Raw genomic sequence first — 251,801 nt, 5'->3', positions numbered from 1 at the left:
CGATGAGGTCAAAAGGGCTTTGCAAGACATGAAACGAGTAAGAGCGGCCGGAGAAGATGGATGAACAGTCGATTTAATCAAAGATGGAGGAGACATAATGCTTATAAAACTGGCGACTTTCTATACGAAGTGTATATCGACTACAAGGGTCCCAGAAAACTGGAAGAATGCAAACATTATACTAATCCACAAAAGGGAGACGTGAAAGAATTGAAAAATTACAGGCCCATTAGCTTACTCCCAGTATTATATAAAATATTTACTAAAATAATCCCCAATAGAATAAGGGCAACACTGGACTTTAGTCAACCAAGAGAACAGGCAGGTTTCAGAAAGGGATACTCTACAATGGATCACATCCATGTCGTCAATCAGGTAATCGAGAAATCCGCAGAGTACAATTAGCCTCTTTATATGGCTTTCATAGATTACGAAAAGGCATTTGATTCAGTAGAGATACCAGCATTCATAGAGGCATTACGTAATCAAGGAGTGCAGAACGCTTACGTAAATACCTGGGGAAATATCTACAGAGGTCCTACAACTACCTTAATTCTATACAAGAAAAGCAGGAAGACACCTATAAAGGAAGGGGTCACACAGGGAGACACAATCTCTACAATTCTATTCACTGCGTGCTTGGAAGAAATATTCAAACAATTAAACTGGGAAGGTTTAGGAGTAAGGATCGACAGCGAATATTTCAGCAACCTTCGGTTTGCCGGCGACATTGTTATATTAAGCAACAATGCAGACGAGTTACAACAAATGATTGAGGACCTTGTGGGGTGCATCAAATGATTGAGTGCAAGAGTGGGGTTGAAGATTAATATGAAGAAGACAAAGATAATGATGAAAAGCCAGGCAAAGGAACAAGAGTTCAGGATCGCCAGTCAGCCTCTAGAGTCCGTGAAGGAGTACGTTTACCTAGGTCAATTAAACACAGGGAACCCTGATCATGAGAAGTAAATTCATAGAAGAATAAAGATGGGTTGGATCGCATACGGCAGACATTACCAGCTCCTGACTGGAAGCTTTCCATTATCATTAAAAAGGAAGGTGTACAATCAGTGCATTTTGCCAGCGCTGACATATGGGGCAGGGACTTGGAGACTGACAAACAAGCTTGAGAACAAGTTAAGGACCGCGCAAAGAGCGATGGAACGAAGATTGCTAAGCATAACGTTAAGAGACAGAAAGAGAGCGGTTTGGATCAGAGAGCAAACGGCTATAGACGATATTCTAATTGACATCAAGAGAAAAATGGAACTGGGCAGGTCATGTAAGGCGCCGGTTAGATAACCGTTGGACCGTTATGGTTACAGAATGGGTAACAAGAGAAGGAAAACGCAATCGAGGACGGCAGAAGACTAGGTGGAGCGATGAAATTAGGAAATTGGCGGGCGCTAGTTGAAGTCGGTTGGCGCCGGACAGGGGCAATTCGAGATCGCAGGGAGAGGCCTTCGCCCTGCAGTGCACATAAAACGTGATGATGATGATAATAATTTAAGTAAGCCAGTTCAAGAATTTTAACTGTGTTAGCTGCCACCAGGCGTTTCGGAAAAATTCTGTATATTCTAAAAAAAAATGACACGGGCATTCTAGCGTTGTTATATGGTGGTAAAAAAAGCGAGCGAAACAACTTCCACATTTACGTCTAGCCATGATATGCAAGTGAGAGCGCGCGATATCTTGCGGACAACAAATTTAAGATGCAAATAAGGGAACAAGGCTTAGACGCGATGCCCGGCGCATGCGCCTTCTCAGGTAGAGCTCTCTCGGCTTGCTGCAGTGCACAGCACTCCAGATTGTGGCAGGCTGTGCGCACAATTTCTCAGCTAGAACTTTCAGTGCCCTGTGCTTGTCTCTATCTCTGTCTCCCTCTCTCCCGATCCTAAGCGAGTGCGATGTCGCCTGTGTGCAGTGCGCGGCGGGCGAAGTTGGCTCACAATGGGCCTGCGGCGCTCCGGCTGGCCGCTGTAGCATAAAACAGCAGCCACGCGCGCTTTTATTGCCTACATAGGCGTCGACTTCTTAAGCGGCTGCGCCCCTTGAGGTCGTCCTGCACGTTCGCGGAGTGGCGCGTTTTTTTACAGCTCCTGAGAAGTGCGCCCAGCGTTGTCAAACGAAGGCCGCTGCCAGCGAGCGCACTTTATGCAAGGTGGAAAATCCCGCCCACCGATTGTCTTCTTTTCGCGGAAGCTGCTGCGCCGAGCTCTGCACGGACTGTTGACGAAAATAGTTGATGCCGTCCTTGGTGCGCGCACTTTGGAGCCTTTAGAGTGCGTCTCAGTGGGACGACGGCGACGGACTAGTGATGAGCACATCGCGATGTATACGCGCCGCAATCGCCGCGAGTCGAGTCAACGCTCGCCGACGAGTCCTTTGTCTGTAATGACATCGCCTCTCTATCTCTCTTTCTCTCTGCTCGTCATCCGTAGTTGCTGTTAGATAACCACGTGTTTCCTTTATCTTTGCTTTTTTTTGCCAGGAACTTACTCATTTGGGATTTGGGCACGGAGACACGAAAGTGCGAAAGGCTTCAGTAGATAAGAGAACTATGTGGCACTGGTCATTTATCAGCTGTTTAAACAATCGGCGGTGCGGTTGTTTATGTGACGCTTCAAGAAAATACCTTTTTTGGTGATGCTTTAGGCGGGGCTCATTAGGAAACCGGGAGCAGTCTGTGAATTGCTCTCCGACATGAAACCTCTTTAGTGGCAACAAGGGTCTCATGCAACGGTCAAGACCTTGACTTGTATTCATAAAGAAAGTTATGCAGCTAGAACTGTTCGTAAGAGCAGATACCAGTCAATCGTGATGTTGAAACATCATTAGCGAAGCTGGCCGGCAAATGGCAAACAGCACTAACGAACGAAAAGCTGCGGCGGCCGCCTCATCATGACTCCTATCGCTATCGTGAGATATGAGTGACGAAACGACAGCCAATGAGGAAAGGTAAGAGACGTTTGTGAATGCGGGCCCTGATGTTAGAATGCATCTTTGGCCGCCCTATATGGTCGTAAGCCGCAGCTACATTCGCACGGATCATCGTTTCGCGCTGTTCAGGACACAGACAGCCCTCGGACAGCCCGGCAGCAAGTCTAAGCTGTATTTCTCACCTAACGTCAAGCCCATGGCATCGCTATGAAGTGTCGAATACTCCTCAACCTACTTGCGGCAAGATGCAAGTGAAGGCGTGTGCACAAATTTTACGCACTTCTTAGCCGACGTGCAGCTGACGCAATGAAGAGCAGCTAGAGTAGATCATGTGTGTATCAGCGAGCAGTGTCACTGTATCGCACGGCGGTCCATCGTTGCCTTCACGGACCAAACAGCGCATGAGGTAGCCGTCACGATCACTGCGTGAATTCACGTCGTAAGTCCTTTTAGCGTGGACCCACTGCAGCCCAAGGTAGTGCATGATTGACAGCAAGGTTATGGCTCGGCTCTGATCAAACAGACGCGAGAACGACGAACTCAGCCAGCCCATGCCTGCGTATGCATGCTTTGGGAAGCTGACACCGGTCGTTTGATTGATTACTAGAAGTTTATTTATTTGTTTATTGTTTCAGTTATTCATTGATGGAGTTTAACGTTCCAAACCAACACTAGATACCACGGTGGAGTGCTCCGGAGTAATCTTGAGCAGCTGGGGTTTTTTAACGGGCACTTAAATCTGAATAAACGAGCATCTTTGCATTTCGCTCGCATCGTTACGGCCAGGTATCGAACCCGAGACCTCCTGCTCAGCAGCAGAGCGCCATGTCCACTGAGCCACCAGAGGGTGTCATTGAAAGGATTAAAGGCTAGTGCGAGAGGAGCTTTTCTGACATTGATACATTGAGATGGCAACTATAAAAGCGCAAGAAAACCAGGAAAGAGCTCTACCGTTTGTGAATGCTGGAGTTACCTTTAAGAAATTTGTGACCATATTTTTCTTCTGGGTAGAACTTGTGCGAGAAAAAAACATAACGTGGGTGCAGACCAATTGTCTAAGGCTTGGAAGGCTTGCGGGCCTTCATGAACTGCTTAGTTGACATTATGAGCGAGAATGGTCTCATACATCTAGGGTATATATGACCGCGCGGACTGTGGGGTTATTCTCTACTGCAAACGAATAACGAAAGACAAATTCCGAACTACGAATACACGTTTATTTTATTGAATATTCAATTCAACTGAGAAAATGTGGCTCCCCTTGCTTGCCAAACAACACATCTCGTGTTAAATCATGTTATCGCTCCTAAATATAAATCGAATAGAAATTACGCCGGAATTACATTTGTTCGCTTGAGAAAGCACGAAGGCACATAAGATCCCTCAGCCTCAAGTCTCAAAAACGAAGTCGTTTCGCAACAAACAATCTTGAGTCGCACTGGCATTCCTGCGCTTCTTTGTCGGGTTCTCCCACAGGGATGGCAAAAACGCGATGCAACAGGGCAGGCTGGTATCGGGCTATCTCGAAACCAGAGCGTTCCTTTGTACCTCAGACGACAACGACCAACTTCTACGTTCCTACTGATATCCGTAAAACTGGTTGTCGACACTAGAAACTGTAAGCCCCGCCGACAGCATGGAATTCGCACAGCGATAGAAAACGTAGAATTGCTGGAGTTGCTCTTCAAATATAAATTAAGGAGAAAAATATGCTATTATCTGTTACAATGTTTTAGTGCCATTTTTGTTTATATTCGACGATCTCACTTAACCATTAGGTGCATAAAGCGTCTAAATTTGTCACTGCGCGCACAGAGCTATCACTCCGTGCACCCTCAAGTGCTAGTGACACCTTCGGCAAGCTCTTATTTTTGTTGTGTTCTGGTTTTGGCGACATTTGGCAATGTTCCGTGAAAAAAATCTCCACAAATGACGTATCAGCATAAATTTAAACGCGAACAAGTCGAAAGCAACTATCATGCGTTGCTGCGTGTCATGTTCACCTGTTTTTACGATTTTTTCTTATTTCTGGCTCCGATATGCCTGTTTGGCTTTAAACAATGCTTATAGATAGGGTACGGCGCTATTACCCATTTTTATTCCATCTAATTACGCATAAGAGATGCTGAGAAGAATTTGTTCCTGTTCGGGTTTTAATTTACGCGGATGGTACACACATTCGTACACACAGAGTCTCTGTGGCACGTCGCTCCTAGTAGCTATTCACTTTGGTAGCGACTGCATTTGTACGCGATGCAGCAGTGAAACGAGCACTCACTCATCGCCCTAAGTGCAACGAGGGAAAGATGTGCCAGCGAACGACGCAACTTTGCAACCTCTTTTCGCAATAATTACGCTCTGTTACAGCTATACAGGGTGTTGTTTGTTGGATTCATGCGGTACAGACAGCATGCCGTTGTATCCAACGCCTGCAAACACAACCTGCGTACAATTCAGAGTATTCAAGCCCAAGCTCATTTCTTGGCTTACCGCGCACCGCGTCACCGGCCGAAACGATAGACATTGCTTAAGACTACACAAATACAGCGCACTTTGCCTTTGAGACAATGCCTGCACACGCTAAACCTTTTCGCGCCACCTCTGGACCTTTTCCAGCTAACTCACCAGCCTCACCGTAGAAAGGCCCCGTACGACATTTAATCCAGCTGTCTATGCCCATCATGCCTCGTTTACATCGGGGTACTCAACTGCGACTAGGCCGTTGCTTCCTACACGGTGTTTGAGTTACCCTCATGCTGTCTTCTCGATTCGAGGACTTGCGAACAAGTCTGACCTGCCACCGTCTGCCCTAAAACTTAGTTTACTTTTCTTCTACGAGAACTGCAGCAATCATGCCAACGTCCATACTGATGGCTGGACTACGTCGGCCGGTTCTGGTGGTGCTGTGGTTATAGCGACAAGAGGAATGACACTGCGACTGAAAACATCGCATGTCCCGACTTCTGCTGTGGCAGAACTCACTGCTCTGCGTACTGCACTTCATGTATACCGATAGTCCTTATAAATTGTCCGTATTTTACGACTCATAACCGGCGTTAGAGTGTATGCAGTCGGTTCTGAGACATGTATCTGAAGAACAGTTCACTTAGGAGATGATCAAACGTCACCACCACCTGAAACAAGAAGACCACGAAATGCCTTTCCAGTGGCTACACTGAGGGATCAGTAGAAATGATTACGTAGACAAAGCTGCTCAGGCGTCACTTCAAGAAGACCACAGCGTTCCCAATACACTTTGCAGGACAGACGCTGCAAGACAAACGCTCCCAACTATAAGGCGCAGAAGACTCCACGAACTAAACCCTTCTTTGCAGCTCCGATCTCCACTCGGACTTCATCGACGTGAGGCATGGCGTCTTTCTCGGCTGTGGCTGGGAGTTGCTTTCACGAAGGCAATCACTACACCAGTTGAAATGACCGACAGTGCTGCGCGCTATTTCTGCAGCAACGAAGAGAACATCGAGCATTTATTGTGGCACTGTCCTTGATTTCAACCACAAAGGCAGTCTCCAACGCATAGCGATGACTGGACGATCGGCCGCTGTCCGTGCACGCACTTCTCGAACACCGTCCTTTTCGCTCGTCGGCCCACAAAGCAGTGAATGTATAGTTTTCAAGTGACATCACGCACGCAGCTTCTCACCATGATAGTACTCAAACATGGCGGCCGCGATGATATCAGTGCACCCTGTTATCGCGCATGCACTGTTTTGCTTTTTTACGGTTGCCGTTTTGCACCAGCTTTATCATTGTTATCGATTTGTCGCTTGGCGCAAAAGGCGCCTGTCGCGCCATCACGTTTCTTGCGTACGTAGCTTATTGACGTGTTATTACCTCGAAATGGCGGCCGCGATGACGTCGATGCAAACTATTGATTTTTGTGCTTCTTGCCAAGCGACTGGGACTGGCCTGTGTGAACGCTTTTGACTGCGTGGGGCCGCCCGCGCGCATGCATGAATTCGCCGCGTCTTTCCTTCCTCCCTCGCTCTCGCATCCTTCAGTTTCCATTTCCTTTTACCCAGCGTAGGGTAGTCAACCAAACACTTGTCTCGTTAACATCCCCGCCTTCTCCCTTTCTTTAACCCTAACCTCCACCATGCCACCTGTGGCTCGGCGTGGCATACATAAATTCATCTCACGACAGAATGACCAACAGCTCTACATGCGAGAACTGCGCCTGCGAGAAGACGATCGGGCATTTCCTCTGTAACTGCCCTCACTTGAGTGCGCGCCGAAAAGGGCTGTCGACTGCGTTTAACAAACTGGACGAGCAGGCCCCAGGGGAGAAAATTCTGGGACGTTGGTCCAAACCACCCTGAACTTTGTAAGCCTTAAAAGCTTCCAAAATGAGCCCCCGCTTCTTGAACACTAGCGGACATTATACTCTAAGAGCTGTAGCGCATCTCGCCGCATTTATTCGCACAAATATTTTTCTTATTCATATTTTATTTTGCCTCTCCTGCCACTTTACATAACCTCCCAGCACAGGGTAGCCAGTCTATGTTTACACTAACCTCCCTGTCTTTCCTCCTCCGACTTCCTCGCTCGCTGGATAATATTTTAGGTTACGCCGTTTCTTTGTTCCCGGGCTCGTATGCACCTCCCTGATTTACAATTGTCTCATCTGTGTTGGCATGCCTGTTCTACGTTAATAGTACCACGCTACAGAAACAGGTTTAAATTGCCTTGTCAGAGTATTGTCAGCTCTTTTGCTATCTAAAATTTCGAGCCACGCACGGTGACACCTGTTCTTTGTGCGCTGACGTCGAAGACGAGGTTGCCAACCTGTCCCCCCACCCCCACCCCAAAGAAATGTGACAAGCTCCCTCCGGCGTCTAGAAGATCGAGCTACTTGCGGCAGCATAACATTACATAGTAGTGAAACCGTAGCCACTCGTCTTGCGTCACGCCCCTCGGCTTCTGGGCATGAGAGCACAGACTCAACGGGCGCTGACTCGTGTCTCGCTTTAGAGCCTCCGGTCGCTTAAGCCCCGCCTATGGCGTTCCTGCCGTGGTTGCACAGTGCGCCCGTGGACGCCTGCGGCGCCTGTTTGCGCGCAGTAGCCATTAGCAATGGAGCGTGACGCAGCCGGCGCGAATCGCGCGCGTCAACAAGCGCGGCGTGGCCGGCCACCGTCATGAGAGGCGTTTATACGGAGGCGCCCTGAAGCAGCGCGCGCGTCTTGGAAGCGCCCTTTTGCCGCCTCGGGCGCGCAAGACAAAGGAGAACCAGTTGGCTGGTGACGACGCGCGCGCGCGACCGTCGAGCGAGAGGCCTGCGCCCCCTCCCCCCACCCGCAATGCGCGGCGATGAATAGGCGCCGGAAAGCGGCCACAGCTCTCGGCGCGCTCATGCTCGACACGGGGCCTCGTCCAGGACGGACCACAGACGCTCACCGGACATGCTGGCGGCACGTGCGAAGACGGCCTGGCTAGCGCTGCTGCTCGTGCGGTTCGCCGCGGCCGCACTCAACGCCACCGGCATCGAGCTACGCGGCTCCCTGCACTCTGCGGTGAGTCGCTCCTCTGGCCGGCGGCGGGGGAAACACTCCTGCCGGCCTGAGCACCTGTTACAACGCGCCCGTTAAGTGGCTTTTGGTGAACGCGGCGCGGGTGCCATGCCTGAGGCCACAGGCGCATGCCGTGGCACCCGCGGCCTGTACTCTCTCTTCTGAACGCCATCAATGGGCTGACGTTTCTTGCGTGCTTCAAGTGGCAATGGTAGGCGTACCTGTGTGTAGCACGTGCCCTTGCTTGCGCCACAGAGTCTGTATGAGTGACCGGCTACGTAGGTTAACCGGTAAGCGTGAGGCTAAGAAATATGTCCCTTTGTCGTACACCTCGGTTGACGATTCGACTAGGTCGGTCCCGGTGACAATGCGGCTAACGCTTGAACGTTTCTCTAGCGAGACAAATTTTACGATTATTACTCTTTGACAGTTTGACATTGTCATCATAAAGAGGTACACGTCAGTACTTGGAACGCGGTGCTCGCTTTCTGTTGTCCACCTTTCCCCGCGAGTAAGGAGTCAGCATGCTACGTGTTGCCGTCATATTGGGATGAATTCTCTTACACGTCCTCGGTTGAATTTTAGACGACCATAGCAGTATTACTCCTTTGTCCATCAAAATGGTGGACAAAAGGAATGTTCTGCTTGCGAACCGTAATATGATTACGGCTACTTGGCCAACCGCCTGTGTACTACTGTAGACTGAAGTACTAACTCAGAAGCCTCAACAGCAACGTCATAATACGCATTTTACCAGAAGACCAAGTACACGCCGATAAGCTCAAGTCGAACTCGTAATCTGGAAAGAGGCTTCAGATATACTCACGTCACCTTCAGTATCAAGAAGGCAATAGAAGGAATCCAAAATACCTAATCAAGAAAGCAAAAAGACCTGCATCATGTCTTTAGCGAACATTTCTAAAATTTGTCGAATTGCAAGGTACAAACGTTGTCAACGACGCCAACTTGTGAAGAAAGCTTGTATACATTGCTGAGTGCTAATGCTGCGTAAGAGAAACTTCCTTTCACTCACTAAGAGATATGAAACAAAATTGTGACAATTCCTTTATTCAACAACTGCTTGTTATTGAAATAGTTCGTTTCGCTTGTTCGTCATCTGGCAAAGAATAACAAGGCAGTCGCTTCAGTCTGCGAACCAAGGCCTCCGTCGAAACGTATGAAAAAGACTAACTCATTTCAAATATGAGCCTCCTTGACGAGTCTATTAAACACAAAGGTCAGAGCAAGGCATGACGCTGTTTTCTAATACGATTTCGAGTGCACTCGCTAATTCCCCTGCCTCTCCCGTTTCTTTTTACTTGTGTGCAGCTTATTGGTCGCTTGCAGATCGGGCTATCAGATATTGCTGGAGTACTGTCTCAATGCACTTGTTTTTAGCCTCTTTTAATGCCAGTTTCGAAATATTGAGGTGTCACTGAGACTAGTAGAATATGTAAAGGCTCGTCATACGTGGTCTCTGGTCGTAGCGTGGTTTCAATTGTATATACAGGGTAAATTTTTACACTGTTTAGTGGTAGCTGGCTTTAATGCGTGTTCTTCCTCTTCGGACATATTTCTGTGAATGATGATTACTGCTTGCATGTCCTACTAATAGGGGCAAACGAGTCAAGCGCATATTCAGCCCCAAGTGTTTTGTGCTCTTTATCGGCATTGCGATGACGAAATTCGCCCATAGAACACAGCATATTGCAGTTTCTCATACGAAACGTTGTCACAGCCTGAATTTTCAATTAATTCAATACATTTACCAAAAGAGGCTCCTTCTTTTTTTTTTTATCTGACAAAAAGAACGCTTCTGTTAGCATAGCAATAAAGATAGCGCGTACAGCACGTCTTACGCTAAATACCTGAACATCGTTCCAATCAAGCGGTTCTTGTTTACTGGGTCACCTAGGAGCTCTAAAACGAGGCCAATCCACGCGGAGACGCATCCACGTAAATCAGACCGTACGTGCGTTACAAAACGCATTTACTCGCCGCAACGATTCCCCATTCAGTTGTCTACAATAAAATCTATTCAAGAAATTAAAACAAATCGGTGCTGAGGAACAGCAACTGCAATGGTTTGCAGAGGTTCTAATACCAGTAATATTGCTACATTAATATTTTATCTCCTTGCGGCCTACAGACCTAACAGCAACCTACACCGATAGGCTTGGAAATACATACGTAATTTGGCATGTTTGTACAATATATTGTTATCATCTTTTATGACATTTTAAACTGTTTCGTCACTTAATTGCACGGAACGCATCCATCGCCTCTGAATTCCGTCTCTATACGTAAATTGAATAAGCGCCGTTTCTGCCTATAGTGTCAATAAAAGTTTAAACAACGGGAAAGAGTGAGCGCGGTTGACGTTGGATATGTATTTAGGCGTGTTGACGTCTTTGTTTATCAGGTCCCTTGATCACACGTGCAATAATTTATTACGCACGTGTCCGGGAAAACCTATAACGCAAGCGAGAATTGCGCCAGATCTGCAGAGTAATACAAGGCCGCCTTTTTCGTCTTTGACATTAATACCTGAAGGAAATATCGAAGCTTTCAGCGCCACTAAAGACAACCCATGTGAACTAGCAGGCTGGAGCGCTTTGAGAGACGGAGATAAAATTCGTTATTCAGTAGCAATGTGGAACTGTCGAGATGGGCTTATCGTCAGGCGTTTGACATGCACGCTGATTGAACATTAGCAGAAGAATCGGAATATTCGGTGTTTGAGCCGTATAAGCCTGCCTCGTCAAGGCTTCGGGTGAATGAGATGGCGGTCGGCTACGATGATACTTGCTCGGCAGGCGTATGAGTCTGCTGGAAAAGACTTCAATGAGGCAGTGGCGCCTGAAGGGACTGACAACTAATTTTATTGGTGCTCGTGTCTTTTCTTTTCTTTTTTTTTTTTGCGCAACGGAAAGCTTGCCGGTACGAGTGTCCAGTCATCCAGTAGTAACATCGAAAACACGGTGGAACATTTTTTAACAAAATTTTTAATCTGGAATGAGGATGTAGTCCTGCGCGAAAACACGCTGGAAACAGTGATAGCTGACTGCGACAGCGATTTGGCTTTGGGGGCAAGTCGGCGACAAGTGAAGTCCCTAGCTGTAAAGCCGTAATACTTTATTTACCAAGCTGATGTTCCTGATGTTGGTGTTTTCTAAAGTTTTCCAAATTTACGCCCCAACGATGGCTCCGTCCATGTGACAGAAACAGTTTCCGCGAAGGCAGCGCCGCTCGTTAGCGTGCACCTTTTTTTTTTAGTTCCTAATACGCATAGGAGAAAGCGCGAACGCCTATGTAACATAAAGACACACTTTTCACACATGTGACACACTAAATATGCGGCACATAATAACAGCATACTCGTGTACAGTAGTTTCATAGACTATACATCTGAAGTGCCAAGGTTTCACCGCCACTTCACGCCACTTACTGGTTTCTGGGACTTTCTGTGCGAATTTAAAATTATAATTCCTAGTTCAATTTGGAGAGTAATTATCGATTTTATCACTATAAATCATGATAATTTCATTTCGACCAGCATCTCATGACACGTTCTGCGCAGTTGTCAGTCCTTTTATGCAGTTATTCCCGTTATCGCCGAAAAATTAGAACGCATTCGCGTGCTTTGCGCTGACGGGTTTCGGCCTGTTCAATAGAATTAAATACGCACGAACCACGCAGTCGTGCTGTCGCTAATTCAAATAATGGTGAAAATTTCGTTGGATCTTTTCCAGTCTTGGGAACATCACTTACAGCGCGTACATAGACAGGGACCAAAAGAACGACGAAGACGAGCGCTGTAGGTCTTGCAATATCAATCATAGAAAAAAGTATACAGTTTGTTAGAGAGGTGTTGTGTACAAGATACCCCTGAAATGCGGTCGGTCTTATATAGGGCAGACAGGTAGATGTCTCATTGTTAGGTTGCAGGAACATAGCAATAAATTGCGCAAAGGGCGGGAAGGGTTTCTAGGTGTACATTGCGCACAATGCGGCGGTATTCCGCTTTTTTGAAAAAGCCACTATCTTAGTTAGGCATCCTAATGAATGCACTAGACTAATCATTGAAGCAGCAGCGACCGCTGAAGGTGACCCGGTTAGTAAGCCGTCAATTGCATTAACAGATAAATAATCTTCTTTTTTTTTTTTGAGATCGCACATGCGCTCTCGTTCATCTTAAGGCGGTGGTCATGGTTTGTTTGAATTTTGAATGCATACACACGTCGGTTTTATGCTTGGGTGGGGGGGGGGGGGGGGCGCTTTTGTCTTGCTGTCTCGGTATATATGCGAGTTACTCAATATAAAAATCTGTTCGAAGTAAAAACAGCGCGTGTCTTCATCGTTCTTTTGGTCCCTGTCTATATATGTTCGCGCTGTAAGTGATGTTCGCAATGGAATACCAACTAGCCCGTACCCAAACCCTGCTTCAGTCTTGAGCCTGTCTCAAACCATAATCTTTGTGTCATTCTTTTTCTTCGTTTCTTTTTTTCTTTTAAGGCATGTCGAAACGGACATATAGCCTGCGCCTTCTCGGGGCACCAGAATCCACTCGTAGTAGACGCCTTGCTTTCAAAAAATGCTGTCGTTGTCACATTTTCGCTTTCTCAACCTATACACTGCAGTTGAAGTGGCAGGTATTAGGTGGCGAAGGCTCGAGTACAGCTATGACAGAGTCCTTCATTAAAGGACTCTAACATGGTTAGACGTGCTCGCCAGCGACCGGCCGGCTATCAAGCTCAACTTAGTGCGCAGAGCATTTCTTCAATGGTGAAGCGGTTCATTATAGAGGATTTTTATAGGTTCAGGGGTGCGCACGAGAAACCATGGCTAGCGCGGGATGAGTTCCGTCTTGCCATCAGTCGCGCAAAAAACATATGCAAAACGAAGGAATGGTGACGCCATAAGATTCGAACTCGGATCAGCTGAGTGGGAAAACGAACGCCACAGAACCACGCCGGGACTGACTTGCAAGTATTCTTTGTGTCACCTAATGAAAATTGGTGGCCTTTCCAATTTCTATGGGTGCTTGCGCTTCGAATTCTTTCTGCATTGCAAAGTACAGTTATTCTTTTTCATTATCTTGCCTATTTCATTACAAGTAGACGCAATGTTACTGCCGAAGCCGACGACAAAAGAGCAGAAGGGAGAGTTGCAATGGAAACGTGAAGAAGCTGAAAGAAGAAGGAGGATAAACTGAGATCTGCCATGGACGCTACTTTCGATCATTTCTATCACATCGAAATCAATGACTACTCACACAGGATGCACAGGTACCCTCTGCCCGAAACAGGGAACGTTCGTTATTTCGCCTTCAACAATTTCATGTTGTCAGAGCTCTACGGTATCGCTTGGCTGCGAGTTGAAGGTAAGCTCAACCTCTGCGCACCACAAGAAAGTTCGTCAAAAATCAGCTATCGTCGGCCCCTCTTTTTACAGTTATCTCTATTAAACCTACAGTTATCGCTTATCTTCTTCTCCGAAGTGTGTGTGCGTGTGCGTGTGGGAGGGGCGGCGAGGGGTGGAGGGAGCTAATTATTCAGTTCTTACCATGATCCGCTCCCTTCTTTCATTATTATTATTATTATTATTATTATTATTATTATTATTATTATTATTAATATTATTATTATTAATATTATTATTATTATTATTATTATTATTATTATTATTATTATTATTATTATTATTATTATTATTATTATTATTATTATTATTATTATTATTATTATTCTGCGGGGTGTATGCGAGATGCAGCTATCGAATGGGTACTCTCCCTTCTTGGCCGATTCCTGTGAATGTTTGTCCCTTTACGCCTCCGTCAGTCGGCACGTTCGGAACGCAGTATAGAGAACAGCCGCAATGGCTGCATGCTCTCATCTGCTGAAAACAGCTGCAGAAACTCTACATGTTCTCCTGTGCTTCAAACGTCCAAACAGATAAGTTACGACGCCTCGACAGAATCTTTACCGGCTAACAGGAAAATGCGTCAACCCGCATTACATAAGGCTGATGCCATGCAGGCCCGAGAGGTGCATGAAACATGCTCGGAGTTTCTGCAGCGCGAAGCAAGCTAAATAAAAACTTGTTTCGTGTTGTCCTCGCTAGCTTCCATTGTTTCGGCGCAACATGTTTCCTTGACTTGTCCGTCCAAACGCATTTTTTTTCTTTGCTAAGTTTCCTACATTTGTAGTGGTATCCAAGTGAGGACCACAGTGGTCAGGAAGGAAAAATATCCGGCCTATAGTTACAAGCAGCTTCGTCAACAGCTTTTCAACGCATAGATGAAAAAACACGCTTATAATGCTGCTACAGAGGTTTTAGTCATGCTGCAGTGCTTGATCGAAAAACAAGCTGCGAAAAGGGATGAGATCGCTAGCTTTAGTAGCACATGAAAAATGCAGATTCTGCTGTTTACACCATCGGAGACTACTGGTGCCATCTGCGTATTTAGTACATCAAGCAAGTGGCTGGTTCATGGCAACTTGCACGACGCTTTTCGATTCCAGATCATAAAAGAGGCTAAACGAGTTAAACCAGGCAAATAAGCACACTGAAGCTGCACCAGAAGTGGGCGCATACTTCACGAGCTCCTTCCCGCGAGAGGCACGCAGCGGCATCGGCTCACGAAATGTCCGGGCCCGTGGCGCGCGACGAAGGTGCGTGCCATCCGCGCGCCGTTCCACACGTCCGCGCACACCGACCTTGGGCCACTGAGACCCCTGGGCACATGTGTTTCCAGCGCGGAAAGAGGCGCGCGAGCGGACAATGATTTCGCAAAAGCATCGCCGTCGCCGCAGCGAGCAAGCACGCTTCCTTCGCCCACTTTTTCTCGAATGCGTGGAGGAAAAGTGATGGCCGCACCGGGGCGCGACTTAGAGTGCAGCCGTGGGCATCGAGACGTCGTCGCCCGCCGCCTGTCCACTCATGGGTCATTCTTTCTCGCCCACTCTTGCAGGCCGCCGGGGACCTTGACAGGTACAAGACAGGTGAGCGACGGAGCAACACTGCCCTCCTTCTCTTTGGACGCTGCTGTGCGCGTGCTTTCCCTGCAGCCGAGTTTTGTGCTGGCGTGGTGTACCACTGAGCGGTAGCAGTGCCCAGGAGCGTGCGCTTGCACCGTCTAGCGGAGGTCGCTGAGTCGAGAGAATGTCCTTCTCAGCCACCGCGGTGCCTTATTGGCAGGCCACAGCGCTGCCCTCTGTACAACGAAAATTACCGAGCTGTCAGTTATGCGAGTGCTATGTAAACCTGGTGCGTCAGCCGAAGATGCAGGCGTATTTTCTGTTTTCTCCAGCGAAAATTCTCAAACATTCAGCTTCACGGTTTTTTTACCTTGTCTTGTTGCTTTGCACAAGTGAATGGGAAGCCTTGTAAAGTGCACGCTGCACTTGGCACTGCGGGATTCGAATAATCTTACGGTGCTGTCCGTAAAACTAACGCTTTTAGCGTTCGTCGAGGCGTTCGTAAACGCTGCGTATATATATTGTAGGTTGACGTTGGCATGGCTAGGTTTGGTCGTCCGGGTCACTAATTTGTGGAAGGCGGCACGAAGAGGCAGCCGTATCCACAGTTTATTTATGCCAGCCAGCCAGGGTGCCGCGGTATCTCGGGAGCGGCGGACACCGTGGCCCCTCAGGTCGAGCGCGCTAGCGTGTTCTATGCTCGCGCTACTTGCACGTGAGCCCATGTTCTTCGCCTGCTTTGGAAGCGATAGTAGCGCCGCTACAATATAAAGAAAGACAGTTTCCTGCGACATTCTTTCAGGATACTTTATGAAGAAAGGTAACTTACCCGTTTTGTTTTATGTTTGTTTGCTTTGTTTTGTTTTGTTTCGTCGCTGATAGGTTGTCATTTACGGCGTAAACTACCCGTACGCACTGCACGAAAAAGACGTAATAAGGGCCGAGGTTGTTGAAGATAAGTGCGTAAGATACGTCAGTCTCAGGGCATAAATAATCTTAGAACGAAGAACGTGCTGTACCACGCACGTTGCACAATACGAACTACGTTTTGGCGCGCAGTTCCGAACGCCATGCAGATACGCGTATGGCCAGGGCAGTCTTAGCTGCATTGCCATGAAATTGTGAGACAGAGCATGCAGTATCATCAGAGCTGTTGCAACTACGGATACAACATTACCAATCTTTCAGTAGAAGTCTTGAATAAAACTGAAACGCCTTCAAATATCAAGGAAGAAGGAGTGAAGGTGAGGCGCGCCATAACGCGGACTGCAAGAATAAATAGACATAAATATGAACGTAAATGGCTGATATCGTGAACGACAGGCGATACCGGGTCTGATATAATGTGATGATTCTGTCCGTTTGATCACGTGCCGCTCTTATCATCCATCGTTCACGGCCAGCTGATCCCACTAGTAACGTGGGCGGAACGCCCCTCTCACAACTGAAGAAGCGAGAAAAGTGGCATTGGCACAAAATCGTTATAATATCCCGGCCCAGTTCCTGCTTCGCTGCTGAGTGCCGTAATTACGAGATGTTCTAGATTATACGGAAAATTCAGTACATTCTGAAAACTAAACACAACAAATGCATCACAGAAATTAAAGTTATTGCATTCAATTTGGTAATCAGTCAAAGAATACACCATACTTCTGAACTTTCTACAACTACTCGCCTTCCCCTACGCCTTCTCCGCTCAAGTCATCACATGCTTTACACACTTCTTGTGCGTTTTAGCGGTACTCTATTTTTTGTTCACCTATGCTCAGACTGCGTCCATGACGTAGTATGAAGACGTTTGCAGTCGAGACTCTATGGCCCGTCTGAACTTGAAAGAACAGCGCACGTCGAATGACCGTTCTCACGGAACTTTCAGTTTTCCTAACCTCTTGAGTCGAGGCCTGTTTAGCAGCCATGTTCGTGCCGCGAAGAATTTCGAAACGCCATGGCGGCATGACAACGGGCTGTTACATAAATTTATGACAAGTTGCTGCTGTCATGCTAAACCGAGAGCGAGTCGATAAACCGAGGAGAGTGCAGAAAGCAAGCGCGCAAGTCCTGCCCTCTCTTCTCAACTTGCAAGCAGAATGAATTCATTCTCAACGTATTTTCAGCGCATAACTTCTCCATGACACGGGCCTTTCCTACGCCGCGCAATAATTGTATTGTATGGCCAAAGTGCGCTCCATGAGATATTCGCTTTATTCCGTGGCTAAATGCAGCTGGAACGAACTTCGGCTGGGAGTTTAAGCGCCCGAAGAACTATTTTCATGGATAACACGGGGACAGAACTTAGAAAAGCGATAAGAAAAAGCGGAAAACAAGGTGAAAAGCGAAGAAAACATGTCGGCACATTTCCTTGGGCGCTATAACGTAAAACTATTCTAAACTGTTCTATTCCAATTCTGCAACCAGCCCACCGCGATTGGTTAAAAACTTTTTTGGACCACCTCCCCTTCACCTGTTTGTCACGCGACGTCAAGAAAACCGCGATCGCTCCCCATCTGATATGACGTCTACACACTGATTATACATGATTTGACCGAACGAAACAAAAATAGTTATTTCTGATTCGACGCCTCTTTGCCATTAGCCCTCGGCTATTGGTCAAAAGTTTTCGGGCTGCACCCACTTCACCTGCTTCTCACGCGACGTCACAAAACCACAAAAGCTTACCGCGTCAAAGTGACGCGTACGCGTTAAAGGTGTATTAATATGCCGAACAAAACTGAATTTTCTTCTGAATAGCCGCAGGCTGCCCCGTTCCGAAAGGAATAAAAGAAGGCTGCCGCTGATCGCTCCGGCACTGCCTACTCGCCCCTGCCGGAGAGCATGGGTTCATTTGCGTGTAATAAAACTTTTTGCGTGGCCGTGTAACGCTTTCGAGAACTGTCGGCACGTTTACGACCTCGTTCTGCCAACTCTTCTTTGCTGAGGATCCGTTTTAGCGTCACTGTTAAGCTTCCGTTGCATGCCACCGCAAGCTAAGTAAGAGAAAGTGGACCAATCGCAGACGCCGGCACCACCCTCTTCATCCGGTTATTGATAGTCAGTGAAGTGGCTCGGCCTCATCGAATCCCTCTCCACTTAAGCATGCTCCTCACCTCTTGTGAGCCTATTAGATAAGGCAAGCCGCTCAGTGCAGGCAATGCTATTCGTTTTTCAAGCAAACAAAAGTGACCTCCTATGAACGAAGGGAGCATTGATTGGTTTGTTCAGACAACCTTGCGGGTGACCGCCCGATGCTTGCGTCGGCGGTAACGCAAATTTGACGTCAGGAGATTGGAATAAAAACATATTGGAATAGTTTTACGTTATACGGCCCCTCTTTGTCTCTTTGTCCTCGTGCGCATGTGATTTCTAAAGGTGCCGGTACCAACTTACCCAAGCTGGCATTCAAATGCTCCCGCAGAATCTCCTTTGTATATCTGCCTAACGGTTTCCTGAAACGCGACACGAACTACAGCATTCCCAGTAAAAAGGGGCCAATAAATAAATGTTATTCTGTGAGGCGGGTCCGAACATCGCTTGAGGAAACGAGAACAACCGTCGCCGAGCCCGGCAGCCGAGAATGTCGCTGAGCTCGACGGGCGGCGGTTCTCAGCGACACGCTGCGCTAAAAGATGAGCGCGCGCGTCGCCCACCGCGCAGCGGGTGCGTGCGACTCGACGGTGGACAACGCCGAAGGCTGGATTCTGAGCCCGAACTACCCGAGCGACTACGCAAACTTCGGCACGTGCAAGTTCACGGTGCGCAAGCTGGGCAGCGACGTGTGCACGCTGCGGCTGACGCTGGACGACTTCGAGCTCGAGGATAGCGCCGACTGTTTCAACGACTACCTGCTGCTGCCCGACGGACAGAAGCTGTGCGGCTCCCTGCCGCCGGACACTGTCAGTGAGTCCTGCTCTGCCTCCTTTAAACATTTCTAGAATAGTATTGGCTAAGAGAAAGCTCGGGGCCAACTCCGATTTCACTCTTCAAATACATGTAAAACGTAGAAATACTTTCACGGGACAACCACTGGAATGCCTTGAATAAAATGTGTTGTAGAATATTGTAGCTCAAGTGTAGAATTGGTGTCTGATCCCAGGCCTGCTATTGCGTTTGCAAACGTGAGATCCTGTGCTATAGTATCCTTCCACATTCTACGAATTCATGTTTATTACGACCTCAAGGTGCTCTCAGTAGCGTTTCTTTTCGCTTTTTTTTTCTTTACAATTTTTTTCTCTGCCCTCGCATGTTGTGCTTCCCATACGTTTCGTTTTCTCTCTGTACTTTCCTATTACATCACCTCTCACTCCCCTCTTTCCCCAGCGTAGGGTAGGAAACCAGATCTTCTCCTTTGGTCAGCCTTCCTGTCTTTCCCTGTTCTTCTCTCTCTCTCTTGTCTATGCGAATATATGTATTTATATGCCTTCTTTATAGATAATTCAGGGCACGCTTCTAATCTGGGCCGCTTGTTTGCAAAATACCACGTCGCAAGAGGCGACTGAAAGGGGTCGTTTCGACCGGCGGATGATTATCTTGGATGCCGCATCACCTCTCAATTCGCCTTCGTTGTTTCCTGCGTGGCGCCACTCGCAACGAATTTCGCTTTCCGGGCGCCCGCGGCGGGCAACGGAAATGGCTCACATTTCCGCAGTTCTCTGAAGAGAACTGTTCAACATAGTAATACAGAAACGGCTAGTCTGCTTTGTATCGAGTTTTGAACTAGATCGGGACGGCAGTCTGTAGGTTCGTTTGACGTCCTAAAAGGAAAAAGTACAAGGAAGTGATCGCGTGTGCTTATGTTCTTGTTGTCCAAGCCTTCGTCGTTCGTGTAAGAAACTCTGAATCTGCATAGCATCACTTATTTCTTTCTTGAGACACGCGCGGGCACCACATGGCGTACTGCCGCGCACTGTCGCGGCGTAGGCTTTACGACATGAGGCAACAAGCTATTTCATGTTGATGCTTTATCGCTGTACTTCTTCTGGACCTGCGGATGGATAGAAATTCTTCGTAATAAAGTCGCTCATTGCGAAACAGCAAAAACAACGAAGGCAAATAGTAAATTCTGGCCAGTTCTTGGCCAGCGAAGACTCCGAGGGCGAGTCTATGCAGTATTTGTTTATTTTCGCTAATAAAAGCTTCAATGTAGAAACTTTTGAAAACACACCGAAAGTTCTTTTAAGGATCTGCATAATACGAAAGTGCGAGCTCTTGCTAAAATCATAGTCGACCCGACCCCTTTCTGGTGTCAGGCTTCTTTGCATATTGTCGCTGAATGCGGTGAACGCTCCTCCGGGGTGGCCTTTGAAAAGGCTGAGATACGTTTATCCAATATACGTGAAGGTTACCAAATAGCCTTGCAAATAGCCTTGTCACTGCCGAATCAGCTGCCGCATAATAAGCTGATTTATCGTTCGCCCTGTTCTGTACGCTGAGCTAGTCGTGCACTGAATTCGAGCTTTCCACAAATTGGAAAGATGTCATTATTCTCTTTCACATGACAACCCTTCACGACGGTCTCCGCGCACGCAAATTATATTCACAGTTGAGCTCAGTGTTTTAGTGCTTGTCAAGTTTTACTCAGGGCGGGAACTTTCTTAAGAGCAAAATAAACACCAAACGAATCAAAGTTTCACATAGCAATTACCTACTAATAACAACGACACAGAACGACACAGTACCAAGCAGCATGATCATCCCTAAAAATTGTGTGCACCATTCTCATGTAATTCAAAGTTAGGTGCTTCCTACAAAAGTATCGGGCACGTCATATGGATGGAGCAAATAGCAAAAAGAGAAATGTGTGTGTGTTGGCAGGAGGGAAAAGGTAACCCGAGAAGTAATGTGATTCGCGAGCCTACGCAGGGGAACGGAAATATTAAGATGAAAAGAAAGAACTAAAGACAGACAGACAGACAGACAGACAGACAGACAGACAGACAGACAGACAGACAGACAGACAGACAGACAGACAGACAGACAGACAGACAGATAGATACAGATAGATACAGACAGACAGACAGATACAGATAGATACAGACAGATACAGATAGATACAGATAGATACAGATAGATACAGATAGATACAGATAGATAGATACAGATAGATACAGATAGATAGATACAGATAGACAGATACAGATAGACAGATAGATAGATACAGATAGATAGATAGATAGATACAGATAGATAGATAGACAGATAGACAGATAGATAGATAGATAGACAGATAGATAGATAGATAGATAGATAGATAGATAGACAGATAGATAGATAGATAGATAGATAGATAGATAGATAGATAGATAGATAGATAGACAGATAGATAGATAGAGATAGATATAGATAGATAGATAGATAGAGATAGATAGATAGAGATAGATAGATAGATATAGATAGATAGATATAGATAGATAGATAGATATAGATAGATAGATAGATATAGATAGATAGATAGATATAGATAGATAGATATAGATAGATATAGATAGATAGATAGATATAGATAGATAGATATAGATAGATAGATATAGATAGATAGATATAGATAGATAGATACAGATAGATACAGATAGATAGATAGATATAGATAGATAGATACAGATAGATACAGATAGATAGATAGATACAGATAGATAGATACAGATAGATAGATAGATAGATGTAACACCGGCTTGCAGCGTGATAGTTTTCAAGATAACCTACAAGGGAGTGCCAATTGCAACTTTCGCCACCGCACGCTTGTATTTTCGCTGTTGCAATAGCTAATTGTTATTTTACACCTGTTATCATACGAATGGATTCTGCGCGGAAACCTTCGCACCGGTTCGTCACTATGACGTCGTGTATTTCAAGGTCTTTTCTTGTATTGACGCCGGAAAGCTTATCAAGAGTTGCCACGTCGAGTCTTAAGTTCCTTTAGAATGTAATGTAGTCATTCCTTGGCGATAACCAATTAACTATATTAACTAGACCAGAATAGATGCTGTCGAAATCCATGACGTCATGACAAGCTGGTGCGGGAACTTCAAGGCGGCGTCGCCACTTTTCATGGTAACAGTGGCGGTTTTGATATTGTAGGATAGTATTTTACTCTTACAGCTCAATCTGATATTCTGCTTTGGTCTCCCTTTAACTGCTGATGTTCAAACACTGAATTTCACGAAGAAAATTATACATGATTTCAAGTTACATTAGGAAATGTGCTTGCGAGGGGTGCAATCAGTTGGTCACACAGTTGAAGGGGTGCCTTTTTCGAGTCCTTTAATCCGCCAAAAGCCTAGTACCAGTCTACAGTAACCTTAGTCAACCGAACCCTGTGTACTTCCCCGCTCTTGTACACTAGTTATGTGTCATGCGACGAACGGTGTCATTGTCTCAACTGAGACGTCTCAGCTTCGGTCGTGTTTCACTATGTCCAAGCAACGCGCGTGTTTAGTCAGCGACCAAAGACAGGTTCGAAATAGATGGCTGCTGCGACTCACAGTGGCACAGGAGGAGGAAGGAGGTTTTAGTGAAGAGATAGGAGGAGAGGTCCACCGGCAGAGCGTGTCTCCAGCCTGCTACTCCTCACCAGGGTAAGGACAGGGAGAGGTAGACGATACAATAGTACAACGACATACACAATACGCAGCAGTGGCACAGGTGGCAACAAAGCATGTGTTGAGGACCACAGGGATCACGAATGGACACTACTTCAAGGCTCTTCAGATGGGCATAATACTGCTTGCACCTCATTTTTGATGCAAATGTTAAGAAAATGCAACGATGACGTAATGGTATCGCTCATTCCTAGCAGTGTTCAGTGTGCAGCACAGAAGCCTTGCTTGCGCTGTACAAAGACGTATCGGCTTGAAATTGTCTCTGGTTTGACAGATTGCAGACATCCGGTGGAGCAGCAGTCTTTGCTCCGCAGCGTTGTAAGTGATTGCGAACGCGAGTGCGTGGTAGTTCGATCCTGGAGGTGAAGAACGCCTCTCGCTGTCCTCGCAGAGACGGTGAGCATATCGCGGCGCCACAACAGCTTCACGTTCATCTTCTCGAGCAATGAGGCCAAGAAGGCTCGGGGCTTCATGATCCGGGTGGAGCAAGTGCGTGACTCGTGCACCGACGACCTGCCCGACAGCCCGCTCTTCCCCACCGACTCGCAGCCGGAAGACTTTGCCCCGCTCGGCCGGCCGCAGCCGCAGTTCGGAAACGGTGAGAGCAGCGGCATGCGCGAGCATGTGATGTGAAACTCCCTCGACTAAGAAACAGCATCTTCCACGGGCGTTTACCGGTACGACAGCGGAAATAGAGCATGCCACAGAAGTGACGGCTAAAATTTTCGCAAGTAATAGGCTCACCAGCATAATGTCGGCAATAATTAACTCACGGCATCTGATGCAAAAATGAAATAGAAACGGCACGAAAAGGCGGTACAAATCTGGCAGAAGCACGCAGGTACTGCGCCAACTAATTACTGTGTGTATTTATTGTGCTTTCTATGATAGAACAAGAAAATGGTTAAAGGCTTATGTAATCAAGCACACGATCCTACATCAATGTAATTGTTCGTCAACGCTGCGTTGTGCTTCTTTCTGCCTTATGCCGCTTTTTTTTTTTCTGAGCTCTCGATTCTTGCAAATAACGTCGCCTTCGTGATGTTTGCTTGCCCATTTTTTCTCGTCTGCGCACTCGCGGCACCTTTGCAGCGTCTGCTTGCAGCTTTCAGCGATCACACTGACTACTGTTTAGTGGAGGGTGCACTGCAAAGTCTTTCAACATTTTTTCTTATTTCTTTCTGTAATCCCATCAATGACACCGGATAAACCAACAAAACGTCCCTTATATTTTAACGAAAATGCTATCAACCCTTGCAGAGGAGTACCGCGTGGCGTCTCTGGCGAGCATTTCTCGACCACATATCTCTGTTTCAACGCATCAGAGACACAAGAACACAAGCAAACGCCCGTTGCACAATTATATAATAAATGACTGGCTTTATGCGTTTTTTTTTACACTCAGATGTCAGCTGAAAAAGTTATGTTCTGTAATCGACATGCTCAAATTGTAGGAGGATATTTCAGAAAACCAAATGGGAATAATCTTGCATGCCCAAAATGCCCAGATCTATTTGCTTTTGTCTTTATAGCCTTTCTGGTGTGACCAAGAACTACAATATCAACAAGAAATAACACTTGAGACCGAATTATTGGTCGTGTTGATGCCCGTGTCTTAAAAGGTAAAAAATATCAATCCGTCTCGCTGTCTATTGCAATCGCGCCACTGATTCGTGGCGTGATCGCAAAGTCAAAATATGCGACCAATGAAAACGTGATTTCATAGGACTTTGCTGCTTTTACAGTGACCTTCGTCAACCCGAGTAAGCAAGCCACCATTTCATGGAAAATGCAGCGATACAATGGCACTCAAAATAAGTTCATAAAGGCGGTTTGTATGTCACCGTAAGATAAAGAGAGAGTAGAAAGAGGAGAGACAGGGAGGTTAAACAGAAGGTAAGATCTGGTTTGCCACCCTACATGAGGGCGGGGGAGGTAGAAAGATAAGAAGGAAGTAGAGAGACAGGGAGCATAGACACGCGTTCACAGCCGGTCTGTCACAGACTGTCACAGCACGGGATCGCGTGCGGCACAACTAATATCAGCTCAAAGACCTGATGTTTCTAATCAGCCACACAAAGAAAGAAGGCTTGGAGAAAAGCGTGCTTTAATAGAATCCATATTATGTCATGCCTATGTACGTGTTGGTTGGTCTGTTGCAAATGATGTATCCAGTGTGTTTCAAGTTGTCGTGTTACACCAAATGTTTTCTGTTACATCACTGACCCAACGGCCACGGGTCCTTTACGCTGTCGTGACGACAGCATTTCATCGGTGGGTGGATTACAAAGACGTCCACAGGTACACCCATGCACCCTAAAGAACCCCAGGTTGTCTGTAGAGTAATCCGCACGCAGCCCGTCTGTGAGCGCTCGTTCGGTGCCTTCGGTGGCCTTGAAGGGTACATATCACTCGATGTGCTGAAGATGCAAACCTCTTTCTGTCTCTACTGTGACTGCACCGCCGTGTTCTTTCTTGAAGCTGTTCGCTCAAAATGTGTATGAGTCCTGCAGCATAACACCAGAGATGTCGAAAGAATGCGTAGTAACCCTGCGGGTATACGCCTCGAGGGAGCGCTCCTCACGCGCCACGGGCGCCCCCAGCAGGTGGGTGCGATCGGGACGTGCTGGGCTACACGCACGTGCTGTCGTCGCCCGGCTACCCGTACGGCTACCCTCCGAACCAGTACTGCCTGTACCGGGTGTGGCGCGCCGACAGCTCCGTCTGCCAGCTTGAACTCGACGTGCGGGACTTCGAGCTGAACCAGCGCGACTGCTTCAGGGACTATCTCGACCTGCCGGACGGGACGCAGTTCTGCGGCCAAGTGTCGGGAACCAGTGAGAGCGCCATCCAAAGTGCTATGATGCAGTGTGCCAGATTGCATGCGTGCAGCAGAAAGTGTATAGGTTGTGCACATGACCAGGGGGCTGGCTAGCCCGTTCCTGCATATCCTAAGGCAAGGAGGCAGCGTCGGGCAGCGAAATGTGGACAGGAGATCTTGGCGCAGGGCCTGCGGAAACAGCTAGCAGTGACATGAATCGAAACGCTGCGCTTCTTTATGGTGCCGACAGACAGAGGCCTGATGGCCCCTTTTATGTGGCCAGTGAGTCTCGTCAATATTTGTCAGCCCGCGCATAAGGCATTTGTGTTCGTCACTATAGCCAAGACGGCGCATCCTCAATATTGCCACCAATAACGTCTTGTCGTAAAATTAACCTCAGACCACAAATCTTAGCTGTATTGCAGTAAGAAACCACACATGCCCAGGGAAGCTCCGCGTTGCCGAGTTAATTGTTACAGAGCTCATGTAGCCGACCTACTCGGATATATGCTTGTAGCTTTCAGCTAGGCGTTCGTAGGTTAATATTGTCAGAGTCAAACTACACTAACATTCACGTTTTTAGTTCTCTTACAAAGTAAGCATACATTCTCTGAAAAACAAGCCACACTGCAAAATGCGGACAGGACAATAGCAATGCAAGATGCAGGAGCCTCAAATATAGTAAAGTGAGGGAAAGCAAGGAACCAAATGGGGAGTAGCCGGGAACAAAATAAGAACAATGTAACTGTGTCAGCTAAGTTGCCGTCTATACGAAGGAAGACGTACCAGATTGAACTTTGCATAGATAATTTTCTAACTGAACACTTCATTCAATGCGTTTTCAGTGCGATATGAGCTGGTAAATCTAATAGATATAGCGTGTAGAATGGCAATCTTCGTCTCATGAAAAAGAAATCGGCCAGTACAAAATGACATCGACGCTGTGCAAGTACACAAAGGGCAAGTACACGCAAGTTAATTAAAGTAATGCACTTCGCCTCGCGTTGCCCTTTTCGTGGTTCCCTATATTAGCCAAGATCCGCTGTCCACAGCTGCTCCGGCACACCTTTAAGCAAGTAACGCCGACCAGCGCGAAATATCGAGAGTTAACAACGCTGAGAGCCTTATTCCGTCGCATAATGATCTTTAAGGCAATGCCAAATGCTGCTAGAAGGAAACTTATTGCAGTGCTATTTAGTTAACATGCTTCCGTCGTAACTAAAAAGGGACAAATAAGCAAGAGTGTTTGGCAGAAAAAATACTAGAACGCCACTCTACCTCCACGTTCTCTTGCTGGCTCTTCAGCACAACTGGACTGAACTCTTTCGTGAACTTACGTAAAGGCAAGGGGTTGTGGGAGGAGAAAAGGCACGAAGAGGAAAACGATAGCGAAAACTGGCGGTATCGTTTGGAGGATAGACAGTCGAAATACTCGCACGTAAGTGCACAGGACTTGCTTGCGAAGTGTAGCTGAAGGAGCTTTATCTGCAGTAGGTGTAGCCAGGGAAGTGACAGAATTTGAACGCCTTGCGATGTGCGCGCCAACCTCCTTTTCCACTGCTGCCCTCCAGAGCTGCTGGAATTCGCCCCTGGCTCGGAGACGCTGAGGCTCAAGTTCGTCAGCGACGCGTACGGCTCTGGCAAGGGCTTCAACATATTCTTGCGGCAGAGGCCCAACTCCTGCAGGGGACAGGGACAGGTACCATTCGGTGCGTGTGGCGCGAGCCCCAGCTCCCGCGCGATGTGCAAGGGAAAAGTCTTTCTCAGAGCGCCATATTCGCGACGCTTTCGGGGCATCCGTGGCGCCAGGTCACAGGACCTCGCGTCTATTCTTCATGGGTCGCCACGGGTGTTCCGTTCGTCGCGGGCTGGTGGTCTGAGCCACCACACGAAGTGAATAACCGCGGCCGAAGCCAGCATGGCCGAAAATAACATGCATGAAAGCGTTCACGACAGTCTCGGGCGCTGGACTCGAGCAAACACCTTCCTGCACCACCGCGAAGGACATCTGTGCAGCTTTGAAGCCGCTCGGCCCCTCCACGTGCCACTCCCCGCCGCACACGTCCTTCCTCCCGACCCCAGCGTTCCTATGCGTCCACTGCAACGTCGCTCCTGCGGCTGACGCTACAGCGTCGGAGTATGCACCCGGTGAGGTCATGTCTGTTGCCGTAGGTGCCCTGCTATTCTGTATCCCATGCTGGTCAACGGAGTGTCCCGCATGAGCTTTAACTTGCACGCTGAACTCCCCGCCTTAATTGTAATCACACACGTTCACTGCTTTCACTGCGGCCGCACCCATTCACATCATTCATCGCAGTTTAGCAAGTGTTGTTGATGGGCTAGTACGTTGTTCATCTCCATAGAGGTCTTTCTATCCAGGTTACTGGAAACAAGACGAATAAAGGAGACGACAGGACGCAACACCAAGTGCGAAACGAAGCCTTCGGTTTCCCTTGCTGAACAGCGCAATAATTTCCTAAGAGAAACTCGTGCATTGATAAAAAGAAAAAGAAAATAATCGAATTTTGTTTTCCGTCTTGTTCTGTCCTCTATATCCGTTCCGTTTCCAGCAACCTGAGTAGCGTAACTTACTCGGATACCCCAGTTCCCCTAAACTTTATCAGTATAAAAGCTTGTTGCTATGAGTATTATAACTTCGGCGACATCAGTGTGCCGTTGGACGGTAGCAGTAATTCTTAATCATGCAGTTAGGCACGCTTAGCCTATATTAAGCTAGGTCATTTTAGCAGCACACTTATTAGCCAATCTGAACGTATCTAAAATTCTATCGATTATTTCGTAACCGTGCGTATCTTCAGTACATTATCATAGGATACGAGGCCGGAACAATGTGACGACTTCCTTCCAGTAATATTACCTTGTCGCGCTTCGTCAGTTGCTCTAACGGCTCTCCACCCACGTTATCACCGAATTCTGGTGGTTGTGAACGGTGGATGATAAGAAATGAATAGAATCGAGTAAAAGAAATTGCTGCGTTCAAGCGGACCACTATTCGTATCTCGTGTCAAGCCAGAAGAGCGCAAGCAGATGCCTCTTACTTCACTAGATGAGGTGGTAGCTCCTTGTTATCTGTCAGCCGCCGTGGTTGCTGAGTGGCTATGGTGTTGGACTGCTGAGCACGAGGTCGCGGGATCGAATCCCGGCCTCGGCGGCCGCATTTCTCTGGCGGCGAAATGCGAAAGCACCCGTGTACTTAGATTTAGGCGCCCGTTAAAGAACCCCAGGTGGTCGAAATTTCCGGAGTCCTCCACTACGGCGTGCCTCATAATCAGAAAGTGGTTTTGGCACGTAAACCCCCATAATTTTTTTTTTTATCGGTCGTTCTTCAAGCGGTGCATTCTTTGTTTATCTTTGTCACATACGTGTCTGTGATTCCAGCGCTATGCTAAAACCACACAACATTTCGTATCCTCACTGTCCCTCCTCTTTTTTTTTTAAACTGAATGACCGCAGAATGTGTCACAGCGACCTCTGTTACGCAACATCCGTGATATATATGCTCGTTCGCACATCGGTGTCATCTTCTGATTGTGCTGAGTACTTTTGCTCGGAGGCAAGAAGGCAGGTATCTCAAAATGAAAACCGACACAGAATTGCCTAACGGGGTTATGCAAGTCCCCTGTTGGCAATTTCGTGGCGTCCCGGTCCTTTGTAATATTTTGCTGCCTCTATTGCACACAGGATGCTAGTTAGCCCATCAATAGCTGCATTTGCGTGAATACGGCAGTGGTGCATCTCATTTCCTGCACAGCGCATACACGTAAACGGCGGTAACATGCTAGGAAGGCGAATCGCATATATGGCATCAGGCGACGGTTGACAGAGATGGCGTAAGCTCTCTCACGCGGTGATACAGCGTGCCACATTGAGGGCTGGTGGAATTTATTCCACTAATCACCAAAACACACTCGCCGGAAACAGGTTCTGGCTTGCTTTGTACGAAGGGTGATGCGTCATAACAAACCCTCTCGCATAGCTACGCACTGCTTGGCACTTTGAGTGAAACTACATTTAATGCTAAGCATTATTTGCCTCATTGAAGACACATTTGCAATAGGTACGTCTCTGTCTCGTCCCGTTTCGGACACCTGTAATAACGAAATGCGCGGCCTGCGTTGGGATTGAATGCCCGACTTGCAGCACTGCAGCCCGATGCTCAAACCATTAGGTCACGATCGCACGCATACTTGTCTCGTGCCCCAGCCGACTAGCTCTTTGAGACGTGTGGCGCGCGCGTCACGTACCAGTTTCTCGCATTCTTCCCTCATGGCAGCTCGCGCATTGAGACGTTGTCTTATACCGCCCCCCCCCCCCCCCCCCCCCGTTTTCGGTATCGACCCACGCTTCCCAGTCTTCTCCTCGAAACGCGTAGAAACCGCGCAACCTTGTACCGCCTTCATGATCCCGGAGTAAAAATGCGATCGTCATTTTAACATAAACGACATGACACAGACATAGGTATGCACGATTGTGTAACACTTAATCGCAAATCACATCACAATCCGTGTTTCTCTCCCTTACGTCCGTGCAGCACCTACGCAGAACGCAACAATCGGAATGTCATAAAAAATTCGCGTAGAACGTCCGCAGTAGGAACCATGCCGTTGCCGTCATACCATCGAAGTCACCATAGTCGTCGTCTGTCACCGTTGTCGTCTTCGTCTTGCTGCTGTCATCACAGGCCCGTGTACGCTCGCGTCACGCACACAACTACTCAATTTATACAAACAGGCTGGTCCACCTGGCAGCGCTTTGCGGAACCCCAAACAATGTTGGATAGCCAGCTACCTTCTAAATGTACCGCAAAACATCGATTCCCGCAGCGCGGGCGATCTGTACAATTTGTAAATTTTCTTTTATTTATTTAGGTAATTTATCAAATGCTTTCACATGCCGCAAAAAAAAAGCAATGTTATTCAGCTTTTACTCTGCACTTGAGGCGTCGTAAAAAGTGGTAAAGTTCTAGCACTGCTATACACTCCTGAAGGGAAAGTCAAACGAAGGCTGATGTTGCCGATTTGTAATGATCAATACAAACCACAAGAGGGTAAAACTTCTGCTTGCGTGTGTTTTTATTGCGATAGCAATTATATGGACCCTCCAGGCGCGTTTCTGCCATTGCCGTCGCCGTGATGTTCCGAATAAATCTTAAGGGCGATAACCCAGTCGCCACGCGTCGTACGCTTTATTTGCGAGTGAAAGCGTGTGAGGGGAGTCGACGATCGCCGCTCAATGTCGCCCGCGCGAAAGGGAAGAAAGCGTGGAGGAAGCGCACCATCTTCCGTCGCGCGCGAGACACCGGGGGGAGGGAAGGGTGGGAACGACGTTCTACCTTGGCTGCAACTGCGCATGTAGCGGCTGCGTGCGGTCGCGCAGCCATATCTTGAGAACGATTTGCGTTGCGGACAGTCTAGGTGCTTCGGCGGCTCGTAGCTTTGTGCGTGCTGTGTGGTCTCGGCGCTCAGTTTGCGTTGAAGCGATAGACAGCACGAAGGTCACTTAACTCGCAGTTGCTGCCACGTTTCCTCACGCCAGCGTTTTGACAGCGAGTGTCCGCGGTCATCGAGTGTGGTGTGTTCAAGTTTGCTGAACGCGCTTACACCATGCTTGTCAATATTTAGCTAGCGAATGTTTACAAGTTCATAGGCCCAATAAAAGTACTATCCTTATTTCGCATGCCTGTCTGCTAATTTGCTATCGCAATCGATGCTTCGTATTTCAGGCGAAACTGCGACTTTTTCATCAATAACTCACTAGTGAAACAAGGAGCTTTTTCCTGTGTATGGAATGTCAAAGTAACTGTGTGTCAAAGTAACTGCATTGTACTAAAAGGCGTGCTGCAAAGTTATCTTCATAACCAACACATGCCATGGCACGCTGCTAGAGTATAAAATGATCAGCTTAGCCTCGCTTGCGTCGAAAATTAAAGAAAGACAGATATAGCACGCGTAGCCTTCTTCCCTTATTCGTCATTCAGGAAAATTTTGCCCTATTACTACAGACGGCCAGAAGTAACCAGTGTAACAGTGGAGTCGTAACACGTGTAGGGGCCAAACTTTTAAACATGTATCACTTCCAGAGACTACATGTAGGATCTTCCCAAATTGCTTGCTCTTTTCTTCTTGGACAAAATTGAGCTATAAAAATTGCTCCCTCAGGGGAGTTGCTGGTTACTTTGTGAATCGAAGCACTGGAACGATGCCTCACGCGTATTATTAAAGAGAAAGGAGACTGTGATTATAGGAAAGGTGTAGAGATTGGCCGGAAGAGGATACCTCTGGTATGCTACCCCTCGCCGGGGTAAAAGTTTTGGGAGGTACAGGGAAAGGAAGATGAAAAATTGAGGCAGCGATACAATACTACAATATAGGTTGAGTTGTTTCTGCAATGTATAGTATGTATAATGTATGCAGTTCGTATGCGAGCACAGCATGCGTTCACGCGATCCCATGACACGATATGAGCACCTTAGCATTCGCAAGTTATGCAGCGCCCTTATGGGCAAATGTGCACACACAGATGTGCACAAAGGTGACTTGTGTAAGAAGTAGGGGTGTGCGAATATTCGAAACTTTTGAATAACGAATCGAATAGGGTCCTATTCGATTCGGTCTTCGAATCAAATAGTCACTATTCGTGAGTTCGAATATTTTTCGAATACTTTTCGAATATTTCAAAAAGTCAACTACGCCTACTTAATCATAAAATTGGAGCAAATGTATGGTAAACTTTCACCCCCGCGGGCATAGTATATGCATAAAACGTTAGAACTTGTGTAGTGGAGCAGGCTACGCTGCTTAGGTAGACATACATTAAAGGCTATACACCGATCAGTAGCACTCTCTGAAGACTCATGTGCGTACAAAAAAAGTACTTGTTTGCTCCTAACGCTTCATTTGTGTTTTAATTCGTGAACATTCTTTGGTGAGTAATCCAGCAAAATCTCAACCACGAAAAGTGTAACGCCTTGTATCTGCTCAAAAATGCGTAATTTGCGAAGTTAAGACATTGAATCGTTATAATAGCGTAAATGTAGATTGATAGCTTTATAAGCGATAAGGAACAATTGAAAAAAAATTGCTGTTTTGCCCGAAAGGCGAAGCATCGATTGTGATAGCAAATTAGCAAACAACGATACGAAGTAAGGCTAGTACTTTTATTGGTCGTATCAACTTGTAAGCATTCGCTCGCTAACTAAATTAACAAGCATGGTGTCAGCGCGCACAGGCCAACATGAACACATTACACTCGATGAGCGCGGACGCTCGCTGTAAAAACGCTGTCGTGAGGGAACGCGGCAGCAACTGCGAGCGAAGTGACCTCCGTGATGTACATCGCCTCAACGCGAACTGAGTGCCGAGAACACACAGCACGCACAAAGCTACAAGCCACTGACGCACGTATACTCGCGGACAACTTTCTTTGGCTATGAAGGGAAAGCTACAGAGGCAAAGCGCGTACAAGTGCGAACGCTTCTGAAAAGAGTCCCGCGTTTTCATCCACGTTAGCTTAAGCTGGGGAAGCGAAAACATAAGCACCTTATTAGGAGCAGTTAAATAAGAGAAAACACACCACTGAATGTAAAAGTTTACTTATTTTGCGGCTTTTCCCTTCCGCGTCTTGTCAATCGCGAAACCGTGGCACGTGGAAGCTGGGTAGATTCAGCGCCGCTTCCGAGCAACCAAAAGCACTGTCAAACGCTGACGGACTACTTGGCACGGTAACACATCTACAGAAGCTCCACCCCGTAGCTTTCCCTTCACAGCCACAGAAGGTTTGCCGTGAATATAGACTTCGCCCCCAACGCAGATCGCTCTCAAGGTACGGCTGCGCGACCGCGCGCAGCCGCCACATGCGCAGTTGCAGCCGGAGTAGAACGCCACCCCACCCCCTCCCCGGTGCCTCGCAACGTTGGGTGCCCCGCGCGCGGCGACGGAAGACGGCGCTCTTCCTCCCCGCTGTCTTCCCTTTCGCACGAGCAAGATGGAGCCGCGATCGTCGGCTCCCCTCGCACGCTTTCACTCGCACGTACAGCGCAGGGCGCGCGGCGACGGGGTTATCGCCCTTGCACTGTATACGGAACCTCACGGCGACGGCGATGGCAGAAATGCGCCTGGAGTGTCCGTGTAATTGCTATCGCAATGAAAAATTTATCAAAGAGAATTTTGTTTGGAAAATCGTGTCCGTAACACGAAAAGCGTGACACCTTACCCATAGGGCTCCATACAAAATGCATGGGGACGCCCATTGTAGGGGTGGGCCACCTCGAAATTTCGGGGTGGGCCAACTTAAATTTGGGGGTGGGTGAAGCTTCATTTGGGGGTGCGCCGAGTTTATATTTGGGGACGGGCCACTTTAAATTTGGGAAACAAGATCAAAAGCTAAGTAACAGCCGAGCCAATGAATCCTTACGCATTTGTGGACAATTACCTAAATTTCTGTATATTTTTTAATAAACAAAGCTTCGTAACGTACTATGTAGTGACAAAAACTTGCGGTTTTTAAGAATACTAGGATGTGAACAACGTTTTATAATTACTGCGATAACGGCTGTTCATTCTTCGTAAGCTACTCCAAAACTATTTGACATTCGATTCGATTCGTTGCTGGCAATATTCGATTCGTATTCGATTCGGTCTCAAAAATCACTATTCGTACACCCCTTCCTAGTAAGAAGTGACGTAAAGCGTGGCAGCTTGTGGAGCCGGTTCGTAAATGCGAGAGAATGCTTGCACACAAGCACAGAAGTCATTTTGCTTGCTCGCTCGCTGGTTGTTTCCTGTTGCAGTTGCATTATTCTGCAGCGGAAATGCACCGTTATCCGCACGGCCGCTTGCTTTTGATGGCTCCGCAACCTAAGCGGGCAAAGCGCATGTGCCTTTGACTGACGTGTCCCGCTTTTTGCAAAGAATGCACGGCCATGAGCAAGCGAAAAAAACGCAAGCGTTTGCGTACAAGTTGTACGTCACGACAGCTTGAGAGTCTGGAATGGCGGAGAAGCAACAGAGGTCGACAGGGGGACAAGGGCTCACGCTCGGTGTGCGTTGTTTTTTGTGACCCAAGACCCGTAATCACAAAAAACCTCTTAAGGCTAAAATTGCTCGTAAGAGCAAATGCCAGTCAACGCTTTACATACTGTTAACGAAGGCCACCGGCCAATGGCAAATAGCGCTTGCGAATGTAGAGCTTTGTGAATACGGGCTGTCTTCCTTGAATATTGATGCTTCTCTATACGTATGTACGGGCGCTATAACGTAAAACTCTTCCAAACTTTTCTATTCCGATTCTGCTATCAGCACTCCGCGATTGGTCAAAAACTTTTTTGGACCACCTCCACTTCACCTGTCTGTCACGCGACGTCACAAAAACAGCGATACCTCCCCATATGGCGTGTACAGATTGATTATGCATGATTTGACCGGAAAAAAAATAGTTATTCCTGATTCGACGTCTTTTCGCCATTAGCCCTCGGCTATTGGTCAAAGGTTTTCGGGCTGCACCCACTTTACCTGCCTGTCACGCGACGACACAAAACCGCGAAAGCTCACCGCCTCAAAGTGACGTGTACGCATTAAAGATGCATTAATATGCCGAACAAAACTGAATTTTCTTCTGAATAGCCGCAGGCTGCCCCGTTCCGAAAGGAATACAAGATGGCTGCCGCCGATCGCTCAGGTGCTGGCTACTCGCACCTGCCGGAGAGCATGGGTTTATTTGCGTGTAATAAAACTTCTTTTGTAGCCGTGTAACGTTTTCGAGCACTTTCGGCACGTTTACGACCTCATTCTGCCAACTCTTCTTTGCTTTGGATACGTTTTAGCGTCATTCTTAAGCTTCCGTTGCATGCCACCGCGATTTTTGACCAGCCACCGCAAGCTAAGTAAGGGCAAGCAGACCAATCGCAGACGCCGGCACAACCCTCTTCATCCAGGTATCAATTTTAAGTGCACTGGCTCGGCCCCATCTAGTCCCTCTCCACTTAAGCGTGCTCCTCGCCTCTTGTCAACCAATTAGATAAGACAAGCCGCTCAGTGTAGGCAATGTTATTCGTTTCTCACGCAAACAAAAGTGACCGCCTGTAAACGAGGAGAGCGCTTGATTGGTCCGTTCAGAAAACCCTGCGGGTGACAGCCCGGTGCTTGCGTTGGTTCTTACGCAAACGTGACGTCAGGAGATTGGAATAAAAACATATTGGAATAGTTTTACGTTATAGGGCCCTACGTTTCATTTGACCACTTGGTTGTTTCTTGGCTGTTTACACCTTCAAGCTGTCATGAACTAATTATTGCTACGTCGAGTGCATTGTATTCTGTACATGTGTACAAATATTCAAACGGGGAATGCGCGCATGCTGTGCGCGTGAAAGCATGCGATGAAGATAATTTGGGGAGCACGCTCATGTTTGCTTAATGACAGTGGAGAAATCCGGCTCAAGAACAGGTTTGGAGCAGGAAAGACGCTTGCAAGTCGCAGTCTCACTGCTCCAACGGCTTGCACATTAAAGTATACTTGGCGCATTCATTGTATTATGTACAGGTTTGTACGGTCTCAATTTTGTTTTTTCGCTCCCAGAATGTTTCTATTTTCTGTACCCAGAGTGAGGCCGGACGGGTACAGCAAATGGTTGTGTGGCGGAAAGCCGCGTTTATTGCGCAAACAGCCATTGACGCATTAAAAACACCCCTATTATTTTACCCCTTTCGTGCTTTGTAAAGCATTGGGGCGGGGAGAGGGAACTGTGCTCACTGCTTGAAGTAGCCTTGATGCACGTAAATTAGTGTTGGCGGCGGCATGTTCATGATTCGCAGCTCGGCAGCAAGCCTGTAAAACAATGTACGACGAGCTCGTGAGATGACGGCAGGTATATAGCAGCGATATACGTATACATACCGATGACGCCTTGAATACACAAAGATGAGCTATTTCTTTTCTTTCTTTCTATTACTCCAGCATTGTGCATCAAACGCGCGCTGTTCAGACCATCAATCCCTAAAGATTCATTTTGAGAAGCTCTTCCTGTCGTTGCGATTTAGCTCCTCGAAAAAGGCGCTTCACCACTTCGCTTAGCCAATAGCAGCCGCATCGCACTGTACCATATTTATTTCTTGCTGCTGATCAGTTTACCGTTTTTAAAGATTACAGCGTGTTCGTTGATGGCTAGTTTATGTTGTTGTTGTTTATTAAATGATGAGATCATGAAAAAATAGGCCACTGCAGGTCCGGCTATATCAATCATCAAACATAAACTCCAGCGACTTAGGAATGTCTGTGTTTCGGCACGTTTTTGGTTCTCTCCTCGTATGACCATCTACTTTGAAGGCTTTGAAAGCCGAGAAAGACACTGGCCGAAACCGGACGACAGCTCTGGAAGCCGTTTCAAGGAAATTTTATACGTGTTTTGAGCAGCGAAACCTCGAGGCTACGCGTCACAAGTAGCCCAAATGAAAGTGAATGGGAACTTCACGATCCAAGATGTGACATTCTTTTCTCCGCCAACGGTCTCACACGTTTTCAACAGCCCTCGCACGAGACTTTCCGAAGCTAAACACGAAAAAATAAAGAAAGGAAAAACTGGGGCACGTCGTACGTGCATCCCTCGGTCTTTCCTCTAATCGCTTATTTTTATTTATTATTATTATTTTATTACCTCTTATTTATTTACTCAATAAAATACGATGAAATGAGCGAGATTAAGTAAATATTTTACTTATAATTTATTTATTTATTTATTTTATTTATTTTAGAAGTCGTGGGCCGCTGTCAACATATCGGTATACAGGGTATTTCTATGTTTCACGTTTCAACTTCTGGGGCCCGTATTCACTGATACGTAAGAGCGCTTCGCGATTGGCCAGCGTTCGGGCGCCCACCAATCGTGGTTACGACCGACTTGATGACGAGGCGATCGACGCGGCAATCGCGGCGCGCACTTGCGCAACAGCATTTTTCTGGATACGGGCCCTGCGCCGCCGGGCACCGAATAAAACGCCATTGGTGCCAACCTTGAGCTGGTTCCCTGCGGCAGGCGTGTGCGACCAGAGGCTGGCGGCAGTGTCGTCCCTGGTCCGCTCTCCTGGCTACCCACGCGGCTACCCGGCCAACCTGCGCTGCCGCTACACGGTGCTTCGGCTCAACCGCAATGTGTGCCGGCTTCAGGTGCTCTTCAGGCGCTTCAGCCTCGAGAACAGCTTCGGCTGCAGGAAGGACTACCTCGAGATGCCCGACAGGAGTAGGATCTGCGGACGTTACGCTGGCAGCCGTGAGTACGCCTCTCCCAAAACGCCCACTCTAAGTGTATACGTTTAGCCTGAGTGCTGTGGCCCGTCGAGACAACCGGTCCTCCAGCACTTCCCACGCTGTTAGAGGGGAAAAGTCCGGCATATTTTTTTATTTATTCATTTTATGTTGAAATACTGCACAGGAAAATGATGCTAACCATTGAATATACGCACAATAGAAAAAAAAATCCAGGCAAAACAAACAGAAACAGTTTTTACACAATCTATTAATGCGGACAAGCAGACTACAACAACAGCGAGATAAAAAAAAGTCAGTGAGCAACACGATATATACTTGTGGCAAACGGCTTATCCCACGAGTTCAGTAAACAATTCTATCGTGGGCTGGACAACAATAAGTTCATCCAAGGAATTCCAGTCTCGAACTGCTTGTGGGAAGAGAGAGAAGCGAAATACGTTATTATTACAGCAAAATTCTTATACGGCGAACTTGTGGCACGTTTGTCTGGAAGAGTTGTACCGAGTGAATGAGCTGGGATTTAGCTTGAAACTATCGGGTAACAATAAATGCAAGAATTCCAACCTGTGCACTTTGGCTCGGCTAGACAAAGTTGCGAGGCCAGCGAATTTCAGCAGTTCGGTTGAGGAATCTGTGCGCCTGTAACGACTGAAAGTAAACCGCACGGCTTTCCTTTGTACCCTTTCAAGTCTAAGAATATTGTTTTTAGGGTATGGAAACCACGCAACACTAACATATTCTAATATTGGTCGGATGAGCCTGGTGTAAGGGAGAAGTCGTGTTTCATACGTAGAACTGGTAAGCGAATGTTTAAGAACAATTTATTCCATGTCTTTTTATATACTTCTTGTACATGCGCGTTCCAGCCAATGTTACAGATTATCAAGATTCCCAAGTATTTATACTGAATAACATTGCATAATATGAGACAATTAATGCTGTAAGGAAAGAAGAGGGTAGAGATCTTGTTTGTTATGTTCATATAAACTCCGCGTTCAATACAATTTTCCAGTCTGTGCACCACTGAGCTATTATGTTCAGAGAATTATTAAGTTTTATTTTGTCATCGCGGGTCTTTAATTGTGTGGCACAATGCACAGTCATCTGCAAATAGTCGAATGTTTACGTCATTGTGATTAGTGACATCATTTACGTACAACAAGAAGAGCAGTGGGGCCACTGCTCTTCTTACAGGTATAAGTAGGCAAGTCATCATAACATGCTCTCGGTGGACTACATGCAGAACTTCTCTCGTAATTGTTGCATTTTGGCATTATGTTACGCACTTGTCTTTGCTTGAGCATATGACTGTTCTAGGGAGGAACAGTGCGGTCCACTATTGAAGGGAGCACCCCAATGTGCGGCTCTCAATTTGCTGGCGCTGTATACAAGTACCGGCTGAAGATATGTCGGTGCTTTGCATACAGGTCCAGAAAGGTGCTAGCGGTGTATCAACCGCAAATCATCTGCTGTATAAAGCCAGACGATTGTACACTTGTCACAGGGAAAGCTTTGCACGCGCTCTGAATTCATGTGTTTTCTTTAACAGTGGACCGCACTGAACCTGTCGGTGTACTATAAAGAGGAACACGTCACTGCTATTCAATCCCATATACTATATGACTTAAACATTTCTTTTAAATTGATGTGGAACAAATTGGCCACGAATATGGCGCTTAACGACGAAAGAGAGAGAAAGAGGGAAAGTAAGAGATTACAGGCAGAGAAGTTAACCAGACGCTAACCTGTTAACCTGTCCGGTTGGTTACTCTGCTCATGGGCGCAGGGTAAAGGGTAGAAAAAAATGATGAGAAAAACAGATATGAAAAGAACCTGCTCGCACAGGCATGGCGAAGGCAGCTGACAGTGACTACAGTTTTTCAGTTAATCCCAAATGTGATTTTTGTTGTTTGTTGTTGTTGTTGTTGTTGTTGTTGTTAAACACATCAGCGCTGTTAGAGCAACTCGGGCAGACATCGGGACAACTAACGATAATGTATATTAATGAAACGTTCACCTGCAGGCTGTTCACACAAACTTTGAGCTGCCACGAGCGCTTGAATAATAATGAGATGTTTCCTCTGAGTATAAACGACGCTGTATACAACATTGTCATTATTCTCCCCATTTTAGGACTTGCTTAAGTGATTGACAGTTACATATCATAAAGAACGATGTTTCGCAAGGCCTTCATCGTCCAGTTGCACGAATCATTAAGTGTAACCAAAGCAACACATCCGAATTTATGCGACATACTAACTCTCGTTATTGAACATCAACTATAAAGTGCATCTAGTGTGGAACGACGACTCGTGATCAGTTCCGCCTTTAGCGTGTTTGTGCGGACCAAGTGGCGTTGTTCAGACAAAGTTACTCCATTGGATGTAATGTCGTTAAACGGGAGAAGCTCTGCTCGTTTTTTCTATATAAATTAGAAGAAATATCCACGAGCGTTAATTACAGGAGGCCGGCACACTTTGAACCGTAACATCAAGTGCAGGAAGGCCAGAAGCCCATGTGCTTTTCTGTGGGGCATGTGAGCAACGCTTAGCGCGACAACCTTTTTTTTTTTTTTTTTTTTTTTTCAAGACACAGTTTTTGCGATGGAAGCATCGGCCTTCCCGCGTCGTAACTCATAACACCATGCATGCCTTCGGTTGGTTGTTTGTAATGACGGATTGAACAACAAAAGCGAATACTGCGTGTTTTATCCGCTCAGTTCAAAATTCTACTTGTACAATGAATCGTACGTAATTGAGGCACACCTAGTATAGCGTTTTTTTTTTTTTTTCATCTTCAAGGCGGTTCTTAAGCACGCTCGCTACTAAAAGTCCAATATCGACCGACTATACTCAGCCCGTTAAAGATTATTGGCGAGTTTTTGTTATTTGGCTGACTTGTTAGTGTTTTCCTGTAGTTATATAGTACCTGCCACTCCGAGCCCATGTTATTCACGACAAATGTTTTCACGTCAGAACCGTTCGCTATAGAGGAGGTGCCAGTCAATTCTCGAGTTGCACACATTATTAGCGAAGGCGGCAGACCGACGGCAGGCGGCTCTTGAAGAAGAAACACTTTGGGAATTCCGTCCCTGGTGCATCTTGAGACGCTTGAACTGAAACAGACTGTGCAGCATGGCATACAAGTCGCTCTGGTTGCTGCGAATTGGCGTCGCATTTTAGCGTTTGTAGCGTTTTCAAAGCTATACAGTAACAAAGGCCCGCTTGACGAAAGGAATTCAGAAAGCCTGAACGGATCGTGGTTTGGTCGCGGCTGAAAAGTGTGCATTATCTGGTTGCGCCACCGTTACCGTTACATTATCTTGTAATTAGTGCGACCTGCATGTCTTTTTTTTTTCTGTTCCTGCGTATAGGTTCTATTCCTGCTAGCACAATCTATCGTTTATCGTTACTGTTTTAGTCGTTGTGGCCTGTCTCCCATCTTGCTGTTTCTTTCCTTTTTACTTTCCTTCTTCCTATCATCTACTTCTGTTTCCACCCCCTCTTTCCTAAAAAAGTTGTCAGGCATTGTGCCTCTCTCAGTGGCAGTTCCCAACCTGCTCCTTCCCTGTTTCCCTCTCTGTCCATTGTATGCGTGTTTGAATAACGAATAATAATAATAACAATAATAATAATAATAATAATAATAATACAGCGATCACTACATATCAATGTGGCCATCTACTATAGTGGTACGCTGAGCAGCATGTATGGGTATATTTATTTATTTATAAAATTCTGCCAATACCATAAGGGATAATTGCAGTAAGGGCACAAGGTCAAAAAATAAACATAATGAAGTCATAGTAAGAATTTACAAAAATACAAGTACAAAATCGGAATAACAAACATAATAATTAGCAACATCAAAGTGATAAATATAAAGAAGGGCTAAATATGTATTTCTACACACTCTAGCAGTATCTACAAAAACGTTGCAAAGAAGGTTAGCAATTCAGTGCAGTAACTTCAAGTGAAGAAGGTGCGCAACAGTTATGTTTAATAATTTAGAACCCGGTAAATAATTTTGAAGAAGTAACACAAATTCTGTAAACGACAAGCTATTGGTGATGGTGGACGGTAAACCATTCCACTGCCTTATGGCTAGCGGCAAAAAAGGGTATTTAGAACAGTCAATTTGAAAACGATATTCCTGCAGGGTGTACAAATGCTTAAGTCATATTATTCTGGTGTTCGCGATGGTAACGTATTTGGAACTATTAACGTTTAACTTGTTATGAATTAAGTGGGGCAGTAATTTCAACCGTGAGAATGTGACTCGATTCTGGATTGTGAGTATTCCGGCAGTCTTTAGTAGAGAACTTGAAGAGTCTGTAAATCGATATTTATTGAAGATGAACCTAACTGATTTTCTTTGTGCTGCCTCTAGCATGTTAATTAATTTGTTAGTCGACGAAAACCAAGCTGAGATAGCTTATTCTAGTGTTGATCTGACAAGTGCATTATAAGTTAGTAATTTAGTTTCACGTGGAGCTGGGCGTCGGCGCCGCTTCAGAAAGGAAAGTCAACTTAGGGCCGTTGAAGTAATATGATTAACATGAGAGTCCCATCTAAGGTCGTTAGTGTTAGACCGAGGTACTTGTGCTCTGTGACTGCTGTTATGCGGTCATTGTTTACTGTCATAGTTTATGAAATATATCTGTATATGCGAGGTGCGATACGATGTTTTGCACAGGAACGTACGACTTCAACCAGGACTCTGTGAACTTGTACTTCACCACGGACGGATTCCGGACGGACTCGGGCTTCGAGATCGAAATCCGCCAACTGCAGAATTCGTGTCTCAACCCAGTGGCAGAACGTGAGTGCATATAATTCGGAGGGCAAACGTGAGTTGTTCTTGTCGGTGTTTGAAATTCCAGTGATACCTTGCTGTTCGTGTATCTCCAGCTACAAATGAAACCACTACGCGAAAATGGAGCAAGCGCGCAAAGATGTGAGATATTGTTCTACCTTGACCTTAGCAGGGTTCTCAAGAAGACAAGCTTTTTGCCATGCCCGGGGGAAAACAATCATCGTCTCTGCAATTATGCCAGCGTCAAACAATCGTGGTTCCGGCTAAATGTGTTAGCCACTTCAAAGCGTAAACATTTCGTTAACGATGACGGTGAATTGGGTTAGTTGATATCGATTCATAATTGCTACAGCACAAAAGACGAAGACGAAGGAGAGATACGAAACGATAGGGCCATGCGTTTCCTCTATTTCCTTCGTCTTCTGCACTGTAGCAATTACGAAGTTCGTTTCAATTAAAAGTTACATTATGGGGTTTTACGTGCAAAAAACCACCATCTGATTATGAGGCATGCCGCAGTGGGGGACTCCGGAGATTTAGACCACCTGGGGTTCTTTAACGTGCACCTGAACCTAAGTACACGAGTGTTTTCGCATTTCGTCCCCATCGAAATGCGATCCTGCGACCTCGTGCTTAGCGGCCCAACGCCATAGCCACTAAGCAACCGCAGCGGGTTATGAATTTCATTTACAGTCTGAGAAAGCCGTAAGAAGAAAAGAAAAACACATCTGATATCTCAATGAGCCTTCGTCACAATGATAACATTAAGGTGGCATAAGAGATAACTCCGCTTCTCTTTTTATTTCGATTTGTGAAAAAAACGGCTACAATCCAGGGCAGAGAGTCGAGGTGTGTCCGTCACTGGATCGGTTTGATTTAATAATGAAGTATACAAGCAACATCCACGAGATGTGCAGTATGGAAGCGAGTACGGGAGACTGCAGGAGCATTATCATCATAGGCTTGGCTCAACTTTATTGATTAATAGTTTTCTCATTCGATTTCTTTTACGTCTGCAAGAGCCAAACAGCAATCCCCACCAGCCCCATGAAGCTCGTCTAGGAACATAGTCGCAGATGCTACACAACTATTTCAGTGTAATGCATGCTGCTTATATCGCCGCCTCTCAGATTTCAGACAAATGTTGTATAAACATCGTTTTTCGAGCATGGCCACTTCAAAATGTCGCGTGCGCTCAAACGTGCGCATCTCCGGCTACACGATCACGCAAACGGAGACAGATGCAGCTATCAGCCGAGTGCTATAAGCAATCCGGAACGATCTCACACTTATATGTCATGCCAATCCAGCTGATTCAACCAATGATTACGTTGCAGCAACGGTGAAGCACAACAAGGTATTTTACACTGGGATCGCTTAACATAATGCGTTGCTGGGCTAGTTGGTTCACTGTTGAATGGAATAATGGAAAGCGCAAACTTCAAACGGGACGGAAAGAGCGCCTGCTTTTTACCTCTGTCTTTCTTTCCGCCCCATTTGAAGTTTACGTTTTCCTTTATTCCATTCAGCACTGTGATCGCTGCATGCATCCAAATTTGGGTACATTTTGACGCTGACCGTCTGCAGGACATACTTCGAGCAACGCTTCCAACTCGCATAATCACTGGTGATTTCAATGTGCCTCACCCACCTTGATGTGGCGTGAAGACAACTATTCAAGGCCAGCGCCTGTTAGACTTAGATCATCGGAATGACTTGGCTCCTCCGAATAACGGCCAACCAACGTCCTACAGGGGGCTCAACATTCAGCACCTTGGACATCTACACGGTCCCTTCAAGTGTCTTCTCAGCTGTTACCTGATTCGTCAACATTGAGTTCAATGGGAGCGATCACCTCCCGGTCTAGATTGTAGTTAATGGCTTCGGAAGAGTCCCACTGAAGCGCGAAACTCATAGCACAGACGGGGATTCGCTCACAGGAATGGCTGAGGACTTTGACCACACTGACAAAGAGTAGGAGGAGTTTATAAAAGCAACATACGATGCTAGGAAGAGCTGCACAAAAGTTCACGAGTTGCCGAAGTCGAGTTCCGCAGCCGACGCCGAGTATGCAAGGCTCCGCGTTATACGTCGCATGGCCTGAGAAACGTGCGCGCTGGACGCTATCTTTTGAAGACATACGCATAGCAAGACGAACGTTAAAGCACAATCAACATTATCTTGATAAGCTGGCAAGGAGAGAATGAAGATCATTCTGTTAAAAGCTTGACCCGAGAAATCCACTGACTACAATATGGAACATCGTGCGCGGACTGAGGAAACACCTGATTCGACTCCATTCTTTCAGCTGTGTAGCTATCCACTATAACACCAGCAACTTGGAGGCAGCGTGGGTTTTTTGGGCAATAGTAACTGCACCAACGGCCGCAATTACATCATCAGTGCCAACTCACACCTACCCGACGAGCATTTACCATGGCAGAGCTACTAACTGCGTTGGCCTTAGTGAACAGGTCTTCATCGCCGGGACCACATGGTTTAAGTTAAACCACGCCCTAACATCTAGGCGACAAGGCTAAGAAGAAGCTCATCGACAATACAGCAGCTCCTTGCAGAACTGCCGCCTCGAATCCAGCGGGAAGCGTGCCAGGTAAACCACGTAAGCCTCCGATAACATTGAATTCTTATCGACCAATGACACCCTTTAGTTGCATTGGAAAGCTTGCGGGGAAAGTGGTGCTTCGGCGCCTTGACTGAAGCATTTATCCATCGCAAATGTCTGGCTTTAGAAAAGACTGCAGCATTATGGACAATGTTATTGCTCTAACTAATCATACCGAGGCGAACAAAGCAGTATATATCATAAGTATAGCCGTCTTCCTTGACACCAAAGGAGCCTTCGATAATGTAGCACATGAAACTATCCTTACGGCAATGAAATCCATAGGTGCAAGTGGTAGCATGTACAGCTGAATCTGTCACTACCTTGTAGACAGAAGTCTGTATGGTGACCTGTGACGGAGACACCACGGTGGACAAAGCATTGCGTGGTGTTCTTCACGGTGGTGCCAACTGTATTTAATATGTCCCTCACTGACTTCGAGAAATTCACGCCGAATTCAGTAGAGTTTGCGCTTTACGCAGATTATATTTGTATATGGCCATCGTGGCGTAAAATGTGCGTGCTGCGCGCAAGACTACAAAAGGGCATCACCTAAATAGAGAAGTTCCTCATGCTCCGCGGCCTTGAAATGTATCCTGAGATGTTATCTACCATTGACTTTACGAGGCGTGGCGTCTCACACTATGTCGTAAAGATTGCAGGCTCTCCTGTGGGAAACGACACCAGCCCCAAGTTTCTGGGAGTTGCATTTGACAGGTTCCTGACGTGGACGCTGCACGTCAAACAATTGAAGGAGGAGTTCGACTCCATCGCCAACATCTTTCGCATGCTTTACGGTGTCGTGAACGGTTGCTCTGTTCAGTTTCTATTGCACCTATACACACCGCTTGGCGAAAGCCTCCTTCGGTACAGTTTGCCGGCCCTACGGAGCCTTTCGCAGGAGTGCTAAAATCTTAGCCAGAATATTAAGGACTTGGGGAATTCCCCGGAACACTTCAAGCAAAGACTTTCGTCTTTCGTTCCAATTTCTTCAAACGTATGATATACTTTGCGCTCATATTCGATACGTCGCAAGAGCACAAGATCATCCCCTTGCAACTTCTAGTATTTCTGGGGTACATGACCTGCTCCCTCCTCACTATGAGAGCCCTTCAGCGCCTCTTTTACCAGCGTAGAAGTGTTCTGCACTGCGACGATCACGGTTACAGTGCCAGGTATATATATTAAAGCCAACACACCCTTACCGGCTTTAAAATACTTTGAGCTTAAGCACTTGTCAAGTTGCTATGAAGGCCGGCGCCACATATATACTAATGGCTCACTGACATCCGAATCTTCTACAACAGGCATCTGGATTCCATCTACTAAATCCTTTCCGCGAGGCGCAGCCATAGGATGTCCACCACTGCCACGGAGCTCGCTGCAGTTCGTGCAGCTTTCGCTCACGTTTTGGACCAGCCAGAAAATCGATGAGTGATCTTCACATATTCCCTGGCGGTCCTTTTCTCCCTGAGGGCACCACAAGCAAAATATCAACTTGTTCGAGACCGTCTACGCATAGATAATTGTAGGCTGAACCACAACATCGTGATTCAGTGGTTGCCCGCGCTCTGCCGCATAGCGGGCAACGTTGAAGCTGATCGAGCTGCTGGAGTGGCGCATGGCCACTCATCGCAACTGGTGCCTGTGTCATTCTCTAAAAGAGATGGATCAGCTCTTGTGAGTGCCGTTGTATGGCGCTCTCAACGTGAACTTTGGTGTCAAGCGCAGCAACCGTACGGACTCAAATTATAGACCCAAACTGTGCTTTTCACATGCCGAGTGGCCTTTTAATGCGTGACCGCAACATGTCTACACCGCATTCGTTTAAACGTCGCATATACCAACTACTTTTTCCACAGACTGCATAGATTCAAACTCCATTGTGTATAGTGTAAGCAATATGCGCGAAGACTTACACCATGGCCGGATTATCATAGCCAGATTAGAAGAACGCAGTAGTGCTTTCAAAAAATAGTGGATTGCTGGGGCGTAGACTTATTGACGCATTCCATATCATAAGGAGGGGAGAGGGCGGCGTTAGCCACCCTTAAATTGATCTGTCAGACAAGGAGTACGATTATTTACGGTCCACGTGCTACACTTGAATCATGCTGTTGTTTACTCATGCTTGCTTCATGTGTTTTCATCTTTGTAAACGTGATGATGACAGGACACTCTGGCGGCACACACATACAAAACTGTCGCTTTTTTTTTTTTCAATAAACTCAGTTGTAAGCCTGCGCTCGTCTGTCCCCTTCTTTCCTTGTGTCCCGTATTGTTTCCTAGTTTCTATCAATGCATCCGTGCCAACTAGCCCAGCTACAACAGTTAACTTGCACCATGTTTTGTGCGTCGGCACGCGCTTTGCGTCCTCATGAGCGATCCTAAAATCTGCTCTATATTTACGTGGTGGCTCTTAGGGAGTTCAATCATATTCTTAGACCTTGGAACAGCGCCGCTACTGTTCTGCGCACAACGAAGCCGCATTTCTACCTCCGGCAAACTGCCTTGAACCAAGCGCTCTAGATTCTTGTTACTGTGTCTGCTTGTGCTTGTTAGTTGTGCATATTGTGTATTGTGTATGAGTGGGTAATTTCATACATCTCTAAGCTCACCTGAAGTAGCATGCTAGACGTAAGTCCAGGCAAACATCTCGAGCGCTCGTTAAAGAATGTCTCTCCAAATCAGGTCACAGGGGCACCGCCGCACATTACTTGAAACACCACGGTGGCACTTACCACTCGACAGCTATAGGTGACTTGTACAATGACGACAACACTGTGCTTTTTAAGGCAGAAAGCTGGGCTATTTGGTGGTTATTCGTATAAGGAGACATTGCACTGGCGCGTAAAGAAGTACAATTGAATACGGCGTCCAATGCACCGAGTTCACCTGTAAACTCTGCCGCTGCGTGGTAATGTCGATCACTCACCTGTATGTCACCCTAATTGTAACAGTTAAGTGCAGCTGCTTTAATTCAACAGTAACTCAATGTATATAAAACGTGGGCACAGCGAACACATGCACAGCGCACGCACCTAATGCTCTGCAGGTGTCACATTTTTTTAGCCAAGTATGAGATGCCGGAAGACGGTTGCTGCAACACGCTGACCCGATTGTATGGCCGAAAACTCTAGCGTTCGCGAAGTAATACTTCGGCCGTGGGTGACCGGGAGAGCGATTGCTCCACCAATACATAAGATATCGTGTGCGTGCGTGCGTGCGTGCGTGCGTGCGTGCGTGCGTGCGTGCGTGCGTGCGTGCGTGCGTGTGTGTGTGTGTGTGTGTGTGTTTGTGTGTGTGTGTGTGTGCGTGTGCGTGTGCGTGTGCGTGTGCGTGTGTGTGTGTGTGTGTGTGTGTGTGCGACTCATTCGTGGGGCATCCCGGGAGCATGCCAATATATTCCACCACTCCTGTTGTCCAAGCTTGAGTTCGCAGTCCAATGTTATGCGCCGAATAACATGCTATGTGTGTGCCAGAACACCAGAGCAAACTCAATGAGACCTGTAGCAGAGCGCGCGCGGCCCACAAACGCTCAACGTGCTTCCTACGCTGGGCTGCGTGCGTATACTTCACGATGGTGGTGGGAATGCAGTGCACGCACAGGGTTGTTGGCATTATGCAAAGGTCTATAGCACCTTTTGCTGTTGTGTTATAGCACCTTAGATGCTGTTGACTAACGAAGCCGTACTTCAATCGAGCAGAATTCCTCATTTTCGGTGCTGGCGGTTATCTAACAAACCGAAGACGATTCAAAACACTAATGAGTGGACCATAAATGACAACAGAGTGCAAATAAAAGCACTATACCAAGCAAAGTAAAAAGGTCATTCAAAATTTTTCAGTTCTGCAAGCCGTTAAATTCGTATAAATTTGTAGAATATCATGTTTGCATGGGATCACGCCTGTCAGAGTGCCGGAGAAGATTTTAACGCAGTGTATTTTCTATGACTTCGCCAGCATAACGGGACTTATTGCCTATATCGCCTGTTAATGTTATTTGCGAAAGCTTTGCGCTCGTATCTGCCTTTCGTCGCTCGTGTAAGGTCTATCACGAATGGCAAACGCAAATTATGGCGCACAAACAGCCTGCTCTTGTTTGCAACATTCACGAGAAAAAACAGCACAATATCAAAACGATGACAGAATTGGCTGCGAAGGAATGTATACAACCTCGTTTTTTCTCATAAATGTATTTAATTCTCAAAAACAGCATCCTGCGCAATGTACAGCAGCTGGCAGTGCTGTAGAATGAATACTGCTAGCTGTTCCTGCCTTACTGCCGCAATTGCTAATCATTGTATGCGTATGTTCAGCTATCCTAAGTCTTGTTCTGTACACGTATTTACAATGTTTTAGTTGCAACGGATAGCCTTTAAATAGAAGGCTCTTTTTACCGTTACAGGTGACGACAGAATAAGTTCACTGCTTGGATGCCGCTTTGACATCGTACTTTCATGCGCACCATTTTGTTATAGACGCATACGCTATCGCTTATCATACAAATTCAACGGAAATTTCTGTCTGCATGAGATATCTGACTAAGAACAGAGTTGTGCTATATGAGTGCTCAATCGAAAACCTTGTTTTAGACAAAAAAAAAGAATGTTAGAATAACAAAAATGTGACACCACTTCTTCAGTTGTCGCGAGTGCAACGCGCCACAGGTCGGGAGCATACGACTGACCTTCTACAGGCCACAAAGCTGGGAAGCGATGTTGACAGCGAATGACGCTCGCCTTCACAGACGCCCAGGCTCAGCAGGGGTGCGTATACGAATCATCACTGCAGCGTCATAATGAGACGCCATATGCCCTATCAGTGCCCTTGTAAACACGAGCACGGCAGCACAGAAAGCTTCGTGAGCCCAGTACGAAAAATGCTGTATGCGGATTCACTTTCGACACCGTGGGGTTCTTTAGAGTGCACGAAAAATATGTTACAGAGAACCTTAAAGCGGAGTGCAGGCATTTCCTTTAGGCATTTCACTCAGCCACAGGAATGCCCACCGCTGTCCATGATCTGAGCAAGCGAAACAGCGCGCGGGACGTGTGCCTGTGATATTGTGCCGTAACCGCGGTGCGTATTAGACGCCGCGCCACGGTCCACGTATCTTTAACCATACCAGCTGCGAAACGCCCCGCATATATAGCCACGTTCCGAAAACGGACACGCTAATTTTTCCAGAATTTGGAGCTTTCCCAATTTTTATGCCAGTTGCGGCAGACATATTGGCAGGCGCTGCAAAATGGAGACGATTACTGCCATAGGTACTCGTCAGTTCATTGCTCGTGACGTTCACCAATATCTCACAGCTCCGAAAATCCACTTTTTCCTTTTTGTGGTCAGAAGGAACGCGCCCACAAATTCCTTGGTGCAATGTCTTGCAGAGAAAACAAATCCGGCAATAATTCGAGCACAAGTTCCCGTGTCAAGGTGCTTCCCGCGGGCTTGAAGCACGGGATGAGCCATACTAAATTATATCATGGAGCTCTTCAAAATCGTTGCGAATGTGCTGCCAGAGATTCGTCGGTCGCTCACCAACAATGTGGTCGAAATCTGAAGCGCAGACTGGTACGGTTAAAGGTCGCGACTGTAGCCCTCGCGAAGCGAGCGCAGCTGGCGGACGTGCCGTGGCGAGCACTGCATGCAGCGCGGCGGCGGCGCACGCAGCCCCACCGTCGTCGCCGGGCAGCTGCGACCGGACCCTGTCCCGGGACGTGGAGATCGTGCGGTCGCCGTCGTTCCCGGGCGACTACCCGGGCGGGGTGCGCTGCGTGTACCGACTGCGACGGTCGCGGCCCAGCGTGTGTCAGCTGCGGCTAGACCTGGTCGACTTCGACGTCGAGGACGCCCCGGACTGCGTCGCCGACTCCCTGCTCATCGAGAGCACTGGCGAGCGACTCTGCGGCTTCCGGTCGTCCACCTCACGAGGCGAGTCTCCATCCTGCGCCGCGGTCACGCCTACGCCCTCAACGTGACACGATACACGATGTGGCGTCCGTTAGGCGTGCCGTAGAGATGACTGCTCTGATGGATGTACCGCGTTAGAAAATTGTTGGATGCGGTAGTTTGTACGATAGACCGCACGTCAGTTCGCACGTGAAATCGTCTCATGCGAATGCTGCTTAACACGTGCCTCGTCCTGAGGCGCGCACCGCCATTTCTGAACGAAATGAGTAATACGGAAGTTGGGAGACATAAAAAAAAGTTGTGCTTACACCGACCAAACTTGTTTGCTTGATTCCGCTTGCTCGTTTAACTGCGACAGGAATCCACTCTTAATTTGAATGCCGATGCAAATTTCGGGCCAAGAAAAGGTCCGAATAAAGGCAACTGTAAGTCGCTACTGTACATATACATTATAACAGCAACAACATTGTTAAGGAAATGAAAATTCTAGTGTACGAGAAACATCCAAAAGCCAAAGCGCGCATTTCAAGGCTTCATCAGTCTTTGCGATCGCAGAAAGAGGCACGACTTGCACGGAGTTAAAATGCGAGATAGTAACTAAACATCTGTGAAAACACGAACGTAAGCTCTCGCCGATCTAACTGTCCCGAGAGATGTGAAACCACCGCTACAAGAAAACCCTCCTATTTAGCAACTGTGGTGTGACCTCTGATATTTATCGCGGGCTTTTCTGCTTAGAAAAGCAGAAAGACTGCTTCATTATTCCGATGCATGTCTCTCCAAAGATGAACGCCACCATTAGGCACCTTCCTTTGTACAGAACAGAAAATAAGAAACGAGGAATTCTATATAAAGGAGACGGGCGGCTAAAAATGAATGGTGGAGCTCCCTGGACGTGCCGGATACAGCTCAGGGCCAGCACCTTTCCAGTTACCATTAAACTCACTGGCTCCTTCCTACAGATAATCTTGAAAAGCTCAACTCAACAGCCTGGCGTTGCTAATGTAACATTTGCAAAAGATATGCCTATTGAAAGAAACTATATGCGACATAACCCCCGTATCCAACAATCCCATAGCATATGCGGATCCCACATAAAAATTCAAATGTCCCCATATATCACATAGAATTATTGAATGTGAGAGCTATGGGGCTTACGACATTTTTCACTAGGGACTGAACGTGTTATTAGCTTCCTTTTTCTTTGCATTTGTATGCTTAACTAGTCGTGTTCCACCACAGTTCTTTATTTCCCGCGCGAGGCGGACGAGTTGCGGCTGGTGTTTACATCCGACCTGACCACCACCCGCAAGGGATTCGAGATCAAGGTGACGCAGAGCGACATCGGCTGTACACGGGCGCCGCTCGGTGAGGCTAAGCGCTAAGCTTTCTCTCTTTTTATATCTTCCTGTTTCTATGTCTTCCTTAGAGCAGCAGCGAAAAAAATTTTAAGAACCTTTGTCACAGTTTTATTTGTCTAATGTGCCTTCCCTGTGTACCTCACCTGTTAATGTATATATATACGTTACCGAAGATAACAAAATCGCACGTTGTTAACAGGTCGTTTGCTGCTGGCGGTGCTCACTTCGCAAAGACACGTCTGCACTTTTTCCGTCCGAGCTCCGTGTGTTGATTATGTTGGCCACAGAGCACCTCGCGACGGCAGAAGTGGGAAAAAAATTGTGATGCGTTGTAATCTAAGAGGAAGACAAACAACGCAAAATAACCAAATACTTTCGCGGGCGCAATATGTCGCCCCTGCTTGTTCAGGTGCGCTGCTTTTCAGGTCCACCCAGGAGAGTCCTGCGTTAATAATCACTTTATAAAGGCGCTTTGTAGAGCGCGTATCTTTTTTTTTTTTAGATCCCAATGTACCAGGCAGAATGTGCATAATGATGCGCTCAGTCCTATCTCACACGTCTTTATACGATGGCATTTTCTTGTGTCTAGTTTTCCTCCACCAGCAGCAAATGCACCGGCGTGACCACTGAAACATTCTCGCATATTTTGGTATGACTGGAGTCTCGACCATCCTGCATTTGGACTCATGAGCTCCAAATGCTGGTTATCCCAAATCGCTTTCTGTGGTTTCTTTTGTCGTGCTGTCATTTTCCCCCGAAGCTTATTAAGACGACCTGGGCATAGTTTTAAAGTTGAACGTTGTGTTACATGACGGTATCACAATATCTTTACCGCACGCAATATAAACGGTCAAGTAGCACTCTGTATTTCAGTTGTGATCGCGTACCTGGCCACGTGCTAGTGTTACGACCGTTACAAACGCGAATTTTTTGCCGCAATCAGGGGCCCTATAACGTAAAACTATTCCAATATGTTTCTATTCCAATTTCCTGACGTCGAATTTGCGTAACCACCGACGCAAGCACCGGGCGGTCACCCACAGGGTTGTCTGAACAGACCAATCAAACGCTCTCCTCGTTCATAGGAGGTCACTTTGTTTGCTTGAAAAACGAATAACATTGCCTACACTGAGCGGCTTGTCGTATCTAATTGGCTGGCAAGAGGCGAGGAGGACGCTCAAGTGGAGAGGGATTCACTGGGGCAGAGCCAGTGCACTGAAAATCGATAACCGGATGAAGAGGGTGGTGCCGGCGTCTGCGATTGGTCGGCTTTCCCTTACTTAGCTTGTGGTGGCAGGTCGAAAATCGCGGCGGCATGCAACGGAAGCTTAAGAATGACGCTAAAACTGACCCTCAGCAAAGAAGAGTTGGCAGAATGAGGTAGTAAATGTTACGAAAGCGCTTGAAAACGTTACACGGTCACGCAAGAAGTTTTATTATACTCAAATACACCCATGCTCTCCGGCAGGTGCGAGTAGCCAGCGTCTCAGCGATCGGCGGCAGCCATCTTTTATTCCTTTCCGAACGGGGCAGCCTGCGGCTATTCCGAAAAAAAAAATCAGTTTTGTTCGGCATATTAATGCATCTTTATCGCGTACACGTCACTTTGACGCGGTGAGTTCGTGTGGTTTTGTGACGTCGCGTGACAGGCAGGTGAAGTGGGTGCAGCCTGAAAACTTTTTACCAATAGCCGAGGGCTAATGGCGAAAAGGGGTCGAATCAGAAATAACTGTTTTTCTTTTTTCTGTCAAATCATGCATAATCAGTGTGTACACATCATATCAGATGGGGAGGTATTGCGGTTTTAGTGACGTCGCGTGACAGACAGGCGAAGTGGGGGGTGGTCGAAAAAAGTTTTTGACCAATAGCGGAGGGCTGATAGCAGAATTGGAATAGAAAAGTTTGGAATAGTTTTACGTTATAGCACCCCAGGAACTTGTTCAGTGTTTCCCCGCAGCGTTATGGTGTCTTACCCTTATGATAATAGCCGATCTCCGGGAGCTTCCAGCGTTACTAAAAGCCGTTCTAACTCCAGCGGTGAAAAGATTATCAGCTCCTCAGTGGAAGTGCAGGACGACAGAAATAACGCTCGTAGTACGCGGCGGAATCCGTGGTTGCCAAAAGTGCAAAGTTCTCGCCAGCGCAAAATTTCAATCTTATTACGGAGAAAGCACGCGCTGAACCAAAAGTACACGGAACAAGGACAATACGATGTCGACACTTGCAATGACGTACTGCCTAGCTCAAATCCATCTGCAGAAGCGATGGCGTGCTCATGAATCTGCACGTGCGCCACGACAAGTTCACGCACGAGCACAGAACGAGCGCTTTCACCGTACGAGCTCCGCTTGTTGGTTATGCTGGGCACAGAGCATCTCGTGACGACAGAGGCGAGGAAAAAATTGTGGTACCGCCAGGTCGCGCGTCAGTTTTCACCTACAGAACCGCGTCCGTTTTACTGTCGGTTCAGTCGTCAAACATGAAGCGAGCGCCCGGAAACGCGGACCAATCGTTCACGGACGCAGGGCCGGCCGTGGGACGTCCTGGCGACGGCTCTTCGTCGCCGGCGCAGCCGTCGACCTGCGGCCGGCTGCACTACGACGGCGGCGTGCTGGAGAGCCCGCGCCACCCGTTCGCGTACCCGGCCAACTTGGACTGCCGCTACTGGATCCACCGTGCCAGTCCGAGCGTGTGCCGCGCGCAACTCACGTTCGGCCGGTTCGACGTGGGCGTCCAGAGGAGCGGACGCTGCCCTTCTGACTACTTGGAAATCCAGGGGACCCGCTACTGCGGCCGCCGCGACGGGCAGACCAGTGAGTACTTTACGCTCGAAGCTCTATGGACGCTGGGTGAGCAGCTATTCTCGAGTACAGCTGTGCAATAACTGACCTCCTAGTGGGCCGCATTCGTAGAGCTCCCACCAATGTTTATCTGAAGGAATTTGGAAATTTCAGCCACAAGTCTGTAGGAAAACCATCTTGATTATATATATATTGTTTTTTTCCAGTTAATAATAAGCATGCTAACAGGGTGATCATTTTTAAGTTCTATGGAAATTTTAAAGATAGCCTGTTGCAGATAGCATGATTCTAGTCCTTCAGATGGATTGTTCAGAGAGGCTAACGTTAGTTGCACGAGAAATCAAAACACATATTTAACTAATTTACAAAAATCCACTAATTTTGTTTTGAATAATTACTTTACGACACATATTGCGATTTACGAATTGTAGTCGGTGAGTTTGCAAAGCGTATCCACTTGGAATGAACTTCAAGAATGACGCAAGTTTGCATATATGCGCCATCAAACACCCTAAAGATGCACTGTTGTTCCACATACTTTTTTAACAAAACAACCTTTTAAGAATTGAAGTAGAACAGTAACTGGAACGTCCGTGTATTTCGTTTCACACTTTCGGAAATAATATCTTGAAACTGGTGTCATCCTGGAAATTCATTTCAAGAGGATACGTCCTGCGCGTTCACCGGCTTCACTTTGCAAATTGCAATACATGCCGCAAAGTAATTAAATAAGACGTTTAATATATATTTATTTAATTTGTTGAATATGTGTTTTGATTTGTCATGCAAGTAATATCCTCTTCTTCGAATGATCCAGCTCAAGGACAAGAATTATGCTATCTGCCACGGGCGATTTTTAAAATTTCATAGCCGATACTCTAGTTGACATTTAGAGAAAAAATGGCGGTGGGCAGGTCATGCAATGCATAGGGCAGATAACAAGTGGACCATTAGATTTACAGAATGGGTGCCAAGGAAAAGCAAGCGCAGTTGAGGACGGCAGAAAATTAGGTTGGGTAATGATATTAGGAAATGTGCAGGCGCAAGTTGGAATCATCTAGCGCAAGACTGGGGTAATTGGAGATCGCGCCTTCCGTCCTGTAGTGGACATAAATGTACGATGATGATGGTGACGATGACTACGTGAGACCTGTCCTGCTGACCAGGCGTCTTTTTGAATGGAATACTCGCGAACACGAGTATATATTGTTTCGTAAGCGCGTTATGGTATGCTTCGAAGTGAGTTCCGTGAGGTGCGCAGTACGCGTAGAGTGCATTCCACAAGTAAGGCACAATACTCGGTCGGCGCAGTCATCGTGGACTTCCCCCGGGGACGCAACTCCATCGAGCTGAAGCTGCACACGGACGGCGTGTACGAGCGCTCGGGTTTCCGCATCAACGTCAAGCAGATCTCCAGCGGCTGCGTGGCGTCTCCCCTGCCCGGAGAAGGTGACAGCAGTCATTCATACACTCTATAGTGCTCACCCAACCATATACTATGGTGCGCAGCGTAAGCTTAAATGACTCCCACCGTTGTTTCATACTTGACACTGAAACACCGTAAACAATATAAATTCATTTCGTTGCTTGTGTCTGGTTAACGTTCTCTGCAAAAGTAAAATTCGCTAGTATAATGTAGCCTACCGTTAATTCTACATCGTCTAATTCGGCCCGTCAGTTAATGCTTATTGCTATTATTTAGTTTGAAAACATATATACAACTGACGGAGTTGGAAAGAAGGGAAGGAGCAGGCTGTCAATTGCAGCCGGAAAAGGCAAAACGCCTGCCCACTTCTCACAAAGGGGGGGGGGGGGGGGGGGGGCAGAAACACGGAAATGGAGGAAGGAAAGGAAAGGAAAAAAAGAACAAGGTGGCAGATCACAAAGACTAAAGTCAAACAATGACAAAGAATAGCGTACAGCAATATACAGGAGAACAAGTCACCGCAGGCCGCACTAATTAAAAGGAATGCTAAATAATAAAAGAATGTGCAAAGACTCGTCGCTCATAAACAAATTAAAACACTCTACAAACAAAAAGTCAAGTCTGTTTCATCTAGAAAAGCAAGGAGGGAGCGACGAGATTGGTCGCGTTGAGACGCACCAGGTTCACAATAGCACGATAATAGGAAAAGATGGTAGAAATGAGCCTACGTGACGCTACTGACCCATGCACATTGAATATGCGATGACAGATTATAGTTAAAATAAGAAACCAGGGTCCGTATTTCGTGACGATTCATTTCATTTTGCATTCTTCTTATCATCAGTCGCGCCGAGTGGCCGATTTTGTTGATAACAGCTGCGTCCGAACCAATGACGAAGAGCAAGATAAGAACGTTAAATGAAAAGAATCGTTGCAGAATCATGACTGAGAAGGTTGCTCGAAGCCATGAGGGCAAAGTTTTGACAAATGCATGTACTACCCGCCATTATCGTGCTGGATGAAGCGTGGCAATGGCGGCCGCGCGCAGGCGACACATTTCCCTCCATGCGGTATTATAGTCGGTTAGAAACTCTGTGTGTCTATACACGGAGCACGCGTCTCTGCCAGCAGACTGCGACCAGGTGATCACGGCCGAGACGTTCCAGCTGATGAGTCCGGGCTTCCGGCGCGGAGGATACCCGGGCGGCATACACTGCATCTACACGCTGCGCAAGCACGACTTCCGCGTCTGCGCGCTCGAGGTCAAGATGGACGCCTTCGAACTGGAGCAGGACCCCGGCTGCTCCAAGGACTACCTGCAGTTCGGCACGCTCCGCTTTTGCGGCAAGCAGGCGTACGGAGCCACACGTGAGTGTGCTCGGCCGAGTCGAACGCGAGGGTCCCGCGGGATCGCTTCCCACTGTCCGAAAACGGAAATAAGAAAGCGGCGCCCATGGCCAGTCGCCAAAAAGTATGCAACCGCTACGACAAAGTAAATAAAGAGAGAGAGATATATATATATAAAATAAATTGAAAGTGAAAGCAGAACTTCAGACAGCGCATTTGACAAACTTGGCATTTTTGGTCCAGAGGTCGCTGTTTATATGCTCTTTAAGATATGGTGAAAATAAGCAGTAGATACAAATCACAACATGTAGGAAACTTCACATGAACAGTGTCCGCACGTAATTCGGAAAGACATATATTTTTTTATAGAAAGTGATGTTTGACAACAATATGCCAACGGCATATTGTTTCTGGTTGTTTTGAGGTGCTCAGAATACTTTTGTATAGTGCGCTTACTTAAGATGGCTTCTGTAATTCTTTTAGATATTGGTTTTAGGACATGAAATGCATTTTAACAATTTGCAGAGCGTGTCCAGCAATACCAGATGCTGTTGTTTTCATGAATTACGCGGCTCTGCTTTCCCGGCTCTGAAGAAATAGAGAAAAATTAGGTAATGCGTGTTCCATCGCGTAATGTTTTTTTCCGGAAGGACCACGCATAGTGCGAACGGAGTAGAGCGTATCGTTGTCACGTTTTCACGCGACTGTGAACTAATGGACTGGCTGCGCGCTTTTTGTTATGGACAGTGGCACCCAGATGGAGAAGTTGCCGGCGCTGAATGTCAGGTTCGCTAACACCGCCTGCAGCAATAACACAGCAGCCACCATCCCCTGAAAAAAATAAAAATAACGAATAAGAATATTTCACTGCGCGTTTGCCTATCTCAAATATAGCGCTCTTAAGAACACGGATAAGAAAGGGCAGGTAGGTTAATCAGAACCGAAAATTTGGTCACCAGCGAACTGGGAAGGGGATTGTAGAAAGATAAGAAAAATAAAGTAGACAAAGGTACAGAGAGCACATATGCGCACGATCACAGCCAGTCATGATAAGCGGACACTATCACAGCACAGGATCAGGTGCAGCACAATGAACGTCAGTGAAGACTATAAAGCTATTTGTGCAGGTTTGTTGTCCTTAATAATTGCAGCAGTGCCTTTGTCGCCCTCTGCTGCGACGGTTTATGATGTCGGCACTCCAAACTGTTTGCTCTGACAATGGTGTGTGTGATCAACGCTAGCTAGAGCAGCCGGGAGCGATCGTCTCTGTTCACTCTAGCCGTCACACAGTGACGTCTTCAAGGGTCTACTCGCGACCACAGTCATTACACGTGCCGTTGTCGGCCACTTTAAGGCCCGAAAGGCAAGACTTTGTGAAGGTCACTCCTAGCCATTGCCGGTAAAGCAGGGTACAGCGCTCTCAAACGTCCACTCGGCGACAAACTGTTGCGGGGCACAAGATCTGAGAAAAAGCTGAATATCTCCGCAACCTAATAACGCACTCTGCTATTTGCACTTCGGGCCTCGACTAGAATATGCTAACAACATTGTCGTTTACAGTTTTACTGGATACTGCTACAGGCTGCTCGGAGATTCCGTGGTCTGTAAACTTTTGTCGCCGGGTGTACTTTTACAGAACCAAGTCAGTATACAGGCCGCAAAAAGCGTCCGGCTCCGGCACTGACATACGTGCGCAAGTTTGTCCCGACATGCACTGGCGTACCAAATATTGTTGTCTCAGAAAGCCTTCCTTACGCACTGCGGGACAAAACTATGTGAAACAGCAAGTTACTTTATGGCAGGCTTTGTAGACGAACGACTCAAAAATGGTTGTGGTATAGGAATGCTTACCATACAGAAATTAAAAATGTTAAGTAGTGAATTGTAGTTTTAAAGGTTGTAAGTGATAACACAACTTATGGGTGTCCGCCGCCACAAATAATGTGTCAGACAAATGTAACTTCTTTATCTCTACCGTAGGGAGTTTTTTTTTTCTCTTTCTTTTTTGAAGTCAATGTCTTCCTTGGGAAGTTACGGACACTTTTTCGTATCGGGTATGTCTGTTCCTAGCTCCGGCTTCTTTCGTGGGCCGATTCTGAACATAAGGGAATTTTAAAAATGTGACACAACTGATAAGTATGACCATGATCATGATGATGATGATGACAACCGATAACGAAAAGTTGGAAGACAATTCGAAACCTCTAGTTAACATCGATCAAACGCTGTCGCTCCAGCGCGCCTCACAATAAGTTATACGGTTCGTACACCCCATTCTACCCCCAACTCGCCATTGTCTTTCATGTTTTTTTTTTTTCTAAGAGTTACGACTTCGCTGAAACATCCGATACGTGTTTTAAGTACAGCTTGCTACAGTGTGCCCGGCGCCTCACCCTTCCCCTTCTTCCTTCCCCTTCTTACCCAGGGACTATCGAGTTCCTCGACGACGAGATGAAGATACAGTTCCACACAAACCCCACCGTCAGCGGCGCTGGCTTCCTGCTGACCGGCAAGCAAGTGACCTGCTAACTACGGATTCCGGAGATGCAGTTTTTTTATACAGTTCATTAAACAGACTTGTTTTCGCGGTGTACGCTTCGCCGTTTGCTTTTCGGGACACTTGATTTTTATGCCTTGGGATGGCACAAGCACGGAGCTGTAAAAGCGGTGATTGTAGGCACCTAGTAACCAGGTTAATCATCAAGAAAAATTAAGTCTGTGTCAGTTAAACGGCTAGACGGCCCGCAGAGCTTGTCATAAAAAAGAAATTTTAGATAACGGCGGCAGCGCCCTGCAGTCACGGAATGCTTCATGCATGTCTCGTTGATCCTGGAGACGCCCATAAGTCAGTAGACCTGTTGAGCTATACTATCCGAGGCGACGACTTGAAGTGTAGCTCACAGGGGGGAAAAATGCGAATTTCTGGATATGCTCGAAAGGGCGACGTATGTGTTCGCCCTTTCGACCCTGCCTTTCGATTCCTCGTGATCTCTGCACACCGTGCACAGAGGAGGAGGAGGAGGAGGAGGAGGAGGAGGAGGAGGAGGAGGAGGAGGAAATAAAGAGAGAAGGCAGGGATGTTAACCAGAAATGCATCTGGTTGGCTACCTTACTCTGGGGGACGGGAAAGATGGAATAGAAATATGAGATAGGGAGAGGGAGGGGGGTAGGAAAGACGCGGTGAGCTCGCGCACGCACGCGGAGGACCTGAACAAGTGAAAGGCGTTCACATAGGCCAGTCGCCCTCAAGAGAGACAGAAGTGCCTTCACAGCTTTGTGGGCCGACGAGCAATGGGGACGGTCTTCAAGTAGTACCTGCACGGGCAATCGCCGATCGTCCAGTCGTCGCAATGCAATGGGTAATGTTTGTCTCTCTGACTGAAATTCGATGACAGTGGCACAATAGATGTTTCATGTTCTCTTCGCCGCCGCTGACGTCGCACGCAGCACTGCTGGTCCTTCCAATAAGTGCAGTGTACGCCTTCGTGAACGCCACTCCCAACCACAGCAGGTATAGAAGCGACGCCTCACGTCGGTGAAGCCCGGGTGGCGGTCGGAGTTCGAGCGAAGGGTTCAGTTCGTGCAACCTGGTACGTAAGGACTCATTAGAGATGAAAATTATCGTATAGCGACGCTTTTCTCAGCTGGAGAGCACTACATTTCCATAGCCGGACTACATCAAGAACGGCGTCTGCTGCAGCTGCCGTGGCGCGGCCCACTCTGCCAAATTTTATCAGTCAGTCTTTTGGATTTTACCCGGCAATATTTATGCTACTGACCAGTACCTAAAACGGTGACCCGTCGCGGTAGCTCAGTGGATATGACGTCGCACTGCTGGGCACGAGGTTGCGACCTCGATCCCGGTCCCCGCGGCCGCATTCCGATGCAGGCGGCATGCAAGAACACTCGCGTGCTGGTGCATTGAGTGTACGCTAAATAGCCCCAAGTGGTCAAAATTAATCCGGAGTCCCCACTATACGGCGTGCTTCATTGTCAGATCGTTGCTTCGGCAAGTAAATTTTCAGCATTTAATAAAACCAGTGTCTGCAGCTCTAACTTTCCTGCCTGTAAAGGTCATTTGTTCAGTACATACGTTCACAAACAATAGTTCCTGTGGCAGCCAGAGTGACACGTTGCCGAAAGTTATGTTCGTCCAAGTGCACCCACCAGTGCCTCCAAATTTCTTCGCAAGACTTCAGGTTATCTATGGACCTCAGGATTTTACCTGACACACATTGAGGAATTCGCCAGTGTGTACGCATGCTCTATTTCCTATATGTAAGCTTTCCACCGTTGTTTTCTCTATTCCTGGAATTACAAAAAAGTCCAATCATCCATCGCCGGCTCTGAAGCAACTTACGCTCCTATTACTGCACCAGACGTATCATGACCACATTCATATATATATACCGGTGGTTCGACCTCACCTACCACCTCAACTGCCGCATTCGTCGTTCCCGCTGGGCAGGTTACAGTTAGATTCAAATTGTCACACATGACTACATCTACGTCAGCAGAACTTGCAGCTCTCCATGCCGCTATGACGTACATCGCCGAACAGCCAACAGAGAAGTGGGTCGTATTTTGTGATTCCAAGGCAGCTCTTCACAGTATCAAGTCTGCATTACATCACAGGACTTACGAGCAGATGATATCTGACATCAGGGAAGTGCGCCACCATGCTCTGGAAAGAGGACACCACATTATATTTCAATGGATTCCTGCTCATTGTGGCATCGTCGGCAACAACCTAGCTGACAAGGCTGCCCGGTCGGCCCACGAAGGTACCCAGACGCGTCCAACAACTTTGGCGAGGTCGGACGCTGCCAGGGAACTTCGCCCACTTGCACGGAAGAAGTCACAAGATCTCTGGATTTCAACTGCCTTCAATTGCAGATTACGTAAACTGGACCCCACGCTACGGCTACAACTGCCATCTAGCCTTTCCCGCGGCGAAACAACCTTACTGTGCCATTTGTGGCTGGGAGTGGCGTTCACGAAAGCATACTCCTATCGTTTGGGAATGGCCAAGAGCCCGATGTGCGACTCCTGTGGGTGCGAGGAAACCATCGAGCACCTATTGTGTACCTGCCCTCGCTACAATGTCCAACGCCTCTCTCTGCGGACATGTTTACACCGACTGGACTCGAGACCATTCACCGAGTCAAAGATACTCGGACCGTGGCCACACCCGTCACTGGCTCGAAAAGCGATTCGTTCACTAATGCAATACTTGAAGTGCACCGGCTTAAGAGACCGTTTATAGTGTCCTTGTGTATAGTGTCCCTCCCACACGCACTCAGTGCTTACTCTCTCCCTTTTTTCCTCTTTCTATTCCCCTTTCCTCCACCTCCAGTGTAGGGTTGCAAACCGGATGCTCTTCTGGTTCACCACCCTGCCTTTCTTATCTTTGTTCTCTCTCTCTCTCTCTCTTCCACCATGGTACCTAGACACGCCTGCCTGTGCGGATTATTTGAAAATTGCCCCTGCACACACCGAATACTGAACGGATGCAAGACAGACGTGGCAAAGCGTGAATTAACTCTTAAGATCACGCTGTGAAAGATTAAAGAACGTAAGCTGTAGGCTCAGTTCTGCCAACACGCAATATTTATTTATTTATTTATTTATTTATTTATTTTCAATACTGCTAGTCCCATCAGGGACCATAGCAGGTGGGCATACAAAAATGAAATACATGGTAACGAAAGCGCATGTAAAAAATACGTGTCAATAAGCCCAAGAAAAACACAAGAGAACAGGGTAATAATACATATAAAAATATAGATGTCACGTGTCTAGGAGACAGTCACAGCAATACAGTGAATACTTCATGAAAAGGATGGCAAACGAGAACGAAAATAACAGTAAACACCTTCACGATAATCAGCACGGCTTACAAGAGTTGAAAAGCATATTATCTGAATAAGACTGCATTACTGATTACTTGCCATGGATTCTAACCCTGATGTGAACTGAGATAATGAGTCTGCAGAAATGACTGAAGGGTCGAGGCGATTCCATTCCCTTATCACGAGGGGGAAATAAGAGTACATGAATGTGTCATTATGGCATGAATATTCTGTTATAACGTGTACATGTTTATGTCTCGATGCTCATGACTGCGAAAAACATATGTATTTTCTTAGGTCTATCTTATAATAGTTGTGAATCAAGTTAAATAAAAATTTGAGCCGTGCTTGTTTCGCTCTCGATGATAGTGTCGCTAAACCCAATATAGCCGCAAGGTTAGTGGGTGAATCTGTGCGCTTATAGTTGTTGTAAACAAACCGCAGCGCTCTTTGCTGTACTTTTTCCAGTTTCGTTATATTAGTTACTGAGTGGGGAAACCAAACTGTGTTAGCGTACTCCCAAACCGGTCTAACGAAAGTAGTATATTGTCACGTGGTGGTGACGTTGAAGAACACAGTAGCAATACTGTGAAAGACAAAACTAACTTTTATTGGGCGAACCTGTGCCCACAAAAACAGGCTACACTATAGCACAACGATAGCGGCGAACACGGTCGGCGATCGTTGAAAATCTGATCAACGGGTCAAGCGCGTCGGCTTTTATACATCAATCGTCGAATGTTCCAGACTAATCGCTGGGACCCGCGCGCCTTCCACAAAGTTCTACATTATTCGCATCGCGCACACATGCAATCAGATTACACAAGGTTCGGTCACAGACAGTGGATGGAACCATCGATAACGTTCCAGAAACTTCCCACACATGAAAGCGCGTCCTGCGCTGTGCGATAACATTTGTTAGGCGGTGAAACGTGTCGCCCGATGAAGACAAGTACACGTGTCAATATGTAGTATATATATCTTGACTGTGCGCCGAGCTCTTGCCTAGCTATGGACAGACATTTATCAAGCAGTAGTGATATTTCGCTGCTGTAGTAACGGCGGTAACTGCGGCGCCATGCCAGCTATAGTGCATCCACGGCAGATGACGAGGACATGCGCTTCAGCTCTTCTGACGGTGGGGTCTGTAGCGGTTACGGATTTCATTTGCGACGGCATGTCAGCTTCCACGGCGGCATTCAGCCATGACATTACGGATTCTGCGACGGCTCGGAAGGGCGTGCCCATACACAAGTGCAGCGTGTAGTTGTGATGACTAGCCCAATATCGCACGCGCCGTGCTGAGCTCACGAAAGTATACAATGCACAAGGGTAATTCCATAAGTTTCTGTACTGGCTAACTTTGAATGGCGTTCAGAATTTAAACAACTGCGTCACTTTTCAATGTTAATCATTCCAACACACTTTTCACTCCTCTGAACTAACATTTCTATGCCCTTCAAACAATAGCCTGGACTTTTTTCTTCAATATGTCTGCGGCCTGCATTGTTCACTTAATCATCAGCAGCAATTTTTTTGCCGCGAATAGCTTTATAGGCTTTGAGAAGAGGCAGCAGTCACCGAGCGCCAGGCCTGGGCTATAGAGCTCGATGCTCGATCCTCTCGAAGCCACCGTCCTTCGCTGCAGCCATCGCAACGCTCGCCGTGTAGAGCGTTGTCGTGAAGCAGGCGGACGCCATGATACCAAACGCTTCACCTCTTCTCGTTTATTACATCATGCAGTTCGTCTAAGAGTGAGGCATAATACTGTGCGTGCGTTCATGGTGGTATTCCTTTCCTTGAAGTCGATCAAGAGAATCCCGTGGCAATCCCAAAAGATTATTGCGATGGTCTTCTTGGTCGACTGAGTCACATTGGCTTTTCTCGGTGGCGCTTCTCCTGGTTTACGCCATTACATGGATTCAATTTTGTAAAGGGGATCGTAGTAAAACACCATGGTTTCATCCTCGGTATAAATCGGCTCCAGCGCTTTTCTCTCATTCTCACGGCAAAGCTCTCAAAATTTTAGAGAACAGGTCACACTATGCTCCTTCTACACTGAACAAAGTATTCGGGCCAGCCATCTTGCAGTGACCTTTGTCATGAATTATTTTGGACACGGTCGTTACAAAGAGTCCCACCCGTGCCGTGATTTTTTTTGAAATTCAGCCTCCTCTCGTTGAGCACTTCCCTCTTCAACGAGAAAAACCACTCTACGGTTGTCACCTCCACGGGCCAACCACTGCGGGGCTCATCGTCAATGCTCTCCCTTCCTATAGAAATACGAATTCACTGTATAATACGAAGGGGAAGCTTCCGCGTAGACACCATCCAAACGCTGTTTGATAATATTTGGGGAAACCCCTTCTCTGGTGAAGAACTTAATCACGGCTCGGCACTCGATTTTTAGCATTATCAGCACTGAGCGTGCCTCGTGTTTGTCAAGCGAATGCCTGCTACCGACAAACACGCGCGCCGAGTTGAAACTCTTACGCTAGCCTCCAAGTACACGACGCTGCGTGCCTGAGGCGGCCATATTGAAATTAATGCGAGTTCTACATACTATAGCGGAACCTTATGGAATTACCCTCGTAAATACGCAGTGTGCTGCAAGGACTGGAGGGGAGGGAAAACCGCAGATATAAAATAACTAAATGGAAACTCTGCAATATCCAGCATGAAATACTAAGTTGTATAGTCCACATCGCACCTTGGATTGAATTCACAAAGATTTTCTTTCCTAAGTGCTCTTTGCCACTGGCCGGCCGCCGATAGCTAAGGATATGTCAAGCACCAGGTCTAGTTGGAATTTTCTCTTACGAACAATTTTAGCGTAAGGTGGTTTTGTCAATTCGGGCCCTTGTCTAGAGCATGTAAAGCCGTACGTGTAAATAAGCGAAGAAAAGAAAGCCCAGCTCAGCTTGGATTCTAACTGCAGACCTACAGATTGCCAGTCGGAAGTGTTACCTCCCAACTACTCCGCCAAAACGAACACGGAGAATAATACAGCCCCTTCAGAGTGCAGTAGGGCCTCTAGTTGCTCTGATAGGCTGACGCCACGCCCTCTTCAGAACTTAAATTTATGTATAAATCAGCATTAAGGTGAAACTATCCAAGCGAAGCTAGCAGCAAGATGTGAAAGGCAGGAAGGAGAAGAGGACAAGTATTTGTCTTTCCACTTTACGAACGAGGTGCACCACCCGTATAATAAAGGAGGTGTTCTTATCGGCGGTAGATTGCTCGGCATGTACGTGCGAATGTTTATTCCAAATGATACTGCATGAAACATTGAAAGACTTCCTGTGCATGGTATTGCGCGAACGTCAATGCTATACCAGAAAGAACATGCTGCTGAAGAACTACGACTGACTGACGCACTGATTCGCTGACGCTTGACAGCTGGTCTATATAAGAGCACCGACCCTAACCAATTTAAACGAAGCCAGTGGTAAAAAAAGCGACAGGCAGGTTTGTAAATAAAAGAAACAGCTCTCCACTTGACCGCCGAGGACGCCATATACACAAAGTAGCAGGATGGCATTCATAGCCTACTTTAACCATATGACGAGCTCAAAAATGATTTGGCGCAGACCACTGGGAAATAAACCCGTAAGGCATTTTAGTTGTTTGAAATGCTGAGTGCCCGAGCACCCTTGAATTCTATAAGGTGTAGGTTTCGCACAAAACACCCTTTTAGCACCGTGAAATTATTCCAGGGGTGCACTAAGGGTGTTATGCGAACGAGCTCACCAATTCTTGAAACTTTCAGTGAAAGTAAGGGTGCAAAAGGGGCGTTTCGACACACGATCCACCCCCCCGCAGTGTTATTTTCCTGAGCGTGTATTTTTAATTATATATGCGATTTAAATTTTCCGACAAACTATCCATATCCTTATAAAGGAAAAGTGAAATGCAAGTTGAAGGCAATTTGCCGCTGAGCGTTTATCGCCCAGTTTCTTCCTCCTAAGACAACGTACTACTCGAGGCCTGCAGTTTCATGAAATTAAAATTTAATTATATTATGCGGTTTAGTACCTATAGCAGTACGTCGCAGCTGCACACTGCGCTATGAAAAACGCCATAACGGACAGTTCCGGATTAATTTTGACCACCTGTGGTCCTTCAACATGCACCCAAAGCACAGACGGCATACGGGAGCGTTTCTGCATTCCGCTCCCATCGGAATGCGGCCGCCGCGGGCGCTGAACGAGATCGCGACCTCGTGCTTAGCAGCGCCATAGGTGCACTGAGCCACCGCGGCGGCCGTGTTTCTTTTAATGATCAACCTATCGCCACGAAATTAACGAAAATAAAGCTATTGAAAGAATACTCTGTCTGTCTAAACTGACTTAGTGTTTCACTTTCGCGGTCCGAGTTCAAGTGCCGTTGGTGAAAGAAACGCGAAGGTAAAGCAGTATATTTCCGAGACGTAGAAGTCCCGGCCACGGCGGCTGTATTTCGATGGGAGTGAAATTCGAAAACACCAGTGTACTTTTTCATACAGTTTGCCCATGCAAGAGGTGAACATCTACGGAGACTGCAGCAATAGCCCTAGCTATCCAACATCAGAAGAGGAGAGGCCACTCCTCAACCATAGTAACTGACTCTCAAGAGTCATGTCGCTTATTTATGAAAAGCCGTTCACCTTCTACTACCCTTAGGTTGCTAGGTCGTAACTTGCAACACTACCACACTGTAATGTGGTGCCCAGGACACTCAGGCCTCATAGGCAACAAACTGGCTGATGCTCTAGCTCGTCATCTTTGCAACTGAGCGGAGCAGCCCAGCTCACACGTCTTGCCTATGCTGAAACACCCACGCGAAATGTTGGAATATCAGCGTTTGACACGCCAAAAATAAGCCTCACCGCACAAATACTTAAACGGGGAAGAGGCCACAAACCTCAGAAAAATCCAGACAGATGTTTATCCGCACCTCCTGAAACTTCACGCGCTCTACCCTACACAATATCGAGCCCGTGGTGTGGCGGTAGACCAACTCTTCCCCCATTTTGAAGACGTGTGAAAGAATGCCGCCAGAGTTAGCTATTCATCCTAACACGAACAAACAACGATCATTAGCGGAGCAGCGGGAGGTACAGCTCGCCAGCTCGGACCTGGAATGCAGAGGACGCTCCTCCAGCAAGTCCAGCGGGGGGTCCAAGGCCAGTGGAGGCCTGGACTAAGGGAGCCACCCATCGCTCTTTGACCCCTTTTCACCCACTCCCTTTATTAATAAAGTTTTTGTTTAACCCGCCGTCGTTGCTCAGTGGCTATGGTGTTGGGCTGCTGAGCACGAGGTCGCGGGATCAAATCCCGGCCACAGCGGCCACATTTCAATGGGGGCGAAATGCGAAAACACCCGTGTACTTAGATTTAGGTGCACGTTAAAGAACCCCAGGTGGTCCAAATTTCCGGAGTCCCCCACTACGGCCTGCCTCATAATCAGAAAATGGCTTTGGCACGTAAAACACCATAATTTAATTTAATAAAGTTTTTACTACTATTACAACCCGTGTACCTAGATTTCGGTGCATGTTAAAAAAAACCAGGCGGTCGAAATTATTCCGTACCACCCCCCTACGGCGTGCCTCATAATCAGATCGTGGTTATGGCACGTAAAATCCCATAATGTTTTTTTTTTTCTTTTAGACATAGAAGAAGAAAAATACAAGAACAAATTCACACTAACTGAGGAGAACGTACCCCATCTTCCTTCTTTAGCTGGTCGTCCGTTTTTCGTTCCTTTTCTAGGACTGACGTCAACTCGCCCACTAGTTCGCCACTCTTCTCGTTTCAAGAGTTCACGTACAAACGACAGTCAGTATAATTTCATACGCACAATACATATGGCTACTTAGCGCAGAAGTAATTAAAAGCGCTAACTATCGACTGTTAACTTTCGACATAGACAGTCGAAAGTTAGCCCCCGCTACCCTCGTCCCCTTTCCTTTTTGATTTCCTTTTGCGCTAAGTGGTCATAGGTCTTTATGTGCCTGAAGTTGTTCACTATGAATCGACTAGTCCATCGACGCGTACTACTGAACGACCGCCAATAGAACAACGAAAAGATTACGCCTAGCGTTTAACGTGCGCTAAGTGGCACGCGGTAAATTTCACCATGGCAGTGTGAAGTACAAGTCGCACGCTCATGGTCATATACAGGGTGCTTCACGTAACTTGAACCAATTATATTTAAAGAAAGTGGTTCACGTGCCGCAGCTAGGTGAAACCAACGACATATGGTTTGCCGTCATGTGGAGCTTACAAAAGTATTTTTTATATTCCTCTTAATTAATTAATTAACTGAGATCAATTATTCATTTTTTTTTAATATTCGTTTTAGGGCCAAGTGCGTTTCGTTACGTCGTAGAAGGGGTTCAGAAACGACCGATCCAATTTTTTGTGACAACGTACATGCTGTGCGGTGATTTGTTCGACGTTTAAAGAAAGCCCGCGAAATATGTTATAAAATCACGTGACTGCGCTCATGCGCTATCGTATTGTAGCGCTCTCAACGGCTGCTTTCTCCAAACGCCGAAAGGCAGCGACACAAATTAATGCTAGCGCCGTCTCCCGGTTGCAGCTTCCATCCCCATAAACGAACGCAACTTTCAATTTTTTTTCCTTAACACCAGGCAACTAACTGCGCCAAGTGTTACACTGAACGACGTATACTACAAGACGCGATTTTTAGGTGAAATTGGAGCAAGGACAATCCAGCGATACGCGCAAAAGCCTTTTCCAAAGATTTCTAGCGAAATATGAACGTTCCTGTACGACCCAAACAAATGTGCCGGTCACCGAATCTGTTCTCTACGGAATTACGCAGTGAAACAACATACGCTACCTAAATATCCTCAGTACAACAAATATGCGCTTTCAAGCACATCGTCGCTTTATTAAAGGGTAACTACTAAAGGGTAACCAGATGCGCGCTACCGCGAAGCTAGGTGACCCAATACTTTTGCGATGGGAGAAGAACGTGAAGAGTTATAAAATAAAAATAAAATTGCAAGCAGCACGTGTTTCTTTGCATAGATCTAAATGAAACGTTTCACGAAAGTTTCGCTTAACGTTGCTTCCAACACGTGCGTTATATCTGCCGTATTTTCTTTCTTCTTTTTTCCTATTCGAGGTTCTTTCTTTCTCTTCCTGCGATAGACTGACTGCTGAATTGCAGTTGCTCGTTATTTGTATTATTATTCATGCAGCTTTTAAGTTCTACATTCGTTTCTCTTGCTTTTTTTCGTCCTACTATGGGGTTGAAGCGTCCACCGTTGCGTGAGATAGTTACCGCGTCCTTCTTTTGAGAGCCATTTCCTCCTCCAACTCGTTCTACCTTCCGCTATCTTGACCGATTGTCCGTTGTCGGCGTGGCCCGATGTTTGTGGCCATAATCATCATCATCATCCTACTCACCTGGAATGCTTGGTACGGAACTTTCAATAATAAAATATTTTGGAGCGCCGTCTATGTAGACATGATGAAAGTGAATGTACCGGAAATTAAAGCAGTTGTGCTTGGGGATGAACAATCGTTCATTGGCCTAAACGAGCTAACGGTTGTGTTTATGATAAATGTATTGTCCCTTTTTGTAGTATCTGCATAAAACGGGCCTCTAAGCTTATACTCAATTTCATTCCGACATTACTCTTCATGGCAACACAGGCGAATAAAAAATTATGATTGCCCCACCGAGGCATTGCGAATTGATATGCAAGTAATCCCAGCGTCTTCAGGTAATCGAACTGAGCCAGCAAAAGTTGGCTATATTCACTAGGCAATTTAAAGGAATTTCTAAAGAAAAATCACCACCCGCCGCGGTTGCTTAGTGCCTATGGTGTTGGGCTGCTAAGCCCGAGGTCGCGGGATTGATCCCGGGCCACGGCGGCCGCATTTCGATGTGGGCGGAATACGAAAACACCCATGTATTTTGATTTAGGTGCACGTTAAAGAACCCCAGGTGTTCCGGAGTCCCCCACTACGGCGTGCCTTATAATCATATCGTGGTTTAGGCACGTAAAACCCCATAATTTTCAAAGAAAAATCACCGCGCAAGCACTCCGTACAGATGGTTACCTAGAGAAGCTGAAACGTGCGGCCCCGGTGTTTATCACTGAGTTAATACCGACGATTCATTAAACGACGGCTTGGTAGGCTGCCGGATCCTCGGTAGGCAGTTGCTGCTTGCACTCAGCTGCACGAGCCTGTTCTTGTGCCCGGGCTGCAGCATCGGCACGGCGTAGACGAGCTCGTTCCCGGTTCTGAACGCGGCATTGCTGATCGAAAGCTGCCTGCTCTTCAGAAGTACGTGTGAGGCGTGGCCTACCCATTTCGGAGCCTGAGAGAAACTGCTGCGCGCGCTCTCGGCTGCGACAGAGAGCAACGACGTCACTACTGGTGCAGCCAATCGCGCGCCTCTCTCTTTTTTTACGCATGCGCATGGGGTTGCGCCGTAGGAGTTTTTGGCGTACAGGTGACAGACGAACGGACGGACGAATCGGCTAGCCATACAAAGCTTCGCTGTAAAAATCTGTCTGATCGACACTTATGGACGGAAGAATGATCGCTATACAGGTCGACAGCCAGTAAATTCCGCTTTCGACGTGCCTCAAGAGCTGTCCCAGCGCGTATCGTGCTAAAGATGTCTTCGTCAAAATGGGCTTCACCGCCATAAGGGTCTTTATGGGGAAAAGCCCGCTTTACTCATTTCGTTTGCCTATAGGCTCTGGGCGGGCGTTGCACGCCGCCAGTGGTGCCATAGTGTGCAACAGCACGCCGGTTCCAGCACGCCGCCACCGGTGCCATAGTCCAGTATGACGGGCTGAGGCGCATCCAATTGTACAAACCGTACGGAAAACGGAAAGCCTTTTACCCAGTGCCATGCGCACGGCCAGTTTTGCGCCGTCCCGTGGTCGTCCCTTATGGGCCGCCACAGGCCGGCTCCGATAGGAGCCAGGCAGTTTAGTCTGCGCATGACGGAATCGTAAAATGCGCTGCACATAAAATGTGCGCGTGTAGAAATTTAATATACTTTTCAATTTATGCATCTGCACCGCGAGTATCGGACAGAGCAGCTGATGTGAACGACGATATGCGATAACTAACGCTCTGCCAAGGGTCGCTAGCATACCTGCAAGGCACAATAGTTCTCTTGACGAGGATCCTTGATCGGCCGGTTGCAGTGGTCAGAATGGGCGCGCGCAATTTCTAGCACAACTTATTCGTGTCGGCAACGATGTCGCGGAACAAGCACGATGAAACTGTTCGCACTGCGTGCGTGAGATTTTCTTCGAAGCTATTTAAAACAAATATTCCATGCCTTCCTGCCGCGGCAAGAAAACTGTATGCATGCTCAATGAAACTTCCCTCATAGTGACGATTGCAACATACTGCGCGTAGCAGGCGAAGTTTTCATTTGTTCGGACGCATTTTGAACAAAACATTCCACAATATAGAAAATCCGAGTGCGGAGCAGTGGGAGAGTGTGCTCTCCAGCGGTAACCCATGCCTCCAACGGGGGCTGGTACACCATGCCCGACGAGCAGCCACGCTCAGTGATGCCCTGGAATAGGGGCGCCAACCCTGCAAGACGGGAGTCACCATCGACAAGGAGAAGATGGAAGTACTCAGTCTGACCGCTGAATGACTGTAAATAAATAGCAATAAAGTGTATCCTATTCTATCCTATCGTATTTTGCACTCAAGAGTGCCAACTTACACCGCGCGTGCGAATAAGTGTTTCGCGTGTTGTCGATCGCGACTATAAGCTAAGAACAGACATGCTCAATCAAGTATCCACGCTAAAGACAAGGTAGACGTACATGGTAGTTCAAATGATTCAATGATTACATGTCGATTATATCTCTCTATTCAGACTCTTTGTCTTTTTATTTATTTACACAATACTGCAGAGCTTATTTTAGGTCTAGGCCGGGCAATATTCATTACGCACTCATTTCGTAGCTTATTTCACGCGCATTTACGCCGACATTGTCTTGTTTAGCGTCTTCACTTGGTTGACCCTTTCCTTTTTCCACGTTTGACACTCTAGAATGCGCTCCTGACATCGGTGTTTCTGTCGCTCTCTCTGTCACGCAACCGCGAGGCATAGGGGCTATAAGCCACAAGGTTTTACGGCTTCTTCAAAACACAGCTCCAAGGTTCGGGCGACTCAGTCGCGCGGCCGGCGGCTTTCCGCTCTCCCTGCTATTCGACCTAGCTTCCCTGCGTCCCGATGATGATGATGATAATGTTTTAGAGCGCAGCACCTAGGCGCCCGCTCCTGCGTTGAGTGTCGGCGTCCCTCGGCGTAACCGAGCGAACGAGCACAGCGAAAGATATGAGAGAGCGAACGCGGAGCACAGCGGCGGATAAAAGACGGGGAGAGCGGAGAACGCGAGGAGGAAAGCGAAGGAGAAGGGTGCAGCGGAAGCATGAGGAGGAAAGCGGAGGAAGCCACCTTGAAGCACCACCAGATGGCGCTCACGTCTGCGCATCCGCGGCAGCGGCGGCATCGGTCGTGCGGGAGAAATGAAAGTATCAGAAAGCTCGCCTTCGCACATAGCGTTCGCTGCAAGCATTTTCCGGTAAGGATTACAGTTGCATAAGCTGCAGTTGCCGGAAAGCGGCAATTGTGTGGCCGGCCGACATATAGCGCCGCGCGTCGCGGCTCTACCAGTCGGTGCGGTGATCGGTCTGATGTCTCAATATATCTCGAAATGAAAACACGTATAGAGCTGCGCTCAAATTTCCCATGAGGAGCATCGTAATCGTCGGTTAATTATTTACTGGCTTCCCGTTTGAAACGGGGTGGAGGCAAACAGTGCCCTAGCCTACTAGATTTAATCAGGTTTTACTACGTCGATCACTATCCAGCCTTTTGTCTATCTCATCTCGATCTTAACTTTCGTGTTTAAAACCTCTGTGACCATAATCTACCATTACCTACACTTGCAATGACTCTGCTTCTACCAATCTCTTCCCTGATTTTCTTCCACCAATACGCTAATCGTCTCTTACGCATACCGGATGCTGAGCAGTTTGCTTTAATCTTTGAATATTGCCACATCCTATATGGTCGCCGCGGGTATGTGCCAGGCGATGAAAACGACGCTGAAGTAGGGCGCGAGTAGAAAGTAGACACGACAACGACGTCGCGTTGACTGCTCTGATAAAGTGCTTTCATACGTCCTCTACACCGGTTTTCCCGTCTCCTACTAGGCTGTGACAATATCAACGCTTCTAGAAAGTGGACACTCCCGACGAGTCTCGCTCAGTCAATATCTTGGCATTCCATTACGATGCGCCGAGTCGTTTCCAGGCTTTCTTTGCAACACACACGTGTCCCATCCTGTATGCTCCTGTATGTTTTTGACCTTAAACAACCAACTCGAGCCTCAAATAGCAAGGCGCTTCACCTTCACGTTATCGTACAGATTTTCCCTTCTAATTTCTTTCCTCTTATTCTTGTAAATCTCCATGGTCTGTTTTGTTTCCATTCTTAGCATCCAATTCACTATCTCTGTTTTTCTCACTTTCTTTCTGATGACTCTTGGTTGTGTATTTACACTTTCAATTACCCTGTACTGGTCAAGAAAGCTGGTCGCCAGCTTTCTTGACCTCTTCCTCCATTCAGTGTTCACGCTTTTCAGGTGCAGATACTTGCGCACTTTAGCCGCCCATTTATTTTGATCCATGTTCCTCAGTCTTTCATCAAAACTTATTTTGCTCTGCCCGTCTCTGAACCCAAACCATGTAACCTTGCACTGCTTCCCTTGCGGCTTTAGAGTGGGCCGCCAAAGCCTGTCGACCCACCGCCTTCTGGTTAATCTCCAACCCCGACAAGATTTCTGATTTATAACATAAAATTGCATTTGCGAACATTAGCGCTGGCACCATTACACTTTTCCAACGTCCTCGCACCCCCTCGTATTTATTGTAGCCCCAAAGTGCTCTGTTTGATTAGTGTTGCGTTCCGCTTCCCTTTCATCTATAGGTTATCTTGGTGGACTTGAGTAGGTATTTCCTTCGTTTGTGCATACGCCCAGGTATTTATATTTCCTTACATAGGGTATAACTTCCTGTTGAATTGATACCACGTCATTACTCGTCTCTTCATTAAAGATTATAATCTCCGATTTCTCGGTGCTACACTTAAGGCCTAGATTCGCCGTTGCATTGCCGCTCATATTCGCACGTCTCTGTAAATCCCTTGCATTATCCGCTACTAGCACTATGTTGACTGCATACATCAGCCCAGAGACCTTCCGTTGTACCTTTTGCCTATTACAGATCTAAGATAGATCAAAAACTAATTCACTTCTCTCCAGTCGTCTTACTATGGCATTAACATTTGGCACGTTTTGGCACGCAAAACCCCATAATTTAATTTAACATTGCAATAATTCTGCTCTATAGCTACGTGGGTTCCGGGGACAAAGCAAACGTGAAGTGAAACCTTTGGATAACAAGGCCATATAATTCATTAGGAATCAAATAGAGTAATATAAAGCTTGAAAATGTAAACACATCGCCACCCCGCCAAGGCATGGCGCCTACGAGTCAACCGCCGAGCCTTCACCCGGCAAACCACTGCAACTGCTTCCAGTGCGCTACCTTCGTCCAGCAGCCACCTAAAAAGAGCGTTCGCTCTTTTTATCGCGACAGCAATTATGTGGACACTCCAGGCGCATTTGCACCGTCGGCGTCGCCATGATGCACCGTGTAAAGTCCAAGTGTGATAACATGATGGTCGCGCGCCGTACGCTGCGTGTGTAAGTTAAAACGTACGAGGGTGAGCCGATGATGGTGGCTCGATCTCGCGCGCGCAAGGAAGGAAGGCGGTCAGCTCTCCCATCGCGCGCAAGGAACCGGGGAGGCCACCGGGGCGCGCTGACACCATGATTGTCTATTTGTTAGTAAGCGAGTGTTTAGAAGTTTATACGGCCGATAAAACTGCTATCCTTACTTCGTATACCTGTCTAACAATTTCCTATTAAGATTTCTGTCGTTTTACGAGCCAAAACGACGATCTGATTATGAGGCACGCCGTAGTAGGGGACTCCGGATAAATTTATACCATCTGGAGTAATTTAACTTGTACCTACTACTAAAGCACTGCACGAGCCCGGGCCCGCACTGGACTCGGGCTTGAAGCCCTGGGACCGGGCTGGACTCGGGCCCGCTCATTAAAGGGCCTAAGTCGGTCCTTAGAACACACGCGAACGTTATGCATTGCATGGTCCAAGGCATTCTGTGCCAAGCTGTAGTGACACGTGCAAAGATATGGCTCTTGGTATACCTAAGCAAAGAAAATAGAAAAGCGGATGAAGCTCTCATTTTTTTTAGAAGAATGAGCGTTGTTCCCGCGTAAGGAAAAACAAATTACAGTAGAACTTCGTTCATACGTTTCGGAAAAAAATGCGAGCAAAATGTACTAACCGGGAAAACGTACGATATGAAGTAACTAAAAAAACTGGCAGACTCAACTATTGTTAATATCAATTGTTGATATGCGAAGCGTCGCGCGGATCGTTGCGGCCCAAGACGCCGATAAGCCTCGAGCTGGTAGTGCTCCGGCGGCCCGAGACCCGTTTCGTTGTTTTCCTATTGCGTGGTGTTATAAGAGGGCGACAGAAAACCGAGACGAAATTGAGCTGGTGGGCGACGCCAGATGCCGCCGAAGCGAAACGTGATGCCCACATCGCGCCGCCTGCAGCAGGGAACGGCGGCGCGTTTGGATTATCGTCTACTGAAAGCGTGCAGTAGGCTACCAACGGTACTACGTACCACGCGTTGTAAAACAGATAGGTGAAGATGCTTGTATCAATAGGTTTGGCAGCGATAGCTGTGAATGCGGCATACGACGATACGGGCGGAGATTTGCTGGTACCCGAATAATAAACTGTGCGCGCCGTCGTTTTCACGGCTATATACTGTTCTTGATCGTGCGCGCCTTGTCTTGTTTACATGGGATCTAGCGGCCGGAAAACGTATCATATGACCGCACTTTGGCGATGCCAAAAATCGTGTCTTCCGAGAACGTATGAAACAGAAGGCGAAGATGCTTATCGCTGTTGGATTGGCAGTGATAGCTGTGAATGCCGCGTGCGACGACCCCGGAGAAGATCTGCTGATACCGAAATGAGAAACTGAGTGCACGCCGGCGTTTTCACCTGAGAAGGGCGGGCGAGTATTGCGGTGAAGCCGCCACGGCAGGCAGCCATATACTGTTCTCAATCGCGCACGCCTCGCACATTGTCTTGTTTACATGAGATCTAGCGGCCGGAAAACGTATCACACGATCGCAGTTTGGCGACGTACTGAGCATTGGTGCCGAAAAATTGTGTTTTCCGGTAACGTATGAACCGGTAAAAAATGAGCGTAACTCTAATGGGTCATTTTTTGTATTCTCGATTACGAACGTTGGCGACAGAAAACGTACATAACGGGAATGTATCAACGAGGTTCTACTGCAGTGTATACAAAAACCTGCTCTTCAAACCATTTCCCTCTTAATGCTTTTGCGATTGCACTATTGCCAGTCTCGATACTATTATATTATTTTAGCGCTAACACAAGGGTGTCTATTTCTACTTGTGCGTTTATATTCTGCTGCATGCTCGTGAATTCACCTGTCCGTATATATATATATACAGACAGGTGGGGAACGAGCCCACAACCTTCGCATTTCGCGAAGGTTGTGGGATCGTTCCCCACGTGCGGCAAGCTGTTTTTTCATCCACTTTCATTTCCATTAATTTAGCGTTTCTTTATTTCATTCATTGAGCACAAGTAATTTCCCCTATCTTATCCTTGGTGTCAGTGTTTGTTGTCTTCTTATATGACTAATAAAAAATCGGGCCCCTCGGTTAACCCCTCTCTTCTCGTTTATTACATAACGGGGATCCTGAATCCGGCAACATTGATGCCTTCAGGTAGCATGTATGGGTTTATTGACCGGTTGCCTTCACCCAAAAAGATCACGTTCTCGTGACGCCTGCGGCAGAAAGGATGTTCCACATCCGCCGCCAAGGTCTGTGAGTGGTGGCGCTGGTTAACGCTCCCAGGTTTCTACTAGCAAACATAAATACCCAAGAAAGTGGATGGGGAAACGGCGCCGCGGTAGCTCAATTGGGTAGAGCATCGCAAACGTAATGTGAAAACGTGGGATCGTTCCCCACCTGCGGCAAGTTGTTTTTTCATCAACTTTCATTTCCATTAATTTATCGTTTTTTTTATTTCATTTATTAAGCACAAGTAATTTCCCCTATGTTTTCCTTTGTGTCAGTGTTTGTTGGCTTCTTATGATATGACTATAGATATATTCACATGCTAAATGGCCTCATTGGACCACATCGTACAGTAAAGGTAAATACATGCGCACAAGCGGAAAAATAACAGCACAAGCAATGAGCCAGATCACTGACGTTCCCATGGAAGAAACAAAGATTTTGGTCTTTTATTGCTTATGCACTATAGCTGACTAGACCCCCAGATGGTGAGGCTGACACATACGGCACTACCTGTGAGTAGCGAACGTAATTATATTGCAGCTGGGTACGTATTTCAAGAGAGGAGGAGATGCTTGAAGCCGGAGAACCTGGACAACGTGCTGTTTTTGCACAAGAACATGTAGATTTTTGTCTTTTGCTGGCCTTAGCACAGTCCTATTCTTGTGGCATCGTTTTCGGGTGCAATTTTTTTGTGTCACTGCGTTCATTTTAAGCGTAATTTCTATCTTTACTTCATAAAGAAGGGAAGAACATTTTATCTGGGATAGCCTGAAGCATGGTGTGTGACAGCTTGATCATATAATTTACATTGTACGTCATGATTACGCTTCGTGTTGAAGTCAGAATATCCTGAGCACGAGGTCGCGGGATCGAATCCCGGCCTCGGCGGCCGCACTTCGATGTGGGCGAAATGCGAAAACACCCGTGTACTTAGATTTAGGTGCACGTTAAAAAACCCCAGGTGGTCCAAATTTCCGGAGTCCCCCACTACGGCGTGCCTCATAATCAGAAAGTGGTTTTGGCACGTAAAACCCCATTATCAAAAAAAAAAAAAGAATATCAACAATTGATATTTCGTCTGCTTTTGCTTGCTGTTCGCCATATATAACCTTAAGCTTGTTTATCTTCTGCTACAAATTATTAATCAAGAGCCTCTTTTAAGAATTTATAATAAGTATTGTTTTCAACGTGAAGTGCATACAAGAGCATTAAAGAACATGCCCTGGTTTCGCTTCTATCCGCTATTTCATGTTAGTTGTACACTTTGTTTAAAAAAACATTTTGCTATGTTTTATTGTAATGACGTGTCAAGTACCGCATAAGCAACATTTCATTTATACTCTGGCCTATTACGCGAGAAAACCCCGATATGATTACGAGGCTAGCCATAGTGGGGACCGGATTAATTTCGACCAGCTGGAGTTCTTTAACGTGGAGTTTTTTAACGCGTACCTAAATCTAAGTACACCGGGCGTTTTTGCATTTAGGTGCCATCGAAATGCGGCCGCCGTGGCCGGGAACCGAAGCCGCGTCCTAGAACTTAGCAATACAACAGCTTAACCGCTAAGCTACCACCGCGGGTAAAGCAACATTTCAATGAATGTACACCGGTGAGCAAAAGTATACGGACCAGAGATTGCACGATAAAAATAATTTTCTCCCCTTTCTGTGCATGCAACTTGAAATTAAAGATTGCTGTCCAAACTTGGCATTACGAGTTTTCTTCTGCACTCGTCAGTTTCCGTTTATAAGTGTTAATTACAAAGAAATCATGTTTTAGCGGCGGCCCTGTGGTCCGTATACTTTTGCTCACGGGTGTACACGGTGGTCCCTTTTGAAGTGGAACACACGAGCGCGTGGCCTGCGCTCAGCGAAGGTAAGGTCCCTGAATAAAACTAAAAGGTAGCGACATGCTTTTACCTTGCCGCCGCCGCTGTTGCGAGGAGCATGCGAGGAGGCAGGAGAGAAGGTATGCGTCGCCCAACTGGTTGAGCGCCGTCACGTGGTATTTTTTGCACCCTTTTCTGTTTTTTTTTTTTTTTTCTTCTTTTCCGCAGCTCGGCACATTCACCACCATGACAGTTGGCCGTCGAGTTTCCGCGGCGAGGCTCTCGCAAGGGACTTCGGATAGTTTGGCTAAGTTTCGTGGCTAACCGCGGCATTGAAGAACTCAGTTTTGTTTTGTTTTATGTTAGCGATTTACTTTAAGAGGAAGCTTTAGCTCGGGCCCAACTCCGACGCCGCCTATTCAAATACATGTAAAAACGCAAAAACGTTTTTCTGAGATAACCCCTGGACCGTTTTTTATGAAATTCATTGCATCTGAGAGAGAAAGTTAAATTCTAGTGACTGTTGGAAGCGGAATTTTGATTTAGAGCTTGAATTTTGTTAAAAAGATTTTCAAAAATTCGGAAGTACAAAAAAAATAGAAGCACGAAGTTTACAAACTAATAGCTCTGCATCAATAACAGATATCGCGGTTCTGTAAAGGGCATCCATTAGATCATTCAAAGCGGACAAATTTGACATGTCATTTTACATCTTACGTGAATTTGTTACGTTGTTTACGAGAGTTCTGAAAAAGTTGTAATTACATATTAATAGATTCTTGAGATTCATGTGGAAGATCTCAAATTTGTCCGCTTCAGATGTGCTATCAGATACAATTCACAGAATTGCGATATCATTTTTTCTTGCTGAGTTACGGAGTTGTACACTTGATAGTTTCGTTTTCTGAAAATTTGCGATTTTTGTCAATATTTAATAAGAAATTGACGACCTAAATCGAAAATTCGGAACCAACAGTCACTAGATTTTAAGTTTTTCTTTTAAATGCAACAAACCCCGTCAAACTTGGTGCAGTGGTTGCCGAGAAAACCGAATTCTCCTTTTACATGTATTTAGATAGGAGCACCCGAGCTAAAGCTTCCTCTTAAGAGAACTGGAGATGCAAAAGTGTACAAACGGAGCTTTTTTCTTTGTTGACGGGGTATGGAGCTCAGGCATGGGTAAGCTTATACACGGGTGCTATTCGCAGTGCTCGTTCAGAGTTGTTTTCCTGATCGCACTATCGTCAACAGGTGTATGAAGCTATGGAGTGCGTAGGCTGTGTTCTGTCATATATCATGCTAGAAACGTAACACGTGTTATTGTTGTAGTACTGAGAGTGCGTAGCTTTGTCAGTCCATGCTTTTGTTAGGCGCTGCAAATATATTTTGCGAGGACAAGCTTTTCACTACTTGTGCAAATGATTTTGACTATTGTGAGTAGGCTTTCTCCACTTTGCCGACTCGGCAGGATAAAGTCATGCACGAGTTTGTTGGCTAATCTTAGCTTGGAACTGCGCAAGGGGGGAAAGCGCTCATTGATGGAAACCCTATACCACATTACGTGGGAGTGCACACTACACAACATAGAACACCCAAACACGAACACCACGAGGGAGCAATGGAAGGCACTGCTGTCCAGCTCGGCCCTCGACGACCAGCTCAAGCTGATAAAGAGAGCTGAGAAGATGGCAAGAGCCAGCGGAGCCCTGGACTAAGGGCCCCGAGCATTAGCAATTTTTCTGATTGTTCTTTTAATAAAGTTTATCTATCTATCTATCTATCTATCTATCTATCTATCTATCTATCTATCTATCTATCTATCTATCTATCTATCTATCTATCTATCTATCTATCTATCTATCTATCTATCTATCTATCTATCTATCTATCTATCTATCTATCTATCTATCTATCTATCTATCTATCTATCTATCTATCTATCTATCTATCTATCTATCTATCTATCTATCTATCTATCTATCTATCTATCTATCTATCTATCTATCTATCTATCTATCTATCTATCTATCTATCTATCTATCTATCTATCTATCTATCTATCTATCTATCTATCTATCTATCTATCTATCTATCTATCTATCTATCTATCTATCTATCTATCTATCTATCTATCTATCTATCTATCTATCTATCTATCTATCTATCTATCTATCTATCTATCTATCTATCTATCTATCTATCTATCTATCTATCTATCTATCTATCTATCTATCTATCTATCTATCTATCTATCTATCTATCTATCTATCTATCTATCTATCTATCTATCTATCTATCTATCTATCTATCTATCTATCTATCTATCTATCTATCTATCTATCTATCTATCTATCTATCTATCTATCTATCTATCTATCTATCTATCTATCTATCTATCTATCTATCTATCTATCTATCTATCTATGTGTAACTTTCGTGCTTGCATACGCTTTGTTAAATGAAGTACAGGTCCCACTGTGATGTTTGCGCTTAAGAGCCAACAGCACCAGTTTGTCATAAAAGCGTAGGGTCAGTTTCATTGCATAGAGAGGTGCCAGCGACATGAGGAAACGACCAGAATAGCTGAGAAGCTCCGAGTTCATCGCGCGCGTTTCTACATGACGCTCACGTTATACAGGCGAATATGTCACGCGCCTTGCATTCGGTCATCATGTTACTAAGATGGTTAAATTATGAAGCTGCACAAGCTGGACACACCACAGTCGATAGGGTACACGCAAGTACATGACGCACTTCGAGCAGCGCACTTCGAGCTACGCACTTCGAGCAGCACAAGCGCATCTGAGTAGTTGAATCCGCCGCTACATACGCGAGCGCATCGCCTTTGGCGTGTACCTGTGAAACCTTTATCGCAGCGTTTTCACGCCGGGAAAGTGTCTTTAGAAAGCCAAATAAAGAATCTGATCAATGCAAGAGAAATAACTCGCGAACCGGGTTGATCTGTGCAAGACGCGACAGTGTTTTTGCTACCCGTTCGAGATAGCGCGCTTACCTTCGACTTACATTCACTGTTGTAGATTTTGAAAATGATTCTGTGGCATTTAAGGCAAGGCTAAAGATGCAGAGCGCTCCTCAGTAAGGTATCAAATTCTCATCCGCGTTGTAGACTGAGCTGGAGAATATAAAACAAGCAATTGTGTTCACAACAGCAAATTAAGACAAAATACACCACTGAGCGTTGAATTCAACTTAGTTTTCAGCTTTCCTCCTGTAGCTTTGTTCAAACGCGAAACCTTGGCACATGGAAGCTGCGCTGATTCAGTATCTTGTTCCAAATTCCAAGAAACCAAAAGCACTCTCTAATGTTGCCGGAATACTTGGTGCAGTAACACACGCACAAAAGCTCCGCCCCTGTAACTTTCCCTTCATTACCACAGAGAGTTATTTCCCGCTTGTGAGCTTCCGCTAGAGCAAAAATAAATAAGATTATATACATTGCCGCTGAATATATCCACAAAGAAACCGCGCTTCCCTATTGTGTGAAAAAAAAAGAAAACTCTTGTAAAATTACCAAAATAGTGACTAGCGCAGGAGTATTAACGTTTAAATTTTGTAAGACAGTTTTTTTTTTTTCACCGCCAAGGGACAGTGGACGGGGGAAAAAAAATCACCGACGATTACGATACTCCCTAATGCGAAATTTGAGCACAGCTATATACGTGTTTTCATTTCGCGCTATATTAGCTGGCGCGGGAAATCTGCCTCGTGCCAGTTGCAAAGGGAGCAAAGCGTGGCGCGACTGCCTCGCCAATCGGGAGATTGCGAGAAGCAGCGCGTGGGTATAGTGGTTAGAAGGGGGCAGTGTAGCGAGCGGCGTATCTGCGCCGTGCAAGGGAGAGGCGCGATGAGCGATGAAATTTCCCGGTGCCGCTAGGGCCACTGAAGCGCGCTGGTGTGGGGTCAGAAAATTTGGTTATGGGAATTCATCGCGGTTTTCTTTTTCCCTTTTAATTTTACATTAGGACATTAGGCAGTATAATAGCAAGAGCTTGGTGACGCAACCCACCACCCCTTTCCAAAGGGGACGCTCGTAACATCCATCCATCCATGCAAGGACAAGCCGCGGCGTGGCCCTTGCCAGTGCAGCGCAAGCGAGGTCTGCCGGTCAAGCGTATAGGCGTGTAGACCCAACACCTCCTAGACACCTCCTAGTTCTCTAGAGGGCGTTGGCAGACCGCGCTTTCTTGCACGTCGATTGTGATCACCGGGAAGCTGGGAAGCGTCGCACATGTGCCATTGTGATTATTTTTAAGTGCGAAGTGCGTGATATTGTGTTGTTCATGTGTTATGTATTATATAATGCAGCGTGCCCTCATGGCGTCAAAAGCGCGAACATGTTTTGCACCCGGGTGCAGAAGCGGGTATAGAACGTGCAAAGCCAAGAGCCTCCCTTTTTAAACCGCCTAAAGACGCATCTCGGCATGAATTGCGGTCGCGAAACATCAAACTTGCTGATAAGGAGTTGACAACAAAGTGTGTTCTTTGCGAACAGCACTTCGAACTGAAGTACATCGAACGGACCTTTCAGCATGTGATGAACGGGGAAGTAGTCACCACAGAAGCAGCTGAATGCAATGCAGACAGCGTGTTCACGCAAAAATTTGACAGGAGAGGCATATTGTACCCTGGAGGTGAGTGAGCCACGCTCATTAATGTGCTAGAGGGCGGCATTCACATTATTTTTTTTCAAGAGAAGCTTTATGCTTTCAGTGTGCATGATTTTATGCAGTTCTTGAGCAGTATAACGCTATGCAAAGTGGGATGCGAGCTCCACCGCAATGAGCTCACTGCAAAAATGATCCAGTTTGCAAAGTTAACTAGGCTGCACTTTTTCACATTGAATAAGGACAAGGCTCTTCAAAGGGGGCGCCAGACACATTTGAAGCTAAGGAGAGTGAAGTACAGCCTACTGGCTAAGCTTGGTCTGATGTATACATGTTTATTACTGTACTATGTAATAAAGTGTTTCCTCTCGTCTTGTGTATCTGCACAAGAAAAGCAGTGATGGAAAATATTTAGTGCATGTTGAGTTTACCCAGCGCCCACATATGTACCTAATGTTTTTTTACGAAGTTAATGCTTCTTAAACTGCATGCTGCTGGCGCATGCGGACGCGTATAATGAATTGAACGACGCGTTGATGTTATTACCCGGTTTATTGCGCGCCACCCCAGCGTTATTTTTGTTTCCTTGCGTGTACGATTTTCTCTGCGCCCACTGGCTACATTTGCGGCAGATTACCGAATGACAAAAGTTGAAAGTCGGCATTTGGGGTTGTTTGTCTTCATGTTCGCTTGCGCTGACGCCATACAAGCCTTTTAGTAAACACCAACTCATCCAGAGTGGCCTTCAAATGTGGCCTCCCTCCTTTTTTAAATCCCATGGCTAACTATCTGCTGCGCGTCCCGGTGTAGCGAATAACGCCTGTTTCCATTGTCTGCTCTCCGAAGAAGTGTCACCTTTCTTAATAATGCATCTATGAGCTGCAAACACTTCGTAATGTTTACACATGCGCATTACATTAAAAATTCAAACGCGACGCAACATGAACGTGACGCGCATGCAAGCTGCCGTGCGCCGCCCCCTTCAAAAGCCACGACATAGCTGCAAGTAGCACCGTCTACAACTTTCATCGTTCCTCTGGGCAGCCAGCCGGCTCCAGCCCTTCACACTACCTCCTTGTAGCCACCGTGGCGTGGGTGAGGCGTGGGCGGGATTCACAACCGCCGCCGCGTACCGATCATATCGGTGGCGTCATTAGTGAACAGACGATGCGCGCAAATCCGGCGCCATCTCGTAGTGGTCGTCGCCGCAGAGCCCTTCTAGCACGGCACTGCGCTTTTCTTCTCACGATTTCCCAATACCCTCCTCCTCCTCTTTCCGCCTCATAGATCCGCTGCACCCTCTTCCTCCGCTTTCCTATCGCCCTCTCTTCGCTATTGCAGTGTTTCATTCCCCGCTGTGCTCCACATTCGCTCTTTCATCCTTCGCTGTGCTCGTTCGCTCGGTTACGCCGACGGACGCCGACGCTCGCTGCAGGAACGGGCGCCTGCGAGCTGAACTCCGAAAGAGAGGAACTTTAAACGGCAACCTAGTCTCCGCAGTCTTTTTTTTTTTTTTCAAATGGAATCGATTTAGGCGACAGAGTAGCTTGAACAGCATTTGGTTTGAATAATTATTTTGAAAGAACCGTGGCCAATGACAAATGTCAGCGGTATTATGCTACGTAGTCGGCACCACAGCGCGTTATCTACAGACCAAGCGAACAATTTCCTTCTCCCTCGTCAGTACGATAGCTAGAGCAGTGGAAATCACCAAATGACAGATTACATATGGCGATCGAGCAGACAACTGACAAAGAACGAGGAGAATGCAGCAGATGCGCTGACAATCGAAGTTTTTTTGCGCCGCACACAGCGAATTATGTAAGAGAAAATGGGGGTAGCTTAATGTAAGTGGGGTTATATGTGGATAGGAAAGAAATAAGGACTAACATCGCGTGTCACCATCGCTGCGCGCCACGGCAAGAAAATTTAAGTAGGGACACATACTTCTTTGTCTCGTTTTATTTTTCTATAATAGGATGTCGTCGACCTAAGTAATCACGGTATGAAGCATCGATTTCTCGAGAGCACCACAGATAGTTACATAACCTTTTAACGTGGGCATTTCAAAACGCTTGCCAAGTGTGGCACGGCATCGGATGAAGTTCCTAGATATGCTTGTTTCTTTAAAAAAAAAAACAAGGCATCGGACAACGCACGGCATCGGATAAGCATCTAAAAACGCTGGCACAGGGCGTGCAACAAGATGCCTAATATGTCACAGAAACCGGAAGCCCTAGTCACAAGGACCTTGGTACACTGCATTCCCATGGGGAACCAGCGCTGGAGTTTCGAACTAGAGTTAGGCTACATTTTCGAACTGGAGTTTTAGACTATAGTTAGGCTCCTTAAATGGAGCCTATTGGCGACTCCAACTAAATGCTCGCGCCCTAGCGGCGGCGCTAAGAAACAATTCATCCAGGTTCAATCTCGAAGCGGTATAGGGCCTCTTACCACGGCATGCGCTAGGCAGGGTGTCTACCAAGGTGACATTTTCAAATTCCGTGAGTTTTTCAGGTTTTCCCGGAGTGCCTTCGCAAAATTCCCTGAGTGACACAGAACTTTGCTTTATCTCAAGACGGGCTGACACCATGTCGCCCGATGCTGTCACTCTCTAGTAAGCATGTTAAAAAATAAAGAAACCCTTCCCACGCTTGTTAAGCTTCACCGCAATACTTACCGTATGCTTCAGCGCGTAACAATGCTATGCTGAGGCGAAGCTGCCTTTTGGAAACAGGCATTATGCAACGCGCCGTGCTTTCTAAGTTTCGAAGCCAATCGCGAGGAGTACAGAGGCGAAGCCGGTGCCATTGCTGACAGCGGCGAATTATTTCAACGAAAAACACCGCACCGAACGGCAAGAACCTTAACAGCGAACGTCGAAGGTAGGCCTCGATCTGCCAGCGGATCTGCGTGCGCGAGCGCCGGTTCGAGGCAGCGAGATAAAACGGCGGTGTTGGTTTTGATTAATGCCATTTCGGACATGCGGTCACGGCAAAAGGTCCGGAAAATCGAACGGCAAAGGGTTTTTGCGTCCGAAATTTCATACGTTCTTATACGTTGACTCTATGGGGTAAGTGGTGGTGCCGCGAAGCCATCCGCATTATCGGGCATGTCCCAAAAATCGGGCGTCCGCAAAATCGGTCGTTGACTGTGCACTGGCAACTCCTCCATCCGACGGCACGGCGTCAAAGACAATTCGTGACGATTCCTGCTACGCAAGCCAGCATTAGCGCGACTTTCATTCTCTTTCTATAAAATGACAGCTAACTTTCCCTGATAGAAGCACAAATTTCCTGAGTTTCCCTGGGTATTTCCAGACTATTCAATATCCCTGAGAATTCCCAGTTTTTCCGATTTTCCCGGTTGGTAGACACCCTGCGCGGCACGTTATAGGGAACTCCAGGTGGTCAAAATTATTTCCAAGTCCCTCACTACGCATAATAATCAGATCCTCGTTATGGCTCGCAAAACCACAGAATTTATTCTTTTTAATAAGTGAAAAGCAGAAGCACGATTATTTGGGACCAGGACTTACGGAGCCGCCATCTGTCGGGAGCGCCTTCCTTGCGCAGTATGCGCGATCACGCGGCGCGCTCCTCACATGTTTCGCTTACGCTGCTCTATAAAAACATCACGCGGCAGCCCTCCTGGACATTTCTGCAAGTACTCTCAAAACGAGGGAAGTTTTTTACTGTCGAAATAATAATCTTGGGCAAACTAAATGCACAGAATCTTTTACAGACGCTATCCATTTACCGAATGCGTACAGTGAACACCACTGCGCGCGGTCGCCGCGATGGAGTCTCCCGAACCGACTTCTTGCGTGAAAAGTAGGCAAACGCTGAGAGAAAACTATGTGAAACATGTTCTTATAGTGGGCTGTCTGTATAACCAAATGGAGCATAAGAGAATGAAGCCTCAATGCAGCGATCACAAGGGTTTGCAGCGACCGACTGCGCGTCTGCATGCATGTCCGTGCACAATGTTTCACTTTCGCTGCGAGCGCGTTGTCGCACCGTGCTACGAGCTTTAGGCCGCACAATATGAGCATTTGACAGTAGACGACCAATCATTGTTGCGTGGACGCTATCAGAACTGTTCAAGAGTAATTTCGTTACAGAGACTTCGACGCCTACGGCGACTGTGATGTGCCGTCGTGATGATTCAATCTTTTTTTTTTCTAAATTCTTGGACGTTTCAAAATTATTTCTCAAGCTGCGCTGCACTGTATGTTTATCAGTCTTCTCAGAGTGCGATTTCACACTGCTTCTTTTCTGTAATCTAGTGCATTAATTCATAACACTAACATGACCATATGCCATGCCTTTTTTAATGTGCTTCTTACCGCTCCCTTTCCATTCCAGTGAACTTGCCAGTATCTAGCATCAACAAGTTCATAGACCAAACCGTCATGACATTAGCCGGGCAGCGGGCGCGAGCGAACGTCCCAGTGCGCGTTTTCTGCTAATCGCCAAACATCGCAGTCCCGGCGCAGTAGCAGAAATCTTCCTCGCGGCTGTGCTTGCTGCATACCCGACTTGTAGCCGATGGCTGTCTGCCGGTTCTAAGTTTCGCGAGCCAAACTTCACGCAGCTTCTTGTCCTGCGGCTACGTGTGAATAGGGCTGACACCGAGCTCCGTTGCGTACGTCCGGCACTGCCGCACCAAGCAGTAGCCTACCATGCTGCCCGCCTCCAAAGGCAGCGACTACCTATTATAGTGCTTTCAAATGTTGTCAAGCTGACACCCAAGGCGGGAAAGCCTCACCAATTAATCAGAACCGCAGCGCAGGTGTGACTTTAAACTTTCGTTTTCAGTTCGCTTCGGCGCTTCCGAAGCAGCCGACGCGGCCGCTGTGTCCACGTGATCCCTCATGCCACGTCACGCCGACGGTGGCGCCAGCTTTTCCAGTGGTGGAGCTCGCCCCCAATACTGCCTAAATAGTTTGTTGAAAAACACATTTGCCTTAGTTCTGTATGCAAAAACCCATAATGAGCACAGCAATTTGAGAAAGAAGAACACAGCGACATCTCGCTAAAAGAAAGGGGATGTTTATTGCCAAAATATACGGCGCGATCTTTTTTATGTCTCCCGGAATTTTTTAAAATCGCCTGTTGCAGATAACATAATTCTTGTCATTGAGATGGATTACTCAGATAGGTGGACATTACTTGCACACGAGAATTTTAAAAAATACTAATTAATTTCCTAATTAATTACTTATTTACGGCACATATTGCAATTTACGAACTGTAGCTGGCGAGTTTGCAAGGCGTACCTACTTCGAATGAATTTCCCTAATGACACCAGATTGGATAAGTGCATAATCAAACTCGCCGTCAATATGCACTGTACTGCTTATTTTTTTAAATTTCCAAGTGGATACGTTTTGCAATCTCACAGGCTACAATATGTAAATCGCAATGTGCCGCATTGCAGTTATAAACCTAATTAGCAAATTTTTGTTAATTTTTGAATACGCGTTTTGATTTCGCATGTTATTGTTCGCCTCTTCGTATATAGCAGTTGAAGGACAAGAAGGACCGAGATGTAGTTCAAGGCAGCTCATTAGCACGTTCAGGCTGTCTGAAACCATAGGAGATCATGCACACAAACTTTAGAGCATTGACAAAGCAAAGCTCAAGTTTATATGCTCATTATAAACATCAAAACAGATCCGTTCAAGTTTACACCTGCGGCGGTTTTACTTCCATATACCATATCTTTACATCTGGCTGATACAATCAGTACGAATGCTGAGCCGCAGTAAGACAAAACTCCCCAAGAGCATTTTCCAAACATTAGGATGCTCATTGCATGGGATTGTTGGAAATGACACATTGAGTTTGAGCACGCTTCTCCTCATCTTGATTAAATTATTTAGATGACAAATGCTTAGTCCGGGCGAAAATTTTTTAAAGACCGTTTCACACGGATACACAAATTTAAGAATCATGGCTTAGGTGACCAAGGTTTTTGCCAGCTTTAATTCTTTTGCTGCTTTCTGGGTTGCTGGCAAATATAAGACATGGGTGTCGTTTTTCCATTGAGCTGGAAGACAAAGCGCACAGCAAACGAGCATGACGGAGCATTAATAGCGATAAAATAGTCAAGCACCTTTTATCTCATGTCGCAAGCCCAAAAAGTCAACTTAGCGAACAAATGCCCCGGCCACTCGATATATAACAACAACAACAAAAAAAAAAGGTCCAGCGGCAGTGCACGTAAGCAGCATCGTTGAAATTAGAGCCCCGTCAGCTTACACTTGGACCAGTAGTAGTACTATAGAAGGGCTTTGGTTGAAATAACCACCAGGCAACACGACCGCGCCGCACGGACTAATGCACGCACATGTACGGCCGCTGCAACAGCTCCGACACAATACGGCGGAGGTGCGGCGCGGGCCTAGTCAAAGCATGGAGGAAGGAAAATGCTAGGAGGGAGCATCGGGCAACGCGATTGAAGCTAAACCTGGTGGCCCAACATGTGATCGCACGTCAAAAAGCGCGGCTACTTTGTGTTCCTGTTCTGCAAGCAGAGCAACGGATGGACAGCTGAACAAGCGCGCACCGAATAAAACCTACTGGCATAGCTATTGGGAACCAAACGTCTCAGCAGATATCGGTTCTTGCTCCGTGATCTCGACGCAAGAGGTCACGTGTTGGGCCACCACTGAGCAAACATATGGGCTTCACGGAGCGTTCGCTTACGTATTACTCTCTCCTAACCTTTTCCTTCCTCCATGGGTCAAAGCATACAGTTAATATAGCCAACTATAGTAACTCTATGGGTCAAAGGGTGTCACCACCCTGAACTGCGGGAGGCGGCACTGATATCGAGGCACCCTTAAAGGAGTACTGACACAAAAAAAAAAATCCACGTGGTTTTTTCTGCTTTAATAAGTAGTTAATGACCCAGTAATCACGGTACGAAACCTCATTTACTTCAGAGCGCGACAGGTAATTATTTGCAGTCTTTTTTGCAGCGACCAGTCGAAGTTTCGGTTCCAGAGAGCAACGAGACGGGAGAAACGGGAATGTAACCAAAGGGGTCACGTGTTCGCAAAAAGCCATGACCATGGAGGAAGGAAACTGAGGAGAGGCCCTACCCCCTCCGCGCGCTAGGAGAAAAGTGTGGAGGAAATGACGTAGAAGGTTCTCCTTTGTTTTGCTGTTTTTTTATTTCTTTGCTGTAGTGGCCCCGCCTTTCGGGCCACAATGGCGGCTTTGTTATTGTTCTGTGCGCTCACACGTGTTGCTCCGTAGGTTTCGTACCGTGGCAAATGCGCCGTGCAGGCAGGTTCGCGTTGGTCTCCGCGTTTTGTTGCGCTGCGTTATCTGGACCGTGCTCTACCGGATGTTGCTGTGGCCAGGGTGGACAGGAGGAACTAAAGTTCGTGAAATGAACGCACATGCAAAGCTGTACGCAATGTACCGCGTCACGGCAATGGCAACGGACGAAGGAATATCCACGGGAACTTTTGCCCTCTTTCGCGGAATCATGCTAACGTGCTAACGATTGTTTAGTATTGCTGCGGAGCGCGTGCGTCCGAGCAGCCCGGTTGCGCGCAGCGCGGCGTGGTTTCGCGAGAAATGTAAACAAGAGAGGAGAGCTGGCCCGATAGGCGGAGCAACGCCATGAGCAACGCCAACTTCCGCCTTCACTTTAGCTTCACAAAGAGTGACGTCAGGGCCTCTCCTGAGTTTCCTTCCTCCGTGGTAGATAGCCAAGAAAACACTACGTCATGTGGCTACGTCACGAATTTTCGTTGGCTGCCATGCAGCTTACATGTGCTCTTCTCCTCTGTTGTTGCTTGTTCTAGCTGCTGTACTTGTAGTGGGACGCTCTCCGTGTCGCTGAAACTGCAGTTTTTGTCGTGTCCATCGGGATATTTCCCACACTATCAGCTTGACTGCGCTGCCACAACGTTCAACGCCGATTTGTTGTGTCTTACCATTGATCGTGGCCAATGCGAGGGGTTTTGTTGAGGTTCGTCCTCGCCATCGCCGGCCGCAATATGTGAATCGCTAAGTGATTGGCCGCGTCTAAAGCGCGAGACACATGGTGCGATTTTCCGTGCGATCTGTCGTATGGCGCGTCGTGTGCGACTTGCCGCATGCGCCGATTCGGGACTTCGAGAATTATTCAAGGCAACATCTGTTGTGTGATCTGTTGCTTGAATTGACGAAGCTTAGAGAAATAAACACACAAACGGAATGTCTGCGTGTTTTTGTTTTACTTCGCACCGAAGCAAAAGAGCTGTACTTCCACTTCGTCTGCTTGTTCCCACGGTCATGTAGTCACGTGCACAGGTACCGAAACTGCAATTTTCTACCATGTTCCAGCGCGTGATCATGCTCTGCGATCCGCTTGTTTTGCCTCAGTAATCATGTAGCACTGAATTATACCGGGAAGTCCTGGAAAAGCGGCATTGTACCTGCAGAATGGAAGACGGCGTGCACGGTACTCATTCCCAAGCCCGGCAAGGCCCCGAACATCGATAACTTGAGGCCGATTTCTCTGACCTCCTGCGTCGGCAAGGTCATGGAGCGCGTCGTCCTCAACAGGCTTAACGGGTACCTCGAAGACAACGAGGTTTACACATACAACATGATCAGCTTCCACGCCGGACTCTCAACGCAGGATGCCATGAAACTAATCAAGCATCAGATTGTGGATGGCCGTTCCAGAGACGTCAAAGCTCTGCTCGGTCTGGACCTCGAGAAGGCTTTCGACAACGTGCTCCACACCTTCATCGTCAAGACCATTTCAGACCTGGGTCTCGGTTCCAGATTCCACAGCTACGTCAGCTCTTTTCTAACTGACAGGAAGGCCAAGCTTCGCATTGCAGACTTCCGCTCCGAAGATGTGCCCCTCGGAGGGCGGGGCACTCCTCAGGGCGCCGTCATCTCCCCAACACTGTTTAACATCTGTATGATTGGTCTTTCCGAGAGGTTGGCGGGCGTCGAGGACGTCAAGCACATCATCTACGCCGATGACATCACCATATGGTGCTCCGGCGGCTGCGAGGGCAGAGTCGAAGAAGCCATGCAGGAGGCGATCGACGTGATCGAGGAGTATCTCCGCCCCACCGGACTTCGATGCTCCCCCGCCAAGTCGGAGCTCCTTTACAGAAAAGAGAAGGGAGGCCGACCCAAAGATTGGAAGCCAGTCTCCGAAAGCAGCACCAGACTTCGCACTTGTGACAGGGGGGGTGGGGGGGGGGGGGTGGGGGGGTGATACCCAGGGTCGACGTTATCCGGGTCTTGGGCATGTTTGTCGAATTCGGCGGGAACGGAACTGCTCTCCGCAAGATCATCGCAAAGACGGACAACGCTTTCCGCCTCGTACGCAGAATCGCAAATCGGCATCGAGGCATGAAAGAAAACAATCTTCTCAGGCTGATCAATGCCTCCGTACTCTGCCACCTCACGTACACGATTTCTATGCACAACTGGCTCAGAGCGGAGCGAGACAAGCTCAACGTTCTCATCCGCAAAGTAGTCAAGAGGGCTCTCGGGCGACCCATCAGGACCCATACCGAGGATCTCTTGAAGCTGGGGGTACATAACACCGCCGAGGAGATTGCCGAAGCCCAAGAACGCGCGCAACTCAGTCGCCTGACCACCACAGCGGCAGGTAAACGCATCCTCGAAGAGCTGGGTTACCCCCCTGCGGAATTCCCGACGGTCAGTACCCCGATCCCTAGGTGCATTCGAGACAAGTTCGTAGTGGCCCCTGTGCCCCGAGACGTTCATCCCGTCCACAACGAGGGCAGACGCAAAGGCATCCTCAAACAGATCAAGCAACACGACGTTAGAGCAAGCTTCGTCGACGCCGCGAAGTACAGTGACGAGAAGACCTTTGTCGTCGTTGTGGTCGACTCGAGCGGCAAGATTTCCAATAGCGCCTCGATTCGCACTTCAGACCCCGGAGTCGCCGAGCAAGTCGCCATCGCCCTCGCCCTGCTAGACGGTCGTGGGTCCGAAATATATAGTGATTCCAAAACGGCAGTTAGGGCTTTTCAGAAGGGTTGCATCGCCAAGGAAGCTGTTCGTATTCTTAGTGGCTCGAGTCCATATGCTCTCACAAACCATTCAATTCACTGGTTTCCCGCTCACGTAGGGTCGGTTGAGGGTGCTCCCCCGAACCTCAATGAGTCTGCTCACGAGGCTGCGCGTGACCTCACCGGCTGCGCTTCGTCTATAAGAAGCACCGACTCCCCTCCTCTCTACGGTCACAGGGACGCTCCCGCTACTCGCAACGAGATTTGATTATTAAATATTTCTACATGTTCAGAAGGGTCCTTTCCACCCCCTCACCCCAAGTTGAATAGGGCGCAAGCCGTTTCGCTCAGGCTTCTACAGACCAGCACATATCCGTGTCTGTCCGCTCTCCACGAGGCTTACCCCGACGTGCATCGCGACGACGCCTGCCCGTCCTGCGGCCAGACCTCCACTCTACCTCACATGCTCTGGGAGTGCGGGTCGACATACCCCAAGTTCATCAAGGAGCGGGACTCGCTTCTGCGTAGCCCCGCTCTAGAAAAGCAAATCCTGGCCGTCCGGCGTGCCCGCGACCCGGTGGGCTAGACCTGCCGGTCCCGACGTGGGACTGGCCGGGTGCGCGACGAGTTCGCGTCCTCGCCGGACCTGCAATAAAGTTTATTCACTCACTCACTCACTAGTCATGTGTCATTGTGCACAGCGCGCAAAATCGTGCGCTGCGCGAAAGGAGACATCAGAACAGCTAGCGCGCAACGCCGTCAGCGAAAGTGCGCAGCGCCAAAAAAAAAGAAAAAAAGAGAAGAAAAAAATGAAGGCGGGGCCCGTGGCGTATGCGTCACGCGATCCTCGAAGTCCGGTATGGGAGAACGCAGGGAAGGAATTTCGCTTGTGGAGGCTAGACAGGGCGAGTGGAGAGAGTGTCTCGCTATAGTGGAGCTCGCCTTGTGAAATCATGGGTTCGCGGCACTGAAATATTTCTATTTCGGCTATTAGTGAGCCGATTTGAAAAATTTTTGCGGCAGAAGGCTCCCTACAGGACACGTAGCAACTTCCAGCGTATAACCAAAATTTGCTATGGGGCCTGGTGAGGGGCCCTTTAAAGCCCTATAAGAGGGGCTTTAGCTGAAACGGAACACCAGTGCACCAGGTGTTGCGTGAGGGTAGAGGCCAGCACTGACACTACGTCACCCCCTCTCTCGGAAGCCTGTGTTATCGGCGCGTTCCTTGTCCGCGCAAACTCTTACTGCGCCGCGGTATGGCAAATCAAAACGCGTCACGCGTCTCAACGCGCCCGCTTGCCCGTGAGGAGTTCGTAACTCGAATGACCGCTCAGCAACTTCAATTGAGCTTTAATGTACTTGGACTTCCATTCAATGGACTTCAATTGTACTTTTAAAGTGATCACAACTCATAAGAAGTGCTTAGGTATTCTCGGATTATTTTGATGGGACCTCGAGAGGGAGAGCTTTCTTTTAAATGTATATTCAAAAGCATCAAGTAGTCCACCTGACATCAAGCCTAGTGAAAATCTTTAGCCTGAATTATCTGCAAAATCTTGCCCTAGGAGTGTGTGAACTCAACTTGTGTACCTGAATAGCCCGACACCAAAGACAGCATCAATGCTTGCATAGAATTTGAGTCCATGGAAAAATTGAATTCTGGGGTTTTACCTGCCAAAACCACGATTGAGGCATGCCGTAGTGGGGCTCCGGATGAATTTTGACTGCCTGGGGTTCTTTAAGGTACACTCAAAGCATGGTGCATGGGTGTTTCTGCATTTCAATCCCATCATAATGAGGCCGCCATAGCCAGGATTGATCCTGCAACCTTGCGCCTAGCAGCTCAAAACCAAAGCCACTATCGGCACTAGGGCGGGTGAGTCAAGGGGGGAAAGGAGGAACTTCTGAGGATATTTCCTTGGCAGAATGAGACTGAATGCCAAGCCAAGCTGTTCCGTTGCAGAGAACAGCTTCTGGTGGAATTATTTCCAAATTTTCAGGGTTAGAAAGGAGTGTGCATAAATGGGAGGAGGTGCAAGCTGCTTTTGTGCCACCACAGTAAAAGCCAATGATTAAACTACAATGTGGTGCACTTGCTTTGACAACAAGGGCATATTCTGTGTGCAGACCCAGACATCCATGGGGAAACTAGGCAAGGAACTTAATGCAGCTTTTAACGATGGCTGTTCTGGATCACTGCGAATGAAACGTTACCAAGAATGGCCTTCCATAAAAGGTCGGATACTGTGTCCCGCGACAAATGGTGCATGGCGAGGTAGCCTTTCTCAGCAAGAAACGATGGAGATGTAGCACAACTGACGAACTGATTGAAATAATGTTTACAGTACTCGCAACGTGACAAAGAAATAGTTTCACACAATTTACATCGATGCAGTTCATTTTAGCATTGGGTAAATCTGGACCCTTTATTTTTTCCGATTCTTACACCAAGGGGGAAAAAAGCGAAATGTAATTTTCTTTTTCAATTTCTTTTTTGCAGGCCCTCGCATATATATCTCTCCAATACACTTGGGGTAAACTTTGGGGAACGTGCTGTTCATCTTGCACACACTGCAATTATTGCCCAAGAAAGGCCTGCAGCCCTGGCTTTATTTTTTGGGATTCACCTACAACATAGTGTTGCATGCAAAGAAGCCTTGTATTCAAGGTCCAATGGTTTTAGAAGCAGGCAGTGTGTGCCTTCTCAGGCAACAATTATTGCAGTTTGCCTCCTACTTTGTTTATTGTTGTGAAGTCACCTGCACAGATCAAAGCACTCTAGTCTAATGTACACATCATTGAGAAACATTGTAGAGCAAGTGTTAACTATTACAGAAAACTTGCTTTTCTTGGCATTCCTCAACAGCCTCATTGTATGCTGGCCTAGCAGGGAAGAATGCCGAGTCCAAGCCCCTGACACTCCACTGACAAGCAATATTAGCTCTGCAGTACGAAACGCATTGTGCATGGTTCACTACAGTGGCCATAGCTAATCTGGAAGCCTTTCAAAAGTGCAACTAGAAGTCTATAAAAATTCTCTACCTATAATTGCTTTACCACTAAGTCCAAGCTTGATCTATCGTTGACAGGTTTCAAGTACCCATGATGGAAAGCAGTTTTCCCTTCACATAACACAGTCGTGCCCTAACACCACTGCACCCTCCTTTTGAGATTCCCCCAGGAGAGAAGAAACGAAACAAGGCACAGCCCTTTTTAAATTCTAAAAACTTCTGCACAAGATATTTATTAGCAATAGCGCATAATAAATTGCAATAAAGCCATAATGGTGCAGCCAATCCAAACTGACACCGAAGAGTGCAGCATTGTGCCTGAAATAAAGCAGGGTGGAAAAAAAAAGACACCAATTACAAGTGGGAACAATGCTGAATGTGACTCGTACAAAAGAGCCAGTAGACAGACCATGACTAATCGAAAAACATGGTGGTATTTTAGCACCAATTCGTTTGCACACATAAAATTCCTATTTAGCTACATGTGTTTTCTTTTTTTTTTGAGTAAAATGCAGATTGCAAAGGTAGTAATGTTGTATAAGAAGAGCAATTACAATGAATTAGGAAATTGTAGACCTGTATCTGTACCAAACAATTTTTTCAAAAGCCTTTGACAAGGTAATGCGCATCAGGATATCAAATTTTGTTGAAAAATAGAAAATGTGTTTATACAACACAATACATGGGAATGTTAGCCAGCACCCCCCCTCCCAAAATTTGGCGGCGGATGTGGAACATCCTTTTTGCTGCAGGTGTCACGAGTATGGGAACTCAAGTACACAGGTATCACGAGTACGTACACCTGACTCCTGCGACAGAAAGGATGTTCCACATCTGCTGCCAGGGTTCGAGAGTGGTGGCGCTGGCTCACTCCCATGGTCAGTTCTAGTACTAAAACATAAATACCCTTGAAAGTGGGTGGGAAAAAGGACGCTGCGGTAGCTCAACTGGTAAGAGCATTGCAAGTGTAATGCGAAGACATGAGTTTGTATCCCACCTGCGGCCAGTTCTAATTTCATCCACTTTCAGTGCCATTAATTTATCCTTTAATTCAATTAGCAAGTACAAGTAATTTCCTCTATGTTGTCCTTGGCATCTGTTTGTTGGCTTCTTATGATACAATTATGGAAGCACTTTTATGATTAGGTCATTATTTCTTGTTTTATAGCAGAATGAAGTACAGTGTTTTGAGTGTGGCCATGCAATGGTCACCAAAAATACAAATTACAAAAAGTAATATAATTATTCTTAAAACCTGCTCTATATGTGGTGTGCTCCATGCTGCAAAAAGGAACATTCTTCTACCTGTGATAGGTACTGATGTATCACAGTAGAAGGCTTGCTGGGTGTGCAAAATTAGCATTTCGAGAAAAATGAAGACAATCACCCACCACATAGTTTTAAAATTGGTATATTATGGTTGAAACATCAGCATATGAGATAAGAAACTTGCCAGATCAAAAGAATAATAGTGCAGAATCCGAAAAAGCAATTTTGCAATGTTCGATGTTTTTGGTAATTTTTAGGCCTAAAGATCCATGTCTGCCCTTAAAGGTCTCTTGAGGTTCACAGTAGTATTCTGGTAGGACCAAGCCACACTTTGTGGAGAAGGTGTTGCACCCTGTTTGTATGCTGCAGAAGTGCTCATGGGTAGTTGAGTTTTGACAACAGAATTTATAGTTATGCCCTGGCTGACACGCTGTGATTATGGGCATCAACTTGCAGCAGTGTGGTGCAACCATTGACTGACACATGGGGAATGTTTTTCATAAATGGCTATGTTCTGTCCAGGCTCTTGGAAAACTTATGCGAAGATGGTGAATTTCACATGTCTGGAAATAATGTTGTAGCTCCATTGATTGCTGTGTGTGTTTTGGTCATCTGTCTCTGCTAGGGTGACCACCTTCCTACTGGCAAAATGCTGGACACGCTGACCGGGGAGGAGGATTGACACAGCACGATGAGAAATCAACTACAATAATTTATTTTTTAACTTCTGGAGAGAAATTTTCTCTCGCAATATTTTGTCATCACTGAAGCAGAGAATAGAGTAACCGATCAGGTTCAGGTTCAAATACGTATCTGCATAAACAAAACTATTTCATAAATCACTGTAATATGCTCCAACCATGACACAAAGTTACTAATATGAACATAATTTGGAAACTCACAAAATAGTCACTCACAAAACAGCTGTCGCTTGGTTTTCATACGTTACTGATTAAGAGCCAGGGAAGTACTCGACGCTGCAATTGTTTAACTTTCTTGAACTCATATTTCTTGTCAGATCGAACCGCCTCTAAAATGGCTGTCTGATCGCATGTGGTAGGTTTGCTCAAAGTTTGCCTTTACCAATATTTTGGCCTTGCTCAGGTCCATGCTGCATCAGCTTTGTTCACTGCTCCAAGCTCCCGTCACGATAGAAAAAATTCACTCCGCAAAAGCATTAGTCACTGGAATGCTCAGCACAGCTGACAGCACTACAGTTATATTTGCAAAAGCAGCGCATTTGAGCAAGCTGCTCCACTTGTTCTCTAAACATTCTTTTCATTTTGCTGCGACTAGCTGCCTGATTACTGGCTGCAGACAGCACAATTCATCATACAGCTCGTCCATGTTGATGGCCAATGTCAACTGGAATGCTGCAACAATTTTCGCAAGGTTACTAACCGTTAGTTTGCGCTGCAAGTCCAAGCACTGAGGTTGCTTCATTAAAGACGCGACATTGCGCGCGCATGTTCAACCAGGGGCCCACATTGGGGGAGACGGCGGGATGGCATGTGCAGCTGGCGCCAGAAGCAGTCGTCGCTGCCGTGAACCGCACGGCTAGCTTTTTTGGAAGCTTGGAGTGGTTGCAGCTGACACATCCTCAAACAGGGTGGCCAGACACAGCTGAACTCAAGGCACTGTTAGCCAATAATAATAAAGTGTGCAATGCGGGACATTTTCGAAGATTTTCACATCTCTTGCGGGACGCAGGACAATAACCCTCAATGTGAGACAGTCCCGTGAGTTACCGGACGTGTGGTCACCCTAGTCTCAGCGCAGTTCCCAGTGCTTTTGATGCCTCTGTAGGGTCCATGCACTGTATGAAAAATGTTTTTGTTCTTCATTGTGTGATGTCATTCACCGATGGGGGTGCTGGTTTATGGACAGCAAACCACTTGGCAGAACCTACGCTGCTTTCTCTTTCAGACAACTTGAGTCTTGTCTACTTTGGAGAATACATATCTTCATCAGTAGCTGCACTAGCAGGCTTACTGTGCGAACCTGCTGAGCTCTGCCACACACACACAACGCTTCTGTTTTTGGTGAACAAGGCAGTTTCAGTCAATTTTTTTTTTAAAGGACCCTTGACTTCAGGGGTACTACTGTATTCCCTCGAATCTAACGTGCACGTTTTTTCCGATAAAACGGGTCCAAAAATTGCATGCATGTTAGAATCGAGTACAACCCTAAATCCACATTACCATATCGCCATTGTCATTAAAAAAATGGCCACCTCGTACGCGCTTCTAGCCTAGCTGCTGCAGCTTCCTCCATGTGCACACCTCCATGTTGTACCTGTAACCAGGCGCTGGTGTAACCTAGTCTACCGCCTGGCTTCCCGTTTTCTGCATTTATTGAATCAGCACGGAAGCGCCGACTGCGAAGACACGCCTAGTCCACCATGATGCCGCATTTAAAAGGAAAGTTATATGCGCGGAGGTGGGCGGAAATCGGGCTGCATCACGGGCGTTCGGAGTTCCCGAAACTTGCGTGGGAGACTGGCGCAAACAGAAGGAGAATCTTTTCGCCAGCAAAGCAACACGGAAGGGTTTCAGTGGACCGAAGCAGGGCCGCTTCGCCAAAATAGAAGAGCTGTTCGCGGAATACGTGCAAGAGCAGCGAGCGGCACAGCGGCCTATGACGACCGATCTGCTCAAAGTACGGGCGATGCAGTTAGCCCTACAGAAAGAGCTAAGGTGGAGTGACTTCAAAGCAAGCAGGTGCTGGCTATCAAATTTTATGAAAAGAAAAGGCTTTTCTGTTCGAAGGCAGACAGGGATATGCCAAAAATTACCCGACAATATGAAGAGAAATTGCACAGTTTTCAGCAGTACGTTTGAAGTTGCACCATAGAAATGGCTACCACTTCGGACAGATTGGAAATGCCGATCAGACTCCGCTCTACTTTGACATGCCTGCCACCACAACCGTTGAAAAGAAGGGCGCGAAGCATGTGCGCGTTTTGTCTTCCGGCCACGAAAGAACTAGTCACCGCAATGCTTTGTTGGACTGCGGATTTGCACAAGCTGCCGTCGTATCTTATCTTCAGATGGAAGACGTTCCCCAAAGGTCCTTTAAAGAAAGGTCCTTTACAGTACCGCACACCTCATTCTTTCATACAGAAATACAACTTTCTTTCATTTGGAAAAAAACAAAGATTTACTCCCGATGCACTAAAGTCGCGATAAATAAAAGAAGTCAGTTTCGCCAGAAACGTGAAGCATCAATTACGATAGCAAATTAGTAGACAGCTATACAAAAAGTAAGGATAGGAGTTTTATCGGCCATATGAACTTTTAAACATTCGCTTACTCGCTAAATTAACAAGCATGGTGTCACGCGCACACAAGCAAACATGAACACGTCTCACTTAATGACCGTGAAAACTTTTTATCAAAATGCTGGAGCGAGGAAGTGCGGTAGCAGGAGCATGGGAATTGACCTTTGTGCGGCCTCTCACTTCAACGCAAACTAAGCGAGGAGAACACAGTGCGGTGTGCCTAGATGCGCAGACTTGTCTCCGTCGCAGATCGCTTTCAAGATAGGGGAGGGGCTATGCGGCCGCGCCGTACGTAGCAGCCGCTGGTGTAGAACGCCTCTCCTGTTTGCGCCAGTCCCACAACTTTCGGGAACTCCGAATGCCCGTGATGTGGCCATATTTCTGCCCGTTTCCGCACATGTGATCGCTTTCCTTTTATTTGCATCATCGTGATGAACTCTGCATGTCTTTGCAGTCAGCACTTCCATGCTGATATAGCAAACGCAGAAAACGGTAAAATGGACGGTGCACTAACCGAAGCCAAAGAAAGCAGTGCCTAAACACACGTACTGCAGCACATGGAGGAAGCTACGGCCGTTAGGCTCGAAGCGCATACGAGGTGGCCATTTTGAAATGCCGATGGTGATATGGTAACGCAGATTTCGGGTCATATTCGATTCTAACACTCATGTAATTTTTGGATCTGTTTTATCGGAAAGAAAGTGCGCATTAGATTCAAGTAAATACGGTAATTGTGTACACAAACTAGTGAATCATGGCTGCTGGTGAACGACATGCTTTTACATTCGTTAACGTTTAATGTCATTAACCAAGTGGCACACCATTCTGAAATATTTGCAAGGTCACTCTGTAGGGTTATCCGATCCAAAGTGTTTAGTGCAGCACGGTAGATAACAGTCATCGGCAAACATACGTACATTACAGAATACATGCAAAGGTAAGTTGTTGATAAAGATTAAAGATGGGAGTGGACCAAGAACCAATCCCTGAGGAACGCCTGACATTACTGGAACCAGAGTGGACAAGTGGTTATTTATAACATATTGTGGTCAATTAGTGAGAAATTCTGTAGTCCATGTTAAGACAGTAGGATGTAAATTTAGTCGGAAGAATTTTGCAAGCAATCGTTGGTGAGGAACTTTATCAAAAGCTTTAGCATAATCAAGAAAGATTGCATCAGTCTGTACGTTACCATCCAGGTTGGTGTGGATATCACATACGAAAACTGCAAGCTGTGTTTCACATGACAGCTCCTTGAGGAAGCCATATTGTGAAGGATGAAAAGAAGTTATTGCTGTAAAGCAAATTTATTATGTGGGAGTAGATAACATGCTCCATGATGCAATGCTCTAGCATCTAAGGCGTCAATATAGTAGTGAACAGAGCTTTAGTAACCGAGAAATTGGGGTAAATGAACGACGTGATTTGAGACCCCCCAGCAAAATTCCGGTACTAGCCCGATGACAAAGGCACTCCTCATCATAACTTATGTCACTAGTACTCAACTACTCGTACTAAAAAGATCATTTCATTAGGTTATAAGACGGAAGAAAATGCTACTTGTCTACTTCTGTTCGACTGTAAGAAAAAAGAACATTTTGACGTTACCCTTCAGTAGTAACGGGTGGTCGAAAGGTTTCGTTTTCGCTCGATTCTGCGCACTCAACTCTGCACTGCACACGCTTTGGAATTTCAGTTGTGCTGCGCTGGTTCTGCTGGCTCGTGAAAATTGCATTTGGAACAATCAGCGAGAATGCCACGTTTATGTGATGCCGTGGGATGCGCGAATGGTCTGCGGAACTTGGCCAAGGGCAGTTGCAGCGGCGAATCCAACGTTACTTATCACTGTGTGCCAACGAGTAAACCTCTCCGTTCGAAGTGGTCAAGTGCCATACCTCTGCCACAGCGAGTTGGCAAAGAGCCGAAAAATCGCATAGTGTGCTCGCTGCACTTTCGTCCAGAGGATTACGAGTTCAACGCCGACTTACTGAAGTCGTGTGGAGTGCCTTTCAAAGCAATGCTTTCCCGTAGCGCTGTTCCGTTGGTCTTGCCTGCATTCTCCAAAGCACAAGAACAACTGCAGGTCGAAGACCTGAGTGTGGCATTTGGTGACTGCGGCATTTGGTTTTCACGAAGGAAAAGCTACAAATGTGCAAATATGTACAGCCATGACATACAGTTGCCGTCGTAGTAGTACGCAACGAGGCCGGCAGCCCGAGCCCTCAGCAGCAGGTCACATTCATCAGTGCTTAAATCACTGAAGTTGAGCCCAGCATCGCGAGCCAATGTATCATTGTCAGTGTCGTCCATTGCAAAGAGCGTCAAAATTGGCGTCATAAAATAAAGAACCAGCTTATCGTCGCGCGCTTTCCTTTCGCCAGCCACCATAGTTCCGCTTTCGCGCTGCTGTCGGCTCTGTCTTGGCTCTGTTTCTGGCCACGTGTTTGCGTTTTGGCAGAAAAGCCATAGCGCTGTCTGCAGGTCCCGTTTTACTGACCGACGGCGCAACGTCACTATGAGACCATGACGTCACCACTCCTCGATCGCAGGGCGGGTGATTCGAACTGCGCTAGAGGTACACGGACGCTTCAGAATGCATTTTCTCTTAAAATAAGTATCTTCTTCGCACGAAACAAGCGTTTCGAGGTTTCTGTGATGGTATTTCAACAGTCCACGTTGACTTAATATTAACCTTTAGTGTCCCTTTAAAGAGATAGGGCAGTAACTGAGTGATGAATTTCTGCTACCTGACTTGAAGGCCGGAACTACCTTCCCTGTCCTCTAGTCATCTGCAATGACTCCTGAAGAAACTGACTGCAAAAAAGTTAAGGTGAGATAAAGTGAGACACTGTGTTTAGTGTTTTTCAAGATTTTGGAATTAATTTCGTCCATTCCAGCTGAAGATGACAATATTTTCTATTACGGATGAGACTTGATTTTCGCAGAAATTGTTCGCTGGCATGTCACAATCAAAGTGAAGGAAAGGTAAACGGAAGGGTGCATTCAATTCATCAGTAAAGGCTGTAGCGAACGTGGTGTTGAGCAAGTTTGCGCAATCCAGGTCAGTAATTGCTTAATTTAGACTACTGGTGAGTATGATTTCTCGCGATTTGTCAGGTTTGAGTGTTTTCCAAAACTGTTTCAGATTATTTTTGAGTAGTTTTAGCAATTCTAAGTGATAAAAAGAGTGCTTTGCTTGATGTAGAGCAGAAAGATAGTTTTGATCTGCTTTGTAATATTTCTCCTATGCATCTGGTTGACTTCTAAGTCTTGCAACCTGGAATAGGTGTTTCTTTTTATGTTCAAGGCCTTTTGTAAACGACGGTTTGTGACGACTGGCTCTAAAACTCACTTTAGATATGAATTTCGCTGTTAATTCCTTCAGTTTTTCCTTAAAGTGTGTCCAAATGATTTCAACGTTATGGTGGTGAAAAGTTGTCTGATATGTAGGACAGAATGTGCTAAGGCCCACAGTTATCGCTTCGTAATCACCTTTGTCTTAGAGCTGTATCGTTTTCTTATATATCTAGCGCTTTGTTGGTCGAAAGGAAAAACCAGAAGGAATTACTTTATAGACACTGATTTCACTGATATTAAATCTAAAACATTGGCTATATCCTGCAAAACACATGTTCCTTCAGTAACTAGCTCAGTCATATTAAAATTGAGAAAGTTATCAAGAAAGTTGATGGCTTCGGTTAGACCTGTTGAACACAAATTGTCAGTGCACCAGTTTATTGTGGCGAGTTAAAACTGCCGAATAGAAGTATGTGTGCATTTGGGTGAGCCACAATGAGCTGACACATAACTTTGGTAAGTTGGCTGCAAAATTCAGTAGTAGTGTGTGGTGGTCGGTAACAAATGCCAAGTAGTATGAACTGTGGACGTGATTGAATAATCACTCATAATATTTCCAGCTGTGACTGAATATTGAGGACTGTACAAGACAATCGTTCATGGATTGCAATGAGTACACCGCTACCACGCAGATACACACGGTCAATGTGGTACGCACGAAAATTTGGCAAGTCTGATAGCACTTCAGTATCGCTTATGATGTCAGTGAGCCAGATCTCAATAAGTATTAGTAGATTACTCCTACAGGATAATACAATGCTAAATATACGTTCACACTGTGGAAGAAAACTGCAGATGTTAGTGTACACTGTAGAAATTGAAAGAGTATTGTGAGAGACAGCAGATGTAAGGTTTGTTTCTCTTTTTGGCACTTTGGTTGCTACGATAATTCTTTGACATTGTTTCACGGTGTACACCAAGTTGACATTTTCAAATTTCCCGGAGTTTTCCAGGCTTTCCCTGAGTGCCTTTGCAAAATTCCCCGAGCGACACAGAACTTTGTTTAATGTCAAGACGGGCTGACACCATGTCGCCCGATGCCATCACTCTCTAGTAAGCATGTTGAATAATTAAATGACTTAATCTAATTTGAATAGTAAGGAGTAACATTTATTTTATTCAAAATAGAAAACTGAAGGGAGGGGTTCGCAAAACGCACAGTGAATAAACAATTTTTTAAAAAATATGGTAAAGCACTTTGCAAATCGACTCAAGATCTTCAAATACGAGTACAAAGAGATGCATACAAAAGCAAATATTTTTGAAAATGAGCTATTTCTATCCACTGATAGCAAGCTCATTGGTATTAGGCCTGAACTTTGTCAGAAGTGAGATTCTCTAAGGAGCTATGAAAGTCAACCTAAACGATCCTTACATACTCTCAGCTCATGCACAATGCCTCATTGTTGAGTTTCACTGCTTTAAAGAGTTTATTTTGGTTTGGATGAGGGTCGCCTGCACCTCGTCGTCAGCCAACACTTTCCTTTTAAGTTCAAGCTCCTTCAAAGAAGAGGCGGCACAGTTCATTTCCCTATCATTCCTCAGTGCGACGGTCCTTTCTATTCTCGTGCTCGTTCTGCCGCGCGTTTGCCCCACGGACCATTTGACGCACCTTCTTGATCAGTTGTACGTCAACGTCCGATTTTTCAGACTCCCTAGGAGCCGCTAAAACTTCTGGAAAATTGGGCAGTCCGAAAAAAATGAATGCATGTCTTTTACTGCCCTTAAGGGCTCAAATCGCCACAGGCACATCCTAAAAAGCTCTGAAGGCCTATTAGGTATATCAGTGCTCGTACTGTGACAGGAGACGGTGGGTGCGCGCGTGTATAATTAGAGAATACGTACTGTGTGCCGTGACAATTGACCCTTCCCACGCTTGTTAAGCTTCGCCGCAATACTTCACGTATGCTTCACCGCCTACCATTGCTGTACTGAGGCGAAGCTGCCTTTCAGGAACCGGCGTAATGCAACGCATCGTGCTTTCCGAGCTTCGAAGCCAATCGCAAGGGTTATAGAGGCAGAGTCGGTACCATTGCTGACAGCGGCGAATTCTTTCAATGAAAAACACAGCACCTAACGGCAAGAACCTTAACAGCGAACGTCGAAACAACTATGCCTCGTGTTGCCACGGTGGTGGCTACAGCTGCCAGCGGATCTGTGTGCGAGAGCGCTGGTTGGAGGCGGCGAAATAATAAAAACGGCGCTCGCGGCAAAAAGTCCAGAAAATCGGACGGCAAAGGGTTCATGCATTTGAAATTTCAGACGTTGTGATATATTGACTCTATGGGGCAAATGGTGGCGCCACGAAGCTGTCCGCATTATCGGGCCTGTCCCAAAAATCGGGCGTCCGGCAAATCGGTCGTTGATTGTACACTGGCAACTCCTCCAGCCGACAACATGGCGTCAAAGACGATTCATTATGATTCCTGTCTGTTACTCGAGCCAGCATTAGCGTGAATTCCGTTCCCTTTCAATAGAATTACAGCTAATTTTCCCTGATAGAAGCACAAAATCCTGGAGTTTTTTCTGAGTATTTCCAGACTATTCAAAATCCCCGAGCATTCCCGGTTTTCCTGGTTAGTAGACACCGTGTTGTTTGTTTTCAATTTCAATGTACCAAAATTTCTACGTAATGAAGTAGAGTGGTGATTTTTACAACTGTTAAATGGGGGTTTGACTGTATAAGTTCACTGTTTCTTATAAGAGTGGCTGAAGATACACTGACACACACTACCTTCCCTGAACACCCCTTAGCAAGACTTAATTTTGATCACGTCTTGCTTTGGGTGCCACCTTCTGTGGCACCCAATTTTCTAATTTTAACATCTTCAAATCTGAACCACGGAAGGACACCACCTTGCAGCCACTTTACACAACCACCGACTTAACTACAACATGCTAGAAGACATGCTTTTTGCCGCAATTGAACACACACAAAAGGAAGACACATAAAGACAACATGGGCGGCACTTCCAACTGATTTAATTTTGGGCTGTGACCCACGAGTATATATATACATACACGCATGCGCTGGCTGCTCACAGATCTACGTTACCCAGCGGTCAAACAATCTAGTTTCCGATTTATAGAGCACGATAGATGTATCGCTAATGCAATTTGCACCTTTCTTTTTTATATAGTAAGCTTCCATCAGCTCACATGCTGTTTGAAATCTACTTCTGCGAAGAATCCTAATCTCAGAAAACCGTGGTTTGCACATGCAGGCCTTGCAGTGCGCAGGCAAATGTGCCACGCCATCTTTCATTAGATTTAGTTCGTTTTCCCTGGCTCGTTCATTTATGCAGCATCCAGTCTGTCCTATATAGGACTTGCCGCACTCAAGGGAAATTTCATACACCACACCTGTAGCGCATCTCACGTAGGACGTGCTATGCTTCTTGCCACAGCCTTGCGAACCGGTCTCCTTGCGTATGGTTTTCGAACAGAGTCAACCCAGTTTGATGGGGGCAGAAAAGGCAATGGGTACACCATACCGGCCTGCCACCTTCTTGAGGTTATGGCAGACCTTATGAACATAAGGAATCACTGCAGGTCTTACGGTTCTGGCTCTTTCTTCCTCCTTTGTGGCACTGGTACCTTTAACCTTCCGTAAAAGGCTTTCGGTGACTGAGGTCACCAACGAGTCAGGGAACCGTGCTGCTTTCAGTCGCTTAATCTGATTATTGAACGAGGCCTGCATCGTGTGTGTACACGATTTTTCGAGGGCAGACTCCAGGCAGAGCATAGCAATTCCACGCTTGACAATTTTAGAATGGCATGAATTATACGGCAGCAACCCTTTCTTGGCACGTGGGAAATATTGCCAACAAGCTTGTCCATCATGAAAGGTTAATCTTAAATCTAAATATTGCAGGGTGTTACGCTGTGGCACTTCATGCGTAAACGAAAGCCCTTTTGTCCCTAAAAATGTTTAAATTACCATCGCAGCGCTTCAATGAGCCTTGTCTATTAAAAAGGATTAAGAAGTCGTCCATGTATCTAAAAACTTTAAAAATGTTTAAAGTGCTGTCCCGTTTAAAAGACTCTTCGAGCAGGCGGTCAACACTAGATAAGAACATGTTGCACAGCAGCGGCGCAATACACGAACCAATGCAAATGCCGCGTTTTTGCAAGAAAAGCTATTTGTCAAGGCAAATAAAGGTACTATTAAGATAGGCTTCCAATAATGTTTAAAAGTCCTCAAGCGTAACACCAGCTGCATTTTGAAAAGCTATGATGCCGCTTTCTTCTATGCACATCTTTACCACAACAAAAAGTGCATCAAACTGTCAAACTGGGTCGACTATTCGAAAACCACACGCGAGGAGACCGGTTCGCTCGGCTGTGGCAAGAAGCATAGCACGTCCTACGGGAGATGTGCTACAGGTGTGGTGTATGAAATTCCCCTTGAGTGCGGCAAGTCCTATATAGGACAGACTGGACGCTGCATAAATGAACGAGCCAGGGAAAACAAACTAAATCTAATGAAAGATGGCGTGGCACATTTGCCTGCGCACTGCAAGGCCTGCATGTGCAAACCACGGTTTTCTGAGATTAGGATTCTTCGCAGAAGTAGATTTCAAACAGCACGTGAGCTGATGGAAGCTTGCTATATAAAAAAGAAAGGTACAAATTGCATTAGCAATACATCTATCGTGCTCTGTAAATCGGAAACGATTGTTTGACCGCTGGGTAATGTAGATCTGTGAACAGCCAGCGCATGCGTGTATGTATATATATATATTCATGGGTCACAGCTGAAAATTAAATCAGTGGGAAGTGCCGCCCGTGTTGTCTTTATGTGTCTTCCTTTTGTGAGTGTTCAATTGCGGCAAAAAAAACATGTCTTTTAGCAAGCACCAACTAGGCCAACAAGCAGTTCTGTTGCTATAACATGCACTTGGTGTGTGCGAGCCAGGCTCTGGCATAAAAAAGAACTACTCCAGTGTGAGTGGAAGTCTCCTAGTGCTGGTAGCGAGTCTTTGGCCAATGACCTTGAGGCCATGCACAACCTTACTTCCAGTCATTTGGACACTGTATGGACATTCTATGTACTCAAGAGTGCTTTTATTAGCCCCAAATATGATAATGAGTTTAGTTGTTCATTTCCAGCTGCACACAATGTCAGTGCCGCAAAACATCCAAATACTGCTCCATTGGGCCTTCAGCCCGTGCTGCCTTCCACTAAGCTTCCACAAAGACTGCATGGGCTTCTGGCAGAAGCAGCATGACAAGCTGCTAGCTACGAATCGGACACATCGCACCTTCTCAGGGTCGAAGACGAAAGTTTGCTTGTATGAAAGAAGTCCTCAAATATGTTAGGAACCTGCAAAAGGAAGGCTGTGCCATTTCACATGAAATGATCTCGACGCATGCATGAGCCACAGAGAGAAAGCATGGCACTGCCTGCATGGATTTTAAAGCAAGCCATGGATGGAGCACATGGTTCATGCAGTGCAACGGACTGTTTTATAAGACGCATGTCACTTTGCTGGCTGCCTTCTTGGTATGGGGAGAAGATCCTCGCTTTTCACAGATTTGTGATATGCCTGTGGCAAGACAGAGAGTTTATCTTCTTGCAAATCAGAAACACCGATCAGACACTGATAAACTTCGGCATGTTGATGAGCGGGACAGTCGAGGGAAGAGGAGCACAGAGTGCACTTGTCAAAACAACAGGTGCCGAAAATCAGTGCTTCACCATGATACTTGCGATAACAGAAGACAGCTCAGAAGCCGCCACTGTATGTTATCTTCCAGAGGAAGACTATATTGTAGGCAAAGTTCCCAACGGCCATACACGTGAGAGCCCAAGGAAAAAGTTGTATGTCTACTGATTTAATCGACAATTGGGTCTGGACTGTCTGGTAAGGACGACCTGGCGCCCTGCTTCACCCATCTCTCCTTGTGCTTGACAGTTTTCGCAGCCACCTGGAAGAAAATGTAAGCTGGACTCTAGAGGAACTGTGCACTGAGACTGCCATCACTCCAGATGGGTTCACTTTGGTGCAGCAGCCCCTGGATGTGTGTGTGAAAAAGCCTTATAAGGACAACGTGTGACGCTTGTACCTGGACTGGATGGTCCAGGGAGGGCACGCCCTGATACCTACCAGCAAGGTTAAAGGATTGTCCAGCGAGCTAGCGTGTTTCTCGATTTTGGATGCATTGCGCTCACTTTTATTTGACTCGATTGCAAAAAGCTTCAAAGAGACTGGCATCACAAATGCTCTGGACGGCAGCAAGGATAAGCTGTTGTGGGACAACAATATGGAAGCGGCGGCCAGTGACCTGAACAAAATGTCTTGCGATTCCAATGCGGAGTGGCATCCAATTGTGAAGTGGAATAAAAACGCTGTCACGGTTTGCAAATAGTGGACATGTATTTTACAGCAAAGGTAAGCTATCTAATGCATTTTTTAAATCATTACTGTATTAATTTTCAATTTTTGCTGTTTCGAAAAACTTCCCATAAAGTTTACCCCGTACAGACACACACCCTTCATTCCCGTTTGTGGAAAAAAACTTTTCATTACATGAATATATTTAGTATACTTATTCCCAAAATTTTCACTGTGGACAATACATCAACTGCAGTATGGTTGAGAACATAACTACTCAGATCACAGTGAAAACAGCTTTGTTTTTTAGAATGATACTTGATAAGTTTGGAAACCTACCTGTTTATAAGAGTTAAGAAGCTTCAACAACACTCCTTAGTGTTTGCGAAACTGTGTTCAGCTCCTCTTCAAGGTTCAGTATCATGCCTAAAAAAAAAAAGGAGACAAATAAATTACATACAGTATTCAAGTAGGCTGCATACACAAATATATACATGACCCTGTTCTACAATGCTACACGTGTTAGAAAGAAACCATTAGAGAGAAATGCCAAATTATGCATACACCATATAAACAGGAAAATGCTGCACTCCACAACTCTAAGCACTCTTCTAATCTCTCGACAATTGTTTAAAGAGAAAAATAAAATTGCTGAATTTACAGACAATCGGATAGTACTAAGCATTTTCCCCAGTTCAAAGGTTCCATTCTACTACCGTTACAGCAAGAGCCAAACACCTTACTAATGAAGTGCATTGGACTTCCAAAATCCTTTTGGGCTAACGGGCACAGTAATATGACAACGAGCAACATCATATTAGTGTCTGATGAAGGAGAGCTGCGAGTAGTGTTGATGGAAGATGGTGCGATATGTACATCACGTCATTGGCAAGTTCAGACAGCTTGGAATGCAAATGTTGCCAGGCTCACTGATGCACTGGCTGGCAGACACAGCAGGAACAACTCTTGCAGAAAGGCTGCATTAATGAAAGCTCCTGTGCCATCAAGTCAGAGGTAAAGGAGAAATTATGAAAAGCGTCTGTCCTCTAGCTCCTTGATATTGAGGAGCTGCTGCACATGCCGATGCATAGGTGGCATGAGGTGTCGTAGAAGAGCCTCTTTGAGCACTGCATATGGAGTATAACTCAGGGATGTAAAGAGGACGCCATTGAACATAGCCTGTAGTGAAAGTGCTTCAAGCCGGAACTCATAGTTGCGAACTTCCCAGGTGCGATTCAGGCAAAACTTGTTCTCAGCTTGGACAAAAAAAAAAAAAAAAAGCTGTGTCTTCGATCCACCACAGTGGTAGCATGATGCAAGTGGTAGCACAAACAGCACTCACCAAAGGCCTAATAAAATTTAATTAAATTGTGCGGTTTTACATGCCAAAGCCATGATCTGACTCACGGGAGGCCTCAAATGAGTTGTGTAAGCAAAAGTAGTTGCATCTGCAGGCTCCCGAGAATTCATAGCCACTTGTGCTAGACACCAGGCCTTTGGTAACTGTGAGCTACTGGAACATTTATAAAATATGCGACTTTATTTTAAAGGTTCCCTGAAATGGTTTTTGTCTTATGCATAGACACAGACACTATCTATCAAAGAATGCTTTCTCAAACAAGCACGAGTGGTTAAACGTTACCCTCCTCTCAAGCCAAGGCATTCCCCACAACTTTCACACCAGGCAGCCATCACTATGTCCTGCCTCCTCTGTTGACTGTATATACAGTCAGCGACCAATAATTCAGACTTCACAGGGAACGTAAATAAGTCCAAACTATCCAATGTCCAAAAAAACTAATGTATCCAAAAAAAGATTGCTTTATTTAAATTTTAAGGCCCCTGTGCACGGAGCAAGTGATTGATGCATTGCTGCATGCACTTTCGCTTACGTGCAACCAAGTCCGCCTGTATTTCTGCCAGTTTTGAGTTTTGCTGTATGCCTATGCAATGCAAAGACTAGAGTCAGTTCTGCATGTGGAAGGCTCCAGAGCACACAGCACATCATGATCCGAGACAAGTCGCAGTTTGACGGTAAGAGAACTTGCTCAATTATTTCGTCATTCTTCAGTTTGGCACGAAATGAAACCGCACTGTCGACATCTGCAGTCTTCAAATCTAACGGCGGCAGGAATCGGCACACTGCAGCCCAGCAGGCCATCAATGATGTCCGCATTTGAGTTCGTTGTGGTAGGCGGCAGTTCAGCCTCTTCAGTTATGCAGTCGGGCTCATTCGAACTGCGACTTGAGACTCATTTGGAGTCTGACTGCGAAGGCACCGCTGGTACCATTTGACGCAGGCTATCTATAACTTCACGAGAAAGAGTTGTTAGAGCCAGCAGAGCGTTGTCTGGAACGCAAACTAAACAAACAAGCGCAGCATGGCAGAACGCTGTGCGCAAAGCAAACTCAATAAACAGCATGGCGATAGCGGGCCATGCACGGGGGTACCAGAAACAGATGTGATTGCAATGTTAATGCGGCCTCACAATTCAGGCAAAGCCTCAAAGATCGGCAGTTGCAGTTAAATCTCACAGGCGTATAGCAGCGATCAAGGCAAGGCCTCAGAGATTACCATCTAGCGTGTAATCTTTGAGGCCATACTTGATGTCTCGTCGAGGTTGCCAGAGGAGATAATGGCAGCAAAGTTGGCGTACACTACAGCCCCAGATGGAGTCCAGATAATCTAATGTAGAGCTGGCGGCTGTTTGAAATATTGGTCGTCTTTACACATTAAGTCTATGGGGCCATTGGCTGTGCCGCGAAGCTGTCTGAATGACCGAGCATGTCCGGATTATTGGTGTCCGATTTATAGGTCGGCAACTGTATACATATACATACCTGCCAACCTGGCGAAATCACAAATCGGAATACTTTGTATTCACTGTTTTAACTTCCGGTGGGACCGGGGTGGGGGGGTGGGTGGGGGGTTTTGTTTAAACTTTCAGGCAGTGTTCGTTGAGTCCTATTGCAGGGACCTTGCAGTAGCAGACTTTGCTCACTTCAAAAATTTGTTGGAGTAGCTTTGCTCAAAACATGGTACAGACTGACGGCCCTTCAATAGCAGCAGGTGTTGGAGGGCTGCGTTGTACATTGATGAGCGAAATTCAGTCCTAGTCTTTCACGCCATGCTAAAGATCCTCTCACACTATGGATTGCTATGCGGTATCACGAGTAAATCCAGCATCACCTCAGCAACTCGATGAAACATGTTTTCCATCAGTGTTTTTCATTTTTCCAATCATAGACCACTGCATGTCCCACCTTTCTACATTCAGAATGTCCTCTGGAAGACTATATGCCTGTAGTGTGGCAAACTTAGCTTCGAGAGCAGCTAAAGAGTCTTCAGCAGATTCGTTGGAATCTCAGGGCAGCAGCTGAGGGAAACTCTGAATAAAGAAACGAAGACTCGAGAGCGATGCCTGTGAAATAAATTTCAGGTTGGCCACCTCCACATTCTTCAGAGTTGCGTCCACATCCATAACGCTTCGCCTCGTCGCATTTCGGAAACATTTTCCAGAGATGAGGCTTAACGTGGTCGCTGACACTAAGGAGTAGGTTGTATTCGGCGAGGAATCCCGTAAACAGGCACTCGACACGTATGACACTGTCGTCGCAGTTGTTCCGGAGAAAGTTCACTATGTTGTCTTGCTGCTCAGCAGCGCAAACATAGCTTTGATGCTTCGCCATAGAAACGTGCAGTTTGAAGTCGTCTTTGCCACCGTGAGGCACGCTGACATCGCATCCAAACGTCGTACAAAATGCAAAATGTTCTCCTTTTCTTGATGTCAAAAAGCACAGAAATTCAGAAGTGTAAGATCGCAAAAGCTTCTGCAAATACCTTTTCTTGGGCTCTGATAGTGCCATGGCATCAAGCACACGAGGTTTCTAACTTTACTTGGTGCACCGCACACACGGCCTAGCCAGCACTAATCATACACACAAACAGCAGTAACAATGCACCATGGAGGAAGGCATGCGTGAAATGCAAGAGCTATATTGGCTCTGGCTTTTATCGGCTTACTAGGCACCGTAGTCGGCTGCTTAGTCAATGATACCGATGGCACTAGTGCAGCCGTTGTTGGTGATGCTGACGATTACGATGTGGCTGCAGATTCTGCGGTGCCGGTTTCGCAAAAATCATTATTGCGCGAACAGAGACCACTTTTCGGCAGATATAAGACAGCGATCGTAAAATCAGAAAGTTCAGCAAAAAATCGGGAGTCTCCCGGGCGAATCGGGAGGGTTGGCAGGTTTGCATATATCCTGCCCTCTTCGCTGCTCGAAGAGGCAGGACGTGTGTTGAGTGAGCTCCTGAAGAACACCTTGCCATGTGGTAAACATGGCTTAAATCATAGATCCGGGAACTCAAAGAGGTGTGACGTAATGACCCTAATGCATTTCTCTCACATTTACCGCTAAATGCCCACTGAATTTCTCACCTTTCTTGTATTTCGTTATTGCACTCCTTCGCTTACCCTCCCTATGAGTGTACCATGCAAATGATCATTAGCAGGCACTCCATGTTAGGTGTGCAGTGGTGCTGCAACAGCTGCCAAAAAGAAAAGGAATGCAAAATCATGGAAAATGAAGAAAGAAACAAAAGTGAGCCGCCGCACTCGCCTTGGCTGCTTTGCCAGCCTTGCATACCTCTCTTCCGTCTCCCTTCAACCCTTCCAAAAGACCTGTTGACTGCGCCTAGAGCACCCGGCGCCAACAGCACCCGGCACAGTCAAGGCGGCGAAGGCGTGCGGCATGCGCAGCACGCAGGCGGACGCGGCAGCTCACATTTTTTGTTTTTCTTCTCCAGGATTTCAAGTTCCTTTCCTTTCAGCGCAGACAGCCGGTAGCCAGATTTAATTCTTATAACCAATAACATGAAATATGAACATGGTATTAAGCAGTTTATTTTACCGCAGAATAGACAAATGTTTATGGTGCCACAGATGCTCATTGTTACGTCAGAGTACATACTGTTAAAACTGGTAATGTCATCCGTGGGTCGACTGGCATTTCCTTGCGATTAAAATGTTTTTTATCTCTGTCCTCTCTTCCTAGTTTTGTGCAACCCGATTATAACAATTACTGGTTCTAACAATGAAATTTTCTTGGTACTTGAATACACTGTTCTAAGCGGGTTTGACTGTATTACGTCCTTTTTGTGTTCTCGATCACGAATGTTGACACTGCGAAATCACACTAAACAGGAACGTATTGAGGTCGTACGGCACAACCAATGCAAAATTTAGGCAAGGTGCACAATGCCAATGCACACTACTTACACAACAAGTGCACTTCAGTGGTTCAGCACGCTACGATATCTTTAGCACAAAAACTGTACAAGAATATGGAACCTTAATACAGTAAAACCTCATTAAACCATTCTTGGCTGGAGCTCAGAAAAAGTGCATACTAAATGGTAGTGCCGCTTAACTGAAATAGCATGAGATCGCCTACTTACCTGCCAAAAACGGAACTTGGAGAGAGTGCGATGAAAGGGCAAAAACATGCAGTGCTTATTCACTTCGCGCAACAAAAGTCTCGTTATTTTCGTTTGATGCCGCTGCGGCCTAGCAGCGACGACAGCGGCGTCAAACTTGCTGAAGCTGTGAGAGAGCTTGTAAGCCAGGCCCCTCTTCTCGGCAAACACTCGCATGGCAGATTCCTCCTTGGCATTGCATATTCTCCATGCACGGGCACGGTAGCGCTGCACAAGTCGCGGGGTGCCTTTTTCATTGCAAGGTGCTGTTCTCGTCGTGATGATTGCATTCATGAGGCTTACGTAACGCAAAGCTTCTACCACTGTCAGGCCTGAATCACCCATGCTGTCGCTTTCCGCATCGTCTTCATCACTGTTGTTAGGCGACACCTCGGCAACAGAGGCAACGATGGCCGAAAGTCAAACCTCGCAGCCGACATCTTTTCACGGTTGCAGCAGCATTGCCGACCAATTTCTCCTTTGCGTTCAAATGCCACACACCATAGTCAACGATAGATCCCTGTCATGTGCGAGCGGCGACTTCTTCTTGCCACGTTCGATAGCATGGACCATTTTTCTTGCTGAGCACCCGGTGTTTTTTATCCAAGCTTCAGCATGACGCAAGTGCTTGCTTCATGGAGGAAGGCAAGCATAGGAGAGGCCCTGGCCAGCACGAACGTGTTGGAGAAAGTGTGGCGGAAGTCACGTGCTATTTTTCGCAAAGGAAGCACTGGGGCTGCAAGCCCAAACGTCAACGTTGCCATAGCAAGCGTGCTCCTGAAGCTCCCGCTGCTGCTCTCTGCCTCTGGAAAGTGCGGCAAGGTATTCGAGAACCTAATCTTTCTCGCAGCACATTCTCTTCGCAAGACAAGCTGACTTGGGAGCGTAGTGTGTAAGCTTGAAAGTTGCATTTAGGATCTATGAGTGTGAGCGTGAGCCAGCAACAGAGACACTCAAGTAATCACGGCACAGGTCTTCGTCGTCTTCTTCAACATGCCATGTAAAAGCACAGGAGCATGTCTGCTTCGCTATAACTGTTACAGAAGTTTCGTAGGCTTTGCTCTGACCCGCATCAGCAGCATACACTTCCGAGGTGAAAAGGGAGATGGCACACCAACATGGCTGCATTTCCGGCTTCAAAAACGTGGCGTCAGGGCCTCTCCCATTTTGTTTCTTTCCTCCACGCCTTGCTTACACGATGCCAAAATGATGTTGATGTTGATGTGGCTTCATGCACAAATGCACAGGGCGCTTGGAGACCTTTGTTCTGATCTCTGAGGCCTGTAGTTCTGATCTCTGAGGCCTGTAGTTCTGATGGGCTGCCTGATGGGGACGACACACCGTCGTGATTGCGCGACGAAAAGTGGAAACGCTACGTGTTAACTGATACGTATGCAATAAACTGGTACGGTTTATGCGGATACAAAACACATTATGTTCAATGGCTGCTGAGTCGGGGATTTGACTTTACTACTTCTAAAATGATACTACTGTTTAAGCGAGTACGGTTTAACGAGGTTTTACTGTACCTGTAAAACTATAAAACAGCCCCGCTTGCCATTTTGTGGAATTACTTCTGCATAAAACACAATGTGCTATTTTATACAATTAATACAAGTCCCCTAGCTGAAACATAGGCACAAGGTTCCCCATGTGTGAATGCTGTTGAGAACAACAGGTTTATTGCAGCACGTTCACTAAACTGTTTGTACTGCTTTCTTGGCACAAATTTACAGAAGTTTAAGCATTTAAAAAAAATAAAAATTATGTAGTTTTACGTGCCAAAACCAATTTCTGATTATGAGGCACGCCGTAGTGGAGGACTCCGGAAATTTCGACCACCTGGGATTCTTTAACGCACACCTAAATCTAAGTACACAGGTGCTTTCGCATTTCGCCCCCATCGAAATGCGGCCGTCATGGCCGGGATTCGATCCCGCGACCTCGTGCTCAGCAGCTCAACACTATAGCCACTGAGCCACTAAGCGTTTTCTTAACCCACAGTTTTATTGCTTCACACAGTCAGTACTACAACTTATTTACATAACTATGATATATAAAGTAAGAGATATTTTTGCGACTAGTTCTGCAGTTCAGATACGGACTACTGAGTTTGTATTTTACTGAAGTAAGTTACTTGAAAACAGAACTGACATTTTTTTTTCAAAACTCTAGTTAACTCTTTCGTTACCACTAAAAATGTGCCCATTTTCAGTGCTTTTATATTTTAGCATTTCATTTTAAGATGTAGTAGTCGCAACATATTCTGTGATGCATATAACATTATAGCCTGATCACTGGTGTTTTTAATGGATGTATAGCAGTAATAATTGCTGACACAATTTTTCTCAATTCTAATGTGAAACTTTAAAGAAGTACCTCAAGAACATCAATGAAAGCAATAATTTGCTATTTTTAGCATAAGTACTAAAAGTAAAAAAACATTAACTATACAAAATATACACCTGGCTCCTAGAGTTCCCAACTTTTGTAAGTGACATCACACAAGAAAAGTTACTGTGAAGATTTGTTAGCGTCAATACTAGCCATAGTGATGCCCATGCTGAGCGGAAAGCAGTAGCTTTGCAAATGTAAAAACAGGTAAGTTGCTTTTGTACAGGGAGCATGTTTTTACTCATTGCAGCATGCATCTGGTTCATTTTTAGTGCATTCTTTAGGCTTGCAAAGCAATGGCTGTCATGTCACGGAGCATGCAGAAGCCTCCTACTATTCGATTTTGGTATTCGATCAGCTTTCCTCTGCAGGTAAGATGGTCTAATGTGCATTTGACAGGCTCTGGAGCCTCCACGTGCTCTGCTCAGTTCTTGTACAATGCTGCACAGTAATGTGGTCTGTTACACAATATTGTAGAGTAATGAATCACTTGCACAGGCTGTGTTCAAGATGTAAGAGATTAGACTGCTAGTCAAGCTTTGGTCGAAGGTCGGTCTGAAATCGACTGCATGCTCTTGTGCGAGTGAAAACGCCATACGATGGGAAGAATTGCTCATACTAATAATTTGTGCGTAACTGTCAAAACACTGATGCATAAAAGCAACCCACAGTGGGAAAAATAAAGTTGCGCTTCATACTAGACAAACACAATTATGAAAATAACACATGCTCATGAGCATCTACCGCTGTTTGAGACCTCTTTAAAACAGCCTACACATCGGATCAGAAAATTAACAACCCGTGGGAAGCTTCTATGCCTTCACTGTTGCTATCAATTAAAAATTATGTTGCCAAGTCAACCAAAGCACAAATTCGGCGTCTTTTTATTGAATGAATGTGTGTGGTTTAGTGGCGCAAGGGCCAGATATGGCCAAAGAGCGCCAAGACAGTGTTAGTGATTTCGCGGTGATGATAATGAGTTCTGTGAAGATGTGACTTGGCTGTAAAGGGGCCTAAAAATAGTGGCTGTAAAGTGCATAAAATCTACGTGCTATAAAATTATGGCGATGACTAATGACGAATACTATGAACATTAAAATCCATCGTAGAAGAATGATACATTATTTAAAATATGCGAGATGTTAAATTGCTTACAGCACTACTGCCTCGCCAGAGCCCTTGAACCACAAGGGCCTAGAGGCATGTGCTATTCAAAATAATTATCACAGCGGCATCCTCTGAAGAGAGGAGGCGCTACGAACATGCGGGATTAATAACGTGCAACACAACATCTTTCAAAAAACCTAGGACTCTGTTGGTGTCAAAGAGTGGTTCTGGACCAAGTAACATAACAGGATGAAGGGGGATGTGCTGCCGGTATGCTAAGAGAAAATGGTTCTTTCTTTCAGCTTCGGCTTGCCGGCACTCCAGTAGGACGTGGAGGACGGTCAGCCTCTCCCCGCATCTACCACAGGTTGGAGGCTCGTTTCCCGTGAGTAAAAAGTTATGTGTGCCAAATGTGTGTCCTATTCTTAGACGACAGAATAGGACATCTGTCCGGCGGGATTTTGTTACAGGAGGCCAGAAACCTAATTGTGGCTTTATTACATGCAGCTTATTATTTGTTTCCAGGTCCCACAAATGTTGCCAGTAGTTTCGCAGTTTTATTCTTAAGAAAGGCTTCAGGTCTGTGACAGAGACCGAAGCAGTAGGATTAACTGCATGCATTGAAATTGATGTGGCCATCTGGTCCGCTAGAACGTTACCCTCTATGCCCCTATGTCCAGGCACCCAGCATATAATCACATGTTGGTTAGATATATATGCTTTGCACAGGACAGAGTAGAGTTCATTAATTACCGGATTTTTGTGGTTACAGAATGATATCAAGGCCTTCACAACACTAAGGGAGTCCGTATATATAACTGATTTCTGGAGTTTTGATTTCCTGATATGCTTCACAGCCGACAATAGTGCATAGGCCTCAGCCGTAAAGATACTAGTTTCCGGATGCAGTACATCGGATTCCAAGAAGGATGGACCAACGGCTGCATAGGACACCCCCTCGCGTGATTTCGATGCGTCTGTGTAGAACTCGGTGCAGGCGTACTTGTACTGGAGTTCCCGGAAATGCATTTGGATTTCAATCTCTGGAGCATGCTTTGTGACTTGCACAAAAGATATATCGCATTGTATGAGCTGCCACTCCCAAGGAGGTAGCAGCTTGGCTGGATGCATTAGGCGGAGCTCGAGGAGTGGGACATGCATTTCATCACTCGGCTCCCTCACACGCAGCGAGAAAGGCTGTCTTACGGAGGGACGATTATGAAAGAGTGTAGCATATGTCACATCGTTAATGGTATTAAAACACGGATGTTGAGGATTAGAGTAGACTTTCAGAAAATATGTTTGGCTGATGTATGTTCTCTGCAGATGAAATGACCACTCATTTGATTTTGCATATAAACTTTCAATGGGACTTGTTCTGAAAGCTCCAGTGGCCAGTCGGATTCTTAGATGGTGTACACCGGAGAAGGCGTACGCCGAGCGCGTAGTGTCGTACGCCTTCTCCATATCGAGGAATACGGATAGAAAATATTGTTTATGTAGAAAGGCGTCGCGAATGTTTCCCTCAATGCGCACAAGGTGATCGGTTGACCGCCCTTCTCTGAAGCCACACTGAAACGGATCGAGCATATTGTTGAGTTCAAGGAAATGTAGAAGTCTGCGGTTAACCATTTTTTCAAAAAGCTTACAAAGACAATTTGTAAGAGCTATTGGACGGTAACATGCCGCCAAGGAAGGGTCTTTACCCTGCTTAAGAACAGGGACCACAATCGCTTCTTTCCATGTAGATGGGAGGTATCCCGTAGCCCAAATAGCGTTGAAAAGTGTGAGTAGTGTAAGTTTGGTGTCAGTATGCAAGTTTCTGATCATGTCATACATGACTCTATCAGGTCCCGGTGCAGTGCTTTTGCATGTGTTCAAGGCAGCTCTCAACTCAGCAATACTGAAAGGCCGGTTATAAGGTTCATTCTGTCTGGATTTTCGTATTATTGACTTACATTCTTCTATTTGTTTGTATTTCAAAAAGGATTGCGAATAATGGTTTGAACTCGACACACTCTCAAAGTGTTCCCCAAGTGAGTCTGCCTGATCTTTCAGTGTTTCACCTTGTGTGTTCACCAAAGGAAGGGAATATGTTTGTCGCCCTTTTATCCTATTAACCCTGTTCCAGACTTTGGCCTCATCTGTATACGAGTTGATACCGGATAGAAACTTCTGCCAACTCTCTCTTCTAGCCTGTCGGCGTGTTTGCCTACCTTGCGATTTCACTTTCTTAAAGTTCAACAGATTCTCCGCAGTGGGAGAGGCGCGTAGCAACCCTCACGCTTTGTTCTGTTTCTTACGAGCGATCCTACAGTCCTCGTTCCACCACGGGACACGCCGTTTGCATGCCAAGCCATTTACTTGCGATATACATTTAGTTGCGGTATCTATTATGAAGGCTGTAAAATATTCCACAGCAGCATCAATTCCTAACGAGGACATGTCATCCCATGAAATACTACTGAGAGTTCGGAATTTCTCCCAGTCAGCTGTATCAGTCTTCCACTTGGGAGCCTGTGGTGGATAATCGTTTTCTTTAGGTGTTCGTAGCAGTATGGGGAAGTGGTCGCTTCCGTAAGGATTGTTTGTAACTTCCCATTCGAGTTCAGGCAGTATGGACGGGGAAACTATGCTCAGATCAATTGAAGAAAAGGTGTTGTTCGCAAGACAGTAATACGTGGGTTCTTTCTTATTCAGAATGCACACACCAGATGAGAAAAGGAATTGTTCAACAAGTCGTCCTCGCGCATCTATACGAGGGTCGCCCCACAGGTACCGTAAAAACCGGAATATAGGTCGAACTTTTTTTCAAAAACCCATCGCGAAAAGTCGACCCTCGACTTATATACCGGACATTGGCGGAAAAACTACGGAAGTCTTGCAACAATGGGCGGATAAAGTAAACAGCCGCCTTCGCCATCGCCATCAGCAGCATGGCGGCGTGGCGACGCTGTGGCACCTGTGACACCGGCATTTTGCGTTTCCATTGTCGCAAAGTTATATTAATTAAAGGCTGCACTTTCATTTTGTTTCAAAATGAGCGGGAGCGGAAGCCGACGTCAATTCACCGTCGCCTTCAAGAAAAAGGCGATTGAGTACGCGGAAGCCCACGGCAACCTGGCGGCACAGCGCGAACTTGAAGTATCCGAAAAGAGCATTCGGTAGTGGCGGAGGCAAAAGCAACGTATTACAACTTGCAGCAACCAAAAGAAAACGTCATTTCGTGCCGGATCGCAGTGGACTGCAGAACTGGAAGGCAAGGTTGCGGAGTCCGTCCGCGAGCTGCGTGTAAGATCGCTGCCTGTGACTGCCGAATGCATCCGTTTGAAAGCGGTAGAGATCGCACGCGCCTATGGACTGGGCGCCTATGGACTGATCAAAGGCGTTGCTCTGATTCGGAGTAGCGCTTGCGCACTTCGTGCCCTTCTGTGTACTGTACACCCGACGAACTTTTAGCAGTATCGCGCGACCATCGACCCGCGTGTTTGTCAGCACCTTATCATCACGGCACGGAGCGGCGAAATAGCGAAAGTAAGGGCATGTGTACACATGCGCGTATCTCGTTTGTTTCGCTGCTCAGCGCCATTAATAAGGTGTTGACAAGCACGCGTGTCGATGATCGCGCGAAACCGCTAAAAACTTGGCCGGGTGCACATGCGAGCAGCATTTAAATAAATACTGTCACCATTGTGCAACCCCCCGAGTCGCATTTGTTTCAAGGTAAGGGTGTCATGTCTTTCGGTACTTTTGCCATTGAAAAGGATATTTTTTATTTTTTCATTTTGAGGATTCGTTAGTTGGGGGATCGACCTATATTCCGGTCCGACCTATAGTCCGGTTTTTACGGTAGTTGTGTGCATTGAAATCGCCAAGAACAATATAAGGTTCTGGCAATTCATCTATGAAGGACTGAAATTCATGTTTAGTTAACTTGTAATGTGGGGGTATGTAGAGCGAGCACACAGTGATCAGTTTGTTTAGGAGAACAGCACGAACCGCCACTGCTTCAAGGGGCGTTTGTAGCTGCAAACATTGACACGCTATGCCTTTCTGAATAACAATGGCAACACCGCCCGATGATGCTCTCGCATCATCGCGATCTCTGCGAAACATAACATACTGTAGGAGGAAATTTGTGCGTTTCGATTTTAAGTGTGTTTCCTGTAGACACAGCACTTTTGGATTGTGTTTGTGGATGAGTTCCTGCACATCATCAAGGTTTCTAAGAAGACCTCTGACGTTCCATTGTATTATCTGTGCATCCATATTTTAAGTAAATAGGTGCTGTGTGTACGGAAAGAGAAGTATTATTTACAGAGATTTCAGAGATTAGATTACAGAGCTCTTTCGAGGCCCTGTAATCGGGGTCTTGCCCTTTCTGGAGCGTTCGAGGGAACCTCGCCGCTCCTTAGGCGCTTGGCGCCCCTTGAGGATAGGTGTAGTGTCCATTGCCTCTTGTGAGGGGCCGGACACGTGCTCTTGCGAGCGAGAAGTTACCAGGGAGAGTCCCGCCTTGGAGGGCAAGACCCCTGCGCCCACCAGCCCGGAGGTCGATGGGGCTCCCTGGGGGATTTGGCTGCGCCAGCCGTTGCCAGCACTGGAAGGGACCTGGGAGGTTGAGGCAGCCTCGGCTGCGCCCACCTTCAGGGTCGATGGTCCCTTCTCCTCGGTTGACGGAGCAGCGCTAGCTGCAACCGCCGTGGGGGCAGATGCCGTAACTGCCGACTCACGGCTTGTGGGTCGGACAGCCGCCGGAGGCTGTTGTGACGCTGCCCCCTGACGCGCCACTTCGGCAAAGCTGGCCTTAGGAAGGTATGCAACCCGCCTGCGTGCCTTCTTGAATGAGATATTTTCTTTCACTTTGATCGTTACGATTTCTTTTTCTTTCTTCCAGGATGGGCACGACCGCGAGTACGCAGCGTGCTCCCCATCACAGTTTACGCAGTGGAGAGCGTTCTCACAAGTTTCAGTGGTGTGTTCTTTGGCACTGCATTTAGCACAAGTTTGGCAGCCTCGGCAGCTCTGCGAGCTGTGGCCGAAGCGCTGGCATTTGAAACAACGGAGTGGGTTTGGCACGTATGGCCTAACACGGAGCTTGATGTACCCGGCCTCGATTGACTCGGGCAGGACACTTGAACCAAAGGTGATTATTAAGTGCTTCGTCTGAATCTCTTTACCATCTCGCCTCATCTTAATTCTTCTGACATTGATCACATATTGTTCACTGAAGCCCTGCAAGAGTTCCGCTTCAGTCAGCTCAAGCAAGTCATCATCCGACAACACCGCGGGTGGTGTTCATTGTACGGTGCGGGGTTACTGTTATGTGGGTCTCCCCAAATGACACTAGTTTCGGTAGTTTTTGATATTGTTTCAAATCGCGGAGCTCCAAGAGTAGGTCACCACTTGCCATCCTGGACACCTTGTAACCTGGACCAAAAACATCAGTCAAGGACTTTGACACAAGGAATGGTGAAATGTTTCGCACTGCTTTGTTTGGCTTTTGAGAGTGAATAACATGGAAGCGGGGAAAATTCTGGATTTGGTGTCCAAAGAACTGAAATACATCTTCGGTGCGCCCTCGTTTCTGAGGGCGATCAGGAAGTTTGGGGAAAGAAGTTTCCATGAAAATATATAAAAATTCGGCAACAGCGCCGACCGCCCACCACGGAGCCCAACGAGGGGACGCGGCAGAACTTGCATGCAAGTCTGCACGACGCCAGTCGTACGCCGCCACTATAACCAAATATGGTGCACCCAAGGTTGGATAGCCACACAGGGTTAACCCTTGCCGCCAAGAAGAAGGAAGTAAATAGAAGAGAGAAGGAGACAGGAAAGGTGGAAAGTAAGGGAAAGACGAAGGTTGTAGGAAGAGAGAGACAGGAAAAGGCGACTGCCGATTTCCTCCAGGTGGGTCAGTCTGGTCTTTTTATTGAAGAAGCGCTACGAGCACTGCAGGCTAGTTTCGACGATACCTCCAGTCGAAGTTTTATTTTTCAAGACTCCCCAAGATGCCAAAAATTGTCAAATCTGACAAATATGCAGTTAAAGTTGAGTCATCATTTCAGGCAGTTCATGATGTTGCTAGTATAGAATTCCAACGAAAATTTCTAACGTACAGGAAAACTGTTGATCAAATTGATCATTTCTATAAGTGTGGTAACGAAATAGTTAACTATGTTGAATAGATGTGATGCTCATTAACTGAAACTCAAGAGTGACAAAAAAGAAAAACAACAAGCTCTTAGAGAAGCCCAAAAGAAACAGCCTTTACAGTGAAGCTGGATCCAATTCTTAGAACTACACTGTCAAAGTAGACTGATGACATCTACACCTACCAGTGTTTGCTGAACTGCTTGCAACCAGTGTGATGGTAACAGGATGCCTGTTGAAACTCACCACCTGCACCGCAAAAGTAAGAATCGTTAGCTCTTCTTTTCACACACACAGCTATTTGTGGTGACAGTTTTTTTGTTCACCAGACAATTGCCCAATGCAGGGCTCAAATTGCAACTTTAAAGGATATATCTTAAAAAAAACATTGGTCCCAGAAAAATGTGTTATAAACAACAAGCTCTACAGAAGAAGGAAAACAAAGAGGCTTGACAAGCAAAGGCAAGTTTGTGCCACCACAATGTCTATAGAATGAGGAAATCCTCAAACTAAACTCTACCTTCCATTATATTTTCTCAGCTTTAATGCTAGCAGAAAAAAAGTCTTGCGGCAACAGCATAGGCGGAGCTGCTTTAACACTGGTAAAGGAGATACACAATGAATGCGCGCACCACTACCCCTAGTGACCTCGTGTTGTCTACTAGATGGGCAGCTTTCCAATGTTTTAATACTGCCACAGGAGCATCAACCAGCCCGTCAGTCAGCGCCATGTCAGAATGCACCTGTGAAAGTAGCAAGGGTAGGTGCATGCATACAGAGCGTCTTACTGTCCAAGCATCATCTGCTAGGCTAGAACTTTGAACTTGACCTAGCCCCTGCTGTTTATCAGCTCATCCAACATTTGCAACTGCTTAATGTAACTATTGTGCGAACAGGAATACGTGCATGTATTTCTGTTTGCGTTGGAAGCGGACAAGCAGTAGGAGATACCTTGAGCTTAAAACAGCCTAGCACAGGATGCTTGGACAAGCGTATGTCCTGTGCGCATATGCTTGCCATTGATAAGCTGCACTTTGTGACATAACACTGACTGTCATGTCAGTCGACGCTCCCATGAGATTATTAACATCTTGCAGAGCCTTGCTTCTCTACAATCATTTCTCATATCTGTTCAGCTACAATTTTTACCTTTCTGTTGTAACCTGGAATCATCACACACAACACAAGTTGGTGCTCTATGTTTGCCTATGCAAAGTGTCTTGTTAAACTGCTGTAATGGCACTGTAGAGCAGCAAATCAAAACTGTAGTCCAGTGAGACCTTCAGGGAACCTGAAGAATATTTCAGGAGTCTGGCGAGGCAACTCAAGGACTAAAGGCAGGCTGCTGACATGCTCAAAATACCAAAACATTAAGCATGACATATGCCAAACTACTCCAACGTGTTCCAGAAGGTGACGCAGTATAGCACAATGTTGTCAAAATGTGTCACTGTTAATATACATGATACCATGATATCAAACAAAAAAACTTGGAAAAGCTATGCAACACCTATACAAAATATATTTACATGTAAGAATAAGCAATAATACAGCATTTAAAGAGGGGGCATTAAAGGCGATTGCACCCTCAATGTACCCCGACACTTGTCTCACACGATAAAAAAAAAAAAAAAAGGAAGAGTACAATGCTTTGCCATGCCATAGTGACATTCGGATACCTGTGTACATCAGGCGGTCAATCTGGCACTACGGTACAGCAAAATGCCTTGATGCAGGCATGTTGGACACTGTATTGGACATTCATTCATGCCGTGCATCTCCTACTTCTGTCGCACACCAGGCATCCGATCAAGCGCTATAGCACAGCAAAACACCTCAAATCCAGCTGGCATTGCGGTGCATTGGATGCTATATCGGACACATTCCATGAAGTCTCCTATTTCACGGCAGCTAGCTTGGGGTGCTACAGGGCTGTTAACTCGAGGGAAATTTCCCAGAGTAAGGTAACTTTCAGGTCTATGTGGGAATGAGGGAATCTTGCTAGTTTGAGGAAAATTTCAAGCCCTGTATTTAGCTGGAATTTTATACGAAATTTATATTTTTCGAGATAACATTGAATATCAGCGGTATTGGCTACGCATGGGTTATTCCCTCCAGCCATTTGGCCGTTTGTTGCGCTATCATCAGGCAACACCCTCTGAAACAACTTTTTCTGCAAAAATTGCAATATCAGCGTAGTGGCACGCCTCCCACCACCGTTCCTGCTTACAGCATTGACGAGCTTGGTGCAAAAGGCGTGCACAATAAAGGAACACCTGACTCGTGGCTCGTGAGAGTTTCCCTCTCCCAGTAACACTTCACCTCGCTAGATATGCTTTGGCCACGATCTTAAACTGCAGAACTAAATTTTGCTAAATTTACACGAGGCATAAAGGCTACATAACAACGTTTCTCATCATAAAAATGGAAGTGATGAAGAAAACAACGAATACTTAGTACAATTATTTTGGCAAGTGAGGGAAATTTCAGCAGAAATGGGGAAATTTAAGGCGTTCGGTAGGGAAATTATAGCTTTACATGTTGGCAGCCCTGGGTGATCATTATACACTAAGCAGGTCTAATGGTTAGAACCTTGTGCTGCTGTGCTACAAGGCAGAGGTTCAATTTTACTGGTGGTCATGCATTTCTTTTTATTACAGAGGTCCTAAGTGAGATGAGACAGGAACCTACCTACCCACCCAACCCACCCACCTGCCTACCTACCTACTTACCGTAATGTGCCTGAAATGAAGCAAAGAATACTTTGCATTAAAAACGAGTGTGTTTGAGGACATCCTTGGCTGTAAAGTTTTCTAAGGGCAGTCAAAGAAAGGTGCATTCACACCACCAATTGAACGCAGTCAGGTAAGCGACCCAAGGAGTGACTCGCGGTGACCGATGTTCACAATGGCCCTGCCTGTCGCCACCCTGAAATGTCTCCGAGCACAGTTCCACTCACACCAGAATTTGTCTTCATGATTAAGCAGCATAAAAGCCAGGACTCCAAGAGCAACATCAATTCACCACAAATAGGCAAAGCTTTGAATGAATGAATGTATAGTTTTTATTGGTGCAAGGGCCAGATATGGCCAAAGAGCGCCAGGTCTGCAGTGATGAGTTTGCAATGTAGGTATGAGATCTATGAAGTTGGTGTGGCGTGGCTGTAAAGGGGCCTTAAAAATAGTCGCTGTATAGTGCGTAAAATCTTTCTGTAATAAGATTATGTCGATGACAAATGACAAATACTATGAACATTAAAATCCATCGTAAAAGAATGATGCAGAATAGAAAATATATGAGATGGTAAAAATACCTGGAGCACTGTTGCCTCGCCGGAGCCCTTGAAACAAGGGCCTAGAGGCACGTGCTATACGAAAGAACTATCACAGCGCCATCCTCTGAAGAGAGGAGACGCTACGAGCATGTGGGACTAACAACATGCAACACAACATATTTAAGATAACTTTGGACTGTGTTGGTGTCAAATAGCGGTTCTGGGCCGAGTAATATTACTGGATGAAGGGGAATGTGCTGCCAGTATGCTAAGGGAAAATGTTTCTTTCTTTCAGATTCGGCTTTCCGGCACTCCAGGAGGATGTGGAGGACGGTAAGCCTCTCCTCGCATCTACCGCAGGTTGGAGGGTCATTTCTGGTGAGTAGAAAATTATGGGTGCCAAATGTGTGTCCTATTCTGAGATGACAGAATAGGACATCTGTTCGGCGTGATTTTGTTACAGAGGGCCAGAATCCTAACTGTGGCTTTATCACGTGGAGCTTATTATTTGTTTCCGCGTCCCATAGGCGTTGCCAGTGGTTCCATAGTTTCCTCCGTAAGAAGGGCTTCAGATCTGTGACAGGAACTGCAGCGGTGGGATTAGCAGAATGCGATGCAACTGACGTGGCCATCTGGTCCGCCAGAACATTACCTTCGATGCCCCTATGACCTGGCACCCAGCATATGATGACATGCTGGTTACCTATATATGCTTTACACAGAACGGAATAGAGTTCATTAATTACCGGATTTTTGTGGTTAGAGAATGACATCAAGGCCTTCACAGCACTAAGGGAGTCCGTATATATGACTGATTTCTGGAGTTTTGATTTCCTGATATGCTTCACAGCCGACAATAGTGCGTAGGCCTCAGCCGTAAAGATACTAGTTTCCGGATGCAGTACATCGGTTTCCGAGAAGGATGGACCGACGGCTGCGTAGGACACCCCGTCGTGTGACTTCGATGCGTCTGTGTAGAACTCCGTGCAGGAGTGTTTGTGCTGGAGTTCCCGGAAATGCATGTGGATTTTAATCTCTGGAGCGTGTTTTGTAACTTGCATGAAAGATATATCGCATTGTATAAGCTGCCACTCCCAAGGAGGTAGCAGCTTGGCTGGATGCATTAGGCGAAGCTCAAGGAGTGGAACATGCATTTCATGACTAAGCTCCCTCACACGCAGCAAGAAAGGCTGTCTTACGGAGGTACGATTATGAAAGAGTGTAGCACATGTCATCTCGTTAACGGTATTATAACACAGATGTTCAGGATTAGAGAGGACTTTCAGAAAATATGTTTGGCTAATGTATGTTCTCTGGAGATGAAGTGACCACTCATTCGGTTCTGCATATAAACTTTCAACGGGACTTGTCCTGAAAGCGCCCGTGGCTAAGCGGATACCTAGATGGTGAAGAGGGTCTAGCATCTTTAGCGCACTCGGGGCGGCAGAATGATAGATCACGGCGCCATAATCTAATCGTGACCGAATCAAGCTCTTATAAAGATACATTAAGCACTTCCTGTCACTACCCCACGTAGTCTGGGATAGAAGTTTCATTAGGTTCACTGTTTTCAGACATTTTTCTTTAAGATGTTTAATGTGGGGGACGAAAGTGAGTCTATAGTCAAGTATAATACCTAGAAATTTGTGCTCTTTGTTTACAGGTATCTGTTGTCCACATAGTTCTAAGCAAGGATCTGGGATCAGGCCTCTTTTTCTTGTAAAAAGAACACAAGAACTTTTGTTAGGATTGATCTTAAATCCATTTTTGTCTGCCCACATTGACACTTTGTTCAGGCCATGCTGTACCTGTCTCTCGCAGACTGCGAGGTTACAAGATTTGAAAGCTATTTGAATGTCGTCCACGTAGACAGAGTAAAAGACGGCCGGTGGTAATGAAGCGCGAAGCGTGTTCATCTTCACGATAAAAAGCGTGCAGCTGAGCACGCCTCCTTGGGGTACACCAGTTTCTTGTATAAAAGGACGTGAGAGGACGTTGCCGACTTTTACCCGGAAGGTGCGAGTGGACAAATAGTTTTCTATTAGGATTAGCATATTACCATGGATTCCCATTTCTGACAGGTCTCTCAAGATTCCGTAGCGCCACATTGTGTCGTATGCCTTCTCCATATCGAGGAATATGGACAGGAAAAACTGTTTGTGTACAAATGAGTCACGGATGTTTGCTTCAATACGTACAAGGTGATCAGTTGTGGAGCGCCCTTCCCTGAAGCCACACTGATAGGGATCAAGCATTTTTCTCTGTTCAAGGAAATGGATGAGTCGCCGATTAATCATTTTTTCAAATACCTTACAAAGGCAACTTGTGAGGGCTATCGGGCGGTAACTTGCCACTGAGGAAGGATCTTTGCCTTGTTTCAAAACAGGAACCACAATGGCTTCTTTCCATGCAGTTGGAAGGTATCCTGCAGCCCAAATGGTGTTGAAAATTGTGAGTAGTGTAACTTGCGTGTCATTGTGTAGGTTTTTGATCATTTCATACATGATTCTGTCAGATCCCAGTGCAGAGCTCTTGCATGAGCTCAAGGCAATACTGAACTCGGCAATACTGAAAGGGCAGTTGTACGATTCATTCTGTAGACATTTTCTTTTGAGTGGCTTACATTCTTCTATTTGTTTACATTTCAGAAAGGCTTTCGAATAATGTTTTGAACTTGACACGCTCTCAAAGTGCTCCCCAAGTGAGTCTGCCTGGTCTTGCAGCGTATCACCCTGTGTATTTACCAGAGGGAGTGAATATGTTTGTCGCCCTCTGATTCTATTTACGCGGTTCCAGACTTTCGCCTCATCTGTAAACGAGTTGATGCCGGATAAAAACTTTTGCCAACTCTCTCTTCTGGCCTGTCGGCGGGTTCTCCTGTCTTGAGACTGAACTTTCTTAAAGTTAACAAGATTCTCTGCAGTGGGCGAAGCGCGTAGCGACCCCCACGCTTTGTTCTGATTCCTACGTGCGATTCTACATTCAGCGTTCCACCACGGGACATGTCGTTTGCATGCCAAGCCACTTACTTCATGTATGCATTTAGATGCGGCATCTATAATGAAGGCTGTAAAGTACTCCACAGCAGCATCAATTTCTAACGAGGACAAGTCATCCCATGATATGCTAGTTAAGTTTCGGAATTTCTCCCAGTCTGCTGTGTCAATCTTCCACCTAGGAGCCTGTGGTGGATATTTGTTTTCTTTAAGTATTCTTAATAGTATGGGGAAGTGGTCGCTTCCGTAAGGATTGTTCGTAACTTCCCATTCGAGTTCAGGCAGTATGGACGGGGAAACTATGCTCAGATCAATTGAAGAAAAGGTGTTGTTCGCAAGACAGTAATCTGTGGGTTTCTTCTTATTCAGAAGGCACGCACCAGAAGAAAAAAAGGAACTGTTCAACAAGACGACCTCACGCATCTATACGAGAGTCGCCCCACAGGGAGCTGTGCGCATTGAAATCGCCAAGAACAACATAAGGTTCTGGCAATTGATCTATAAAGGATTGGAATTCATGTTTCGTTAATTTGTAATGTGGGGGTATGTAAAGAGAGCTAATGGTGATGAGTTTGTTTAGGAGAACAGCTCGAACCGCCACTGCTTCAAGGGGCGTTCGTAGCTGTAAAGGTTGACACGCTATGCTTTTATGAATAAAAATGGCAACACCGCCTGATGATACGACAGCATCATCACAATCTTTGCGAAACTTGACATAAGGTCAGAGAAAGTTTGTGTGTTGTGGTTTTAAGTGTGTTTCCTGTAGACAGAGCACTTTTGGATTGTGTTTTTGGATAAGCTCTTGCACGTCATCAAGGTTCCTAAGAAGACCTCTGACGTTCCATTGAATTATTGGTGTATCCATATTGGAAGTAAATAGGCGCTGTGTATACGGAAACAGAAGTATTAGTAACAGAGATTTCAGAGCTTAGGTTCCAGAGCTCTTTCGAGGCCCTGTAACCGGGGTTTTGCTCTTTTTGAAGCGTTCGAGGGAACCTCGCCGCTCCTTAGGCGCTTGGTGCGCCTTGAAGATAGGTGTAGTGTCCATTGCCTCTTGTGAGGCGCCGGACACGTGCTCTTGCGAGCGAGAAGTTTCCCGAGAGAGTCTCGCCTTGGAGGGCAAGACCCCTGCGCCCACCAGCCCGGAGGTCGATGGGGCTCCCTGAGGGATTTGGCTGCGCCGGCTGTTGCCAGCGCTGGAAGAGGCCGGGGAGGTTGGGGCAGTTTCGGCTGCGCCCACCTTCGGGGTTGGTAGTCCCTTCTGCTCAGTTGGTGGAGCAGCGCTAGCTGCGACCACCGTGGGGGCAGATGGCGTAACTGCCAACTCACTGCTTGTGGGTCGGACAGCCGCCGGAGGCCGTTGTGACGCTGCCCCCTGACGCGCCACTTCGGCTAAGCTTTTCTTTGGCAGGTATGCTACCCGCCTTCGTGCCTCTTTGAACGATATATTCTCTTTTACCTTTATCGTTACTATTTCTTTTTCCTTCTTCCAGGAGGGGCACGGCCGCGAGTACGCGGCGTGATCCCCGTCACAGTTTACACAGTGGAGAGAGTTCTTACAAGCTTCAGTGGCGTGTTCAAGGGCACTGCATTTCGCACATGTTTGGCGGCCCCGGCAGCTCTGCGAACTGTGGCCGAAACACTGGCATTTGAAGCATCTTAGGGGATTTGGCACATATGGTCTGACACGGAGCTTGATGTACCCGGCCTCTACAGACTCGGGCAGAATACTTGAACCGAATGCGAGTATTAGGTGCTTGGTCGCAATTTCTTTACCATCCCGCCTCAGCTTAATTCTCTTGACGTTGACAACATTCTGCTCACTGAAGCCCTCCAGGAGCTCAGCCTCTGTCAGCTGGAGCAAATCATCATCCGAGACAACGCTGCGGGTGGTGTTCAGAGTACGGTGTGGAGTTACTGTCACGGGAACATCTCCAAATGATACTAGACTGGGCAACTTTTCGTGTTGTTTCTGATCATGCAGCTCTAATAGGAGATCACCACTTGCCAGCCTTGATACCTTGTAGCCTGGACCAAGGACATCAGTTAGAGACTTGGAAACTAGAAAAGGGGAAATGTTTCGTACTTGTTTATTGGATTTTTCTCAGTGGATCACATGGTACCGTGGGAAGTTCGGTCTTTGACGTCCAAGGAACTGGAAAACTTCATCGGTGCGCCCTCTTTTATGAGGGCGATCAGGAAGCGGAGGGAAGGAGGTTGCCATAAAGGAATTGAGTTTTCGGCAATAACGCCAGCCACCCACCGTGGAGCCCTACAAGGGGACGTTACAGGGACTGTAAAAACACGTCCTGCAAACGCCAGCTGTACGTTATCACTATAACCAAATATGAGATAGCCTGGGTTGGTTATTCACACAAGGTTAACCCTTGCTGCCTGGAAAATTAGAAGTGAGCGGAAGCTAGGAGAAGACAGGAAAGATGGAAAGTGAGAGAAAGACGAAGGTTGGAGGGAGAGCGAGAGACAGGAAAAGGCAACTACCGATTTCCCCCGGGTGGGTCAGTCCGGGGGTGCCGTCTACGTGAAGCAGAGGCCAAAGAGGTGTGTTGCCTCCGCCGAGGGGCCTTAAAGGTCCAAACACCCGGCATCGGCTCAACCCCCAGGATCCCCCTTTCCCCGGACCCGGCTAAGCCGCGCACGGCTACACGCGGGAGGGGCCAACCCTCGTGTGCTCGGGTGGTACGTGGTGTCGCAACACACCAAATGCCTGCTGACGCAGACGCCCCTGCGGGGAGGCAAAGCTTTCTCCCACTGAAACCAGTGGGCCACATGCAAGTTTAAGTCTTCTATCATGCACACACTTGCCTCTTACTGCTTTTCACTTGTGTTATTCTCACGCTCTCATCCCCTATTTTGATCAAAATCTTGCTTTGAGCAACTTTAAATGTATGGCGGCATTGTCAGTTGTGATTTAACAGTCACTGTCACAACAAAATGAGAATAAAAAGCAGCCGGCAGTGGCATGCAAAAAGAAAGTGTCAGCCCATTCTGACGTCCTGCTCCTATGCCACTGATTGGCTCAGTATTCCTGCGACTCCAGTTGTGTAGATGAAAAATTGAGCAGCGAGTGACTGATCCAAAACGGTTGCTTTTTGACTCTGCCTATTTCATTTGTGTGTCTTTGGCGCAATGGAAACTGGCATGTGCACATGTGCTCTTGCGCACTTACGCTACAGAATATGACACACAGTGCGATCACCTCAAAGAGCTAGTTGGCTATGTGTGACTGCGGCCTGACTGGGCGGATGAGATTAAGAAGTTTGCAGGGACGACATGGCCACAATTAGTACATGACCGGGGTTGTTGGAGAAGTATGGGAGAGGCCTTTGCCCTGCAGTGGGTGTAACGAGGCTGATGATGATGAAGATGATGACTGCGGCCTAATGGCTAGAGCATCTGGCTGCTGTTCTAATGGTTCCAAGGATGGAACCCCCATCGGGCAGGCAATGCAATTTTTTTTTGGTACAAGCTATTCGGCAAGACAGCGGCAGCACCCAAAAGTCACGGTCAGGAAAGTCTGGGACGGTTTGCAAAGAAAGCTTCATTTTAAAAGACTTTCCTTGGCTTTATTACCAGTTTGCCTCAACTATTGTTATCAACAAATAAATTAACATATTGTTACGGGGAGAAGAGAGGCTTCAGCTATATTTACAGGGTATTTACAACATGTCCACAGGCATACAAGAAAGCAGTCTGCCAGACATCAGAGAGCGTCATCGTCTTCTGTACTGTCCTTAGCTTAGTCACTGGCAGCGCTTGGTATCATGACCCCTGGAGGCAAAGGTGCCATCCTGGTGCTTGCTAGATCATCCAAGTGGTATGGCTTGGGGCGGGTGAGTAATTATTAAATTATGGGGCTTTACGTGCCAAAACCACTTTCTGATTATGAGGCATGCTGTAGTGGGGGACTCCGGAATAACTTAGACCACCTGGGGTTCTTTAACGTGCACCTAAATCTAAGTACAGGGGTGTTTTCGCATTTCACCCCCATCGAATCCCGCCATGGCCGGGATTCGATCCCATGACCTCGTGCTTAGCAGCACAACACCATAGCCACTAAGAAACCACGGCGAGTGGGGCGGGTGACATGGATGACATTAGTGAAAGGCCGAGACATAGTGGAATCAATAGGCGTGATTTCATATGTGATGTCGGTCACTTGGTGCAAGACAAAGTACAGGCCAGAGTAAGCGAAATCAACTTTTCGCAAAGACCAACTCGCTGTGACGGTGCTCAAAGAAGGACCATATCACCAGGGTTGAAGTGGGCATTGTGGTGGTGTGCATCATAGAAGCGTCGTTGATTTTCCTGCGAAGCGGTAAGGCGCAGGCATGCAATCAGGCACGCCTCTACAGCTCTCAAGATGGTGGTGTCACGGGTGTATTCTGACATGTCAAAATAGTGGGAAGGAGTGTGTCAAATGGCAGCGTGGGATTTCTTCCGTACAATGTATATAGAATCTCATTGTACCATAACATTATCACCCGCCACCTACCTTTCCCTGTATTTCCCACTTCCCCTTTCCCCAGTGAGGAGTAGCAGGCTAGAGACACGCTCTCCAGGCCGACCTCTCCTCCTTTTCTTTATTAAAATCTACTCCTCCTCCTCCTTCCGTACAAGAGATAAAACGGAGAAAAACCCGCACAGTCATGTCAGAAGGAATTATAGGCAAATGTTACAAAGGGCAGAGCAGCATCCCAGTCATGATGGTGAGCAGAAACACATACAGCAAGCGTGTCTTTAATAGTTCTATTAGGACGCTCTGTGAGGCGTTGGTCTATGGGTGGCACGCCATTCTCAACTTGTGTTCTGCAGTGCAGGAGCGCAAGAGGTCTTGGACAACCTTTAATATGAAATAGCGACCCCAGTCTGTGAGGAGCTGTTGAAGAGGGCCGTGATGAAGTGTAACATCTTCGAGGAGGAAGTAGGTGACGTTGGTTGCGCAGCTGGTTGGGAGAGCCTGAGCGATCGCGTACCGGGTCGTGTAGCTGGTAGCGACTGGTATCCACTTATTTCCACAGGCAGATAGCATGAAAGGGCTAAGAAGGTCAAGACCAACCCTAAAGAATGGCTCCAAGGCGGCCAACTAGGAGTACTGAAGGTTTCTTGTGGCGGTGTCATTGCTGACAGGAAGCGATGTAAAGGCAGATGGAACAGTAAAAACAGGGCCAAAAGGAGCTATGCTGAACACGGCCATACATCCTAGAGACTCCGAGGTGACCCATGGTAGAAACATTGTGTAGCTGTACGAGGAAAGTGACACATGTGGGAATGACCAAGCGCAGCTCAGGACCGTAGGGTGCATGTTGCAGCAGTACAAGACGCCAGCCTGCAGCACAAACATATGCAGAGAAGGGGAAGGAGTCTCACAAGGTAGCCAGAGAATGACGTCTCGCAAGTAGGAGTCACGGCGTTGCTCATCTCCAATGTTCTAAAATGCAGAAAACGACAGCATGCAGGTATACTCGCAGCTGTCAGGAAGCTCCGGTGGGTCTACTGGATAGCGTGACAAGCAATGAGCATATTCATGGAATCAGCCACGCTCATGCACAGCTGTGTACGAGTACTCTTGGAGTCGTAGAGTACAGCAAACGAGACGTCCAGTAGAATCCTTTAGGGACGAAAGCCAGCATAAAGCACGATGGTCAGCGATAACTGAATTGCTGGCTGTACAAGAAGGGGCGAAATTTACCCACTGCACAAACGATGGCAAGGCACTCCCGGTCAGTAATGGAGTAACTGCGCTCCGCTTGGGACAGAAGACGACTAGTGTAAGCAATAGCAGGGTCCCAACCTTACTGCCGCTGAGCCAAAACAGCACTGATTCCATGACCGCTGGCATTGGTTCGAACTTCCGTCGGGGGGGTCACGTCAAAATGGGCAAGGAATGGCGAAGTGAGCAGCACATTAAGCTGAGCGAATGCAGTAGATTGTTCAGGACCCCAGACAAAAACCACATCTTTCTTGAGTTCTATGAGAGGATGTGCAATGTTGTGAAATTGCGTACAAACCGGCGGAAGTATGAGCTGAGAACCACAAAGCTTCTAACATTGTAGGCACAAATCGGCACGGTAAATTCTTGACAGCGCGAACTTTCTCGGGATCAGTGCCAACGCAGGAAGAATTGACCAGGTGTCCAAGTACAGTAAGTTGCCGGCGGCCGGAGTGACATTTTGATGGATTAAACGGAAGCCCAGCCTTGCAGAAAACACAGAATTGTCAAAAGATGCTCAAGGTGCGTGGCAAAAGTAGGTGAAAAGGCAATAATGTCATCGAGGTAGCACAGGCCAATTGACAGCGTAAAACAGTGAAGGAGAGCATCTGTCATAAGTTCAAATGTAGCCGGGGCATTACATAACCCAAACAGCACCACTTTAAATTGACAGAGGCCATCAGGTGCAATAAAGGCAATCTTTTCACGGTCCATGTCAACTGCAATCTGCCAGTACCTGGAGTGAAGGTCTATCGAACAAAAATATTTTGCACCATGTAAACAAACGAGGGTGTCATCTATCCACAGCAGCTAAATGCTAAACCATTGCAAAAGGCTAGCAACACATAGAAATAGAAATTTAACTTCTAGGGTTTTATGTGCCAAAACCCCAATATAATTATGAGACACACCAGAGTGGGGGGACTCCGGATTAATTCTGACCACCTGGGGTTTCTTAACGTGCAACCAATGCACGGAACATTGGCATTTTTTGCATTTCACCCCCATCAAAATGCGGCCGACACAGCCAAGATTTGATCTCATGCCCTTGGGCTTAGCAGTGCAGCACCAAAGTTATTGCGCCACCACGGCAGGCAAGGAAACAGACTCCTCGTGTTAACACGAGAGACAGATGAATGCCAGTGTATTTGGGAGATCATATCATCTGATGCACTCCCCCGAGAGAGTCGCATTGAATAGACTGCTACCTCTCTGCCGCAGCAGTGACCCCCTGATCTTCAGACACACCACCTTCTTGCTAGGCATCTTGGCAAAACTCAATTCACACCATGGATGCCTCTTCTAGCAAGTGCAGAGAACGATGCATTCACTGGTATGCCCAGCACGGCCTATCAAGTGCAGAGGATAACACATTTGGCGCCACAAGCAGCGCAACCGCATGAAGAAGATGATGCAATTGGTGCAAACCTGGCACAGCATGGCTCCACAACAATACAGTTGCCTTACCTCACTTCCTCTGCTCCTTCCAACCACGGCAGCAGTGATGTGGCCTGACACTGGCATTATTGCCCGTTTCCTTTTCTCTTGTGCTGTTCTCCTCCTCTACCTTTATTTTATTATTAGGCACTTCAAGTTGCTTTGTTCTTCTGGTTTTACATATTGCATTAACATCAAGATCTGAATGCATTGAAAAACTGCAAGACAAACATTAGTTAAGCTGAAATACAACCTCATAACGAAATCTGATATAATAAAGTAATGGACATAGCTAAGTAAAAATGCAATTCACCTTGAAATACATATTGAGTTTCATGTACAATCTAAAACATTGTTTTAAAGTAAAATTGTCCTGCAAATGAATATAATGAATGAGTCCTGTCTCCCAAGCCAGAATGCTTTCTGCATGGTTTGATACTCCTTCGTCATGGTACATCAAACTTGCCACATTGAATACACTGTCAAACAAAACTAGTCTTTCTCAACACCATGAACACACAGTGGCTCACTATCGCCACGGCATCCGAGATCAGGTGGCGTGCGGTGTGTCATACAGATAGTGATCTGATGGCGTCTCGTGCCACTCAATCTTAGAGGCCATGCCATCACCATTGCAGTTCTCTCTCTCACTGCAGCATGCCGGGCATGTTGGCGCAGCAAGGTTTATTAGCTGCTGATTACATGGAGAGTGATGGACATGGAGGAAAGAAGGCTTTCCTTCATGCCGATGGAGACTGTGCTGAAGCTCATTGTTCACAAAGCGAGGCGCAGGCATAAGCAACATCAGCAGATGACCTGCTGCAGTGTCGGCATGCCACGCTATGTTGTGTGCCATTTGCCGTTCAATCATGATGGACTTCATGGTGCAGTGTGCTGTCTCTTTGACCACATCGCCATTTCGCCGGTTTCACAATAATGTAACTAGCCAAATGGAAAGCGGAAGCGAAAGACATTGCAATGCAATAGGAGCCACATTTTCAGACAATTATTTTTGGGGATCCTTCTATTTTTGCGAGATTTCTAGTGACTAGCACCGCCTGTTTCGACTGCCATGGAAGGCAATGTTAGTGGCACTGCGATAGGAGAGCACACCTGGCATTATATCAAGAATGCTATATCTAGAAGATGCTGGAGGTCTTTGCTGTTGTTTTACTAAAATTTCATCACATATGTGGTTGCGTAGAGGTTCAGTGGGCTGCAAAGCTGTCTCATTTCATTACATGTTTAAAGTTGTCTGCCCAATTGGGCATACAGAGTATCACAGGGCAATTTGGATGCAACTAATGTAACTCTGAAAGTTACATCTAAATTAGATTTGAAGGTAATTTCAGCTCCCCGTTCGACTTCATTAGGACGGCGTTCGAGTGTAGTGAGAGTAAAAATTAGCGATTCAGGACGGGTACATACCTGATAGTTGCCATAAGAGGAAATCATCTTGTTGCATTTGCCCAGGCCCAGCTTGTTGCCTTGAGACATGGCCATGCCCACTGTTGCCAGAAAGCCAGGCCTCAAGGCATGCTCAGGTGCTCCATCTGTCGCAGCTGCACATTCAACCATGCATAGTGTAAGTTAAACACATGACATGTCTAGCTGGAGGCTAATGCTAAGGCTACCTTGCCAGGGTATACAAGAGTAATGCACTGCAGTTGTCTCACTAATTTCACATGTGTATTACCATATTTACTGAATGCTATCATCCCTTAGATTACCAAGACAATAAAGTTTTGGGTCTAATGTCTCTAATCTGCACAGTGGGCTATGAGTGTCACATATTCTGATCAAGTTGTATTCATTCAGCGAATTTCATTCACACTGCTACTTTGTCAACATACATCACCGTAAAGATGTGACTCAAGATGCTCAGATATATCGACCAGTGGCTTCATGCCACTAAAATGTCATATTTCAAAGTAGCATAAGTTGCAGTAAATGTCAGTGGCATCACTTTTGCAATATCTGCACTATCACCCCCCTAAACCGCTGCCTAAAAGCTCAACGTTTTCTAAAACATTTACTTCGATATTCACTCTTCTGAACTCAACCATGCACTTCCAGCAACTTCGAACAAGTTGCTGGTGTTGGCAATGGCTACGAGGTTACTAGTTCACTGAAAATCAGTGCAGCTTCGTTTATGTGAATGTCATTTGAACCATGGAAATGGAAACCAAACTAAATGCTTCTCCGCTGTGAAACTTTACCATGAAATAAACTTAACCGAGTCTGGTTTAACACAAGTAAATGGCAAACTTGTTTACACTGGCTTGTCTCAGTACCATATTGAAACCAGCTAGTGGGCCATGACAACTCTTTTACTTAAACAACAACAGCAGTGCTCTGCTGGTCCTCTTGAAAGAGGGTTGCAGTACAGTGTGAAATGCTTTGGTGATGACATGGGCATCTCCTTTGAAACAGAGCGGTGGCACTTGCCACCAAGCTCGCACTACAAACCTTTCTAATAAATTCAAATCCTTAAACATCCTTGTGCTCTAAGATACATTATCCACTCCAGAAAACGTGCTTCATAGCGAGTTATTGCTTCCTCTGTGCCACCCATCTTCTAGTCTTTTCTACTAGTCTTCACAGCCAGTTTCATTCATGTTTTCCCTACTGCCCTTAAAACCTAGTGCCTCGGTCAAGCTTACTACTTCCACATCTATGCCTAGATGGATACTCTGACATTCTAACAGAATATGCTCAATGGATTATGCACTATTACCACATGCTATGCACAGGCCGTCTTCATCTGAAAATTTTCTCCCATAACTATGCACTCTCAAATACCCTGAACTGGCTTGAAACAGCAGGAGACTGCTCTTTGAATTATCGTATAACTTTTCCCTTCAGATTTCTGTTTTTGCTGTTGGGCATTAACTCACCGCTGGCTTCCTCTCCATTGCTCCTATCTAAGAAACTGCTCCTGCACCTCTGACTTTACATTTAACATCCTTTTTTTCTGCCTGCTGTTCACCTCGTTAGCATAACATTTAGTGGATAGTGCCCATGTTCTTTTTCTCCACTATAAGTAAATGATTTTTTTCTGTACGGTTACTTAAATAACCTTGCCATTCATCAATTTTTGTTCAGGTTCCGCAGTCGTTTTTTGAAGCAAATTTTGCACTGAGCTTCTTGCACTTCAACGGAAGGCCAGTCCATGTGCGCCTGTACTGTTTCATCTGCGGTTTTCCCTTGCATCCACAGTGGTAGCCTTCTGATGGCTTTCCGATTAATCTCCAGTTCTGCCTGCACTTCATATTTCAAGTGCCGCACTGGGTCAGCAAACATAAGCTCAGGAACCATTACACCTTTCCATGCACCTCGTATTACTTTATATTTGCTGAATCCCCATGATGCTCTGTATTTCCATATTGCCATGTTTCAGTTGCCTTTTGCATTGATTACTTCATGTTTATGTAATAATTCCCTCTTTGATTCATACTCCTAGGTGTTTGTACTCAACTACCCTTGGTACCTAAAAATATTCTCTGGATTGTGATCAGCTGATCAGTCCTGTCATAAGCACCATGAAGCCAAATTTATTTACACTAAATTTTAATTCCAGTTTTGCCCTCTTTTCCACATATATCACCTAGAAGCTGCACACCTCTAAAGTAATCTGCATGCATTAAGCCTGGGCAACGTTGCTTCACCACCGTCCATACCACCTCATTTAGATGAAGATTAAAACCTAACTTACTTGCCTCTAGCTTCCTTTCTATGTTTACATATATCAGAAAGAGGTGTAGTGATAATGGAAAACCTTGGCACAGACCCTTCTGGATCTATACCACTGTGTCATTAGTTAGCCAACATGGCACCCATGAGCACTCCCAAGCAACGTATCGGTATCGCTGACAACAAAGCCAACTTGTCAACCTTGCTAGTTGTCAAGCTACTAGTCTTCCACAACATATTTTAGGGACAGTGTGTGAACAAGGTGTTTGTGCAAACATGACATGGGGGCAATGTTCCAGAAACCTTGCCACATTTTGGCATCACTGGTCATTTCTTGGGTGCACATGCGAAAGACTGAACATGTAATCCCAATTACCTCCCCACAAGTGCAAGAGCAGTAGATATACAACACCACAAGAGTTTTAACGACTTTCTTGTAGTCACTTTGCATGCAGACATGAAAATGATTATTTATTTAAACAATCAGCTTTGTAAATGCTTTTATCTGCCCTTACACCCTCTCCAGCTGGTCATATACCGGGGCACTAAGCTTTCTACATCTTCCACAAAAAATGGTATTGCAAATCACCACCACCAACTCCAACAAAAGCATACAACAGTATGATAATCTCACCCCGACAACAAAAAACATGCAGAAATACAGCACATGCCTACTACTTGTGAGATGGTACTTTCAAAGGAAAATATCTCCGCTTGTATGGAAAAAACTTGGTTGCAGTAGCATTCCACGAGTTAAGTTTACCAATCCCCGTGGAGATGTGGGGCTATCATAGCTTTAAGGCATTACCTTTGATTAGAGGCACACCGTCTCGGTCTGTGAATACAATAGCCTGGAGACCTTGGACCCTAAATATGAAGAAAGAAAAAAGATGGATAAGTGCTACTTATTGTACCAGAAAACACAGACAAGAGGCTCGAGTTTTGTATGCTTGATATATTTTTATCTCGAAGGTGACAAGCATTGTTTTCATATTCCAAGCCTGTAGGAAGGAAGGAATGAAGGAAAGGGAAAAGCAGAAGGCAGGGAGGTTAACCAGAATAACGTCCGGTTAGCTACCCTACACCGGGCGAAAGGCAAAGGGCAAACAGATGACAGGGAGAAAGAGGAGGGAAGGAAAGAAGGAAATCAGCGGTGAGTTCGCTGACGTGTGTGGTCTAATAGAAATTGTACTAATAGTCACAGACGTTCACACAAGCCCGTCATCCTCAAGAAGCACAAAAGTGCCTTCACAGCTTTATGGGCCGATCAGCGATGGGGGTGGTGTTCCAGCAGCACCTGCACGGAAAGTGGCAGATCGTCCAGTTTTTGGAGAGCGTTAGCAAGTTCTTGTCTTTCTGGGGCATATCGTGGACAGTGGCACAGCAGGTGGTCGATATTTTCTTCAGTGCCGCAGACCTCGCATGCTGCACTGTCGGTCACTCCAATTAATGTAGAGTATGCCTTCGTGAAGGCAACTCTTAACCAAAGGCGACAGAGAAGTGTTGCTTCATGTCGAGGAAGTTCGAGTGGAGGTCGGAGTTGTAGTGAGGGGTTTATTCGATGCAGTTGTGCAAGTCTTAAGTTTGGCGAGTTCCACTCGGTCAGTGAGAGAGTGCATGCCACGTGTCGAAGCTGCCTTACAGCGTCAGTCCTCAAAAGCGAAATTGGAACGCTGTGCTCTTCTTGATGTGCTGTGCAAGTAGCGTTATTGGTGAAATCATTGCCACTGATTCCACAAAGGCCAGGTACCCATTGAAAAACAACCTTGTGACCTTTTTGTTGGACGTGATGAAGTTTCCCGATTTCGTATGTCAGCTGTTCATGACATCTGCGTTGGAGAACTGGCTGCGTGCACTGTAATGCCGGTTTTGAGTCAGAGAACACAGCCCATTTTCTAGGTCTTTCAGAATCAATGAATTCCAGTGCACGACGCAGAGCCGTTAGTTCTGCCGCCATTGAGGTCGTGGCATGCGATGTCTTGAACCGCAGCGTTATTGCTCGCGTTGGTACAACCACCGCACCACCAGAAATGGAAGACGTAGTCAATCCATCGGTATAGATGTGCACGTGGCTGCTGTACTTTTCATGCAAACGAAGTAAGCTCAGCTGTTTTCGAGCAGGGGATGGTAGATCTGACTTCTGTAGTCCTGGAATCATTATATGTACTTGTGGACGGCTCAAACACCACGGAGGAAACACTGGCTTGATCGCAGGTGCGTACCCTGAAGTAAACGATGCACGATGTGCATAAATGTCAAGCAGGGCCTTTCAGCAGTGAGGCTCGCCAGGTGGCAGGAAGGGGTCCTAGCATAATGTCTGAGATGCATACGCATTGTCTCAACTGTAATGTGCGTCATGATTGGGTAATCCTGCGCAATGGTAATGGTTTCAGCCGCTATCGCACTGCGTGGTAAGCCAAGACATATCTTAAGGGCTTGGGCTTGAATGCTCTGAATAATATGCAGGTTAGTCTTGCAGGTGTTGGATATTGCAGGCAGGCTGTACCGCAGGAATCCAACTAACAATGCCGTATACAGCTGTAACATAGCGTCTAGAGATACTCCCCAATTTTTCCTGCAAGGAACCTGAACAGGTGACAGATAGCAGTCAGCCGCTTTTTCACGTAATTCACGTGCGGAGTCCAAGTCAGGTCTCTTGCAATTACGACTCCCAAGAACCTGTGACTTCTGCTGTATGGCACAAGTTGTCCGTTAATTGATATGCCGTAAGCAGACATTGGCTTCCTCGTGAATGCTATCATTGCGCACTTTCCGCATGAAATTTCAAGTCCTTGTTGACGAAGGTAGCAAGATGATGACTTGTGACATTACAGCCTGTAATGTCACAAGTTATACCAACGAAAAGAACCATGGCACAGAAGTGACAGTCTGTCGCCGATGGCCCGTGTCTGTTCACGTGTATCGCACGCTAAAAAATGGTCTCATGCAAAAGGCTGGCTGGCCGTAATGTTGAACTCCAGTGTCGTCTGCTCTCTATTGTCTCGTCTTTTCTGTGTTTCTCAAATCGAAATATCTCAGTAACAACAAGTAAAATCTTGATCTTGCTAAAAAATAAAAAAAAATAATAATGAGTCTTACTACACGTGTCACGACAACCTCATTATATGTCCTTGGTTCTGAAAACACCACTACCTCAATTCACCGATGTTTACACTGTCGTTTACCAGCACAAAAACATGCACACACAAACAGAACAGCAGAAAAGTTTGCGTACCTGGATATCAGTTGAATGAGGTGCTTCTTCAACTCCTGCAACGGCACAGAAAAGTCGTAAGGGTCTGGGTAAAAATACACTCGTGACATTTGATGGGCGGATGTATCGCGGCAGCGACAGCGCAGCGCAGGAACCAAGGAGTGCTAAAAACGATCAGTGATTCTAAAGCAATTATAATTGGCCCACGCATTTAAGCTACATGCAGCTCTCTGTACATTCCAGCTCACGCACCGTTGGCCCCCAAATTAGCAACCTTATTAAAACCATACATCAGGGGTTAACAATCATATGACTTACATCGGCCATGGTGTTTACATCGGATAGAATCCGGCGCGCCACCGCACAGAAATGACTCATACTAGCCGCTAAAGAAATTGCACAACAATATCAACTAAATATTCATTATAATTTAAAGACATGCATAACAAAAAGCTAGCTTTATTTTATTACGCTGTGATAGTAAAAGTACTTACAAAACCATTCTTTTAAAAAAAGTGTAACTTTCCACGTCACTAAGAAATTTTAAATGCATTAATAAATTGTTAGCAGTTATCTTACATTCAATACATTGGTGCTGCCAACTTATGTGACATAATGTGACGATATTTATCTATTTATTTTGTACTGCCCCGAAGAGTGGTACGGCGGTAGATTTGAAATGACAATCACTCGTCGTTTGCGTCTTCGGTTTACTTATTCTATTGTGTCGCCTTTAACACGGCCAACGGCCAGAAGCCACCGTGTCATGTGGTTTCTGCAGTAAGCCCAAAACGCTCATGCTAACGATGAAGGCAATACGGGACGCCAGCTTTTCGCACCGAAAGCAACCGGTTTCGCACCGAAAGCGAGCCATAACTGCACTGCAAGTTTCCCTCGAGATTCGAACGGCTGTGTTTTAGTGCAAGCTCAGTCATTGTGCTGAGACTGGCTTCTGTAAATTATCAGATTCATCTCAATACATAGCCTTATAGCCCATAAGGCAATGTATTGAGATGAATCTGATAATTTACAGAAGCCAGGCTCAGCACAATTAAGCACGTACTATAACACATGGCCGTTTGAATCTCGATGGAAACTTGCAATGTGTTTTCATTGAAACGATCATGTTTAAAGGCTTTGAATGAGCTCTAGCAGAGATGCAGCGATATCGGGAAGTTTCCCAGAAAGCATAGAATCAGCAATGTCGTTCCGTCAATAAAGAGGATGCGAGAGAGGAAGAGAAACTGGTGCACAGAGGAAAATAATGACAGGCCAACTGTTTGTGTACTAGCGGACGACTTTATGTAGCAAATTAATGAAGGGAAAGCTACGGAGACAAAGCATGCGCAATTAGGAGCGCTCCTGAAAATAGTCCCACATTCACACCCGCGTTAGTTTTAGCAGGGGAAGAGACACCATTAATATCTTTACAACAGCAATTGTAAAACAAAATACAACACTGAGGGTAAAATTTGACTTGTTTTTCTGTTTTTCTCTTCCTCGTTTGTCGTTTGGGAAAATGCGTAACCGTCGCACGTGGAGGCTACGCTAATTCCCCCAGTTCCTGTTCCAAGAAACCAAACGCCCAAAAGCACTGTTAGCGCTGTCAAACACTGCCGAAATACTTGGCGCAGTAAAACATGTGCAGAAGATCCACTCCAGTAACTTTCCCTTCATTGCCACAGAAACTTAGCCGCGAGTATAGCATTCCATATGTGCACGAGCTTTTCCATTGCCTAACACAACGGCGCCGAAAAATTTGGCTCCACGGTCGTGTTCCCCACACCAGGCAAGCTCGGCCTCGTGTGGGCAGAGGGGCAGAGTGGGCCTAATAGCTAATATGGCCACATCAGCAAACAAGCCTGTACGAAGAGTCATGCCGCGACGTTCGTAGGGTGTTCACAGACAGGTCTATTACTGTAACTTGACTGAAACGTGACAGCTGCGTCAGTTCCTTGTCTGTTTCATAATCTGAAAAAGAGCTCGGATACCTCTGTAGCTCCAAGCTGCCGTACAGTGAGCTCTATAGCTCGCGTTGTTGGTTTGGCGCCTTGAACTCGAATCTTTGTAAATTTCAATTAAATAAGAAAAGAAAACGCCTTCTCTCTGCTACGCAACATTTTCTCTGTCTTTCCGGCGCCACTTCGACATCTTCATGCAATTGCTATCCCCTCCCTCCCCCTTTATGTTTCACACACTTGGTCTCCAGGGCTCTGGAGAGTGAGTGAGAGTGAATCCAGGGCTCTGAGTGAGAGTGAATCGACTCATTAGTTCGCCGACCTATGTCTATGATAACCCTCCCGTTTTATCTGAGACGAAAATAAAAATAATAATAATGACCGTGAGATAGGAAGGCGGTTTTGTTCGGCAAGAAATTTTTTATCGGCAGTGGACGTCAGCACTTGCGTATAGTAAGAGTAAGTTAGCTTCTTAAGCTCAACGGTTCATATTGCTATTGGTAACTGAAGCACGCCATTTCCAAAGACATACCCATTTACTAGGAATGCAGAGACAAATACCAAAAGTGCATTACCAAATATGATTTCTGTTTTGCCTGGGTTGCCACGCGGCATAATGTCGGAATGAAATTAAATATAAGCATGGAGGCCTGTTTCATGCAGATATAGCGAAAGCAACCTATAAAATGAGCCACCGTTCATAGTCTTCGGGTTGGTCACTTCTCAGCTTCACACTCCTATATAAGTACACTTTCGCGGACTTTCTTTGTCCCAGGACACTCCCAAAGTAAATGGAGAGCATCAGCTGCAGGCGTAGAAACGGACCACTTCGGACGCTGGACTTCGTCTACACATGGTTGACCACAAGTGCAAGTTATGGCTGCTGAAAGGGGGAAAAAAAACCCGGCCCGAAGTCTCCGGAGACAGACTTCCTCCACCCGAGCAAGACTGTGGGGAACGGAGCCCACATAGGGGGAGATGAGGGCATACGTGTTCAACCGTACGATAGATTTTTGGGCAATGAGAACATGACGGGGGTCAGAGGGAAGTGAAAAAGGCAGTACAAGTGACGAGAAAGAGTGAGCCTTGCGGTTCGCAAGGTCAGTGTTGTGGTCATGAGCCTCATGACCACATAGTCTCACACATGCACCTAGTGGAGAGTGATGTTCACACGTGAAGACTTGTGAAGTGTGTGAATTTGCTTACAAACACGCAGCGTTTTTGTCACTCGTTTGAGCTGTCTAAGTGCGCTGAGGCTCCCAGTATATATGCGGGCTTCGTTAACGCTAGGCAAGTTGGCGAAGGTTTCCATCCCATCGTGTATAGCTTTCAGCTTGAATCTAGGAGTGGGTCGGACCTAAGAAAGCTGTTTGTCCTGCTCCTGGGTCAACCGCCGCGTCCGTGTAGATCACACAGCGTACGGTTGTTTCAATCGTAGGAATCGGTAGAACGAAACGGGATATATATATATATATATATATATATATATATATATATATATATATATATATATATATATATATATATATATATATACATCATAAGAAGCCAACAAACAAGGACATCAAAAGGGAAATTACTTGTACTTACTAATAGAATTAAAGAAATGATAAATTAATGGAATTGAAAGCGAATGAAAAGACAACTTACCGCAGGTGGGGAACGATCCCACATCGTCGCATTACGCGTGCGATGCTCTACCAATTGAGCTACCCCGCGTCGTTTTCTCATCCACTTTCTGGGGTATTTATGTGTTACTTCTAGAACTAACCCCGGGAGTGTTAGCTAGGGCCACCACTCACAAACCTTGGCGGCGGATGTGGAACATCCTTTCTGCCGCAGGCATCACGCGTACGTGATCTTCTTGTGTGAATGCCCATAGTCGGAGAGTTTTCAATTTTCCGGGGGGCTGGGGCCCGGCCAGCTTTCCGAACCCCATATATCTTGCACTTGAAGAAACTTCGAGTGACCTCGAAGAATTGAGCGCTGAAGTGACGGCGTTATATGCGTATATACGAGACATCATAGTAGGAGAAAGTTTAATTTCACAGCCTGAGTCCTCTCAGTGGCGTAATCTTCCTTCGTGTAATTGTCGCTTACTTGGCTATCACTAATACTGCTTCTCCTTGCCGGCGAAACTTCAGCCTCTCTCTCTCTCTCTTTTGTGAGTCCGAGTATAAGCGCTGTTGCGCATGACTCCTGTTGATTCTGATTTCGAGTGAATCCAGCTTGGCCTCATTTCGGTTAATGAGTGAATTATACAGTGTTACAAAATTATCATGCACCAAGACTTAAGAAAAGAGTAGTTGCGTTACTCGAAGAAAACCTAGTGCATATTGTTTCCAGTAGAGAGGAGTAGCCGCCAGTAATCCTTTCGTTATTGAGATTTAATTCAGTAATTGCAATTAAGTATCTAATTCGAGAAGTACTGTCTTAATTATGGAACTGTCAATGAGGCATTTGTAGGCACCCCCAGGCACCCCCAAATGACATCTAACTGCTGTGTTTTCAGCGACGTACTAATTGCGTGCAATTTTTTCCGACTAGCAAAGAAATCTCACGAAGTACGAAAAATACCCCATGAGTGCGCTCCCATCCGCATCCATAAAGCAGCGCCCTCAAATAAGCTTATTGAAAGCAACTGCATTGCCTGTCGCAAACCCGAAGAGACAGAGCGTCACCTTGATAATGGTACGGAAGGAGTACCAACAGCAGGTTTCGCGGCTTCGCAGCTATTCGTTCCTCTCATTTCTACGTCACACTTATTATCCGTCTCTCAAGGCCGACTGATCACATCGATAACAAAAGCCCCTTGATAACGCGGCCGAACCGCCGCTCTGACCACGCACGAAACACGAAAAGCAATTTAATAGGCATGGCATGTTTCAAAATCCGGGCATTGCTCGCACCGCATCGAAAGAGTGCGCGCGAAGCTATATTTCGCGCCAGAAACCTGCTTCGGACCAAATCATGGGCCTGTCAAAATATTGAGTCCCCAACTATCTATAAAATTAAAAACCCGAGTGCGGAACAGTGGGAGTGTATGCTTTCCAGCGTAAGCTTGAACGGCCAAAAGCGCCTAGTAGAGCGAGCTCGCGGGTTGGCCATACTCAGTGGAGCCTTGGACTAGGGCACCAACCCTGTGATTGCAGACTGAAGAATCCATCAGAAGATGGAAGAGGCCGTCTGAAGCCGCGAAGATCTCTTTTCTAGAGCCCAATAAATGTTTTCCGATCCGATCCGATCGGACCAAAGCCAAAATAAAGTCACCGTTTTATTTTCCATGAAAGTGTATACGTGCTGCAAAAGGTTCGTGTCAAAAAATAAAAGCCAAATAAGCAGACCGGGAAGCGACCAACGGGTAGAGAAAAGGCAAAACCGATGCGCTCAAGAAAGTAAATATACCACTTCTCAATGAGCCGAATCGGCAATCAGAATGTCTGCAAAAAAAAAAAAAAAAGAGAGAAGAAGAAGAAACACTCAAAGAAACAAAAACCATCATATTTCAGGATGCCCTTGTTCTCTATGAATTCATAAGCTCCGTTGAACACCAGCCTAGTGGACGTGTTCGAGGACGTGCTGTTTTCGCAGCTACGCAGTACTGTGTCCGTTTTATCACATCTTTAGTGGCTTTCTTCATGACCGACGCCGGAATTCTACGGCATTTATCTGTTACCCTTGCCTTGAACTAATCTGACGTTCGTTTCGATCATGTAAGCACAATATTTCCCATAACCCCAAAGAAAGAAATCGAGCGGAGAGATGTCAGGTGACCTAGCTGGCCAATTTACAGGCCCGTGCCTTCCAATCAATTGCGCATAAAAAGTCGCATCTAGCCAGTTTCGTACTCGGTTGCTGCCGTGTGCTGGCGCCCTATCTTGCTTATAGCACAGAAGTGGAAGACGTCACAGCGGGACTTCGGTGAGAAACTCGTCCACCCCTCCTTCAAGGATTTCGTTCACGTAACGCTGTCCAGTCAGTGTGCGAGCGAAGAAGATGGGACCGATTATAGCACCGGCGTAAATTCCGAACCACACATTGAGGGACAACTGGTACTGGTGCCGATTGCGCTTTACCCAGTGTAGATTGTATACCCTCCAATGGTGTGCATTATGCAAATTTACCTAGGCGTTTCTGTGAAAATTGGCTTCATCGGTGCACATGATGTTGCTCAAAAACTCCGATGACTCATCGGCTTTTGTGAGGACCCAATTCGAGAAATCTAGACGATTCTATAGGTCCCTATCTTCTAAGAATTAGTGCTGGTTAAGGTGGCACGGGTGAAAGGTCGTCGTTTAGAATCCTCCAAACTGATGACTTGGATATTGGTACCTGTGCGGCCACTCCCGCACGCTAGCATGGGGGTTTGAGGCCATAAATGCTAGAACATCCTTGCATAGGCTAGGACTCAAAAATGGAGTCATCCGCCGCTGTTTCTTGAACCTGCCGGTTTGCCTTAGGTTTCCATAATATCTGATGATAGTCGATGCGTTTGGTCTACCGCCACGCTTCAATGGCCAATATATACATGCATATTTGCGGCCTTCCTCTTGTTGCCATTTGCAGATCCCGAGGGAAGGATCATGTTTGCCTTCTGCTCATTGCGGAAAGGCATGGAGACTGGGACGAAACAAAATGCACCTTTAAACCTTTGTGTTGACGTTGTCAATTCGCTTTTGCGTTTATAGGTTTTGTGACAAAAAAAAAAAAGAAGGATCCGTGCACTTTATCTTCGCTAAGACAACAGTTATCACAGCTTGTTTCCAACTGACACGAAACGCGACGTGTTACTTCGGCCGGGGCGTGGCAAGCAACAGCTCGATCACGATGTTTTTCTTTATTTCCTTTATTTCGTTCTGGATAGCTCAGAGGGAGCCTGCTCGAGGGCGCTGCTTTATGATCCGGGTGGGAGCGCAGTCACGTGGTATTCTCCATATTTCGCGGGGTTTATTTATCAGTCGAAAAAAAAAACAGTACTCAATTAGTACGTCGCTGAAAATACCGCTGTCACTTGACTGTGCCTTCAGATGCTTAATTGACACTTTGATATTTAGGATAGTACGTCTCGAGTTAGATAATTAATTACAATTTTTAACGGTCAATTAATTGATCATTAGAGTATGGCACGGACTCCCAGCACGAGCAGCGTTTCCTGAGCAAGAGCGCTGAAGAGCAAGAGCGTATGAAGTGATTTCTTTTCATTTTCCTGCATATTTTTTATATTGTTGTTTCCGCTATGAGAAAAGGAGTAGTCGTCACCATTATAAGGTGACTACATCTCTTTCTCTTATTTTCATTTCAATAACAAAAAAAAAAGCGCTGAAGAGAACGACTCACTAGAAAGCGTTGGAGAGAACAACCCTCTATACCGTTCCAATCCTCCTCTAGAGTATATATATATCCTACTAACATGCCGAATTTGGGGCATATTAGTGCTATGCTCTATACATATGTAATGGAGGGTTATACCAGGTAAAAAAAAAAAAAAAGAAAGCTCGGCCGAAAGCTGTTAAATGGCAGGTTATGGTGAGGTTATAATTGAAAGGTGATGCAGTTCTTAGAAACAGATGTTCGTTGTATCGGCTGGAGAACGACCTTTCTCAAGGCTGTGCACCCCAACGCCCAGCAACGGCAAAACAGACGACAAACAACACCATGCGTGCTCGTGCACTGACCCTGTTCCACTTCTTTCTCCGTGCCCTGTTCACGTTTTTACCTGAAACCGCTTCTTGTGCTTCGTCTGCCCGCTTAGCGTAACTGCATGGTAGCCTCAGGAACCTAAAATATCATGCTCGATAAGGTAAGCCCTTCCTACAAGAACTCTTGAATGGCTGTTGGTATAAACCCTTGCCTTCACTCTCTCGGCCGGAGACTGAAACGTCGAACACAAGTTTGTTGTCTTTTTCAACGTGGATTTCTTTTTTACAGTTGCAGCTATACGGTCAGTTAAACATTGATTTCGCGGACTGTGCTTAATGCCACCAACACAAATGAGATGGGGCGCCACCATGAGCACTACTGGGGTAACCGCATGATGACGAAGCAAGCTATGTGCCACGATATCGACCTGGACGTGCCAGCAGCATCGCTGCATTACTGTGGATAGGCTCTCGGCTGCGGAAACACGGAAACGTACAACGAGCTGATTGCCGGGAGCTGATATCATACAGTGTTCTCCGTCGTCAGAGATCTGTGCAGGAAACGCGCAGAGTATTTGGAAGAATCATGAAAGTTCAGGTAACCGAAAACTAACTGGCACTCAAAACATGCAGTGCACGTTCTCGCACTTTTTCTGGCGGTTTCTCTTGAGCCACTCATAATGGCCACATTTTCTGCTAAAATTGCCATAAACGCTAGAATTCCCCTGCAACGAACTTAAAATGGCAAGTTTGTGCGCGCCCTACTTCGCTGCTTGTACTGGGCACCTACATTTGTTTCATCTATCCTCCACAGAAGATGCGAAAGACTGACGATGATTTCTGTTACTTAGATACGTCACTCTCAACGATTGCACTTTAACATGGTCGCCACGTTGCTTCATTCACGAGTTTGAGATACTTATTGTATTTTTGTCACAATAACAGTTCTAAATAAAACCTATCTTCGCACGGTTATGCGCACAACAGTTATGCGAAAAACGTTTTCTGATTTGGGGGCCGAAATAAGATGGAGTATTTCGTATTTGTGAAGTTCAATAACGAAGGCTGCGATCTCCGTCAAGCTATAACGACATTACACATAACCGCGACATTAAATTAACAGTCGCTCGCTACTCAATGTTATGATGTCCAGCGTATACTGCTAGGCTGCAGTTTCACACATGATGCTTATGTATTATTTTTGTCTCTTCGCTTCTACGTATGCACTGGATGAGAATTTTTAGGTTTTATGGAATTGAAAAAAAAAAAAATATCACCTCTGGCGGATAGCACAATTCTTGTGCTTGAGCTGGATTATTCGAAGAGGCGAACATTACTAGCACGAGAAATCGAAACACATATTAAGCTAATTAACGAAAATTCTGTAATTAACTTCCTAATTAGTTACTTTACGGCACACATTGCAATTTACGAATTATAGCCGGTGAGTTTGCAAGACGTATCCGTGCACTTGAAATGAATTTCCAGGATGACATCAGTTTCGAGATATCATTTCCCAAAGTGCGGGACGAAATACATGGGCGTTCCAATTAGTTTTGCGCTTCAATGCCTAAAAAAGCGTCTTCTTAAAAAATTAAGTGGAACGACAGTGCATTCTTACGACGAGTTTTATGGCACATATCTGCAAACTGGTATCACTGTGGAAATTCATTCTAAGCGGATACGAATTGAGAATTCACTGGCCGCAATTAATAATTTGCAATATGCGCTTTACGTAATTAATTAAGAAGTTCGTAAGTGAATGTTGTTAATTAGCTTACTTTTTGTTTCTGTTTCTCATGCAAGTAATGTGGGCCTCTCTGAATAATTCAGCCTAATGAATATAATTATTTTATCTACAATAGGCGATTTGAAAAATTCCGTAAAGCTTAAAAATGATCACCCTGTATACCGGTCACGAGGTCATGGGTTCGATTCGGCAGCGGCGGCCACATTACGATAAGGGTGAAATATATATATATATATATATATATATATATATATATATATATATATATATATATATATATATATATATATATATATATATATATATATATATATAAACGTTCGTGTACCGTGTTTTGCGTGCGCGTTAAAAAAACTCTAAGTAGTCAAAATTAATCCAGAGTGTTCCACTATACGCCGTCAATCATAACCCAGCCTGGTAGGTGTTCAGGACGCTAAATCTCGCAAATATTTTTTTTAAGACAGCCGGCGCGGTACTATAGCTTTGTCGTATATGAAAGCAGCGTTACTTGACTGATGACGTCATCTACGTATGCTGACTGCAGTTATCGTGTTACTTGTTGGTGCAAAAGATCGAAGCTCATATGAACCAGAGTTGATTAAGTCTAACAGGAAAACGACCCAGGCACGGTTAAATGTGGTCGTACGGTTGCACGTCTGACAGTCATGCAAGTATACGGCAAAGATCAGATGTGTTATGGGAAAAACATAATCATTTAGGATTTTTTTTTTCCGTGAGCAGTCTTCACACAGTATGATTAAAGTTTTTAGGGAATTTAAGACTGCGCAGCATAGAAGTGCCGAAAACGAGGGGCCGCTTGAGCACTGGATTCCCACCCCACCTCATTTGTTTTGACTGCGATCAAACGTACGTGGCGTAATAGGAGTGATGAACGGCTATAAATTTCAGCTGTCCGTGGCCGGCAGAGGATGGGATGATCACGCAGGGCGCGCTCGTCAAGGACGATCATAAATTTCTTATTTTATTATATTTTTTTTTGCTACTCACAGACGACAACGCAAGGCCCAGCCCTTCTGTTAATCGATAAATAAGAGCAGAAAAAAAGAAAGAAAAGCAGGCAAGCTATCCACGAGTGCGCTAAAAGAAAAAAAAAACAGTCCTCATGAGAAATTCACGTCGTACACACGCGCGTGTTCACAGAAGAGTATAATTCACTACGGGCTGTAGCAGACGCACACTGGTTCCGCCGGGGTTCGCCGGCGCGGCTGCGTCGCTCGAGCTCCCCAGAGATCTGCGAATACGGATGCCTGAGCCTATCTTTGTAAACGCAACCTTTTCACCGCCCAATGAAGTGAATGCTTTACGAATCGTGCTGTTCCTGCAATCTAAGGGCACGTACAAGTGGTATCCTCGTCCAGTTCCCCTGAACAGTTAGTGTAGTCTTCTTTTATTTATTTATTGTTTGGTACCGGAGGGTTGAAAATGTAGGGTTCGAATGAGCGCACTGCCTGAAGGCCACCTCAACTGGAACTTTGTTGCGAAATACTTTTAGCCTCGTGTATGGGTCTCCTGCCTACCAAGCAGGCAACAGCGCGGTGGTGTTGGCGCTGGCGAAAGGTTGTAGCACAGAGAAGGTGCCTCAGAAGTCTGCACTATTTCTTCTTTTATTATTCTTTTTGCCTGCTTCTTGCAAAGAAACTGAATATTTCCTTTTTTTTTCTTCTGCAGGAATTCCCGCCATACTCTATTATGCCCTGAAGTTTGCGGCTGCGATCAAGGAGCAGATTTTCTCTTTCTTTGAAAAAAAAAAAGTCGATTTAAAGCGCGGTACGTATAGGTCCGCAAAATCGGCCTTTTCGCTGCCTCGGCAAGCGAGGTATAGTGAAATATAAGTTCGAGAATCCTAACGTTCTGTGTACTTTACGTCGGAGGTGCTTGCGCAGCCACTGCGGCTTTCAACGCAGCCAGATGCTATACACGCGCGCTCAATGAGGTGCCCGGGTCAAGAAAATGTTGCCGCTTTTCTAGGTCTTGCCGAAATCACCGAGCATGTGCTTCCAAGGCTTGCGCGTTTGTTTATGTGCGCGCTCCCACTGAACCGTCCGGCTATAGGCTCGACACTATTCCGCGACGCGCCCTCCTAACTGGCCGTCAGTCTTATCAAGCGATGCAACAACTTTGCACACCCATTTGCGGCCCCTGAAGGCGATGCCCGTTTCTCGTTCTTCTCTGTCATTTCTGCAGTTCTTGTTCTTTTTCAAACCGGAGGACTGCAAGAAGTTCAGGCAGGCTGAAAGTGGCAGTGCTCATGATTATTTGTACGCCCATGCAGCGACCGTTTTTACTAAACCGAGAGATGTATAGCGCTGTCGTTCGTTAGCGTCTGTCACCAGATAGTGTTACAGTGAGTGTTAGTGCGCACTGAAGCGATGTATACCGACTATACGTGCGCGCGTACGAAAAGTCGTTTGCGTAGAAAGTATGTACTCACGACTGTACCATGACAAATACGAATGAATAAAGTGCGTAAACGTCTACCCAGAGTGATTATGAACGAGAAACGTGTACATGGGAAGGCAGCTGCAAACAGCAGCCCAAACTTTATAGCCCTCCTCCCAAAAAAAAGATTGCCTTGTCGCCACTGCGAGACGTGACCGCCCGAAACTATCTGTGCAAGCTTTAAGCGCACACGCCGGGCCATTAACTAATGGTACGTATATTTAGGTGATCGTTTGAGAGCGCTCCGGCAGGGCGTCGAAGGTCGTCAAGAAACACCTCTAAAGCGGTATTACGAGAACAGCTGGGTGTGGTAGTGAAAATATGGCTTAATTATCATCGGTGGATCCCGCTTAAGCTAAACAGTAACGCTTATATAACGTATATACTCGAAGATAGGTCGAACACAAATGTAAGTAGACCCCTATGTATTGAACTAACCGATAAATAAATAAAAATCATTCGAATATAGATCGACCTATATCTTTTAATAAAAACGAACTACTTTGAGCATGACAAACCTTTATTTACCGTAAGCTCAACTACTAAATCTCGCTAGTCGATGCCGTGGGGATTGCCAGAGAAGTCGTCCTCATCGGATGCTTCGCAGGCACCCCAAACGACGTCGTCCTCGGTGCCGTCGAGTGCGTTGGATATGCAGCATTTATTAAAGTCAGTCTAGGTAATCTCCAGACTGGCTTTACGGCAGGCGTGACAAAGGAACTCCTCAAGTTAGCTTGGTACTTTTGCTAGCTTTGTTCGCGAATAAAGGTCGAGATTCTTTGGTGTGAATGAATGATATTGGGAGTGTTCACTTCTGTTGCGTCGTTTGTTTAAAATGCGGCAGTGTGCTCCCGCAGATCTTCGTTGGCTTCTGCGTAAGCAAACAGTGTTTGGTATTGAAAAAGGGGGATGTGCTGGGATTGCTCTTTCGTATTTCACACGACACGTCAAGTGAGAGACACAGCGACTGGCGGCATCATATAGTATACGTCTGTCATTGATGATGCTAAATTGTGATTCGATGTGTAAACAAGGCCAGTCGCGAGATGATCATGTGATGTTGTGCTTGGATGTGTTTATTCAAGCGAAACTCTCTTTGCCTCTTTCTTTGACTTTTCCAGTGCGTCGCGGGGTTTTCAGAAGGAGCGTCGCAGAAAGGAAAGGAGACGCGAGAAACTCGTTTGGACGTTTCTATCGCTTCGCATCTGCACAATGCCCTCTGAAGCTCCCTGGGCGTCGTCACATTAGCCTCTTGACAGCTGTAAGTATCCGTGACCACCCCAGAAAAAACATTGCAGGAACTGTAGCGTTTACCCTTCTACTAACGTGCAAGTACAGATGGAGGTAGATAGAGTGGTAGAGAGGGGGCAGGGAGAAGAAGCAGATAATGGGTAGAACCGATCCTACCAACGCAGTCGCGAAACGAGTCACTCTACGTTCACATACAAGGGGGGAGGGAAAAGGTGAGACGACAGCGGTTGTGGGCGAACTGGATAAATTTAAGTTCAAGCGTACGGTACAGTACGTTCCTTCTAATGCTGAAAAATAAACAGCATGCAAACTTGTCAAGCGGACAACTGACGCAGGGTGTCCAGACGCAAAGCCGCATTAAAGGGACCACTAAAGGTTACTATGAAGTCAAGTTAAAGTGATAAAGCAATCCTCTAGAACGTCTAAGGCATCAATATAATCGCGAACAGAGCTTTAGTAACCGAGAAATTGGGGTAAATGAATGACGTGATTTGAGACCCCCCAGTGACATTCCAGTACTAGCCCGATGACGAAGGCACTCCTCATAATTTATGTCACTAGTACTCAACTACTCGTATTAAAAAGATTATTTCATTAGGTTATCAGACGGAAGAAAATGCTACTTGTCTACTTCTGTTCGACTGTAACAAAAAATAACATTTTGACGTTACCCTTCAGTAGTAATGGGTGGTCGAAAGGTTTCGTTTTCCCTCGATTCTGCGCGCTCAACTCTGCGCTGCACGCGCTTAGGAGTTTCAGTTGTGCTGCGCTGGTTCTGCTGGCTCGTGAAACTTGCATTTGGAACAAGCAGCGAGAATGCCACGTCCATGTGATGTCGTGGGATGCGCGAACAGTCCGCGGAACTTGGTCAAGGGCAGTTGCAGCGGCGAATCCAACGTTACTTATCACTGTGTGCCAACGAGTGAACCTCTCCATCCGAAGTGGTCAAGTGCCGTACCTCTGCCACAGCGAGTTGGCAAATAGCCGAAAAATTGCATAGTGTGCTCACTGCACTTTCGTCCAGAGGATTACGAGTTCAACGCCGACTTACTGAAGTCGTTTGGAGTGCCTTTCAAAGCAATGCTTTCCCGTAGCGCTGTTCCGTCAGTCTTGCCTGCATTCTTCGAAGTGCAAGAACAACTGCAGGTCGAAGACGGGGGCGGTGAGTGCTGCATTTGGTTTTCACGAAGGAAAAGCTACAAATCTGCGAATATGTACAGCCATGAAATACAGTTGCCGTAGTAGTAGTATGCAACGACGCCGGCAGCGCGAGCCCTCAGCAGCAAGTCACGTTTATCAGTGCTTAACTCGCTGAAGTCGAGCCCAGCATCACGAGCCAATGTGTCGTTGTCAGGGTCGTCCATTACAACGAGCGTCAAAGTTGGCGTCGTAAAATAAAGAACCAGCTTATCGTCGCGCGCTTTCCCTTCCACTAGCCACCATAGTTCCGCTTTTGCGCTGCTGTCGGCTCTGTCTTGGCTCTGTTTCTGGCCGCGCGTTTGTGTTTTGCGCATAAAAGCCGTAGCACCGTCTGCTCGTGCCGTTTTACTCCACCGACGGCGCAATGTCACTATGAGACCATGACGTCACCACTCCTCGATCGGAGGGCGGGGGATTTGAACTGCGCTGGAGGTACGCGGACGCTTCAGAACGCATTTTCTCTTATAAGTCTCTTCGCATGAAACAAGCGTTTCGAGTTTTCTGGGATGGTATTTCAACAGTCCACGTTGACTTAATATTAACCTTTAGTGTCCCTTTAAATCACCGTAGGATCTAGGTAGTACTAGGGAAGCGGTCGCACGTCAAATCAACACTTCTGTGCCTGCCGCGGTAGTTTGCGGCTATAGCATTGCTCAATGTCGCGGTATTGATCCCAACCGCGGCAGTCGCATTTCAATGGGAGCGAAATACAAAAACGCTCGTTCACTTACATTTGAGTGGGCGTTGAAGAACACCAGGTTGTTAAATTTATTCTGCAGTCCGCCACATAGGCGTGCCTCATCATCCGATTGCGGTTTTGGCACGTACAGTTTTAACACCTCTGCCACGACGCGACGTGCCATGTGAGAAAACGACAATGATCAGCTCTCTCAGAGGTTACGAACAATGGCGCAAAACAAAGCCTCAAGTAAACATGTCTGCTTGTGTCTTCTGTGCACTAGGCGGACAAACAGCAGTGGTGCACGCAAGGTACATCGAATCACCACTCTCCGATTGGACTAAACGTTGAAGAAATTAAACGTCCGCCGTCAACATCACCGCTAATGATCGTCAATCAAAGCCAACAGCACAAAAAGCTTCGCTTACCTCGATTCCCACAGTGCGTGGGCTCCGCATAATTTATTGATTTATTATGCATACTCTCAAGGCCCGGAGGCGCTACAGGAAATAGTGGAAAAAAGAATGCAGAGCCATGAAATACTGGATTAATAGATGACATGGCAAACGGTAGCCTTGAAACTTGAAGCATCCGGAAAAGTAGCGACCCATGCAGAAAGGTATAGTTCCAAAAACGAGTCGTCGTACGCGCATACACGGCAAGTCACGAGATGAAGACGTGATGTTGTGCTGGGAAGTGTATACGTAGAAGACGGCGCGAAAATAAACCGGGGGAGCTTCTTGTGTCACCCGAGTTCACGGCGTTTGGACTTCATCCTGGGAGAACGCCAGATATGCTCCTAGGCGTGGTGGTCCCAGGATGGAGTCCAAACGCTGTGAACTTGGGTGACAGAAGCCGCCCAGGTTTATTCTCGCGTCGTCTTATATACACTTCTAAGCACATCACCGGATCATCTCGTATCTCAGCGTGTATACACATGCAAGCATAACAGCATGATCAATGACAGACGTAGCTGTCGACGCTCGCTGTGTCCCTCACGTGGCGTGGCCCGTGAGATATGACAAAGCAACCCGAGCCTCTAGGTCAGCCTGCAGAGCAGTGTTTCCTATAGATCGAAGTGTCATAGAGAACAACCCCATAGATTGTTTCGTAATGGAAATATAGTGTACTCCGAGTTAGAACGTCGGAGGAATTCTTACATGTTATTTGAATTAAAAAAATCGGAAGGAACGAGGTTTCTTTGCAGGAGTTAGTAAATGCACGAGCCAACTCTACCGCATACATGCATTGGCCTTCATGCAATGGAGCTATACTGAGGTATCAACTAATGTATCGAATTATATCTTAAGATACGAATAGCGAGCATCGTAACTGTTACAGTTAGCCCGCTAGCATCTGGCATCTCAAATACTTTTCCGCCTCAGTATATGTATCACGAGACCACCTGAAGGTATCTTTTCTCAGGCCTGGATCCTTCAGTGCACTTTGCTAGCGCGTGAGTCACCGCGCTTCACGTTACGTCACAGGAATACATTATCGCTGAAAGTGATCGATTGAGAATAGGGCCGCAGCGGTGCAGCCTTTTCCCACGGTCGACTGCGCGTCTGCTCTCATGCGCGCGGAGTTGCATGCGCCAAGTCTACTGAAAGCCAATGCCTGGCAAGACGAAAAAGGCGCGGCAATAATGCTCAACGCTCTCAGAAGCATTGGGCTTTCCACAAGCGGAGGTGGGAGGGAAATTGTAGGGAGCCAAAGAGGACAGTAAGTCTGTGCGCAGAAAACGGCGGTAAGAAAGAAAGAAAGAAAGAAAGACAGAAAGACAGAAAGAAAACGAAGGAGCGTCTAGACCGATGAGCGAGATGGTGCAACACTTCTCGCACGGCTGACTGATGCTGTGCTTCAGCTATCTTAGGAGTGCTACGATGTGGCGAGAGCGCGCGCACGCTGAGCTTGCAACTTTGCTCTAATTGGACGTCTGTAGCAAGCTTTGCAGAGAACCGCGTTGCGCGCCATCCAGGGTGCGTCTCGCACGTGCGGTGGCGACTGATGAACACGGGGAAAATAAAGAAAGAAACAAGAGCAGATTAGATTGGAGCACGGTCACAGAGAAAGACTCTATGGCACGGTCATTACACGGGGAACCAGAAGCAGAAGAGCGCGAATTGTCGAGCACACTTGGCACAGCGGCAGCTGCCGAGTAAACGGCACGCAGAAACCTTCGCACAAGTTGGTCGTGCTCTGAGGGAAGAGAGTCCGAGGTGGAGTTACAGCGGCAGTTGTGCGTTGCCGTGCAAATGCGCCCGTAGGTTTGGCGGTTGTCATTTGCACGCATAGTCAGCACAAAGTGAAACGCGACCGAAAAAAAAAAAATGGGACTCGCGCTCACGCGTGATTACCCAGGAAGGGCACTATAGCATCCTCACGAAGCTAGTAGCTAAACGTGCTGCCGTCCCAAAGCTCTGCGTTTGATCGGAAACACGTGAATATCTCACTCACTGGCGGCTGTGAGAACGAAAGGTGCGTTCTGACTTATTTTCACTCGGCCGTTCAACCTGTGGCGATAGCATGTTTTCCGTCTATATATGTGTTGCCGGTGTGCTGGGGGGTTCTATTTTACCAACGTTAAGTATTAACATGCCTTTAAAGAAAACGTTTATAGGTTTATTCACGCCAAGGATGCCTACCCTTTCGTGCCCTGAAAACAACCCTGCACGTTAACACAAAAGTTCCAAAGCAGCGAACACAAAATGAGCAGAGAACACTCATGGCAGCTACGAAGGCATTTTCAATGTATGCCACAGGGCTGAGATGCATGTGTGTTTCGTTGTATTGCAATTCTGGCCATGCATTGAAGCTTGTCTACTTTTACGTTTAAGGCAGCCTGTATTGCATGGGAATGCATTTGGAACGCCGTCTCTGCGACTTAATGTCACCTCTCGTCGACGAAAATATGCTAAAACAATCAAATATTACCGCAATAGGTCACTCCGCTATAACAACGCTGATGTGCCGTGTGACGTGATGCTGTTCCCGCTTGTGAACATCACGGATTATCTCGAGCGTATCATGAATTTTGTGACGCGAGACAAACTAAAAACATACAAGGTGATGGAGGCGCACAATTGTTTAACCAGTGGGTGGTTGCAAGAACCAAGACAGTTTGACGACGGCTGTGTCGTTGTCGCCGGTAGGGTTGCCTGTATAATGTGTCTCTGAAGCTTGCGTGAGCACATAGCAAATTTTCTCGCAAAGATGATAGCTGCGCTGTTGGGTTTATTAAGTTATAACTTTATTATATACGCGAAAACCCGGCAGGTCCGATCTCACGATGACTGTTTACGTTAATGCGATTAGCATTGAAGCAATGTACCGACACATCGTATTGCTAATGGCGAGACAGGTCATGCATGAAGCATGTGGGCCGCCGGGCTACTCTATCGCGCTTCGATGATGATGATGTTTATGTCATGTCGCGTCAATAATATCAGGAGTGCATGTTCTTGTGATGCCATGTCATGGTAACTCATGCATGTCATGTCACGCCATGTCATTCATGTCATTGCATGCACATCCTGATATGTATCTAGCCAAAGAAACGACCACGACTGCATCACGAATAAGAGGATGAATAGATAGATAGATAGATAGATAGATAGATAGATAGATAGATAGATAGATAGATAGATAGATAGATAGATAGATAGATAGATAGATAGATAGATAGATAGATAGATAGATAGATAGATAGATAGATAGATAGATAGATAGATAGATAGATAGATAGATAGATAGATAGATAGATAGATAGATAGATAGATAGATAGATAGATAGATAGATAGATAGATAGATAGATAGATAGATAGATAGATAGATAGATAGATAGATAGATAGATAGATAGATAGATAGATAGATAGATAGATAGATAGATAGATAGATAGATAGATAGATAGATAGATAGATAGATAGATAGATAGATAGATAGATAGATAGATAGATAGATAGATAGATAGATAGATAGATAGATAGATAGATAGATAGATAGATAGATAGATAGATAGATAGATAGATAGATAGATAGATAGATAGATAGATAGATAGATAGATAGATAGATAGATAGATAGATAGATAGATAGATAGATAGATAGATAGATAGATAGATAGATAGATAGATAGATAGATAGATAGATAGATTTGTGGCAGAACGCCTCCGGGACAGCGGTTTACGACTTCTGTTGTATAATCAAAATTTCCGAGGTGGCCCAATAAGAAGCCCATTAACGGCGCCACGCCGCGCAACCCTTTAGACTTGTGTAGGAACACGGACAACCCCGCCCCCTCCCCCACAACAAAACTTTCTAAAAAGAAAAAGTTAGAAGGTTATTTAGCGTTTATCATTATTATTATCATTTTTAAAGATTTGGCCTCATGTTATGCTACTGGCGAGCAACATAGAGAACATCAAGTGAACGCATCTACAGTGCCTCCCTCGTAATATGCTCTTCAAAGTGTGTAGCCTGTCTCAGAAATAGGTATGCTATTAGGAAATATGCTATCAGTCTTATTTAGTCGATATTCAGCTGCAGCTTTCCCTTGAGCAAGAAGTACTCTGTGTTCGATGTTCGAGAGCTACAAACAGACGCACGTCGTCGGCTGCGCTTGCATCGACTTTGTCCTGAAAAAAAAATGACGATGCCAGAATGAAACTAACGAAATGCGAATTATTATGGAGCTGGACACGCCATGTAATGCGTAGGGTATTTCCTGTGGACCATTAGAGTTACAGAATGGACGCCAAGGCTACACAATGACAGCCTATGTCGCTGGCCCTTCGTCATGCACGGCTCTCCTCGAGGATAAAAAAAAATTATTCACTCATCCACCAGCGTTGTATCGCTAACCTAAAAAAAGGACTTCAATCACGGAACGTAGGCAAGAATGAATACCGCTCGTTACACAGAGACAAAGGGATCGAGTAGCGCCACTTCCTGGCATAGTACGTTTCTCGCACTTCATATACAGACATCCGCCCCAACTTACATGCAAGCTTACGGTCACTCTATCGTCAACGTATCAAGAATAAGTGAATGAGCTCACACTTAAACCAATGTGCCGAAGAATGGGTGACGGCAACTACACATACAGCACGAATGTTCGAAGCTTAACGTTTCGTGACCGTACACAGACTAAGCGACTGTATAGCGATAATAAGTCTTTGCTAAAAGCTTTCACAAAGTACAGAAAATCTACGTTCCAAGCCCCCCTTGTGCAAAGCATGAACAAATCTATCGCACCTGAGCACACCCGCGAGTGATTAGGCAGAAAATGAACAATCAGAGAGTGAGTACACTGAGGAACATTAATGAGTCAGAAACATGACAAGCCGCTGCTTCAAAGTGTTTGCTAAATAAAGAACGAAGAGGAAAACACAGTGATCATAATTCAATTGATAAACGGAAAATTTGGGCAGCTTGGAATACATTTCTAGCCCCGCTTCTAGCACAACCACCGCATAGGCTGTTCGCGCCGTTTGGACAAGGCGTAAAGAGCTCCAAAAGCGCTTACATGTCCTCTGAAGCTGTAGCCAAAGATTCGTGTCCTCTACCGAGTCACCGTCTGCGATATCCGCCAAAAAAAGAGGTTTGGTGAGCTGCACCGGGCGTCATGTACATCCGTTGTAAGCACGGAGGCAACGGAGGCAAGCAATGAACGCGTCACCACGTTATTACACATGGCGGCGTGAATAAACAACGCCGTGAAAAGGCCTACATGAGTGCGCGAATAACCTGCACCCACGAATAAGTATGCTACAATTCTTTTTCAACCATCGAGCCACTGACATGCTGTAAAGAGGCCGGGGACAAGACTTAATGACTAACGACATGAATGAATGAATGATGAGCAGTAGGTGCCTGTAACCGCTAGAAAATAATTCGGCGAGCAAGGAACACGGAATCGTGAAGTATAAACAGCCACCACAGCCCCGATGTACGGAAATAAATCTCCGAACCGAGCCAACGGAGACGGAACTGAGAAATGGCTTGGAGGAATGAGGCGGGGAGTCATGCGGAGGCCTCCAAATTTTGGTCTTGGAACGACCGAGACCGGAGACGAAATACGGCGAGGACGTGCCCTGGGAAAAGGCTGCACGGCATCCATACGCTCCGGTTTCGCTGGACCCTTCCACCCTTCGTTCTCGCTCAGAAAACGATCGTGGTACGCTTGTCCGTGCCTTGTGTGTAAGTGTTTTTCCGCGCCATTAGGGCTCGAGCATCACCGCTTTTCTCTTTTATGGGGCGCGCGTGCACTATTTCTTCGCGTAGCTTCAGGCTTGCACAGCTGAGCTCGAGCCGAAGAGCAATCAGGAATGTTTAACCAATGCTTGGAGGAAAAACACAATTGATAAAGCGGTACTTTCACGTAATTCACAATAAAAATGTATTAATCAAAGCAATTCTGCAGAAATCCGGCAAGCGGAGGTAGTTTCAAGAAAAGTCAAGTTATATTCTTCCTTCAAATTGTGGTTCAGAAAATGCTACAAATGCAGGTAACTGGGGACATCGACAATCTGTAATTCATAATAAAAAAACTAATAGTAAGACTTGGGTGAGTTCGCGTATTGCATCCGGTATGGCCGCTATAGATGTGCATGCGCTCTGTCGAATGAGCTGAGTATTTGAACCACTGGAAATTTTTACCGTACAGATAAGTTCATGCGTGGGGTTCATGCCAACATCTGTTTGCGTCCTGGGCCCGTATTCACTGAACTACTTTTGCTTACCTACACTTTGAGATTGCCCGGTTCACGAACGGCATCCATTGTTCAAGGAGGTTGTGAGGCGTCATCCAAGGCGACAGCAAATGAGAATCGCACGGCGAAATTTTGTGTTTACATGGACTCTGGTTGGCTCACTTCGGAGGGCGATTGCCGCAGCTTATCCCGCTTCCGTTCGATTCTTGTACCAACACAAATGTTACTGAAATTAATTTGTGAATTCACATATGGTAACGTTTCCACCCGACTGGACCGGAAAATTCAAACCTTCCTGCTTTAGTTGAATGCAAGGTAACTTTAGTTGAAGGTGCGCACAAACTTTGTCTTTTTGTTTGTTTGTTTTTCAGGGCATATCATCTACGGTGGGAGGCAAGGTGCCCAGCCAGCGAAGGGCAACTACCACAGTTGAGATCTTAGATCGCTAGTTGATCTTCAGACTGCATCTCACCCGCAGCCACCTCTTCCATACAATTTTATACCACGATCTGCCACTAAGCCTATAACCTCGAGCCGTGACCCATACTCCTTGCTGTCTTAACCAGCAGGGAGTATCCTGAAGCTCTTAGATCACTTCAAACTTTCATATAACGCGAGTTGTACTTTATGCGTACCTGAACCCAACTTGCGATATGTCATTTCTTTATACCTTTCTTTTTTACTGTACTTGTTAATATTACATGTTCTGTAGCTCTTTATTCATGAAACCATCCCCGATGTTTCTTTTTTTCCAGCATCGCAATTTATCGATGGACAGAGAAGGATGCATGGTGTTGTGCTATGCCACGTGCCTATCATCGAGGCGACGGGAGTTGCCATACTACGTGCATATGATCGAGGCGACTGGAGCTCCCATTTCTCCGCGACGAATCAAGAATTCGACGAGGGGGACTTCAAGAAGCACCCAGCCATCTCCGCGACGAATCAAGAATTCAACGCGAGTGACGTCAGCACCTGCCCCGACTGGTTCCTGCCTAAAGCCCCTCCATCCACGCGCCACCACCGCCACCTGGTCGGCGGTGGCGCGTGGATGGAGGGGCGCGCCGGCCATCACCCCTGGATGATGCTGACGTATGCTGCCTGAAACCTACCCTCCCTTTCCCCCTCTATCCCCTCGTCTTTCATTCCCCGCCCCCATCACGCTGCACCGTGCTCCCATATGGGCAGCAGAAATGAACGTACTTTCCCTCTCCCAAATCACGAAGAAAGAAGAAGAAGAGGGCCTTTATTCCTGCCGACGAGGAGTCGCCAAAGGGGACTTAAGGGAGAACCGGCCCATTGTGAAGGAGGGAGTCTCCTCCAGCCGCCTAGTCGGTCTGATGCGCTCTTACAGCTACATGTACGCTATCATCCACTATCTGTAAATATTGTATGAAGTTTTTCGTTTCTTCTTCGTCTGCGGAAAGAGTCCGTCTCTCGTCCTTCATCCCGAAGTCACAACAACGGCGACCCTGTTTAGGCATGGCGGTTGCGGGTTCGATTCCTGAGCGTGGCGGCCGAATTAATTCCTATGAAGGAAGAATGCAAGAACGCTCGTGAACTAGATGTATGTGTGCATTTTAAAAGATGCGTGTGCACGTTAATTTGGAGCTCCCTATTATGGTGTCTCTTAAATTAGCCGCATTACTGCCTTGGAGCTACCTAAATCAATTTAAAGAAAGAAAGATGGTGTAAGCTATGACTGCACGAGGAGTAAGTGATCCCGCAACTAAACCGGAAAGTAGGGCGGCGTTGGTGACGAGAGTCGCCAAAGCATGTTGATTACGTAACAGCAGCATTTCATATTTCTCAACCGCGTCTGCGATAGCGTTCTGCTTGTCCCGTACAAAATAACAGCGACTATAGTGATGCTTTCCATTTCCAGTGGCGTAATCAGAAAACATCGTTGTGTGAGGTACACGACACAAGATTGGTTAATGAATTTAAACGGCGGGCAAATGCCGACAGCAGCTATAGGTTCCAGTGTTCATTTTATACTTCAGTCCATGACTAGACTTGCAGCTGTATGCGAAACTCGAAAATGTCGTGCGCACTGCGATGCCAAGCACTGGGGCCATTGGTGGTGGCCGGGGCCCCATTGGTTTTGCTTGATGCATTATTTATTAAGTTGCGCAGGGATAAACACAAAGACTCGTCTTGGCGTGACTCCACTAGCGATGACTTGTTTATATAATTTTTTTTTTATTTCACCGGAGCTTCTTCTTTATGGGGTGAAATGAAGACCTAAGCGCTTGAACAATCTTCGGACGTTTCCGTGACGAAACGTTACACACGCCATTGTCATTCAGGACTCTTTTTGTTTGTTTTAGTTTAGCAGTTAACATCGAGTGGCAACCTCGGCACTGCGTGGCCCATACACCTGAACAGGCTTGTGTGCTGCGAAATACCGCCTAGGAAACACGGGAAAGTTGAGAGCGCCACAGATTGTAGTCGCAGCGATCCACAACCTCTAGTAAAAGCGCAGCGACCAGAAGGAAAAGAAGAAAAAAAGCATTAAATCGAGCAGCGGTGCACCGAACAACGCACTTCCCGTACTTTTGTCACTCACTTATTGGGTGCTGCAGCCACCACAGCGCGTAAACGTTAGTAAAAATTACTGGGCACTCTTATGGCAGCTGGGGATGGCGCTGTGGGTTTTTTTTTCTTTTCTCGCGGAGGTGGAATTAAAGAAAATTAGATTACAGAGTTTTAGGTGCCAGAACCACAATTTGATTACGAGGCACGCCATAGGGGGAGACTTCGGAATAATTTAGACCACATGTATTCTTAAGGTGCGCCTAAATATAAGTACACGGGTGTTTTCGCATTTCGCCCCCATCGAAGCGCGGCCGCCGCGGCGGGAATTCGACCCTACGTCCTCGTGTTTAGCAGCCCAACACCATAGCCACTAAGCAACCACGGCGGGCAGGGTGAAATTGACACGGGTTCTTATACTTGATAATAACTCTGTACAATATATATTTCGTTTGCGTAAAATGGATCACAGTGTGTGTGTGCTTGCTCCCTTCTGTCCCGTCTTGAAGCGCTCTTCTTTCCGTCGCACCACTGCTGTTTCGCGTAATTGCTTTACTTGCCAAATTATATTTGTGCAGAGAAAAGAATGCGGCCATGACGTGTTGGGTCTCACATTTACTATAACGTTACGAATATGGAGACACATAACATATTTATACAAAACCAATACCAAGCGATCCTCATAATCAACCTTAGCCGCGAAGGAACTGTACCGATAAAGTTCCTTTGTTTAATTATATTACTTATTCTGTTCAATATTCAGTAAAATTTCACGCCAATAAAAGCAAAAAAGATTATCGGCCATCTCTTCAATTAATTTTATTTTTCGTGTGTGAGTGTGTCAGTCAATTCTCAAGGCCCGAATGCTCGCTTCAAGCGTCGCCTTGCACAGGGTCTCCCGTGTCGGGCGCGCGTTTGTTTTCCAGACACTGCTGCGGTGTTGAATAGCGTGTACGCACTGCGTTGAGTGCATGGCGCTAGCAGCGGGCACCTGGCGCAGCACACGTGATGTTTGGGTTCAGTGATCTTTTCAAGCAACAGGCCAGCATCTCCATACGGTCAGTCTCTGTTCTTTCGGTGCTCTCGCTAGACCAGTCGAATTTCAACGCCGGTGTAATGCGCTGCAACGAACAACTGGTTGCGCGCCGCTCTGCATAAGCAAGCACTTGACATTGACGATATGGGAAACCTACACACTGTTTGGTAAACATGCAGGTATGCGTTACGTTCAGTGCCATGACGGCGTCTGCATCGGTCGCCATCTCCGAAAATCTTGCACTTGCGCAGACTACAGTGCGGCCTGTCCAGCTCAATTTGCGACACAGGGACGTCAGCAAAGCAAGGGGCGTGTTTCTGCAGAGCCTGCCATTGAACGCCCTAGGACGTCATTTGCTCCTTCTCTGCGCCGAAGTCTCCACGTTGAAACAGCGTACCTGGACACGCGTAGCGACACAACTGAATGCTCGTTTTTGCGAGTATAAGCCATGTGAGTACACTACCTCCTATGCTGTGGAATGGCGTTATTTGGCTTCAGCAGTCAGTGTGTGATGGTCAGTTGTTGGGGCAGTGTATTTTCTGCACGCGCTTTGATTCGTTGTTCTGTGACGAAGACTTTAGCCGAACGTGAACGTAGCAAAAGGTATTTCAGGGCAATATACGAGGCCACCGCGAGGGCCGTGGAAGCTTTGGAAAGTTAAAACTAAGCATTTCCTTCTGACGAAAACTGCATCCGTCGCACTGAACTCCCAAAGAAACGAGACACTTCCTGATGGTGCAGATGTGCCTGGTCGGCGAATTATAATAGCAGCTTTTAAAAAAATATTCTTAGTGGTGGCAAAGGTCACCCTGCTGCATTTCCCGAAAGGATGGCATCTCACAAAGAAACGGTCCCAAAGTTATTGTATTCGTTGAGAAACCAACGTCGTTGCACTCCAGCGTAACAAAACATATACACAAAACTAACTAGTTGTTTCCAGGATAGCTGAAATACAGAATATATGTAATTTGAACAGTCGCGATCAATAGTTTGGGTGCCAAACAAAGGTGCCGCAATTTCCTTTTTTTTTTTCGCAGCCTGGGCATTCCGGCTGAAATCAAGAGCGCACGTGTACGCGCGCGCGTTTGATCAATACCATACATTAAACCAATTCCAGGCCGCGGAGCACCGCTTGAATACATTAACATTTTTTTTTCCTGGTGCTGTGATCACTAAACTTTTGATCGTGAGTGTATATATTAACGCCAAGTTAACCCCCAACTTTCATCCACATAACAAACAGAACAGAGCCACATTACTGCTACCAGTAGTGATTTCTTGTTGTGAAATTGAAACTCGAAGTGTATAGGGTGTTTTCTTTTTTTTTTTTACAGAAAGAATGGTACAATAAATTAAATTCTCTCGTTTTACGTAGCAAAGTCCCGATCTTAATATAACGCACGCCGTATATGTGGGGGACTCCAGATTAATTTTGACCATTTGGAGTTCTTTAACGTGCACCTAAACCTAAGTACACGAATGTTTTTGCATTTCGCCACAATCGAGATGTGGCCGCAACGGCCGGCATAGAACTACCACAGACCAACAGAATAAAGCAATGTGACTGCAAAAAAAAGAAAGAATAAGAACGAAAGAAAGAAAAGAGAAAAAAGAAATGAAGAAAGATAGTCATGGCCCGGATGTGAAACTGCAGACGTTTTACCGTGAGCAGCATAAAACCCCAGGTGGTCCAAATTATTCCGGAGTCCCTCATTACGGCTGCCTATTAATTAGATCGTGGCTCTGGCGCGTAAAAGCCCGCGATTTAATTTTTTTGCGGGAAGCTAGGGTACCTGGATGCGCGTGCGAGCAATCGAGGCACCCTACTACGGGGAGTGTGCACGGCACCCATTCCTTACAACAACGGACGATTTTCAAAATTCCGTAAAAACTAACCCGCATGGCGTGTTTTGCACGTGAATCTAGCGCGTCGTTGCCTGTCCATTGAAGTTTCTGAGGCTGGTAGGTGGGCACATGTGTTTTCGTGTGCGTGACGGGCCCTCTGCGACACCTCCTAGTCAGCCTTCCTGCACAGGCGAAATTCCTCGCGCGAAGATAAACTTGGCGCAGCACTACGGAGAAACAGCGGTGGCCAGGAGGAGGGGCAGCTGATTGTTTGCAGAAAATCAATAAAATAAAAAAATGATGACGCCGCCCGATAGGACATGAGCATTCCATGAATATGGCGCGACACATTGAACAAGACTCACGTCGATATCAAAGCTGGCTCTTCAGCCCAATGATCCAGCCAGGCCGAGCACATGAATATGCGCTCCCACATTTTAACTTGGCGGTGCCAAGTCACGTTAAGAGCTGCATATTTGTGCCTCATGATGAGCGCTAACTTTTCCGACGGGAAACCGCAGCGTGAGGCATGGAAACGGCTTCCTCCGCTTGCAGAGAGTGTGTTACGGCACCACTCAAGGTTTCAGCAGTTTCAGCGCCTGCGCTTTGTTCCTCCGCACTTCAAGAAATAGTTTCCTTGAAAATGCCACGGGTGGGGTCCAGGAGTGCAGTTTTTCAGTTGCTACGATCGCGCCGCGATCACAGGACAAACCCTGTGAGATTAGGAAAAAATTTTCACTGACTCCCTGTGCAAAGTACGTCGTCGCCAACTCCCGTCTCTGGCCCATCTTTCGTGTTAGAGTTCGCGCCACCAAGAAAATTTTTACGTAACTAAAGGCCTGACATTGATTCCAAGATATGGTGGCCTACGGTGTCTATCGAGCGCCACTCGATCTCGGAGGCTATGGGCCGAATGGTCCAGTTGTTTCCTTCATATTGCCATACAGGGGTCACGCCTTCGCAGGCATGTGTATCACTGGAAACTCAGCAATAAACAAGCTGCCCTTGCAGGGTGTGGAATTTTGCAAAGAAGCACTTGAACAATGTGAATGTGGAGACGTGAATATTAAGGATAAGAAAGGAGTTTAAATTTACGACGAGGCGATGCGGTGGCACATGGGAGGAAGGTGCACACATGCTGCTGCATGCAGTACAATCCCACAAAGTGCGCTGGCAGGGTCACTACGTCCTGTTCTGGAGCAGTAGAGAACAGCACGTGGAGATGCCTCCACTTTTCTTTTATTTTGTTCTTGCCGCCATGGCTAAAATATTTCGTTGTGGAGGGAAACTCAACTGGGGGTTCCGGAAATGGATTAATGGTATTCAAGAAATGATAAAAGTTAACTGTTCTATCGCAAGAGAAGCTGAAATATGACTGCAAGAAAAACCATGCAATAATATGAATGGCATAGGTGTGCAAAAAAGGAAATGGCAGTTTCGCCAGAAAGGCGAAGCGTCGACTGCGATAGCAAATTAGGAGGCAGCTATACGAAGTAAGAGTGGTAGTTTTATCGGCCCTCTAAACTTGTAAACATTCGCTTACTAACTAAATTTGCAAACATGGCGCCACGCGCGCACAAGCAAACCTGAACCCATCTCATTCGATTACCGCGGAAACTCGCTGTCAAAATGCTGGAGTGAGGATACGTGGAAGCAGCAGCGAGCGAACTCACCTTCGTGTTGCCTCTCACTTCAACGCGAACTAAGTGACGAAAACACCGCACACACGAAGCTGTCAGCACTCAGTCCCACATCGCAGATTGCTTTTAATATAGAGCCCACGCGACCACGCCATACGCAGCAGCAGCCCGAATAGAACGCCCCTACTCGCCTTCCCCTCCACACTAGCACGCTTTCACTCGCACATACAGTAATACGGTGAGCGGGGACGATATATCACCCTGGGACCTTATATGGAACTTCACGCCGACGCGGGCGGAAGAAATGGGTCTGTAGTGTCCATACAATTGCTATCACAATAACTTGAGGAATGCCCAAACGGTTGAGAGCGTGGTGCAATAAGCCCCGTTTCCGGCTACTACTTGTATCCTAGTCGGGAAGATGCGTTTGTCAAGCTTCTGAAGCTCACGCGCATCCACGTCGAATGAAGAATCTGCTCAGCATTCGCAGCAATGCGCATTACGAGTTGATGAAATATTGACAGCTCAAGCCTTGTATACTGTTTGTTTCCCAAGCAGGCGAATTGAGTATGCGCTTAAACGCCATCACTAATAGCAGAACTGTAAGCTATGCTTCAATTTATTTCCTTAAGGGCACCATACTTAGGACAATACACAAGGGGTGGGAGTAACACAAAAAGATAATTCATGAGGATGACTATGTCGCAGAAAACGTCATGAAAGTGTCAAGACAGATTGATGGACCGGTGATAGCTGGCGATGCTACACAAAAGATGTCGCGCTATCGAGACATCGTGTTCAATCCATACGATCACGCTTCTCGTATTATCTGATCAGAGCGAATGATGATAGTTAAAGAAAAAATGGCATACACTTAGGACACAAGAAGATATGTCTACTTGACTCGATCCAGCGATCGTCTGCTGGTAGTAACTGCTCACTGCAATGCTGACCCGTGTTTACCGACACACACCCTTTCCCACACAATTTGAATGGTGTCCAAACGTATACCCTTGCGGGCTATTATGCGCTCTCTCGCATTTCTTTTCAGCGCCGCTGTGGTAGTTGAAAACAAATGAATACTGACCTCCAGGCCTGGTCCAAACTCGTCTACCGGCTTCATCCATCGCGAGAACAGAGACAACAGCTGCGATTGCGCCATTGTACTCGAGTGCGTGCGAGTGTGGCGTCCGTCCAGTAAGTGTCACTTGCATTCGCGGTTCGCCCGTTCGGCGAGGCAGTGGCGCTCTCGTCGAGTGACAAAACTTGAGCTTGGGCTCCCTGTATCGTTCGTTCCCTCTCTCTGCCCTACCAGATTTCCGCCAATGGAACCAATCGTTGAATAGCTAAAACATATCCATGCAGTGACGCCAAAATTCTGGGAAGCGCGTGTTCTGGGAAGGCAGTCAACGATGCATAGTGGAATACCATTGTTGACCGCGAAGCGTGGAACTGAAGTTTCCCGCGCTCTGCGCCTATTTTTTTTCGAAGCACCCGGGGTGTTGGATGGCACGGCATCGTGTGACGGGCATCCGGCGGCGTACACGTGATCCCCGCGGGATGCGAGCCTTCCGTCGCCGCGAGCATGTCTTTGTTCTCTCGCACTTCTCCTCCGTCTAGACAGTCACGTTTCGTCTGGATGCCCGAAATATTTAACCACTTGCACACTGCGCTGAATGAACAAGTACGTTATAGGCTTGTAGGTATGCTGCAAGACACGATGCAGCTTGTTCTTTATTAAAGCGAAGCTTTCTTTGCCTCTTCCGTCGACTTTCCCACTGCCGCTGCTGTCCGGCACACCGCGTTGGGGGGTGGTTCAGAGCGTGTCTAAACATGACAGGAGCGAGGCCGACGAAAGGCGGCTGGAGAAACTTGTTTTCACCCCACCACGTGGAATGTGCACAATGCCCTCTGGAGCTCCCTGGCCGTCGCCACATTAGCCTCTTCACAGCTGTAATTATCCGTGACTCCCCTCCAAAGCATTGCAGACACTGCAACGCTCCCCTTTCAACTAAGGTGCCAGTCTAAAGGGGGCCTATTATAGTACAACTGTAGAAAGAGGGAGGGGAAAAAGCAGCTCCCATACAAGGGAGGGGGGAAGGTGACCTGAGAAGGCAAGGAAACCCTACTACTACACGACAGCGGTTGTGGGGAAACTGGATAAGCTGAAGTTCAAAGTAAGGTACAGTACGTTGTTGGTATTTTTGAAAAATAAACACCATGCAAATATGTGAAGCGGACAAACTACGCAGGGTGTGCCGAAGCAGAGCCGCATTACTTAAAGCGCACCGCAGGGTCCAGGCGATACTACGGAAGCGGTCGACCGTCAAATCAACACTTCTGTGTCCGCCGAGGTAGCTTTGCAGCTATGGCATTGCTAGAGGCCATGTATTTGATCCCAACCTTGGCAGCCGCATTTCGACGGGGGCGAAGTAGAAAGCGCATGGACACTTAGATATTGGGACATGTTAAAGAACATCACGGTATCAAAATTAACCTGGAGTCCGCCACTGCGACGTGCCTCACAAACCGATTGTGGTTTTGGCACGTATAGCCCCATAATCCAATTCAAGTTTAATACTTCTGCCACAATGGTATGTGCCATGTGAGTAAATGACTATGCTCGACCCTCTCGGAGGTTATGAAATACGGCGCACAGCAACGCCTCAGGAAAACACCTCTCCCTATGTTCGCTGTGTACTACGCGGACAAACATCCGTGGCGCACGCAAGGTAACGTTTAACATCAACTCACAGCTCTCGTGTTAGACTAAACGTTGAAGAAATTAAGCTTTAGCCATCAACATCACCGCTAATTATCGTCAATCAAAGCATCCAGCACGGAAAGCTTCGCTTACATCGATTCCCACACTGCATGGGATCTGCATAATTTTTTTCATTTTTTTTCTTTTCGCATGTACGAATTCCAGGCTTCCCGTTCAGATTGAGGACACAGCCGATGATAGTCGCATTCCAGTAAATGTATTGCCGTTTTCACGTTTCCGGAAAATTTGCTATAATACCGGTGGCCTTGCGCGAGCGAGCATCGTGCAGCTGAGCCTTATTTCAGTGCAACGAGCGCCTGCCGCGGTGGCTCAGTGGTTGCGGCGTCCCGCTGCTGAGCTCAGGGTTGCGGGTTCCATTCTTGGCGGTCTTATTCCGATGGGGGTTGGGTTGAGTGTAAAACCGCTCGTCTACATACATTTAGCCGCATGTCAAACTCCCCGAGTGGAAATCAATCCGGGGATCCCACTGTGCCGTTTCCCATAGCCCGTGAGTTTTTTGGGATGTCAAACCCAATGAGTACAACGATTTCTACAACGAGAAGGTACTTTGAAAACTCCAGTCGAGCTTTATTTTTTTTTCTTCTGAACAGCCGTATACACAGTGGCAGCGGCAGCTCACATTCAGGCTTGTGGAAATCTTCAGGTCGAATAATTTTCTTAGGGCCAGCCACGTACTGAAACCTCATGGTCCAAAGAGTAGTTCTTCGATTTTAGAAGAGCGCCAAGGAAGAAATACCGCAGAAACAGTTATAGTGCACCCATTGGCATAATTTTTCACTGTGCGCGGACGTCTCCGAATGTGTTTCCGTGTTTTCGGGATTATTGTTATTCATACATTTCTTATTACTTCAAGGAACCCATCGATGGGACTTAACATGTGGGGCGGAAAAAAAAACAGCAAAATCGATGGCAATTAAATTAAATTATGGGGTTTTACGTGCCCAAACCACTTTCTGATTATGAGGCACGCCGTAGTAGAGGACTCCGGAAATTTCGACCACCTGGGGTTCTTTAACGTGCACCTATATCTAAGTACACGGGTGTTTTCGCATTTCGCCCCCATCGAAATGCGGCCGCCGTGGCCGGGATTCAATCCCGCGACCTCGTGCTCAGCAGCCCAACACCATAGCCACTGAGCAACCACGGCGGGTAAATCGATGGCAATAGTGTTTATTATATAGATGAATCTGCTGCCCCAAAATAGCAGTTTTGAAGCGCGGGAATTTCGTGAATGAGTGCTACTTCGTTTGGAAGGATATTCCAGTCTCGTGTGGTTCGAAGAAAGAAAATAAAAAAAGATTAATTATGGGGTTTTACGTGCCAAAACGACTTTCTGATTATGAGGCACGCCGTAGTGGGGGACTCCGGAAATTTCGACCACCTGGGTTTCTTTAACGTGCACCTAAATCTAAGAAGAAAGACTGCAGACATAGGCGGAAAGTTTTTATGATTTCGAGGGGGGGTGGGTCGGGGAGGGGGCTGGGGCCCGACCAGCTTTCCAAACCCCATGTATGTATGTATGTATGTATGTATGTATGTATGTATGTATGTATGTATGTATATATATATATATATATATATATATATATATATATATATATATATATATATATATATATATATATATATATATATATATATATATATATATGTAATTCAAGGAAATGTTCTGTAGGTCCGGTGCGTAGGTAGTTGAAGAAACGAAGGGGCACACTTACGGAAATTGCATGTTTAATGGTTTAATGGTTCAACGTTTCGGCCGTGGCACGGCCTTTGTATGAATAAAAACCCTTTATTCTGACGAAAGCCGTGCCATGGCCGAAACGTTAAACCATTAACCATGCAATTTTGGCCAGTGTGCCCCGTGCCTTCCAATCTATTGCGCATGAAAAGTCGCATCCAGCCAGTTTCGTGTTAGGCTGCTGCTGTGTGCTGGTCCTCCATCTTGCTGATGCCACACGAGTGGAAGATGTGACAGCGGGACTTCACTGCGAAACTCATCCACCGCTCCTTCAAGGATTTCGTCCACATAACGCTGTCCAGTCAGTGAATGATCGAAGAAATGGGACTGATTATAGCACCGTCGTAAGTTCCACACACCAAATTGAGTGACCACAGGTACTGGTACCGATTGCCCTTTACCCAGTGCAGATTGGAGTCCCTCCAATAGTGTACATTATGTAAATTTATCCAGGCGTTTCTACGAAAATTGGCTTCATCTGTGCCCGTGATGTTGCTCAAAAAGTCCGGTGACTCATCGGCTTTTGTGAGGACCCAAGTCAAGAAATTTAGACAGTTCTACAGGTCCCTATCTTCCAAGCATTGGTGCTGGTTAAGGTGGTACGGTTGAAAGGCCGTCGTTTAGAATCCTCCAAACTGATCACTCGGAAATTGGTACCTGGGCGGCCGCGTTTCGCACGCTAGCGTGAGATTTGAGGCCGTAAATTCTAGAACATCCGTGCGTAGGCTAGGACTCAGATAGAGTCCTCCGGCGCTGTTTCTTGAAGCTGCCGGTTTGTCTTAGGTTGTCATCATTTCTGATGATAGTCGACGCGTTTGGTCTACCGCCACACTTCCATGACTCACATATATTTGCGGCCTTCCTCTTCTTGTCATTTGCAGCTCCCAAGGCAAGGATCGTTTTCTCTCATTAGAGAAAGACATGGCGACTGGGACGAAACAAAACGCACCTTTAAACATTTGCATTGACGTTGTCAATTCGCTTTTCTGGTGATAGGTTTTGTGGCAAAAAAAAAAAGAACCATCCATGCACTTTATCTACGCTAAGACAACAGTTGTCACAGTTTGTTTCCAACTAACACCAAACGCGACGTGTTACATTGGCCGAGGCGAGGCAGATAAGGCACTACCTTGATCACAATGTTTTACAGCGAAGCTGTATATGGCAAGCCGATTCGTCCGTCCGTCCGGCTGTCGCCTGTACAACGAAAACTCCTCCGGCGCAACTCCATGCGAATGCACGAAAAAAAAAGTGAAAGAGAGGCAGGCGATTGGCTGCGCAGTAGTGAGGTCGTTGCTCTCCGTCGCAGCCGAGTGGGCGCGCAGCAGTTTCTCTCCAGCTCCGAAATGGGTAGGCCACGTGTTGTACATACTCCTGAGGAGCAGGCAGCTATCGATCAGCAACGCCGCGACCAGAACCGGGAACGAACTCGTCTACGCCGTCCTGATGCTGCAGCTCGTGCACAAGAACAGGCTCGTGCAGCGGAGTTCAAGCAGCAATTGCGCACCGAGGATCCGGCAGCCTACCAAGCCATCCTTTAATGAACCGTCGAGATTAACCCAGTGATAAACACCGAGTAGACACGTTTCAGCTTCGCTGGTTAACCATCTGTACGGAGTGCTTGGACGGTGATTTTTTTCTTTATTTCCTTCATTTCGTTCTTGCTAACTCTAAAGGAACCTGTTCGAGGACGCTGCCTTACGATGCGGTTGCGAGCGAAGTCACGTGGTAGTCGCCATATTTCGCAGGGTTTCTTTATAAGTCTGAATAAATTAGTACGCAATTAGTGCGTCCCAGAAGATACCGCAGTTAGATGTCCCTTGGCTGTGCCTACAAATGCCTCACTGACACTTTCATAATTATGATAGTGCGCCTTGAGTTGGATAATTAATTACAATAATATAATTAAATTTCAATAACGAAAATATTACTGGCAGATACTTCACTGTACTGGAAACAATATGCGTAAGGTTATATTCGAGTAATGGATTGCTTTTTTAAAATCTTGGTGCGTTATAGTTAATTGGGACCCCCTTTATATATTTATGACTTCTACATGCAAGTGACGATGTTTCCATCCATAATAAATGTTGTAAATTATTAGAAGTGTTTTTTTTAATGAGCTGTTAGCTTTGCTTACTGGAAAAAGAAACAATACTGAGACATATCATTCACGTGCATTTCACACACCGTTGTTTCACACACCGCATTTCACACGTCGAAGCGGTCAATAAAGTCCCCAGGTTTTTTTCAGGGTCGAAAAAGCACGCAAAGCACTTTGAAGCGAGGTGAACATACAGCACCATATTCATTCTCTATGCATAAATTATCTGTACCTATAGAAATAATTGTTAATTGACTAACTCCTTCTTTTTAACAATACAATAAACTTAGTGCTGTGTATATATTTAAAAATATTGTATATGTACATGGTGTTTACAGTGGAAATTTAAAACAATGTTGAAGTGAAAAAATACGGATGAGGCAGCCGCCGCTGGTACTTCTAATGCGCTCGTTCTCCTATAGTCAGTATTTGCAGAAATAAAGAAAAGCATGAATTAAAATCCGTGCACGTCCGCGCCAGCAATGATGCAGTAAGCTATTAGCCACAATACATACTTAAGTGAAAATTTCGAGGCAAGTCAAAAGAAACCTCAAATGATGTGGATGACAAAACTCTGGTAAAGGCACTTTAGGTGTGTGCGTGTGTGGGGGGTGCCCCCCCCCCATTTTTTTTTTTTTTTTGTAGTCTGCGCCTATGACTGCAGAAATGTGGTGGTGCGGGCACGTGGCGGGATCACGGTGTCTGGATAACTTGTACGTGCGATGTCCACGGTGCAGCGGCTGATTGAGCTGGCTGTCCCGTTAAGTGGAATAAAAATTCTGTTATAAAGAAGATGGAATTATTTTTGCTAATTTTTGTGTAATCTTCAACTACCCAATGTTTCAGTAATTACTTCTAATATGTTGATTGTATTTTCACGCTGTTCTTACCCTCGTTGCTAATCCTATATTACATATTTTGTACACGTTGTAACAGGAGGTCCCCCTGACAGTTTTTACTTTGGGACCTCCTTCTGTATTACATTTTCTTTGTAATTGTATTGTCTAATAAATATCTAATAAATAAAAAATGAAAAAAAAAAAGAGGCGTGAAATTTGACGGCGAAAAGCGAGATCAGGCAGCCTGTTGTAACTGATATTTCAGAGCAGCGATGTGACGGAGTAGTAGGAGCAGTCGAAAAGAACAAATCTAGGCGCATGGTTCTGGACTCATTCCACAGCTTTAGTTGGGTTAGTTTGGTGGATATAGCACAATAGCTTTATAAGTAAGCTGATTTAATGTGTATGGTGCCATGAAAAGGTTGACCAAGGGCTCGGTTGGCGGATTTTATGTGGTTTACGTGGTTGAACCAAGTTAGACCGTTAAAGAGATAAGCACTTAGGTATTTGATTGATGTAGTAACACTTAGAGTGGAATCATTACTCGCTTAAGTAGAAGGTACGTAGTTTCGGTGACTATGAAATGAGATTTGTAATGTCTTACTGATATTCAGTGACATCAGCCAGGTGGCACACCAGTGCTGAAGGTGCGAGAGGTCATCTGCGGAGAAGAAACGTGAGTCAGGTCATTTATTGGGTGGTAAAAGACACAATCGTCTGGGAGAAGACAAATTTTAGATTTGGAATATAGTGGAATGTTGCTGACGTATACTGTTCCGACGCCGGATACTCGTTCTTGTTGGCTTGCCGTCCGGCGTTACTTAAATGGTAGTGGTCCGAGCTAGACCTGCCATGAGCATCAGGAGACCAGGTGGCCGGGCAGAGATGACGACCGTATCGTTGTAAAAGCTTCAACGATCTATTTAGAACATGTTGAAGGGCTGAGATAGAAAGAAAGAGAGTAAAAAAAGATGCATGGCGGGCTCCTTAAATAGCCCCGACGTAACAATGGATGCAATCAGGTGACTTCGGGTGGGTGACGGTCTTGATGCAAAGAGGCGTGGTCTTTCCTCTGATTGGCCGCCGCTCACGTGGCATCCACAACTGTCTTGGATTGGTCGTCAAGGGTGCGATCTTGTACGCGTTCCAAATAGAACGGAGGTGGTCCGTTCCACTGAGCCACACACGATTGGTCAATTTGAACCGTGACGAACGCCATGACGTCAATTGTGACGTGATACCTGCTGCCAATCATACCGTGTCGTCTGCTATCGGACGAACGCAACGGAACGGACCGCCTTTCGTGACGTAAAGAACGGACCGCCTCCGTTCGACTTTGGAACGCGTACAAGATCGCACCCCAAGTCACTGGGCCAAGTATACGCCTTTTCCGGTGAAGCCATTTCCTTGCCCCGACGTGAGTGAAACCTTACGCTACGGGGATGACTCAAAGCGGAAGTATTCAAAGTTCCCACAAAGGGTGATCAACGCCATCAGTGCTCCACGTGGCCGCTGCATCCGGCGGTGCTTGAAGCAAGGGCGCTTTCCATCGTCTTCCAAGTACTTGCACAGAAAAAAAATTGACTCACAGTGGTGGAAAAGAACTAGGAAGCCTACAAGCAAGTATGCGACCGGTGTAGTAAGCAACATGGCAACAAAGAAAATTAACCACAAAGTGACAGAGGCTAAGACAATCTCCTGGGTGGCGGAAATGTAAAACAAACCCGCTTTGAGTAACTATCTATCTCTCTATATAGTGAAGAAGCTCACTTAAGCCGCATTTACCTCGCATGGCTTCTTTTTAGTAAAGGGCTGTTGCACCCAAACACCGCGCAGCTGCGAAATGCAGCAACAACGTTTTAAGGATCACATGCAGAACAACGCCCGCCCGTGCGCAGCGGCAGTACGACTACCAACGTGGTGCCAGAGTCCACGGCGACTCGCGGCACTTGGCAACACTGACCTCTGTACAAAGCTTTTATAAGGTATAAGTAGATGAAGAGCGTTCTCGCTTTTAGTGCGAAATGCCGCCAATCAAGAAAATGCCACTTGCAAGAAAGGCACGGGAGGGCATGCGAAAAATGCAAAAAGACCGAGGAAAGCGAACAAAATTTGCGCAGCATTGCATAACATTGGGACGATCTTATTTCTATGCATCCCCTAAAGTAAATGGGTAGGACTGGGGGAAATATTTGAAGCGCAGGATTCTTTGCTTTAAAGGGGCCCTGACACATTCTTTATCGAACTCGAGAAATGCAATTGAGGCTAAAATAGAATAATTTCGAACGAAGGAACAAGAAATTAGGATCTGGCAAGGAAACAAGAATTCATGATCGCGAGTCCGCCTCTAGAGTATGTGCGGGAGTACGCTTATCTAGGCCTATTACTCACATGAGACCCTGATCATGAGAAGGAAATTTACAAAATAATAAAAATGGGTCGGAGTGGCATACGGCAGGCATTAGCAAATCCTGACTGGGAGCTTACCACTTTTGTTGAAAAGAAAATTGTGCAATAATTGCACTCTAACGGTGCTAACATATGGGGAAGAAACTTGCAGGTTAACAACGAAGCTCAAAAACGTGTTAAACACCACACAAAGAGCTATGGAACGAAAAATTTTTAGGCGCAACGTTAACAGACAGGGAGACAGCAATGTAGATTAGACATTGAACGGGGATAGCTGATTTTCTAGTTGACATTAAGAGAAAAAAATGGAGCTGGATGGGTTATGTAACGCGTAGGGGAGATAACCGGTGAACCTTTAAAGTTTCAGATTAAGTGCCAAGGGAAGGGAAGTGCAGTCGAAGATGGCAGAAAATTAGGTGGGCTGATCACGTTAGGAAATTTGCAGGCGCAAGTTAGAATCAACTAGCGCAAGACAGAGGTAATTGGAGATTGCTAGAAGAGGCCTTCGTCCTACAGTGGACTTAACGAAAGGCTGCTGCTGCTGCTGATGATGTTGTTTACTTCAGAACTACCTTGCACCAAAAAGTAATTCAATGCGTTCAGCGGAAGCGGAGTTATTGGCAATCGAAGATCGCCTTTGATCCCCATCGCGGTGCTCCCGCTCCTTCTCCAATGCAATGCACGGCGAATGCTACGGCGGAGCGGAGGGGTGCCCAGAACGCTCTACCTACTGAGCGCGCAGTTGAAATTTGATTTTGGATGTACACGTAGACGGTCACTACTTCCGATTTTGGCGCCTATGACTCTCCAAATTCGGAGGCTAACCTTCCTCAACATTTTCACGGTGTCTCATCATCACTGTGCTGTGCTCGGTGGTGGTTCCAGCCACTCATTTTAAGGGGGGGGGGGGAGTCTTTTTTTATGAAGTTACTTTAATCACATGACTCCCATCATAATATTACTGTTAATTTTTGTTAACAATCGTCGAACTCTTTTATTCTAATCGGTTTTCCCGCTCGTAAATAATTCTGGGAATTAAAACTTTATGGACGATCACGCTTTAAATATCTCCATAATTTACTGCACGAAGCCTCCAAATCACGAAGGTTGGTACTTGGCGTATTAAGGGGAAAACAAACAGCGTAATGTTTAGCTTGAGTGAGTACTCAACTTGGTGCCTTAATAGATGCGATTTCAAACTGATAATTGCGCGGGGTGAAGTGCGAAATTATTACATAACAGATGTGGTGTTGCAGTTATGAACATTACCTTATTTTTGCACAATAAATGAAATTCATGCATTTTCAATCAAGTAATCATTATTCTACATTTACATAATCGCGCTAAATGTTACTCGTACATAGGAGAATATCAGACTGAAACCTGAACAAGAAAAAAAGCACGGCAGCATCGCTACAGCTTGTAGAATTATACAGTAAAAAAAAAAAAAAAACTATAATCAAATCATGCACGTCGAACGAAGGCTAGTGCACTCAGCAAAACCGTGGTAACATTTTTATGCAAAAACGTTGCAAACGAAAGATCCCTTCAAAGTCCCAAATTCGAAGTACAGCATGTAGCAGGGATATATTTATAGAACATTCATCCCATTTTAATCAACATGATGGCAGCGCAAAAAGAAAATCCTTCCAGAACTCGGCAAGATAATTAAAATTGTGTTTATGCATCGCACTAACTGCCACTCGGGGAAGGAAACGCACGTGTAATTATAGCTACGCCATCCCACTCTTCACAGCAATTCTATATGTGTATCGAATTTGATTTAAAATTAGAGTACTCGAAGATTACGAATAATGCAAATCATCGTCGACGTGCGCCAAGAACATACATTCATGCCCTTCCTTCAAATTGACCATATGATAGGGCATGCGAAAGTGCTTTGACAACGAAGCTTTATTGCGAATAAAAGTATAAAAATGTCAATTCATGCAAGACCATGTCTAAACGATACTGAAACAAAAGTCATGGCCAGGGATGTCCCTGTGTGTTTGTAGCAAGGCCAGGCCAGTCAGGTGGCTTTCTCTCATCAGCAGCTATGTTTTCAATCGACGGAGGGTGGAAAAAGATCATTCGGTGCTGGCAATGCTGACAGTGAGAGTGACCAGTATTTGCAGAAGTGTCTTGATCCAAAGAAATATGTCACCGTCGCAAATATAGAGCGCTTCAACAACAGTCGACGAGATGTCCGTTCCTTCTGCGATTTCGCGCGTCCACTTTTCCCGTCATAGCCGCGGTTCGGCTTCAATAACACTCGCATTTATCGGGGCGTGCATTCCAATGAGCGAACCATGACGTTCCAATGAGCCGCTGGAGAATCTCCGTTACTGCGTTGTCTTCTGTTATAACCATATACGGCCAAGACGGCATAAAGACGAAGAGCCCGCCGACTCCAAAAGTCTCTCCATTAAGCCTTGATTTGAGGTGTGCCAACATATTATCCAGTTGTGGGATGTGTACCGACAGTAGCGTACCAACTATTTCTCGAGAGGGGGAGGGGGCAAACCACAAACCATCCAACCCTCCCCGCTCTCTTTCTCTCTCTCTCTCTATATATATATATATATATATGCTAATAGGCTATAATTCTTTATGCTAACATTCCCCACGACTACGGCATCCGTACGTGCGTCATCAACCTGCAATTAGCTGTTCAAATGCTGGATCCCGGCAGACTCTCACTTATATATATATATATATATATATATATATATATATATATATATATATATATATATATATATATATATATATATATATATATATATATGTGTATATGTATATATATATATATATATATATATATATATATATATATATATATATTACATTAAGTTTAGGTATAGTTAATTTTATAGTCACCAGCCATACACGTGATTACCAATCGTGCATGGTGAACTATGACGGACTAAAAATGGCTTGAATATGCTTTCAAAATTATGAGATGAGGTAAAGCGGTTAACAGAGCGCAATGAACACACTATCGTAGAACTATGTCATCGTACCTTTCTGCATCTAAATCACATGCAGGAAGGCGATGGGTCTCAACCTGAATGATGAAGCATATCGCACGGTTCCTATATCCGACCGGGGCGTAAGCACCCGAGGCAGTTCTCGCCTGGTTGATTTGTATCCTCGCCGAAAAACGCGAAAACAAGGCACTAAAGCAAGATGCGATGAACAACAAAAGAAGGTAATTCTTCTTCTCGATCGAGGACTGTCCGTTCATACGGATCCAGTTTACGGTGGCAGCTTTTTTCCATTATTCAAGGCGAATAGGAAGTTTTAAAGCGCGGAATGCTTCCGCATGGGCGATATACTCTATACGGATCGACCGATAAAATGCGTCAGCAGAAAGCTCGAGCGGTTCGCGTGAAGTCGAGGTCGAGGGAAGCTCTCTGCCCTCGTGCAGATAGATCAGTTCGCGTTGGCCGAACTTTATAGAACAGAATGTACCTTTAGGGGTCGCGCACAGCAGCTCTATAGTTTCGACAGTTCGAATCCGAGAGAACAGGGGACTGCCGCATCATGCTGGCCTGCCACCAGTCCATTGAGGGAACGTGCTTATTCAGTTGGCGGGTGCATGCTGGGTGTTCAGTCTCAAGAGCCACAGCAAGCAACGTGCTATGTCACGTTGCTTTTTGTATATGTATTATATATACGAAAAAAATGAAATTGTAGGGCTTTACGTGCCAAAGTCACCTTCTGATTTTGAGGGACGCCGTAGGGGAGGACTCCGGAAATTTAGACCACTTGGGGTTCTTTAACGTGCACCTAAATTTAAGTACACGGGTGTTTTCGCATTTCGCCCCCATCGAAATGCGGCCGCCGTGGCCGGGATTCGATCCCGCGATCTCGTGCTTATAGCAGCCCAACACCATAGCCACTAAGAGCAACCACGGCGGGTATACTATATACGGTGCTTTTATTTCACAATGCCATTTGTCAGTTCTGCCTCGTAAAGTGTCTGGTTCTGGAGCGGTCCTCTCCTCCAATATGGGAGTTAGATGTGGCGCATATTGACACGTGTACTTATCTTTATCGGGCAACCACGTTTCGCCGCCTAACAAATGTAATCGCACAGCGCGGGACACGCCTGCATGTATCCGAAGTTTCTGGAAAGTTATCGATGCTTCTACCCGGCTGTCTGTTGTCGCCGAACCTTGTGTTATCTGATTTCATCGCGTGACGCGAATGGTGTAGAACTTTGTGGAAGGCACGCGGGTCCGAACGATTAGTCTGGAACATTCGACGACTGCTGTATAAAAACCGACGCGCTTGACCCGCTGATCAGATTATTCCACGATCGCCGACTGTGTTCGCCGCTTTCGTTGTGCTATAAGTGTAGCCTGTTTTGTGGGCACAGGTTCGCCCAATAAAATCTAGTTTTGCCTCTCACAGTATTGCTACTGTGTTCTTAACGTCACCACCACGTGACAATATTGAATATCAAGTGAAAAACAAACACACGAAGATATGGTTGAAGTTGGCAGAGAGATATATATAGAAACGATTCAATTAGCATATTGGTCAGTGTAGTGTGCGTTTGTTTAGCACCGGAAAAATGTCTTTGATTAAGAAACGTACATTTGTGTAAGAAACATTTTACTGATAATGGGGCCCCAGGTCCTTGATTCGTGAATTAGTCCTAGTGCAGGCAGGAACAAATAGAATAGGCAAGACGCGTCCGGCGGAAAGGTTCCGAGGGGGGTGTTTTTCTTTCTTTTTCATCTTTTTTTCAGCACGGTGTAGAAGTTAGTTGAATTCGAGGACCGAGTGGAAATCAGTTGCCTTGCGAGGCCTTTCGCATGCAGATCTAGAGCACAAAGGCTATCAAATATCCTGATATTTCTTGTGAAATGCGACGGTCATATGTCCAGGAGGGAAACTCTCACACATAAACACACGCACGCACACGCGCTGGTTCGTTCGTTTGTTGGTTCACTCACTCACTCACTCACTCACTCACTCACTCACTCACTCACTCACTCACTCACTCACTCACTCACTCACTCACTCACTCACTCACTCACTCACTCACTCACTCACTCAATCAATCAATCAATCAATCAATCAATCAATCAATCAATCAATCAATCAATCAATCAATCAATCAATCGAATGTAAACATGTGGTGCATCGCACGGGAATATAAAACCCTCATAGCACCCATAGCAGCTCCGTTAGCCGGCATGATTAGCATGAGCAAATTTGAATATTGCCCGAGTACAAGATTCGGACGATGACTACACAACTGCTGTGTTCAAACTGCATTTCTTCTAGTCACATGAGCTCTGAGAGCTGTTAAAGCACAAAGCTTTTCGCACGCCAGCGCGCGCGAACTTGTTCCCGGATGTTCTTGCACAATAGAGAGTTTTAGATTAGGGGACGCAAAGGGTTTGCGTACGCAAGAATTGGGGGCCATGGTACTGCGCATGCGCAGACCTCTATGTCTAGGTCTGCACATACGCAGTACCGTCGCCCCTAGTCCTTGCGTATGCAAACCCTTTGCGTCCCCTAACCTAAAGCTCTCCAATGACAAAGATAGGGCACGGCACATGAAAGGCGCATAGGTACCTTGCACCGGCTACAGGGTGCTACGACACTCTCATTTATCACCCTTGCGTCGCCGACACCGGCCGCTTGAGACGCGAAGAAAATGAGATATCATAAAGCTTTTAATAAAAACCACAATGATCCACATTTCATCGCTCCTTTGAATTTTAGGCCCGTATATGCACTGAGCTTCGTCGGGAATGTTCGTGCTTTTAATCTCGATCACAGGCATGCCGATCATGTACACTTAGATATTTTCACATCTAGAACACTCTTACTGCGTGATAAGCAATTGTATGGGTCACGGCATCATGTTCCTCTTATTTTGCTTCCATCGCTCACCAGGTTATGTGTGTTGGCGGTGTTGTCAACTAAGGAAGCCTTCAGCACAAGGTGCGTATAGAGGAGCGCGAGCGGCTCTGGCATCTGTGGAACTAGCGCGACTGCCAGATGCAAATCAAGAACGTGGCTCCCAAGACTCCAGAGGTTCGATTGCCGAGCTTCCCGCCTTGAAGCAGGGTCCGCCGAGGCAGCCGGCGGGAATCCTTCATATAGTTTTTTTTAATGTTGGTCACGTAAGCATCTGCAAACTAATGACATCTGTGAAAGTCCAGCATCAACTAAAGAGCCAACTACAGGCTCCAGCAAATACCAACTAGGCCAATAAGCAGTTCTTCTAGAGTAAAACTAAATACTTTTTTTGCATATCTCGTGCGCCTTTAGAGATCCGCTCTTAACAACAGACGTTGTTCGTGATGTGTACGTACAAAGCGTTGTTTTAGATCTGCTAAAGTAATTTTCTTTTTCTCTCTTTTTGTAGCGTCCAGATGTATCGAAAGACAATGTCGCAAGCGACCCGCCCCCGCCCCCCTCCTCTCCCGAGCAACGCTGGGCGACAGGTCATCTTTTGTGAACTCATATTCATAAGATCGCTCGGAAACAGGGATGTCGCCTACGAAGAGTGCAGATATGGTCTTTCTTCACTGTTATGCAGCTGTATATCCTCCGAACCAATGATAATTCAACATCTCTTTTCGGTTTCAGCTACTCCACAGCACATGACCTTGTCCTCATGCAATGACGGCCAAACAGTGGACCCTCCTCCTCTTTTGGACATATCATGGGCCCAACACTATACCACATCACATGGGAGTGCAGAAATAACTTCTCTTTCCACAAAGAAACAAAACCCAGTGCGGAACAGTGGGAGGGCCTGCTCACCAGCGGCGTGCTCATAGTCCAAAAAGGATTGGTGCAACACGCTCTCAAAGTGGCCAGGCTCAGCGGTGCTCCGGAATAGGGGCGCGGACCACTCAAGACGACGGAGACTTCAGTAAAACATCAAGACTTCTGTTAGCCGCTGAAAGCTGTAAACAGAGCATTAAAGTTTTTACTTCCTTCCTTCATGGGCCGAGTAGCTCGATTCACCAAGTCAAAAAAACCTTTGTGGACTATTCTGATGGTATAGCTCGTCTCATGGCTCTCATAAACCACTTCGTTGAAACCAGCAATCACTGAACGCCTGGCCCGGTTTCCAAATAATTATTTTATCCAATTCTATAAAGACGTCCAGTAGCCACTCATGAGCATGATTTGCCAATTGAACGCAGGTGGGGCCGTGGGGCTTGACTGTCCTACCATGCAGAGCGCGAGGTGAAATGGAGGGTTATATCGAAGCTATTATTTAGTCGGTTCGTTTTCTGGCAGTAGTATTACTGATTCCAGAATATTTAAGCGCGGTGTCGCGTAAAGAGTTGTATAAATATTTATGTGATATTGTTCTCCCGGTTCCACTGTATCAGCTCCTCAAGAACGTTAGCGATAAAATAAATGTGCTGAAACAGCCAAAAATTAAACTGGTACGCAAATTGTCTTCGAATGAGATGTTGGCGTTTTGTCCGTTAATACTCGTAAGCAGATTACTTAAAAGGGGCGGTTCGTTTCACGGTTTCTTGTGCCGCTAACAAGGATTGATTGCACATGGGTTCATGGGGAGTGCTTTCTTGAATGTCCTTCAATACTTTCTCTCCCATGAGGAGAGACAGAGAGATAAATAGACGATGAAAGACAACAATGCTAACCAAACTAATTGGCTTACCTCTAATGGCGGAAGGAGAATGTGTGCAAAAGATAAGAAGGAAAGAAACTGATGTGAAAAGAAACTGTCCGCATAATTACCCTGTTAATTAGTACTTTCTTTGCTTTTCTCTTCTCTTTTCTCTTCATCTCTGTTCTCTTATCATTTATGTGAAATGAAGTTTGCCCAAGTTATTTATTAATATGTTATTTTATATTTTGTTTTTAAATACATCATTTGTAATTTTGTTCCAGTAAGTGTGATTGTTTAATTGCGCACTATTCTTGTTTTCTTTTTTATGTGAGTTCTTTCTTTCCTTCTGTATTTTTTTTTGGAGTAATTATTTGTCTAACATATCTTGCCGCTGCCCTATACGTGGCCTAATGCCCTTTGTGGGTAGCTGCCATAGCGGAGGAGCATCGTTATAAACATGCTCGATGAGGCACATAGAAACCACTGGGTCGGTCGTGAAGCCCACACGCTTTCAGAAAAACACAGCGGCATCTTTTTTAAAGCCAATGGGACGGGGCGTATCTTGAAGCAAGGTCAAATGCGTTTTCCGTGAAGGGACGGTTGTTGAGTGCGTCAAGTGCGGTGGAGGGCACTGAGTTTTGCGCACTGAAAAGAGGACAATCAAAGTGAAGGTGCGCAGCAGTCTTTTTGCGTCCACAAACTGCACATGCGGGGTTATCGACATTTACAATGAGAACGAAGTGTGTATTTGTGAACGGCGCTCCAAGCTATAGGTGGTATATAAGAATTAATTTACGATGTGGTAAGAGGAACTGAAAGCGGAGGTGTTGGAGATACTCCAAGAAACAAAAACGCCAGCTCATGAAGTCAGCTGAATTTCATTAGGCCCATACAAGCTCTCGTGCAAGATTATGCGCTGCATCCACTGTAAAAAAACGAAATGACAGGACAGTTGATACTATCATGCGTCTATCGGGCTGCTGCATCTGCTTGGTAACTTCCAATGAGAAGGCAGTGACTTGGCAGCTGTTGAAAGACGATGTCGTGCAAGTCGCTTCTTCACTACTTGATGGCGAATCCTATTCAGTATGTCCTCAACATGTGGGACCGCGGGACCGGCACATTCGGAGGTAACGGCAAGACTTAACGACTCTACGAGGCCAGCGATGCTTTATGCAGCAGGTAAGATTTTGCCAGCAACGGAGAAGCTGTACGCGAGCTTCTTTAAGCCAGTTTAAGATTGTCCACATGCATCTTATGCTTAAAAAAAGAGAAAAAAGTGCGAGCCATTCCACTCTGTGAAGGTGGATGACCAGCGAAGCTGTTTAGCACACGACACAGAGGTGACACAGAATTTTCAACAACGGTACGAACACATTTATTGTCCTGATCGGTGGTCATCGTGACCATAGGTACACACACATTCTCGTATTACCTCTGTTATTATTGGCGTAAGCATTTCTCTGCCTGCCCAACGAGAAATTTGCCCGTGAGTGAGTGAAACAACTTTATTTGGTCCACTATAGACGTAAGCAAACTCCACGTCACCTGGCTAGGCCCACTCGGGGACCATCAGGTGAAACCTGACGGCCCTCTTGCGAGCCCTCTGGACTGCAAGGACTAACGAGAAATTTGCCCGTCACGTAAGACAATTAATGGCTGATATACCCTTAAAGGGCCCCTCACCAGGTCTGGCCATATTGAGTTGACAAGCGTAGAGCACACAATGCGCGACAACGATCGTGTCTGCAAAGTATTACATCGCTACGCGCCGCGGAAAGATCTGAAATTTCAAACCGAACGCAGTTTTCCCTTCTCCGCGCGGCCGCCGCGCTCTAAGCAGGAGGATGACGTACACGTGCTAGTGCAGTGCGCCTACGTACATGTGTCTGCACTGTGACGTCGCTCGTGGTAAGACGTGATATCGAGAATTATTCAAGGCAACATCTGTTATTTGTGCAATATGTTGCTTGAATAGACGAATTAAAGCTTAGAGAAATAATAAAACACACAAACCGAATGTCTGCATGTTTTTGTTTTACTTCGAACCGCAGCAATAGAGATGCCCTTCCGTTTCGTAAATTTGTTCCAACGTGGTGCAGCCGCGTTCGCAGACACCGAAACTATGTCATTTTCTACCGTGTTCCATCGCGGGATCATGCTCTGTAATCTGGTTTTGTCTTCCTCAGTATTCGTGTAGCACTGACGTATACCGCTAGTCAGGCGTCCTCGCGCACAGCGCCAAAAATCGTGCGCCGCGCAAAACGAGAGAATGACAACAGCTCGCGCACGACGGCGTCAGCGGAAGCGCGCCGTGCTGCAAAAAAAGCGAGGAGAAAAAAAAAAATGAAGGCGGGGCCCGTGACGTATGTGCCACGCGATCCTCGAGGTCCGGTATGGGAAAACGCAGGGAAGGAATTTCGCTTGCGGAGGCTAGACGGGGGAAGTGGAGAGAGCGTTTCGCTTGGCAGTGGAGCTCGCCTCCTGAAATCGCGGGTTCGCCGCACTGAAATATTTCTATCTCAGCTATTAATGAGCTGATTTGAAAAAGTTCTCCGGTGGAACGCTCCCGAGAGGCCATATAAAAACTCCCAGCGTATAACCGAAATTTGCCACGGGGCTTGGGGGGGGGGGGGAATAAACTTTTATTGTACATCCAGCACATTATGATGGCCGGTCCTAAGCCTCCCATGAAGGGACGTTGAGGGCTTGCCTCGCCGCCGCCTCGCGGGCGTGCTGGGTCGCCCAGGTTTGGTCGTCGAGGGCGGAGCTCCGCAGAGCCTCATGCAACCTCGACGAGAGAGTCGTGGTGTTAGTCTGGGTGTACTGTGCTGGGCACTCCCACAGCATATGCGGAAGCGTAGCCGGGTGAATGCTACAGCACCGGCAATTGGGGGTAGTGTAGACGTCTGGAAATATAAGGTGGATGCGGGCGGGTGAAGGGTACGTGTTTGTTTGTAGCAGACGCAGGGTGGTAGTCTGCGCCCGGCTTAACTTGGGGTGAGGCGGGGGGAAGGTTCGGCGACTGAGGTAAAAGGCCTTAACGAGATCGTTATAAGTTGTCAGATTGTTAAGGGGCCCTTTAAGCAATGGCTCATACCCCCGTGAGCAAGCAAAAAAAAAGTATCTATCTGAGAGTCTACTGATATTGAAAATGGTGCATATTCATAACTAATCTACTGAAAATGCATATCCAAGTGCTGAGACGTATACGTTTTTGCATAGAATAAAGCGATTTTGCATGAAATTCGGGGGCTGAGTTTTGGCACAGGCAGATTTGTTGACGGACACGAAAAATATGCGGAACCCTAGCCATAAACAGCCTCGCTGTAAAAAGAAAGACACAATGCTTCTACCATGACCATCCATCAAATTATTCAGTTTCTTCAAGGCTCTTTCGACGACCTTAAAGGCCACTGTAAAAGCTAAACTGTAGCCTTTCGCTCTTTTTTTCTTCTTCACATCATTGCCACACGAACGTGCTTGTACGCGCGACGCTGCAAACGCACAACCAGCTGACGCTGAATTTGCTATCCTCTGCACTAAGAACAGCGGCCGAGCCATTATCATAGCAGTCCGCCTGCCGGATCCGCTTATTAGACCCCCTGCCGCAACGAGTCGTTGTGTTGGTGCCTCCAAGCAGAGAAACATGTGCGCGCACCGTACACAATGTAAATAGACAATTTTAAATGGGCACTACGAGAGTGAACCCGTGTGTTGAACGAGCCACCATTCGCGAAACACGCTCGCGAACAGAAGCAGCATTAGGACGGCAAGTGCGCGAGGGTCTCCATCATGTCGTTTGTAATGCGTGAGTAATTTCGGGCACTGCTTGGCTGCAGGACCGACGGCTTGCGGGTGTACGGCGAGAGAGGGTCATTACTTATCTCGTGAATGGAGGAGAAGGCGGATGTTTTAACGTGGACCGATCCAGGGACAAAGCCTCCTTCCGGTACAGCTATTCCCCATTGATAAGAGTTTGCCCAAAAGGCAGAATGTTTCGCTCATTTGCATGCAATTCTGTTCGCATTGCCCCATTTTGCTCCTGCATGCGTGTGCGTGCAAGTCTGCCAGTCTGCGTGTGCAAACGAACGTTCTCGGGCCGGTGTCGCCAGAAAAAAAGAAGGAAAAAGAAAGATTTGAGCACGAAGACAAAAACGAAGTCATTAGGACAACTGTAACGACGAGTGGGCGCCGCATTTCATTATTCGGTAATTTGCAGAACAGAAGCGCGTTTTCCTTTTCATGGAGTAGGGGAGAAGGAATAACACAGTCGAGTTTTCCTCTGCCTAAGCATATCAGCTTATTATTTTCCAGCGAGAAAAATAAAACAAAAAAAGAACGAAAAAGAAGAACACATGGGAAACTGCAGGAACGTGTCCATAATAAACTTGTGCTTTCCGATGGACGGCCTGCGTTAGGGTTGACATCTTTAATGAGGGCGTCATTTGTTGAAAATGCTGGATTCGAGTCAGTAAAAACTTTTGAATAGCGAACTGCTGCTTCTGAATATTGTGCGACGCCTTTGCCCTCACAATAAAAGCAAAATAAAAAGTAACACGGACTCCCGAAGCAAGACACACAAAACAAAAAAATAACTAAACATGGTGACACACTGGCCCGACGCCAACGGCCCATCGAAATAATTATAGGCTTGATTTCGGCCAGTCTTGCTTTTTGTTGAAGTGCCAATCCCCGGCGAGCAGTCAGCATAAAACCATTTGTCCCTGATAGCACAAGACTCTACGATATATTCAGCTCGCATCGACGTGAATAATTTCCTGCCCGAAGCCATGTTCCCACAGATAACAAACATATGGTAATATTGCTTCGTTAAAGTATAGATGGGGCTTAACGTCCCGATGCAACATAGGTACTATGGGAGGCGGTTTAGAGTGAAGGGCTCCGGAGTGATTTTGAGTGCCTGGAAGTTTTCTAACGCGTCCCCAAAGCTCGGTAGAGTGCTTTTGCACTATAGGCTCAAATCGAATTACGGTTTCCGTCGTCGCCGCGAATTGAAACTCTGACCTTACACTCAACAAATTGTGACGCCAAATGTACCATCGCGTGCTGAATAGTACCACCACTTTCTGAACAATGTTTTTGCGCCATCATGGCGCGCTATTCCGTGTACACAAACGCGAAGCGAGGTGTTCGCCCGTTCGCAAGAGTCATCACTTGTATTTGGGGGAATTCCCAGAGCTGCGTACTGAAGGATGCGTTGCTGAAGTAGGCAAACGGTTCCGGCGCAACCATACCCGTCGTGGTTGCTTAGTGGCTATGGTGTTGGGCTGCTAAGCACGAGGTCGCGGGATCGAATCCCGGCTGCGGCGGTCGCATTTCGCGAAACGCGAAAACGCCCGCATACTTAGATTTGTGTGCACGGTAATGTAACCCAACTGGTCAAAATTAATCCGGAGTCCCTCACTACGGCGTGCTTCATAATCAGATCGTGGTTTTGGCACGTAAAGCCCCATAATTAAACTAAGCAACCATGACTGGTGGCTCTGTTCAGTGCTTAACTTACAACCTTAATAAATCTGCAACCTCGTCTCCTTTCTTGTGTGTGCCAGCGTGTCCTTTCGTGTTACCAAATATAAAGACATATCAACTAGGACAGTATTCTATCTTACTGCTCTCTTCGATAGAGGGCTAGATGGCCTTCGACATCCAAGATGACTACCTGGCGAGCCATAACATGTTCAAAAGTTCCTTAAATGATAATGCTTTTCCAGGATGATGGAAGCTGCTCTTAGCATTCAACTCCGTCAAATATATTTTGGACTCTTGAATTTAGCACAAGGCACCTTTTTGGCACTTGCAATGTAGCTTCATTGCTGTGCTAATCCTCCATATTGAATACACTTATTTCATAAACCTTGAACCAGGAATTCATCTAAACAGAGGGCTTTAAGCGGGAGTGAAGCAACAGTTGAAAAGAGGTAAAGTTGATGACACTCGTATTTTATATGCGAGCAATCAGATCTATGCTCTGGATGAACTTGATGTCGATGTCACCATCGCCACCGGTAAGCAGCACTGAAAGTACCCTCCGAATTGCTGACCTCACTAAAGAAATGTGAAGTGGAAGGTCAACGGGATAGTATTCTACTGCTATCCACCGATGTGGCCAATGCTGCACGCTGCATCGCTGTAGTTATGTGCCGAATGGTGGAGCGAACGACTAGTGCTCGCGCTGTGTGTGAAGTGGATTTTATTAAAATTAAATTGTGGCGTTTCCCGTGCCAAAACCACGATCTGATTATGAGGCGCGCCATAGTGGGGGACTCCGGACATGTGGGCCACCTGGGGTTCCTTGACGTGCACCTAAATGTAAGTAAACGGCTGTTTTCGCATTTCGCCCCCATCGAAATGCGGCCGCCGTGGCCGGGATTCGATCCTGCAACCTCGTGCTTAGCAGCCCAACACTATAGCCACTAAGCAACCACGGCGGGTATGGATTTTATTACAGGAACATGCATGTCAACGCTTTTGAACAGGAACGAGAATGCTGCATGATCTTGCGAAGCAAGCCTGTTTCACATACTTGCACTAGTGAGCTCACAATAAAGCAACTCGGCGTAAGGCAAAGGCAACGCCGGAAAACTGGAACACTGCTCAAGTTCTTACAGGCAAGGTCATGAGACATATTTCAATGCAACCTGACAAGAGAGAGTGAAATAAGTTATTTGAAAGAAGGCAGAGAGGTCGGCCTGAGCTAAGGCGCTCTAGCCTGCTACTCTGCACAGGGGGAGGGGGAACGGGGACATAAAGGTTGATGAGGGATGATGATGATATAGAAAGAGGGATGCGAAACGGTGGAAGCAAGTTCAACATTCTGATGATAAACATTCAGAAATCTCATCCATGAAGCCACTATCGGGTTCCGTAACTAGCCTGTAGTCATAGTTGAAGTGAACCTAAAGATAAAGGCGCTAAGCCGAAGCTGGTGTGTGGGCCTCCCCTGCGTGGTCAGCACAAGCGCCAAACAAAAGTTTTACTGCATGTAAAGAGCTGCGATAAGCGGCTCCAGCACGGCGAGCCCCTGCAGGGCATCTTTAGCGGTCGCATTCTGGAGACCACAAGAATCACGCGCATTTAGTCTACCAGGTGCTTCAGCATTTTCTGAACGCTTTCCTTCTCATTGGGTCCATCTTCTTCCTTGCCCGCAGTGCCACCGGTTTCAGTGGCCCTATCATTCTTGGCTTCATGGCACAGAGGACCACTGGGGCCCGCTGTCATAGCCGTGGGTCCAGAGGGCAGCAAAGGACATTCCGTGTCTGTATCAGCCGGTAGAGGCGAATATTCGCCGCGTGCTCTCATCGACCTTCAATTAGCAGTATATAGGCGCCGTTACTGTCCTCGATGCATGCACAGGCAGAGGTGGCGCCTGTGCGCCGCTATGTAGTTCTTTTGAAATGGCTTTGTGATGCTTCTTTCGCGAGCGTTGGTCACTTTGGCGATCAGATTGAGCAGCCTCTTTACGTGAAGATTGATATCTTGCCACTTTTCTAAGGATACGAACTTCTTGTTTCATCTTCGGGCATTCCATCAAAATCGCTTCGTGAGTGCCAGTACAGTTCGGACATTTAAATGAAGACGCATCACAGTCGGTGCTATTATGCTCTCCGCCGCAACGCGAGCAGGTGCCTTTACTTTTACAAACAGCGCTCACGTGTTCTATCTTTAGACATTTACGGCATTGAAGAGGCCTCGGAACGAATGGTCGTACACGGTGTATCACGTGGCCCACTTTGACAGACGCTGGTAATGTCGAAGAAGCAAAAAATTAGGCAGATCCCGCGCACTGTGGGAACCGATGTAAGTGAAGCTTTCCGTGCTGGATGCTTTGATTGACGGTAATTAGCGGTGATGTTGACGGCTAAAGCTTAATTTCTTCAACGTTTAGGCTAACACGGGAGTTGTGAGTTGATGTTAAACGTTAACTTGCGTGCACCACTGCTGTTTGTCTGCGTAGTACACAAAACACACCGGGAGAGGTGTTTGCTTGAGGCGTTGTTGTGCACCATACTTTATAATCTCTGAGAGGGTTGAGTGTTGTCATGGATGGATGGATGTATGTTATGAGCGTCCCCTTTGGAACGGGGCGGAGGGTTGCGCCAAAAAGCTCTTGCTATTATACTGCTTAATGTCCTACCCACGTTAAATAGAAAAATTATTATTATTATTATTATTATTTGTTTTGAACACATATACACATATACACAGGTATCAGGAAAGGGAAAGCGAGGAGCAGGCTGGCAACTGCCACCGGAAGGGGCACCACGCCTGCCTACTCCTCTGAAGAAAGGTGACAGCAACACAGAAATGGAAGATAGGAAGGAGGGGAGGAAAGAGGAAAGGAAGAGCAACAGGACAAATCTAAAGACCAAAGTAGAACACTGCCACAGGTCAAATCTAAAGACTAAAGTATAACTCTGCAGCCGGAATTAAAGTGACGCCGCGTCGAACAGCCTCCACAATTATCAACCACCTCCATGGCTAGTTCGCTATGCGGCTAATTGTGTTCTCCACGATGAGACGCCAAGTAAAGCTGCATGTAATCACCGTTTCACCGGTAGTCGGTTCACAAAGTACACTATAAGGTGTTTGAACCCGCCACCTCCCATCTTTGAAGGAAGAAGCGTTAGGGTACAGTACTGATCACACACAGTAGAGTCGGTCACTGAAGGTCATGCTGCTACAGAATGTTGGAATGTTTGTGCTACAGGCGTGAACCTAAGTTAGTTAGTTCTATAAAGGTTAGTAGGGCGCGATGGGCCTGATCGCGTTTAGATGCACAGCCACTGGGGTATAAACATTCCTCGACTGTCGCACACCGCAGACCAAGGAGATGATAGTTTCTCACTAGCGACATGCGCTGCGCATTGAAAGCGGGACACTCAAATATAAGGTGCTGAAGTGTCTCGTAGCAGCCACAAGACGTACACAATGGACTTTCCGCACGCCCTTGTCTGTATAAACGTTCGTGCACGTTCACGCAACCAACCCTCAGCTTGAGCAGTTGTGCTCTAGCGCGACGAGGCAAGCCTCGACCACGAACACGGGGCGGGAACGTTTCATTTGCGACGCGCTGATCTGGATGCTGCTTGAGTAGGTGGCGACGAATCAGCAGACGAGCGTCATCAAGCTTGCACACAATTTCTGGGCAGTCACAGTTGTTATGAACGCAACTTGAAGCGAGCCGATCAGCCTCTTCATTTCCGGCGATTCCTACGTGTGAAGGTATCCATTGAGCAACGAGAGATACCCCACGTGATGTAATTTTGCTCGCAGAGTCATTAATGCTGCGCACAAGTGGACAATCAAGCTCACTGTGTTGTAACCTGCTAAGGGCAGCACGGGAGTCCGTAAAGATGACAACCTTCGATGTAATTAACTCCTCTTGCACGTATTTCAGTGCAACATTAATCGCTGCTAGTTCCGCAGTTGTTGACGAAGTTGGATGAGGTATTTGAAAGATACGTCGTGCTTGAGTTGAAGGGCAGTAAAAAGCTGCAGAGGCGCCTTGACCGTCGTTGTGTACAGATGCATCTGTGAAAACTTGAAGATAATCTGGAAACTTTTCGAACAAGTGAGACTGAGCCAATTGGAATATTGCCGAAACAGCGATATCAGACTTTTTGTGCATGCCAGGGATTGTGAGGAAAATGGGGAATACGTGTTTCGTGATACCTTTTGGAGGCGGAGACGTATCTGAAGCAGCATGTTCAGAAATGGTAGTGATACCCATAAATAATGCCGCCATTTTTCCCATGCGAGATAATGGGCGGTGAATCAGACGATCAAGGAGCGATTGACCATTCGATGTGCGGTGCAGACGCTCAATATGATATAGAGCTCTCTGATCTGCTTGCAGCCTCAGAGGTAACTGATGCGCTTCAGTAAGTAATGCAATAGATTGCGCCTCACGAGGTAATCCAAGCATTAGTCGAAGGGCAATGCGATGATCTCGCTCCAGTTGGTCCATCAAACTAGGTGGTATGTTCAAAATTGGTAATGCGTACAGCATGCCTGAAAGTACGGATGACTGGTACACCTGAAGAGCCGTTGTTTGGTCGCAACCAGCACCACGAGCAGTCAAGGCGGCCACATACTTAAGAAGGGAGTGTGATTTGCGTCGTGCAGATTTAACAGCAGGACGCCAAGAGATGCGATCATCCACAATTAACCCCAAGTAACGGTGTTGACGCACCCAGTTTATAGGCGTTTCGTCAAGATACAGTCGGCTCATTGTTCGACGAGCGCGTTGTTTAGGGTGATATGCTATTGCAGCCGACTTAGCAGGTGATATGAGCAGGCCAACTTCACCCAAGTACTCCGAAGTAGCGTTGAGAGCTCTTTGCAAGCTTGCACGAAGCCGCGGACCAAGGTGCGAAGGGCCGCTTATCCACAGAGCAATGTCATCTGCGTAGACAGCTATGCTCACAGGGAAGTCAGTGTCTCGAGGCAAACGACTTGGAAGCGCGGCGAGTACCGCGTTAAACAATAGCGGCGATAATACGCTGCCCTGTGGAACACCGCACTTCACATTTCGGTATTCACTAGTTACTCCTCCGACACGCACTATGAACAGCCACAACGAAATTTTCCGATCCGCTATTGCGAACTTTGCTTTTGTACGTCTCCGTTTTTGTCGTTTCCCTACTTTTCTTCCACCAATCTTCCAATCGCCTCTTACTAATCTCTATTGCGGACATGTTTACTTTTCCCCTGCTCTCGCTGAAACCAAGGGCTTCAAGCAGGCCAGTGGTGCCTAAATCGACCGCTTGGCAGATATCTTCACATTCTAATAAAACATGCTTCATAGTTTCCCTAGCTTTACCGCAGAAAGCACATGATTCTTCTTCCTTCTTATATCTAGCTTTATAGGTGCGTGTTCTAAGGCATCCCGATCTCGCTTCGAAAAGTAATGAGCTTCCTTTTGAGTTATTATAAATTGTTTCCTTCCTGATTTCATTTTTTTTTCCTCTTAAGTAGTTACCCATGGCAGGTTTATTTTCCATTGCCGCCACCCATGAGATTATATCAGCCTCTCTGACTTTCCGCTTGACCTTCTTTGTTGCTGAGTTGCCCTCCCTACAGGCCCCATACTTGCTGGTAAGCTTTCTAGTTCTTTTCCTTTACTGTGAATCAATGTTTTTTCCTGTACGGATACCTCAACACTCTGCCAGCCCATTTACTTTCTTTCATATTCCTCAGTCTTTCTTCATAATCAATTTTACTGCGAGCTTCCCTCACTTCAAACCTAGTCCAGCCCATATCACCCTGCACAGCTTCATTTGTAGTCTTCCCGTGAGCGCCCAATGCGAGCAGTCCCACTGACCTTTGGCTCCCATCGAGTACTGATTGTACCCCTGATTTAAAGCAAACAACCACATTTCTAAAAGTAAGTCCTGAAACCATTACACCTTTCCACATACCCCGGAGCAGCTCGTACCTATTGTATCCCCATAGCGCTCTGCGCTTCATTATGGCTGCATTTATCTTCCCCTTCACTGTTATTGTTTTTTCCTGTGTTTCCTTATATCTATTGCCTTCATTTATCCATGCATATACCAAGGTATTTATATTTTCTTACCCGAGGTATTTCCTGGCCCTGTATTAATTGCCACTGTCTGTTCACTGTTTTCATTTAATACCACAACACCTTATTTTCTAACACTAAATTTAAAACCTAAATTGTTGCCTTCCTGTCCACAGATATTAGCCAGACCTTGCAAATAACTTTGCATGTTAGCAAGCAACACAATGTCGTCCGCATAAAATAAACCTGGAAGCTGCTGGTCTACTACTGTACCCGCCTGTTGGTATGAGAGATTAAAGCCGATATTACTTCCTTCGTCATTTCCTCACATGGCACATCGCATTGTGGCATAAGTATTAAAATTGAATTGGATTATGGGGCTGTACGTTCCGAAACCACACTCGTATTGTGAGGCCAGCCGTAGTGGCGGACTTCGGATTAATTTTGACACCGTGATGTTCTTTAATGTGTCCCAAAATCTAAGTGCACGTGCGTTTTTTATGCAGCTGCCGCAATTGGGATCAAATCCGCGACCTGTAGCAATACCATAGCCGTAAAGCTAACGCGGCGGGCACAGAAGTGTTGATTTGACGGTCGACCGCTTCCGTAGTGTCTCCTGGACCCTGCGGTGCGCTGCGTAAGTTGCCGACTTCGACATATTTGCATGGTGTTTATTTTTCAGAAATAGCAGCAACGTACGGCACCGTACCTTGAACTTAAGCTTATCCTGTTTCCCCGCAACCGCTGTCGTATAGTAGTGGGGTTTCTATGCTTTCCCACGTCATCCCCCCCTCTCTTATATGGGAAGTGACTGTTGTCCTCCCTCTCCTTCTCTTCTTCTCCTCTCTACGGTTCTATCTGCATCTCCTCTGGCCTCGCACGTTAGTAGAGAGGGAAGCACTGCAGTTTCTGCAATGCTTCCGAGGGGAGTCACGGATAATTACAGCTGTCAAGCGGCTAATGTGGCGACGGCCAGGGAGCTCCAGAGAGTATTGTGCACATTCGACGCGGTGGGGTGAAAACGAGTTTCTCCCGTCGCCTTTCCTCTGCTACTCGCGCTTGTCATCTCCCCTGGTGGTGTGCGCGAGAGCAGCCCACAGCAGCAGAAGCAGTGGGAAAGTCAAAGGAAGAGGCAAGGAAAGCTTCGCTTTATTGTTAACTTGATACATCCGGAGTTCCCCAAGCAGTGAATCTCAAGAATGTGCACCGACGACCTCAAAAGGCTCTTGAGGTCCGCATACTCGATTTCAAGCTCGTCAGAAATCACACCAATCGTTGTCTCCTTCCCGTAAGTGATAAAGAAGCGGACGGGGATCGCGCTTAACTGTGGAATGGTCTTTAACTTCTCCAGTATTGTGGAATTTTTCTAATCTATTGTCAGGATGTTCTTGCGAGCGTTGATCTGGATCTCACTGATTTGCCCAGAGGCCACACTTTCAAAATGTTCGGTTAGAAACTGGCTGCTGAAGGAGCAACTTGCTTCGAGTTGTTGACAAATTCTAGAGTTACTTCCCAGGCAAGATGGCGGACCTTTGGCATCATATACAGTAACTCTAACAAATTGTCATTATAGATTAATTTGTTCTCTGTACTTCAAGTACATGCATGCGTTTTTTTTTCGTCGTGGAACGCAGTATCTTAATCCTTCCGCTGTTTTGACGCTCAGGGTATGTCGGCGCCCGTATCACGAAACTTTTCACGCAAGTGTCGTCCAGAATTAGGCCGCCACCACGCCGTAATTAATAATTAGTGACGGACGCCCGAACGCCGGCTAATGACATAACGCTTTAAGTAAGAAAAGTTAAGTGAATACCGGTGAAGATTAACCATAAAAGCTCGCTCCGGTCACGAAGAGATAAGCGGTACCTCATAAAATGCCGGAAAACCACGAAAAGGTATTCATACGGCAGCGTATAATCTCCGGCCGCATGCTCCGCTAAGCAAAAGACCTGCTTACAAGACAAGCCGCAGGACACTGCCGCACCCCCAGTGCCCGGCTCGGTGTGCGGCGAAGCGGCATTAACAAAATTATAGCAGAAACTGGGTGTTTGGGAGTGAATGCGCTGTGTTCGACAACTACAGGAATGGTGATAATCAACAATTATTAGCAAGGAAATGTCCCCCAGATGATGTCCTTAATCCAGTAGTTTCGTGTAGCTTGGAGAATTGAGGTGCTTTTAAGTACTAGCGGGTGTCTATGAGATCTGAAAAAGAAAGGAAAAAAGAAGGCACCAGGAGAGAAGACAGGTAGCCATAGCGCCCGTCCAGCGGCTGCGAATGCCACAACTGAGTATGTACCCGCACGCCTGCGGCAGAAAGGATGTTCCACATCCGCCGCCAAGGTTTGTGAGTGGTGGCGCTGGCTAACACTCCCAGGGTTAGCTCTTGTAGTAAAACATAAGTACCCAAGAAAGTGGATGGAAAACGGCGTCGCGGTAGCTCAATTGGTAGAGCATCGCACGCGTAATGCGAAGACGTGGGATCGTTCCCCACCGGCAGCAAGTTGTTTTTTGATCCACTTTAATTTCCATTAATTTATCATTTCTTTAATTCAATTAGTAAGTACAACAAATTTTCCTCTATGTTGTTTTTGGTGTCATTGTTTGTTGGCTTCTTGTGATATGATTAATACAAATCAGGCCCCTCGTTTGATGCCTTTTCTTCTCGTTTCTTCAGTTATAGGAAGATACCCTTGACAACATCACACCCAGCAGAGTCGGCACCATACTGGTGCTAGACGTAAAGGACAACTGCGACAACGCCTCACACGCAGCGATTTTAGAGAGCCCCGGTGGCACCCGTTGCACATGGCGGGCGTACAACTAGGTATGATCCTTCCTTAGCGGGCGCGCGGCCACGACAGGGCGGGGTCAGCTCATATCGAATTGCCTTTATTTTCCATAAACATACAATTTATGGGGGATTTAAGGAAAAAGTTGAACACTGCAACTTGACGGGCCTTTAAGGGCAACTCCTACGTTTATTTAACCATGTTAGGATGTTGTCATTTTCAAATGGTATTGACGGTCCTATCACCTGCAGTGTGGTTCAATGTGCTTAGAACTTCGTCAATAATTTTAAATAACCAATAAACGGACATACCGAAACGGAAACGGGTAGCTGCTTCGTGTGACGTCACGATGAGTGAATGACGTCAGATCCTACACTACCATAATGTAAACACGCAGTGCACGTGGCGCTAACACCAAAGAAGCGAAGCTGATTATGTCTCCTGACGACACAGGGAGCTTTTACAGAGTTTCCGAACTAGACAGCAGTAACCTAAGCGACGATTTCAGCGACAGTGGGGTGTAGACTCTGACGTCACAAACACAAGGGGGCCAGTAGAAAATCATGAGTCCGGAACTCAACCAATATTTAAAATTAATTTTCAGGAAAACTAAATGATTTGCAGCCATATAGTTCGGCACAAATAATCAGAATGCAAAAGAAAACATATTCAAAAGTTTATTGACATCAGTGGACATCGAGAAATTGCCGAAGTTTCCCTTTAAAACCCTGTCTGAGGGCAGCAGCGGCAGGCGCAGGTTCATAGTAAGGTTCGTTACAGCGCAACACAAGACAAGAACAAAAGAAGGTATAAAACGAAGACACGGCGCTGTCTCTCAACTGATCATCAGTTCAGAAACAGCGCCGTGTCGTCGTTTTATACCTTCTTTTGTCCTTGTCTTGTGTTGCGCTGTAACGAACCTTGCTATGAATCCCAACCAACTGGCCCAACTTGCCGTTTTGATGCAGGCACAGGCACTGATTCAGGACCGACAACACAAACAATACATTACAACAGAATACAATGTTGGCATCAACTTTTGACAGGCAAAAAGGAAAGTTTCAATATAACAAGAAACACTACAAAAGATCAAGCAGTCCGCAGCTTACGCATGAGAAAAAAGCAGCAAATTGCAAAAAGCAACATGAAACAGCAAATTCGCTCGTGATCAAATTTCGCTGAAAAACTCATACAAGCGCGAAACAGGGCATCAGGTGACATCGATGTTATTGCGCATGAGTGTGTTTAACAGGCGTGGTAAGGGATGATGTAGCATTTGAAAAGCATAGTTTGTTCGAGGGCATGGCACATTCCATTGTTCGGGTGGTCGTGGACTGTACTCTGTTCTGTTTCTAATTCACTGCGTTAGGGACGTAATGTATGACTGGTTTTGTTTCTCGTCTTTACGATAGGCTAACGACAGCCTGATGTCTAACAGAAAGTGCAGGGTGAGCAATTTCAGCTGTTTGAAGAAAGGTGCAGTATGAACATCTGCTGGAGCATTACACATGGTAAGAATTACCCTTTTTTTGAAGCAGGAATAATCTTTTTAGGTTGGTAGCAGATGTCGTACTCCACACCAGACAGCAGTAGTGTATGTGACTCAGGAAGAGGGCATTGTATAAGAGGAGTTTGGCTTTGCGTGGCAGTGGTTTTAAACTGAACAGTATTCCAGCGAACTTGCGCGAGTTTTCCTGCAAGGAAGTCTATGTGACCAGTCCATGTCATATGGCTATCAAAAAACACACCTAACGTTTTCGCAGACCGCACAAGCTCAATTCTTGAAGAGCCTATTGAAATGTCAACTCTAAGTTCACAGGTTTATTTTTAGCTTGAAATAAAATAACTTTGGTTTTTCCAGTGTTAATTTTTAAGCCATTGTCCTGTGACTATGTATGTATTTTAGCAAGGACAGAATTTGCAGTCGAAATTAGGTTTACAATATTGTTTGACAAAAAAAGCGCGGTAGTATAATCTGCGTAGATGATATATTTTGGTTCGCTATCCACAAGAACGAGATCATTTACATATACATTGAAAAGAAGGGGGCCGAATATGCTCCCTTGGGGAACTCCAACTTTTACTTGCTTGATCTGGGAGCAGACACCATTTATTTCGACAAGTTGACTCCACTGCTTTAAATAAGATTTGACTATATCTAAAATAATACCACGAATACCGTATTACTCTAGCTTCTTTAATAAAACTTCATGATTAATAGAATCAAGCGCTTTGCTGAAGTCGATTAGAAACCCAAGTGTGAGCAGCTTTAATTCAAAGTTTCTTAAAATCAATTCTTTCTGTTCTAGTAGGGCAAACTGGGTTGACCTTACTCCCCGAAAAGTGTACTGACAGTCAGTTTACAGGCTGTGTTTTTCTAAGAAATTTGAAATCCGCTGAAATATGATTTTCTCAAATCCTTTTGAAAATGTTTGAAGTATAGAGATAGGTCTGTAATTAGATAACTCAGTTTTATTACCCTTTTTAAACAGATCAAGTACTTTAGCTATCTGCATTTTGGCAGGAAATACCCCAGATAGCAGAAAAAGGTTATAAACGTATACTAGAACAGGTACGATAATGTCTAAGACGTATTTTACAGGTGTCATCTGTATACCATCAAGTGTCACGCGATGGCTTATAACGTAACTCGGAAAATAAGTGAAATAACTCAGATTCATAAGTAGGATACAAGAAAATACTATCGGGGCATCTGACCTGAACATAACGGTCCGCACTTCTATCGGCACTTATGCCGGGTGCACTGATAAAATAATTACTAAAACGATTGGGCCGCACTTCATTAGGAATACTAATGCCGTTTTTGAAGATCTCAATACTTGTATGTGAGGACGACATTCGATTTATCATAATATTTAGTTTTCTCCAAGTTTTACGACTATCATTTTGACAAGACATGAAGTATTCATATTCATAGGATTTCTTAGCTTTCTGAAGCATTTGTTAGCTTATTACGGTAGCGTTTAAATATGTGTAGATGAGTTATATTACGTGATTTCAGAAACTTATTAAAGAGTATGTTTTTGAACTTTATTTTGCGCAACAGGTCATCCGTGATCCATGGTTTGCGAAAATGCGAATATCGCTTGCGTTTAGTTTGCAGAGGAAAGTTTCCCTTGTAACACGTGCTGAAAATCCGCAGAAATTCCTCATACCCTGACTAGGCACACTGTGTGGCATATACATCGCTCCAGTTGAGAGATTGGATCTGAGTGATTCTAGACGATTTGGTGTGATCAGTTGGCTGGGTGAAAGACGCTGTCCTTTCGTTTTGGTGCATCGTTTAAGGCAGAAAAAGAAAATGGGCATGTGATCGCTCAGGCTGCACGAAAAAATTCCGGCCTTTATGGTGGCCGTAGAAGCATTAGTTCTAAACAGATTCAGGCAAGTGCACGCGACGTAGATTACTCGCTTTGGCACGGAGATAACACTGGGGAATCCGTGCGACTGAAGCAAGATATGAAAATCACGAGTCGAGTGAGTGTCGGCTAACCTATCAATGTTAGAATCGCCACCCCAGATGATGTTATACTTGCACATAGAAACACACATAAAGAAATTTTCGAGGAACAGAAGAAACGCGGGATATTCCCACCCGGTGGACGATAACATACGGAGTAGACGCTTCTGCCACACAGAAATGATGGAACTTCGTAATCATCGGTGACGCATGAGAATCCTGCGATGTAGTCAACATTAATACTATCGTGAACTAGTAGGCTCACACGACCACCGCGAGAGGTGGTCCTGAATTGATTGAAACATTGATAATCAGGCAAATGCCAAACAAGTGAACTATGATTGTACCATGTTTCAGATAACATAATGAAGTTAAATTGAAAATTAAGGCTGCTAAAAACACATTTAGCTCATCTTGTTTGCTTCGAGCAGACTGACAGTTAAAATGAAAACAATTAGGGGATATATACTGTGTTCCAAACCGATGTGATTAAGAAACTCTGTAGGAAATGGCCAATCTGGACTAGATATGGTGAACTGATGACATGCAGATTGACTCATTATACCAGACTGTTAAGGTCAGTTGCGTGCTTTACCACATGTGCAGTATTACTTTCTTCCTTCCGAATAAGGATCTTTCCACCGCGGTGCCAGAGGAAATGAAAAACATTTGCTTTTGCCCATTCCTTAGCCTTCTTAAGCAGAATCCTGTTATCCGTCACATATAGACCAGGCTGAGCAGTCAGAAATTATTTTCTTTTTTTTAACCACTTACTGCGTACCATCTGGTTCGCAAAACGTATGATGATGCCAGGAATTTTATCCGCCCTAACTGGCAGCCTGTGGATCGCAGATATCGACTGATCATTCAGCATGTCTAGGTTGAGCTTAGATGCGATAGCGTTCCTTTCGGTGAGCAGGCATTAGTTTTGAACGTGTGAAGGCCATGAACCTCGAGGTTCAACTTTCTGCTCTGATACTCGAAATCATTTACGGAAGAAGCAATGTGCTGTACTTCGGCGACAGAGCCACCTGTTTTTTCGGGCTTTGAGACCTTGGCGGTAAGACAGTACACAGACGACATTAGGGCGTGGGCAAACGAGGGTTACTTGGAGCAACAAAAGGACGCCTTACATATGGCGGCAGATGCCATAAGCAGCTTTGTCGAATCGTGCGGCCTCCAGTGTGCCCCTGAAAAATCGGTAGTCACCACGCTACGGTGGAACGCACCATGATAAGAGCAAGAAAACCCGCCGGAGGCCGAGATCTAGATGGAAAGTACGCCCATTCCGAAGGCCAAGCAACAGCGCATTTGCTCTCTGTCCTGTTCTCCTTTTTTTTTCTTGTGCATCCTGCGCGGCACGGTTATAATTCAAGTGGGAATCAACTAGTCTGCAAGAAATTATTATAGCGCATCTTAGGGCTCTAGATACAGAGTGATGGAGGGAGTGCCACAACATTGCAGCAGTTAAGCAGACCGACAGCACATCTCGCACCTCATCCACTGCATTACCAACAAGTGGTACGAACGTAAGGAGGTGGACGTGATCAGAGTAATCCAAGCCCTCATTACCAATAGACTCACTGACAGCATGCCATATCTTACCCTCACCCTCAGCGAGACACGCAAGCTTAACGTCCTCGTTCGAAAAACATACAAGCAAGCAAAGGGGCCTCTTCCGGGAACCTCTCTTAAACAATTAGAAAAGCTCGGCATGTACAACGCCATAGAAGAGTTAACAGAGGCACACCTGGTGAGCTAAGAAGAGAGACTCACGCTCACGGAACTCTGAAGGGTCATCCAGCGACGGCTCGTCTACTCAACCCCTGACAACCCAGGAGTACGAAAACGGCGCGTCCCACCGGACATACGTGAATCTCTCTACGTGGCACCCATTGCGAGAAACAGGCATGTCGTCAACCATAAAGACAACCGACAAAAACACGCTATAATCTTGCAGAAAAAGCACGCCAGTTCCTCTGACACCAGGTTCACGGACGCATCTATGTATCCAGACAGAGATGCTTACGCCGTCAGCGCCGTGAACCAAAACCTGCGGGGAGATCACCGCGGTGACAGTGTTGCACATACATACACTACCGGTGCGGAAGAATTGGCCATCGCGTTGGCCATTGGCGAAATCCCTGGCAGAGATCAGGGCATTGTGCTCACCGACTCACAAGCGGCTTGCAGGAATTACGCTAAAGGTAGAATCTCACGAGTAGTACTTTCTCTCCTATGAACGTCTACTCTGCCGAAAACAACCACGATCATCGATCTGGACCCCCTGTCACGAATCTCTCGCTGAGGAATCTCTCGTAAGGGAATACATCTACTTAGGGCAGGTAGTGACCGCGAATCCGGATCATGAGACTGAAATAATCAGAAGAATAAGAATGGGCTGGGGTGCGTTTGGCAGACATTCACAGATCATGAACTGCAGGTTGTCATTATCCCTCAAGAGAAAAGTGTATAACAGCTGTCTTACCAGTACTCATCTACGGGGCAGAAACCTAGAGGCTTACGGAAAGGGTTCTACTTAAATTGAGGAGGACGCAACGAGCTATGGAAAGAAGAATGATGGGTGTAACGTTAAGGGATAAGAAAAGAGCAAATTGGGTGAGGGAACAAACGCGAGTTAATGACATCTTAGTTGAAATCAAAAAAAGAAAAGAAATGGGCATGGGCAGGACATGTAATGAGGAGGGAAGATAACCGATGGTCATTAAGAGTTACGAACTGGATTCCAAGGGAAGGGAAGCGTATCAGGGGGCGGCAGAAAGTTAGGTGGGCGGATGAGATTAAGAAGTTTGCAGGGACGACATGGCCACAATTAGTACATGACCGGTGTAGTTGGAGAAGTATGGGAGAGGCCTTTGCCCTGCAGTGGGCGTAGCCAGGCTGAGGCTGAGGATAATGAGGAGTCGAAAACCTTCCGCAAACCTAAGAAAGGCCATGTGTGACTTTCTGTTTTTCGATGTTCTCAATTATTTTATCTTAGATATCTAGAAGGGCTGGATCTGCTGACCTATCTTTTTTTAGAGACCGTATTGGTACTTTGAGATTACATTATGTTTAGTCAAGAAACCACCACACTTTGAAAAAGCTTTGAAAATATATTTAAGACCAATATTGGCCGGTAATTAGAGACTTGATCTTTCGCAACACCTTTATGGATTGGTATTATCCGAGCGGCTTCTAGCACATCAGAAAAATTTCTGAAGATATTGACAAATTAACAGTGTAAGCTAGAACGTCACTTATTTTGCTTGAGACATATTTAATCAGCTAAGGCCGGATTTCTTCAGGTTCTGCCGAGACTGCACTCTTCATTTTGTCTATCAGATTTTACATCTCAACGTACTGAATCTTTATTGAAAATTAACGCTACCAAAACTAAAGCTGTACTTTTTAGACCTAAGAACAAATCACTAGAACATTTACCTACACTAACGCTTGGTTTTCAAAGCATTGAAATAGCGGAGTCAGTAATGTGCCTAGGTGTGACACTGCAGTGTAATCTCTCATGGGACATGCACATCGACAACCTGGTTAAAAAACTTACAAAACGCACAGGCATGTTATACAGAGTCCGCCCTCTACTACCTCTTTGTGTTAGACTTTTAGTTTATAATGCACTATTTTTATGTAACCTTTCATATTGTCATCTGGTGTGGGGTACAACAACATGGTCAAATACATATAGGTTACAGAAAATACAGAAATAGGTCATTCGTATCATTGCGAATGCCCCGTTTAGTGCTCACACTCAACCTCTTTTCGAATAATTAAAAGTAACACCAATTAATGACCTATATAATTTATTGCTAAGTAAACGATATGAAAGAAAACGGAAAAATCATGACGCATTCTTTGATGACACAGCTAACTTACGGCCCAAAGCTAATTACTACCCAACACGTAACAACGACGTCTGGTATATGTGCCATCCTATCGTACTAATTACGGTCGTCAAATGCTCCGACATATAATTCCAACTCTTCTTAATCGGCGCAATGAGCACTGAGGACCTAACGATACGGTTTTCTTTTTGCTTTTTGTTTTTACTGCAAGTTTGCGCCTCCTTTCTTCCTTTTTCTTTTCTTATTGTTATTCTTCGTTTTGCATTCTTTAGTGTTCCTGAGCTTTTCGTGTTAATTCTGCCGCCTTCATTTATTTGTTATTACAAGAGGATGTTCACTAATTTTTATTGAATGTGATGTTTACCTATGCACTGTAGTCTTTTTTTTTTATTGTTCTGTCCGTGTTCTGTTGCTGCCGGTTTTTATGTACGGGGGTGCGCCCCTCTGTCAAGCCAGTCATAGGCTTTTTGGATGCACCCCTAACATCCTTGATGTTGAAATAAAGGTATTTGTATTTGTATTTGTATCTGTGTGTCGCAGAAAGATAGAGCGAGTCACCGGCGGGATATCGATTGCATGAACCACGCATCTTTCGCCTCCGACATGTGGTTCACAAATTGCCCGTTCGTCTACATTTTGCAGTTCGTCTTCGGCCTGCTACTCGACGCAGGCGATGTGCGGCTCGGAACTACCGGGACCGCTGCGACTGCGCTGGACCGGCATGCAAGGAATGACTACGCACCGACGCTGCCGTCACGGATCTTAGACTATCACCTGCATCCGCTTACCGGCACATGCGCCTACCCATCTGCTGTAGAGCGCCACCCACCGTCTGCACAAGCTGCGACTATATATGCGTTCCTCAAGGGACCCCCTGTCACTGGGCACGGTGGCAGCGTCGACATGTGGTTCACAAATTGCCCGTTCGTCTACATTTTGCAGGTGAGGAAACTGTTTGGAAAATGCCTCCGTTCAAGTGACCGTTTCTTGCTGGTGTTGCCGTGCCCATGGTAGTATATGGCTGTGTGTGAATCGTGCATGACATACTTTAAGAAGCTATTGTTGATGGGCGGAGATATTGAAAGCAACCCCGGCCCTGACCTCGAGCAAATCGCCAAACAACTTACCGAAATTGCTTCCGACATTAAAGATATCAAAGAAAAGCGACTAGCGGATATAGATAGCAAGCTTGACGTCATAACGAAACTCGAAGCTGAAGTGACCGCGTGTCATACAGAAATGGCTTCTATGAATAAGGTAATTAAGAGTCTTGAAGAAAAAATAGACGACATCGAAAACCGTAGCAGAAGGTCAAACTTAATTGTTTATGGCCTACCAGAAATGGAAGAAGAAACAAGCGAAGCGCTAGAAGAGGCCGTAAATGACGAAATAATCACAAAAATCCTTGAACTCGAACCTGTGGCCATTGAGCGCATACATCGTTTAGGAAGACGAGGAACGAACAAGACGAGGCCAGTGATATTTAAATTACTAGACGCAAGAGATAAAAGTGTCATACTAAAAAACTGCTTTAAACTAAAGAAATCAGACCTCTCAATAGGGGAAGATTTTTCGCGAAAAGTTAGAGAGACCCGAAAGAAACTCTGGAACAGTGCACAGGCAAACCGCGAAAATAAAGACAAGGTGTCGTTAGCATACAACAAACTATTCATTAACAACCGTGTTTTCATCTGGGATGACGAAACGAATGACAGGGTAGAAATAAAGAAGCACGACAAAATTGAGCAAAGAAAGAACGCGAACGTGCAAAAAGGAAAAAACGAAGTAAACCGCCCGGCAACACGCAAATACCAGCGCAAGAAAAAATAACGTTGTTAAACGTCAACGCTCGAAGTATCTTAAATAAGGTGCAGCCATTTGAAAACTTATTGCTCGATCGTGAACCAGATATAGTGGCAGTCACCGAAACATGGTTATCATTGTCTGTCTCAAGTCATGAAGTCACTCCCCCAAATTACGTACTGGTTCGCAAAGATAGGCAATCACGTGGTGGAGGCGTGGCGCTAGCAATAAAGAAATCAATCCCACTGGTCCTTCTTCCAGAGGTAGCTGATGCTGAGGCAATCTTTTGTAAGATTAACACTAAAGGCACAAGTATAGTTGTTGGTTGCCTATATCGAAGCCCCGTATGTGGACACGAATGCATAATTGCCATACAAGAATATTTGCAGCAACATGCTCGAAATTGTCGTGTTATTCTTATGGGTGATTTTAACCTTGCCGACCTTAACTGGTCTACCATGCAGTACACAACAAAGGCTTCAGAAGCCCTTCTCGATATGATGTTAAATTTCAACTTGCGCCAAATTGTGGAATACCCCACAAGGGTGCAAAACGAGTCTCGGAGTATACTTGACCTGATCTTACTAAGTAGTAACTTTCTCTTAGAACAAGTGAAGGTAGAAGTAATAGAAGGAATATCCGATCACAATATTCTGATGTGTATCTTACCACTAGGTAACAAAATATCAGTGGAAACCGCAGCCCAAACTATAATCAATTTCGACAAAGCAGATGACGCCCACATACAAACCTATTTATCTCACGAATTCCAAGAGTTTTCGGCATTGGCCTCAGATCTTTTGACTGATATAAATGTTGTCTGGATGCGTTTTAAAGACATAGTGTCCCACTGTGTAACACATTTTATTCCTGTTAAATCGAAAAAACTCTTGAAAAATAACCCATGGATTACTCGGGAAGTAATACATGCAAAACGCCAACTCAAAAGATTACGCAAAGCTAGCAAGGCCACAGGCAATACTCTATCTAAGACCCCTAGGCTAGCGCTTGCAGCAAAAAATGTCAAACAGAAATCCAAAGAAGCGAAACACCATTACTTCAACACTGTACTCCCCAGCTTTATAAAGAACAATCCACATAGATTCTGGAACCACTTTCGCCAAAAAAACACACTCACAACTCAGATCTCGTCAAGGGAAAAAGTGGATAAAGCCAACAGATATAACCAATTCTTTCGTTCGATCTTCACAAACGATAATGGCGTCATGCCGGACTTAGTTCCACGGACTGTTTCCACTATCGACCCACTCGTTATCACAGACGCTGGTGTTCTTAACCTTCTTCTTGCCCTAGACACTAAAAAAGCATGTGGTCCGGACAATATACCCAACCAATTACTTAAAAGGTACGCACAGTGATGCAGCAGATACCTCGGCCTTATTTTCCGTAAATCCCTATCGACATCAAAACTACCCAAAGATTGGAAAATAGCTAAAATTATTCCGATCTACAAGTCGGGAGATAAATCCGTTGAATCAAATTTCAGACCAATATCGTTAACAAGTACGGCATGCAAACTACTCGAACATATAATTCTAAAACATTTAACTATTTTTTTTGAAAACGAAGGCATCCTGTCCCCTAACCAGCATGGCTTTCGCAGGGGTTTATCGACCATAACTCAATTAACAGAAGTCATACACGATCTCGCGCTGGGTATTGACAATCACGGCCAAACGGACCTAATCCTACTTGATTTTTCTAAAGCGTTTGATTGTGTTTGTCACACCAAACTAATAAATAAACTCAAAAGCATTATCGGAGACACAGAAATTGTTGCTTGGGTTCGTGGGTTTTTGTTTAATAGGTGTCAGTTTGTTATCTTCGAACATACAACATCAGACATAGTATCAGTTACGTCAGGAGTACCCCAGGGCTCCGTGCTTGGGCCCTTGTTATTTCTCGTGTATATTAATGATATAACCACTAACATAGACTGTAAAATAAAGTTATTCGCGGATGACTGTATCATTTATAGAGAAATTAAAAATGATCAAGATCACTACTCCCTTAACAAATCACTTAGTAGTATTACAGAATGGTGCTCAGACTGGCAGATGATAATCAATGTAAAAAAATCGGCATGTAGGACTATAACGAGGAAAAAAGAATCTTCAGACTTTTGCTACACCATAAATGGTACAGTTTTGACTAAAGTACAAAAATATAAATATCTAGGCTTAACAATAACGTCAGACCTAAGATGGGACGAGCATATTCACCACATTACCTCATCTGCTATGCAAAAGTTATTTTTCCTTCGCAGATCACTTCAACTCGCACCCTTGTCAACAAAACTCCTAGCATACAAAACATTCGTTAGGCCGATCCTCGAATACGGAAACACTGTATGGTTTCCTCATACCCAAACTAACATAAAGAAAATAGAAACAATACAAAGGAAGGCCATTCGATTTATCCATAACAAATTTAGACGTGAAGACTCTGCCTCTAACCTTCTAGCAATTTCTGGGCTCCTTACGCTCGAAGCACGAGCGAAACAGGCACGTTTGAAATTTCTTTATCAACTTCTGCATGATTATTTCAAAATTGACATTTCAAATTACATTTCTTATTCACAAACACGACCTACCAGGCACCAACACACAAACACCTTAGTAGAATATAAATGTAATAATAATGTGTTTAAATATTCCTTTTTTCCTGTTGCCATCCGTGAATGGAATATGTTATCGCCTCTCACTACTAACACAGAATCCCTGTCTCAGTTTGAATTAAAAATTGAAAAAATTGTTTAGCATGTTAAAATTGCTAGTGCTATTATTGATCGTGCAAACCACCATGTACTTGTGCCCTGTGTATGTAGTCGGGTATGCAGCGTAGAATACCTCAATTGGCATTTTTATTTCTTTTTTGAAAGTTTGCATGTACTTGTGTTTGGTGTACATTTTTTAGTGAAAATTGTTTATGTTTAAAGTGCGAAACTGACGTTATACATGTATTGATACTAAACGTTTTCAGTGTTCTTTGTTTATGTACATATATATATATGTGTATATATATATATATACAGTGCCCACCTGCTATGGTCTCAGTAGAGACTGGCAGTATTGTAAATAAATAAATAAAATAAATAAATAAATGATCCAGCCTGAACAATATGTTCATTCATGCTCGTCATTTGACTTTTGTTCAGCAATGGTACCTTTGACGAGATACTCGACTTTCTACTTGCTATTGTATTCACAGCGTTCAATATCAGTTTTGGTTCGTCGCTTATGTCAGAAAACAGTGCAAAAAAAAAAAAGAGGTGAGGCGTGCAGACAGGACACAAGAGAAGATGTGGGGACAACACGAACGCTGTGACACTTCTCTTCTCTTGTGTCCTGTCTGCAAACTCGCCTCTTTTTTTGCATAATGAATCCTTACCAACTAGCTCAGCTTTCTGTCGTTCAGAAAACAGTTGTTGGTAGTTATCTTGTTTAGTTTTCTTCAGTTTGCTTTGTAGGCGATTCCTGAACTCTTTAGGGTGTCGCGAGTCATAAGTGAGCCAGGCCAGCTCTGCCAGCTGGGCGTTCCGAGCGCGTGCATCAGAGCTCTGGCCATGCCTCACGCTGCAGGCTGTAGTTCCAGCAGCCGGCGAGAGGCGCCCCATGTTTCTCCTCCTCGCGGCGTAAAGAAGACCCAGGGTCTAGGCGTGTAGACAATCGCGCGAGAAACCAAATCTAGATTTGGAGTAGCCAGGTCTATATAGCTTGCACATTAACGAGGGAACTTCAAATAAATACGCAGACGATTTTTATGGAGACCGCGAGGCACAAGCATGGAACGTAAGGTAAAGCCAGGTAATAAGCTTTCACGTCTGCAGTAGGTTCCTACAACGAATAGAGGTGCGTTCGTTTATCACGCATGGACATCACGCCAGTGCTGCTGTAACTCCTGACGTCGATACTTTCATCAGCTATGTAGACTTGTAAGAGCTCTTGTTCTCCCAGGGCAAAATTTTTTACGTTGCATCGTCTCGGCCGGTCGGCAAATCTCCAGATTATCTTTGGAGGGGACACCCTGCAAAAAAACATATAGAAGTAGGCTACATAAGGCACCCGGTGCGTCCCTACGTTGTCATACAGGCACAAGGCCACAAATGCTCGAAGCTGGGCAACGTTAGCACGGTCTGCACAGGCCAGAAGACATGTTCTCACTGTGGAGGTCGCCACGACCAAACCTCATGCTCGCAACAGGAAACAAAATACTGTAACTGCAACGGACACCACGAAGTTAATTCGAGGGAATGTACGAAATATACGAAGCTGAAAGAAGTTCTGGTCTTCGTTACGGGCGAAATGCGAAGAACATTCGTGTACTTAGATTTAGTTGCACGTTAAGGAATCCCCAGGACGTGCAAATTATTTCGGAGTCCCTCACTACGGCGTGCCTCATAATCAGATCGTGGTTTTGGCCTGTAAAACCCCGTAATTTAACTTTTTGTATGCAAGTTTGAAACTTGAAATTTCGCCGAGTGTGGACTATCTCTAGCTGCGGACTATACATGACGTTATTTATTAAGATAGGAAGCTTGAAGATAACGAGGCCAGCCTGCGCCTGCGGACGTTTCCTTCGCTAAATATAACATAGCAAAATCAGCTCCGCAATGGTCGTCGCGGCGCACGAGCAATTTTTGCAACTCACTGTGGCAGCTCGTGACGCTCTCGCGGTTGTAGTATAGTGCGTAACACCCGGGTGCGAGCTTTGCGCAGGCAGAATTGATGTGTCAGCGCCAGTGGAAATTGTCTAAAATAACGCCGGGACATTTAAATTATCGAGCTTGTGCGTTCGAGCCCGATGGCGTTAATGACAGACGGTACGTCATCATAGCTGAGTTTTTTTCTGGGTGAACGTAATCTACTATATTTATTTTTTTGTGTGAATTGTTTATTTGTTCTCTGTAAAATAGGTATTTTATCTAATTCAGAATATGCTATTCCTTCTATAATTCTGAGACGTTGTCAGCAGTAGTAACAATTGCGGCGTCTTGACGCACACTAGTTTCGGAGCTACTTAACTTCTGCGGCAAGTCGTTGGGGTAAAAAGAGAAAAAGAGTGGTCCAAGGACGGACCCCAGCCGTACCACTGTGAGTGTAAATTGTAGTGACGACACAATATTGTTGATTGCTACTACGTATTGGCGGCTGTTAAGGCAACTCGATAACAATTCATAGATTTGGGCCCGAAATCCCGAATGCTGTAGTGTCTGGGGAAAGATGCTGTAATCGACCATGTCGAACGCCTCTTTTAGATCAACGAACACAACTATTACAATCTTGTTCTTATCTAAGGCTGATTTAATTGTGTTAGAGACAGCATTGCTGACGCCGTCGAATGTTTAAACCGGAATGCATGCTGTTGTGGGCAGAGAAAGTTATATTTATTAGGAAATTAATGCATTCGACTTACTATAATTTTTTGAAATATGTTATTGATAACGGAGACTACTGAAATTGGCCAGTAGCTTGACGGATCTAAGCGATCCACCTTCTTTATAGAAGGGAACAATCTTGGCAGTTATTCAAATGTGGCACGTTGTAGCTCAGATACTGATTCTCTTGAATCTTCCCGCGTAGGGTTGGATTGCATTGGATTTGCTCCTACGATGGTGCATACCATGCCGGGGATTGGCTAATATTTGGATAGTATTAGGAAGATACTGTTAATGCTAAAATTGGTAAAATTGTCAGGAGAAAATGAATAAAAATAACGTTTGAACAATTTAAGAGAATCCACCTGAAATAACGATGAATTCTTCCACCGCTGAGCAAACATACCTGCGGCAGTTACCAAGAGAGGAGGCAACTAGTGAAAGAATATTCAAAAGTGGAAAAGCTTCAACTAAGTTTTCTGAACACTGATTCTAAAATGTTTTATTTTTTTATTAAAGAAGAAAAACGGCGACAGAATAAGAAAAATATGATCTGTAGTCGCATCTTCTCCACAGATTGGGCATAGAGGGGAGGGCGCCAGACCTGCCCTGTGGCGATAAAAGCTTAATACTGGTGTTAGTAGAATGCTACACTTGTCGTCTCCTTCACAGGCAGATTGCCGCAAGTTGTCATTGCAGCACTGAGTACAGCCAATGCTTGAGAGATATTCGTTCGCTAAAAAGCCCCCAGACAAGAACTGTGATACGCGTTTCAGAAATGTGCTTCTAACGCTGGCGTTCCAAGTTACCTTTTTGGCCAAGAGCATTATATTATGTCCTTTGAATAGTTGTGATATCGGAAAATATTTTAGCGAAACCGTCAAAAAGAAGCGTAGGAGGGAACGCAAAATCTAGAAAAGAAAACGAATGGCTGTTTCAGCAAAATGTATAAAATTTTCGCGCGTTGCTCGGCACGTTTCGGATTGGCTTGCTGTCAGGCGTTTCGGGGCAAAGCTCGCGAATAACGCGCCAAACCGTGATGCTTGCGTCTCTTTTACCTCGCAGTTGTGCAGGCCGTGAGAAAGGTTGTATTTACAGCGTACACGTCTCCCACAAGTTGGGCACAAGCATCACATTCGGTCAAAAGGACGACTAAAAGGGGGGGAAAATAATATAGTAAAGTAAGATATGCGCACAAGCGCCATACCTTTTTCTTTTTTTCTCTCCCCTGCATAATTCCTACGTACGGACACTGCAGAACATGAGTGGTCGTATGAGCAGTGCGAGTGAGTGGGTCCGTTAGTAATTCAAACTGCGCGAAGATTAACGACAACTGCGGTGCGGTGAAACGTGCTTGTTCAATACAGCACGTGCCCGCCATAGCAAGCCACGGCTGCGCCAAGCGCGTCTGACGTGCGTTGGACGCGACCCGAATACGCCGGCGACAGCGAAGAGGCAAGCAGGCATGCAGTCAGGCCAGAAGAGTGCCACTGAAAGACGCTGATTTTGGCGCGGCCTCATAGCTTCCATGCTTTCTTCATCCGCGTCGAAGAACGAATAGAACGCCCTGCCGGTCGTTGCTATCCTATACGGGAGTTCGTTATACGAGGCGCAATTTTGGCTTAGCCCTTTCATTTGCTCAATTTCTTTCTTTCTTGTCACATAAAAAAAAAAAAAAAAGCAATTGAAGTAGGCGACGCGAGCATTCGAATTATATCTGCCCGAGCGTCTTTTGGAACAACAATATCTTTCTGTTTTTATTGTACGCCCTCGTTGTTCATATAGAAAAGCGCAAAGAATATGAACAGTAATGTGCAGAGTAATACACGAGTCTAGAAAAATAAGCAAGCAAAGGAATAAAAAGCAAACGCAAAAAAAAAAGAAATCACCATATCCCCCTCCCCCATGTCATCCCCCCTAAACAAAGAAAACGTTCTTTTCCTTATTTAATCAGGAGAAATAAAAGTTGTCAGACACAAAAAAGAGAAAGAAAAAGAAATGCTGGAAGGAATTGTAGCACGAAATGGAGGCTTCGGCTTTCGGAAGCGGACTCACTATGCTCTGCGTCGCACCGCTTTGTCAGGAGAAGAAGATTGAAGGCGGTAGCCTTTGAATAATGAGAGACCTTTATTCATACAGAAGCACTCGCAACGTGACTGCTAGATCGGATAGAAAGCGCCGGCTGACAGTGACAACGATGTTAAAAAGACTCGCGGAAAGAACGCGGACAATTCGAACATAACGAGAAAAAATGAAGGAAGTAAAGTCGAATACCTCAGGCGCGTTTGCAAGAAACATTGTTTACTGCCTTCGCCCAGGAAATGTCTTGTGCACAATTCAATGTTCCTTTCTGCGTTGTTTCGCCGTTCGCAGCACTGCGGGAAAGAGATGCACGGTGCGCCGAACGTTGTAATCAAATCCCTATACCACTCACAAGATGCTCTTATTTCGTAATAGGATATTAAGATACCAAAAATCGCATTCTTTGATGCTTCATTATATTACCTGTAGCATAAGGTTAGGTGCATCTTGACTACTGTTTTAGCGCATGAAAAACGAAGAAGACAGGACAAGGCGCTTACTCAGAACTGAAAACATTTATTGAAAGGAAACAGATATAAGCACACACATAAAGGGGGACCTCGCATGCGTGTCAAGGCACATGAGTGAAGCATTCCAAGGCCAATCTTTAAAAATATTTTTGAAGATGGTCTAACTATCAAGAAAATCAAATTTAAATTAAATCATGGGATTTAACGTGCCAAAACCACTTTCTGATTATGAGGCACGCCGTAGTGGAGGACTCCAGAAATTTCGACCACCTGGGGTTCTTTAACGTGCACCTAAATCTAAGTACACGGGTGTTTTCGCATTCCGCCCCCATCGAAATGCGGCCGCCGCGGCCGGGATTCGATCCCGCGACCTCGTGCTCAGCAGCCCAACACGATAGCCACTGAGCAACCCAGGCGGGTGAAATCAAATTATCATGCTGCGAGATCGAAGGGTGGCTAGCGCAGTCATCATCTCTTTTATTTAAGTGGTAGGCCTCTACCATTTCACGAGTTAGCTGGTTATTGCTCTTGAAGATAATCTAATTTTCTTTCAAGACAGGATAACAGCCCCTGGGTCCCATTGGTGGGGTTCAGGACGTGAAGCTCTCGCCGCTACATCTTATCGTCGATGTGAATTGAGACCGAAGTGTAACCAATCAGCACAAACTGAGACAATAACGGAACTAAATAAATAAATAAATAAATAAATGAGCAGACTTCAGCGGCTACTCCGGCTCTGAACCTATTTACTACGACAGCAGCAGATTCTCACAGCCGATACCGCCACGTTTTCAGAAGCTTAAGATACAGACAACGTCGTCTTCGTCCGCTATATGTATAGTAGTGCTGGTTGTGGCCTACAAAGTACATGCACAGATGCCACAACTTTCAGCTTTTATTGCGCACAATGCCTAAGACAAATTGCGCGGGATGGCGCAGTAGTTACAGTGCGTCCGGCTTAGAGTTGCACATTGCCACACACATACGTACACGCACGCACGCACGCACACACACACACACACTAATGCGAAGACACATAAGATGCGTGCGATTTTATGACCAAATACGCGCCATGAACTGCTCACGTTTCATTCCCATCGCAAAAGTTTTGTGTTATCCAGCTTCTCGATAACGTGCATATAAGTGATGTTTCTTCCGTGCAAATTCCAACTAGCTGTTTGAGATGCTTTGAGACAATTAGCACGTATGTAAGGTCGCATAGCACGTGCGCGCGCCAGTTTCCATTAGACTGCAGGAAGAAGAATGCTATGCGCGAATAATATTCAACCTTATCACTATTTTTCGAATGTATCACGCTGCATAGCAACAAGTTCGTTATAGTAGCAGTTTATCCCATTCTTCTCCTGCGACAGTTAGGGCTTCAAGGCGCTTTGTTAGACTGCATGCAGCCACCAGCCCACACTTTCCAATCCTTTCCTCGTTGCAGGTAGCGCTACCTAGGCGCTGTCAGATATTGTATCGTATCGGCACGTGTGCGCATCTGTATGCGCAGTAGCTATCAATAGCAGCAGCCAAAACCACGCTGATAGCATGCAGTTCGACATCGGTAGTGTCCACAGTGGTGCCATCTCCAGGAGCAGGTGATCCTGACAGCATGTCCGCCAGGGCCAGCTGTTTGCCGGGAAGGAAAGTAAGTGGGTAGTCCCGTACCGCAACAATCTCGGAAAAAATCACTGCACCCACGGAGGCATTTCCGATATCGCCTTTTTTTTGCTATGTCGATAAGGGGGCGATGGTCACTTTCAAGTATCACTCAGCGGCCATGAACGAAATGGTGAAATCTTTCGCAGCCGACCACCAAAGCGAGCGCTTCTTTTCGATTTGACAGTACCGTTGTTCGGACGCTGTCAAGGCTTCAGAGGCTACCGGCCTCCAACCATCATCATGTCACCGCAACAGAGCTGAACCTACGCCGTCCTGTGAAGCATCTGACGTCACCTTTGTTTCCCTGTATGGGTCGAAAATCGCCAAGAGTGGAGCTGCACTCAATGACCTGCATACGTCATACCATTCGTTTTCATGCTCGTGCGTCCATTCAAAGTGCACGTCGTGCTTAATCAGAAATCGCAAAAGCTCACTTCACCGCGTCAGACTCGGTACGTGTTTGCCGAAACAGTATATAACACCGAGCATCCTTTGGACAGCCTGCAAGGCCGATCCAAATGGGTCGCGAAGCTTCGGGCGAAAAGCGGTTCAGTACAGATTGCCACCGACATCAGCAAGGGGGGTTATGGGAGCAGCGATTGAAGCGCGACTATGTTTGGAGGGAACATACATTGGGAAAGAAAAAAGCGGTTTTTTTTTAATTCACGCGAGGCACAGTTAGATTCATGCAACGAGAATAAAATTCCTGGTCAATTTTATATATTCGTGACGAGTTAAGAAAACACAAGTTTATTCCATTTTATTATTAATAAATGCATTTATTTTCGGCGCCCATCGTTAGAGGGGGTGTTGACGCCACTATCATTCGCAATGCAATGCACGTCTTGAAATGGGCAGAAAGGCGCCCTCTTAAAGTTCAGCTATTGAAATACGCCCCCCTCACAGTTTGTGCTTTCTTGCTTGTCGAAGTTTGTCTGAATTTGGTGACGCGGGTAGCTTCATCGCTTCTTAATCTGTTCATTCAAAAGTAGTGAGTTACGACCGCGAGATAATTGTGTAGTTGTTTTCGTGCGACTGCGCAGCCGACGGGCTTGGCATCCGACGATAGGATCAGCACTCTACACCTAAGGCTTTCGTCGGCCTCCAAAGAAAGTATGTTCTGTCCAGGGGTGCGATTTCGACAACCGTACGGCTGGCTTTTCCTGCATCGCTTTCCGCGCTGAAAGCTCGAAACGCCCATCAAGTCGAATGGCGGGGCATTTGAATGTATAGCTCCAAAAGCAGGCCAACAAAACAAATTTCGCGCCTTCGAAAACAAATTACGTCACTTCTGCTTTTAATGGACATGGCGTCACATTATTTTTTCTTCCGCCGGAAGTGTTCCCACCACATACAGATGGCGCTAAGCCCCATGAACCACCGATGGACCGCCATGTTTTGAACGTATGGGCTCCTAAGGAAGCTTGGCTACCAGGTATATTTACCTTGCAGCCTGTTTATTTCGGGGTACTGGCCAATCAAATACGCTAGCAAGTAATGGTGGGTCTGGCTTGATGCCGTCACCATTATGTCTCCCAAGAACATAATTTCTTGAGCTGCAAACACGCACTTTGCGGGGTTAAATGTTAGCCCCGCAGTCTCGGCTGCGTTCAGAATGCCTTGCAGCCGCTGGTCGTGCTCTTCTCTTGTCGCTCCCCAGATAAGCACGTCGTCGACATACACACGAATACCAGACAGGCCATCAAGTATTTAATTTAGAGCTTTCTGGAACACCTCACTGGCCGATAATATACCTAATGGTAGCCTAAGGAAGTGGTAATGGCCAAACGGGGTCGAAAATGCGCACATGTTTGATGACTTCTCGCTTCGAGAAATTTGATGAAACCCGGCATTAGCGTCTAGACGAGAAAAAAACGTTGCGCCTGCCAATTCTGCTTCGATGTCCTCACGCCGCGGCATTTGATAATGTTCCATTTTCAAGCTCGGTAATTTTTTTCTGGTATCAAGACATATCCTGAGTCTCCCGTCTTTCCTTTCTTCAAGAATTGATAGGCTTACCCAGTGCGTAGCGCTGCTGACTTTCTTGATAATGCCTTCTTGTTCCATTCTGTTTAGCTCAGCACGCAGCGCTTGCTGGAGGGAGATGGGCACTCTTCGCGCCGGTTGAACGACGCGCGGGGCGTCATTGCGAAGCACGATGTTGTATTCTCGCTGGAGGCACCCCCTTCCGCGGAACAGCCGAGAGAACTTTTGGGTAATCGCTGTGGGCTTATGGTTACACCTTCGACAATACGTTGGATTAGACCAAAGCGCTCACTGGCTTCCAAACCAATGATGGAATAGTCGTCTTTTTTGACGACGAAGAACCGGACCGAATCCTGCTGGTTATTGATCAGCATCGGTGTTAAAAATGTCCCGCAGTGTTTTATGATGCTTCCACCGTAGGAACGTAGGACAGCCCCACGAGGTTGGAGAGTACCGACGCTCAATTTGCGATAGAGTGATAGTGGTATCAGATTCGCTTGGGTTCCGGTGTCAACCTTGAGTGTTATGTCCTGGCCTCCAATCTTGGTGTTCATGAGCCAATCGCGGTTGGGTCCGACGCGGCTGACGGCGACGTCCAAGACCTCGAATTCGTCGTGGACTTGATGTACCTCACTGATCTCGACCCTACGACTGCAACATGAGGCAAAGTGATTTGGTCTGTTGCAGTGGTGGCATGTCTTTCCGTATGCCGGACAAGGTCTTGAAGCGTGAACCCAGCCACATCGAAAACACTTGACTGGTTGCCGCGGAATTTTCGGGACGCGTCTTGATGCTTTTATTTCGGACTCTTCCTTCACCTCGTTGCATATCTCGTTCTGACGAGATGTAGTCTTGACTAGTTGCCGCGTCATCATTGAAGTACGTCTCGATATTACTGCGTCTACTTCGGGCTTTTCCTTAGCCTTCTGCCACACCTCATTCTGACGAGCTACTGTCTCTGCCACCTTGCACGTACTAATGGCTTTACCGAGGTTTAGGCATTTATCCGTGAGGATTTTCTCCCGTATAGCCGTAAGTGAATTCATCCCAAAGACTATTTGGTCCCGAACGGTGCTGTCCGTCGAAATACCGATGTTACAAAGCACCGCTTGCTTCTTGACTTCTCGCAGGAATAGCTCGAACAGCTCAACCTCAGCCTGTAGGCGTGTTCGGAATACATACCTTTCGTGGGCTTCTTTTTCTTGTTCGAAGCAGTAATCCTGTAACTTCGCGACTACTGTCTTGTAGTCGTGTCTGTCGACTTCTTCAGCAAATAAGAATAGACGACGCAATAGCAGTTGTATACTTCTAATGCCTCTTCACCGGCTACGCTGAGCAGGACTGCTGTCTTTGCTTCTACGGACCTAGGCTTGTCAAGGCCGGTTGCCTTTAGAAACAGCTCAAACCGTTGTATGAACGACTTCCAGTTCTTTGCACCATCTCCGGATAAGCGTAGCGGTTTTGGAGGCTTGATGGATTCCATCGTTGACGTACTTCGTCGCTTCTGGCCTGGTGGTCGCTGATCCCACTTCTGCACCATGTATCGCGTGGTGTCGTCACTCGTCTCCTAGAGGACTGCTCGGCGCCTTGTACGTGGAACGGCGAGTGGCCCGTATCTTAAATTAGTGCTGCAAAGGGTCGTGCAAGGAGAAGTGGTGGAAGGGCCATTAGCTTCAACGGTTTTGAGCTGTCAGTAGTGAATAGTGTACTTCTCAAGGTCATGAAGGGCTTAATACCAGCAAGAATGCGAGCAGAAATGTTACGAAGAATCCATGAAGAGCATCTGGGAATGCGAAAATGCAAGGCAAGGACGAGACAATTAGTCTACTGGCTTGGTATCAACTGTGCTATAGAATCACTTCTACAAAGGTGCGCTATCTGTAGGCGGCATGCCTACAGTCAACCAGCCGAGCCACTCATGCTCTGGTCGACGCCATCGCAGGCGTGGTATCGCGTGGGAGTTGATATTTTTCAGTACAGCGGGAAACACTACCTGTGTGCTTACGATGCGACGTCCAATTTTCCAGATGTGGACCAGCTGCGTGACCTGTCAACAACATCCGTCATCGATAAACTCAGCGCCATGTTTGCAAGATACGGAATCCCGTCACAGGTATGCACCAACAACGGCCTGCAGTTTGCAAGCCAAGAATTTGCTCAGTTCGCCGCACGGTATGACTTCGAGGTGGCCCAAGTTGAAGGTGTGAGACACACCACCTACGCCGACGACATCACGATATGGTGCACCGGTGGTAGCGAAGGGCAAGTGGAAAGCGCCATGCAAGAGGCCGTAGACGTCACGGAGCAGTACCTGCTACCCACCTGACTCAGGTGTTCCCCGACCAAATCCGAGCTTCTGCTTTACAGAAAAGAAAGAGGGGGCACACCCAAGGGCTGGAAACCGGTCTCGGAAAGTGACATTCGCCTGTTCACTCGGAGCGGCGACCCGATACCCAGAGTCGACACCATCAGATTTCTGGGTATGTTCATCGAATCGGGTCGCGGCAACGGCACTGCGTTGTACAAGATCATTGCGAAGACCGACACTTTTCGCCTAGTGCGAAGGGTCACGAACAGACATCGTGGTCTCAAGGAGGATAACCTGCTTCGGCTCCTCAACACTTTTGTGCTGTGTCACTTCACCTACACGGTGGCCATGCACAACTGGCCGAGCGGGACAAGCTCAATGCACTCATGAGAAAATTTGTCAAGAGAGCCATCGGGCTGTTCGTCAGAACGCATACCGAGGACCTCCTCCAGCTCGACATACACAACACCATGGAGGAACACCATGGAGGCTCGGGAACGGGCCTAGCTAACTCGGCTGTCCACCACGCCGGCCGGCAGGCGTATCCTCAAGGAGATCGGACTTGCCCCATCAAGAACTTGGCTGACAACACCCAAATCCCCAGAGAAATAGGGGAGAAGCTCGTCGTCGCCCCGTTGCCCCACAACGTTCATCCCGTGCACAGCGCAGGTCATCGCAAGGCAAGAGCGTCGAATATACTAAAACAATGACAAAATCGAAGCAAGCTTAGTGGACGCCGCCGCGAACCGAGACGGCAAGGTTTCTGTGGTTTCCGTCGTGGACACACTGGGTAAAGTCAACGGTGCCTCGGTCTGGACGATGGACCTCGAGGTGGCCGAGCAAGTTTCCATTGCACTCGCCATGCAAGACAGGCGGAGACACAGGGTGTATAGCGATTTGAGAGCGGCACCCTCAGGTCATTCCAGAAAGGCCGGGTAACCCGGCAGGTAGTTCAAATTCTGAAAAGCGCCAAACACGGTGACAGCTCCACACACTTTGCTTCCCTGCCCACGTCGGGGCGATTGAGGGGGTTCCTCTGAACCTCAACGAGTCTGCTCACAGAGACACTCCTATCACGCACGATGAAATGACTAAATTCTTTTACTTAGAGAGATACAGGGAAAAGAGGGGGAAGGCGGGGAGATGGAAATTCAAGACGATAAGCAAAACGAGAACAAGATGAAAGCAGGAGCCCACGTTTCGACAAGTGGACTTGTCTGTGTACAAGTGGACTGTGTCTGTGGACAAGTGGACAAGTCCACTAGTCGAAACATTGGCTCCTGCTTTCACCTTGTTCTCGTTTTGCTCATCGTCTTGAATCGTCGCCTCTAGAAGGGTTTTCCCACCGCCTCATTCCAAGCTAAGCAGGCCGCAGGCGGTCACGCTCGGACTCTTGCAAACTAACTCCTACTCAAATTCGGCGTCCCTTAACAGCATATATCCTGACATTTACCCGAATTGTTGTTGCGTGGCCTGTGGTGAGGTTGCTACTTTGTCTCACATGCTCTGGGAGTATGGGTCGTTGGGCCCGAAGTTCACCAAGGTAGAGTGGGACGCGCTCCGGCGAAGTCCCGTCTTTGAAGACGAAATCCTGGCCGTCCAGCACACCCGTGATCGGGCCGGCAGGCTAGACCTGTCCGTCCCGTCTTGGGATTAGCAGGGTGCGCGTTTTATCGCGTTTTGCTGGACCCAATAAAAGTGTATTCACTCACTCACTCACTCACTCACTCACTCACTCACTCACTCACTCACTCACTCACTCACTCACTCACTCACTCACTCACTCACTCACTCACTCACTCACTCACTCACTCACTCACTCACTCACTCACTCACTCACTCACTCACTCACTCACTCACTCACTCACTCAATCGAGCACGTGATGTCAAGTCCACGATACCCGTACTCATACGGATTAATCGAGAAGGACGTGCAAATTGTAATAAGGACCTTAAAGAGATCACAGAAGCAAAAGAAGACTTTTGGCTAGGTCTTTTGAATTACAGAGCAAGTCCTTTGGAAGATGGGCGGTCTCCTGGCGAATTCCTCTAAAGTAGACGCCTGCGGACCTTACTTCCCGATTGCACGCATCATCCAGCAATTCATGTAACGAAACACAACCAGACCATTCTAAACCCCCGGCCAATGCCACCCCTCGAGCGTGACGATGTCGTGCGAGTCAAAGAAAAATCGTGGTTGCAAAAAGCCACGGTTGTAGTGCCAGCGGGTTCACGCTCCTTTTTTGTTCAAACGGAAAACGGTAGGACCATTCGACGAAATCGGCGCCACCTTCTGGCAACAAGGGAAAGCCTGTGTCCAGACCTGTCTCGCAGCGACACTGACGACGAGCGAGATGGTGAGCAAGTTCTTTCATTGGCATCGTCAGCGACCACACACACAGAAGTTGTAACGGGACAAAGCCCGCCAACCCCAGCGCTTAGAAGATCCTAAAGGCAGTCAAGGCATCGCCAGCGACTAACGTATGACACTAAATTTAAACAAATGGACATACATTGAACTAGCTTCAGCAACTTTCTGTAAGAGAGGAAGATGTATAGTATCGGCACGTGCGCGCATCTGTATGCGCACTAGCTATCTATAGTAGTAGCCAAAACCACGTTGCTGTGTTTATCACATGCTCTCTCCCTATTCCTGCAATAAACAACGTTGTTCACTCTTCACTTGGTGTCCCACTGTTTAACATGGGCAACATCAATGCCGATAAAGATATTGTACTGCCTTCGGTACCCAGGCCATAACAGTTGTAAGTTTGCAACATCTGCCATCGGCCCATGTTGTAACGTTTCTTCGCCTGAGTACGAAAAATCAATCCCCATGCTATCGCTGTATAGCCAGACTATCGTCATCGCCGTCTGCGTCATCATGCGGCTTTCGTCACACACACGCTCGCGTCAGACGCACAATTGCTAGCCTTGCACAAAGATCTAGCAAGTCTTTGAAGAATCCAAAATGATGCTTGATGATGCCTTTAAAATACTTCAGATAACATCGATTTCCACAGTACATAGTAGCTGCTTAATTTTGTTTCTTTCTGTTCCGATTTTGGTTCCCGTTTATAAAAAACAGCTCTATTCAGGTCAACCTCATAGCTAATTACACTTCCAACTGGTTCCGACCGGTTTATGGTGGTGTACACTGCCCACAGAATAATAATTAAAAAACAAACAAACTCGGAGGGTGCTTAAGCTTCGCCTCCAAAGCCTGTCTCACATGCAAGCGACGGCGCCCCAGAGGTAAATCTCCGCATGGCTGCCATTGGCTGTTTTTAAGGAGACGCTCTTTCGACGGTAGCACCAAGGTCCTATTCAGTTGCGGCCATAGCAGGAAGGCGTAATCGGCGTGGAACTGGCAGTGCTATGGCAATGCCGCTCACGCATGTTCTGCTTCTCGTGCAGGTTGTATGTAGTTCCAGAGCGCTTTCAACAGGCCACGAATGCGACAACCACAGGATTATGGCCAACATCGCCGAAGTATTCGCATGCAACAGCGACGAAATCTTCAACGCACATGATCGTGGACCGGTGACGTCTACTCCAGTGGAATCCGGCATATGTCCAGCCACAGTCAACGAACCATGGTTCACAGCCCCTATCACCGGCCTACAAAAGGCGGCAGACTGCAGTGTCCCTCTGGGGCGTGAAACCGGCAGTGCTTTGGCAATGCCGCTCACACATGTTCTGCTTCTCGTGCAGGTTAGTGAATGTATACCATGTAGAACGTTTGCAGTTCTTATCCTGCCGGTTCCACCCCGTATCCTGTATAACTTTGTACGTATGCATTCCGACGCCAGAAACCGCTCAAGGCATCGCATTTTGTTGTTGCGTCGTTATGCCTTTTACTTCTTATTGTTAATACTCCGTGGTGATATTGAAATGAATCCCGGCCCTAGCACTGATGTGACACTACAGAAAATTTTGGATGGGCAAAATGTGATTGTTCGAAAACTTAATACTATTGAGGCGAATCAAGCGGATCAGAAGGCAGCTATAAATTATTTGACTTCACGTGTGTCGTCAATCGAAGTAAAAATGTCAGTATTACCAGACTTAGAATTCACCGTTACTGAGTGTACCGCACACTATGACGCACAGCATGGGGTGATACAGCTGCTACAAAATAAGGTTGATGATCTTGAAAATCGTAGTAGGCAGCACAACCTCGTGTTCTACGGCATAGCTGATACAAATATTCGCGAATCTTGGTCATCATCTGAATTACTTTTGAAGGAAGTAGGCGCAACAAAATTGCAAGTTAACCCTGAGCCGATCGAAAAAGCCCATCGACTTGGGAAATTTTGAGAAAGGAAAACGCGACCCTTGATCGCAAGGTTTGGGTCTCTGAAAGAAAAACATTTGATTTTAGGAAAGGCCAAGAATTTGAAAGATACAGGTATCAGTATGTCGGAAGACTTTTCCAAGTCAGTGCGCAAGAGATAGCCTCTGGAAGCTCCCCTAGCTTCAAATATGAAATTGCCGACTTTATGAACCTCCTTTCATTAAGACAAACTGTGCGGACACCTACGCGAGGAAGTCATATCTTAGATCTTTTTTTTTGACAAATATGCCAGAAATGGTCCAGAACACTGAAATATTGCCAGGGATAAGTGATCATGACGTCGTGCTATGCGAAATAAATATGAAACATGTAAGCGTTTACAATGAGAAGAGTCGGTGCATGGTACAACTACGCCAAGGCAGATATACAAACAATCAATACTTCACTGGAAGCGTATTTCGTTCTGTTCGAAACACTTGCGGATGAATATTCTGTGGAAAACCTATGGGTTCTATTTAAACAAGAAATGTTTGAACTGCGCAACCGGTTTGTTCCGTCGTGGGTATTGACTAGAAGGCGTAATGGAAGTAAGCCATGGTACATTAAAGAACTGGATGTTCTAATGAAGCGTAGGCAAATAATTTACCGTTCATTCAAACGATACCCTTCTAAAGAGAACTTATGTAAACTAAAACTCGCAACGCGGGAAGTAAACAATGCTACAGTCCAAACAAAATCAGCCTACTTTAAAACAATAGAAGGTAAAATAAAGCAAAGTCCGAAGGAACTTTGGAAGCGTATAAAACGAAATAAAAAAAGACATTTCTATCCCCGCTTTGACCGATGGCGATGTTACAATTTGTGACGCCACGAAAAAGGCCGAGTTGTTCAATCTTTATTGTACATCAGTGTTCTCGGCCCCAACAGATCCTCGGAAAGATCTGAAATTGTTGAAACACGAATCCACACCCATGGCCTAAAATAGTGATCGAAGCTTGGGGCATTGAATTACTGCTTTGTGAATTAAATTGTGCAAAATCTGTGGGCCCTGACTGTTTACCCAATTTTATGTTGAAGTCTTGCTCTCATATAGTGTCAATGTACTTGAAAATTATTTTTGAGAAGTCCTTGGAACACAGTTCACTTCCGGTTGATTGGAAAATGGCATCGGTTGCTCCTATACATAAAACTGGCCCGCGCAACGTTATTGATAACTACCGTCCCATTTCACTAACTTTTATGTGCAGTAAAGTTCTAGAGCATGTTTTATATTCTGCAGTAGTCAAACATATAGATAGTAATTCTTTATTTAACTCAAGTCAGCATATATTTAGACGAGGATTATCATGCGTCACACAACTAGTGGAGTTCACACATGTCTTAGCGGCAGCCCTGGACGACAAATCATCGGTTGACTGTATTTTTCTTGACTTTCAAAAAGCGTTTGACACCTTTTCACATTACCTGTTACTGCAAAAACTAACCAGTTTTAGTATTAATCCCCATGTTATTGCGTAGATCGCCGAATATTTACGCGAGAGGCGACAATATGTAGTCGTAAACGGCAAACAATCTGCGATAACTAATGTTACGTCAGGGGTACCTCAGGGATCAGTTCTGGAGCCCCTTCTCTTCCTACTTTATATCAATGACATTAATGTAAGTGTACAGTTCCATATTAGGTTATTTGCAGATGACTATATATTTTACCGTAAAGTTACATCTGAAAGTGACTGCTTCGTAATTCAAAACGTCTTATATGCCATACACGAGTGGTGTGAGCGATGGGAAATGAAACTGAATCTCGAGAAAACGCTGTGTATGAGGTTCTCCAGAAAAAAGAATCCTGGAAAATTTGAATACACGATAAACTGCTCTCCAGTAAAATGGCGTGTAAATATAAATACCTAGGCGTTTACTTTTGCTCCTCATTATCATGGAATCGACATGTAGATTATACCGTAGACAAAGCTAGGCAGTTTAGTGCAACTAAATCTAAGGCAATGCTGCACTGGCAATCTCTCCAGCACCGAAGAGCGTCGTTTTGACTGAAGCTTTTACACAGCATATATCACTCTCATACTCGAATTCCGCGTGACGTGTGCATAAACCAGCCTCCCTACACATCAGCACGCAAAGATCATGAACAGAAGATAAGAGAATACAAATGCAATACATCGGCCTTTAGCAGCTCTTTTTTCCCAAGAACCATCAGTCAGTGGAACCGACTTCCTTCCTGAGTTGTAGGAATTTCTTGTCCTAACAAGTTCTTTTCTGCATTAAAAGCAATAGAATAGTTTGATCCCTAAGGCTTGATAAACATCGCGTGTACGTCTAGCAATCGTAATGACCTATAAAGAATCGCAGTTTCAAATGACATTTTCTTTTAGTGCCTCTTTTTTCACCTTGTCGCACTGTATCTCGATCACCGCATTTTTTTCAACTTATTTTTCGATTTGTTTGTTTTTACTTTTTCATTATGAGTCTTTGTGATCATTGTGCTTTATGTACTTTTTTGTCACATGTGAGATGTGACATCTGCAACGTGCCTGTGTCCGACGTGGCTGCGTGCAACTTGGTTGTGTGCTTTTGTGTCGGCGTATAATAATGTGTTGTTCACTTACACAAATTTATGCAAACCTGCAATTGTTATGCTTGTTTCTTTCATCTGTCCCGTTCCCCCCCCCCCCCCCCCCCCCGCTGTACTGCCTGAATGGCACCCATTCAGGCAGTACAGCGGGGGGGGGGGGGTACTAAATAAATAAATAAATAAAAAAATGACACGCAAAATACCTATAAAGTAGGATAAAATGCTAACACTGTTTTCCTGACAGTAATACCAAGAAAAATACAAGAACTTTCTTATAAACCTGCACAAAAGTATATGAAATGCGTAACATGTTCATTACTACTGAATAAAATGAAAAAGACATATCAGAATAAAGATAACATTGTACTAAAACCGAAAATACACATTCTCACATTAATTTGCATTTGGCCACAACTTGAGTAACGGTGGCAAGGGGGAGCAGAAGGTTGTTAGCTTTTGATGCAGCACATAGAAAACATTCGCAGAAAGGCCAATTGTTCAATCAAAGACCAGGTGAAATAAGCCAACAACACGACTTTTGTTTCACCACGAATGCAATGCTTAGCAGTAAAATTACGTCACTTAAGGCACTAAGTCATACCTACTGTGCACTCGATCTTTTGTGTAATAAACATGAACTGCAAAAATCTGCATATAGGACACTTGATATGCTCCTGCTTTCCAGAAAAAAAAAGTATCATGCTTAGACATGAAGGTTGTTCGCGCGGTTTTCCCATCGGCAATTACTGAGATAATACATAAACACGAACAGTAATTTTTGAGCTGTCAGTACGTTTGTAGAACGGTGATGCACAGAAAAAGCACTGAGGGCGGAATGGAAAGCTGGGCGAGTTACTAAAGTTGCAGATTGAGACTTGGCACAGAAAAACAAGTCATAGACCAGGTGACAATGAAGAGGAACATCTGTTTGTCAGTTTTCTCTACTGGTAAGAATGAAGTGTAGCACAATCAAGGCGCAACGACGTCCGGAGGCTCATGGAGCACACACATGCACATGGCCGTGTTCGTGTACATGCGTCTTCTTATGTCCTTGGATCTGCGCGCTCACCTGTTGTCCTTAGGCACCCGGAATAACCTTGCAGGGCTTGTTTTTCAGCTACTCGTGCATCACTGCACGATGCACGAGCGGCGCGTATCGTGAAACGGGTGAAACATCGCGGAGCAAAAGTGCACAGCTATCGAGGACCACGAAACCGACGAAACTGCCCCCGCTGGTCAACGCACAGCAGCGCACGCTTCCCGATAACAGCAGATAACGAAACACGAAACTTCATGCAGTGGGCTAAGCTGGCGCCGGGCCGGCGGGCGTGCGCGGAGACAGTCGAAAGTGAGGGAGTTGTGAGGGAGGGCAAGGAGAGGAGTTTAGAGGAGGGGCGAAAGGGCAGGCCTCCTGGATCGGCGCGCGTGGGCGCGCTTCGATCTAGGAGGCCTTGCGAGGGAAGCGAAGTTGCTTTCCCCCCCTCCTGATGGATGGCGACAATTACCTCTGCCACCGAAGTGGCAGAGTTTCCGAGGCCGGGCGGCGCAGCGGGGGTCGCGGTGGCTGAGCGGCAGCGCGGTTCCCGTGTTTTGCTCCACATTTCCATGTTTTGGCGCGCTTGAGCTGCGGGTTTGATCGGTGTACTAAGTTGGTGCTCCACTTTCGTGCTTGCAAACCTTGCAAAAAATAAAAACGCTGTGCATCGAAAGGTTAATACAACTTTTTTATTCACATACATGTATGCTTAAGCTGTTTACAGGTGACCGCTTAAAAGTCTTGCTAAGTACACGCACATAGAATTAGCCACATGGAAACAAATGAATATGTTGGTTCGTATTTCCGCGATCTTGGCTTGAAGCAGGTGCACGTCTGCCAACAGCTCTTGTTTTCGAATACCGCAAGCATTCGGGTGCCATTCGGGTGCCATTCGGGTGCCACCTCTTTCAAAGAAGCTCGCGTCTCTTTTCGCCCCTAGGCATTCGAGTAGAAAGGCGGCGGACCTTCTAGAGCTCGGGGTACTTCACCATTTAACTCAATAACCTGACTAAACTATGAACACGCTAGCTCGGAGTTGTAGAGAAGAAATAAAAAGGCACCTACATGCGCTTCTGTGCGGACCCATATGTGGTAACCATCGGGGCAAAAATCTGGCAAGAAGAAAACAGCACGTAGGGACAATTTGCCTCCAAACAATGGAACTCGAAAACGACAGGTGGAAACAAGCGGCAATTCTGTGGCACGAACTGACACAGCCAATTCGAGCGACGCCGACATTTAAGGCTAAACCCCATGAGCGCGATTTTGTGCGCGACAGCGACGAGCGACGGCTTCGAGCGACGGCTTCGAGCGACGGATCGAGCCGTCGCGTGAACAGATCGCTCGGTCTTGTCGCGCGATCGCTCGGTTCTGCAAATCTAGAATTCGTCGCTCGCCGCCCGGCAGTGCTATGAGCGACTAGCCAATAGCGCGAAGCCGGAACTGGATGTACATAACTCAAGTACTTCTGATTGTCGCAGGGAACGAGCAAACGATTGAATTTTTATACGTGCAAGGATAAGAACCTACTGCAAGACTTTCATAAATATTTTATGCTGCTTTTTAGAGTAAAACACATCAACTTAAGGTAATAAAGCACGCGTCACGCTAGTTTCGGCGCCTATATTGCTGCCCTCATACCAGCAACACTGGGGAGACGTCGCTCGAAGTCATCGCTTGCATGGGGTGCAACTTGTAGGCGACGAGCGAACGCGACAGCCATCTCCATCGCGTCGCTTGTCGCTGTCGCGTACAAGATCGCTTGCATGGGGTTTATACTTTACTTTACGGAAATATGCGTCACTTGCGATGACGAGTACCTTCGACTTCAGTCCATAATTTCTTCCCAAAGAACCCTCCTACTTGTAGCGAGAATCCTTCATTTTAGCATCCCAAACAAGTGGACACTGCACAACTTGAGTGATGAACAGCTCGTCGAAAACCGCGCGAGACATTGCAAACTGGCAGCGGACGTCGCCTGCTACAAATGACGTCTGCTAGAACCGACTGCTCGGCGCCACCTAGAACCGTTGCTCCGCCGCCGACATGCCTCCCTACATCACTGAAGTCTGAGTTTAGATCTGCATGCTATCACATTAAAAGAAAACTGAGTATTGCTCGCCCTGCGAAGGAATGTACTGGCTGTGGCCTAATGTTCATATTAATGAACGCCGTGTTCATTAATACGCATTGTATCGTGTTCACGTTCCTGATATGCGGCATGAAGGGCCCTGTATGTTATACTGTATTATTTTCTTCAGGATGCATGTGACTGCATCTTTCTTGTATGCATTCCATAGGAAGCGCTTTTTTTTACGTGCCAGCGTCCCAATGAAACTGGTTCGTACCGGCGGGTTTATTTCGTTTATTTCGAGTTGCCAGCGTTCCGCCCATGCATTGATGCTGCACCTCATGTTTCGTTCTTTTTTCTTATCGTGCTGCCATGCAGCTTCAGCGCTGGGTACTTTTTGAGACGTTTGCAGTGTACGAGACACAGACTCGGAGATTTGTGTCATAAGCTTATGTATTTGGCAGGAAAAAGCAGACACGCTTGCAGCATAGCAAAACTGCACGTTGTACAGCTGTCATTTGCAAGACAGCGTTAAGAGCAGAACTTATTCTTAAACGAGTTCAGAGCCAAATAAATTTTCGAAGCATGCGGATTTTTCGTGTTCGCAGTATACCTGTTCCTGCTCGATAAATCCGATGTTAAGGTCACTATAAGCAATGTCTTTTACACTGATAACATGCATAAAGTTCGGGTGTTACCATTCAGGGCTTAATTGGCTGTTTCAGATGTTAATTTAACCTTGTTTCAGTGTACGCGGGCAAAAGCAACGTTTGCGGATTATTTTTTGTGCGACAACAGTGTTACCTTTTCGCTTACAGAATAATTGCGAGGACGTCATCAAAATGAATTTCTCTCGAACTGAAAAATGGCCGTTTATTCGAGAGAAAGCAAAGGTATTGGTGGCTACTCGTACTAGAAAGTGGCAACAAGGATATGAGGAAAGAACAGAAACAGCGACATGTTCGTATACTCACCACCGTAATATATCATGTGGGATTACTGCTGTCTGCATCGTTGAACAAGACCGCGGCTCATAAAGTACAACGACTGAATGAAGGGAAAATCAGACATCCACCCGTTCGTAGCAATTGCTACAAAGGAAACCCATACGGGTTCCTCGAAAGAAAAGCCCCTCTTTCTTTTCTTCTTTCGGCTTTATTTAGGCTTCTCTTGCATATGAGGAGGAAAGATAACCGATGGTCATTAAGAGTTACGGAATGGATTCCAAGGGAAGGGAAGCGTAGCAGAGGGCGGCAGAAAGTTAGGTGGGCGGATGAGATTAAGAAGTTTGCAGGGACAACATGGCCACAATTAGCACATGACCGGGGTAGTTGGAGAAGTATGGGAGAGGCCTTTGCCCTGCAGTGGGCGTAACCAGGCTGAGGATGATGATGATGCCCCTCTGTTCGAACTGGGGAAATAATATTTTAAAACAACACGACCGCGAATGGCTCGTAGTGTAAACGGTGACCCTGATCAATGCGTAAAAGGCACGGCCGCACAATCGCAGAGCCAAACGAGGGCTCCAAGCAGAAATCCAACGTGCATGACAGAATGCCAGAGCAGGAGAGGCGGAGCGCCAGCGACGAGCTCTTGAACAAGAACAGGCAAAGGTTCGCTGCGAGGCGGACGCACCAGCCCATCCTTCATGGACGAAAAATGTATCGTCCGTGATGGAAAAACAATGACGGATTGAGAGCGCCCAGCACCATATATCGATACATCGGTGTTATCGACGTTATGTGACTACATTATTGGTGGCACGTTTATTGTCGCATATAGGCGACAATAAACGTATATGCGACAACAACGTATATATACGTTGCTCTGTGATTTCGTAAGAGCAACGTTATCGTTAGCTTTACGGAAGAACTTAAACATTTCTGTATGTCAGCGTGCATCGACCGCTAAGCAGCGTAAGCGCAATATTTGACAATAGGCCTGAAAGACTGGCATATATTTGTGCTTTCAATGGCTGTGACTTCAAAAATTTTATACCCGCGTATTGACCATCATCTACTAATTCGCCGCTGTCTCCTGAAGCAGTCATCCTACCTGTTTGTCACCAATCGATCGTTCCCTCCCCGTGTTCACGACCGAGGCTTCCCTCGTTGCCCCATGAGACTAGTATTACGAGTCCGCTGTGTCTTGCTATACTTGAGCATTTACGAGTATGCTAATGAGGATGCGTGTAGACATTCTATCGTATGCGCCCTGTGAATCCTGTGACTTCAGATCACTTGATAAAGCTATATCCGGCTTTTCTACTATACAACCCATGTCGCTCTTGAGAGTGTCAGCTGCTTGAGAGAGTCTGATAGCGCAACGTGAATACGCTTGACGAATGCGTGTATCCTAGTGGTCGAGCTTCTCGACTCGACCAAGTTATGCCATTATTTTATAGGCTTTCTTCGCCTATATTTCCCCTAGTGTGGCGTGTCTGCTTGGCTGCTGTTCCGTTGGCCGCTGTCAGGGCGAATATATATATATATATATATATATCCAGGCTTGGAGTGGCGCGTGACACCGGCAAAAGAAAATGCCGAGAGCTAGTGCGGCTATACTAGTCCAGGTGGAACCAAATTAGGAAGGCCCACTAACGTTCAACATAAAACACTCCCTTACCAGAAAGCGAATGACCTCCATGGTACTGTATTCGGCCACTACCTCCTTCATTAATCCTGCAATTAACCCATGGCCCTCAGTCCCCAGCAGCTGCGGAGCACCTGACCAAGGCGACGGTCAGTCCTGCAACGCAGCGGAGGGTGCTAAGAAGCTCTGGACCCGGACAGGCTGCCCTTGGTAATTGAACCTGGCAACGTTCAACACACAAACCCTCTCGAGTGAAGTGAGCTTAGCAGGACTCTTTGAGGAATTGTGAGGCATGGTGTGCGGTATTATTGGCCTTAGTGGGAAAAAAAGTTAAATTATGGGATTTTACGTGCCAAAACCACTTTCTGATCATGAGGCACGCCGTAGTGAGGGGACTCGTGAAATTTCGACCACCTGGAGTTCTTTAACGTGCACCTAAATCTAAGTACATGGGGGTTTTCACATTTCGCCCCCATCGAAATGCGGCCGCCGTGGACGGGATTCGACACCGCGACCTCTTGCTTAGCAGCCCAACACCATAGCCACTAAGCAACCAGGGCTGATTTGGCCTTAGTGAGGTTAGAAGAACTGGTGAGGCTTATACAGTGCTGACTAATGGTCACGTCCTCTGCTACAGAGGACTCGCCAGATAGAAGCAATGCGGAGTAGGATTCCCAACCCATAAGGACATAGTGGGAAACACTGACGAATTCTACAGCATTAATGAGAGAGTAGCGGTACTCGTAATAAAGCTAAGTAGGAGATATAGAATAACTGTAGTGGAAGCCTACGCTCCAACCTCCAGTCACGATGATGAAGAAATAGAACAGTTTTATCAAGATGTTTAATTAGCGATGAGAAAAGTGCAAAAGTATACTGTAGTCACGGGCGACTTCAATGCAGAAGTAGGGAAAAAACAGGCTGGTGAACAAGCAACTGGCAATTACGGCATCGATTCTAGCAACACTAGAGCAGAGATGTTGGTAGAATTCGTAAAAAGGAATAAATGAATACCTTCTACAAAAACGTAGCAACAGGAAGTGGACCTGGAAAAGCCCTAATCAAGAAACAAGAAATGAGATAGATTTCATACTTTCTGCCGATCCCAGCGTAGTGCAGGATGTAGACATGTTAGGTAGGGTTAAGGGGGTACAAGCAGGCTGTTCGAAATCAGGCATTTCGAAAAAATAAATGCATGTCTTTTACTGCGCTTAAGGACTTAAATCGCCACAGGCACATCCGAAAAAGCTCTGAAGGCCTGCCAGTACACTTATTAGGCATATCGTTGCTCGTACTGTGACAGCAGATAGCGGGTGCACGCGTGCATAATTGAGGAATACATGCTGTGACCCGTGACAATTGTCCCTTCCGAAATTTGTAATGCTTCACCGCAATACTTTTGCGTGTGCTTCACTACGTAACACTGCTGTACTGAGGCAAACCTAACAATCAGAAATTGACATTATCCAACGCGCCGTGCTTTCCGAGCTTCGAAGTCAGTCGCGAGAGCCACAAAGGTGGAGTCGGTGCCATTGCTGACAGCGTCGAATTCTTTCAATCGTTTATTAATTTTGATCTGGCGCTTTGAAGCGCATTCGGAGGGTACTTGCTTTGGCAGGAGTGACCTGGCGTTGTTCATTCTCGGTTGTTCCAGTGGACCTTTTCAGGGCCGAGCAGCAGGGGAGACCACCGCAGAAAAAGCGGCAAAGACGATCCCCCCAATCAATCAACGCTGTCGCTCAACTAGCGCCTCCAATCGTACGAGCTGCGTCGTACAGCTCAACTTCTGGACGCACTGTCTGGCGGCGGGGGTGCTGTTGTGCCTTACTGCGTGGTTTGGGAGAGGATAAGTAGGCTTATTTCTGCAGCCCATATGGGAGCACGGCGCAGCGTGATGGGGATGGGGGCGGGAGATGAAAGATGAGGGGATAGAGGGGGAAAAGGAGAGTAGGTTTCAGGCAGCATACGTCAGTTACTGCGTGCCTACGTGTCCCCCCCCCCCCCCCTCGTTCTTCTGAAGTGGTTGCCCTTGTGAAACTACTAGCCCCTCTCCGCGGGTCGAACTCAGGAGTTTGGGGGCACGGAGCCCTTCGACGAATGCACTGATAGCCTTCAGAATTCCACAGAACTGCTGACCCCTTTCCGTGGAGACCGGTTGGACTTCTCCCGTGACGGAAGAGGAAAGCGACGCGGTTGACGTCAGCACCGTCAGCAACGGTTGCCTCGCTCCTGCCAAGAGGATTTAAGAGGAAGCTTTAGCTCGGGCCCAACTCCGACGCGGCCTATTCAAATACATGTAAAAACGCAAAAACGTTTTTCTGAGATAACCCCTGGACCGATTTTAATGAAATTTGTTGCTTTTGAGAGAGAAAGTTAAATTCTAGTGACTGTTGGAAGCGGAATTTTGATGTAGGGCTTGAATTTTGTTAAAGAGATTTACAAAATTTCAGAAGTTTGAAAAAAATAGAAGCACGAAGTTTACAAACTAATAGCTCTGCATCAAGAACAGATATCGCGATTCTGTAAACGGCATCCATTAGATCATTTAAAGCGGACAAATTTCTTATGTCATTTTACATCTTACGTGAGTTTGTTACGTTGTTTACGAGGGTTCTGCAAAAGTTGTAATTACATATTAATAATTTTTTTTAGATTTATGTATAAGATGTCAAATTTGTCCGCTTTAGATGTGCTATTAGGTACAATTCACAGAATTGCGATATCACCTATTCTTGCTGAGTTACAGAGTTGTGAACTTGATAGTTTCGTTTTCTGAAAATTTGCGATTTTCGCCAATTTTTAATAAAACATTGACGGCCTAAATCGAAAATCGAAGTTTTTCTTTTAAATGCAACAAACCCCGTCAAATTTGGTGCTGTGGTTGCCGAGAAAAGCGAATTCTCTTTTTACATGTATTTAGATAGGAGCACCCGAGCTAAAGCTTCCTCTTAAGGCGGAACCGGCCGATTGTTATGCCGAATTCAAATGGCAGATCACGAGCGCTCGGCCGGATCACGAACGGAGCGCGTCGCTCCGGCTGAGATCGCTCTCACTATATCTGCCTATGGAATGTGTGCACTAACGCGAGAGGTGGAATAGAGAGGAGAACAAGAGCTTGGTGGCGCAACCCACCACCCCGTTTCAAAGGGGACGCTTATACCATTCATATATCCGGGTTATCCCAGCATTCCATGCGTCACTAGGAGCAGGAACAGGAACAATTGTCAGATGTCACTATCTAGGAGCAGGAACAAAAGCGCAAGGCGCGACGCAGCGTCCATGCTTTCCCTGTCTTCCAGGCGCCCGGGACAGGAAGCAGACGCGGTTGAAGGAAATACGTCACGCGGGTTTCTGGTAAAATCTGCCGATTTCGGCGGAGCCAGTATTATTGCTTCACAGAGGTACCCGGAATCGGCGGCTGGTACCAATCTGTCATTGGAACACACAACTCACGGTCCCATTCTGCCATTGGAATAGGATTGCTCCATAAAGAGCAGAAATACTTGATCTGGATCTACGATTAGAATTCAACATTAGAGGGAGAGTCGCCACCTGCCATCTCGTTGATCTGGTGCGCTCTTGGCACCACTACCTTTATGCTATTACCTGCTATATGTACCTACTGTATAAAGCTTTTTGTCTCCTCTTCGTCTGCCCTAAAAGTCTGTCTCTCGCCTTCGACCCCGAGTCGCAATAGCTAGGTAATGGCTCAGGAGTTCCTCCCACGGTGCCTCAAAAGCACTGCTTCGCAGGAGCAAGCGTCCTAGGGTCTTCACCGCAGTTGTTTCAGCCAGCCGTAGCGGCGAGCGCGAGGCGTTGCCTGCGCATTTGCGTCCACACACAATCGACGCGCCACCGTAGCAACCCCGCCCGTTGTTGCCGCGAAATATTGCGCGCGGTGATCGCGGGCAGCTTGTCCCCACGCTTAATACGTGGGTTGGCATGCTATGGTTGGAGGTGACGTGGGATGGTAAGACGCATATGTCTTCGTGGTTCAGAGAAACGTCGGCGACCGGCTGCTTGCGGGCGCTTGCCATAAGTTCGAGCGTCGGCGAGCTCATTGCCGAGTACAGCGCCGTGGCTTGGCACCCACTGCAATCGAACCCTGACACCCCGCTGCGCACGTGTGGCGAGTTTGCTGCGTATCTCGCGTACTAGAGGGGACCGCGGCCCTTCGCCTGCAACGCCGTGCCCGAGTCGCACAAGATCTCACCTTTCAGCGACGTCGGCGTCACCACCCCGAGCAGGTTGAGTACCAGCCGTACCACGTAGTATACGTTTCAGTAGCAGAAAAGGCAATCGTAGTAAAGCTTTCGTCAATCTTGACTCGAACATAGTAACAGGCCATGGAGCCAGATAGAGCATAGCTGAAAATAATTGTTGTTTAATTGAAGTTTTCCACGTCTGGGGGGGGGGGGGCGCATTGACCGTGTGTGCGTAGCTGTCTAACGCTTCCAGTCGTAGACGTATTTACCGGGGGGGGGGGGGAGGGCAAGGGTGGCACTCGCCCCCCCCCCCCTGTCGGAAGTGGGGGGGGGGGCACAGTATGTCATTTGCCCCCCCCCCCCCATCTTTGAAAGCGAGCACTTTCGGCTGCACGCTGGAAAGTCCAAGAAAACTACACCTGAAGCTAAATTGACGTTCTTAATAGAGTGAGCGCGTAAGTAATGCTTTTCTTTACTACGCATCCCCTGCTTTGATAGCGAGGACTGTCTTTTGTACTTCCTCGGGACGCCCTGTAGCGGAGGACGCGTGGTATGCGACATACGCGCTAACGTTGCGGAAGACGCCCGGCGCTAGGCAGCTCCCGCCCTAACAAATATCAGCTTGCGCAACTTGCATCATGCCCAGTTTTTTTTTGGACCACTCTATCCGTATTCGAAAACACAATCAGCTTGCTACCTTTAACCTTCGGGCGAGGTAGAAGTTCCGATAAAGCATTACAATCAGCCGAGCCCAACGATTGGTGTGCCTTATGGCATGAAATCGTTAAATTATCAAACGCTGGATCTATTTAATTTTTGTCCAGGGATAGCCTGCATCACGTTAGGTTAGAGTCTGAGTATCTTATCACCATAAATATATAATGGAACTTCTTAAAGGTTTAACTGCTGAATTTCATTGTGTAATCATGACATATCGTAGGTATGCTCGTGAAAATTATCTTGGCAGAACGAGCCGAGCCATTTCAATACCAACAGAACCCCGAATGGATTTTTTTCTGGAGGCATGTGTCACTTCTGACTGATAATTTCATTTTCAGGCTGTTTATATATAAGAGCTGGACTATTACTGTTTTGCCGAAAGGAAAAAGAACAGCAGATATTTCGTACCTTGAAAAAATGAGGACCACTTTTTGGCGACATGTTCCGAAAATCTGCCCTGTGTAGATTGCTTATATGCTCTGCAAAGAGTTACTAAATGGTCACTTTCTCCCAATTTTATGCGTTATACACGGAATTTAGTTTCCCCCGGTGTCCTCGGTAAAATATGTGGTGCACGGCATTTATATTTACTTGAAGTACGAAGCATTGTTGTGCGTGACGAGCGATAAATGTTTATTCTGTGTAGATTCATTAGAGCCGCTGTAGAAAGTTACACATTCAAGCGCTTCAGGGTTTTATACTGCCGGTAATCGAAATATTTCCCAGACTCCTAAAACAACAGCACAAGAGATCGACGAATGAAATTCCGTTAAAATAGAGAGAATCTTAAACGCCAATGCTTTGCGAAACTTTCACTTTCCGGCTTTAAATGCAAGTGTTGCAGATAACTACTAAACCCTCGTTTTTTCCATGTGTTTTCGTGTATCATACGAAATTCGTAGTTTGTTTCTCCTGTGTTTTCGGTGAGCTAAACGAGGCACCTTGTTTATATCAGGGGAACATTGGGGCATGGTGTGGCAAATGTGTAGGCGTTGTTCCAAATGAGTGGGTTAAATGCGTATTTTCCAGAAGAATATATATGCAAGTGATCCATAGCGTTATTAGTCTGTTTTGCGAGCGGTGTAAAACTTGGACGGCTGCGCTGGCATAGTTACCACTACAACTAAGTTCAAGTTTTGTTAACATAAGGGGAACAATACGCCAAGTTTATGTGCGATGGTGAATGCGCGTTGATCAAATGCAGCGTTAAAGAATTGCAAGAAAGTGTTCGAAAGTATCATGCTGCTGCTATCGGCTAGGTTTCCCAATGTCCCAAGAGAAATCTGCATTTCAGATATTTTATACTTTGAAGGAATAGGCAGCGTTTTAAGCGCAATGCGTCGCGTAGCTTTAACGTTTCTAGCTTATTTAAAAGTGTTACGAATAATTACTGAACCCTCGTCGTTTTTCTTTTTACTTCTTCATGCGTGGTATATTAGTTTCGCCGTGTGTCCTCACTGAGCTAAAGGAGGTAGCTTCTTTAAGTTTGGCGACTGTAAAAATACATTAATGGGTGATGCGTAGGTGAAGTTGAAAACAGGTACGTAATTGGGGCTTTTCAACATAAATTACGCATGCAAGCACCTTAGAGTGTCACGAGCGTGTCTAACGAGCGGGGAGGAAATGAGCAAAATCCACCAGAACTAAATTTAGGGAAGATTGGGGGCGCGCTATGAAAACTCTCTGCGCGAAGGTAAATGCGGTGGGACGAAACCCAGCGTTTCTAAAAAAATTCTAATTCAAGTGTTAGAGCGTCTGATATGGCCACTATCAGCTGTGCTTTCCAGTGTCTCGACGACATAGCTATAGGTTACAACAGGTTTATATTTTCTGAAAAGGGGAGCAGGGCACACGGTAACTGCACTGTGCGACATTTTTACGTTCCATGTCCAGTTAGAAGCGTTGTAAATAATTACTGAGCCGTCCTCTTTCTTTCCCTATTTTCAAGCGTCATAACACGTTCCCATTTGGTTTTAGCGATGTCTTCGGGGAACTAAGCAAGACATTTCGTTTATATTTGCCGAAAATAAAGGGCGCCTTATGGGCAATATTTAGTAAAGGTGAGATAAAGGGGACAAATTATAACATTAATTTGCAGCAAATTACGCATGCAAGCGATCCGGAGCTTTGTGAATGTGTTTTGCGAACAAAAAATTATCCCGTTGCCCTGGGAGAACAGCGAACTCAAC

The 251,801-nt window shown here is 46.2% G+C and overlaps 2 protein-coding genes across 7 annotated transcripts; one reads left to right on the top strand and one right to left on the bottom strand.

The window, feature by feature from the left end:
• The first annotated feature begins 8,284 nt into the window (after positions 1–8,284).
• LOC126546891 (cubilin-like) lies at positions 8,285–61,025 on the top strand. 3 transcript variants are annotated; one of them, XM_055062902.2, is made up of 14 exons: positions 8,285–8,474; positions 15,445–15,475; positions 19,103–19,345; positions 23,435–23,641; positions 25,650–25,880; positions 27,436–27,573; positions 37,911–38,144; positions 42,839–42,964; positions 51,258–51,518; positions 52,740–52,865; positions 55,384–55,671; positions 56,971–57,108; positions 58,217–58,453; positions 60,858–61,025. In XM_055062902.2, the coding sequence occupies exons 1-14, from the start codon at positions 8,364–8,366 to the stop codon at positions 60,959–60,961; spliced, it is 2,475 nt and encodes an 824-aa protein (XP_054918877.1). In that variant the 5' UTR covers positions 8,285–8,363; the 3' UTR covers positions 60,962–61,025. The 3 variants fall into 3 exon arrangements, with proteins under 3 accessions (XP_054918877.1, XP_054918876.1, XP_054918878.1); XM_055062901.2 differs by having other exon boundaries at positions 25,647–25,880; XM_055062903.2 differs by lacking the exons at positions 25,650–25,880; positions 27,436–27,573 and having other exon boundaries at positions 8,287–8,474.
• Positions 58,679–178,381, bottom strand: Lamtor3 (Late endosomal/lysosomal adaptor, MAPK and MTOR activator 3). 4 transcript variants are annotated; one of them, XM_055062904.1, is made up of 7 exons: positions 178,292–178,381; positions 148,521–148,555; positions 146,094–146,152; positions 143,021–143,154; positions 128,340–128,403; positions 113,361–113,447; positions 58,679–59,263 (listed from the first exon to the last, which is right to left on the bottom strand). In XM_055062904.1, exons 1-6 carry the CDS (start codon positions 178,364–178,366, stop codon positions 113,374–113,376), a joined length of 441 nt encoding a protein of 146 aa, XP_054918879.1. In that variant the 5' UTR covers positions 178,367–178,381; the 3' UTR covers positions 58,679–59,263; positions 113,361–113,373. The 4 variants fall into 4 exon arrangements, with proteins under 4 accessions (XP_054918879.1, XP_050050752.1, XP_050050756.1 ...); XM_050194795.1 differs by lacking the exon at positions 58,679–59,263 and adding an exon at positions 98,977–99,095; XM_050194799.3 differs by lacking the exons at positions 58,679–59,263; positions 178,292–178,381 and adding exons at positions 98,977–99,095; positions 148,818–148,886.
• Between the last annotated feature and the right edge of the window lie 73,420 nt (positions 178,382–251,801).

The sequence above is a fragment of the Dermacentor andersoni genome, chromosome 1, assembly GCF_023375885.2.
Source record: "Dermacentor andersoni chromosome 1, qqDerAnde1_hic_scaffold, whole genome shotgun sequence".
Taxonomy (NCBI): Eukaryota; Metazoa; Arthropoda; class Arachnida; order Ixodida; family Ixodidae; genus Dermacentor; species Dermacentor andersoni.
This window is presented reverse-complemented; position numbering and strand designations above follow the sequence as displayed.

Coding starts and splice junctions, on each gene's coding strand:
- LOC126546891 (XM_055062901.2), top strand. CDS start 8,364: ATGCTGGCGGCACGTGCGAAGACGGCCTGGCTAGCGCTGCTGCTCGTG. Junction 51,519..52,739: donor CCGGTCGTCCACCTCACGAG/GCGAGTCTCCAT, acceptor GTTCCACCACAG/TTCTTTATTTCCCGCGCGAG. Junction 58,454..60,857: donor GCAGGCGTACGGAGCCACAC/GTGAGTGTGCTC, acceptor CTTCTTACCCAG/GGACTATCGAGTTCCTCGAC.
- Lamtor3 (XM_055062904.1), bottom strand. CDS start 178,366: ATGGCGCAATCGCAGCTGTTGTCTCTGTTCTCGCGATGGATGAAGCCG. Junction 143,155..146,093: donor CGGTGTGCCTCTAATCAAAG/GTAATGCCTTAA, acceptor TTGAATGTGCAG/CTGCGACAGATGGAGCACCT. Junction 113,448..128,339: donor AAGCAGTTCAGCAAACACTG/GTAGGTGTAGAT, acceptor TTTTTTTTTTAG/GCATGATACTGAACCTTGAA.